Below are 288,358 nucleotides of genomic sequence, written 5' to 3'. Positions count from 1 at the left end.
AAGCATAGGATAAAGGAAACAGGAGGGTGTAGCTTTTTTTACCACGTTTGCCTGTCTCCTGTTCTTCTCCCCTCTTCCAGCATTAGGAAATGCTACAAACGAAGTTAAAACAATGTATGTCACAGGAGATGAGAGATTCAGCTGTCTCAAAAATACATCTGACAGCTTTTATTACCGCAGAAAAGGACATGGAGCTAGGCAATGGAATCTCAAAAGGGACTCCAACTGGTGCAGAAAATTTTTCACACTTTGAACTGTAGCTCCATGTGAGAAAATTTTAAAAGTTCGGGATTCAAGTGTTCTAAAACTTTCACTTTTTAAAAATGTTCTTCCATATTAAAGATCACGTAAGGCAACTGAGTTTCAGTACCTGACTGAAGGTTTTGACACAGAAATTACACATATATCTTAGGACACTTGGGCCAATGGGATGACAGATACATGATGGTTCAGGGCAGGACCACAGGTTTAGCATATACCGTACATTTTGGAGGGGTGAGACAGAGCATACCATTTAAATAAAATGCAATACTACAGGACGCATTTTTCAAAGACATATTTCTATTTAGACCTTTCATATTTTTTCCTGGCGGAAAGAAAACTAGCACACAGGTAATCAAAATTAGGGTTTCAGAAACATTTGGGGCTGTGACAAGGGAGGTTTAGGTTGCATGTTAGGAGAGGTTCTTCCCCCAGAGTATGGTTGGGCACTGGAACAGGCTCCCTGGGAAAGTGGTCGCAGCACCAAGCCTGACAGAGTTCAAGAAGGGTTTGGGCAATGCTCTCAGGCACAGGGTGGGATTGTTGGGATGTTCTGTGCAGGGACAGGAGTTGGATTTTGATGGTTCTTGTGAGTCCCTTCTAAATCTTTATATCCTATGAGTCTATGATTTCAGGACAAGGAAATAAAATGCAGTGCAATAAAGCATTAATAAGTAACACCTACTAAAATACTATTTGTGTATTGAGAAACCCTTTTGTTTTCGGGCATTATTGAACTGTGTGTGTAGCCTCTGAAATGTGGACAAGCAAAAAGAAATTTAAATACACAAGCAAGACAAAAATGAAGATTTCATATAAAAGGAAAGGACTAAAGTCTTATACTCTCAATTAATCTGTACCCTATTAAGCAAAAAGAATCTTTTAAATCAATTCATGGAGATATATCACCAGCTGAGAGCATTAGAAAAGCATTTATTTTCAAAAGGAGGCATTACAGAAGGTAGTCCAAATATCTATGCAAATTTTAACATCAAAAATCAGCTACGGGAATGCCTTAGTCTTCACAGGTCTGAATCCAAGCACTGGAGCAAGACTTCAAATTGCCACCATCTGATTGGTGTTTAGTCACACACACAGTCTGTAAAATGCTTAAGTGAAGTCTGATGAACATAAACAACAACAAGAAACTCGTTAACATTTCACTCCATGAACACACTCTATATACAAAACTTACTGTGTGCAGCCATAGAAGCACTTAAACAGTTAGCTAAAAAGTAAGTATATGCATAAGGTACACATAAAACCAATTTTGGTACATCATCTAATAAATAAAAACGTGGAAATGGTCTTATTTGTGGTCCTGTTATTCTGGTGTTGAAGTACACTAAAAGAAATTTTCTATTTTAGAAATTCCAAGCAAAAGATGGAAGCTGCCTTTCCTTAAAAAACCAAAAAAACCCCACAACAAACAAGAAACAAACCTAAACACATTACTGCAACACAGAGGACTTCTAGAAAAGATTAAATGTAACACTTGGAAATCTCAGTGACTTAAACCTGGGAGCCCAGCCTGACACAGTCCAGTTGGTGCCAGTCTTGTTTTTAAGCACAATTCAGTGAAGTAGTCATGATTTACAATTTAAGTAGAAATGTGTTATTATGAATACACAATTTAGCAGTAATTACTGAACCTGAAGTCAGACTCATTTCTAAATTCCCGCCTTCTACTTTTATTCACATACTTACTACTCTTTCCGTGGCAGAGATCTCCATTCTATTCCACATCATTTCACCAGAAAGAAATCTGTTTGCTTTGCCAAGTTTTCTCTCTCCACGTGACAAAATTCAACATCACCTTATAGCAGCTCACATGTAATAGGATACCAGGGCCTATTTTTTACATCTTCACATGTAGAAATATCTCATATATTATATATTGTCTTTATTAAGAGTGGGATACAGGTGTTATCTTACTGCAGTAAGCAAATACATCGATTTTATGTTCCATGGATTGTATGTTCCATGACTGATGATAAATGAACCTTTTCTGTCTGGAGCAATTTCAAGTAAAATCTTTACCTTTCACTATTTCCTAATAACATTTTGACAAGCTGAAACAAAGCCCTCAATGCATTTGACTTCTCTTGATGAATGAAAACCTAAAGCAAACCACCATGTTGAAGCACAATTGCTCATAATAACTAAGAAACCACTTTGGCAACAGCAAAAGAAAAGAAAAAAGGTAATTCTGATTTTACCTGAAAGTGCACGATGAAGTCTGTCATGCTTCAAGTGTTGCGTTTTGGTGAGTTTTTTGACAGCACATTAAGGATGACACAATCTGACAAATATAGACTGTCCACTGCTGCTAGTAATTTTTAGCAATCAGCCTTTTATATAAAAAGTAGGTCAGACCCATCCCATTCAGCTAGAAGGTTTTTGGAGGAAAGATATAGAGCACCAGTGTGAAATCCACATCAGTACATTCTATAATTCAGTCATATTAGTTGCATATGAGCAACAGAACAATCTTTGATGGAAAAAATCTTAACTGTATTTAAAATACAATCAAATGAAAGTAAGAAACCATATGAAATTTTAAGCCTGTTATCAATCTTTCCAGAAAATTTCACTAACCACAACTTGCAGAGTTACACATAGACTCACATACTGAATATAGATTAATTAATCTTTAAAATATTTCTGTCCTTGGAAAGCGTAATGACCAGTTTCAAACCAATTTAGTCAGAAAAGTGTCAGGTGAAAAGAGAATATCATTTTACTCTTAGCTAACAAAAATTACATTTTTGCAACCTGTAGCATTATAGATAGCATCAGTGTTTACAATGCCATACTGTTCTTTACAGATATTTATACCTAATTGCCCCTGGTACATGTACATTAAAAGAATGTGGTAGTCAAGGCATTATCGAGCATTTGAGGACAAAAAATAAACATAGAATCATAGAATTATTTGGACTGAAAGGAACCTTCAAGCTCATTCATTCCACATCCTCCTGCCATGGGTGGGGACGGCTTCCACTAGACCAGGCTGCTCAAATTCCCATTCGACCTGGCCTTGAACACTCCCAGGAATGGGGCATCCACAGCTTCTCTGAGCAACCTGTGCCAGGGCCTTACCTCCCTCACAGGGAAGAATTTTTCCTAACATCTAATCTAAGCCCATTCTCCGTTTGAAACCATTCCCTCAACACTGCCTTTTGGAGACAGAGGAAAGCAGACATATTAAATACACATTTACTATGAAAATAAAATCCCACACCAACCCAATGAAATAATTTTTCTGCTCTCTAAAGATTGCAAGCATCTGTATGTACATGAACAAATAAAAACTGCACAATACATCATACTATTTCAATTTATATTCAGTATCCTACTTTCAGTGAAATTTAACCCATGCCTGTTTTCAAGGGTGAGCACTGGCATTGCATGGCCATATTTTTTTTACTTCAAAACACAAATCTCATCAGAAAAGAAGTTAAGTTCTTTTTAGTATTAAGTACAAAAGTAGTTTTTTACCCCCAAAAATTTCTCCAAATTTTTCAATCCAAGTAAATGTATGGAAAGAATTCCAATATGGTTTTTAATAATTCTCTTGATGTACTTTCCTTTCTCTGAACATTGGGAGCATGTTCTGCTGTAGTATCTACCATCTACATCTTCAGTTCTTTATTCACACAAAAGATATTTTAAAGAAAAATGTACTTGCATAAGACTTCTCAATTTATTAAATTAACCATGTGATACTTTTTATATAATTTTCAAGAAAGACTGCCATAAGCTGTTTCCCAGTTTTGAGTATGCAACCTGTAATCGCAAGGTGAAGACTGTAGCTCCCATTTTAAAAGAAAACAGCTTTAGAAACAATGGGTACAAAGTGTATGAAACTACTTTCTTCCTGAATTGATTATTTAGGGAAGAATAAACAGAAATAATAAATTAAATGTATGTAAATATGAAACACAATGCATTGCCATGACTGGCTTTTGTAATGCTAAATTTTATAAATTGTTACATTTCAGTGATGAACACTTTTTTTCCTGGAACATATTTTAGAAACCTTCTAATCCTTCCAAACATCTGTATGACATTCATTATGTCAGGACATATACTATGCTTCCTGTATTTTGTGTTCAGTTGTAGGATGAAAGTCAGAAGATAGACTCCTTAAGACACATTTATCCCAAGTAATCTTTAGGAAATAGATAATTTTTGGAACTACATGAAAGCAATAAGTCTTCAAGTAATTATTTGCATTTAAATTACATTGACATTAAAACCTTGGCAATGCCAGATAGATTCTCTAAAATCTAATTTATCTCAATGCAATGTGGTGTTATGTTTTGGTTTTTTTCCCCCACTTCAATTATTTGAATTAGTGGTTGGTTTTAAAAAGCAGAAAGCCCTCTTATTAAGAAAAAGAAGACCCTATTTTTTTTAATATAATTTACACATTTTTTGAAGGTGAATACTAATAATTATGATTTTTCCTCTTTTTCAACTAATGGTTAATCTTCCTGAAGAGTGAGGAAAAATAAATTTTGAATTTTAGAATCCAAGACAAATATACTACCCTGCTACATAGAGTGTTTCTTTAGGGTTTAAAACTGTGTTTAATTCTTTAAAGGACATTAATCTATGGTACAGGGTGTATTTTCTCTCATGTCATCAGGCATGCACTGTTTCACAGATAGAAATGTTATCCCTTATGCAACATTTGAATAATGTTTTTTGTGCCAGGTGCAAGATTCAGCTTTAAGACTTACTTCTGCCATTTCAAATTTATAGGGAGAGTGATTTCAGAACATTTTACAGCCAAAATATTTACTTGAAGAGTATATAATAGCAGAAGCTCTTCTTTTGAAACTGAGATCACATTGTTGCAAATAAATAAGAAGCTTGGCTAGATGTGGCAGCTGATCCACAGATGTTGCTAAAGAAACATTAACTAGCATTTACAAGGGTGGAAAGATTCCCATTGCACACTAGTCTGAAATAGAAAAAGCATTAACTGAGTGCTCAGTTGTTGAGAGCTTTGTAACAAGCTGGCTCCTGGATAAGGGTCACAGCCAGATTAATCTGCCCGAGATACAAACAGGAGAAATGTAGAGAATTTTGTAGACAGTTAGCTAGCTAACAAAGATCATGCTGGAATAATACCGTTAGTTAAGCAAGAAGGAGACGAAGATAGGAGTCAGAAATCAGTGTCTAAAAGCAGCAAGGTCACTGTGCCCTTGCCGAAACTTGAGGTTGTGGGAGAGGTTCGTTAGCTAGCAAGAATGAAGGAACGATAGAAGAAACCATAACAAGGTGAACACAAGAATGTAAACGTAGACGTAGTTGACTGATAAATGACTAACCAATGATGAGCTCAATTTTTGCAATATGCATTAGCCTTATTAACACTGCTATAAATGTGTGTGCCTATTCAATAAACTTTTGAGACTTCTTGTTCATCATCTGGTGTGCAAGTCTTCCTTCTGCATCACTCAGTTCCGGAGTGACAGCACCGAGCGTATCTGGGTACTTCCAGACTCCAGTCAGGCTTCCCAAGGCCAGTCCAGTTGGCCCTGAAATTCTCATGTAAAACACCCAGGAGAGCTACTGAGATTACAGCATGAAATGTGATTCATGTGAAACTGTTTCAGCCAGTGAGTGTGACTTTTTTAAGCTTTAAAATAATTTTGGTTCCATCAAAGCTTTTTTTCTGTGATTGAAACAAAGGCATTCAACTGTCTAGCTGATATTAATTTCTCATTTTCTGCCCTATCAACTAATTGATCAATGACAAAGTGTTACCTTATATCACTCTGATGGGTTATGATTTAGCCTTGTTCTTCAGTAGTTTATTCTTTTTTACTATATCTTAAATTAATTTAAATACAGCTAAAATATTTTGGCTTTAAGAATTTGGAAACAAACTTTTCTCAGATCTCTTAATCAAGATCCTGTTTCTCAGTTGAAGCATTTATGATGACCAACCATCAGGTCATCAGGATTCAGCAATGTAATGTTAAGGTTATTAAATGTAAATAAAGTATTTATTTTAATGTCAAATCACATTTTTATTGGACATGTAATTTAGCCAACTCTTAAAAGATCTATAAGAATACTAGGAACAAAGACCCTGCACTTGCTTCCATATCCTGAGTGAGAACTTCAATGAAGAAATATCCACTTCTGCAAATTCCTGTAAACATTATATTTTTTCTCAGTATAATGAATTCTGTTACATTCCAACAGGTATTTTAGATGCACACACATCCAAACAAAGAGGAGAAGGATATTTTAGAGTCAAAATCCAGTAGCACAACAGTCAGTTCTAGTCCTAGATCTACACTACAAATCTCTGAACAAAAATAACTCAAAACCACTCTATAAATATGCTGAGAAATTAGTCATATCAAAGAAAAAAAGAAAAAAGAAGGAAAGAAAAATCAGATCCCAAAAGAAAAAAAATCCCTATTTGGTGTATGTTGCCAGTCTATATGCTTTACCAGCTGAGGAATATACAGGTTATGCTCTACTTCTCAAACTGAGATGGAAAAACATTGGTGTTCACTTCAGAAAGTATTTAATTGATTTAAAACCTTACTGGCAGAGCACCGTGTAATAGTTAAATTCTTTGTACTGTAAGTCCAGATTGGTGAAATTTGTTCCAAGCAATTCATATTCCCTATGTAAGCACTTTCTGTAATAATAAAAAGCAGCAGGGAACCTATGGAAAGGAAATAAATTCAACATCAACAGAAATACAGCCATGGGAATGTATTATGGATTCATCTTTGGAATGTCAATAAAAGTAAATGCTGTCATAACATCTGCTCCATGTTTTATGGCTCAGCCAGAAGTGGCCCTCCAACAAAACAAGCAAGTTGAAATTACGCATGTATTGTCTGTGCATCTTGTTTTCCAACTGTCACCTGCTCTCTTGTTTAAACGGATGTAAACAGGATAAAAAATGCTTTGTATTTGTCATTTATTTGACTGAACAGTTTATTATGCCACGTTTTCACTGTACACTATCGGTTAGACAGCTTCCTGGCATCCACCCAAACCCACAGAACATTTTAAAAATGGAGGGTGTCTCTGTAGATCACCTAGTCCAGTCCTCTGCTCAGAGAACAAGGGCATGGGGCAAGGCGCCCAGAGCAAGTGCTATGCAGTTAGTAAGCATGTCCATGGACAAAAATACCTCTTAGAGCAGCCTGTTCAACACCTTTTGTTACAGGAGCAATGACTTTCTCTCCTCCCCTATAATAAGCCCTGAATGCATCTGTTTGCTGAAGGTAGGCTGGAAAATAGCACAACATGTGTAATCTTGTATTAAGCTTTTGAGAATTTAGGAGAAATTAATGAAGCAGATGTGCAATAAAATGCAGGAGGCCACATGAAATCCATCAGTGTTATGGATAATGGTGGGAAAATTGGCTGTATACATCAAATTTGCAGTGTCTTGCAAATGAGGAGCAACTTAAAGCCAGTTTAACAAGCTGGCATTTTTTACATACTTCAGAATAATAAAGAGCTGCTGAAGTGCTGATATAGCTCTAAAGAAAAACTTAAACGAATAAAGAAAAATTAATTTTGCTATCATTGCCTGCATCATTGCCTATTATTTTCTGCCTGCTGCAGCTCCTGAAGGGCTGGTGTCAGTGTTGCTGCATTGAATTTGCTGCAGCACAGCTAAAACACATAATTGGTTTTTTGTGTAAGAATGTGCCACTTTGGTCCTGAGCACTCACAGAAACCCCCTGTGAAATACAGTATGTCCTCACAGTTCACAGGTTGCTTGGCTACCCAGTGGATTAATTGCATGCCTCCTGTTAGAGGTCACATTGCTGGGTAGTATTTATATATACCTTCTTTCTTGTTAACTTTACTAGATAAGTACATTTTAAAATCAATAACCAATCAATCAGTGAACAGTGCTACAGTAAAAAAAAAAAAAAAAAGATTACACAAACCTGAGGTAAAATTTACTAGTCCTGTGTTGTCTCATTATGCTTGGATAGCTGCTCCTCAGACTATCTTCAATATACAAATGACCAGTTATATGGATTCAAAGGCTGATAACATTATTTTTTTTCATTTACTTCACATTCATTATTTCAATATCTCCCAGAGAACAGATGTTGAAAAAATTTCAGGAAACCTTATATTACTGCTGTTAGCTACAAATGGTCATCAGTGGGAAGGGTTGGTTTCTGAGAGGAAGGTCAAGGGACAGTCCAACAGTTGACAAACAGCTGTTATATGACTACATATATTCAACTACCTAATTTAAATTACTTGAGTTAATAAGACTTGGCAGAATACTTACTGGAGATGCTTTTATCACAATAAGCAGTATATAGGCCTTTGATTAATAAAATTCTTCTGCACTTTTCTGGAAAAAGAGGGGACAGAAAGGCATGAAATTAAGGACAAAGTCAGAAACGTTTCATGGAAATCAGGTGTCTTAAGAAATTGTTCATTTGAAACCCAAACCAACAATCTATTTGACCTATGATCTGTCAAATACAGGCATCTAGCAAATTAAAATGGGGGTTTATATCTTTTAACTACTTGGAAAATTCAGATTTGCATGAAGCTCTCTGTTTAACATCATGGTGGATCAATTTTGGTGCAAACAAAAGTATTCACTTGTGTGTAATTGGGCATGAGGTTTTCATGAAGATTTGCAGCCCAGAGAAACTCACTGTGGGATCCCAAACAGCTTTTGAGTGGGCTTGTAACAACTGTAAAGATTTTATCATAATAATTAAAGCAAGGTATAGGAAAGGTTGAACTCTACTCAAGCGTGTACAGAAACTATTGTTCCTGCTGCTCAGATAAAATGTGCAACTTGACTTAGGTAATTGTTTACATGACTCAGAATAAAGCAAGCAGAATGCTGCAGTAATACCTGCATCAATTATTGTTTTGGGAGTCCTGCTCTGGGTAAGATAATACTTCTCTTATGCCCATGTAACCTGGAGGATGAAGCACCATATATGAATAAAAAGAAAGTCCCGATCAGTCTTTTACAGAAGCTGTTCTGTAGCCTTATGCTGCAGCACCATATGTCAGGTTTAGAAGGTTTTCTTTTCACATGCTGTTCTTCTTATGCTGCATGCAGTATGCTAGCTTTGTCATGGAAGAGATTTTGATAAATAATATTATACTGAACTTACAGAACAAATCAAAAAGAGTTCAGTAAATCAAGTTCTTCCTTCTTGCCCTGATATTTTCCTAGTTATCAAGGTTTGGTTAGATACTTTTTTATTATTTTCCTTTACTTGTCACCCATGTTCAATAGCATGTTGTCATCAGCCAGATCAGGAGGTAACTATAAAGGGTACATCTGAAAACTGGTAGCTGCATAACAGAACCTGAAACCCAGACAGCAATCTCACATATGTTAAGGAGAAGCTTTTTGCAAAAGTGGGTAATTTGCAAGGTGTTAGTTAGATTTTAGATGGCTTTCCAGGTAACTTTTATGTTCTGGGGAAGTCCTGTAGACAGTTGTCTCCCTTCTCTGGGAGGGTAGTGTTTCCATTGTCAAAGTGCTACTGCTTTTGGGTGTGGCAATATCAGACACTAGAAAGGAAACAGTGAGTTTTAATTCTTTCTAACTCTTCACTTGGGAAAACAATTTCTCATTTGTTTATGCAACCTCGATGATACTGAATATTTTCATCAGATTCCTGTGACACACTTGTACTTTGCAGTATATATTCAAACTGTCAATAGACACTAACAAAACGTGGCATCTTAAACATCAAGTCTTTATTAAAAATGTTTGTTTCTACCATTTCCTGGATGTTATTTTAGACATTTCTTTCTTTCTACTTGCAAACCTTTATATGGATTCCTGGAAGCACTTGTATCTGAATCCCAAAGCTTTGCATGATTTATTCTTTCTGTCCTCTATGACGTCAAGTTATAGTAAAGCAGGATTTTTTTTGGTTCATCCTACTTTATTTCTAGCTTTCTTTATAATGCTGTGTATTGTTTGAGATGCTATATGAGAAGTTCCACAGGCATGTGTTTGGATACTCATTAGAAGCAACAACATGGCTGAGTCTTGTAGATTAGAGTTCACAGAATGACAGAATGGCTGAGGTGGGAAGGCAGCCTGGGAGATCAGCTTGGCTGCTCAATTAGGACAGCCATGCTCACTCAGGACCACATCCAGGTATCTTTCAAGTAACTCAAAGGTGACTCTACAACCTCCCTGAGTGATTTTATCCAGTGTTTGGTCACCCTCTCTGTGAACAAAAGTGTTTCCTAATATTCAGGTGGATCCTCCTGTCTTTCAGTTTGGCCATTGCCTCTTGTCCTGTCACTGGGATCCACTGAGAAGAGCCACGAGCTCTCATTTGTTTCACCCTCCCTACAGACATTTGTGTCCACCAAGGTCTCCCCATAGCATTTCTTTCCCCAGGCTGAACAATTTCAGATCTCTCAACCTTTCATCATAGGAGAGAGAAAATCTAGTCCATTAGTCTTCTGATTGCCAGATTCTCTCTAGGATGTCCATGTCCTCCTTGCAGTGGGGAGCCAAGAACTTGACCCAGCACTCATGATGTGGCCTTGCCACAAGTGATGAGTAGAGGGAAAGAACTACATCCCCTGGTGTCCCCATGACCTGCTGCCAGCACTCCTAATGCAGCCCAGGACATCCTTAACCTTGTTTGCTACACATCCCTGGCCCATGCCCAGCTTGGTGCCCACCAGGATTTCCAAGGCAAAGCCACTTTCCATACACTGGTATCTGGGGTTGCTCTTCCCCAGGGGAAGGACTTTGAACTTGTCCTTTTTAAACTTCCTGAGGTTCCTGTTGGCCCATTTCTCCAGCCTGCCAAAGCCCCTGGAAACCATCACAACCATCTGGTATATCAGCCATTCAAAGCAGGAATTGTGGAGATGGAAATAATTTTAGAACCTGAAAGGAAAACACAAAATGTCTTCCTAGAAATCTGTTTACTATCACAGCAGCTCATCAGAGTGCATTGACTAGACCAGCTTCAGAAAGAAATGGGTTGACTGTTTGAAGTATAGGTATGCAAATCCTTTACTCCTAAGTTAAGCACTTATTTTCAAAAATCCTGAAATACAGCCAAAATTATTTCTGAAATTTGCTGGTTTAAAACAACAGCAAAAAAACTCCTTTGAGTTATGTATTTGCAATCAGTTACAGAAAGATTAGAAGTCCAAAAATGGAAGCAAAAAAATACTTCTTTGCTCATACTCAGTGGCAGAATTGTATTTGTGGGCAATTATTACAGGTTGAAAACACAATATTCACTCTCATTTAATTTTTTTTTTTTATTCTGATAATTATTTACATAATACAGTAATGTGCATGGATCTTTAAAATAATTAGAGTGGAAGAAGATAGGGAAAAAGTGGAAAATTCTTCAACTTATAGGTAACATCTAAAGCTCAAAGGAATAGAAGTTCAATAAAGAATAGATGCAGGATGAATGTTAATACTCAAGTGTTTGATATAACAGCTGGATTTTGAAGAGAGCAGGGAGTGTGGGGCTATGGGCACATTTTCTTTGGCAGGCAATTTGGAATTAAGGCCTCTATGCTTTCTGGCCAGTATGAGATTGTCCAGGGACATTCACATGAATAAAACCATTGTTTTCTTTTCTGATTTATCCTAGTTGTTCAAGGGATAAAAAAAACCCCATAATCCCTGTGATCTGAGGTCTGAGAACATAAATTACTTATAGAAAAGACAAGGAAAGACAGCATAATAGCATGGCCATGTATTTACTCTTCAAGAACACAGTTGCTGTATCAAGGGGGAACTCTTGCAGATCTTAAGAAACTTTGGATTGAGTAAAATAACTGATGTGCTGCCCTTTTTGTAAAATACTCCTTTCCTGTTTCGATACAAGTTCAAACTATAAAGGATTGGTAGAAACAACTGTATACTGAAATTCAAAACTAAAGTTCTTTCAGTTCATGCTAAAGATGGTGATTTAAAATTTTTGACAGTGAGGTTTCATAAATTCAGGATTTTTTTTCTGTTTTTCTGTTTAGTATCTACAGATACTAAAAGTCTAATTTTTTAAATACTTCATGCAGACCAATATAAATATCTAACTATGTAAAATTGACCCAGTCATTGTAAAATTACAGTAAGATATTTATATCTTGTAAATAAGGAACTTGTCTTCACATAACACTCTAAAGCTCACTATTTTGGAAAAAAGAGAGATTTTGTACATCAGAATTAGAATGAAGTAAATATAATTTAAATTCTGAGCTTATTGATCTAAAAGCAGTGAATAGTAAATCTCTTTATGAATCATAATTTAGTATAGTTTTGCCTCACTTCAAACAACCTCATCTTTGTCCTTAGAGATATGTCATGCACACTTTATTTTTTAGCATGACTACTACACTGTTACTCACAGTAGTGCAGTGTCTGACAATCTACTGCTGGGGTTGCTTCCTACCATTTGCAAAAATTGACTTTGTGTCAACAGCACTGACTTGTGCTGATTTCTCCCCTTTGCTTTGCTAATCAGAGAGTGAGCATGCAGTTAGAAATGGGAAAGATGGGACCTCTGGCAATACAGACCTTTGAAATTTGTCTTTTTTTCCTTCTTCCTCAGGCCTTTGTTGGAGGCATTGTCAGTTACTGTGAAAGCTTTCTCCTTGCTGTATGCCTGGTCAGAATGAAGAGAAAGAACTTATTGCTTGTTGCTCTTGTTCACTGGTGCCTAATCAGAATGCTGTAAAGAATTTTTGCTTTGTCTCTTAGGCTTCTGCTGTTTGCTCTAGGCAGTCTCAGGCTCCATGTGGGAATTGAGTGGTAGGTTTTTCCATTAGACTTGTGTGGTTACAGAATACTGCCAAAAATAGCAACGCATGTATATTACACACTCTCCTTGATGCACAGAAGGACAGCAATGCACTGGAATCCCTGCAGCTAGGATTTGCCAGCTTTCTTTCTCTTACTAACTTGAGGAATCCTGGAAAGACTGATGACTTCTGTTTTCACTCAGTTGACCACCATGACACCTCAAAAATGTTTCTCTCCTGAGAGATGTTCCAGCCAGACTGGCAGTCACTGTATCCTAGGCAAGACAAAACACCACTAGTTTTCTTTTTCATTGGCTACCTGCAGATGAATGGGTGTTTTCTTGGATTACCTGAGCTATGGGAGCTCAGAATCAATATATTCGGCAAGAGCAACCACACTGTATCTTGATTTTTCTCATCAAGAAAGTTGAATGCAGGGCCAAAAAAAAAAATCTATATTATATCTGAAGTTCTGCACACTTTACAATGCATTATTGATATAAATGATGCATGGCAATAGATTTCCTGGCAGACCTGTTAATGGTGGTGGACAAGACCTATAGACGACATTTAAATGCGTAACAGAATTACAAAATGAAGATAAATTATTGCATGCCGCTTCTCTTTCCCTGGCTAGCTGATGTTGAGAGTGGGGGGTGGCAGTTTTTCCCCCTGGAGCTCCACTGAATCCCAGTTGTCAGTCGTTTCGGCGCATAAAACAAAAAGCACGATACAACAATTGCATTCACTAAAGAAATTAAATTAAAATGCATAATGCAATAACAGTCAGTTTTAATAGCTGAAATTACCTGCTGTTTGAAGAAAAACTTGCTATTTTGGTACCATATTATACATAAGTATTAGTCTGTATATTAACATAATACTTTTAGTACTCTGAAAAGAAAATACACAATACTTTGATTAGCTGTGGGTGCAGCGGTAGAAGAGTCTCTGATTATGTGTTCATTTTTTGTCTTAGATCAACTTCCTAAGGGACCTGCAACTTCTTTCTAAAAATTATTTCTAACTGAAACTTGATATGTAACCTATTAGACTAAGAGCATGTATAATAAGTTATGTTTCTATGAAAAAATATAAAGGAAAAAATAAGAGCATTTCTAGTGTGTGCTCATCTTTGCCTTCAAGTAAATACCTTACAACATCAATTTAAAAATTGCTTTGTCTAACATTTTTTAACAGTTCTGTTGTACTTGGAAAATTTGGCGATTATTTTTGAAGGATGGAGAGGGAAGGCAATAGACAGTATTTAACTGAGGAAATTCATAGTGATTTTTAAAATTATAATTCCCTGCAATTTGTAAATGTGGGGTTTCCTGATACAGTGTGCAAATACATTTTTGTATGTATTATATATGCTTTGTATATAAATATATACAGTTGAAGTTATGAACTGAAGGATTTCTGCATGTGTGTATAGAAGCATGTGTACACATTTAGTAATATAAACATGTGCTCATTTAAGCCAAGACATAGAAAAACTACATTTTTTTAAATTGGATTTTGGTACAAATTGGCTTGATGCAGTTGCATAGAAAATATCTCAGACACAGTGCTCATCCGAGGTTATAAATACAGAAGCATTCATTTTGTAAATGCTCAAGATTTGTATTTCCATATAATATTTATTCTTATAGTAAGAGCATTCTAAGTTGTTTTCATAAAATGATCAGAGAGTCTTGACTCAGCCCCTCTGCTGTATGTTTTGCTAGGCATTAGGTTGAATATAGCTTGTTAAACCCTCAATCAATTCTCTTTGGCTACGCCATTTAAAATTGTTCTTTTCAGGATTGTTTTTTTGTCATTTATTCCTCTATCCTTAGTGTTGTGCATTGTATGCAAAAAATTCTAACTCTTTTACATCATTGTCAAGATTACATAACTTAAAATTATCACGTGTAGGGATTTTAAAATATTTAATGGCCTGTATAATGTCAAGGATATAATTGTGGTGAGGAGCTTCAGTTTGGAAGTAACTTAACTACTGACTCTGAAAGGGATGATGGAATTTTTTTTTCTTTTCTGTTTGCAAAAGTGTGTTTTAAACCACCATATCTTTTGAAGGAGGCAGCATTGTGGACCATAAGCTATGAAGGTTTCTGGAATGCATTCCTGACACTGGTGATGGAGAAGCCCATGGGTTAAGATGATCTGCTAGACCTGGTATTAAAAACAAGGAAAGATTGATTGAGGATGCAGGAGTTGGGACAAGTCTTGCCCATGAGATGGTGGAACTCAGGATCCTGAAGAACAGTAGCAAGGGAAATCATGCCTGATAAACCCAAAGGGTTTCTCTGATGAGGAGAGAACTGTGGATATTGCTGGTTTCAGCAGTCTCACATCACATCACAATTGAAAAAGTGATGCAGAGTGGACTTAATGGGCAGGGAAGTGGAACTGAAACTGGGCTGGGTGGAAAGGGTTGTGATCAGTGGCAAAATTCAGTCCCTGGCAGTGCTCTGCAGGGTTCAGGGCCTAGTATTTCTTAATACCCTCAGTACTGAGCCATATGACAGGACAGAGGGCACTCCCAGCAAGCTTTGTAGATAAACCCAACTGGACTGATGGACCAAAGCGATGCTTGTACAGCCTTCCACAAGAATGTGAACTGGAGAAATGGGTGGAAGGGAATGTTGTGAAGTTCAGCAACAGGAAACATGGAGTCCTGTACTTGGCTGGGAGGGGGGTGGTGGGGGTAGGGTCCTGGAGGAGGTCACGAGCAGCCAATGCACCTATTTGGCATCCTTGAAAATTCTCACAAACTGGCGGTTGTCCTGGGCACCTTGCCTTGTCCACCAGCTCTCTGAGCCAAGTACTGGACTGGTAACCCCCAGAGATGGCTCTTAACCTGAGTAATTTTTTGAAGACCCTTCAGACTACTAGCTCAGTTTTGGCACTAACCAGGTTCCTAAATGCTTTCTGATAGCTAGAGCATTTTTCTGTGCTTTCTGTGTCAAAGATGAAAATATATATTTTTTTTTTCTTTTTTTGGAAGTTACTTCTGAGGAAAGAAGAAACATACATCAGTTAGTATGGAGATGCTGTAATAATGGTATCCACTAAAGAACTTTAAATACAATGGTGATTTATGCTTTATTTCTTACAAGTTTTTTCTTGCTGCATCCACATAGATATCAAGTACTTGAAGGAAGAATCTGATAAGAATTATTACTGTATGCAATTTGAATATATCATAATAATTACATAATTGCTGTACTATATTATAATTTCTGTCTCTGAATACTTCAAAATAATTTAATAAGTAACATTAACTTTAAAAGGTTCATTTTTACTTGTGTTGCAATTGTGCTTAATAATCTGTGGTGTGCATTGCACCACTGTTTCGATGAATATTTTTTTGTGCCATCAGGGGTAAACCATACATTGCTGTTTTGTGCCAGTTATTTTTTCCCTGTTGCATTTTTTAAGAAGGGGAGTGCACCTTTTTTTCCCCTTTTGTTTATCAGAGGGAGATATTAGTGATTCTAATCCTAGTTGTTTCTAATCCTAGAGAAGTTTCCTAGTTGAGCTCTATGAAACAGTGAAACTCCCAGGGCAGAATATTGAAGCACAAGGTGCAGAATTACTGAAAAATTAGTTATCAAATGTGATTTTAGAGATGAAATGGTTGCTACATCTGTGTAAGTCTATAGTAGTACATGGTAGTGGCATAATAGTGGTGTAGCAGCAGAAAATACTAAGGTTCTTGGTATTTTGGCCAAATATTTTTGAAGTCATCCTGTACATGAAAGAACTGAGCCCACGCACTGTGATAGTGCTCTGTATTTCTATCCGTGGTCTGTCATAAAGGGATAATAGACACAAATGCAGGGGCAGACAATCTCTGGAAAAGGCAATAAGAGCTGCATGTTTTTCAGGCTCTGTGAAAAAGATATTTTAAAAGGAAATTCTCACCTGTTTTCTCCAGCTTTACATAATTTTTAATGTTTCAAAGGGTAGTAGATGGAGGAGGAACAGAAAGATTCTCAGTGCCAAATCAGACAGCTGTAAAGCCTGTGTCCTCCAAAAAGTCGTATATAATTAGTACTTGTCATTGTGAGGAACAGTAATTAGTTACTGTGTATAGAAGCACAAAGAAAAAACATGTGATATACTTTTCAAATTTTAGAGAGAGAGAAGCTTTGAGCGCAATCTAAACTATCCCTTGATTAATGATAATAATGGTAGCCTAGAAGATATGTACACCTTTATTTTAAAGATCAGTGAGACATAAACCTAATAGCAAATATTTCCCAGGTGTTTCACAAACATCGCAATTTTTAAAATTTCTTTTGACTAATTTCAGAAATCAGCAGCAGCAATTGTCAGCTAACTAGTATATTTTCAAACAGAGTTTTATTTTTCTAATTGAGAATAATATGCAGATACATTTATCTTCTTTGATATGTCCTAGTTATTAAGTGTAAAAGTCTTTATCTGTATATATGAATATTGCATGCATAAATGAACATTTTCACTTGGTGTTCAGTAATAAGCATTTTAACCACAAATTGAGATAACACACAAGCCTTCCCAGAGTAATTGTAAATGGTTCTCTAAAATCTTAACTGAGTGATGGTTTTATTAATTAGTCACCAATAGAACAAATGAGTGACTATCTGCCCGTCAGTATTCCCTACAGTACTTAGTCTCCTTTGAAATATTAAATGTAAGCTAAATAAAAATTCCTATACGCTATAAAATATGTTTAATAAAATACTTTATGTTTCAATCCCCTCTTTGTAAGTATTGAGTGAGAGATGATTTTTGAAGATGAGTTGTTTGAGCTCTGTATAGACACACGTGAACTTTGTAACCCTTGATACGGAATTGTACATGATATCATAAAACTTCTGTTCCTTGTGGGTACTGTGTTCAGGGTAGTTTTAAGATAGAGCAGCTGTAGTAAATGAAATCAAAGGTCTAGAAAATATATTGCCTTTGATGTTGATCAGAAACGTCAGTCTTGAGGAGAATAGACAGAACATCCCAGAGCCAAGTCCAGAGCTGAGCTGACAGAACACAACCATGTCACTTAGGAATGGAGAATCCAAGTGGGATGAGCAAAGCAGATAGACAGAGGTGCGCTCTCTTTCTCAGTAAAGGCTTCTAACCACCACTCAGGGAAAGAGAACATTTACTTGATCTCATCCAGATGAGCATCATCTTCTTGTCATTACTTAGCCTTTCCACAGACATATCTGTGTCTTACACATTATGTAATGCTCCACAGCGACATTTCACTTGTTTGATGATATCAGACCACTTTGGGTAACATAGATTAAGTTTTTGGGGATCCATGTGTGTAGTACAAATTGAAATTAACTGTATTCTTTAATTTTGCAAGATGCTTACGAACTTTTAGATTGTATTGCAACACATTGCAGGTGTGTTCCAAAGAAAGAAAGAAAAAAGACAAAAAATTAGAAACTGAAGGGAAGAAAATGAAAGGAAAAAATAACATAAACCCTGCCATTTTGATCATATGCAAACATTTATGCTTTGGGTTGTAATTGCCACATATCACCTTACTTTGGAAGAACACTGAAATAATGCAGAAAATATGCTGCCTTGTATTTCTCAAGGATTAGTGTGGATATCAACATTTCCTGCAGACAGCAGATATTTAAAGCTGTTGACAGGTAGAGGTAATATTGTGTAAGGTAGAAATGCAGTGGAATGAGGAATGCTGTTGCTACATACAAACTATGTTTACTGTCTAAACTATTAGTGCTTTAACATGTCACTGAAAGGTTAGTCTTAAAGAATAATGGATAAGCTGTTGGAATGAAGGGAAATAAATTGAAAAGGATGTACTGCAAGTTCATTCCAGCTCTACCTTGTTCATAGAAGATGTTAAAGTAGATTTTTTTTATGTTATTTTCATTGTATTTTTTGTTTGGGATTTGGGGTGTGTGTGTGTGTGTGTGTAATTTGGAGGGAAGGGGCATGTGTGTAGTTTTATTTATTTGTTTGGTTTGAGTTTTGGTTTTTTGGTTTTTTTTTTTTTTTATAATTGTCCTAGTTTTGGTGGTGATACAAATAATTTTATTCCTAGTAGTTGACTGGTTTGGATTTAATAGGAGAATGAATCACACTGTATGATTGTTGCTGAGTGGTGCTTACCTAAGTCAAGGACTTTTCAGTGTCTCATGCTCTACCAGGGAGCAGGTGCACGAGTCGCTGGGAGAGACCACGGCCAGGACTGCTGACCCAAATTGGCCAAAGGGATATTCCATAACACAGAATGTCATGCTCAGGATATAAACTGGGAGAAGCTGTCCAGGAAGGTCCAATCACTACCTAGGAATATGACAGGTATCAGTCAGTGGGTGGTGAGCAACTGCGTTGTGCACCACTAGCCTTTATTGGATTTTATTCCTATTTAATATCTCCATTTTCATTGCTATTATTATTATTACTATTATTACTATTATTATTACTGTTATTGCTACCCTTACTAGTACTACTATTTACAACAACAACAGCTAATAATAATATTAATAATAATTCAATTATTAAAGTGTTCTATTCTCAAACCATGGGTTTTGCTTTTCCTGTTCTCCTTCCTATTCCATCGGGAAGGTGTTGGAAGCAGGTAACTGTGTGGTACTTAGTTGCTGGCTGAATTTAAACCACAGCGAAAATGAGTAGGAATTAAGCATTTTCTAGATGTGTAATACTCTCCAAACTAGTAGTGAATTCTAATCCTGATATGATTTTAACCAACATTTTCCTGCATTTTATAATTTGATTCATTAAAGAAACCAAATGTACTGTAAGAACAGTCCTATTTTTTAGCCAACAGGGAAGAACTTGGGTAACACCAGTTGAGTGGGTGCTCCCCGTGCATGCCAATACCAGAGCTAAGGAATGTGCCCTTGAACAGGTGCTCAAAATGAAGCTGCATCCTTCTACTGAAGATTTTTTTGCTAGTATACATTTATATACAGCATCCCTACCACATGAGTAGATGAGTTCATTCATACGATCTACCCATATTAATTCCTACTGATTTTTATCCTGCTCATTAAGGTTAGTTATTTTTGGCACTATTACATGATTTTTCTGTTTTTCCACCATAATTGTGTCTGCTTTTGATTGACCAAAGAGAACATACATCTTCATGGCTGCTGCTGATGTGCAGTGTCTACCTTGTCAGCTTTAAGTAATTTGCATTGATGTCTCCAGAGATGTGGTACGGACACCTGTCCTGGGGTGACCTTATGATGCTTGTATCCCCAAATGTCTGTTCTCTTTATGCTGGATGTTAAGTCCTGAACCTTTAAGACTGGTTCTGAGAAGCAGTCGAAGAAGAAGAAGAAGAGGAAGAGGAAGAGTGCAGTTTGTTTTCAGAAATTGCACTCACTCCTCCACATTGCTGCTCCTACACTGTATTGTCTGCAGTACAGACAGACGGCAGGACAGAGCTCTCCTTTTCTTTAACTAGTTTCTAGCTAACCGAGGCAGAGAAGTTCCCTGAACTGTGGTTTTTTTTCCTTTTCTTTGGACCTGTTTAAACCTGCTCTGCACTGGCAGCCCAGAAGAGCACTGGCAGCTCACACCTGTGGCCACCGGGCCAGGCCTGGGCCACGGCATTTCCAGCGTCAGAGGGACTGAGCAGAGACTGAGTGAGCTGAGCTACAGCCCAGGGAGGGACTTTCTGAGTTTGTCATCTCTTCAGGGAGGTGAGAGGTTTCTATTTAATATTGTTCATTTTTTTTTTTTTGTGCTAGGGAATGCTTTGCCAGTTAAATAAACAGGGTTTTTTCCACTTTTATCCAAGGAAATCTTTCCCCAAACCAGCTGGGGGAGGGACCGCTTGAATCTGCTTTCTCGAGGAACCCCTCTGGAGGTTTTCCTCCCAAATTTGCCCTAAACCAGGACAACACCTTTGCATTAAAATTTGAAAACAGAATCACACAAAATAGTTAGGGTTGCAATGGAGTTTTGGAGATCATCCTCCAACCCCTGCCCAAAGCAGGGTCACCTGGAGCAGGTGGGTTTGGAATGACTTCAGAGGGAGACCTGTGCATGTACTTGTTCCAGTGCTCTGTCACCCTCAGTGTAAAGCAGTTTTTTCTCATGTTCAGGTGGAACTGCTTGTGTTTTAATTTATGGTGTGCTGCTTATGAAAAGGTTCAAGAAGTGCAAGCTTCCAAATTGTTTATCAACTTATAGTTTAGCATAAAAAAGGCCGGTGTACCAGTGATGAAGATGAATGACAGAAAATGAATGTCAGAAGATGAATGTCATGGAGTAGGAGGACCTAATGTCTAGCTATCTCAAATGGTGAAGCCAGCTTATCTGGAAGAAACAGAGCCCTTGATATTAGCAGGAAACTGAGTTTAAAAATAGCATATAGGGGGAGGTAAGTCAATGAAATTTATCTTTTTGAAAATTATTCAGGAAGTATCCCCCTAAGAATACTACAAAAAAAGAGTGCTTTTTTTCAGAATTTTCAAACAGAGACCTCTCTGTTCTTCAAAAACTAGCTAAAAAAAATGGTATACTTGCAATTAATCAAAAATTCTATATACACCAACAAACAAGTAATACATTAAAACAGTGAAATGCGAAATCGATGCAAGAGATTCATAATTTAAAAAACCAAGAAACTGCTCATCAGTAAAAAAAGCTTCTGTCATAAAATAATACTTGAAACAATTTCACTTGAAAGTGAATTCATCAATTCACTTCTAAACATATACATTCATAAAAAAACCCGCTCTTACATTCAACTATGGAGTGGAAACTAATGCCCTTTGAGAACACAAAAAACAGGTCACTCCTCATATCATGCCCTCCATTGACAGGTCATTGATGACTTCATTAACATTACTCGTGACAAAACATTTTTTTTAAATTTCAAATATTTAAAAATAGGACTAGACCTTCAGGAGTTCCAGATACCTGAACTGTGTCTATAAAGCAGGTTTTCTCTGTCACAAAATTTCAAGTGACTGTGATGCTAACACAATTCAAAGTAGTCCTTCTTTCACTATACGTGAAAAAAACCTATGTTGTGCAGGAACCAATGGGACAGCCCAAAAAAACCTGGACACGCTATGCACTGGGCTCGTTCCCTTCAAATTCCATTTCTCTCCAACTTTTCCAACAAACTGGGGAAAATCCCAAAACAATGTGCTCTTGGTATAAGGCTGCAAAGGATGGTAGGAGAAGGTTCACCAGTCCTCTTTTGATAGGAAAGGCTGAATAGTAGCCCTGCTTCAATGCACGAGGGGCCAGAATGCAACTAATTGCTCCATTTTTGGAGTGGCATTACAGGCATTTCTAGAGTTAAAGAGGCAGTCACTTCTACTCAGGACTATAAAACTCATAGCCAGCTGTACCACTGTGACATTGCACACATGAGATAGGACTATCTCAGATACTTTACTAAACTGCAGCAGCAAAATTTTCCCAAATGCATGCAGGAAAAAAAAAAAAAACAAACCAAAAAAAGGTGAAGAACAAGTCTTGAAAGAAAAATGGGAAACTATCGTGCAATACAAAAATAAATGCATTTCTATAGAAAGAGATCTCTAAGCATTCCAGTGTCTGTGCCAGTGCAACACATAGAAATTTTTACTGCATGTCTTAAGAAGCATAAACATAGTAAGTCTGAAATTTACTCAACACCCTGGTGACCACATCTGGAGTGCTGTGTCCACTCTGGTCTATGCAGCACAGGAGAGACATAGAGCTCCTGGTGTGGAGCTCCAGTGTCCAGTGGAGGTTACAGAGATGATGAAGGAATGGAGGTTCTCTCTTATAAGGAACGCCTGAGGGAGCTGGAGCTCTTCAGCCTCAAGAAGGGATGAGTGAGAGGGGACCTCATCAGTGTCTGTCAGTGCCTGCAGGGAGGGGTCAGAGCAGGGACCAGGCTATGCTCAGTGGTGCCCAGCAATGGGACAAGAGTCAATGGGCAGAAATGAATGCACACGAAGTTCCACCAGAACATGAGGAAGAACTTTGTTCCTAAGCAGTGACCAGGCACTGGAACAGATCACACAGAGAGCATGTGGAGGCCCCCTGACTGGAGATATTCCAGAATCATCTGGATGCACTCTTGTGCCATGTGCTCTGGGATGACTCTGCTTGAGCAGGGCAGAGGGACCAAATGACCCTCTGTGGTCCCTGCCAAACTGACCCATTCTGGGATTTTTTGAAATATTTCTTTAAAATTCTTGCCCAGAGCTCCTGGTGTGGAGCTCCAGTGTCCAGTGGAGGTTACAGAGATGATGAAGGAATGGAGGTTCTCTCTTATAAGGAACGCCTGAGGGAGCTGGAGCTCTTCAGCCTCAAGAAGGGATGAGTGAGAGGGGACCTCATCAGTGTCTGTCAGTGCCTGCAGGGAGGGGTCAGAGCAGGGACCAGGCTATGCTCAGTGGTGCCCAGCAATGGGACAAGAGTCAATGGGCAGAAATGAATGCACACGAAGTTCCACCAGAACATGAGGAAGAACTTTGTTCCTAAGCAGTGACCAGGCACTGGAACAGATCACACAGAGAGCATGTGGAGGCCCCCTGACTGGAGATATTCCAGAATCATCTGGATGCACTCTTGTGCCATGTGCTCTGGGATGACTCTGCTTGAGCAGGGCAGAGGGACCAAATGACCCTCTGTGGTCCCTGCCAAACTGACCCATTCTGGGATTTTTTGAAATATTTCTTTAAAATTCTTGCCCTGGCCTAGCTCATGAGATTTCTTTTTTAAATTTCAGGCACAAAGAGACTATTTCTGTCTTCCTGGAAATTTCCAACTCCACTGACATACTAAAGGTTAAGACTAAATGTAGTCTTTATAAAGGGCCAAACAAAAAATAATACCCGTATATATTTTTTTTTTTTCATTTCTACTATTTGGACAGAATTCATCTAACATAACTTGCCTATGTTTAAAGAGCTATCTAAACCCAGGATGAGTCACCTCAGTTGAAATTTTCTCTTCACTGATTCTGCAGAGCCTACAGATTAGTCAATCTGGAAACACACACTTGAAAATACATCATGTAACTAAAATGTACCATGCTCTTTTCTTCTCCCAGGAAGGCAGGTCAGAAATACATACATTAAGCAAACTCACAACCTTCAGAGGACAATTTTTCTGCAATATAAATAAAAAACCATCTTGCTACCCTCTTTTTTTTTTTTTTTTTTGTACTTATCCTTACTAAGTTTTAGTCAGTCTTTCAAAACACATAGATGAGTGTACAGGCATATACCTACATTTTATATACATAAAACATATGCTGTCATTCTTCAGCTGCTATATCAAATACAGGGGACGTGAAAACAACTTCTCTCAAATTAGTAAAAAATAAGCTTCTCCCTCTAAGCCAATTCTTGCCTCTTCAGTAAATATACTTGTGTAACTAAAAGCCACTTTCTTGTCACAGGACTCTGAAAATTCTCTCTAAAAATTTTGAAATATGTAGTTTGTTTCAGTCTGATACATGAGACTATTTAGGTTTAGGTATGTCTCCAAGACACACTGCTCTCAAGCACAGCAACTGATATTAGAAATGCACTCCTTTACAAAGGTTGTTGGAATTCATCCACTCAAAGAAATCACATGCTTCTTGCATGACTGCTGAATACCACTGTTGATCAAAGACTGAGAATACATTAAAAACCAAATCTGCTATGAAAATTTAGGTAGGTTGATGTCTCTTTAGAGAAATACTCAAGATCAATAAAAAAATCAATTAGAGGAAGAATGAAGCAATATATTGGTCTAATATGAAAGCAGATTGTAAATGACACCATGTCTTTACACATTATCTCAGAAAATTAGGGCTCAGTTTTGATAATGCATGTTTTCACTAATCTGAATTGCCAAGCAGAATTCCTGCCCAAACAGAATTCCTATCCACTGATCACTTTTCCTGTATAGTCAGAACAAAGATATTATGCTCTAGAAAAGACCTTCCCTGGCCTTTCAAATACCAGAATTTATCAGTGTGTTTGAAACAGTCTCCTCAGCTTTCCCCCATTTCCCCAGATAACATGAGCACTCACATGGGTAACTCACTGGACAATGTTTCTGATCCAACCATGGATCTAAGGCTTCTAGGAAGGATGGGCACTTGGTATTTATACTTTCTCAAATCAATGAAGGTATTTAGGATGGATTCTGGGAAACTGCCCTATAAAATTATACCCTCATTTCCAAGGATCCCTTAACTCAGAAGGAGTCTCTGAGACACAACTTCAACCCATAAAACACTCTTAGTTCTTGAACATATTTAAAACAGACCCTGAAGCTTCTTACACATGAGTACATTTGCTAGGCTGCCTTAAAAGGACAGCCACAACCTGAGGTATAAACACTGTGAGATTGTTTCCCCATTTCAAAATTTACAAAATGTGCCTTTTGTGTTAAAACTGGTCAGCAGTAAAGTTGCACGTCCTACTCAGATGAAAGACAGAGGAAAATTTTTTCACTGCCACAGCAGCTCCTCTGTTGAACACTTCAACACACATCAATAGCAAAGAAATTAGGTGACTGCTCTACAGTCACCTAAAAGAAAAAGCTTCCCTTTTTCAAATGGGAAGCTGGATGGAAGAAACATCCTCCTTAGGAAGGTGAGAGGGCAGGCATGGGACCAGCAGTCAGGAAAAACGAAGTCTGGCTGGATCCTTCCAAGCCTTGTTATTGATCCAGGTGGTGCTAATCTGCCTAAGTTCCCTCATTAAAAGAACCAGGAAGCTCAAACACAGCTTGCTTGTGGAGGATCAGCACATGGCATAAAAGATGTCAGGGATTAAATTGAAGCAATACTGAGAGATCACAATTACATCACAATGAGCATATCTTAAAATAAACATGGCAACAAAAGTTACAGGCAAGGCAGATGTTTAATAACATAAGAGCTATGTTATTTTATAAAAATGCCTCCAATATTTTCTTTTAAAGGTTATGTTTGGCCTCCAATCAAATGTGATTCTAAAAGAGTCAGGAGGGTGCATTTCAATCACTCATTACTCAGACTGCTTCTGTTGTTCAATAGTGCGTCCCCTGACAGGCAGCTCCCCCAACTCTCTTACATAACAGCCACAGATACTCTGATCTAATCAGTACCATGAAAGGGAACAATGACAGGAGACTGAAATAAACAGAATATTTTTGTTTTCTTCTGTGTATATCAAAGGACTGGATAATTTAGTACATTTGATGGTCCCCAAGAAACCAGAAAGTGGTCCCCCAAGAAACCACTTTCTATAACCAGAAAACAGGCTATTCAGTGATTTCTTTAAAAAATTCCTTCTACAATTTCACTTTAACATTTGTTTTACTTTGCTGAACATTGAGGGAGTAGGCATTTTAAGACTGACATTTAAAAAGAACAAGCATCAAAATCTCTCAGAGCACAATAATTTTACTCATTCCCAAATAATGCAAGGACGTTTGCAAATGTATTTGTGGTGAGCATTTCCAAGATTACTACATTTTGTTCAGAAATTTTCGAGTAATTAGTCTTCATCTTACAGAATCAAAGGGGAGGCTGAAAGGGACCACAGCGGATCATTTGGTCTCAGTTCCCTGCTCAAGCAGAGTCATCCCAGAGCACATGGCACAGGATTGCATCCAGATGATTCTGGAATATCTCCAGTGAGGGAGACTCCGCACCCTCTCTGTGTGATCTGTTCCAGTGCCTGGTCACTGCACAGGAAAGAATTTCTTCCTCATGTTCTGGTGGAACTTCATGTGCATTCATTTCTGCCCATTGACTCTTGTCCCATTGCTGGGCACCACTGAGCATAGCCTGGTCCCTGCTCTGACCCCTCCCTGCAGGCACTGACAGACACTGATGAGGAACCCCTCTCAGTCTCTTCTTGAGGCTGAAGAGCCCCAGCTCCCTCAGGTTTTCCTCATGAGAGAGAACCTCCATTCCTACATCATCTCTGCAACCTCTGCTGGAGCTGCTCCAGCAGCTCCCTGTCTCTCTCGTGCTGAGGATCCCAGATCTCAACAGGCTGAAATCTCTCTGCTGTCTTTGATTCCCAAGTGCCTTCCTAGACACAGGCCTGTAAAACATGCACAGCGTCTCTACAACATCACCTTCACTCCTTGGGCACATAACTGTCCAAAGATGTCTCTTCAAAACATTTTAGAGATATGCATCAATGAAAGCAAATAAGCACAGAAATTGGCAGCAAATCATAAAACAATTTCATGTTAAAACACCTGCAAAAAACAAATGTATTTCCCTGCCTCAGTTTACATACCAATTCTGATCCTCCAGTGCAAGTCATGCAAGTCAGAGCCCTGGACCTCAGGCAGAGATCACTCTCAAAAGCACTGGACCTTTCTTCTAATTAGAGAGTTTAAGTATTTTTTGTAGGCACCACAATGAAGAGAATTAAAAGGGTACCAAGATTAGTACATAACTACATTGTCAAAATCAAAAGTGTCACAAGATTGGAGAATCAAAATGCAGTTTGCAGTCTGACACCCATACACAGAACCTCTAACACCGGGAAAGATCTGGTACATAAACATTTCCCCTAGACTGTTACAATAACATTACAAACCAAAGGGTTTATACAATGTTTTCTTCAGCTGACATATAAAGCACTGTCTCATTCAATTTATCCCACCCCCTCTATATTTATCCTCCTCAGAAGAATGTTTGGGTGGCTCAGAATTGTCAGGACTCAACAGCCATTGTATAGAGGCAGAACAATAAAAAAAAAATATTCCAGGGTTTACTGTATATAATTCAGGCTTTAAAATATGTACCCAGCACAAAAGCTATGCAAGCAGCTGACTCTGACACACAGAGTAAATGCTTAAATGTGTAAAAGCACATTCTACACATCCACACAGAGTCTGCAATGTTTCAAGCCCTTATCCAATACTAATTTTATCTGTGTCACCTACACTGAATGAAAATCAGTAAGATAGGATATTTCCAAACATGCTTAACTATTCTTCAAAGGAATGCAAGGGCTGGACTTGCTTACCACCATTCCAAACTGTTAACAGAAGTAATCCTCCCTGCTCATTACAAAATCTGAACAATTCAGGCTCTCCTGTGGGCAGCAGGGAAGTACAAGCCAAACATTTCCTGCTCCAGTACTTGATTATACACCTGAAGTGTGAAATACTGTAAACTTCCAATAAATAGATTGAAATAAGGTTATTTCTCAAGGTACACTTCTGTGTGCTGCTTTTATGCTGCCATTGTTGGCAGTGCCAACTCCAGCGGACAGGATCTAAAAATCAAGATGCAGCTTTCTCCTGATCTTGCACAGACAAACTTCTCAATAACTTCAGTGGTGATACTATCTGTACAGTCTTCAGCATCAAGCTCTTCAGCAGCAGCACAAACAGTTTGGTACTTCCTGAGTCACTTTTCCTTCATCCTATCCCATTATTTAAGTTTTTTTATTATAAGTTTTCTTTAGGATCCTTTTGACAATTACTGTGAAGATTCTGGAGTGCAGGGGGTAATGGAGATGGGGTTTATGTATTTCATTATTTTTTCGACTGTCTTTTCATAATTGCACATCATTGCTCATTTTTTAATGGCATTTCAAGAGTCTTAATTTCTTTCAAAATATAATAGATACTGAAAAATTGTTTTTAATGCTATGGGTTTGCCTTCCAGCCCCTGTGCTATGATGAATTATATATAAAACTAACCTGAGTGTTATGCCTAGTTTTCCAAACTGGCTACTAGGAGGCACTCATTTTATTGTCAAAATAAGATTATTTCTTCTTTACTCAAACTGCTGAAGTGCAATAAAAAATATGGAAATAAAGTATGAAATGCAGTTTTTATTTTGCTAGAATTTATTTTTGCTGGAAGGTTGAGGGAATGGGGACACATGACTTTTCCCAGAAATTTCAGTGTCAAGTAGAAGCATTGTCACCAGAAATGGCTCTGCTTTTAATTCTGTGCTGCTAAGCAAAGTGCTTTGACTGCATAAGTGTATTCTCTACATTGCACTATGAAACGTGGTACTAATCCCGGGAGCCCTAGGCAAATAACACAATGCACAATAGTGTTTTTTTATCTAATAAAAGCTGTTTTCAGCTGTATGGCTGTACTAGGTAATGTCAGTCTTCAGTAAGCAATACATTTTGGAAATGTATTTAGGTGGCATAAATAAGTTCAGAATAAATGTAAACAACTGCAGATATCCCACATTGCTTTGTTATCCTAGAAAACTGAAAAAAATGCTTTATGATTTTGGTTGAGAGCACTGGTCTTGACAGCTCTGCATGTTTCTCCCCTAAAACAAACACGATAAAAGTCAGATAAAAGCTTTCACTGCAGCAACTCCTGGATTTTTTGTCATTTTCACAAGCATAATACTTATAACCATCAAATTTTTACTGTTTGTCTAGCTGAGCACTGAATTCAGTCCCAGAAATTAAGCAGATTCACCTGTATCAGAAAGGTCTACAAGAGCAGCTTACCTTACATAAAGACAGGCTGTTTAGAAGCTCCAAGAATTTAATAAAAGAGGGATATCCCTGGGAATGGTCATAAGTGCCTCTCACTTTCCTATAGAAAGCAGTGACTACTGCTTAGGGTTACTGCCTAAGGGCAAAATCTACACACAAACTAATTCAAACCTTGTAATTTATACCTTCTGTCCTTCACAGCTAAAAAGATACCAGCAGCTGTCTGACTTAAGTCATAGAGATACCACTGAAGTTCAAAGACACTCTGAGAGTTATGATTCAGCATTTAATACAAACCTGACCTTGAAAGTACCAGCAAGAATTTCCATTAATATCTATGGGAATTACATATGCATGCCATGGAGACCATGAGGCTCTAAATGCTTTTATTGAATGATTTAGAATCCCCTTAAACTGGGTATCATGGTATTTGAGGGCCTAATTCCTCCTGCCTTATCCAGCCAAAACTCACATGAGGAAGAAATGTCTGGATCCATAAAACATACTGAATTAAAGCCCATAAAAGAAACCAATTGCTTACCAAAGTGATTAAATTCAGATATGGTTCCACTGGGAAAATAAGAAGCTTCTTTGCAAAAAATTTGCTGCCAATAGTAGCTAAAATTCCCTTTAGAGTTAGTCACACTTTTCTTGAAGTATTTCTAACAGACAGTGAGGGAGTCATGAAACTTAATGCTTTCTTTCCTTTTCATATGTCAACCTCTTCCCTCCTCCCCAGCTCTTCCCACTGTACTTTTTATTCTTTCAGATAGAGAACACAGACACACACAAAGTATTAGACAGGTTTATTCTTCAATTTTCATCTTTTTAATAATCTGCTCCTCTTCCCTATAAAATTCCTTGTCAACAAATATTGTTTTTCTCTATAATACAGTTTTATTTTGCAGCTAAAGGTTTGAAAAAATGAGAGAAACATCACTATTGTGTTTTCCCTGTATTAGTATATGATGGGCTGGCATCACCTATTGCAACACACAGTTGTGAAGGTATCTGAAAGACTGCAATTATTCCTCACAAAACAGGAGAATTACAAAAACTTCTATTTTGCCTTTAAAGGTTTAAAAACCCGCCAACTTATAAAATTTATGAGAGAGCATTCATTTTCCTGAAAAAAAATGTTAAACTATTACTTCAGACAAAAGAAGTGTTACTAGCAAGTAGAGTTTTACTAATGGGCACTTTTATATCAACCATTAGTATTTTATCTGTTTCTATTTTGTCCTTTTCAAACATACCTGAGTTAAAAGACCTAATTAATTTTCTCTTAGATATGGTTCGTTTTCATCATCTTTCAACTTTTTTTGGCCTTCAATATGATATTTGAAGGTTCTAGGAACATATTTATCCTTTACAACATACCCTAAATGATTCATTTCCATAGAATCATATTCCCAACATCAATTTTTGTTACACATACAGCACAAGAAGTTCTTTTCATTACATGCCATGGATTAATGAAATTGATTAATTTTCAAACTTATTCAATATTGTACCCCTAACTAACTGGAAGTCATGATGCTGGAATGAAAAAGAAGCCTTTTTTAAGAAGTCCAATAGAAATGGTCAAGACTAAGAAAGACTAAGACTGTGAAAATATTATTTCTAGACCTAGGTATCTGCAGGAATACTAAGTCAACAAGGACCACAAAAAATGGAAAAGGACAAAACCACATATCAATATTCAGGAAGAAAAAATAAAGGTATGATTTCATTACTCTTCTGCTTTAAAGGATTGATTCACTCAGATTTTGACCAACACCTACACTCTAAGGAGGCACAGAAATTTATGAACCTGACAGAAATCCTGTATCTCGAAATCCTTCAAGGCAAGTAAATACTAGTAAATACTAACTGGGGAATCTGATGCTTCAAAAGCCTTATGATCAGGAAAAGAAAAACAAAGAATAACACCCCAAGCACTGCTCAGATCATAAAGAGAAGCCAGAAAGTTCCAAATTGGAAAAAATCTTCAAATGACCATACATTCCTTTATACAATGTTGTTAATATAAAAGCATGTTCCACATGAGCTTTCTGTGGTACATATATCATTCCTTTTGAGCCACACCAAACTGGGGAGTGGATGTCATACTCTTAGAAACAATAACATGGAACAAAATTGTATGTCTCATCCAGTCAATTGTCATTAATAAACAAATGGAGGCTTAGTGCAAAACAGTATTTAGCTCTTTTTGTAACTGGGTCTCCTATTTGATCTATCACAGCAGAAGGTTGGCAGTGAACTGGCTGCAATCAGTGTGAACTCTCAACAATGCCAAAACCCTGCAGCTGACTCTTTATGCTACTTGATGCACAGGAGTTGCCTTCCCAGAGCTTAGAATGCTTACTTTGAGTATTAATTTTTAGTCAGTGCATACTAAGACATAGGTATTGTCACTTCTCCTGGAGGCTCTACTAGGAGGTGAAAGGCTCTAGTGTCTCTGCTGCAGATCACTCTGTATTCCACAGCAGCTGAAATCATTCCAGCAAATACAAAACACATCCCCACCCCTGCCTGCAGCACACACCTGTGGGGCTAATTAAAGCAACTGCTAGTCCCACTACGGTATCCAACTCTTTCTCCACAAAGCTGTTATCCATCCATCCATCCATCCATCCATCCATCCATCCATCCATCCATCCATCCATCCATCCATCCATCCCCTACTCTGTAAACTGGGGATTGCCCCAACTCCTGTGCAGGACATTGCACTTGACCTTGCTGGATCTCCTGAGGCTCACATGGGACCATTTCTCAAACCTGTTAAAATCCTGCTGCATGGAATCCCTTCCCTCTGGGGTAACCATCATGCAACTTCCTGTCATTCACAAATTGGGTGAGTTTTGAATCTAATTGTCTGTGTCCCCAAAAAAGATCACAAAGGTACAGGAGAGTCCCTTCGGACTGAGGGAATGACGTCTTCAAACAAAAATGAAGAAATTCTGAAGAAGGAAGAGCAGCAGGCCAGGACAGAGAATTTAAGAATATGCTGTAAAACAAAAAAAAAAATTGAATATGGAGTGAGCATAGCTGATCAGAAAATTAAGCTGTTGGGATTAATGGATGAATTTCTAGGGCTGCTAGCCATCCTAATGCATCATTCCTGGTATTTGTGGGCTTGTCTCCAGGTTATGATCATCCCTAACATTTGCTCCATGGAAAGAGGTAAAAGGCTAAAATCAGAGACATCTGCTGCAATCATTGAGTACTCTGCTAAATCAAACAAGAGCAAAAGCCTGTAATAGCTCAGCTGTTCTCTTTCTGTCATAATTAGGAAATGGAACTTGATTTCATGGAAGAAGAAAACAAGGACAGTGGGACAACAAAATGCAAGGCTCCAATAAGAGCTAAGTTCAGGAAGTTCTGGTTTCTTTTTTCCAGAAAAGAAGTTCCATGGTGAGAAAAAAGCATGTCAATATGTCTCAATTTAATTTATTGAAAAAAGGCAAACTTGAATTGGTATATTTACCTCTGACCTGAGAAGTTAATGGTACTTTTGGTCTTATTTTACTGAAATTCAGTCATCTGCACCTTTTTCACTATGTGATTATGACAGAAAAGAACCCCACATTCTCCAATATGGAACCAATCTTTCCACCCCTTTTCGGATGCATTCTGTCACTCCAAAAATGAAAAAAATCTAAACCAGATCTTTAGAGTAGTGTCATATATAAAATAATTTTTTTTAAAAAGTGCTCATCCATGATAAAATTCCAAAACAAGTTTATAAAAGAAACCTGCAGGCCTGATTTATTTGAATGGTATTTCTTTTATTCCCAAGAGCCTTATCAGTAGCACCCACAAATAAGCTTTTACCAGGGTGTACTTCCACCACTTTCCATCAAAAGGTGGAAAGATTATTTCCTGTTTTGTCTGTTTGAATGTTTTTTTTTTTATTTTTCATTCTGTCTCTTAATACTTATACAGAACTTTAAATAGCAACAGGTCTACTCTTTTAAATTTGTCTGATGAGAAGCATGGTATTAATTAAAACACAGGAACAATCAGTTGTCAGGGGGATGGGAGGGAATTTGAGCACACATATAAACACTTGAAACTCAAGTTTTCTGCCGGGAGCAAGAGTTCTCAACCTGAACCTGGGGGAAAGGACATGCTGTTCCTCCAGATGTTCAATTAAACATCACACACTGAGGCAGGAAAATTAGATAGAAGGTGATCTCTCTAAGCAAATAAGTTCAGATGATGAGACCTTTACTTCTCTTGACAGAATGAAAGAATTCCTAAGAGATGCTTTCAAAATGCTTTTAGAAATTTCCATGTGCTCTAGATTACAAAAGCAAAGATAAACAGACAGCCAAGGAAAAAAAAAATACCACTTCTGTTTCTGCCTTTTAATACAGAAAGAGCCTAATACCCCACTTCTTTCTGGGGCTGGACTATTGAGTAGATAATTTAAACATCTAGGATAAAATAAGCCCCACAACCAGAAGACACTCTTTCATGTGCTGGGGTGAAAGAAAAAGTTATAAAAATATTGAGAACTTCCAAATCAGATTATTTCAGTGAGACTGGTCTCTGAACAACATCCACAGATACTTTACAAGTACAAAAAAAAAAAAAAAAAAACACCTATCCAGTCTCAAAAACAACTGTGGTTTCATTATTTAAAAAAAGAAAAAAAAAACCCCAAAAACAAAACCAAATCCTACACCAAGACAAACCAAAAACCAACCCCTCTAAAACTACACTAAGCAAACAAAACCAGCATTTCCACATTATAACAGTTAATGGGATTCTGAGAACAGAATACAAGAGCAATGGCTGCCAAAACCATGTGTTTTATAATTGCATCTCAAGTTTCCTAGGAACTCCAAATAAACAACAAAACATCTATGGAAAATGCTATTGCAGAGGGTAGTTAGACACCTGACAGACTTCAGCTGAAATGTAGTCTTGTTTAGCAAATAAAAAAGAAGCATTAAAAACTAAAATATAAGAGATCAGGCACGACCTTCTCAGGTTTAATTTCTTTAAACTGAATTTGGAGGGTTTCTCCCCACTTTTCCTGTGAATCAGGACTGAGGTGCTTTTCAGACATGATTGCAATAAATTAAATGTGCATTGCCAACGCATGCTGGGAGGGACTGGCATACTCAAAATCTCGATATGGGTAAAAATAAGCACGCTACACAAGTGGAGCCAAGAATTTATTATCAGCCTAGTGAATGTTTTGACATTCAGTTGGGCCAAATAACCAAATACAGAAAATTCAGAGTGGTTAAAAATGTTACATGTATACTTATGTATGACTGTATAAAAATGACATTCCTAGTCCTTCCTTTCTCTGGTTCGCCTGTGTTCCCAAAGCCTGCGTGGGTCCGATGTTTTTCCCCAGAGAGAGCTGGGGAATGCCATGGACACATCAATGTCCTCAGCTCTCTCTTTGGGGCACCTGGAATGCTGGTGGTGGTGTCCTTTCCTTGCCAGAGCCAGTTCAGAATTCTTTGCATATATTTACTATATATATGCATTACATATTATGGCCTGCTCCCTTCTCCCAGGGAAGAGGTGAAAGCTCCCCCATGGCCACCCAACATCCCTGGGGCTGTCAGCCCCTTCCCCAGTGGCATTCCCAGAGCTGGACTAAGACAGTCTGGGCAATGGGAACCCAGCTCATTCCCCTCAGGGCAAGGGCAGCCCAGTCACCCTTGGGACCCAGCACAACCCGATTCCTGCCCTGACAGCATTTACATGTTAACATGATTTTGCTCTTTTCAGGTACATGTAGCTACCTACGTTAATAGATTTATTCTCCAGCTGTTCTCCAGCATGATGCATCTGCTAAATAGAGAGATTGGCACCATTTGGAATTTGTGCTAGACATGGCTAGCTGGGGAGCTATAATTCATATTTCACTTTCTGAACACATTTCAGTGCCTGCTTGCCAGACTTTTAAAGTTACTCAGGATTACCTGTCTCTCACTTTCACCCAGTTCAGCAGGAGTCTTAATCAGGATAAGACTCATTTGCTTCAATAGGATTTACTGCTTAAATTAGGCAGATGCTTAAGACTCTAATTCAGCAAGGTGTTTAATCATTACAACCTGCCTGTCAAAACAGTAATCCCAATGGGAACAGTGATTTAACACTTAAACTCCTAAATATATATTTAATTTATTTTTTTTTTTTAGTACTGTTCGGAATATAAAGGAACATAAGCACATGCTTAAACTCACATACTACATGCTTTGATGCATGGATTTCATATTCTTTGAAATACCACATTAACAAGTTAGGAGAAGGATTTACAAACTCTTCTATCCTTTTTGCCTGATAGTCTCACCAGGAAATCCATTATACATATACACAAAAGCTTCAGTCAAAGGGGAAAAAATCATACATTTTTTATTAATAATAGAAGAGTTATTTGACTAGTATTTTGGCAAAAATATGAGCCCTTTACACTGTTATGGAGGTGTTCATAAAACAGGTGAAAATGAAAACTTGGAAAGGCTATAAAGTGCTATTACCATGATGAACTTACTTGAACAGAGATGAAAGTCAGCTCAAAGTTATCAAAACTTTGAAGAACTGCATAACTATATAAATACATCCTTTTAATTAAAGTATTTATAGGGGGAGAAAAATTACCACTCAATCAGTATGTGTCATAGCCCTTATGATGAAAGTTTTAAATCTTTTTCTTACTCAAAACACTTTCATTTAGTGTTAGTATGTGGGGAAAAGGACTGATCAACAGGCTTCTGGGCATTCTTTCTTCCTTCTGCTTTGTTTGCTAGCATGAATGCTCAACTGCTACTGGGCATCACAGCAAAACATCTCACTGAGATCACTGCATACAAACACCAGGTCCAATAAGTTTGTATATAAAATTTATTAATTATCTGTTTATGAGATAAAATAGAATCATTCCAACCTAGGGAAAGGGTACAGGAATATTCTTAGTCATGTTTTACATGCCTTTCTGAATAGTGACTTGAGTAGTTTCCTAAATGGAGGCAACCTCCCAAACTGGACGTGAGGCCAGAAGGACTTGCTCCAATAAACAAGCCCTAGCAGTCTAACAAGCCTAACAAGGTAGCAGTCACTCAAGGTAATTACATAGTTATCTGGAATCCGATAACCTGAGACTTCCCTTACTTTTTTAGAGATACTGTCACTCTGAGATCAAGGAATACAAAGCAGCTACTTTCAAAGTAAACAAGATACAAGGCTGGAGCAGCCTCTGGGGCACTTTAGTTAAGAAGTACATCTGTGTTCAGTGAAACCTCATTTATACACATTTTACCTAACTTTATTTAAACTGTTCAGTAGCACATGGTCTGCAGCAGCAAATTTGGGGATTTTATCCATTTGTATCCTACCATAAATATGACTGAAGATTTAATTTGAAAATGAGGACTACGTTTCAAAGTTACCAAAGAAGGAATTTACACAAATTAGGTTTTTGAGAAGAAAATGATCAAAAGAGCAACAACAAAGATAAACTCTCTCCTTAATGGCAGGTCTGAAGATGTGTATTTATCATAACGACACAAGTTAAGTATATATACTTATCAGAACACAACATGACAGCAATAGTACCTATTACCTTGCACCATGGAATTACCACAGTTTCCAATAAAATTCCTGCTGAAATGCCATATATCACTAGTATCTAGGCATGTATCAACTACTTTCTTAAGGAAAAAAGAAGATTTCTTTTTTCCTTAAGGAAAAGAGATTCCTTTCCTTGTAAAACCATGTGCAACTTAAAATTGAAAAAGTGTCCAGCTCACAGATTTTTTTACTTGAATCCCAAAAAATAGGAATGAAAGGATGGAGACATACCAAGTAAATGCAGAATTTTGTCTTGTGAAAACTGGGCTCTTAATAAGCAGACTCTTTTTTTAATCATTCTTTTGAGACATGTGTGAGCAATATCTACCAAAATGGGGCTTAGTAATACAGCTTCCCAAGCCTCCATGAACTAATAGAGCACAGGAAAATGACAATAACAAAGTTTTTTTGATTTTGACTCCTGCAAAATCTTGAATTAAAGCCATAAATTTGAAACTACCATCTTAAACACAAGAGGTAAGGGAAGAATTCTTCTAAACTGATTTACATCTCAGTTTTTTATTGAAAAAGAATGCTGAATCCTGCCAGGATAAGCCCAAATTTAATAAACAAGTTTTTGTTTATGCATGCCAATGAATATTGACAGGTATAATTGTAGTTTATGCCTCAACCTGTAGGGAGTGGTCAAATTAGAGTTTTAATATTAAGTCAGTAAAGAAGGAGGTATTGCACATATTTTTAAGTATATGCAGATGTTTTTATATTTTGATACTTAACCAATACATTTCACGAGTAGCAAACCTATGAATGGATGGAGACAAACAAAAAAAAAAAAAAAAACAAAAAAAAAACCCTCAGAATTTCTTCTTATGAAAAATGGGCTCTTTATAAGCAGATATTTTTAAAATCATTTTTTGAGGCATGTGTAAGCAATATCTAATACAATTTACTCTTATTCTTTGGGAATACACACATATGCTATTCCTCTCCACCAAAATCAAAGTAGAGGGTAGCAGCACTAAAGCCATAATCCGTGAAGAAGTTTTCTTCAGGTCTCCATTTTCTCTGCAGATGCAGCATTGCAATAAATCACCCCCTGTACAACCAAGATGATTCTAAAATGCTGTGCCTGAATTATTCTGAGAAGTTCAGCACTGAGATTTGAATTGCCCAGAATAATTTGGAAGTAATTACTCCTCTTTTTCCTTCAACTAGTGAAATTTTATCTTATTTTCATTTAATTTTCTGAAAAATCTTAAAATATCTCCATTAAATTTCTGAATTTTAAACATCAAAGTAATATAATTTTTTTCATGTTTATGTCATCTCTAGGGTTTTTTTTTAAAACCATGTGAAAATTTCTTGTACTTTGAACATTTTACATTGGCATCCTATAATTTTATTGAAATAATATACCTCATATTCAGGTACAAGCTTTTAGTCAATTTTCTTTAAGAATGATTCACAGAGGTCTGAGGTTCAGACACTGCACACTTCCAGAAGAAATCTGTTTCTCTCAGATGTCCTGCTTTGAGTCCAAGCCTTGTTGTGCAGTCTTAGTTTCAGCCTTGCCAGACATGTAATTTTCACTTCTACTTTTAGCTGAACAAACTATTGCATATCCAAGAAGAGGTTAGGAGAAGAGGAAAGAAAGGAAGAAGAAGACATCCAAATTTGTATCTTCTCCACAGTGTCAAAATACATCATGCCCTCATTGAAATGGGACTGCAACAGTGAGCCTGTCCACGGTATGTGACTCGTCGTCTCTAATCAGCATTCCTCAGTTTGACACTAATGTATCCTAACAAGGACAGCCAGAAGTTGTGTAAAAATAAAGAGAGATTTGGCAAAAAGCTGAAGTTGTCAATAAAATCTTAGAAGTAACTCAAGGTCACTGTGTCAAATAACTCACTTCAGCTTGTGTAGAACTGCAAATTGACATGGGAAGACAAACAGTTTTTCAAAGCCCCATCTCTGACTGCTGTAAGACAGATCCCAGGCAGATTTCAAATTGGGTGTTTTGAAATCTAAACACTGAAAGTATCACAGTTTCATCACCTCTATAATTTCTGCCTGTGGGCAAAGTAAATTGAGGGTGTCCCAGAAATGTTTCATTCAAAGCTAACATAAGTATGTGTTGCGCCACATAAACAAGACTTGGAAAGGTCTATCTGTTACTCCACTATGAAACACAGATGAAAAATGCAGATTAAAAGAACAGAAAAGAGATACTGAATGTCAGGGACAAAACAACAATGTCATTTTAGTCTAAAGACATGAAAAAGACAGAAGTGGTAGAAATTTCAGAATTATATTACTTTTAATTACACAATAACAACAGAGGCTCCAGCTGGAACTTGGGTTTGGTTATTCATGAGGGAGAACTGGATATTATATGATTTAGATTATATTTAACATTAGAAAGAAACTGGTTAGTTGAAATAAATTACAGATAGAGGAAAGAATGAGATAACGTAAGAGCTAAAAATAAAAAATTCAGCATAGAGTATCAGAGGAAACTTGTGTATAAACTGAGTAAAGCCTCTCAGTATATGAATTAAATATTATGTTGAAGTCAAAACTATCTATAAAGATACAGACTCTATTAAACCAGCATAATTAAGAGTAATTTCTAAAAGTTTTTTTGATCATTATGGCCATACAGAAAGTTTAGGCTTTAAACACAGAGAGTTTTATTACTGCAATGATATTCCTGTCCATACTTCTTTAATCTAAGCAACTGTGTATGTGTGATATATATTTCACTATTTCTTTTATTTAATTTTTTTAGTCAAACTATGAAAAGATGCAATGCTTTGCAGCGGCAGCGGCTGACCTTAAGGTGTGTCCCGGCTAGCTGCGGCCAGCACCGCCGGCAGCATAGGGGCACTCTCCCGATCTGGGGCTCGGTCAGGGGAGCGCCTAAGGCTTTCGCCTTGAGGGACGAGGATCCGCGGCTAAGAGAGAGAGAGCGCTGCTAACCCACAGGAGGCAAATGAAGAGATGGACTCCAGCGGTAGTGCAGTCTGGGTTTAATGTGCAGGGGAGCTACCAGCTGAAAACCCTCAACTGGGCTCTGACCTGGGTTTTTAAAGTGGGGCGGATACAGAGAGGCAAGGTGGAAGGAGAGAGAGAACCAGGGCAGAACCATTACAACTTAAAGGGGTACAAGGAACAAACCAAATCGGCATAACGAACACAATACAACAATGCTTCTAAAAAATGCCAGGTGAATGACTCTGAGAGGGGAATGGGGGTTCACACCAATATGCTGTTGATTTTGACACTGGAAATTCTACCGTGTATATTGACAGATTCAAATACAGAAAAAAACCTGCAAATATCTGAGAAAAAAAAAAAAGAAAAAAAGTGAGATTTGCATTATGTTAAAAGTGATGAGCCAAGGCTTTCACTATTCCATTAAAAAACAATATCATCCACATTTGACAGGAAAAAGTATGGTATCTCTGTGCCTTAGAGATGAAAACATGTTACTGGATTCATGAAATTGGGACCTCCTGGAGCATTTGATGGAGTTAATAGCAGCTGTTTCATTGAAACAAGCATTTTGGAATGTAAAAAACAACCCTACCATATTGTAATTAGTTTTTGTAGCTATTTTGCAACATAATAATAAATGAAACAACAAACAAAGCTGGTTTTAAATACAAAAATTTGTAAGTACAAATTTACAAAAATTTGTAAATACAAAAATTATTGTTTTAAATACAAAAATAATTTGTAAAGAGATATGTTAAATAATCTGTGTTATTTTTCTTTCTAAAAAGCTGTTATTTCTAATTATAGAAATAAAAAAAAAAAAAAACCAAAACCAACAAGACCAACCTGCTCTTATCTTGGATAAAGGAAACAAACCAAACTCACAGCTATAAAAGGCCACTCAAAGTAATTTTTTCTGCTTCTTATTTTATATATAATTTTTAGTATGCTTTCCCAAATGTCTAGTGGTTAAAAAAGAAAAGATTTTTATGTTATAAGTCATCTTTAATCTTATGCTCTGTTTGTACTCTCCAGCCTAGCTAATCTAATACATGTAAATTGCTGAAACTCACTTTACTACATAGCAAGGTATATTAGCAAAACCTATTAACCTAATATTTTTGAACAATGAATATATTGAAGCCTTGATAAGGTCAAAAGGAAAAAGGTTAAACATTCATCAAATAAATCATTCATTAGAAATTAACCACCAAGTTCTAAGAGTAGAGGGCTGATATTTGTATGTTTATGGTGACTTTCTAAGTGCAAGCTGATGGGGGACTTTAAGACACATAGCTGGAGACACTTGGCTTAGAGTTACTTACATATGTGTGTATTTTCCTTCTAACATATTTTCATTCTAGTATTTTATTTTCTGAAAGACTAAATTAGCCTGTTAAAAAAATTGTAAAGCAAGTCACACAAAAGCTCCTTTCTGCATTCTTTTACTTCAATGACATTTGAATATACTATTAGGAAAAGGTACTAGAAAATCTAGACTGCAGACAGCATTTACATTGAATTTCAGACTATCTATTAAATACCTGGAATGATCTTAAACCAAGCCCAGAGAGGAAAACTGCCATTAAACTGCTGTATAAACATACATTTTCATTAAACCTTCCTCATACTAAAATGCAGACTAAAATTTATAGAAGTTCATTAGTAGCTAGTAAACAGACTGTGCCAAAATATTGCTGTGTGACTTCTGTGATGTGACTACCAATCAGGAGTTGTAAGTGAGAGCAAACAGAGTGGACATGCTTGTGTTTATTTATGCAATCAGAGCTTCTCAAGTCTTTCTTCCTGATGAACTACTACTCAGCTGAGGGGAAAAAAGAAAGATTTTTGGCAGACCCAAAAGCAGGTTACAGAGATACCACAGATGGCGTGCTGGGGCAATTACACACAAGAGCCAAATAATATCAGGTAAGACAGAAATCACCAAAAGGCTTCAAAGCAAAGAAAGGAAGATATTGAGTTATATGTGTAAAACATTAAACTTAAGACAGCTTCAAAATTATTTTTTCAAAAAGTTCACAGCACAATTATGAAATCTAGAAAAATAATCGAGGATACAATCCTGTCAACATGTATTATGAATTAATATTAATAAATGTTTTATTTTATATTCTTGGAAGATTCATTTCTGTCTGTCAGATTAAAACCATTCTGTTAAAAAATCCCATCCACCTCCATATGTATTAAGACACTGATGATTCTTTATGGATCCCTCTACCTAAAGAGAAAATAGTTTGATATGTCAGAATTCAAGTTGTATTAAAGAGAATTAACTGTATATTAGACCACACTAGCACAAGAGGGTTCAATTAAAAATCTTTTAAAAACTGCATGTATACAACATCAGAAGAGTAAGAGATTCTGTATTTCATATGCAGATGACAATAAAGCCCTGGTATCTTAGCAAGACCATTGATTTCAAAATAACTTTATACTTAGGGTCAATATTTTGTTCTGAAAGCTTCCTAAATTGGCAGCATTCTGTGGGTGTGCCTGTTACAAAAATATTTTATGAAATAGAAGACAAGGGTCAGTCAATTAAATTTAAGAAGAGCAGGAATAAACAGCTCCTCTTAAAATCAGATGGAACATTCTTCAGCTCAAACAACTGACTATCAGATCCAGGGAGGTATTGGAGGGGCAAGCATAATGCAAAAATAAGTTATCGTATTTAACAATTTTAATGGCATTATTATTAATGAGGATTTTCTGTACTAATTGGGATTGTGTTCTTATGGCTGGACTAGTAACAATTGCCACATTTCGATTAGGCTTTATAGTTTTCTGTTAGATTAACAATAAATTCTTGATACTCCTTCTCCTGTATGTGCTGGAGTCTTTCTCTGTAATAACAACTTGTAATTTTGTACATCTCAGTTTATTTTCTTGAACTATATGCCAAAAGCTCAAATAAACTGCTTGTACAATTGTTTTTAGTTCTGTGCATAGACATCAGAAAAGCTGGCAGTCCAAAGTTGCAGTCCTGTTAAATATGATATGACAAGCCAGGAAAAAAACATTAAGAAAACAAACAACTGTGTTGTATCTAGCAATGTGAGGGGAAAAACAAACAAACAAACAAACAAAAAAAAAACCTGCCTTGAAAGCACATAATAAAACAAAACTGTAAGTTCTTCATCCTTATCCAGAGCTGTGTTGTTTCCTCCTAGTACTTTAAGATGATAGTCAAAATGTGACTTAGTGATGCTTTCTCACCTGTATCTTCTATCTTTTAATCCTTATTAAATATATAATTACTGTCCTTTTTGAATACAAGGCCAGTAGTTTAAGAAGTTTTTTTCTTCATTAACATTATACTTAGTTTTTACATAATGGCATGAAAAACCACAATTACGTTTTCCACAAACAAAAAGCAGAAGGACTAAGGTATGGAATTTGAGGTGCAAGGAGCAGAAGTCCTCTGTTACGACTTGCAAAATGTAACCCTTTCCAGGCAGTTGTCTGGATCTAGTTTGGCTTTGTTAGGACTACGTCAGCACACACCACCAGCTTGATCTGCTTAGGGCACAAACCAGACCTCTTTATCCTGCCCATTTAAGTGTAAGCCCATTTTCAAAGGCTGACATCAAAAATCGGGATGGAGGAAAGCCTTGCCTCCAGACAGGCTGAGAACAAGAACATGGAACACTGGATTTACAGAGCTGCAGCATTAAATGTACCCAAAGTGAAGAGGAACAATCATCTGAAATGCCCAACACATGGGGAAACAACTGTTTCAGTTTCAGCATGTTCTGAGCAGTCATTTCAGAGGCTGGATCTTTGCTACCTACAGGATGTGTGGAGCCATTAACAACCACCTTCCCTGCAATGGGAGCAAAGGCAAAGAACTTACCCTGGTACTCTCTAGAGTTCCTGCAGCAGCTGTGTCAAAGAAACAGGTGAGAAGGAATTTCTGTTGATTAACTTGTAGCTCAGAAAGAGCTGGATATGGACAATCTTGCTATCAACTAAATCTAGAGTCCTCTTTTCCATACAAAGATCAATCTAATGGCTGTGGCATCTTATCATCCTCTCTTTATTAGCATATTAAATCACACACCAAGTAAACAAGCACTAATTTGGATCACAGAAGAGGTTCTTTTCTAACTGGGAGAAGAGAGAACTAAAACAAACCCTAAAATGAACTTTCTTCTTATGGGAAGCAGCTCACTATCCAGCTTTTCCTTCTGCCTTCCTGCTCCATGATTTTCCTTCTTCATTTTCTTACATAAACAGAATACACATGGAATATAAATTCTTCTATATCTCTGGCTAACATTTTGTATACAATGAATTGCTATTTAAGTCATCAGGAATGTAATTAGGATAATAACTAACTAGGCAGTAAAAACTTTTCTTCTTCCTCTATTCAGCCTCCTCTCCCTCCCCCTCTCCCCATGCTTCTGCACAAGTGGAGGATGTTAATTATCTTTAACAAAAGGTAAAAAAACCTTCTAGTGAATGTTAAAAAAAACCCAAACTACATGGTTTTAAAATAGCTGCTATGTTAACTCTTCCATATCAGTAAATTAATTTTAGCTTAGCAAATACAGCAGACCTAGCTCAAAATATGTGTACAGAGTAGTCTTAGGCAAGAGCTGCACTGAAAGACAGGCCTATTTATAAGCCATGGATGAACATAGAACACCAGCTGTGGGGTATCAGCACTTAATTTTCTGCAACAGGTTTGTTGCTCCAAGTGTGAAAGGAAGCTCAGATAGACTGCAGTACTTGGGAATGGGTTATACCTGCACAAACACAGATCTACTGAAGTTAGATGGAATATATAAGAGAAAACCTGCATGGTGAATCAGTATTAATAGGGAAGATTGTCCATTATACTTTCTATTTCCATAGAGCATAACAAAAAGCCTACTTCATGGGTCTTTAAATGGGGACTGAGCTGGGGTCCACCACAAAAGCAAAGCTTTGATGAAATTACCAGTGGAGTCAATTTGCCTCCCTTTGCTCTCTGTAGATTCCACAGCGTATCTGACATAGCCTTTCTAATTTTGGGTTTAATTGTAGGTGGCAAATTCTGTGATGGCTATTTAACCATACCAGGGACTGACTTAACTCAATTTACGTATATCATGTTAGGTCTTATAAAAACCTATCTGGGATTTTTCGTATTCCTGTTTTCATCCCCATGCAACGCTGAAAACCTCAGCACAGATGGTTCAGCTTTATAATACAGTAATTTAAAGTGTATTATCTCAGATGTTTTGGCAGTTCTGGATGGTCTGAGGAGGTTTTTTGGCAAGGGAAGTCAAGCTGGTACAATATTGTGATGAAATGGAAGCAATTATGATGTTTATTTCTGATATATTTTGTAGCAAATGATGGATCAATCTTAATTCAGATTCAGGTAGATATTTATCTCACTGAAGATATTAAACTTCTAAGGAAAAAAAGCAAAGCAAACAATCCATATCTATCTGCCTGTATCTAAATAGCTGTAAACCTTTGCTTTGAGAAAATGCTACCTCTTCATACCGTGGCAGAGTAACATGTGGTGGACCATAAAAATCAGGAAGAAGCTGTGCATAGAGGCTGTGTGTAAGTCATCTGCATCCATCCCAACTCAGATCTAATAAAACCTTAAATTATACTGCTATTGTATTTTGAGCCTAACAAAAATAACTGATGAAATCTGGACGTATGGTATATCTTTACAAGCTGGAATTTCTTTTAAAGTCAAGTATTACTTGCACAACTAAATGCAGCACCGTGTGATGGCAGTTTGTGTACAGTGACTCAAAGGGCGTAAAGAGAAGAGACTACAGAAGAGAAGAGAGCTGAGATGGAAAATTTCTGGATTTGAGCACATTTGTGGTTACACATGCTAGCACTCAGACAAGAGATTGACAACCTCGTGTTAACAGACTCTTTGTAAAAGACAAATAAACAGTGATCAATTTGGCTATAAGGAAAACACAGGACAGAAATAAATTTTAACATGATTTGGAGCTAATTTTTAGAGTGTCTTGTCTTACTAAATACAATGGACAAAAATACAATTTTTTTTGGCTAGATGAAGGCAGTCCATTTTGTTTCTAGAAAATCCCAGCCTGGTCTCAGTTAATTGGAAAGGATATGAGTGAGATTTAAAACAAAGAAGTATACAAATATTCAAAGTTTCTCAAATTAGCCATTCACAATAGAGTCCTGTGTTTTTTTTATTGTAGTAAAGAGTTTTTTGAGACACATGTATTGTATGGTCATTCTGCAAACACGTCGAGTAAGACCCAAATAAATGGAAATCAATTTAAAAAGAAATTAACCATATTCCAATAGGTAAGTTTGTTCAAACATTTAAATCGAGTCAAACTCTACAAAGTCTGCCAGTCCACCCAGTCCATTCCCAGATGATCTGCCCAAGAGGGCACTTCTGGATCGGGGAATAGTTGTTAAGAAAAATCCAAAACCTTCTAAAGATGGATATACTTCGTTATCCAGAATGTTGTCATCTGCCTGCTTGCTCAGCTAAATGAGTGAAGTAAACCACAACAATTCTAACACAACTTGTCTGCCTGACAAATTTTTGAAATTGAAGCAATGGAGTCATGACCACAAGTACAGGAAGAATATGAGGTCATGCCATAGGCTCATCAGTAAATAGATCCATAAATGGTCCAAAGAAAAGGTCTGTGCACAGAGAAGGGAACAAGGATAACACAGTATACTTCTCATGTTTGTATTTTTTTTTAATTCAAGCTTGACAGAGAAAAAAATTACATAGTACAATAAATGTTCAATTACATAAATTGAGCTTAATCCATCCTTAAGGCTACTCTAAAAAGAATCCATAAAAAGAAAAGATGCGGGGAATATAATTTATCTGGACTAAACAAAAATTCCACCTCAGAAGTGCTTTGGAGCACACCTAGGTGCTATGCAGTTTCCAGAAGGAATAGTGAAATAGAACCCGAGAGAAAGCAGAAAAGAAAAGTTTGGGTTTTGTGCTCAGCACTATAGGAATAGATGATGTTACACAGGTCAGAATGCTGAAGGTGTAACAGTGCCTGAACCTATGTACTTACCTCTGGGAAAGAGCCAAGTTACATCTACCAGCCAGCTGCAAAATAGTCACACCATGCTTGCATTTGTTAACCCCTTGAAAGGTGCCCTCAATAGGCATAGTAAAGAAAAAAAATCCTTGAATACGTTTATTCTGCTATTACAGATAGTAAAGAATTTTAAAATAGGTTAGCTAGAATAAGTTAATGTTTCTTTTGTTGTCTGTTAAGCTACTCAAGCACTTCCAGGGAAGATTTGTTGATGTGGTATATGAAGATATTTTCTCTATTCTCTGAACAATAATTTAATTCATGGCTGCCCTTTCACATAGAAGTAACTGCCAACACTTCAGAGGAATATGTCTCAACAGGCAGCATAACATGTTGATACAGCAGAGGTTTGGGAAGCTAAGCACAGGCATTCAGTTTCTCATAATTTGATAAAGACTGCATAACTCTTTGGGATGAAGTTAACAACATCACCATTATTGATAATATTTCTAATTTGTCCAGCTTGCCGCTTAAAAATTTTACAGAGGACATATTCTCTTCTCAGGATTTGGCTATTGCTCTTGTGCTCAGATAGTGGTACCAAGTCAGCTGTTAAATGTGTGCTGGGTAACACACACATTGCAGGAGCTGAATGCTCCAATATGTTCAAACACAAACACACTCACAATCCATGAAGCAGCAGGAGAAGGATTTCTCACAAAACACAGCAAAACCCTCTTTTAACCTAAGGTGTAAATCTGGCACACTGTTTATGCTTGTTCTTATATTTATTGAGAGTAGTCTCACTGAAATCAGTAGGATAAATGGGTCCATAAGTCTTTAGCAAAAAATAGCCAAGGAGAGGAAAATAAACATTACACTTTCCTGTCAATTGATTTGCTCAATCCAAGCGACTGTCATCCAAAATGGAAATCAGACCCTCTGACCCCTAATCTAGTGCTATAGCCTTTCTCATTGCCCTCCCATCTAAGACAAATTACAAACTACAAGGACCTTATCTCCCAAGAATCTTGTACAAAATAAAACCAATCTTACAAAGAGTCTACTTGTAGCACTATGTTTTCCTCAGCTGAGAATTGTGCTTAACCTGAAACACCTGAATAATCAATATCCTATTGCTTTAAGATGTTGGCAATGGGCACTTACCCAATACCTATCTCCAACCCCCACCCCCCCCCTCTTTTTTTGTTGTTTGTTTCCTCTTCAACATTTAACCCAATCTGAGAATAGATTAAATTCTTTGTGAAATTTTTCTTTAGCCTTCCAGGCTCTGGGAACCCTGACTGAGCCTGGAGCTCCCCCCACCTTATCCACAACCCAAAACTCCTAGGGCCATCAACCCCTGTCCCCACTTCAGCTTCACTCACACACCAGGGGGATCCTGGCTTCATTTTAGCCCTGCATCAGCCCTGTGGGATCGCTGGGGCTGAGGATGCCTCCCTACTCCTCCCCATTGTCCTGACTGTCTTGTTCCTGTGATAAGGATGGTGGGAGAGACCTTGGCTGCCAAAGACTCCCAGATCCCTCATGGGTCCCCCAACACCCTAGTGCCAAGGAGCTCCCAGACATCATGGCACCTCAACACTGACATTTCAAAAAACATCAGAGAAATCTAATACTAGTTTCTAACTGCCTCATGGGTTTATTGATATTTTTAGTTAAAAGAGTTAACAGCAAATTCATCAGTGATTGATGGAGTGGCTTTTATGCCTCTACATTACTGCTTCCTTCTGATTCCCACATCCAGCAAGTAGAGAGTGACATCTTCAAAATTCCTAGTCTGATGCTGGAATCAAACTCCCAGAAAACAATCAAACACTTTCTTCGGTCAAATTTGCAGCATGTTTGCTGCATGCAAATACAAAAAATATGGATGCTATAGCATAAGACAAGACCATGGATCCTTCAGCTAGGAATAGGATGTTTCAGCTTTGGGAGTTTATGTTGACTTGAAGAACAAAAGTGGCCATGTGCATGGCAGTGATAATAATATCTGAGTGTTATATCACCAGATTATACAAGTGATTTTTGTCTGTTTTCATTTATGCAAAGAAAAAAATTCCTATTTTCCAGAGTAAATGCCTTTAATTTTTCAAAAGATCCCACTTTCTACTGAGTATATACTTTACAGAAAGGAGGATAGAAGGAAATGCTGCAGATGGGCATGTCATGAATTCCAAGAAGGGCAGAACCATGACTTCAGTGTAACAATTGACACGTACATCCCATTACGGAATGGCCTCATTACAAAACTTTTTATAAGTAAAAGTTTTGCATAGGAAAACTCTAAAATACTTCACCACATTTGTTCTGTGCTACTTATCACACAGCAGATTGAATTTCAATGCAAGAGCCTTATCAATTAAATTTGCAGTATACTATCTGCAAGTGCCATTACTTTCTCCAAATTCTTTTTTTCTTAAAGATATCTGTAACTCATAAATCAGTTTGAAAAAAATTGTTAAAAAAAATCCTGATGATTTTTTCTGATGGTTTTGGAGAATGTATAGCAGTACATAGCAACTTTCTATTTCTTGTGATTAAAGATTATTTAGCCTTCAGATACAAGTTAATAATGAAGTATTATTTCCGTGATCTACGATAAAAATAAGTGTCAAAGTAAAATTCATTGATCATGTTGTGGTCTGTGACAATGAAAATACTTTTTAAATTTTAAAGTAATAAGATATCATTTCTCACTTCACAGTTTAGTCCTAAAAGATGGCATTTGCTTAGTAGAATAAGGTTTTCTTTTTAATTACAAAAATTTTGTTCTCTTTATCATTGGATTGCCTGAAAGAATTCTACAGATTTGTAGACCTGATCACTCTCCTGCCAGATGTGATTCATTCTGCTTTCTCAGCAACACCACTGACATTGCTTTATACTGGCACTGAGTGTGAATGGGCTTCAGTGCTTTGTTTAATCAAAGACAGTTTTATCTTTTTGCTGCATAAAGGATTTTTACAGAAATTAAAGTCTGACACTATGCTCAGTTTAGAGGTTTGGGTTTTTCTAGAAAGTGTTGAATAAATCAAGAAAGAAATTTTAACCATATCCCCAAAAATAAGCATTTTCCACATAGGAATGAGTTTACAAATACAGCTTGTTTTTCAGGATCTGCTGGGGCTCAAATGAGAGAGTTAGTCATCTTTTGCCAAGAATCGAAGTGCATTTTTTTTATTTGTTTGGGTTTTCTTGGTGCAGTGCCAGCTGTATCTAACTTAGGAATGACACAGATAAACAAATTGTCATTATCAAGGTACCTGATTATAATTTTTTTATCTTGTGTTTTAAGTAGCATGTCTGAAACATGTGAGAGCATGACATATTTTGACAAGGTTAAATTTTAAAAAGTTGAATGCGTTTCTGAACATGTCTTACATTACCTTTTTGTTAGCAGCTATTTGCAATAATTGTATTAATACTCACGTGTAAATTAAAGGGGCAACCTCTCTTGTGGCCACTGCACTGAACTGAATGGCTCTCAAGAGATCTGAACTAAATTAATGCACAATTTCAGGATATCTGTGCTTTTATGATCAATAAATATGATTACATGAAAAGCTTTCAGTGACAAGCTGATGCTGAGAAGACACTGAAGCAGTTCCCTCATGTTCAGTTTTTCTACTTTGTTAATGCTGCTACTGACACTTAGGGGAAGCACATGCCTAAGACATCTGCAGTGACAGAGTTTAAGGATCTGTGGAAGGAAGAAAATGAAGCTGTGAAGACTTTGTTGGGTCAAAAAATATATTTCTCCTATGTACTGCCCTTCCATTCTTAGGCTGGTGTGGTTTTTTTAGAGCTTAAGTTACACTCAGAAAACTGATTCTTAGGCATGAATACACAATCTAGTAAGTTTCTCTTGGTTTACTTAATTTTATTGGTGGCAATATGGATGCCACAGACACCCCTCTGCCATTTCAGGGAAGTGGCTGAGCTATATTCTCTGGGCTGTGCTTTGCCCATTTTCCATCTTTAGTGGAATAAAACCCAGGACAGCAATAAAAGCCCATTTCATTGCAGACCATGCCCGACCTGTTTTCATCATCTCCTGGTGGTGCTAACACAGTTACAAGATTTTTGGAAGGTTCTAGGTTTGGCAAAATAAGGTGGCTTCTGTTGATAAAATATTTTTCTCTGGCATAAACTAAATGCCTCTAAAATGTCACGCTTGCATTGTTTGGAAAAAAAAGAATATTGTCCATCAGCACATTATCTATTAGGCATGATCATAACGGGCCTCAAGCTCAGCTGGAGACTCAGAATGCTAACAATAGATATATTTTGAGAGGAAAGAGAATAATAAATTGCAGGTCTGTGTCAGCATTATTCAGTAATTCTATAACAGGGGTAAAATAAGGGGTATGTTTCTTTTTGGAAATGAGACTCGTAATGAATCAGACATCTTGACAGAAAGACACTTAGCAAAAATAAATGTAACTGCAACACTTCATTAAAGTAAAAGTATCTTTACTATTAATATACAAATGGCGAAGAGTGACAAATAATTGATATACTTTAAGCCATACTTTCAATGTCTTTCATAAATACAAAACCAGCATCTGCGATATTACTTCTTTTTACAGTATAGAGATATATATATATACACACAGCATTTCATAGGGACATAAGATTCTGAAACAATAAACAAACTAGCTCCAGTGGTAGCTAACTTATCAATATATAATTCAGGTGGCAGATATCGCAAGTGGGCTGTTGACATGTGGAATAACAAAAACAATATATGGTATGCTCATACTGTACACAGCATACAGATATGTACCAACTGCTCATTGTAGCAGGAAAGCCTTTTCTTTTCTCCTTTTAAAACCTTGTCTAAGTAGTTCAAAACTCTTAGTGAGAATTCTACACCAGGAGCACTAAAATTATTTTCTGGGGGAATCTGACTCCTCTATGTATTTGTCATTGATTTGTAGAGACTCTGAGGGTTTGTCTTGCCTTCCTCCAACCCTGCATTTTACATCCGAAAAACCGTAGCCTAATTACATGGGGGAGTTAAAGGATGTGGCAGGGTGCCTTTTGGCAGTGCCCTTCAGCAGCCTCCCTTGCTTCAGTTGCTCCCCTTTTCCCTTGTCTGTGCTGAGGACAGATGCTCCCAGCCCGCTCCTGGCTCACCCTTTGGCACCTGTTCTCCCTGGCAGTCACTTTCCTGAGCTCTGTTGGTGCTGCATCTGGTCACCTCGCCCGCTCCCAATCTCACCTGCGATTTAAAAGCTGCCAATATAAATTTGGCAATAAATATTTATTTCATTTCTCTGGGCTAAAAAATGGCCAATATTCAAGTTTGAAAGTCAAACATTATGAGGATCTCAATGCCTCTTAAGAGAAAAGATAGACTGGTAAACTGAGAATTCTCAGAACCTGATCCAAAGCCAAATTTGTAAGGCTTATTTTGGCTCAGGTCCAAGTAAATTGATATAAGAACACATATGAGCAGTGGAAATACTGAAGATCACTTAAAATAACAAAACTGCTGTCAAGTGGACAGGGTACTTCAGGAACTTGAAAAAATCTGGAAAAGGGATATAGATTTTTTTAAAAAGGTTTATTTAACCATTGTAGCTTTTCATCTGTCAGAAAGATTATCTGAAGCTAAACAAGGAGATTTAAGAAAGATCATTATTTACTTAGAACATTTTCATCTTCACCTAGAGAAGAATTGCAAACATAGTGAGTTATTTAAAGAGATGTTTTATTTCTGGACATATAGTAATGTATGGGATTAAACTGTCATCAGATATTCTATCACTATTCAGTGAAAACTCCTGATAGAGAAACCTCTTCTGTCCAAAATGTCAGTAGGAATCTGGCAGGACATTTGTGTTCCACTTACACCTGGAAATCTGATTCACAAAAACAACTCGATCAGTTGAGGACACGTAGAGCCTCGCTGAGATGGATGAATAAAATCCAGGTCCTGACGGAATTAATTTAAATCCCAGAGGCCTGGATTGAGACCTGGATTCCACTGTGACTCCTTGTGCAACACTCTTAGTACCCCTCCATAGATCGAAGAGGTCTTGAGCTTTGTCAGTAAATGGTCTTTTTGGAGGTCCTTTAATCAGGAGTGAATATCCAACAGACACAATTATTCTACAAAGATGTTACTTCCTACAACATCTTACATAGCGATGGTGAGGATACAAATGAGTGCAAAATGGACATTCTCTCCAGTTTATCTCCAGAGGTAAAATGCTGGGAAGATGCTCCATATCATCTTTCTGATTTGAGGAAAGATTTTAATGTTTTAGGTCTAAGCACTTAAATAGAACTAAGGAGACATTCTATCTGACTCTTGAACTTGAGAAATTGGTCAAAACACCCCTTCACATTCACTACGTTCTCCATCTATTTGAAACTTTTCAGCAGTAAGACACTCACCATGACCCTCATTGGAATCGTGAGCTCAAAAGATTTTTGCAAATTTTGTGTTTCAAATATTTATGTTACTTGAAAATACCTTCAGTTTGATTTAGATGAATATTTGAGAACATTTGAGCAGAAAATTGTGTGGCAGTAAAGCTTTCAATTATTTTAAACAGGCTTTGTAGACAAATTATTGAAGATTTTTCTTTAATAAAGCAGACTGGCATGCTATCAAAAGGCACAAATACATTTCCATTATCTGGTCTAGGAAACAGAAAAAATGTCATGATGATTATACTACAGTTTGATGATTGGCACTTAAATAAATAATCAAACTAATTACCATCATGAAAAGAAAGCCACTTTTTTTTGGATGAACATCAATGCAGAGGCTGAAGACAGCAGTTGGGATTTACTGCGCCAGGGACTGATGTCAAACAGCCTTTGTAGATGATGGCCACGGTGTAACTACGTTATAGATATCTATGAAGAGATAGAAAGTAGGCCCAGTCCTGCAAGGTCTCTTATGAAACTGCATCCATCTTCCCACTCACATCCACCCCACTAATGTCAGGCTGGTGCCATATAAGGGGTGGGTTCAACCACACAAAATTTCTTGCAAGACTGAGGCCAGAATAAATTAATCTTTGTCACATTAGGCATTAGCATCACCAGAATAGCAAATATTTCTGCAACCACAAAAAAACCTTGTAAGTCAAAAAAGGCAAATAAACAAACAAAACCAGGAAAAACCTCTCCAGGGTACGTTTGATTACTAAATTGTAAAATATTAATTAAAAATTTGTTATTATTGTGGTAAATCAGAACTCAAGTCCACTAAAAAACCAAAAAAATAACAAGGAGCTTTAAGTAATTTTACTTAATTTTACTCCTTTTTGTTTTTTGTTTGTTTTTTTTTTGAAAAGAGATTGTCACTGCCACATTTTGTTCAGTACTAATTTCAATGGCTCCCTCCCACCTTGGTCCCTGGAGTATGTTAGTGTAACAATTCAGATTACTTTTACAAATAGTTATATTTTGTCAACTCTTCTGACATTTCATACTAACACTTAAAATTACTTTTTGACAGTAAAAGTGACATTTATACAGATACCTGTTTTTGCTTGTTTTGTTTTGTTTTAAATCTAGAATAGGAAAAGAAAATAAACAAGTGTTGTTATTCCAGTTCTACATATATCTTACAAATTACAATGCACAAATTATTTCCTCATTTGGAAATATTTGGAACTATTTTGAAATATCAGTGTTTTCAGCATTCTTTCATAGTGAGAGTTTGGTTTTCTCCTGCACAGCACAGTGTTAAAGCACAAGAGATAACCTATTAATCCACAGACCAAAAAGGTGTGCTTGGACAGTCCATCAGAAATTTAGAGCTGTTTTATTCTCAGCCCTCACACAGATCAACTGCCAAGAGACATAACAGCAAGAAGAAATTAAATACTCCTGGAAACAGCTTTTGATTTGTAATGCAGTATAGTGGGAAATGCTTTTGCTTCCAGTATTGAAATAATACTGCAATATATTTTGCTTGTAAAGAGTAGCACAGGTGTATTAGCAATAAATGTGCTGACAAGACCTCTTAAATCTTCTAATCCCTTCACACTGTAATTAGAGGCCATTCCAGGAAAAAAGCCCAAAAACTAAAAAAACAAAATAAACCACTAAAATAGAACTGTTAAACCATGTTTGTTTTTTTTTTTTTTGTATTGTCTTTGTGCAAGTTCAACTAAGAAGTATTAAAATTTGAAATGCATCTGCAGTTGAGCCTAGACACTGTTAGTTCTGCTGCAATGTATAGGCACCTTCTTGTGGAAATGATCAGGCTAGCTTCAGAAAAAACACTGTTTGTGTAGAGAAGATTGAATGGTACCATCCAAATTTGTCACAGCAGGTGGAAGAGGAAACTATGTCTACCATCTTCATCCTCATCCCGTAAAAATACTGTGTGAGAGGATGTTCAAGCCACACCAACCACATTATTCTCAGCTGCTGGAGTTGTCCAGGTTCCTTCTTTGCATTTTGATAGAAGAAAGCCCAGCTGCAAATACATACTTTCTGGAAAGACTATAAATCCATATAGATAAATGAGACAACTGTTCTCCTAATTATCAATTTAAATATAATTTCTAATCTGATTAGAAATTATCAGAAATCTGATAATTTCAAGCAGCTATTTGGTAGTACTGCCTGCCCAGTATGTGGGAGCAACATTGAGAGCTCATAAAGGAAAGTCTTCATCTTTCCTTCACCCAGAATTAGTGCCTCAGCATTTAGAGATACTTCTTTTCAGCAGTTTTTAATTATCTTCCATGACTTTCATCCCATATTGTCATCCCCTCTTACCCATTTTTTTCACTTTGGTACTGATTTTGTGGGAACTTGGCCTCCTATCCTAGCCACACCAGCAGTATGCCTCTGTCCTCAACTCCTTGGTTCATTTTAGATATTTCTCAAAGTGAGGAAAAGTTGTAAAAAACTCATAAAATAACTTGGTTTTGAAAAATAAGAAATATCTAAGAATTAAATATAAATATGTTCTCCTCAGCTCTTTCAAATGCACTTAAACTTGGATTGGCAAGAAGGTTATTATGATATTTTCCTCAAATTTAAGGAGATCCTTTTGCATTTCACTTTCAGTTTTACTGAACAAAAGTCAAAAAGTACAAAGACTTCAAATAAGATCAAAATTCAGATATAGCATGGAGAAAACACAATTTGATGAGTAAAAGTACACTTAAACCTCATGCATGACTTAGATGAGGAAAATTCACAACTTACTCTACCAGTTACTCCTGACAGGTAGAATTTTCCTATATGTCTAGTTTTCTATATGGTTTATCTACTTCTTTCAAAGCAAGGCTTTGAAGAGTTTGATAGGTGTGGATACACGATGCTGGAATGGAAACAAACTATATTGCTCCAGTTAGTGACACCACTAAATTAATGATTAATTCATATGAATGAATTTCAGATCAAATAAATCAGTCAAATTTCCTGGTTGGGAATATTGATCAGAATAATAAAAAGGAATCTCTTAAAGAAAGCTTGACATGAAAAAAAAAGTATTTGAATGAATATAAGATTGCATTAGTTAATAATTTAAAATTGTTCCAAACTGCTCAGACAAAGTCGCCTTTCCATCTGTTCTCACATTGTACTTAAGACAAAGGGTATGAAATCATAAAGGGAAAAGTCCTGATTCAAAAAGTCCAAGTTTCATATTTTTTATACTGATTTGGGGAGAAAATGTATTTACTTCACTAAACTACGGTTTTATCCCTTATCTGAATAGTTTGAACTAAGACAAAAATGAATACCCTGTATGTATAAATATGTTAGGACAAATATTGAAGTGAAGATTATGATTAAAAACCAGTTTGCTTTTTACACCTTCGCTGCATTTTAGTTTACGTGTAACTTTCAAAACTTTCATATAGAAAACCTGAAGCATTGAAAGTCCTGGAGCCTTTCAGAATCACATTCTTGTAGTTAGGATGAGGCCAATAGACTGTTGTGAAATATTTAGCCAATTTTATTTAAGTTTGTATATTGTGGGTACTAGCTTTTTTTTTAAAAAAAAAAAAATATTGAAGAAGCCAGCAGAAACTGCAGTGGGACCTGGTTCTGTGTTGAAGAGTTTTGGGTTTTTTTGATTGCCTCAAGTGATAATCACAGCTGGAATGACTATTGAATGTCAGGCAGAGCTAAGGTCTTAAACATTATACTGAGACTGGTTTAGTTGGGTATTTGTTTTTTTTAAAGATGACCTAAAATTTCATTTTATTATAAATGGAAATAAATACATTATCATATGGCACTTTATGTATGTAGCTTGCACTGTAAGATCTGGAGAGGCCTGATATGCTGTTTGTGGTTAGGGGTGCTTTAGACTTTTTCTTCTAAGTAGACACACTTTTTTTCATATAATAAATTATACTTCCTATTCTGCAGATTTTTCAAATTTATAGCATGGGACTTGATGTCAGCAAAAATTCATACTAAAAACATTAACAACAACAACAAAAAAAAAAAATAGAAAAGAACTGTAGACAGGAACTGTTTCATCATATGTACACATGTACTAACTATTCCAAGCTTAAGTTTCCCAAGAAATTAAGGTCAGCTGTAAAGTTTTGGTCACAGGATTACTTCAATCCAAATGCATTATCCAGACAGCTGTAGTTTATCTTATTATGCTTTGCTATCATCTTCTTTTGACTGGATGATGTCATTAGCAACTTTGATTTCTATGGTTTCTGGATTTAAAGCTTCTTTGCCATTTTCTTCCTTTAGTGGCAGCTTCCTATCAGAAAAAAAAGAGGAATCATGGTAACACAAAAATAAAACAATCTGTAATTTAAGTCTATAACATATATACGTTTCATATAGGTCACAGTGTAGAACAACAGGTTTTTTTTTTAAGTAATGTATAGTTATTTTATTATGAGCACTGAGGTTCTCTGCTTTTAAAGCAATCCATATTAACTTTCCTTTTCTATAAAGCCAAAAAAACACATGATAAGAACATCAGTGCTGCTCAAAATGCAGTTCTTCAATAAGACAAAGAAACCAAATTACTTGACCCAAGACAGAAAAGAGGTATGTGTTGGCTAGGATACTGTGAAACACTTATACAGTCAAGCTTTTTGCTTGACTTTTAAATCTCAATTAAACTCTTTTTAATGCCTTTTCTAAATGTAAATTCAATTGTATACCAAAGAACACAGCTATTATTGGAGATTATGCCAAGACATAGGTAAAGAATTTCTTATAGTGCAGGAGGTAATGGAAGTTATCATTAGAAAGTTCTACAGTTTAATTTTCATGGATCACACAATGTAACATCATTAATAACTTACAGGTCTTTTAAGACTTAGTGAAAACTCTGAGGATTTGGCAAAAGAGTCCCCACCCTCTTGAATGTGATCTCATTGAAAAAGGTCTTGAAAATCATTGATTCCCTTCTGCCAGTAATTAGCTGTCAAAAAATATAGCTGTCAAAAATATGTATGGTTTACTGAGATGTTCCTGTAATAGTGTCTCCTGGGCATAATAGCTCTCAATCATGATTCCAGTTTGGCTTTGCTTTCTGGTTTTTTATTAGGGAATAGTATGCATATGCCTTTTTTATTCATAATAGCTGTTAAATGTTTCAGTAAATTTCTGCTTTGCTTGATTCGATGTCCCAAAGAGCAATACACTGTTCAAAACCTGTCTGAGGAATCTTGTAGGAATGTCTTATTACAAGGCAGTGTTTAATAACAGAAAATAAAACAAAACAATACCTGAATTCCTAGTCTTATGAATTTTAAGTTGTCTGAAATGAACTAAGAAAGATTCTGTTTATCCAGAAGTTAAACAATGAGCACAACACGTATCTGAGAGAAATAAAAGATTAACTTGTTCTACTACAGTGAAATGCATGGGATATATCATCAGATGTCTGGCTCTGAGCACAGAGGGAGGTATCTACTAATTGTCTGTTTCTCATGGCAAACCCAAAGGAAACAGATTTCAGCCCACAGCAAGATGTCTGAAAGAATGGAAGCAACAGAATCAACATAAATCTATTTTTAACAGAAGGTAAAACACTGGGGCAGAGGAAAGGCAGCTCATGAGACACATTTTTTGGTAGGCAGGCATGTGTGTCAAAGATCTGATTAGGCAAAACAAGTACTAAAAACCCCCAAAACCTACTTTAGTTTTAAGAAAAGCAGAGTGATTTCTCAAAAGATGGTGCTGGAAAGAAGGAAATATTTACTCAAAGTCAAAACTGGGGAATTGACAAAATATGTTGTGTGGAAATTTAAAGAAATTGGTTTAAGTGGATTATGACCATGTTACAAAATACTTGAAATAGGAAGATATGCTAGAACCCTGTTGAAGGATATTGGACATTATTGAAATCCATGCTCATGCAAAGAGTGAGATAAAATTAGCCTTGATTTTACTTGCAAGCAGAGAACCACAACTCAACAAAAGCACAAGTAAAAAGTTCTATCATCAAAACTTTCCTCATCACAAAGTCCGTGCACCATTCTTAAACCTTATTGTATTTTAAAACTTGTGGTTTTGAGTTTTTTTTTTAATAGAGTGTGAGTTATGAATGCAAATTATCATTAGACATTGTTCTTTTTTTCACTATGACAACGTTTTTGTTATTTTGGAATTTTTGTTTCTGTTTGCTTTAAATAAATATTTAATCTCTATCAATATATTAAATAATTTTCCTCTTTCATTTAACTATTTCAAGTGTAAGTGTTCTAATTATACCAATTTTTCTACATCAAATTTTTCTTTAGCTACATCTATTAGAAAGAATTTTATATTTTTCAGCTGAGCAGACTAATCCTTTCAAATGTTTATTCATTTTATAATAAAAAGATTTAAAAAAAATCCAACAAAAATGCAACACAAAGTTCTCTCACTTTAGTCAGATGTTGACTGCTATCAATTATTAATAATATTGACTTCCTCTAGCACTGCATGTGGCCAAACATCAACAGTCTGCTGGTACCCATACAAAACTTCAGCTTAAATATTTACTTTCTTATTTTATAGAAAAATTACTCCTAGCCATTCTGATACTGGAATTCACCCAACTGCATTAATACTAATAAAAAAATCAACCAATATTAGAAACATATTAATGTCAGACTAGGAATATAATTATTGTACCACATTGTATGTGGTATTTTATTCATATTACAAAAGTGTGATATCCAATGCACAGCTTAAACTGACTTCCTGCCAGCATGATTAAAACTTCTTGACTTGCAGGTAATGTGCTTTGAGCTAATCTCTGTCACACATGGATTCCAAACATGGTTTTGATGAGGATCATCTGAGATAAGGTAAAAAATTTGCCAAATAACATACCGAGCAATATAATAAATAATATTGTTGTAAGAGGAAGTAATCTCTTTACTAATTAGTTCCCACGCCTTCTTAAATTGCATTTGAAATTCTGAGTGTAATTTTCTATCATTCAACATAATTCAATAATTGTTAAAAATATTTTATCTAATTTAACCTCAAGGCTTATCTTGTATACCTTTAAGACAGCCAGAATTAGTCATAATGAACCCCACCTTATTTCACTGCCTCCCAGAAATGTCCTTGAAATTTTCTTTCCTGCAAGCTAAGCTCTCCCCTCCAAGATCCCTTCTGGTCATCCTCACCCTGCCCAGCACGTGTCTTTCTGGCTGTTGCTGACAATGTATTTTTGTGTTATTCACACGAGAGACTGACTTCTCCTCTATTGCATCTTCCCTTAGTGCATCTCACTCCTACTTTATACTGCTTCTCTGTTTCATTGGGTGTGACCTCTGGCTGAGTCAAAGGTCTTTCCATATTCCCCTGGTATCAACAGCCCTTCAGGTGTCCCCATTGCACCATCTCTTTTCATCTTTAGTTTCCCAAGTGACACTGTCCCAAATCTTTAACTGACTTCTGTACAGCTGTGCTTTGGACTGCTGACACCTTTTGCCACTGGTTATGAGGGAAGAAATTACCAAGAAGGAAGCTGTCATCGTTATTAATATCTCTTAGTAGTCCTATTTTTCCAAGAACATAATGCCCATCAAATACTTACCAGTTCCTGGGAGTTATTTTTTCAGGGGTTTTTGTTGTTTATTTTTTTGTTTTGTTTTCTTCTGTCATGAGAGTGGGGACTGATTCTTTCCCCCTCCCCTAAGATAATAAAATATTTTTGATTTTAACTTTCTCATATTTCACTCCTGTCAGCTGATCTAATGATTGTGATAAGCAGAAAGAAGTGAACTGGATCTTTCATCTTTCATGCAAGATGCATCTGATTTGCAAGATCTAGTGCTAAAAATAGTCTTGAATCATGAACAAATATGATCTGGTGCTTTACCCACTAACATATCCAAGGCTTGCTGGTCTTGTCCAATGTTTGCTACATTCCCCTTACTCTTTAGATAACTGTGGGCTTTCCACTGTGCCCCTGATTATAAATTCTAATATGAAAAGCAAACATATCAGTAGTCATTAAACAGATTGCATAATTATTTCATTAACAAGTTCAAACTCTTTGTGCACAGCTTCTTCAAAGAACTATACAGCTTAACGTGCAGCTACTTAACTCCTTATTTACTAAAAATATCAATGACAGCTGGTGGCAAACCTATTTTTTAATTAAAGGTTCTGGCTCTTACAGTTTTACATAATGACAAAAATTGAAATTTATTCATATTTTCAGAAAAGAAAAAGACTGTTTTGTAAGAACACCCTCTCCTTTTAAAGAACCATGATTTCATCAAATTATCAACAGGTGAATTTCTGTATTTACTACATAATCATCTTCATAAACTTGTTGCCTTGAAGATGTCATGAGGTAGGAGATTTTCCCAACACCTGGAAATTGTTGGGCTCAAAGCAAAGAAAACTTAGAGGTTTCTTCAGTAATTTCATCCCTGGGCACAAGGATGGTGCCATTATTCAGAAGGCAGCCAGAGCCTGTGAGCATGGCTGCAAACTGCTGTGTTTTCAGGGTTGCAGGGACAGGAAGGGGGGATGAGAAAATGGAGCAGAGGTTGCCCTTCAGCACGATTAATCTAATTACACTGTGTGGACTTAAATACCCAACTAAGTTCTCAGTTACATGTATGAAAGCAGGAAGGGGCCACTCTAGTGAGGAGCTGGGTTTCTGGAGCACAGTATCCTTGTACCCCATCTTCAGGATGTGTGCGAAGATGCATGTGAGATTCAATTTAAAGTAATTTGTGAGAGCTAGGAGATTGTTCCCACAGGATAATTAATAATTGCTGGCTAGGTGGTAAAGACAAGGTGCAACCAAATTAAAAAATCTTTGTACTGCTGTGCTTAGCCAGTGTCAGTGAAGTACCATGATTTAGATTGATTATTGTAAAAACCAAACCAATCAAACCAACCCTACACTCACACACTGCCTTGGAACAGCAGACTACGGTGATGCTGTGTACCTCCCCTCAGAGTGTGGGAAGTCTGGTCTGTCCACACAGCCAAGATCAGCTTGTATGAAACTCCAGGGAATATCGGGCTACTTACTCTGGTTCTGTGAGGGGAGTTGTCTCATTTGGCTCATTTACTGGACTCCCATCTTCATTACTGGTAATTCTTTCATCCTCTGTTCTCATTTCCACTATTGGCTCTTTTGATCCATCTTTCCTAAAAATTATTAAAAGAGTTTTAGTCTCTTATCATCACATTAACGACGTACATTGCACATAAAGAATTACTAAGATCCCTTCTCTCAAAAGTTGGCAAAGAAAAGGCAGAACTAATTATCAGTGACTAACACCACCAAGACACATTTAACAGTGTGTTCCCAATTCCTTGAAGCCTTCAAAGCATCCTGTATCCATGGTTACTTCCCTAACTCTGTAAACATGATAAATTAGCATCTCAAAAGAGCGTTTTGTTTATGACTAATAATAAGGTGACAGCTTCTTCATGGGAATAGATGTAAACTTCCCTAACCTAGTATAATAATGATTTGACTTGATGTCTAGTTATACTTGAACTTTTCTGGCTGCATTAAAGAGTCATTATATGAGCATATACAGCACAAAAGTGTGCTTTAATCTCCTGGGATTGTGACAACCCCAGCTGCCATCAATGCAAAGAGCTCTTGTGTGCTAAAAATCCAAGACCTTCTGCTTTTGCTGGTAGAAAAAACTGTTTCTACATCATATTTCCCCCATTTTAGGAACAACTGCTAGCCTCTCACAAGTAAGCAAATGTACAAATATTGTGCTAATTAAACAATTAATTATAAGGAGATGGAGCAGTGAGTCCTGTCATTATGATTTTGTTGGCAACCAGAGTTATAGAATAGTTTGGGTTGGAAGGGACATTTATAGGTCATCTAGTCCAATGCCCCTGCAACTAGCAGGGACATCTTCAACCAAATCAGGTTCCTCAGAGCTTCATTCAGTCTGACTTTGAGTGTTTCCAGCAATGGAATGTTTACAACCTCTCTGGGCAACCTGTTCAAATGTTTCACCATCCTCATTGTAAAACAGATTTTTCTCATGTCCAATATAAATCTACCCACTTTCACTTCAAAACCATCATCACTTATCTTTATAAAAAGTCTGTCCCCATCTTTTTTCATAAATTCCCTTTCAAAAGGGTGCAGAAAAGTCTTTATCTCAGCCTGACCTCACAGAGAGTGCTCCATTCCTCTGATCATCTTTGTGTCCTCCTCTGGACTGGATCCAACAAATCCATGTCTTTCCTTTACCAAGGACTGCTGAGCTGGATGCAGCACTCCAGGTGAGGTCTCACCAGAGCCGAGGGGCAGAATCACCTCTCCTGAACTTCTAGTCATGCTGCTTTTGATGCAGCCTGGGACACCTTTGGCTTTCTGGGATGTGAGCCCACATTGTTGGCTCATTACCAGCTTTTCATGAACTAGACTCCCCAACTCCTTCCCTTCAGGGCTGCTCTCAGAAATACGGATGTGATCTGGAAATATCTGTTTACTGCAACAAAGTATTAACAATACATAATAATTAACAATACTTATTTAAAGTAATAATAAACTTTTATACAATTTTGCTCTCAAAAGGCAGATCAGATGATAGCTGAGATATATATATAGATATATATATATATATATATACATATATGTGTGTGTATATATATATATATATATTTTCTTTTTAACCAAAAATCTCTTTTGATGAAAATATTTTCTTCCAATATCGTGGAACAGCATCAGCTGCAGTGTACAAACAGAGGGTAACTGAGTTACGATTACTTTTATATTATTAGATCACTTAGATTTATTTATTCTTTAGATTTTTTAATTTAGATTATTTTCTGTACTGGGATGTTGTAGGGAGCTGTTAAATTGCTACAAGCCACACCAAAGACCTGGCTAAATTCTTCTCTAATTCATGTCCCACATTTTCATATTGTTTCTTCAATATAATGGATAAAACAGGCTTTTGCAACAGGAAGTATCAGGAAAATTCTACTGTACTCTGAGAGGTATCCTTAAGGAAAATCTTTGTAGGTTAATAACAATGTAGCCCAGATAGAGAAATAGAAGAGAAGAAGAATTAATAGGTAAAAAAATCTAAAAATATTCTAAAAGTCTAAAAATCTGATAGGTAAAGAAATCTAAAAGATTTCTGTCTATTAAAAAAAAACCCCAAAATTGCATGTACTTATTTATCTCTGCAAGTGACACTTAAGATACACAAATGGATACAAAGCTCATTTTGGTAGATGATGCACTTAACTTTCATGCCTACCTCATACCTGGGAAAACACTAGGGATCTAAGTTGGACTGGTGGTGTATTAGTGAGTTCTTCTTGCTTTGTTGATACATCTACAGTCTTACAAACAGTATTGCATGACAAAAGGACTAAAAAAGGATGTTACTTGTGACCAGCATGTATATTTACAGAAGGTAGAAACTGTAGCATTTCAAATTTTAAAGAAGGGAAAGTGATTTGTAGGAAATCCATTATGTCATGGGTATCTGTGTGTGTTACATGGATTATATCATCATCACTCATTATGTATAGTACATATATAACACATATATACATATATGTATCTCCTACAATTAAAACGTAACCAAGAACCATATCATAAACCACCCAAAAATCCAGAATGCAAACTAGCATATTTAAAGCAGAGAAATGTCAGTGAATTTTTGGGCAATATCAGTTACCATGATATAAATTTAAATGTTGACTCTTCAAGTATGTCCTGGCAGTTTAGTCTGACAGTTTATTAATGCAGAGAATAGGCTAAAATAAGAACTGTCCCAAATATTTTAAGGTCTGACTGACTGAAGACCATTCTGACAAGGAAACAAATATGATTAAATAACATAGTTGTTTTTGCAAAAGAAGTGCAACAGAAGAATTAATATCAAGAGACGAGCTCAGTGCTTTTTTCGGACAGCATGGAATGGCATTTGGTAATAAGATGTTGATAACAAGGTATAAACTGCTGTCAAGTGACATTTCCAACTTTATCTCCCTAAGGTCCTCTCATTTAGGAGAGTCTGTACACCAGTTTATAGTTAGCCACTCCCTGAATGGGAAACTTAAGCATAAACTGAAGTGCTGTGCTCAATAGGAAAGGACAGCTGAGTCAGTGCCAGAAGCCTCACATCTTAATTCTATTGATCTGGACAGACTGGCTTCACAGGATGGAAAAGAAACTCCTAGTCTTTTTCTCACTGTCAAATGTGGAGAATTAGGAAATAGCTACTTTATGTCATTTCCTCTATTTAGAAGCATTGTAAATACTTTTGTGCGCTCTCACAACTGGTTTTGTTCTGTGGAGCTGTTTCTGAAATGGTACTTATGTTAAGAAGAACCCAACCAAGATGTGTAGCCAAGTTACCTAAGAAAGACACAGCCTGAAACCAAATGGCCAGAATTAAATCCTAAAAAGACACACCTCCACTACTCGCAATGGAGACACCTGCTCAGCTATGAATAATGAGGATTGCAAGATCTAGTGTGCTCTACATCCATCTGAAAATGGATGGGGCCTAGGAAGCTGAAGGATAATGAACTGTAAAGCCTGACTATTGCAAAAGGCACATAGCAGTTGGACCAGCAAATGTTATTTAAACCACACGCAGACAGCACTCTCACAAATATTACAGTGCATGTGTAAGTTGCCTACCAGATGAACAGGATGAAAAAATTATAGTTTTTTTCTAGGAAAAAAAAAAAAGGGAAATGTTTAAAATGAAGGACCATATGTAATCTTCTTTCTAGTTTATATGTTGAAAACTCAGCAAATGTTGCGTCTCTAAAGTGTGATTATTTTATGTCATCAGTACTTGGACTGTTTTACCAGAGATCTCACTATCCACTCTAATAATTTAAAAGACCATATTTTCACCAATGATCAGTTCATTCACATTTGTGTGATGGAGTAGCCACTACAAAAGAGTATTTGTGAGAATCAGTATTGATTATTTCCCACTCATGTTTCGCAATCCTTGACTGTTGCTGTAAAGAACAATCACTCACCACCATTTCACCAGCATCCAACTCAGAACTCCTATTAAAAAAAAAATCTACAAGATCTTTCATTCCTAAAGTCCACAGACAAGAATCAAGGTTTCCCATCAAGTGCTATATCTAAGAAGAAAAACTCTCTCACGGATTTTCTATAATACCATCTCCTTCACTCCTGGATTTACTGGCACTGTCACAGCCATAGGCCAAGTTTCTGGGTGTTAGCAGCTCAAAGAGGGATTTGCAGAAATGGAGTTACAATGATCCATTACCTGCTTCTCACGAACCAAATCTGTGTCTCCAACTAGTACTGCATTACAATTGATTTCCTTTGTGTCAAGCTGGACAAAGAGGTCATCCTAAACTAAGCTACAGTATATTTCTTTTCATGTCTCAACTTTTCTTTTAAAGGCAATAAAAAACTCTACACACTTCAGAGAAACACTTTTCCAAGTAGTAGAAGCATTTTATTAATTCCCTTTGCGACACCACAAAACAGTTAATATGTTGGACAGCCAACTTCTTTTTTTTAAGGATGTTTCCAACCCATGTGATTAATACTCACAAGTAAGCAGCTTTTCCTTCTTCCAGTTCTTTACTTTTTCCACTTGAACCACTCTTCTTCCCACAGATTCTTCTGGTGATGCACATGAGCAATCCACATTGCCGTACAAAGAAGCAGCTAACATCAGTCACAACCAGGATTAACAAAAGGGCTGCCACTCCCAGGCCAATGACAGCACCAAGTCCAAGACCATTAAAAAGAGTGTCTTCAAGGAAAGAAAATTGAGATGTATTAATAACACTAATCCTAAAATATAGTTTTCTAAGCTGGTAGTCAGGAGAGTAAAGAATGTTTAGGAATTTAGAAATTATTGGAAATAAACAGTCCTGATGATTAGGAATATATAGTACCTGATTGAAATCACAAAAAATCATTTCTTCTGCATAATATTTTCCAATTGCCAAAATTCCAGTAAGTTCAAAAAACATAAATGGCATTAATTAATAGCAAATAATATCACATCTTAACATTCCATGACTAAGAGTATCAATAAGCAGCCTAAGGAAAATATTTTCAATGTTCAACATGAACATTGATATAAGTTATCTTTTCTGCATTTCAGATACAACTAATTAGTAGTGGTGCTAAGCAGAATTACTGAAAAGTTTAAGAGACTTTTTTTAGTTTATTTTTTACAAACCAGTATTTATTCATGTAATTTTCTGGATTAGAGTGAAAAATAACTTAATTCAAGTTATTTAATCTGAAAACAGTTGCACGCACTTAGTCTTAAATAATTTAATGTGGGGAAAAATATGTGTATTGTCAAATGATTATAGGGTTAGGACCTCATCTTGTTTAGTCTTGTACCTTGAAAATACAATCATTTCAACACTTCAAAATAAACATAGTCCACACCTGATCTTGCTTTCTGTGTTTGAATTTTGAGAGCTGATATTTAGTTAATTTTACTTCATTACAAATCTCAGGAAAAATATTTTAATGTTTTGCCTCAGCTGATATTCCTACGACAGCAGTGCTACAAACACTTTTGAATCATGTTATTCTCAGGAGTCTGTGAATTCAGATGAGGCTTATAGAGGAATGGATTTGTATCTGATCATTGTCTAGGGGGAAAAAAAGGCTCATGCACTCATCTAATTCAAGAAGATGCCAAACTAGCTCAGCTATTGGCCAGTGACAATTTCCTGATGTGAGACTGTGCTGAGTAAACCCCAGGGGAGTGGAGCTGGGTGAGTTTGCCCATGGGGGCTGCACACCAGCATTGCTTCCCTGGCGCTCCTATGTCCTGGAGTAATGCCTGAGCCAGCACCACTCACTGGGACATTTCCACCTGCTCCTCTGCCTGTTGCCAAAATAAGAGCAAGATTATTCTGACCAGAGATTACTTGAATGCTGTTGTAACAGATACAATTGAATAATGTAATATAATATAAATATTTTAATTGGGTTACTAATATCATCCTCTTATTTCTCTTCCAACTCCCCTATACACTATAGATTGTTTTCAGATTAAACACAGATTTTCAGATTTCTGCTCAAATCATTTTAATGATAATATCTTTACCATTTCAAATGTAATTTGAACTTTATCCTAAATCAATAAATATATATTAATTGTCTAGTCTTTGTTTAGAATTTTAAAATGGAAAAGTAAAAACTTTTTTCAAAAACAGGGGAGCATTTTACTTCTTCAGAAATTGACTTCATTGTCTATTGTATGGGTTGTTTTATTATAGAAATGATCTTCACAATGTTATTATACAACAAGCTAGAATTCAATGTAGATATTTCCATGGATGGATAAGCAGAAAAACAGACATATTATTTCCTTTGTTCAGAAGGACTTAAAAACCACTACATAAATTATAAAAATAATGGTGCATCAATGAAATGATTTATCACTTATGCATTGCCCCATCAGCAATGTCAGAAGTTGATGTTTTAATTTTTTTTTTAAACAACAACATTTTTATTTAAATATTATACTTTCTGATACATCTTTCAAAACTTATTTTATTCCTATATCCACCCACATTTGGTGAATTCCTTTGTAAACCTTCAGTAATTTTTTTTTTTTTGCCAGTATGAATTGTCAGAAAGATACAAGTGGATATTTGAATCCAGTTTATTAAAAAGCTCATATATTTCAATTGTTATAACACCAGTAAATTCTACAGTCAGCTTTAAAGACCTCATACAGCAAATCTCTGTACCTTCTCAACCATCAACTAGAATGGGAAGGAGAAAAATTAAGGTGATTTAATCTGAACTTTGAAAGAAATTCAGGGTTTTTTTACTGGTTTAGTTTTAGGAGTTTTTTTCTTGATAAAGTGTTAAAAAGTTTTTACTGTGAAGAGATACATTTTCCACTGCTGTGAACAGCACTTTCAGTGTCCTTGGAACATTGTGAAATGGCAAGGTTCTCATTCTAAGTGATCCAGTGGCAGAAATGACTACCTAGTATCTTCACTGGCAAGCGAAGGAAATGTTTACAGTTGCAATATTGCCCCTTTGTTTTGCCATCCTTGCGTGGGATGCTCTGTTTTTAAATTTTTAATTTTCCTCGTGTGGGTGAGACATCTGAGACACAAGTATTTGACTGCTGCATATTTCTCCATCTCTTCATGGCTGATGATTTCCTTTACATTCAGCATTCCCCATCCTTGCTCTCCTCTAGCAGTCCTGAGTAATTTTTTTCCTGCTTGAAACCCTTTTGTTCCTGCAGGTTTCTGTTTCATAAGTCTGATTACTTAAAATTGTCAACAGTTTTCCAACATTTCTCTCCTTTCCCTCCTGTACCCCAAAGGGTGAGACTAACGTGGCCAAATCCAGAGGTGATGTGAGGAGCATGGTTGTGATCTTCCTTCTCACCTGTCTGAGGATCTTATGTCCTTCTTCTGAAAACAGATAGAAACTGGGCAGCCTTGTTCTTTAAATCTACCTATATTATGGTTTATCTTTAATCTTAATGAAAACACACAAAACTATTTTTTTAGAAGTTGTTCTGTGGCTTAATTCTGTTCTTTCTTGAATTGCTTTGATTTTGTACTTGCCTATCTGCTCCCACTAAAGTCAGCTGTAAAACTAATCCAAATAACTATTAAAGCAAATTAAGGCCTCTCCTCAATGGTTTCAAAAATCATATCTTAATATACATGCAATTTCAAACCAATGTGAATTTTTTTCCATATATGTTATGACATCAACAGAAGTTTTAATTCTGTGACAGGATGAAATATTGTAGTATGAAATGTCATACTACAAACAGTGTTCCTACCAACTTTGACAAGCAACTTTGTTATCAAAAAGTGCCTTAAATTAAGTTAAAGTATTACATTTTGTTATTATAGTTATATTATAGTTATAGCTGTATTATAGTTCTATCATAGTTATATAGTTATATTACAGAAGCTATTTTAAATTTTTGGGGTTTTTGCAGCTGCCCAGTAAGTACCAAACAAACTCAAAATAGTAGTTCTACTTTGTGCTCTAAAATAACAAAGTATTTACCCATTATATACTTTTTTTTATTTTCCTAGCTGAACAAAACCACTTTAAATCTCAAAAATTCAATGTTAATGTGAAAGAACCAGTTCTTAGAAACTTTTTGAAAATGTTTATTGTATACCTGACTTAGTCATCTAACTATAGAGGGCCTTTTAAAACAGTTGTTGAAAAGAAAAAAACCCAGGGAAGTATAAGTTCCATAGTTATGAATGAGTTTTAATTGTAATTTATTAAAAATATGCTAAATTGAAAAGGATATGTTTTTTTATACAGAATATGGCACAAGTAATGTAATACCTTGACATGACGATGAAGGAAACTGATAACTTTAAAGACACTTTTTTCACCCACTTCTTCAAATAAATGATCATCAATGAATACTTATGGAAATAAGATTTAAAAACATCCAGAAATGTAAAAAAAATAAACTAAAAAAAAAAAAAAGCCAAAAGCAAGTTTCTACAAATGTCATCGAAAGTTTTGGCAATATTCAAGTTTTTCCTATTGAATAACTCATGTTTCTAATGATTTCTAATGAGATAATTGAACATTTCTTCAAGAATTATTATTTGATGAGAAAGAGGAATGAAGAACTTTGGCAGCAAGTAAAATGAAATTTTCCAGTGAAAAGAACTAAGTGAAAAGATACATTTTCTGGACTCTTAAATATAAGTTCAGATTAAATTTCTCTAAGTGTTCTGCACCATATATTCTAAGGGAAGCAGGTCAATAGGGAGAATCTCCATCTCTACATGTGTACAAAATCAGAGAATGGGGTGGAAGGGACAGTAAAGTTCATCTCATTACAACTCCCCTGCCATGGACACCTCCCTCTAGACCAGTTTACTCAGAGCCCCATCCATCCTGGACTTGAACACTTCCAGAGTTGGGGCATCCAGAGCTTCCCTGGGCAACCTGTGCCAGTGTACAGGTCTGCTTCACATATGGCAAAATAAAGCTTTTGCTTCTGCACAGGAACAAAACATGAAACATAAATATATTCAGACCAATTGTTAAATGAACCTATGTCCTTTGAGGTGACAGAATTTCTCTGTGCTCTTACAGAATCACATTGTATATATTCAACTACTGCTACAATAAAATAGTAACTTTATAACAAGCACTCCATGTGATCTGGGGGTTGGATAAGGTGATGTCCAGATGTCCTTTTCACATCTTTAGTAATATTAAGTTTTGCTGGGGAGAAAAAAGCACGTTAGCAACTTCTTTATTCCCTTCTCTCCTCCTTAGAAGGCATGGATTGAAGTTAAGATGAAAGAGAGATGATTACCCAAACCTCCCTTTTGCAGTAATTTGAGTTTTTAAGGAAGAAAAAGCAATGCTGTAAAATACTTTCCTAGCTTACAGGGCAACACCTGGCTGCTACAAATACATGGTGCAGAGTTATGATACATGGTTTTCCTTTCTTTCAAGACAGTCAGAAGATAAAGTAAACTGTTCTCAATCTAAAGTAAAAATTTGAAAATTATGAACTAACTAGAGGGTGAAATTGAAATATTGCCCTAGGTCATGGCAGGAAAAAAACATTCTTGCTCATCAAGTTGAACTACACTTTTGTATTGACTCTTAAAAATGTGCCCAACCATGACAGTTATTTCTGCACTGCCTCTGAATATTTTCTTTGATTTTATATCTGATCTGGAACTTTTCCTAGACTCAAAGTCTTACAAAATGCATATACTTACTCAAAACCTCTAAAAAGACAGAAAATATAGATCTCAAAGTTTTTTATCCATTGATGAGCACCAAAAAATCATAATGCAGTACCAAAAAATTAAACAGCTCTATAAAATTTTCTACCAGTTAACAGTAAAACAGTGGCAGCCCATGACCAAAAGAAATAAAGAATCACTGATCCCTCCCTGCTACCCAAAGAAACTCCAACACTCTGAGTGCCACATCCTGAGCTGCATGACCTGTTTTTAGAAATTTATATCAATAAAACTTTTCTTTTGAGCCAGGTAAGTGCCCAGAAGCATAATGTCTTCCTTCAAATGAAATAAACAAATCACTACATTTGCAACATCAGCTTGCAAGAAATCATTAAGATTCTATGCAACATTTACTGGGGGACTGTTTGATGCAAAAGAGAAAGTGACAGTAAGGTGCATTCTTTTCTATCCCATTCCTTAATTCAAAAAGGTGCTAACAAGGCTATAATCAACATTAATTGTAATGCTTTTTCTTCGTCAGTGTTTTTTTCTACAACTGTCTGCTAGGAGAGATACTGCTGAAGGGCAGTGGACAAGCACATGGATGCGCGCTCTGCGCTGCTCGACTGAGTAATGTGTTCTGACAGATACACTTGACACAACTTTGAAAAATAAGGGGACAGTACTACTGGCTTCCTCTAACTTTCTTCTATTCATCAGTGACAGATCTTCATTGTCTCCCCATCTCAGATGAAGTCTGAGCTGGAGTGAGTGAGGAGAGCCTGTGGTGCCACCGGGACTATCAGTTACAAAGACGTGAGCTACTGAAATAAGTGTGTCTAAAAGGTTGTACTTTTCTGATGCTTATCTAAGTGAAGGAGTTTTGCTTCATTATGGCTGAGATCCTCTTGCCAACAAGTTTTCTGAAATGGATTTTTGCTTTTAAATTTTACAGGAAAATGTATTATGGCTCTCTCAGGACACTGACTAAGTAGGACTTGAGTCCACATTTCCTCTAATGGCCCTTACCAAGATTTTTCATAGGAAGGTGTCTTAATAGACATAAATGGAATAGCTAAGTGAAAGAAATGCAATGTAAATAGCAGCTTGAGTATTTCTGGCAACAGTGTTTTGTCTGTGGTCATTGAGGGATAACAAGGGAAAGGATAGCAAAACCCCTTTTGTTTACTACAAAGAGCATGATGTGTTGTGAAAATGTTTTCTGACATTGTCATTTACTATTTTTTTAGCAAAGTTTTTAAAAAAGAGATCCTTTTCATAATCAAGCTATCCCTAAGCAGACTTGAGGAACATTTCTAATATGCCTAAAAAGTTAGCCAGTTACAGCTACAGCAGTTTTTAACTTGTATTTGCTCAGTCATCAGAGTAAAGGGTATTTTTTTAGCATTGTCTCCTTCCATGGGAAGCCCCATAAAAATGCAGGCAGAGAGACCCCAGTCCACCTGTGCCTTAAGAGGGAAAGGCTGCACTGTGGGTTCATGGCATCAGCACTGCTCCCAGGTTTTGGTTTTCAGTAGACTTGGGAAAATAAGTTTCTGTGTCCAGGTTTCCTCCACTCAAACTGACAGCAGACTTACTGAACACGTCTCTTGGAGGAGTTTCTAAGAACCTCTGCAGATTAATTAAGATTGATATGAGTATTAAGAAATACACTTATGTGTGGTTTCAGAACTGCTATTACATAAAAGGATAAATTATTTTAATTGATTCACTTAGGAGAATTCAAAACCATGCATATACCACAGAGACATGAGAAATTTTTGCATCTTTATAGTGGATGACAACCCTAAGTAGAGTATTGCAGCCTGGAGATCTGAAAAAGAGTCAAACTATCTCAGGATAGTATTTAAGTTGAGAAAATGTTTCAAGTTTCACAGCATTTTCTTTAAGGCCTATATAAATTCAAGCACAACAGTTTTAAGAAGTAATAATTGGAATATTGTGTTAAATATATAATTATTTTATAACATTAGGTACAAAAAGAGCAGTTTAATATTATAAGTGCTGCCAGTATATGGTGCATGTTTTTACTTTAAAGCAATCGACTGCTACAACTGCAACTTCCAGCAGAGTCCTGCTTGGTAGGGCAGCTTTTCCCAGTATTAAAACTTCCTTTGGGGATACAACTTCAATCAGGCAGATTAAATCAGAATGGATCAAGCTCAGGCTGCATATTTATACAGACAATGAACATACTTGCTTCACTAATGCAGTAGCATGGCAGCCACCTAATATGAGCAAAACTTAAAAATAATGAATTCTAATTTTAGTGACTTTGATGTTTGTGGTGGGGTGGATTTTTTTGTTTTTTGGTTTGTTTGGTTTTGGTTTGTTTTTATTTTTGTTTTTGGTTTTTTGGTATTTTGTTAGTTTGGGTTTTTAAAATATTCACTATAGGATAAAACACTGTAGATAAAATGCAGATAAAATGCTAAAAATTATCTCTGCAGATACAAAATACATCACGTAGATAGTACAAGAAAAAAGGAGCATTTATCAGCAATAAAGGAAATACAGATAGTAATGCTTTAAGTCAGTTTTCTTTATTACAAAAAATGAAGACAGAAGTTGCATGAACTAAAATGAACTTTGAACAACAGATGAAAGACACACTAAGTTACATATATTTCTTGACATTGAGTTTGGAAAGGTGCTGAGGGACATCACAGTTACACCATGCACACGTTCTTCAGGGAAAAAGCAGAGATGACAACAAGTGCTGCATGCATGAAAAAATCAGTGGAGCAAAATGGTAGTGAATTATGAAAATAAGCAATGTTACACAAATTAAAATTAGCTACTTTAAATCCAGATTTTTTTCCTTGCCTTTCACACTCTTCTTGAAAACAGAAACTTACAGATGTTGCAGTGTATTCAATATTTTTCACAGAATTAGTTTTTAATACATTGTATGTATATTTGTTTGCAATTCTGTTGGATACATACACTGAGAAAATTTATTTTGCTTCTATTAAGGGCATTTAATACATGCACTAAAATTAAAATTTTATGTAAATAAAATATGTGCTGGAAATTACCTCTACAAAAATGTTAAACATGCAAAATAAATACACAGAACTGTTAATAAGAATATTGTACAACATAATGATAGTATGGTGGCAAGCATTACTACCACACTTCTTGGGACTTCAGACCCTATAGTCGATGAAAAAAAATGCATATTCCTACCTCAGTTTCTTGCTCTTGTTGTAAAATTCTAAACTTAGTACAGCACTCAAGTGTACAGCTTACATACACTACTGTTTCTAAACAGGCAAAGTTGGTTCATCTCTACACTTGGTATTTGATGCCATCAGCTTTATAGTAAGATGCCATTGACATTAAAGGGAAAAGGTGATTTTCCATCACTTATACATTATGTCTGATAAATACACAGCAATGGAAAACTGAACATGCCTTATATGCCTGAAGAAAATGAATGGATAAAGTAAATGTGATAAGCGTAAATGACCCCTAAATATAGCAAAGATTTCAGTGATGGCATTATAGACGTCAGAAGCTACATTTCTCTGTATAATATTCAACTTGCATCCTGAAAGTAACATTTTATTTTTTCCCTTTGCTCCTAAAATTCCTGAAAAAATGAACAATCAGGAATCATCAACATACTGGACAACAGACAGAGAATTGGCAACTATTAACACAATCACAAATTGTATACAATTTGTACAATCACAAATTTGTATACAATGAATACACATCTCCATTGTGTCTTAAAAAAAAAAAAAAAAAAAGAAAAAAGAAAAGAAAAAACCAAAACTAACATCTGTTTTTTCAGGCTTAATTAGTTAACTTTACATTTGCACACGCATTTGAGTGGTGCCTATGCAGGTTTCCATGACAGAGAGAGGGAGTACATGGTAAAACCCTGAAAAATGACTGAGAATTGATCAGAAGGTTATTTGTATAATTAAATCACCATATCTATTTATCTTTTAAATAAATATTGTCCACATGCATATAATATTTTTTGCATTAGTGCTTGGCCTTATACTTTTCACCAAAAAATTAAATGGAATGTTATTTTGTTATTTGGTAATAGTATGTTTTGTACACCTCAAAAAACCATTCAGAAGTTATATTTTATACCCAATGTATGCAATATATGTGTCTATTTCTGGGCAATATTTTTCCTATTTAGAGAGACAGCAATTTATATTTTAATAACCCTACAGCAGTAAAAAAAAAGGATTGCATTTGAAGTTGTACTATGTAAATACTTTGATTTGTGAACAATTTGTAAATGTTAGAAACTTGTCAAAACTCTGGAAAGAAGAAAGACAACAAATAAAATCTGATTAGCAAAGAAGCCAGCCTTAGACTCTAAAGGTTGTAAATCAGGACATTTTAAAAATACTGTTCCTTAGAGATATACTGCTGTATCACAGAATAATCATTACCCCTTTTAAGTTTCTGTGCCACCAATTTGGATTTAAGGCACAAGCTCAGCATAGAATATTTTAGGACTTCAGTGTTACAGACTGTTTAATATTAGCATTTCAAAATATGTGACAATGTTAAAAAAATTGTAACATTTTACACTGTCAGTCATAAGACCTAAAATCCCTTTAACAATTACAACATTTAAAGGAACAAATTTACTTATCTAACATTTAAATACTAATGTCAGAAGTAAATTGAATTCAATTTGTAAAGACATATTTATCGTTTTAATAGAGTTTAAATTACAATTTTAAGCTGTTCAGTCTATACCTATGAATTATAATTTAATTTGAAAATGTCTCTTCATTTTTTCCTCATTCTTGTCTGTAAGAAGCCAAGATTTCAAAATCTTCTTAATATTCACACAGATTGCACAAAATACTGTGAAATAATCTTGCTCTCATTGTTTTTAAAGATACAATTATGAAACACTCATAAAGAGAACTACAAACAATGCTGTATTAGTCATTCATCTGAGGAGGTATATGACAACCCAAGGACATTATTCTCTTCCACTTTTTCTTTCTCATTACAGAGGTTTTGGGTCACTGCCCAGAACTGCCTGGCTCTGCAGTCACATAATCCCACAATATTGGTTTAAGTAATTCTCTTTGAAATTTGACGGGAAAAGGAAGGCCAAAAGAAAAGAATCACATTGAAAATACTTGATAACCTCAAAATACAAAGCACAGAATAATTTAAATTGGAGCAGAACTAAAATTTCTCTCACTTAACAGAGCAAATTTATCTAGTTCCCAGCCGAAGCTACTATCAGTTGGAAAAAAAGATAAGTGATCCAAATTTGTCCCTTTGTCCCACTGGCATTGTGACACTGAGGATAAAAGACAACTTGCCATTCATAATGTATATTTAGCTTCTAAAATTTCTCAAGGCTTTTCATTATCTCCTTCACAGTGTGTTTGGAGAGCTCACAGTCAGTCAGTCTCTGCGCCCTAATTCCTATCTTTTCTTCTTATATACTTATCTGCAATGTTAGAATTACTTGCTAAGATAATAAATTTATAGCCTGTAAAGAGCTCTTCAAATGTCTTACCAGAGTAGAAAAATGGTATGGGAATTTTATTTTTCCTGCTTTTCAGCATACCTGTAGTAGTGTCCAATCTTGCTTTATTAAAAAAAAAAAAATTAAGAACTGTGACAAGTATGCAGAAGGTGAAAATATATTAGACAACATTTAGCAGAATAGCATCAAGGTTTCAAATTTCAGAAAATTAGGAAAATCCTACAAAATAAGGAAATACTGGGATCAGACTGTCTGTGCAACCTTGTAAGATCCTATTTTATTTTTCAGTTTATGAGACAATATAAATGTTACTCAAGACTCTTTTATCCAGTGGTAGGTGCTCATTAGTTTTGATTGGATCTGCAATTTTATTCTCTTTACTGTTCAGAACAGCAACTGTGTGTCCACAAGAGAAGATGCTGTTCTCTCATGTGCATGCAGTGCCTGTCTTACAGTGGGATCGGAATGCAAAAGGGATGTGACTGCAAAGAGGAGCACCTAGAAAGAATTTACTGCTCCCCTGGCCAAAAGGGAGTCCCAGTGTTAGTGCACCACTGAGCTCCTGCAGACAGGAAGATGTCCCAGCAGGTGTTTGTAGAATGCTTATACTGTGTGTTTCTTTCCCCTTTAGCATCTACTACAGCATCTACTTACTAAATGTTAGCCAATCATCAGTTCTTGGACGATAAGTAGAGATATCCTTAGAATTTTGTTACCACAGAAGGCAATAGTGGCAATAGTGACAACAACAAACATTTTCACTTTATGGATTTTCAAAAAGGTAAGAGAAGAAAAAAGAAAACCTGTTGCAAAAGTGTTCCTGCCCAAGGTGATTCTTTCACTAAAAATAAATTTATCATTAGCAATAGCATCTGTCCGAGTTATACTCAATTGAAAATAAGTTCTCAGATCTGAAAGTTTTTGGTAGCTTATGTGTAGCTAGTAATTCCAAATCCACTGTAACGTAGTTAAAATGAAAAGTTTTGTTAAAAATATTATCTAGCCTTCATTAGTTACATCTCTTGGTTCAATAAGCACTTAATCATTTAAAAAAATAAATAGTATATATTAGAAGAACACCTATACAACTAAATTTCAAAGTCAATATATATATTAACATTGTGCATAGAAAAATGGGCTTTCACCCATAAATAAATACGAACCCAAAGTTTCAGCTCCTACAAAATTAGAAGAGAAAATATCTTTCTTTACCACACTACGTCAGGCACTCATCAATGTAATTAATTTCAAAGTAATGTCATGACATTTTTAGTGACAGAACATATTGGCAAGGGACATGGAACAGTGGCTTGACTTTACAGTGAGAGCTTATCTGCAGATCACAATGAAACTAATGCTTTCTAGATAGCAATCTTTTCAATTCCAGCTACTTCATTACACTAAACATGTGAACTATTTAAAAAAGTATTTCTGTCAATAAATTATTGCATAGACTTACACACTAAAGACATCTTACTTGTGACATAGTCCAGTTTTCTAAAATTATTGTTAGCTGGTTGAGATGAGGAGAGGTTTTATTTTGATGTCCTAAAGGAAAGACTTCCAAAAATATTTCAAAACTGGCAAAAAAAAAAATCATTATCAATATTTCTTAGAAATAAGAAAATCCTTTAACTGAGTGAAGATATATAGATACTTAATTTTGACCAGCTGATTTCCAATTTGTAAGACAACTTTTTTTAGATTCCAAAAGGTATGAACTATAAAGAGGAAAAAATCAACACATAATTTATCATTTTTGCTATATTAAGTAACAATTTGAAGGGAACTGTCTTAAAATAAATATTTAATTCTGCCTTAAAGTGCATTGCTTTCTTGGGTTATTCTGTATGCCACAGAGAAATGAACCATAAACCTAGACAACTACATAAATTTTAAAATCACATATGTGCAATAAAATATATATATGGACTCTTATTAAATAAAATATTTTTTTCTGAGGTTTTACACACACTACTGTAGAGCTCATAATGCTTTTAATATATAAAACAGTAAAAAAATGTTTTTTCCATTTTTACTACATGTCAAAATTGAACCCCTGGAGCTTCCAAGTCCTACAGATGCCATGAAATGAAATGTGACACCTTTGCAGGCACAAGAAGTGACTTTGGTGGACCTATTTTATGTGCTGAGGCATGTCAGTGGAAGGCACAGAAAAAGTATTTGAAATGAAACACTAAGAACTAAAACAATTAATAAATAATTGGTTAGGGAAGACATGCTTGTTAAAGTCCATTAGAAAGCACAAAATATGTCTGTATTCACAGAACCATAGAATGGCCTGGGTTTTGAGGGACCTTAAAGATCATCCAATCCTCTGCTGTGGACAGGGACACGTTCCACTAGACCAGCTTTCTCAGAGTTCCATCCAGCCTGGACTTAAACCATTTTTATTAAGCATAAAGTTTTAAGTACCTTGTGTCAGAAACCAGTGAAAGGACAACTCTTTGCAAAGGATTAGTACAAAATGAAAATACTCTCCTGGAAGATGAATTGGTGGTGTACCTGGAAAGCCATATGACTGACAATGGTAATGTCTCGGTATTAATTTCTTATAATCAATTCTAGTTGAGAAAATAGAATCAAACCACATTGATCAAATTCAGTAAGTCAGATTCTCCATGTTCTGTCCAACCTGAGTGTCAAGCATCATCTGTTGAATTTGTCACAAAACTCACCAGGCTTCCAAAAAGCCCCATGAAGAATTTTGCATGCACAGACTGAAGTAATTACACTATTTAGGATCTTGACTAGGAATGGAAACTTTGGAATAGCTATAGAAAAGTACAAATTTTATAAGGTCTGTGTTTGTTTTCCCACAAATAAAAAATTAGGAGAGATTGGAAGAATACATATTGCTTGCCTTATCACCAACAGTATAAAATCATGCACCAGAAACTTAGGACTACAATGAGAGAGAAAACAGCAGCATTCAGCTGCAGGGACTGGCCTCCATTTTCACGTCTAGTAGCTTCACAGCATCTGTCTGTGTGGATAAGAAAAATTATAGAAAATCAAGAGCGTGAAAAAGAGGTAAATTTTAGAAAAAAAAAAAAAAAGTAGAAAGGTTGAGACAGCATGAAAAAGAAAGTAGCAAAAGGAAACAAAAGTGACAGTGGGAAAGAAAAAAGAAAAAAAAAGTTTACATTGTGCCAACGACAGCCACTTGAAAGACATTACTCTAACAGAAACATCAAATTATGAGTAAGCATAGATGGAGTGGCAACCATTGACGTACCCCCGTCAAATCTATAGAATCTAGTACTAAAACTGTGGAACAGGTATACCTCCATAACAGTGGTCCTCCTCAGCAGTCAAAGTAGCAAACTACTTCGTCTAATTTTAAATCAATTTATTCAAGTGCTTAACCTGAATCATATATCTTGCTTCTCACTGAGACCATTCAGCCAAGCTCAACCGAAATACAGTTTTGACTTTTATGTTGGAGGTACTTGGAACTCACAAAACTGCCATGTAACACCATCCTGTAACTCAGAAATTGTGACTTCTGACTGTTTAAAGCAAGGAGTATTGAAAGCAAGGAGAAACACCAGCCCATAGGCTGAAAGGAGAAACTAGAACTGTGTCAGTAATTACACAAAAAGAAGGTCCCAGTCATACACCAGAAGAGACAAACTTATTTATCTATTTCTCCTTCTTAATGACTTTATCTTGTTCCTGAATTATTGTAGGAGCTCACAATGGGCCACCATGAAAACTGGCTTCAATAATATGGACACAGGTCCAATTAAAATATGAATGACCCATGCAATTAGCACATGCAGCTCAGTAATTCAATACTGACTTTGACACTGGAGTGGGAACAAAGTAGCTTCTTAGACATTCATATCCTCACAGTATGTCTGGTTACAACTACAATGTTCAAATATATTTTTTCTACACATATTTATATTGAAGGTTCACTCTTTGGCATATAATACAGTCACATTTATGCAATATATAATGATTTGACTAGATTTTTTTTCCAGCTACAGTGACACAATAATTATGTTGGTAGTGATTAACACCAGTGTTAAACTGATGTTTTGAAAAAGACTTCAAAAGAAATGAAAATGTATAAAACCTTATGCAGTATAAGCAATAGCCTTGGTTAAATTTTTACTTAAAACTGATTTAAAAAATTGTAATGGAAGCAACTATAAAGCAGATGGAAGCAAACTATAAAGCTAAATATAGTCTTGTATGCATAATATTTAACAAATGCATTATCTTCTTATCACACAAATGCCCCTACTCTTGCACAAATACATACATGATAACTATCAGATGTAGATAACTATCAAGTAGTAAAGGCAGCAATATAAATTAAGAACAATCATGGGCATTATTCCATCCTCACCCATATCTCTACTGTGATGTTTCCAGTGATACATATTGTGTTCAAGCCATTCAAAATTCACAATCAATTCTTTTTCTTAAGACTTAAATAGTTTGGTCCATATACTCACAGAAAACAAACAAACAAACAAATAAACAAACAAAAAACCAAAACAAACAAAAAAACACAAACAAAAAACAGCACAAACCTTGAGCACATTAAACTTCCACATATACTTCAATAATTCAGCTTTTAAATATTTTTTGAGAATATGCCTAAGCATTTCATCTTTTAATTGGCTCTCAGGGATATTTTAATTAGAAAGCATCATAATGCTAGCAATTACCTGCAACAAATAATAAGGATTAGAGTACCATACATGTAAAGTGTGGCCTTGCTCTTCACTATTCAACACCTACAGTGATTTTGTTTTTCTTTATAGCATTCAAAAAGATAAGCAAACTAAAATTCATATGATAAAAAAATAAATTCCTTTTGAAGCAGAAATTCTGAGAATACAGAATAGCTCTTTGATTGCTGCTCCACTGCTATTCAGTGGTAGTTAATGTCTGTGAGAGCTGTACCATAAGAAATAGATTTTATTAATTTTTTTTTCTGTTAACATTTTTGATGGTGCAAGCCTTTTTGTCTCTCTCTCTCTGGTTCATATCAAATAAGTTCTATCAATTTTAGTGAGAGATTTCTACCCCTTTTCATGTAATAACTTTAGTCTTTGCAGGGAATGGAGCAAACAGCTGGTTTTAGCCTAGAGCAAGAACATGCCCTATCACTTTCAACAATGATCGGCTCTTATTCAGCAAATTCCACTACTGGTTTGCAAAACAAAACCAAATAGGTTTTGTGGGGACTGTTATCTTTCTGAAGTTTTAGATACTAATTAATCTGTTTGGTGTGAGTCCTACCAACTTCTTTTCTCAAAGCAGGAGACCTCAAAGATATATTTCATCTCCCTATTCTTTTCAGAAAATAATAAAATTATTCTTTCAGCAATGTTGGCTGAAGGATTTACTTTACACTTTTAGCTCAGTATTACGATCTGAACAAAAGTCAGACAAAAGCCTTCATTTTCAAATTCTTATTTTAGAATTACAGTATCCTTCAGCCTATGAGAAAATGAGTCGGGTAACTTCACAAGGATAATGCTGCAGCTCTTTCTTGTCTTGGGAATATGATCAGAGCTCCAAGGACATAACATGCCACAGACTTTCCTTTTTGACTCCTGCATTTTGTTCTCCATTTTAGATTTAGCTAAAAACCTAACTAGTCAGATCTGTAGAGACAGACTGAGAAATCCTGTAATGCACAAAGTCGTACAAAAGAGACACTAATTATGGACTTAACATTTCAGATCTGTCAAAAGGAAATTTTACCTGTGAAAATCTTTCAAACTTCTTCTGTGTTTTTTCTTTTTCTTTTGTGGTTTAAATTTATGGCAGCTGTACAGATGGTTTAAGGATCAAGGGTCAGAAATTTACAACTAGTCTTTTCCAAATCATTCCAATTGTTAGAAGCATGTGAGGGTTTAGCATAATATTTTGCCTACTGCACTACAGAGAATTTTACTTCTATTTTCAGATAAGATTTTATAAGGAAATTACAGGAATTTTAATTTTAATTTAAGTTTTAATTTTGAAGTCCCCATTCTCTGACAAATTTAGTGAAATTGTCAGCTATATCCAAAAGTTTTCAGAAGCCACAAACTGATGGATGTTTGTGCATGTGCACACACACAGGAAGGCAGTGTAGTTACAAACCATAGGCCTAAAATCAGGCCAATCCTGAAAGATTCTACAGTCTTTTTATGGAGATTTAAACAGGAAATTTGTAAGCCACAAGTGATGACTTTTGGTCCTGGCTCAAGTACTTACTGGCAGCCCTCATAGCTTTTTCTTTGGAAATATAATACAAAAGAAGACTAAAAGTCCCCACAATTCCCCTAATTTAAATTTTAATTATGAAACATAACATTTCCTAGAACTGAGAATAGGTACCATGAGCCAAATCAGGGGTCAATATGGGTTTCAAACCTCTTCAACATTATTAATGATTTGGGTGATGAGGCACTGAGTACACTCAGCAGCTTTTTGGATGCCACACAGAGGAGTGGCTGAGGAACCAGACAGTTGTGTTGCCACACAGGAGGACCTTGGCAGGCCAGAGAAATGGGCTGACAGGAGCACTGGGAAGTTAAACAAGAAGAAGTGCAAACCTCTGCCCCGGGAAAAAAACAATCCTGGTCACCAGTTCACAGGTAAGGGCCATCCAGCTGGAAATCATCTTTGCAGAAAAGGCACTGGGGGTCCTACTGGACACCAAATTTAACAAGAGACACCAATGTGCTCTTGAGGCAAGAAAGGTTAATGGAAATGACAGCAGAGGCCTTGGCCATGCAAGCCTGCTCTCATGGGATACACTGACCTTGAAGCTTGGTTGTAATCACATAAAATCTGATTTCAAACAGAAATGAAATTATTTAAAAATCTAAGAAAAGTGTTTCAAAGGACACAAGAGCTGTTCAGTTTGGAAGTTTACCCACAGGAACGATCAGTCAACAAAAGTTACATATTTTTGTGGTGGAAAACAGAACATGAGTGAGGAAGGTGCTTTTTGGCTTCTCTTAGTGCGTGCATGGTCAGGGGAGAAGGGGAAAATGCCCTTCAGAGCTAGGGAAACTGTGCCAGGGAACCCATGTAGCCCATGGGTTGAAGGGGTGGGCGAGATAGGGTGCAGCAAGGGAATATGTTCTTTGATTGCAAGAGGTGACAGGAACAAAAGCCTATCCCAGCTACACAGTTGGGATCATATAGCATTTATTTCTGTCCTCAAAAGGTCACCTCATTGTTTGACTGAGAGAAAAATTTAAGGAAAATACTTGCCCTGAAAGAAAACTGTGATAACCAGGGAAACTTGTTTCTCTTTTGCTGTAATTAGTAATTTTGAGTTTCTGGCTAAAAAGCCTTATCCTAGCTTCTGTTCTAACAAAACACTGTCAAAAGCTCTAGTGCTACATCATAAAATGTATACACATAAATGCAAACCCAAATATATGCACACATACTTGAAGCAATGATAAGAGCTGCTTTTATTTTTCATTTGTGTCAAGACCACTGCAGATCCCATTGTAGTTTTTGCAAAAACGACTGATAAAAATCATGTTTGACATGGTGATTTTTATCTTTGGCATTGGTGGTGATGAGAAAAAATACCATGTATTACTATCCCTCTTTTGCCTCCCACTATGTGATTTATAGTGTGGTGATACACATGCACGGAAATAAATAAATGAGATGTTCAAGGGATTAAAACGTTTTCAGGCATGGAAATAAAAAACTACACTCACAGTTCATGCAGTACTGGAAAAGAACAACCAACCAACCAAGCAAACAAAAAAGCCTCAAACAACCAGTATCACAAAGTAAGAAAAACAGATCTAAGAGGTTCTTGTTATACACAAATATTTTTTTCATTTTCCCACTATTGCACTGAGTTATTAGCTTCTAGTGAAGAAGAAAAAAAAACTGTGATAAAACACAACGTGCAACCATTTTTAATATATCTACTGGCCTTTCAAAGTAACAGCATTACTTGGATAAGAGCCTTTGGAAAATGACACTTTCATAAATCTGCTGGTAATTCCTGAAAATATATTTAACACTTGCAGAAAGGATCTTTTTTAGCACCTTCCATTCCATTTTCTTTGGAGATTTAGCATTAACCTGTACATGTGATTTTAGGTTGCAACTGTAATGTTTCAGAATGACAGCAGATTTGGACACTTTTGTACCAGCTGTGGGGTACAAAGACAGGATCTCTGTCTTCTCACTGTAGAGAAAGAGTGAAAGGGCCCAAACAAATGGGCTGTAGAGTCAGCTCTGGGAGCTAATAGACTTGAGCTCCTCCCAGGGGCTTTTATGGCTGCAGAGATTAGTGCAAGCTCGTCTAATATGGATGAAGAGCTGAAGCAAACAGTTTCTTTGAGAATCCCACAGAACTAGAAGCTTAACAGTATAGATAAACCAGAAGCAAATTTTATAAAACATTACAAATCAGCACTAAAAGTGGGATAAATACTTCACCCAGAGGCAAAATACACTGAGGTTAGAGCTGTACCTTCTTGCAAGTATTGCCAACTAGCATCCCTGGTGAGATTTTTAGAACACATAAAATACTACATTTAAGAGTGCCACTCTTTCCCCAAGCATGAGTCTAAAATACATGTTCATATACCTAAGTGAAATGTGAAATACAGATATAGAATTGTGACCACAAAACATAACTCAGAAAACTAGGAAGGAAAATGGTGTGTGTGTGTGTGTGTATGTGTATATATATATATGAAAGTATATATATGTGTATATATATACATATACACACACATGAATAAATCTATACATACAGCTATGTAACTCAAAATGTTTTAAAAAGGTTTGCTGGTTGGGCATTTCTTAAAAGTCAGTGCAAGTTTCCATTGGTGAACTGTTTAGAAAACCAGGACACTTTCATTAGCAGGATTTCAAATTGTAAGGAACTAATCACAAATATGAGTGGCTCAGTGAATGGATACTGTGTTACAGGCCTAGGAACACACATCATGAAATAAGTAGATCTACATTTGGAGGCTGCTGAGGCCAACCACATGAAAATTTAAAGGAATGTCTGTCTCATTTATGCACCTCCCTGATGCCACAGAGCAATTTTCAGCCTCAACCTCCTTCCCAGACCTAGACTGTTACTGGAAGATCATCATATTGTGATGGGATTTGACTTGCAGCCAGGAGCTGGTACTTGCACACTTCCCTAGGAAGCAGAAGTTGTGGATTCAGAGCCCACAGGAGTTGTATATTCACATAAGTAGAGTTTTGGCTTCTAGTTCCTGTCCTCAGGGATTACTACTTCTGCCTGATATCCAATGGCTTTTGAAAGCACAAAAAAGCTCCTTCTGCAGAATTTAGAAGCAAGGTTTTAGTTCTTGTGATTACTCCTATTTCCCTCCTAAGCACCCACTGAAGGACAGCCAACACGTCCTTGCTTCCATCTCCCTTCAATCTTCCTTCAATCTCCCTGGTTTATTTCATTAGCTTGTATACACTTCACCAGGGTATTATGTTTTGTGTAGTTAACCAACAAGATACGCCTGGCATAAGTAATATTCATGAGATTGCATACATAGGGTCTACAGATTTATTTATCTTTAAATTTAGGACCAGACATAAACACTCAGTTCAGCGAAATTTGTATTTCAGCAAATACAGATGAACACCTTCAGGAGTCTTAGAGGCTTTTCTAATTATTACATTAATAATATGAAAGAAAATGTTGGTTACTGTAGCTACTCAGTGAGCACAAGAAAAATGAAGATTTCATTCAAAAATTTGCCCCGTTTCATTCTTGTTGTCTATGTCCTTTTTAAAAATTATCTGTAGACACCTAGCTGTTAATAACAAAGCCTCAAAAAAATAGTGCATCATCAGCATTAACTGACAGCAGAAAGAATATTTCTGCTCAAACTTAAGCATTTTATACATAAACTCTATTATGATTGAATAGATTACATTCATATTTTTGCAGCATTATGTATATAGGTATATAATATTATATTGTAGTTATAATATTATGTCATTTCAAAACAAGGTAATCATCCTGACTCATGAATATGAAGACTAATGTTCCGCTGATTCTAAAGGTCTTTTTACATACTTTAAAAAATCGCCTACAGAATGTTCTTATGATGGAAATTATACACTCTTTTTTAGGCTTTGGAGAAACAGTTGTCAAGGAAACTAATTACTTCCACAATCATAATTGCAGTAATGATTCACGCAAAGAAGACTTGAAGTTAAATAGTGTAACAGACTTCTTACAACTACTTAGAGGTTATGCGAGAGCACTGAAAGGAAAAAGCCCCTAAGTACCTATAAAACTCTTTTTAGAGAGAAATGTTCTATCTTTCTTCTGAAATTAAATTAACTAAGCTGCTTCTTACTTGAATGCCTAGAGACCACCTATGTTATCATTTACTGAGGAGAATTAAGTTTCTCTGCTACAGCAGCTATGGCAATAGTATGGAATCATTTACATAATTATAAAAGTCTAAAGTTAGAATACATCGTAAAAGAAGTAATATTTTTGTTTGACATATGCAGAATTTTTAGTTATACATAAATATTTATTTATATGCCAATGTTTTTATTTCCTCAGAACAATGAGTTTCCCTACATTTTTTTCCCCTTTTCTTTTTCAATAAAGGGAAAATTTATTTCTGAATGATGAATCTGAATCACAAGACCCTGCCTGTTTAAAAACAAGTACACAGAACCTATTGAGACCCCGAATTTCAATCAAGATGAAAATCAATTTCAATTCAAGTGCATAAACAAATATTTGTACTAGAACTGGATCTGAGTCTATGAATGAATTACAAATGTGTTTTCTTTACAATAAATAAAAGGTAAGGATGCTTCCAATATTATAAAAACTTCTATGGAATATTCAAACATGTTGCAGAGATCTTGAGATAAATTTCCTGAAAATATATTGGAAGGAAACTTACAATAAACAAGAAAAAAAAATAGCCAGTTATTTCAAAATTTTCATGACTTATTCCAGCTCATTGGCACTGTATGATAATCAGGTGTTCATATTGAAATACAGGTATTAATATGTTTTACATTTTAATATATTTGCCATTGTATTTATTTGGCAAATTCTTCCTTGATTCTAATAGACTAACAATTTGAAAAATGGCAGTCAAAAAATACTATGTTAGAGGATTTAGAACTTGATTTTTCAAGTGGTAATGATGATACTAATCTAATTTGGAAATAATTATTAAAAATGTAGCTCATAATTTCAATTAAAAGTTTGAAATATTTTCCTCATAGCATTTTCTTTATAAAAATTAAAATTTCCCATAATACTCCAGAAAATACTTTATTTTAGCTAACTATTTTTTCATTGTTGCATCAAAAAAACCCCTTATATTGGGAAGTATTAAAACTCATACACTCACTCTTGACTAAAATCCAGTTTTTCTTAAAAAGAATTTCAAACCTTCCTATTTACAGACTTAAAAATATGAACAAAGTTTCAATAGATTTCAAATGTAGTAAATCAGCCTCATAGAAGACTGTTTGGTCACTATGTTAGGGTGAATCATTCACACAGTTTCTAAACAAGACTATTTGAAGTCATAATCTCATCAGGCACTAAAATAAATGCCTTTATTACATGTGTAGCTCAAAGCACATGTAGAGATGGGAATTAAATCAAGAAATCTAGAAAATAACTGGCTTAACCAGAGAACAGGCAGTACAAGGCAACTTGAAAAGCAGGTGTATCTTAAATATGGTATTTCTTGGTGAGTGCCATCAACAGGGTTGAAGAATCAATGTTTCTTCTATACTTAAAAATTACTTTATTACTAAGAGAAGAGTAGGAGACAGGCTCCCATTTAAGGGTCCCAAGTCAATTTTTTTGCTGATAACAAAATCTGGGGCTTCATGTTTTTCCAGTCCAAGATTCAGTTACGTTATGCTCAGATATACACAGTGTACTATGAGTTGTAAATAATTCATAGAGAGAAAACATGATGAAATTAACTTACCTGTAATAATGTTGGGCTTTGGTGGCATGCTGAATTCATACAATGTTGGTTCAGAATAACCCAGTCTGTTGGCAGCTGTAATTTGTACTTCGTAACCCATGGTCCATTGAAGATGCTCTAAGATGATGTGGTCTCTACTACCCTGTACTTTTTTCTCTAGCCACTGGTCTTCCTTATCTTTCTGTAAAGATGAAAATATTTGTTTCAATTCTCCCAAACTCCTGTATTATTTGTCTAAAGTCTGTATGGATATGATGCACCAAGATATGGAGCTGCCTTTACAGAGGTTATGAACACTAATCTAATGTTGGAGTTCTGAGTACTTAGGCTTTTTTGTAATTTTGACTACTCCTTATCATGTTTCCACAATGTGGATTTAGAGAATTTTGTGGTCAATCCTTTTAAACTTTTTGTCTTCAGTTTATTCTTTGCTCAAATACTGGGTTTTATTTTATAGAACAGCAGGTTAATCACTTATATAATAAAATGCTAAAAATAAATTTTGTAAGAAGTTTATTTTATACAGACATTTCAATTACACTTTGATCAATATTAATTCAAACAAACTTGCCGTTAAACCCATTTGTGAATTGTTCAGGAGTCCAGCTGTGCTTATATCACACTTTAATTATTTAACAAAATATACACTAATTGTAGCAATATGGAAACATTTTGCAAATCAGGTTGCATGCAAGAACACAAATACAATTGACAAAATATGAAGTCTATGTCTACCTGTGAGAGGATACATGCAAATCTTTAGGATGGTATTCTAGACAAAAAAGGATTCTCGTAATTTCTCATAGTTCAGGTAATTAAGACATCTACACAAAGAGAACAAATGAGGACTTATATTGCAAACTTAATTCTGGCATTTCATAAATCTGGAGTTCTTACCTTTGCAATAGCTATTTTGAGTGCATAATACTTTTTTTTTTTTTATGTACAGATAGAAATTACACCATTATTAATGAGTGGAAGGATAAAGCAATATATAGTGTCAAACAAAAAAGTAATCTTGTTCAAAGGACAGCCAGTAACAGTCAGTGACAATCCATGCAGCCATACTCTTACGAGACACAGGTACGATAGCATGGCACGGCACAAATATTTGAGACAGATCCTGGCCATCCAACCCCTACAGCAACATAAACCCAATCAGTGGGTATAAACCATATGGGAAAATTTAAAGCCAAACAAACTTATAATACCTGCAAGTATAACTTCTTAGCTGCACACTACTCAGCAACTTATATTTAGGCTCTTTGCTGAAGCATCTTGCTCTTCACTGATACAGGTTTCAGAGAAAATAGCAACTAATTTAGAGAGTTCAGGGACCAATCATGTTCTCTATGACTTTCTTTTTATCTGTCCCCAGTCTTCAGAAAATACAGAACACACCAAATTCCCTTGTGTGCATTGCTGTAATAATTTATTTGTTATCTGCTCTGAGGCTGAAGATTTTTCCATACTGACTTCACCTTTTCATAAACTTTCTTGCTTTGTCTGCATTAGCATTGGTATTGTCACATGATAGTTCTGAGAATGATTAAAATCTAACAAAACCTGTTTTCAGGAATATTTTCATCCAGGTAGAAATTCCTACTTGGTGCAGTGATAGACTAATGAAAAACATCAGAATGGTAGGTCAGTTACAAATCATGAAAATAACTTCATACACTGGAGTAAAACCAGTTTGTTCATCATACAAGGAGTATTTCCAGTGAAAGCGGTATTTCCTGTAAAGGATATTTTCCCATATCTTGATGGATACTTTCTATTGCAATCACCTGAGTGAATCCATGCACATTGTCACTATACTAGACTCCTTTTATAAAATATATTTTTTCATAGCACTGCTGAAATAGAAGGAGCTAATACCGATTGCAATATGCATATGAAAATACCCTTTAGTGATATTATGAATAGCAGTGTTATGTAGCACTGTACTTTAATGGCTATTGAAATTGGTGAGGTATGGAAGGAGTTAGAGGAAATACAGCTAGACTTCAAAGAATGTCAACATGTATCAGAAGTTCTCTACATTATCGCAGTATTGTACACAGATGGCATGTGAATATACTAGGGAATTCCAAGGGGTTTCAAAAACATAGAAAGACAAAAAAAAATATACTAAGTTGGAAACTAAAGATTCAGGCTAACACAGTTGCTGCAGAAAAAGACAGAATTGAAAACAGAGATATGATTTTATTTTGAAAAAAAAGTGCAAAAATCTATGTGATGAATGAAATGAAGCTGCACTTCTGCACACAGAAGAACAAGTGAAAAGGAAGGCGTTCCACAATTTGGTCAGGTGAAAACTAATGAATGAGCTGAAATGTCACAAGATACCTGCAAATACTATGCCAGAGATTCCATAATTTAGTTGAAACTGAAACCAAATGGGTGAATTGAGATACATGAAACAAAGTCCAAGACCTGAGTGCAAAGACAGAAAACTTTTTGAAGAGTGACAAACACAAGTTAGGAGGAAGAGGAATAAAATGTATGGAGAGCAAGGTGTGTTATAAAGACAAAGAGATGAAATCTTCCAGAGTATTTGCTGTCTGCTTATGGCTTCTTAAAGAAGGAAAAAAAAAAACCAACAACAACAAAAACAAACAAACAAAAAAAAAAAACCAAAAAACCAAACAAAAAAGGGAAAATAACTTCTATGACCTTCATTACAGCTGTTATTTCAGCTGTATTGCATCTTTTAAGTACCTTCTCCTAACAGAGCTCAGTAATGTGTCCATGTTTGATTTACTACAAGTGTAAAAATGGAAAAAGAGGGACGAGAACACAAATCATGGGTCTGCCAGGTAAATCTTCCCACAAATCTCCCTGTTTAATATAGGACCCTTTCAATGGCAGCTTAGGAGGAAGGAAGAGAAGAGAGAGGAGCAGAAGAGAGAACCATAAGAGATCACTTTGTACCATATTAGGTTGTTCTGTTACTTAAAATGTATAGAAAGCTCTACATATGCACAGCGTTCTACAACAAAAGGAATGAAACTTCTAAATTACAAATGATAGTCTAGTTTGGGGGGTGAATTAATATAAATGTCTTCAATAATTATCAATATCAAGCAACAAATCCACATTTACAGAAACTGTGATGGGATCTGCAACCTCAGAGATTAAACTGTTCCTTTATTTACATCTTATTTTGTTTCATGTTATACAGAAATACTCCTTTACAAAAGGTCGCTGATAACCTAGCTAGTGACTGGCAGTTCTGGGGATTTCACTGCCCACTTCCATTACTCTTCAGCCTTATTCTAACATAAAACAAAATTAACTGCAAAATCCTCACATCATTATTTCTTGAATGTGTATATATTGGCTTTATATAGTTTTGTTTTCATAGCATAAGCATCAGCCAAATTTAGTTAAGAAGAGTCTGTTTTAAGACAGCTGTAACCTAACCAACTAAATACCCTAACAAAAACAAAAACAAACACACTTCCCCTGAAACAAACCCACCAAAAAACCCCAAGAACTAAACAATGCAGTGTAAAATTTTGGTCTACCATGGCTTGACTGCTTCTGAAAACTGAGGGCACACCTGACAACAGTGGAAATAAAGCCAATTCATTGTTTAGGCAGCAGTCTACTAGTCTACAAAATGCCATCTCTCTCTTTAATGGTCATTCTACATTGTATCCAAACTCACATTCTCTGGGATCTCATAAAAAGTGAGAAAAAGTGATTAACCCCCTTCAACTCTTCCCTTATTCTCCATCATCTCTAAATTGTTGAGCTCACAACTCAGCTCAAACAGATTTATTATGGTGGTCCCTGTGATGAAAAAATGGACAGGAGACACCACAGTATCTTGAAAGCTGGCAGGAAAAAATATCAAGAAATCCTCACAGAAGAAAATCTAAATCATTTAAAGCAGTGACTTCACAAGAATTAACTACATCAGGGTGGGGATTTCTAGATCTGATAATATGGGTAATAAAATTCAGGGGCAAATACTGAAACAAGCACAAAACAGCTGGTAATGTACAGGGTGTTAAAATACACAGAAAGTCAGAGGATTCAGCAGGTAGATGCAAATAATTTACCTGCTTCTTGGTAGCTATCTCAGAGTGGGAGCAAATGAGAAATCATCTCTTTTAAAATATTCTATATCTAAAAGTCTGTTGTAGAACCCATCATAAAGGAACAAAATTAACATGTCCCACATCAAACAACACAGTCAAAAGAGAGAGAATGTGCTTCAGAGCAAAGCACATTATCAAACTCTTATCTGCTAAAATTGAGAGCATTAATAGTAACCCCATCACAGGTCAAAAACAGGCGAAAAAATTTTAGGCCTGTAAAAACTAGCCACTTTAGTAAATTTTTCTTGCTTCTATCAAAAGGTTCTTAATCATAAAAGAGAGTTATTTTTATTATTCTATTCTAATTCCAAATGTTCACTAAAATTTAATTTTCCCTGCCAGAGGAAAAAAAAAAAACAAAACAACCCTCTTGCCCTCACCATACACTTTTTTTTTTTTTCCAGAACTTTCTTTTTAACCATTATGAAGTAAGCTTAATCAGTGTCAACACTTTCCAAAGGCTGCTTTGTAGCCTGCCTTTCTCTTGTCTGTCTGTCCTGGCCACCTGCATGCCCTGAGCTAATGTGACAGCCTCTCCCCTGTACTCCCACTGTTCCTTCCTCCTGGGCCTCCTTGTCTCATCAACACTCAGCACGTCACCATGTGTGTTCCAACCAACTTTGGAACCACCATAAGCAGAAGAACCAAAGGGAAGTTTGAGTTGGCCCCCATGAAAAAATATTAAAGAGTTCCTATGAGAAATGTGGTTGGCTGGTCATCTCTGGCACCAGTCAGGATGCTTCCCTAGAGAATTCCCACCACTGCTCTTTCCAGCTGGTTACCAGGGAGCGATTTTCCCTTGTTTTATTCTCTCCCTTCCTATTCTTTCCTAAGGTAACTTTGAACTCAGGCTCAGACTCCATCAGTGAAGCTTTGTCAGTCTGTCTCAACTTTCTTAGTACTGCAGCATGAAAATATTGAGGCTGCTTATCATAAAAATTGCACAGTAACTAATACTCTGGAATAGAGAAGGAAATGTCAAGCTGCTGTAATCTGATTGTAGTTAGTAATTACTGCCCATAATATGAAGAAACTGATGCTAGGAAAGGGATATTCAACAGAATGAAATACATGATTTCTAGAAAAAAACTTACTGATTGCCTTGACCCAGGATGTAACATTGCTTTAATAAGGGCTTGCAGTATTGCATTTTATTTAAATGGTATGCTCTGTCTCACCCCTCCAAAATGTACGGTATATGCTAAACCTGTGGTCCTGCCCTGAACCATCCTGTATCTGTCATCCCATTGGCCCAAGTCTGATTCCACGCCCACTTCAATCTCCCTCTTAAGCTGTGCTATCACACAGTAGCTCAAATCAGTAGCTCTCTTAGCCTTTCCCCTCCCTTAGCCCTTCTGCTCCCCTCTTGGCCCTTCCATCCCCCAGGTTCTCCCTCTCCCCCTCCTTCCCCCTCCCCCTTCTCCCTCAGTAACCATGCTGTTCCCGGGGATGGGACCCCAAATAAACCCTCATCTAATCAGCACCCTCAGAAGCCGTGTGGAGTCTCCTTGCCTGCCTGCTGCTGCCAGTGAACTCTCAGCTTAGGGGGCCCTCCAGGGACACCCCACGGTCCCCTCCCCCAAAACGAACAACTTCAAGGGCTGGCCTTCCTCCAGTTCTGAAAGGTCAAAACTATTAAGTAAATAGTAAAAAAAAAAAAAAAAAAAAAAAAACTGTATAAAATTTATTCAAGGGTGAATTAACTTTTTGAAGGAAAAGCCATTGATGTATGGGTTGTTATCAAATATGCTCTTCAAACATGCAAGCAACTACATTGGTCCAGGTGCTAATAAAGAGGCTGGCAAGAGTTACAGGAAAGCTAATTAAAAACGACCAATGGGGAAGATGGAAGAGAAGCAGTCAACAGATAATTATGAACTTTAAATAGCATTCATTCTTGCTGATTAAAACACAGAAAAATATTCTGCTTCTTTTGTTCTAGAAAGGCCTTTAATTTAGTCAAATTGCTTTTTCATTTGGAAGTTCAAAGAGTTAAGGATTTGAGGTCCAACGAAAAGCTATCTTCTTCAGTAACCTTTTAAGTTTCCAGTTACTGCTTAAACTCTACATTTACCTTCCAACACCACACAGAAAAAGTAATCTTTTATACCATTATATTGTACCTTAGTAAATGCACAAAATCAAAATTAGATTTTCAAATTTTTTTTGGGATAGAACCAAAAGAATTTATCTTGTTTTAATCAAAAAAACAGATTAAATTCCATATGCTGCATGAATGTATTGTATCCAAACTGTTTACTTTGTACTCAGTGGTAAATACTTAAAGGCATTGTAATCTAACTAGAAAGTTCAATCTAGAAAAACACAATTTTTATCTTGTATTGCATGTTTTACTACCTTCGTCTTTGCTATTACTTTTATGTCAACTGTATTCACTGGATGGAAAGTAATTTAAGGTCAATTTAGATTTAGGGATCAGTGATAGCAGAATAACTTCTGGTCATTCCCCCAGACCACTCTTAAGATGGCTATCAAATATTTCTCAATTAATTTGGAGCTACTAATCTTCTTTGGTTATATTTAGCATAGGAGAATAATTTTACATACCAGGTTTAGCATTCGGATAATCCCTAGACTATAACCAAAAAGTTGCATTAACTGTAATGTATGAGGACATAATGTGACAAAAACCTATTACAAGTAAAGGAACTGTCTTTTTTCTTTTTGTAACATTCCAACTGGTTCTATAGTCACTTTCTCAAAAATTGCTTTTATCTGTGAATAAATACAGTCCTCACTACCTTCCATTTAACATGCCTAGATAACCAATGTTACATTCCCAATTTTCTAGACTTTTCATGGACATGAAATTCTGCTGTAACACTCTGGTAAAATGGGTCTACTCAATAAAAGTACTACACAAGGAAATTTCTTTAAAATTTACACTGGAATGAAACATATCACTTTTGCCAGCTCTGCAGCTACTTCTTCAATCCAATCATTTCTAACACAGTACATCAGGAAATGTATTTTAGCTTCATTATTAATAATATTTAAAAAATCCACACACTTTTTTTTAAATATATACTGCAGAAAAGCCTGTTTTCTAAACTTGCCAGATTTGATGAGAGAACACCAAAACATAGCTTTCTAGAAGGCAGAATGCAAAAAACCTCTGCCCAATGGCTGTCTAAGAACAAGTATGTGCCCTGAAACTCATGAAATTCCCAACAATATGCCAATGGCTTTTGTAATATGAGACTTGGAATTCAGGCAGATAAAAGATATGAAACATGATCAGCTAATTTACAATTAATATGGAGCACTCCAATATAGCCTTCTATCAATACAGATGCATTTATAATAGATTAAAAATTTGTTGTTCAAGCAACATTTAAGTTGTCACTTTAATGTTTGCTAATTTACTGTGTTTTAAAAGCTGAACATGAATGTCCCACTTTTACTATATAAGCAAAAAAGAACATAGTTTTCTTGATAGCATGAATTTTCAGTACACCTTTAGGAATAGCTGAGTGCTTTTTGGGTTTTTTTCAATTTTTATTTTATATGCTGGCAGCTGCAACTTAGTTTCAAAAGAAACCATACTACACCTTTTTTTAAATTATTTTCTGGAATGCAAACCACTTTGGTAAATTTAAAATAATATCAACAATTTTCTCTGCATTAAAAGCAGATATTAACGAGCATAATTTCACTTCTTTTAATTAACTGAAATACTTACACTTCTGTATTTGACAATATATTCCAGTATGGGGGCACCTCCATCATCTTGTTTAGTTATGCTAAGTTTAAAACTCTTTCCACTCTCTGGCTGTCCATGAATTGAAGGGGGGCTTGGCTCCCCTAAATAAGGAAACAAACAGTACACAATAATAATAATAAATCAGCAGTGAGATAACTCCTAAATTAGAGCTAGGAACTTGTCCATAATAATATTAATCAAAGTCTTAAAATCAATATGACCATTCCAGGCACTACAAAACAGCCTTTATAAGAACGTTACTATGCTTGAAATATGTTCTAATGTAGATTCCTCATAGAAGGAAATAAAATTATGTGAAGTATGAAAGAAATACTGATTTCTTTGAGACCTTGGGACTTCCAACACTTTTAAATGGAATTTCCTTCCAAAATCATTTAGTCATCAGTTCAGCAAGGCTGGTAACCTGCTACTCACAAGGAAGTTTAAAAGACTCTCTAAGTAAGCATCCATAACTTGAGCATAACCTTTAATCCTATGTGAGATTTCTAAAATGCAATACAGTTTTCCAATTTAATTTACTCTCCAATAAATGTACCAAGTGAAATTAGAGTAAAAGTTATCTAAGAATAACAACTTCTTAGAGAAGTCAATATCAAAAGTAAATGTAATGAGTAATATTTTCAAATCTAAAACCGAATGTCTTAGTTATAATAAGAAGATAAAGGTAGTCTTAAAAATACAATCAAAGATTAACAGCCACTTTCAGACCCTTTCCTAGTCAAAAATTAACAGATTATCTTTTCTATATGCAATACCTATTACATTTTTTAAAAAGAGATCCTAAATGAACATATACTGAAGTGTCTTATCTTCAGAATATCTGTAAAGGTGCATTTACCCAGAAAGGTACTGTTCCTTTAGAAATATTAAAGTAAGGATAAACTTAGATCACAACATAAAACTTATTTAGCTTTCTATCAGATAACGTGTATATATATATATATATATATATATATATAATAACGTGTATATATATATATATATATATATATATATATATATATAATGTATATAAATATGTATAATGTCTTTCAATTTCTGTCACTCTTCCATCAAATATACTGATAGGAGTAATAGGAAATTTTTTTATCTGTCCTGGAATATATTTAGAATATGTATATGCTTCAATGAAAAAGAAATTTGAAAGATGCCAAGTTACTGTTTTGGGACAGAAGAAATGTATAATGCAATATAGCATAATAAATATAATAAACAATAATATAACACAATATAATATAATATAATATAATATAATTAGTATAATTAACATAATATATAATGTAATGCAATATAATATCACAGAAATATGTTGTGTTCTTTGTAGTTACATTGCTTTTATTGTTCATTCCCTTAGAGCTAGTATTAGCTACACTGAGTAATGCCCTATTCAGGAAACAGTTCCATTGCAACGGATTTATGACAGACTGGTCTGGCAATAGCTGCTGATGTGTTTCAGCATATCTGTTTGATTGCTGTACACTGCCATCTGGTAGTTCCTTTGCTTTCCTTCTCTTTACGTATTTAATTTATTTACTGTTGTTTCTATTTAAAGATAATTTAACAAAAATATTTTTCATTTGCCCTTAATATTTTAATCTGAACCTCTGGCCTATAGTTAGTACAAATACAAAATTGGTTTCATAGAATTTCTCATCTGCATGTAGCCATGGTTAAAACAATTTATTCTCATCATTTCTTCCATAGCTTAAGATTTATGTTTGAGGCTTGATAATTGCAGAACAATAGAACCATAATTTGGTGAAGAAATGTCTCCAGAAATGGTTAAATCACTTCTCTTAGATGTGGATAATATCCTGAGTGCTATTAATGAGAAAAACTCCTTATTCTAGCATCTCTCATGGTTTGTGCTCCATTACATCATAAAGGCTTTTCTGAATCTCAAAAAAAGTAAGATAATGGGATAAAGTCTCCAATTTAAGTACACTCATACTTCTTGAAGGGTGGAATAACAAAACATTATTTCTGAGAAACAATGTAAAAACTGATATAATACACTGGGGAGTGGATTGTAAACATGAAACATCTGCAGTGGATCATAACTCAAATCTAGAGATATAATAATAATAGCAATAATAACAACTTTCATTTAACAGCACAAGTATTACTCACGGACAGGTAAGGTCTGAAAGATCTCAATTTTGCTATACTCTCCTTGCCCTTTTCCATTTACGGCAGCTACTTTGATTTCATAGGTTGTGTTTGGTTCCAAATTGCTCAGAACAACCATAGCTAAAGAAAAAAAAAAAAAAAAAAAAAAAAAGGAATAAAATTTGATGAAGTAATAAATTTAGAAAAAGAAGACAAATTCGTAATTTGCTTCCTTCACTTGTAAATAACAAGTCTCATATTCTGACAATACATTGGTTTTATCACAGTACATCAGCTTTTTGTTGAGTGCTAATAGTCCCTTTTTTCATCTGCATAAAATAATTTCTGTGACTGAGGAAGTTATGCTTCTGCAGGAACAGTGGAGTCAGTCTTGGCAACAATTAAGAACCTTGATGGGGAGCTATATCATATGTTCAGATTGTGAGCACAGCATATTGGGTTTGCACTCACAGGTTTTTGTAGCGAGGCTGCTACAGGGGTGGCTTCTAGGAGAAGGTGCCAGAAGCTTCTCCCATGTCTGACAGAGCCAATCCCAGCTGGCTCCAGGTTGGACCCATTGCTGGCCAGCTCTGAGCCCACCAGTGATGGTAACATATTATTCTGTGATAACATATTTAAGAAGGAAAATGTTATTGTGCAGATGTATTGTGGCAAGAGAAGAGCAGGATGAGGATGTGGGAGGAACAGCCCTGCAGACACCCAGGTCAGTGCAGAAGGAGAGGCAGGAGTTGCTCCAGAACTGAGATTCCTCTGCAGCCCATGGTGCAGCCCATGGAGATGCAGCTGTGCCCCTACAGCCCATGGGAGACCACGGGGATGCAGAGTTCCACCTGCAGCCCATGGAAGAGGCACACACCAAAGCAGATGGATGCTGAGAGAGGGCCTTGACCCCGTGGGAAGCCTGTGCTGAAACAGGCTCTTGGCAGGGACCTGCAGACCCATTCCAGGAGGAAATGCTGGAGAAGGTTTCCTGGTAGGATTTGTGATCCTGTGGGTGAAGCAGCGGCCTGTCCTTGAAGAATTGATCCTGGGGAAGAACGACACACGCTGGAGAAGTTAATGGAGAGCTGTTGTCCATGGGATGGATTCAGTTTGGTGTAGCTCATGGAGAACTGTCTCCCATGGGAGGAACCCCGTGCTGGAGAAGAGGAAGGACTGCACCCCCAGAGCAGCAGCAGGAACAATATATGATGAAATTTCATGACCAGGTGACCCACCTGGTGGATGCAGGAAAGGCTGTGGATGCTGTGTACCTGGATTTCAGCAAGGCCTTTGACACTGTCTCCCACAGCACACTCCTGGAAAAGCTGGCAGCCCACGGCTTGGACAGGGCACTCTTTGCTGGGTTAGGAACTGGCTGGATGGCCGGGCCCAGAGAGTGGTGCTGGATGGTGCTGCACCAGCTGGGGGCCAGTCACCAGTGGTGTCCTCAGGGCTTTGTGCTGGGGCCTGGTCTGTTCAATATCTTTATTGATGACATGGATGAGGGGATTGAGTCCTTCATTAGTAAGTTTGTGAATGACACTAAGCTGGGAGCATGTGTTGATCTTTTGGATGGTAGGAGGGCTCTGCAAAGAGACCTGGAGCAGTTGGATGGATGTGAAAAGTCCAATAGGATGACGTTTAATAAATCCACATGCTGATTCTTGCATTTTGGCCACAATAACCCCCTGCAGCATTAGGCTGGGGACGCTGTGGCTGGACAGTGCCCAGGCAGAAAGGGACCTGGGGGTACTGGTTGACATGAACATGAGCCAGCAGTGTGCCCTGGTGGCCAAGAAGGTCATGGGCATCCTGGTCTATGTCAGAACAGTGTGGGCAGCAGGAGCAGGGAGGTCATTTTTCCCCTACACTTGGCAAGTGGTTGTAGAAATGTAATATCTTAAAAAAGAGCCAGTAGTATCTTTCACAATCCGTAGGGAGCCTAATTTTTTCATTATAAAGAAGCATTTCTTTAGTTGCTTTAGACCTTCAAGTTATATATCCAATGAAGGCATAATTATTTCTGTCCATACTCTTTGTTATTTTTTTCAGTGCAGATTTATTAGAATTTCTATTTCTTTAGTTTCTACAGGAGTCCGACAGAGTTCCTATTAAATGTGAAGCTAAAGGGATTTAATGAATTTGGAAAAACAGTAACTTCTACATTTCACACTCTATTTGGGCATTTTTGCATGAATTTGCCATTGAAACATAAGTGTTTTCTTGTAAATAGAGCAGTAGAATTGTATGTCTTCCAGCATGTTTTAGCTTTATCATTTTATGAGATTTAAAAATACTGAACTCTAATCATGTCATGAAAAAATAATATATCATCATGAGAATAAGAATACAATTAGGAGATATATTACTGAGTTCTGTTAAGATGAAATTTAAAATTTAACTAAGCAGTAGCAGTATTTGACTTGCCTTTCAGCCATGATTACTTTCCAAGGATGAATAATTTCACTGAAAAGAAACCTTAGGGCACACCAAATATTAGTGCTACTGTAAATGTTTTTAAAATTTAAACAACACAAAAGCATGACTACAAGTCTACATTTAAAAAAATGCAAATGTGCTCACTACATGAAACCTAAGGATCCAATTTTATAAACACCCCTGGGACCTACAGAAATGAATAAAATTACATATATCTGCAGTATTTAAAGAATCAGTGTATACTTTAGAATCCCCTGCACAGCACTGTGTATCTAGATACAATGACTTTTGCAATTACATTTGTGGAATTAACCCAGACATACCTGTTAGTGTAATATGTCCTCAAAAACTGGACCCAATTTGTATCAGTGATGGTGTAAGGTGTATATATTATATATGTAGGAAAAAATAATAACTACTTCCTTCTGAAAACAAAGAACCATTCTGAATTAGAACACATACTCCAGTTATAAAATAATACCTGGAGTAATTAAGATTAAGAAATTGTCCCACAGAGTGTAACAAAAGGGCAGGACTGAAAAGTAATGTAAGAGAAATGAAAATTTCACTGCTTGCTGGGAGTAGAGATTGGAAGAAAATACTTCACAAATTAGTTGTTATTTTTTTACAATGTGTGTTTCTGTTATTTAAGTATAAAATCAGCTTATTCCTCTTTCCATATACAAATAAATTTTTATTACAGGAAAATAGTCCTGGGCACAATGAATATTTTGATTTCTTTCACATTCAGTGCATAAATGTGAAAAGAATCAGTCCACTGCATACCATATACCATATGTTTACATTATGCCATTGGCATATTTATTGATGGATATCAACTTCCAGATATACTGAAAGCTAAATCCCCTTCTTTCAGAGTATCATTTGAGATTTTCCAGTTTCTTCTAGCTGTTATATCAATAGATTTTGTCTTTCTAATCACAGCATCTGTAAGCTTTAGCTGGATCATTCAATTTTGTGGATTGATTTTGCTGTGATAATTCAAATAGTGACTGGTTAGACTGAGGAGTAGATTTGGAAGGAATACTCCAAAGAAGGAAAAGCAGAACAGTCTCTTGTGAACTCTCCAAGTTAAATAAATTATCTAATTTAAGTTAGTTAATTAATAAATTAACATGATGCATAACAGCTCAGAGCTTAGTGTTAGCCATTTATAAGTGAGGCTTTAAGTCTCAAGGTAGCCTTGGAGGACAATATGACACAAGAAGTTACCAGGTATATTTGTTTTGGTTTGGCATGCTATATTAAGGCTTTAATACAAAATTATTAATATTCTTGATGAGATATGCCACTACTATTGTTGCTAGTTTAGTTTGGTATTTTTAATTTTGTCAAATAGAAGTTAAAAAGAAACACAGCAACAGAAAATAATAAAACTTTACTGAATAAAATATTAAGTTTAACCTATTATGTGATGATAGGTTAACCCTAAAGTTTAAGCAACATTAACTATAAAGTCCTTCTTTTTGTTATACAGATTCTTGTAATTTCCAAGCAAATCTAATAAATTGAAAAAATTAACTCAGTACAGAAAAAACCCACAGAAATATGTTCGATAGAAAAAAATGCAGAACCTCATGCTATCCAAAATACAGCTTGCAAGCATTTAATCTAGAAAAGTTCCTTTTATTGTCTCAGAATTTTGACTGCTGACAAAATGAACCACGAGAAAGCAACATCTAACACAAGATTTATTGTGAAATAAATTGTACCATAAATCCAAGTCAGTAAAACCAAAACAAAATTCCCCAGCTGCTTCTCTGGTCCAGGGTAGGTTGTTTATGTTACTTTATTAGAGCAGAATGAGAGGAAAAATGTCTGGCATAATAAATTGTCTTTTCACTGAAGTAATCTGCCTCAGAAACCTTCTAAGAATTGTGATATATTACATAAACCATCACCAAGGAAAAGAAGGTATGGGGAACAAGCAGTACAGTTGCTCTACATTAATCCCAAAGTGGATCTCATATGAGGTTAATTAACAGAAATGCCACATTGTTACATTGACCTCATTGGAGAGGTATCTGCTGCAAAGAACAACGTTGTTCCAGTTCCAAATTCAATCCCTTGAGGATGTCAGATGTAACTGAAGAAGGATGTAAATTTATTTTGAAACAAAGTAGCTGAGACATTGTTGCTGAAACAACATCTTCACTGCTATATATGTGAGATTGTGGCGGCAGAGTGAAATTTCTGTCAAAGAAGCTATACAAACTGGAGGATGGTTTGGTTTTTTTCCCTTACTTCTCTCCCTTTAATCTGAATCTATATTACTGCAGAGGATGTATGCAGCATGACTACTGTACATGTTAATAAATGGAATGTTTTGATTTAACAGCACTTTGCCGCACATATTACTCATTATTTTACTACTCTCAAGGAAAAACTGAGTCCCCTGGAAATACCTGAATCTCTTTCAGAGGGAAAAAATGAATAGCACTTTTATGAAGCTTAAACAGGTTTCTCTTTGTGATGATGATTCGTGTTCTTTTAAGGGCAGGAGAAAAAGTCATGGGAAGCCAGCAGAGAGAAACTTAAGGTGATAAAGTAATAAGGTTCTGTACAAATGTCTGAGACTCTTGTAGATGTCACAGACTATGAGGAACTCTGCCCAAAATCTGTCTTCCTGGGATGAGCAACAACTGTTTAGTTTATTCTATATGTTTGCACAGTAGGAGGAAGAGTATATAACCTCTTTTTTTCTAGCTGAGACTCACAGTTAGCTCACAGAAATATTGACAGAATGAAGTTAGAAATTGCCACAGGGGAGAAATACAGGGAAAAAAAACAAAAGGGTTTTGCTACACAATAGACAAAATGTTAATTCATATGCAGAAACAGCCAGGCTGTCTCACTTCCATCTGTCTGCCTTGCACAAATAACAATTAATTTCATAAATACTCATTCAAGCATCTGGCTATAACTGTCAGAATTCAGCTAATACAAATAAATGAACTTTAATAATGAAAATATTTCAAGTTGCACATTCTATGAAATAAAAATAATGATAGCAAATCTCATACTGTCAGTGAAATCATTGGAATAAATTAGCACATATCTAACTTTAAGTAATTCCCTAAAACACCAGAAACAAATGTCACCACTTTAATAATAAGATAAAATGGTTCTGTTCCCAGAATTTCCATTTTTCTTTGCACTATAATGTATAATTATTACATTATTTTGGAAAAAAAGTATTATCCATTTATTTAACTGTGAATAAAAATAAAAACCCAGGAATAAAGGTACACGGTATAGTAGATCAGGTATAATTAATATAACCTAATGTTCACTAACATAAGTAATTTCTTTGCAAAACACTTTTCAGTAGCTGACATTAAAAATGCATTTGGCAAAAAATAGCTTTTATATGTTTATTAATATTAATATATAACACATTAAAACACAATTACCATGTTAAGCTCCTTTCTTCCATGTATTTAATTTTTAATTTTACTGGGCTGGATTTTGAGATATCACTATACAAACTGAACCAAAAGTAGCATCCCTATTGAGGAATTTTCTTTGATACCTATTTCTACTAAAAAAAAAAACAAATCAAAAACCTAGTCAGAAAAGATTAAGTAATCCATGGGAAAATCATAGTTACAAAATGCACAGTACTACAAATTAATAAAAATAAAGCAAGCAGGAGTGTTAACTAAAGTGCCTAGAAAACAGTAAATTTGTGGATTGACAACATAATTTATAATATATTGAATCATCATGAATCCAGAAGGTGGGGTTCTTCATTTAACAAACTTCAGGCATAAAAATGAATACATTTGCTTTAGAAGTTCTTTTATTTAAAAAACCCTCTTACTTCAACTTGATTTTAATCAGAATAACAGCAGAGCACACAGGGGAAAAAAAGAAAACATTCCTGTAACAAAAGCAATCTATTGAGATAGATCATAATATCAGTAAATTTTCCACAGCTTTATTCAGAACAGAAACACCCCTGCAAAATAAATCACCTATGCAGTATTAAAAATAAAAAATAAAAATGTAATGCATGGATTATTTTTAGGTTATAGGTTTACAAAAAATGTTTGTACTTCAAATGATAAAATAGACCATATCATCTTGATATCTTCTTCAAATTTTTCTGTTATACTAATTGGACAATAAAATCAAACATTTCATGAAAAAATGCTGCCACTTGTACTGATTACTGATTAGCATCCTATCAGCAATTATGTGCAACCAGGATCTAGCTCTGACAGATTCTGTTTCCCATCAACACTACAATGGAATTTATATTTAAAACACACACTCTTTAATATCTTTCTCCAAGTTTTGATTTATATATTTCTTTGACTACCTTTATATGACCAAGCCAGCTGCTTAATACCAAATCTTTAAAAATGCAGTCAACTTCCATAAAAGGCACTTGTAGATAATAAAGGAAAGGGAAATGGAAGTCAAAGAATAGGAAAAGGAAAAGAGAGAAGGAAATGGAAGAGGAAAAGGAGCGGAGAAAGAAAGAAAGGGTGATTAAAAACTTTGTAAGTGCCACTAAAGTTCAGGATAGAGAGTGCTGGAAACAACTGATATTCCCTGTAAAAAGATCTTGTTAAACTAAACAAAGGCATCCTGAATGAAAAAATTCTTTACAGAATGTAATAGGTAAAACCAGAAATACATACTCAGCTTCAAAATCACACAATGCAAATACATTTCAAAAACAAATGCTCTTTGAATTACCTTTTTTAAAATGTCAGGTCTCCTCCCAGTACTCATTAGCCCTATAATTTTATTTATTTAATACAAGTTTTTAAGAAATATTTTTTTTTCTCTGTGTGTGCACAACATTGTCAGTGTTTTGTAGTGTTGCAACTTATGGGACAATAATTTAAACAACACTCAGTGATGGTTAACAGTTTCCTATCACAGCATTTAGAAGCATTAATTTAATCAATACAAATACTGGATTTCATGGAGACTGGTGAACTTTAGCACAGTCCTTAGAAAAAGTGACTGCAATTTTGGTTTTTTTGCACATTCAGACCAGGTATTAGAAATAGTGATACACTGGGAGAGACATGAACCACTGAAACAGGTTATTCCAAGACAAGAGGGTGAATAATCTCCATCCCTGGGACTTGAGACTGAGTTAGACAAAACCACACCTGATCTGATCTAAGATTGGCAGTAGCTTTGATTCAAGCAGGAGGTCAGACCAGATAAATACCAGATATTCCTGCCAACCAAATTTTCCGATTCTATAAATTAAAGGGGAATATTTTCTTGGTTCTTGGAACACGTTGCCCTCTGCTATAAAACTGTTGTACAATTTTTAATGGTAAGATTTTGCTTGGAGAAGCAGCAAGACACTTGAAAAGGACTATACTAAAAAGTTTAATGAAAAAAATAAATTAATGCAGTGAAATCAATGGGGATTTGGACTTCCACCAGATATTCCCTTCATGATGTGAAAAGAAAGTATTGTTCAAAATGCTTTCTAACATATGACTAATGTTCTCAGCAGGGTTCATTGTTAAATATTTATGTCACTATAATTGCTGTGATTTTACTAGCACAAATTATACTGCTAGATATAAAACCTGATTAAGTTAAACATTTTCATTAATCAAATTTACTTTCTATAGAGACTAGTTTTAAAATTGTCCCGTAAGACAAAATTCGAGGCCATTGAATACACCAAACTTACATTGGCAATATGAACACAGAAAGACAGCAGAATTAAGACATCTAAGTAAGTAATACTTTATTCATTGAGCACAAAATACTACAAAATGCAGTAAAGGAATAACTGTTGTAATCTCAATGCCCTTATTAAGATGATTTACACTGTCATTTATCCTATTTTTTTTCTCTTTTTGAATACCCTTCAAGGCTGAAAATAATGGTTAATGGGAGACAACCCAGAAAATAAAACAAGATCATTTATTAAGAGACAACAAAAACATGTTTATAGTTAGCTTGTGGGCAATGTTACTATGTAGTCCCTGTTTTATATCACAGTTTGGAATCTAACTTGGATTACTGAAGAAGGACATATACTTTGAGGAGGGCGGCAAGAGTTAGTTATGAATGTATACCTTTCTTTCCTCTTGCTGCAGCTATATCACTTTCTCTCATTCCTCAGTTGTATAAATCGAACTGTATCCTCTCCTGTTGCGGTGTGATGTCATGGCTTGCCTCAGTTACCCCAGTCTTTCCCCATGTATGTCAATCACCTCTCCTTTCCCCACCCTGACTCCTGCTGGGCACTGTCTATCAACCCAGAAATTCCAGAGGAGCATCGAGTGATTGGGCAGATTCAAAAGATGCTCTCCATCCCTGGGTGTCATTGGCACATCCAGGTGTCCTTTTCCCTGGAGACCTCCTCCCCCGTACCTGGTTGGTGGTCCCTGTGTTCCCTCCCCTTCCCCTCTCCCCTGGGTAAAAGGGCAAGAGCAGCACACACTCGGGAGTTCTGGTGGAGCTGTTGCAGGATTCAGAGGCCATGCAGCCCAGAATAAAACCTCTGGATTAAAACCCTTCATCACGACCCACTCCTTCCTTCACTATTGCCTTAAAGCTTCTCCAGCTCAGGGAGGCCTGAGGAATGACCCTCTTCTGACAGCGAGCTCCAGCCACAAGCACTGGAGCTCTGGCATGCCTGGGCTTGTCCCCACGTGCCCAGCTGTGACTCACATCTAGCCAAACAGTGTCTTGGGAGAAACACCACAATTGGCAGCAGGGGCCAGACAAGCCAAGGCATGTCCTGTTCAGCAATATTGGTAATTTCCAATAATATCCCAGTCTACTTCATACATGGCAGAAGCTAAAATCTCTCACTCTCCCTTGTAGGGCAGAAAGAATTACTGGCATGTCAGTTTTTCTTGCCTTTTTTTTTTTTTTTCCCTGTTCCTACAGTGGAGTCCCTGTTGTGACTTCCATCCCATCTGAAATTTGCAACACAAAGTTGGAGTTGAAAATGGTCTCCTACATTCAAGATTATATCCATGAATTCTTTGTTACTGAAAGATCCTGGGCAGAAGGTGAGGTAGGCTTCATTTGAATTCACAGCAGAAAAAAAGCTGTATCTTCTAAGCAAGAGGCCCACACTATTTCCCGTGGTGCACCTGGGATACGTTTGCTGAATGTGTATACACTAGTTCATGGTGTAGTAAATCCACATAGTTTGTCATCTGAAGATACTGGTGACTGATTTAATACATCAAGGTGAAACTCAGGTTTAAACTAGAAACTTATCCTGAACTAGTCACTCATTATTGGGATAAATATATTCTCTTTTAATCAAAAAACAACTACAAAAAAACCCCCACAAACAAAAAAACAAACAAAAAAACAACCCAAAAAAACAAAAACTCACCCAATGAAACCAAACCAAACCAAACAAACAAAAAACCAACAACAACAAAAGAAAACCCCAACAAAAAAGCCCAAAGAAAAAAAAAACAACAAAAAAAATCACAGAATCACTTCAGTTGGAAAAGACCTCTGAGATCGAGTCCAAGCTCTGAATGATTGCAACTTTGTCAGCTGCCAAATCCATCACCACTCCATGGGTAGTCCGTTCCAAAGTTTAACAACATTTTGAATGAAATAAATTCTTCATGATGTTCAGCCTGAACTTCCCCTGCTGCTGTTTAAGACTGTGTCCCCTTGTCCTGTCACTAATTGCCTGGGAGAGGAGACTGCCCCCCCACCTGCAACAACCTCCTTTCAGGGGGTTGTAGAGAAGGATAAATTCATCCCCAAGCTTCCTCTTCTCCAGAACGAACACTCCCAGCTCCCTCAGCTGCTCCTCACAGGACTTGTGCTTCAGACCCTTCCCCAGCTCCACTGCCCTTCTCTGGACACACTCTGGCCCCTCAATGTCCTTCTGGCAGTTGGGGGCCCAGACCTGGACAGGACTCCAGGCGTGGTCCCACCAGTGTCCACCCAGCACAGGGCATAGTCACTGCCCTCATCCTGCTGCCACACCACTGCTGATCCAGGCCAGGTGCCACTGGGCTTCTTGGCCACCTGGGCACTGCTGGCTCATGTTCAGCCACTGCTAACCAGCACCCCTATGTCCTTTTCCTCTCAGCAGCTTTCCAGCCCCTCTGCCTTAGCTTGTAGCACTGCAGGGGGTTGTTGTGGCCAAAATGCCTCCAAAGTCTAAAAAAATAATGATTTCTAACAACTGCACCTACTTCCTATTTTCAGCAAAGTTCTGCAGAGCTACATTTTATTTTTTCTATGAGGCATTACAACATATTTAGGATGTTTTGTGTAACAAAATACAATTCACTAGTTTTCTTATCGTGTTAAAAAACTGTATTGTGTTATTATATACAAATTAGATATGGCTTTCCTTAACCAGATGGACCTAAACTGCCCATTACTACAAATATATCAGTATTTTTACAGTGAAACAAAACAGATGTTGAGAATTCAGAAGTTCTTAGTGGTAAGCCAAAGGAATACCTGAGAACACAGGGAATGAATATTTTAAATACTATGCTTAGAGAAGCAGAGAATTTTTCATAGGTAAATTCATATATGTTAGCAAGACTTGTCTCTCAATTAAGACTGCTATTTAAAATCCCAACATTTTAAATTTCACTTTAATTCTGCTTCCTAGCAGTAATAAATAGAATATGTAAAATATGTATGATTTTTCTCACTTAAGTTGCTGCAGCCTTGGAGCTGCCTAAGAAGCAGGTTCTGACACAGGACTTCTGTCTTTCACACCACTAAGCCATGCACTTTTCATATCTGGAGCATGGAAAGTGTGAGGAAAAGAAAGTCTACTTGCTCTGTTACCCGGTTCAGGAGCTGGCAGAAGCCTAACCACCACGTGAAAAAAGAATAAAGCAGCTCCTGATTTCTGCTATCTCCACAGAGGCCATTTTCATGATCCCGAATGTGTCTTTCCTAACATTCCCTACTCTGTAAACAGAAAGACCTCAAGGATGACCTGAATAATGATTTCAAGGACTGTTCTTTTGCTTCTTACATGCAAAGATAATTTCTCTTCATAACTTTGTTCCTCATCCCCATCCTACTCCTGTATACTATAATTTATTTCTTACGAATAAGAAATAAATGGGAAGACAGAAAAAAAGTCATAAAAAGAGATTATTTTAAAGATATTGTGAAATGTAATACAGATAGGGCCATGCTATTGTTCTGTTGCTCATTCTTGTGTGTGGCTGAAGGAGAGCTCTATTCATAACCACTCTGTCTTTCAATGACCTTGAAAATACTTAAAGAATACTACTCTGTCATCCTGGAGCACTTCTCTATTTTGTATTACAAAGTGCAGCAGAAGTTTATATACACATAAATATTCCATAAATGTCCCTTATCCTTCTCTAAGTAGACAAGCAATGTACAATAAATGTGGTTGAATACAATACACTTGAAAGGCAAAATTTGCAGCTGCACCATGTGTCTCATCTATCAGTTATTCATACCCAATACTGCACTGCATCACTCTTTGCTTAACAAGATTTACCTTTACAAGCCACATCAGCAAGACCTTTAGATCAGATCAGCTGTTCACCATAAATTTACTTGAGAGTCTGCAGTTATGAAAAGCCTGAAAGGTCTAAATAGAAAATAGACCAGAGTTATCACAACAGCACCAGGTGAAATACATTTGGAATGACTGATTCTCCATTTAATTTCTTATTAAAATATTTATTACATACTCTTGCAATCTTCCATTTGTTCCTACAGATTTTTAGGTCTGTGTCTTAAGAAAATCATAAAGCACAAAGCAATGAGCTTTGACTGGTTGACCAAATGCAATTACAAGGAAAAAAGAGTAAGTTCATACAGTGGTTATATCTGCATAAAACTCAGTTGCTTTTAGTTATGAACTCATGCTGTGCAGTAAATTGTCTGGATTCTCTTCACTTCTCATGACATTTTATTCACCTTTAAATGTGAAAAGTACATCTCATTCTCCTGATATTTCAGGTCTGTATAAAAACCTGAAATGTTTAAACATCATTTTCCCTTTACACTTCTCACTTTCCAGTCTCTCTAATCCATCCATATGATTTCATTCACGACATTTATTTACAGTTCAACCTTTTCAACCACAAGAGACTTTTACAGCAAAGATTTGGATGAAGGCCAAAATTAGTATAGAGACAGAATTAAAGAGCTGAATAACTTTCTTACATGCAGGCAAATACACAAAATAAATTAGATAAAAAGTGGTCTTTGTCCTCACATTTATTTATAGACTATAGTAGTTATAAAACTGCATTAATTTTTTAACTTTTTTTTTTTTATGACAACTTTCCATTGAAAATTTTATTGGCAAATGGCATAATGCAATTTTATGCCAAGAATTAAGATTAAAAAAAAAATCAAGCACTTTTTATTCATATGATTTGTATCAGGTCTTACAACACTATAGCTTAATAGTATATGTATAGATATATATATGCAATTCCTGCCTTTTTGTAATTTCAAAGCAGGTTTTAAGTTAAGATAACTATTTTTGAATCAAACTAAGTACTCAGTTTATTTTGAAAAAACAAGAGTTTAGGCTTATCACTAGTATCATTAGTATATTAAGTGATAAGAGGAATGATCCCCAAATTTTTTTTGAAAATATTAACAATTATTGCCTATTAAAAATGGACAATTTCTTAAATGAAAACACTAATTTTAGTCAATTTGACAATGTGATAATAAATATGACATAATAAAAAAGAGTTGGGTATAAAGCAACAATATATTTTTGGGGTCTAGCTCTATAGGGGTTTTTGATCCATGAGTTTGCTGTTCTTAAACTGCCTGCCTAACAGTCATGTCAAATGAAGAACCATATCCTAAAGCTCAATTCACAACACAGATTTTTTTTTCTGAATGGCTTATGCCATCATTTGACAAAGACCTCTGAGTCTTCAGGTACTTCTAGATTTGTGGTGCACATACATAGTATTCCAGAAGGCATAAACACTCCTCATGAATATTAACTGTTATTGTTGAACTGAATGTGATCACAATTCATGCCATAGCGAGTCAAATTTGACAGATATGACAAGAAATTAAATGTTTCAAGATGTATTTTCCCCCTGGGACAGGCTGATGAAGGCATTTTTCCTTCTGCTTTTGCAGCTTGCAGTAGAAATTAATGAATTTTGCCTTGAAGATTTTCAACTCTGAAAGTAATTTTGAGTGCTGACTTAGCCTACCAAGCTATTTGCAGTTTATCTCTGTTTGATCTACAAATTATACAGATATATTCTCCTTAATCATTATACTTATTAGGAAAATTGTTTAATTATATGTGATTTGTATCTCTCAGGAATCTATTTGAAAGTCTTCCTGGTTTAATGGTTAAGTATTGTTACTCTGGAAACTGTTTCAGTAATCAGTGGGGTACGTACTTTCACACTTTAGTACAAAAGAAGCAGTAAATACAAAATCTGCAACCTAAGAGGTAATTCATGTGAATTCACTAATCTGTCTATTAAATTTCCTCTCAATTTCAATAATAAGAGATAGCAATTGCTTTGTTTTATAATAGGAAAGAATATCTTCTGCCATAGTGGTGTTTCTGAAATCTCAGGTAAAATCTATGCAGAAGTTCTTCCCTATGAGGACAGTGAGACCCTGGCACAAGTCTCCTAGAGAAGCTGTGGACACCCCATCCCTCGAAGTGTCCAAGGCCAGGCTGGATGGGGCTCTGAGATACCTGGTCTAGTGGAAGGTGTCCCTGCCTGTGGCAGAGGGTTTGGAATGAGATGAGCTTTAAGATCCCTTTCAACCCAAACCAGTCTATAATTCTATGATTCAATAAAATTTTGAAGTCTTCTGAAAGAATGTCTGTTTATATGATGTCCACCAAAATGTCCTGCTTAAGGACAGAAAATGAAGTTTAGTAGTTTTACCCAAAAACCTCATCTGCACAGACAAAAACAAAATCCCCCAAAACGCTAACCACCTGCCCTCTCCCAAAAAAACCAAAACACATCACACCATTTCAGAGTTTGGAATGTTAAATATTAATATAAATATATATAAATATATATACATATATAAATATATATATATATATATATATATAAATGTAGAAGAGGAAATGGAATTACCTTTTTTAAAATTTACTGGTTTTTTGGGGTCTTTTTACTAAGAACTTTTATTGTGAGTTGCCTACATCATCAGTACCTTCTCATTAGTATAGCCAATTCAAAACTAAATAGCACAATACAGAGGGAGAGGATTTCAAGTTTTGATTACCTCATCAACACGGGAATGTACATAACCTTCTCTAACGCTAAGGACATGTGTAGTAAAAGGAGCAGCAGTACTAGGCAGACCACACAGCACAGTAATTTAAGAACATGCCTTGGGTAAGAGAAAACTCTTATCTTCTGTAATGCATTTTAAAACCCAGTTAAATGTATGTGAATAAAATAATAGAGACAGGACCTGGTTTGAAAAAAACCACTAATTTCACAAACAAACTGCTAAATATGGAATTTCCATCCACAGAGACATTTATAAGTCAGGGCAAAGCGCTAGCAAAACTTGGAATTTGGCCCTGCTGCAATCTGGGGGAGTTGGAACTGATGTTGACAAGGATCCTTTTGGGACCTTTAGGAATTTAGGAAGCTAAATTATTCTAGAATTTCATTAAGTACATTAAATGTAGTGTACTCAGATGAAAAAGGAAGTAAACAGAACCTGCTGAGATTTGAATGTGAAATTACAAAGAATTAGCTATTTCAGATTTGAGCTATAAGTTGTTAAAACCCAGAGAGAAAAAACTGAAGTTATGTTGAAAGCAAGTATTTGCATTAGTGCTTGTAACTGGATAACTCCTTATTAGCTGAAACTAAAATCTTAAATTTATTGTTCTTCGATTTCCATATATTTCCATTTTCCTTATGCTGTGTTTATTTTTCAGAAAAGTAATATAATGCAACTTGTTCACCTGTCTTTTCTTCCAGAAAGAATAAATATTTCAACATTTCTTAGCTAGAAATATTTTTCATCCTTTCATTTTGCCTTAAAATGGAAAATTGTAAAAAACATATTTGACTTCTTCTTGTTCATAGTCTGATTATGTTATCACAAGATTTCAAAAATTATTGTCTCCGTCAATAAAATAGTCACTAAAGAAACATAAACATATGTTGATAAATTACCTTTGGTATATTTTGATATCACTGCATGAAATATATTTACAAGTAACACTTTTACTATTGAATAGTATTATACTTGGCACATTATTTGTAAAGTTTCTGCTTTCTGCCATCCAAAGAAGAATCTCTAATATTAAAAAAACTTTCTTGACCACTGAAATACAAAACATAGATATAGATTCAAAAAACATCTTGTATAACAGGTTGATTTTCTTCACCTTTCTTTTTTCTACTCCAAAGTTTGGAAATGTATGTATAACTTTAGCTTATATAATTTGTCTATTGTAGAAATTATTTTATACTAGTATCCTGTAAGAGCTAAATTATAATTCCAGGGATAATTTCACTACAAGGGTTGAAACTCAACAGAATATCTCGTGAAAAAAAATGCCAAGACTTATATATGCCACTGAAGTTCAGAGACTTTGAGCTTGTGGTGTTGCTTGGCTTGGTTTGCATTTTTTAGGGGGTCTGTGTTTGGTTGATTTGGTTTGGGGGCTTTTATGTTTTTTTCTGTTTGGGTTTTTGTTTCACAGAAAAATAAATGAGATGAGACATTTCTGATTTTTATGATCCAGTCATTTCACGCTGATATAATTGTTCCTGATTCAAGAAATTCTAAATTATCTAGGCATTATACATTAGCATTAGAAACTCAGGAAAACTAGAATCTTCCTCAAATGTCTCTAAACTCAATGAATGAGAAGTCTTGCTTCAATAAGTCTTCCAAATTTATTAAGTTTTTATAGGAGACATAAATGATTGAATTTTAAAAATTAAAAAATTAATTAATTTAAATTTTTGCCTAAAAAATTCACAAGAAAAATACCTAGAAATAGGAAAAAAAAGAAACTCTGATCTGGAATCTGAGAATTTCCAAACACAAGTAGTTTAGAGGAAGCAAAGGTGGGGGGTGTGTGTGGATGTGTGGGTGTGTGTACTGGCTCCGCAAATTCCCAAATGTGCATCTCTCTTCTCTAAGACTGCAAGCCATCCACCTATGCCAGAGGTGAAATTCCACAGTAATCTGAATATGTTTAATGTATTCCTCATGTTGTTCTATCACCAGCAAATTGAGTAGTACTAGAAATGCAGAGACTGCTTTTTCTTGGTATTTCACTCAGAAATATATAATGCTCTGAAAAAAAAAAAAAATCTTTATCTGTCTACCTGTAAATTGAAGAACAAAGGAAATAAAGTGTTTTGTATTCCTGTTGAAGACATTCAAATGTTTTCAGAGAGTGCACATTTTTCAGGTTTCAAGCCCACTTCCACAGTGGTTTGGATTTGTGTAAAAGCTAATTTTTACAAATGCATTATCTGCTCCCTGTAAACCAGAATTACTAATGATATCAAGACAAAACAAGACCTTGATGGCTTCTGTATTAGAGTTAAACCAGTGGTACTTTCTGAGGGACTGAATGTGAAGAACTGAATTTCAGAGACTCTATCTTGTTTCTTCCTTGGAAAAGTCAATATTGCACAAAACAGAAAAAATAAAGGAGGCTTTTTCTTATTAATTCTTTGTTGATTAGACAGAAACACATTAGTTAATGTCCTTTTTTCAAAAACAAAATTGCACAGAGGATTGTGATAAGGTGATTTTTTCCCAGCACAGGTATCTTACACCTTGTCACTGGTTTCTTTGTGCCTACAGAAGAAAGAAAGGCTGGCAAATGCTCAAAACCCCTGGTTATTCACTTGCTGATGGTGGATGGGCACCTTCCCACACTCAGGGATTTACCACCTCCCTGGGTGAGAGGATGCAAACTCTCCTTGGAGAATTAATCTTTCAACTACTACATTTCTGCTACTTCAAGATTAGTGGTTTTCTTTTCACTTCTGACAGAATCATAAATGTCTGGGCCCTGAGGGGACTGTTCCCTGCTCACCCACTCCCCTTGGGACTCCGGTCCACAGAGAACTTCACTGTAAAGTTGGATTTGCTGGTAGCCTTCAACAAAACTATTTTCATATTCAGAGGAGGACCTAAAAAGTGAGGAAAAATCTCACTGCCATTTGATTCCTGATCTCTTGCTGAATTATGAGAGTGTTGATGATGATTTTAAATCCCTTAATAGACATAAATTGGTGTATCAGATGATTGCTTCACTCTCTGTGCTCTGCTTCAATAGCTGCAATCAGCACAGACTTTCAAATGAAATCTTCTTCATTATAAAAGACAAAGGGGAGAAAACAAGGAAATAGATATTCCTGGTTACAGCTCCAAGACTAGAATTTTCTCCTTACCTGAAAACAGCTCAAAATAGTAAAGTTTGAGACAAAAGTCACCTTTAGAGGAATTTTTTTGAAGAAAATGGCAAATGAAGAGAATTGTAGACTGCTTTTGCATAGAATCTACTTCATACTGCTTAATCATCCTGATTAAACTTATTTGTATTTACTGGATGTTTGATTACAAAAGAATACCTAACAACTTTGATAAGCATCTATTGTGGTTTTCATATAAATAAAACAATTATATTCTTAGTTGTAAAAGGTTTTATACATAGCTATTGGATCATAACCAAATGAAAATTAATAACTTGCTAGCACTAGGAGCAATTCTGCTCAAGAAGTTTTTGAAACACCTATTAATCACCTATTAATGCTTAATTTATAAACTTGCTTCTGTAGCCACATTTCTGTGAGGCTCGTTTAATTTTAAAAAGCATTTTTCATTAATTTTATCAATTTATGGTTCTTTGTTGCGGTGTGAAGACTACATTATTCTTTTAAGTCACAGTAGAGAGGAAGCAGAAGACAGTTTAGCCTTGAAAATCCCTGTATTGGAATTCTAACAGTCTTCCAGGCACAACATTTTCCTGCATGTAAATTTTTATGTCTGTTTCCCTTTATGGTGTTTTTTGGAATTTGCACATTTTGTACATTGTGGCAAGAAAGGTCTGCAGTTTTACCCCTCCTGAGTTAAATCTGACTGATAAATAACCATCCTGTAAAATTTCAGAATATTTTGTCACTTAATACTAGGAAAAAATCATGGCCCATGCATTATGTATGCACCACCACTTGAGATGTGCAAGCAGTTATCTGTTCCTGTGTAAACACCATTTATGTCTGAATCTTAGCCATAAACTGTCCCTAAAATGTGAACAGATGGAAAAAGTGGTTTTGTTTCCATTAAGGAATATTGCCTGAGTGTGGAAATTATGATGATCCAACTACAAATGGTAATACTGAAAACTGATTGCAATCTAAATATCCTCCTCTTAGCTGAGATGATGTTGAGGCATGCTAGGAAAGTGATTCTCATTACTTAAGCCCAATCAGAAACTGTCCCAAGACCATGTATCTGTTATTATCCTTTAATAAAGTATCCTAAATGGCTCAAAAAGCTGAAAGGAAAAAACAAAAGAAAAGAAAACAAAATAGCGCCTTCACACTAATAAAAGCTTCTTTGAAAAATATTTCAGGAATTGAAAATAGGGATTTTGAAGAGAGTATCTCAAGGTTATCTTAACACTGTAAGTAGGATAAAATATAAATGAAGAGAATTTTAAATGGATGTTTTAGAAAAATTGCTAAAACCTTCTGAATGTCCAGGAAACATGCAAAGGCTCAATATTCCAGAAGAATTCCATTTAAATTTAGCAACATTTCCTTTATAAAAAAGGACACTAATTTTCTTATTTGACACTTCCATTTTGCAAAAGCTTTTTCTGTTCTGGATTGTTACGTTTGTGCTTTGCTAACATGTTTTGGCTTTCTGGTTTGGCCTTATAGTACTTCACAAATAGAACAAGTTTTCAATTTATTATAGAATATCTGCAGGGACTTATGATAAATGAAGCCAGGTCACTTTTGATCTCCCTATACAACTATATAATGTAGCTTAATAAGATTTATGAAAACAACATGTCTTCTCTTTAGTAAATGTTTGACAATCTGAAGTAGTTTTTGATTTCTAAAATAGCTCAGAGAGCAACTCAGAGAAATATAGGATATGTAGTCTCAATCTTTCTATACAGGGGTATATCAGTAGAGATTTCAGAAAACATAATGAATTAATTATGAATGTAGTATTAATTTTTAATATTGCCCACTGCCCTTTCAATATTTATGTATTTACTAGATGGCTCTTTATAGACAAAGATGGCTTTTCAGGTTGTATTCATATTTACTCATTTTTGTCGTCACTTGGAGTAGTTTTTGGTAACATATGCTTTTAAGAGGTGTCTTTAATATGTCCAAAATCATAAGTGTCACCTATTTTGTTTTCTCAACAAAATCTTTCAGCAGACAATTAAGAGACAATGAAATGAAGAGGACATCACATGCTTGCAAGATGGTATACCCCCTGAAATTGTCCATGTGAAAAAGGAGAGCAAAGTAGACAAAGGAGGATGTGGGGAATAATATGACAGTATACAGGAAGTAATACAGCTTTCTGCCAAATAAATGTTTAATATGAGTAGAAGTGGCAGCAGAGATCCAAAATGCTCACAATCTCCTTCATGGTCATAACATTTGCATAAAGACTGCAGGTATTTGTATCTGTCACTCTACTCCAATTTTAGAACCACAGAATTCAAACAAGTCTTGGACCAAAATGATTCCAAGATCAATTCATGTTATACAGAAATCTCCGAAGTGAGCAACAACACCCAATGTTGAAAGAATGTTTCAAAAAGAAAGTGAGTTTTTGAAGAAGGCAGCCCCAGCCATCTCTAGTAACAAGGGTCTGTCAAATTACACATCTTTCCTACTGTAATCAATTAATATTTTAATAAACTTCCCAACAACAGAAATAATAGGAAAGAAATTTTTATAAGAAGTAAGGTGAATATGTTTTTTGCAAATTTAACACTGAGGACATGTGTTTCTTCTGGTTTTACAATGAAATCAAATTCAAAATGTGCAATTGACTAAATGACTATAGTCACTGGGTTTTTACTCATTTGCACCCTACTATGCAGACTGCTCACTTCAGGTTTTACTATTCGATATAGTTCATATCAGAAAACAATTATTGCAAATTCATTGAAGGAAGTAGCTATGAGAATAAAAGTCTCTAACTTGATCTGCAACATTGCATGAAAAAAAACAGAATTGCGCCAATATCCATTAATGTGCCTGCACTGCAAATAGAGGGCAGGCACATTCTTCTTTAGATCTTCTAGTATTGAGAGAAATTCAAGCTTTACTGGAATAAAATGAATGTTACTATGATTTACATTATTACATTTATACACACAGTTACTGTGTTGAGATAAGAAAAACAAAAGATAAGGAGTTATAAACGTTTTTTTATGAACATGTTAATTAAATGTTCGTTATATGTTTCTTTGAAATAATTCTGTAATTTTGAACATGTTCAGTTTAGTGTAGAATTTTTGTATTATAGTACGTGAAAGGGAAAGAGAGAACACACATTAGATTTGCAACATTTTGTCTCCCGTTACTCTGCTGATCACTGGAACACCCTTTACGTGGTGAAGTATTAATCAGAAAACTGTTGAGGCTGCCTTAAGGAGCACTGAAAATACCAAAAAGTGTACTTAGATACAAGAGTTAACATTACTCTGTATGAACTCCCCAACTCATCAGGGGCCTAAAGAACTCTCGTCTGTTTGGGGAGGCTTATGCTCTTTTCTGCCAAGAGACATGCAAGTAAACACCCTTTTAGAGGGCATTTAATGTTTATTGAACAAACATGATATGCTTTTGAAACAGGTATTTTGAACATTAACAAGTCTGTAGAAAGTTACTAAGTAGCTCAAAATCAGTAATTAGTGCCCAGGATTAAATATGTTATAACAGCTTACTTAAAACTATTCATTTAGCTGCATACATTATGCACATTCTCAAATGCAATGTCATTTCTACTCTCTATGAAATGTATAGGTTCAAAACCTGGCTTTTGGCTGGACATGAAAAGTGGATAACAATTGTAAATTTTTTTTTTTAAATGAACATTTTACTTTTACAAAGTTGCAGGACTATTTCAAACTGGTGTAGAGAGGTCTGTACTAAGAGATACAGCTACTGGACTAAGACAAATAAAGAACAGTTAAAAAATACTTAGAGTATTTTCCTTGGACAATTCATCTCAGTCAAAATACTTCAATTTATTTTTTGTATACTTACTTTGAACTCCATGGGAGCGAACTATTTTCCAGGTTTCCGAGGCTACCTCTTTCACATCCACTTGGTAGTGGTGAATGGGCACACCTCCATGTGAATCTGGTTTATTGAAGGAAACTTTGGCAGTGGTTTGTGACAGCTCTAAAACTTGTACTCCATACGGATTTGATGGCACATCTGCAAAAGTACAAACACAGTTTAAAAATCAGCAACAACCAGACAGACCTAAGCCGCTGATAATGTACCCACAAAAGTCTCCTTAGAGTGTTCAAGGGAGAAAAAAATAATATTGAATATGATGCAATAATATTTGTGTTAGATAAACAATTTAAGCTTTCTACTACAGAGCTGTAAGAAAACCACATTAATTTCCTTGTATGTTAAATTACTGCAAAAACATTTTCCATTTTTGCCTCTCTTTGATAAAATGATCTTTCTTAATAGCTACTTTCATCATATAAAAATGTAAGAGATCAGACTGTTGACAGTATAATTATGTAAAAGAGAATAACAAACTTTATATCAAATTTAACAAAACGAACAGTTACAGCTAATTAGATCATTCAGAGTTTAAATTCTTTTAAATAAGCTTATGACAAAGAACCTTATAAATAATTTAGCCATTTTATGGAATTCTGAAACACAGCTGAATATGTGAATATTTTTTTTTTCAAAGACTGGATTTCAAATTACTAAGAAAATATGTTAATAGAAGGTTTCTTATCCTCTGCTCAGCTTAAGAACTAATTTACAAATCAGGTTGAAAGAAATATTTACTCTGAAATCAAAAGCAAGAGTATATCTTTCAAAGTAGAAAAGATCTATGAAAATAAAGCAGGTGTTTGGAGGTGTTGAAATGCTACATATGAAACAAAAGCAAAAAAATAACATTGGAGTCAGTACATCTTTCAGAATAGAAATATTATATTATTTTTACTATTTGTGATCAAACACATAGAAATCAAAAGACTAGCTTTTTTAATTTTCCTAAATTTTAAAGAGTTATAATTATAAAAAGTGATACTGAAAATGATAAGGAAGATTTTCAATTCTGTGGACAGAATACCAGGGTTTTGAAACACCATTAAATATTTGTTTTCTGATCCATCTGAAAATTATTTGCGTACCTTCTTCTAGATTTGACATTGCTTTTGTCTTCATGTTATGAAAGATATTTTTGTAATAATGGACATGCCAGAATTTGAGCCAAAGCCTGTAATTCGGTTAGTGGTTAATGAACCATTTACATAAAATATTGTCTGTATTCAAAGGCTGTCAGACAGTTGTGAATAAAAAGAAATCAATCTGAGCTTCATCCAGCATTACTACTTGAATGAAAATGAGACAAACAATTGTACAAAATATTAAAGAACATATTTAATGACATATTCAGCCACAAATTCTCAGACACTGCCAAATCTGGTCTAAAGGCACTGATTTCTATAACTTCTTCATTATCAGAAGTTGAATTTTTTTTCAGAAGAACATCTCTGTCAGTTATCAGGCTTGAGTGTTTTTATACAAATATCATACTTCCTACAGCTGGCATTTCTGATTCCAGGTCTCCTGAGACCTCCAATACTTGCTGTTCACTGGGTTAAAACCAGCATAGATTTTATTTATATGGATAAGAAAGTTGTAACATCTCTTACTTAAAGACACAGTATGTGAATCCATTACATTACAGTTTTAGTAGAATTCAAGTCTCAGCTTGAGGGATTCAAACCCTTTCCTATTCCAGGAAACAATTATCAGGATATGGGATTTTGCAAGAAATTTTCACATTTCTTAGGAAGGGATTGAAGATTTGTGACCAGATAGAACATGACCAAATGTAGCCAGTCTGCTATGAATCCATGAAAACATAGACCTGGTTTTTGGATCTCTTTCTAAATGGGTCAAAAAGTTGAGGGGTCTTTAGAAAAAAGAAATTATGTTCAAAAAACATACGGACTGTTTTTTTCTGTGACCACATAGAAGAAGAATGAATTGTATGAGTTGGTTGTTAAGTCAGTATTCACCCCAAAATCAAAAGAGCTTGAGGATTAGAACCAACTTGTGACCAATCCTATTCCTTCAGATTCTCTTTAGAGCTGAGAGAAATAGTTTTTTTTCCCCTTATATAGTCATCAAGTACATAAGCACCACTCTGTGTACAGATGCCTTCCCTCCTGAGCTCAAATGGCAGTGTAAGAATCCCAGCCAAGCAATCCAGGACAGCCATACCTAAAGCAGAATGGCACTGTATGTGGACACCATCACTTGGGAAGATGAATATCAATACTCAGTACTAAAGATGCTCTTTGGATTCAATTACAAGTTAAAGCTGCTGTGGATACCTACAGTATTAAAAATATCTTCTATACTTCTGAAAATTCTTTTTCTCTTATTAAAAGTATTCAAAATAAGCAAAACTAGGGAATGAATGAATACCTAATTTCATTCATACTACTTTTATGCTAGTTTTTGGATGACATTTTTAATAAGCCAATTCCCTGGTGCTTCTGTCTGCATCAAAACAATTATTTGGTCTATAGTATGAATCAAAAATGTGTTATTTACATATCCACTCTCTTCTTGGCTTTCCAAATGTTAAGGAGCCTCTCTTCCTTGTGTATTAATGCCTGTATGTGGTTAACTATAATAAGCATGGCTACTGCAGATTCTAGTATAATTTCTGCCAGAGGAAGATATGATTCCAGTTGACAATAAGCATGAAATGTATCTCCTTTGAAAAACCCAGTACAATATTTAGCATAACTAGTACAATGCAATATGTTTGGAACTCACTGAAGTGTAAAATACATCCACAATACTATTTAAAAGATGTGTCTCACATTCCCAGCCACCCACACATGTAGGTAAATTTTATGCAGTTTTCAAAGTTTAACTATATCAGTTGTAAAGAAGAGAGTGAATCACCTGAAGAAAATAAAGACGAGACACATTCCTGGTGAAAACCAAAACCAAATACTAGAAATACAATCAAGATATATTACAATACCTACTATCTATTTCCAGCTAGGCAGATCTGTAACTTTTTTCCCCAGTGAAGATCAATAACAGCATAATGAATTGAATCTAATTCTGTGGTTCTCTAATGAGTATGAATTTGATCATGCAAGGTATACAGCTTTCTGGTCCTCATCCAGCTGAACATTCCTGCATTTGAGCTGTCTCCTGTCAGTTGCAATTACTTGGAGCATTGCCATGATTTTCGTGTTAGAATTGCAAGGCTTCTGGATCAATGTTTAGCAGGAGTGAAGAATAATTTGCAATACTGTGTATTCTGAAGTCTGTGCCTGGAAGGATAGAGCTGTGGATTTTTCTTGTTCTTTTACATGCTAAAACCAACCAACAAAATGAATCGCAGAGGAGGTTGGCTACAGGCAGTGATCACTAATTCATATACTGTTGTAGATATAAGCTGAAGAACTAATAGTGGAAAAAGGAGGGGATTTACTTTCTATGATTTAAAGATCACTTGGTGATAGCAAAGATTCCAGAATACTTTCTTGGAAGTTCCGCTGCTTTTTTTGTCATTATACTGCTGTCAAAAAAAGAGAAAATTCACCACAAATTCAGCCTTTAAATTAAAGACATAAAACGTCCCAAGTGTCAGACATTTTGTCAACATCATCTTCTTTCCACAACATCTATTTCTCTGTCCAAAATGTCACTATATTAATGTATGATATTAAAGAACTGTGAGGAGCCAATTTAGTTTTGATTTCTGTCTCAATACTGGTTGTCAGAGGCAGGTCGGGTAGGAGGTGCACATGTGACACTTGCCAGAGGCAGCCAGGAGAAATGCCTTGTCTCTGGGGAGTCTTTGCTTGGTCACCATTTCACACCTCACATGGGACAGGCAGTCTGCAGGAGACCACCAAGGATGCTGTTCTCCCCAGAGAGGTTTCTCCAATCAGATGGAGAAAGGTCTCCAGCAATGGACTGCATTGGAAGGTTGGACCGGGCCAATGGTGTCCTGTCAGCAGGAGAGACTTTGGGAGGAGCCAAAGGGTATAAAAATAACTGCTCAACAAGCTCCTGGGGGCTTTTAGAGTCTTGTTTTTTGGCCAGGGGCTTTTCGACTTTGGGCTTGGTGACTGGGGGGGTTTTGTGCCCTGTTTTTTGGGGTGTTTGAGTCTGAGGGCCTTTTGAGTCTTGTTTTTTCGCCTAGGCTCCAGTCTTTTGACGCGTGCTTCTTGCCCTGGCCTCAGCCTGGCTTTTGGATCTCCTGCCCTCGCTGGCTCTTGCTCACGCTTGTGTCTGTCCTGTCTCCCTGTGTCCCTGACCAACGCGCTGCCTCCTTTGCCCCCATGTCCCTGCCTCTGGTGCTAATGCCTTAATGCCTGCTTTGTGTCTCTGTCTCCCCTCTCTTTCTCTCTTACCCCTCCCCTCACTTTCATCCTTTTCCATTTTCCTTCCTCCTGTCTTTTCTAGCCCTCTTTAGTAGGGCAGCTCTGTTTTTTGTTTGTTTGTTTGTACCAACAAATGGTTCTCAGGTACAATGTTGTCTTGGTTGACTTAATTTCATTCTAGACCATCTATTTTTAAAAGAACTCCTCACAGTTCCCCACACTGGAACACGACAAGAATCAAATAAAATCACATAGTATCACCAAACAATAGGTGTAAAATTGCCCCTCATCTATTTTGTACTCAGCACATAACACTGGTTTGCACAAATGGACTTTGTGATACAATGCCTAAATATAATTAGTTTGGTTCCAAAAACAGTATCACAGCTGATGGAGAAGTACACATAGAATTATGAGCTCATATTTGCCTCCACTGTTGTGTAAAGTCTCCTACAATTATGACCAAACTTATTCAATAAATGACCAGTTTTTATCACTGGGGATTTTCTTTTCAAGCTATTTTTTGATAGCTTTATGGAAGAAAATAACTCCCTCTCAGAGTTTAGCAGCCCTGGTATAAACAGAGAAAAGGAAGCGATTCTGTGAGAGTGGGTAGTGGGCTCAGGGATTGATCTTCCAGTCAGCTCTTGTCTCCTGTCTCTTGTCAGTTTGTTCCTACTGCACTTCTCCAGCTTTTCCTTTCTGTACATCTGGCATATATATTGACTGAAAATAACTGTGTCTAAATGCTGAATCTAAATAGCACTAGGACCTTGGCAAGAAAAGAGATGAGGCTGAGGACTAGACTTCTAGAGTAAAAAATCTCTATGAAATAGCTTCTACTTGTACATCCTTAGAATGGGAAAAAAACCTCAATAATAGATCTACATATATTTCTTTTGCGGAATCTCTGAGAGTTCTAGAAAAATAAGCCTTCAGTTAGTAAACTGATTTTTATTAGTTATACCACAGCTAGCAAATAAATACATACATAATAAATTAAAATAAGACATATGCACACAAATCAAAACACTGTGCTATGTTGATAGTTTCATACTTATTCTAATTGAAAATACGTTACTGTTTGGTTAAATTTTAAATAAAAATCCTTTAGCTGATGCTGCTATTATGTGAATGGCAAGTTTTAGAACAGCAAGCTAGATTTTAGGTCTGCCCATATGTTTTTGCGGACAAATAGGCTTTTGGTGGAATATGATTTTCTTTTTCATTTCAATATATTATTTCATTTCAATATACTATTCTCCAGGGAAAATTAAGTCCTACTACTTTGATTTTATTTTACCTGCATGGAAATGCAAATACTTGGTGAAAAAAGGAACATCCATTAACCAGCAGCAAAGTGCCAGCAGCAAAACTACAGACAAATAAATGTCTAAATTTGATTTTAATCTTTGTCACTTGTTAATCAGCCTTTTCATATTTTGAGCATGACTTTATTCCATAAAAGAGGTTACAGGGTGCATTTTCTGTTAAGCTCAATTATGGTCTTTCCCTTGTTGTCATTACTTCCCACATCCACTGACTTTCTGTGGGCACAGGATGCTTAAAGAATATCTAATTCAAAAAAGTAGTGTCAGAGTTCTGAGTATCTAATGAATCATTGACTTTTTGGTTTTTAATTCCCTGTAATATTCCTGTAGGAAGGAAAAAAGTTAAATCATACATGTCTAGCAGACATAGCATCTCTCATTTGCTCAGAGAAGCTGTGGCTACCCCCATCACTGCAAGTTCTTAAGGTCAGGTTGGGCAGGACGTTGAGCACCCTGGTCTAGTGAAAACTGTTCGTGCCACAGCAGAACTTTTAAACCACATGTCATCCCAGAATACAAGGAAGAAGGGGAGAGGAAAGTCTAGGAAGAGTAAGGCTATAAGAGATCCATAGTTGACTTTTTAGGGCTCTAGATTCAGCCCAGCTATACATTCAGCTATGTAAAAAATCTACATTAATATTTTAAAAAAGAGAAACCTTCCAAATTCTCATTTAGCTCTGTCAGGACCCAGGACATTCCTCTGGCTGCCCTGGGTGATTCAAGACCCTGGCAAGTGGCTCAGAGACCTTGGCACAGAGCCAAAAACACCTGTGCTTTTGATTTTAGTCCATGGAGAAAATTACCATCTTTGTGGGAAGATGTACAAGCCACAAGAGTTTGAGCAGAATGATAGTTAATTTGTCACAGGGTGAAAAAGTAGAATTTTGTGGTTTTAGAGTAGGGGTTCAAGAGGTAAGATGGAGGAATCTGGGTGTGCCCTGTCCTTCTTCTCCTTCTTCTTTTCCTCCATCTTCTGTTGTGATGGTGACACTTCTTGATGGATTTAGAGTAGAGACAGACTGTCTAACATAGGTGATAGGATTGGAAAATTATTGCAGATAAAGTACGTGTAGTTCTTATATAGTATAAAAAGTTAACACCCCCCCAAGGGCAGGGGCTGTACCACAACCTGACCTGCTGGACAGATCTCAGCAGGTCAGAGAAAGAATGCAACAGATAAGAAAAAAGAAATAACCTTGAAAAGCAGAACCGACGAAGCTCGACTTCTTCGGTCGCGGGGCTGGGAAAAAGAGACTTTCTAACACCTCGGGGTCATCTCAACGACAGAAACCTGAGATGTCACAACCTTAAAATTTACCATTTTAATATATTGAATTACCTATTCCAATAACATAATCCTAAATTATTGATGACCACGTGTCTTTCTACTTACTTACACAAAACATTTGAAATAATTATACTGAGACCTCAAAAACAGAAGAATGCTTTTCTCCTTCATACTGGCTCCTTGCATAGTGATTTTTCACATAAACTATACATAAACTAGATTTGGAAAAATCTAGGAATATCTGTGCTCACCTCAGCGTCTGAGACCCATTGGGGCCACCTGCCAAGCTGACCTAGCTTGCCAAAATTTAAGCCTCATTTAGATTAAAACCAGAGTGTAAGTAAAGTTCTAAAATACAAGCTGTGGCTGTTGTGCTGACATGAAGCAACTAATTTGCAGTGGCAACAAGTGACTGTGGTTCTTTTCACTGTCTATATGTTATACACATAACATTTTAAAAGCTCAAGTAATGAAAAGGGAGGTCACCCATGTGTTATTTTTAAAACTTGATCACCACAACAGTCAGGTCATGGGCACGTCTGATTAAGCTTTCAACGAAACTCTGAAGTTTCTCATCACCTTCCAGAATGAAACCTCAAATACCCTGCAGCTTCTCAGTTGTTTTGAAAAGTTTAAATGGAATTCAGTCTGATTCAGTAGCTCTGTATAATCTGAGTGAAGAGTCAAGGTTTTTCTATCATACAAATATGGCTGTAAATTGCACATCAATTCTGAAAGAAATCTTCCTTTATAAAAACATCAGTAAGTCTAATTTCTTAAGGAAGGCAACAGGAATAAAGATAATGGAATTTTGACAGTATGATAACTTTCTAAGTAGTAGTAAATTAATGAAAAATGTAGTTTGATTGTGTTGAAATCCAGCAAATCAGAAAATTGAATGAAATATGAAGGAACAGGAATTCCTGCAGAATTTAAAGAGAAAACAATTTAGAAAAATGATCATTATTTGTGATCAAATTTACCTTAGCAGCATACTTTACTTAATGCTGTCTCCCAGCTAGGAATTGTATTTCTTTTTCCCTGACAGAGTCTTTGTAAAATATTCTATGCCCCAGCATTTGGATTTACAATCAAAGCAAGGAGGCAAAGAAGGCTGCATTGAAATGCATTAAATTATTTTATAGGCTTTAATATGGAAAATATCTATCATTAGGCCTTCCTAATTAACCAGAGTGAAGCAACCAAGGTAATAAAACTAGGGAGAAAGGTGCATTTAACATCTTATACTTGTATCTATAATAGTGGTTTTATCCTTCGTATCCCTGATCATTGTCCTTTTCTAGCTGATGCCAGTTTAAGTGCAAAACTTGTAACAGTGAATTACATGTTTGGGGTTTGATTCCAGAAACAAAGTCTATTTAGAAGCAAATGTTAAAAATATCAATGTTTCAGGATACTGAATCTTATGCATTACACTACTGTAAGTAGTGCATAGCAGGTAGTGCATAGCAGTGTACAGCGACATCCCAAATCCAGTTTTTCCAGCCCTGTTCATTATCACTACTAATAAACCTTCTTTTTTTTTCTATTTTCTGCATTTAGTGTCATTATCTAGAATATTTCCATATAGCTCATATTTTACATGATCTCTTCCCATAATTCTATTTATCCTCATTTCTCTTTTTATAACTACAATAAATATTTTTAAGTGTTCATCGAGTTTTCTGAAGAATTGCCTGAAAAAAATATAAGCAAAACATTGCAGAAGTGAAAAATATTAATCTGTTTAAAAAACTGGCATTGGTAATATTTCTGATATAGTTGTATTAAAGAGCAAAAAAAAGTATTGTAGCTTATTTGTTTTCCTTGCATTTCCAGGGGTGCTCATGTGTGGATTTTCTGAAGTAAAATGACAAAATATCATGTGCTTTTTCAATTAATTTTTCAATGCTAATATTCTTTAGTACAATTAATTAATTAATAAATTATAAAAGTAGGGGATATATACATAGTGAAAATAGTCATCATGTAGTATCAAGTGTTACGATGAGACATTGTTCTGCAAATCTAAGAAGAAAAAAAAACCATTCTGGAGAATATATGTTGAAATGCTCTCCCAAGTGTATACACATTTATGAAAAAACAGCACAAAGTGGCAACCACAACATTTTCTCATCATTTTCTCTCCTGAGAGATAAGACCCCAGAGAGATGCAAATGGGGATTTCCTATGATTTATGTTCATGGCTTCAAGAAAAGCTTTTTTTCTCAATGGCCAAATGTAGTTGTCAAAGGAAGGTAAAATCACACCACAGCTAGCACCCCAAATAAGTTGTAAAATGAAGGGTAAGGATGTTCTAAGTGATGTAAAATTGTGTGTCATAGAAATTTGAACCCCACATTTTCCTATTTTAGAAAGCTCAGCTTTTTTCATGGTTCTTCAAAACCAAAAGACATATTATAGTAGAAATGTGAGCTACAATCCCATAGAGATGATGAGAAAAACTTTTAAAACTGTAGAAAGTCCAAGGAGACTATTAATAAATAATGGGGTTTTATAATTCCTGAGACACAAAAATAAAATAATTGCCCCGTGAGCAAAACTTCTCAAACAATAGCAGCAGGCCAAGTCAGAGAACTTCCCTGTGACTGGATGAGCAATGCTCCCCTAAATGTTTTCCTGGTAGGAGTCTAAAGTGGTTTTTTAATTAAAAAAAACCCAAACAAACAAACAATCCCAAAGAAAACAAAAACAAAAAACCACCCTAACAGAATCGCGGGGCTGGGAAAAAGAGACACACCAGGAAACTAGACGAAACAAAAAAAAAAACAAAAAAAAAAAAACACCCAAAAAACCAAAAGAACCTCATACCAACCAAAAAAAATCCCAAAAACCAAAACTTGCAACTAAAAACATTAAGAATCACTTGGAATATGTGTCCTAATGAGAAAGAAAAGAAAAATATATAGTGTTAGTCCATTCCACAAGAAAATATAAATGAAAACACTGCTAAGAAACTCTCATTTGGTCTCAGTTAATAGTTATTTCTGCCAAAGCACAAACATACAGTCATATTTTTCTATTTGCCCTAACAACAATAGAAGGACATAAAAATTTTCAGACATTCTGTAACAACAGGGTGTAGAATATCTCAGAGTCTAAATTATTTCAATCTAGCACTCCAATCAAATTCTACTTTTAAATAAGTAAAAGCACAAATGGAGATAGAAATTCTTTGCTGATGTATTTCAGTCTCTTGTCATTGCTGTTTTATCAAGAAAATATGAGGGAGAAAAAGGAAAAAAATAATTTTCTCATTCCTTCTTACTTTTTACTGTCTGCCAACCATATGTCTCTCTGCTGAAGTAATAAAAATACATTGTTATAAATGTAGGATATAGTAAGAGCAAAGGAAAAAAGGTTAGAGTAATTTTTTTCAAGTTTCAGAAGGCCTTAAAATTACATCAAAAGAAGATTCATATTCTGAGGGAACTGGTTTATTTTACTTCACATTGCAGTTCAGCTCTTAGACAATTAAATTATCTGCAAACAGTCCACAGAATAAAATAAACAGAGGATAGGGTGTCTGAACTTAATGTTGATTAAAGTAGGAAAAAATATTTCAAGAAAAAGAAACAAAATTTTAACTTACCAGCTTGACCAAGTGTATACTCTTGGTATCTTGTTCCTATTCTGTTTGTGGCTGTACAATTATACCGTCCAAAATCACTGTCAGATGTGGGAGCAATCTTTAAAATGAATAGACTTTGTAAATATTAGTTGCTTATTAAATATATATATTTTTTTTAAATCAGAAATTCAAGTATTTTCTCTTTAACCAATATGCAGATGTGTTCTTACTTCAACATATATAGTATATTCTTCAAACATAGACCTAAATACACATTTTTTCATGTTTGACTCCCCCTTCTTCAAATGAAGAAATCTGATAATGGAAAATAGTGATATTGTTCATCTTTAAATTTTACCTTTAAACAATAATTAAAAAAACCCAACCAAACAAAACCCCCCCCACAAAATAATAAACTTTTTTTTTTTTTGTAGACACCAAGTGCCTACGAAGCAGTCATTTTAATTTTCAGTCTTAGCTTGGTATTTTAGTTTTATATCTATTTAGAGATTTTTTTTACTTCCAATAAATGCAAATTACATTTTTGTTGGGTGTAGTTGGAAAACTGAGCATAAGCCATTCAAATAAGATTTATTTTGTAATTACTCATAAGAAATGTGTAGATAGATCAGTTCATATATAGTTGTTTTGATGTTTTGTTCCTTTTCTAAGACTGTTACTTATTAAATTGTACGTTTTAGCCTTAAGTACACTCTACACTACTCACAGTGCTGCCAAACTGAGGACAAAATTATGTTCTGCCACCACACTGATTTCCATTTGAAGTCTTACCTCTAGAATCAGCTTTCTTCCTGTACTGTAGGTCTTCAAATGAGTTGTATTTTTTACAGGTAAAACTAATTTTCCTCTTTTCCACTGAACTGAGGCAGATGGATTTGCTAGCACTTCACAGCTTATATTGATGGGATTGCCCTCCCAAGAGTAATACATGGTTTGATTTGACATGAACGTTGGAGCATCTGGAAAAAGGAAGTAGTACAAAGTTTATTAACCAGTTTAGTAAAACAAGCTGTATACCCATATCCAAGCCTTCATGTTCAATGAAAAATTTCACCTGTTGTGTCAGTTTACTACAGAATATGGAAGTATTAGTATTCAACCATGAGTTTGTTGGGCTTTTATCTTGGTAAGTTTCTCCTCTCCTAAATGGTTTCAGCTGAACTTCTTGGGAAAGAGAATGCCTGTCAAATATATTTAACTTTAGGCAATCACAGGCCGTTGAAAGACACTCTCTCAGAAATGAGGAAGAGCGTTTCATCTTGAGGATGACAAATTCTTCAGCCAGACCCTCACATGAAAAAATGAGGTTACCTAAAAACACCTGTCTGCTCATGTGCTGATTTTATAGTGTCTTCTTTAGCTATGCAGAAATTACAATCACTCCTCAAATTTTCTTGTGCTACAGCTTCATTCATTTCTGGCTGGAACTTTATTATACTTTAGGAAATCTTTTTAAAGAGAGATGTTTATTTGTGGAAATAAAACTTCAAAAAATAGCAAAAGAATACAAAAAATATTGCAATGTATTCTACCTAGTGCAAAAAATATATTGTGTGTACATTATTTAGGACAATCTTTCTATCAGTTCCTCATGCAATTATCAAGCTACAGCCAAGGAAAAAGTTGGTGTGTTTTTCTTACAAACCTGACTTGTTCGTAAGAAATATCTGCCTTAAACATATACCAAACACTGAGTCTGACACAGAGGAAATTATTGGTTTGCAAAGTAACTGTGATCTTCAGACCACAGTGCCACAAAGTGACAAGACTTATTTCTTTATTCACTGTTTCTCTGGAAAGCAGGAAGTGTAGTGATCTCTGTAAAATGAAAGGGAGTAGCCTTTCCCCCCTTCTTCTTATGTCTTGGGTGAATAGTGCCTTTTTTCTATCAAATATTGATTTGTGTTATTTCCTAATTTCAAAAATCTTTTAACAGTATTAAAAAATTCTTTATTCACAGAAGCTTTCTTAATGCTTTAATTCCAAAAGAGAATTATCAGTTATAGCTGTTGCAATGGTATCTCTTTTTAATATCTAAGATACATACATGTTTTCATATGTGTCTCTGGAAAATCTATTCTAGACCTCTCACACACAGTTTAGTTTTAGGCAAGAAAGTTCCTAATAGGCATATCAGAGATGAGAACTGAGCATCTTTAGTATGAAATAAAATTTAACTTCAGGAATGGTTAAGAACAACTGGTTTTTTTCTTCTTCTTCTTTTTTTTTTCCTGAAGTGCACATTTTCAACTTCTTCCTGTTTGCCTCTGTCAAAAAGCATAACTTTTTTTGATGACATATGCTGCTGCTGCTGCATCTAGGCATACAGACTTTGAGCAAAAAGAACTGTTATCAGTGCAAGTTTTAAAGCACGGATCAAAGCTACATTGCTCAAGGCCAGCAGCATTTCCTTTAATAACTGTTCAGCCCTTATTTTTGTAGAAAAACAAGCATTTTCATCTAAATAAGTAAAGCTTGCTTGGCTATGAATTTATTTACGAGACACAGAAGTTCATCTTTCTGCTCCAAGAGTTTTAGTAAGTAATTCTAGCGATCCTGTTTTTCACAGACCTTTAAATACCCCATATTTCAGCAGCTAAACAGTTTAATGCAAAGAACAGACTATCAAAGAGTCTTCAGAGTGTGACATCTTACACTACTAGAGAATGTGAAGAAAAATGCAGACTGCATAAGCGTGTTTTATGGTTAGCTATGGTCAAGAATCTCAGAATACCAAGGCACAGAGCCTTGGCTTTTCCTCTGGAAATGAAGTTCATGGTGGGAATCACTTGTAGGAAAACTGTAGAAACTTATTTCTGCATGTTCAATAGATGGATCAATAGCATGTTCAACAAATAGATTGGAAATCTCATTAGAGTCTTCGTGAGGTTGTTTCACAAATTTTATGTAAGCACTGTCTTCCAGTGTGCAATTTCTCACAATTTCACTCCATTTATGAACACTGGCATGAATATTGAAGATTAAAAGATACTCTGAATCTGAGAAATCCTCCTTCCTAGACAACATTATGTGGTTTGATGCTCAATAAACATGTGGCAAACTCATATCCTATTTTAAGACTTACAAGTGAAAAAGAAGTATACACTTCTATAAGGCAGATAAAAGCATTTAAGAGAATAGGGACTTCCACTTCCAATTAAGAGAATAGGGACTTCTCTCTTCTAATGATAAATTTTGGATGCCCATTGTATATATTTTTTGATATTTTAAAAGTATAGGTGAATTATGGACTTCCATCTTTACAAAGCTACAGGCATTAGCAGTCATAAACACAAAAAACCACAAATAGGACTAAAAGTCTATCAAATAAAGATATATCTCAAAATAAACAACTCACAATTGTAAAGCATTCCCCTCAAAAAAGAGCTTTGTAATTTCCCTCTCAAAAATCTGTGTAAAAATGCTTTGCAGCCATTTCCCCAGCAGTCAAGAGCTCCAATATACAAAAAGAAGAGGACTGTACTAATGACTTGAAAGAGAAAGATTATCTTAAGACAGATGATTTTTGATTTCCCAGTCAGGAACAGATTAAGATGCCTGGAGTGATGACATTTTACAAAAAGAATATAATTCTGGAAATAATTTTCTTTTTACAGTACAAATAAAAAATAATTTACATTTCTTATGAAACCAAAAAAACTGAATTGGAAGGGAATAATTTGTGTATAAAGATAACTTGTTTTTTCTTGTATGCTTTTCATCACTAAATGCTGTTTAGTATGCTTTAATGGTTACAGAATAAGTATTTATCAAACATAAATACACATTATGTTTAATATAAAAGAATCACGAATAATAGCAAACCTAAAAGCAAGTCTTTGAAAATATGTCTGACTATATTATATGTCTACAAAACCTGATTCCATCAGTTTTATAATATAACAAACAAATTAACATTAATAACCAGAATATTTATCACAAAGGTCTATCAATTGAAAATGAAGTAAAACCAAGTAGAAATGAGGAGGTTCTATGTAAGGATCTTTAAATGCAATATATTTATTGTTTTAAAAAATAAAAGATTCAGTGGAAATCAGTTAGAAAATTAGAACCATAAAAAATAATAATGCGCTCTGCTTAGCTTCTGTGTAACTGAGAATTAATTTACACCTGACAAAATTCAATGCAGGGTGCAAATGAACTGTTCCTTTTAAGCTTTTTTACATAAAGTAAAAAGTTAAGATGACATACTAGAGTTCCGAACAGATAAGTAGAAGTAGGAGCTTGAATACACTCCATAAAAAAAAAAAAAAAATCAACCCTGATGATATTTCTTATATCTGACCTTTTAGCACTTTACTGAAAGCAAAAAGTAAAATCCCTCAGAGCTGAAAAAAAATTCAAAATTTACCATTAATATGATATGATTTAATAGATGCACACAATATCATAGAATAGCACAGGTTGGAAAGGACCTTAAGGATCACCCAGTTCCAATCCCCTCTGCCATGAGCAAGGGCACCTCCCACCAGGCTGCTCAGAGCCCCACCCAGCCTGGCCTTGAACACTTCCAGGGATGGAGCAGCCAAAGATTATCTGGGCAATGTGCCCAGGGCCTCGCCAACCTCATAACTAAAAAGAGTTCTCCCTAAAATCTAATTTCTGATAACTCTTTCAGTTTAAAACCATTGTCCTAATGCTATCACTACAGATAAAGTCTCTCTTTTGCACATGGAAAGGCTGCAAGTGTCTCCTTGAAGCCATCTCTTCTCCAGGCTTATCAACATCAACCCTCCCAGGCTGTCTCCATAGCTGAGCTGCTCCAGCACTCTGATCACCTTCATGGCCCTCACCTAGACCTGCTCCAGCAAGTCCATGTCTTTCTTGTATTTGGTGTCCCAGAGCTGGATGCAGCACTGCAGGTGGGGGTCTCACAAACATTGGGTAGAGGGGTAGAATCACTCCTCTTGACCTGCTGGCCATGGGGCTCTGGATGCAGCCAGGATGTGATAAGGTCCATAAGGTTTTAAGGTTCAACTATGAAAGACTGAATATTGTTTTGGAGAGATTAGGCAATCCAAATGAAAAAGATACCTTGAAAGAACAAAGACTGTATCACAAATATCTAAAACTAAACCAAGCTATTCTATGGGTGTAGGATTCTGTAGAAAATTATAAATTTAGAATGGCATTTTAGAGAAATTAATGTTATAATACCAGCATCAGCTGAACTCAAGCTGATCATTTTGCCAAGCAAGAGAGAAACCAACAGGTTGGCACTCCAGTTAGAATGAGTCCTGGATAACCTGTGTAAGAAAATTATTTAAGAGAAGCAAATTCTGACCTGAAAGCTGTCTCTAGCATTTATATATCCGTGTTAGTTATAATGTCCAGGAACAGTGATTCAAGAACAGACTAATACATCACCTGCCTTGTCTAGAAAGTAATTAAATTAAGGATGACAAAGATCCAGCTCTGGTGTATGTTTGGTGTCATACACAAAATTAGATACAGCAAATTACCTGATTCAGTACATGTGTCCAGACAACTATAATGGAAGACCGGTGTGCAGAATCAGATTTGCACTTCTTAATTTAAGAACATAGGTTTTCAAAATGTGGCTCTTTGTTCCCCTGGAACATGTAATAAAAATATGTGACAGATTGTCAGGTCTAAGACTCTGGGACATTTCCTACAGTACATTATTGGAAGCCTTGCTCTAAAATGATTAATGTTGGCATAAGTTTCCCATCATCAAGGACTTTAATAAACCGCATCCTCTGGCAAATCTAGTACTGTCCTTGCCATCGATCCTGTAAAAGTGCCTGAATTTTTTGTAACTCTGCCACAATTTAGTTAACAGCCATCTATCTTTCTCTTGCACTTTCTCCCTCATACCTTTTTCAATAGTTAATATTTTAAAATTAATAGCTCTTCCTTGTATACAAAGTAGAAGAACCTCCACAGGCAAGTACAATAACTGTCACCTATTCATTTGCAAGAAGAAATCATATTAGAAAACCTTCAAAAATGTGGTTAGGTGACTATATTTTAATCTATAATCATTCTTAAAAGAAAGACAAGAATTGGAAAACTTCAGCTACTTACTGCTACTATCACAATCATGTGGCTGTAAGAAAAAACATCCAAGACCCACCTAAGAAGTTTCCAAATAGAAAAGGTAATGAAATTAATCACAAATTGATTTTAAATTGCCATAATTATTAGCTATAACCAGAGGAGTCTTTTTTATCTGGAATCCAAACTATGATTTCAAAGTTTTGAGAGGTACATGTTTCTCTCAAAGCAAGTGCAGAAAACATCACACTTGTTGTAAGACTTCCTTTTCATTGCCCCATTCTCTTGTTTCCTCTCAAATTTCACTAAAATATGACATTGATATTCAATAATATATCGACTGATGCACTATTGACTGATTATATCTTTATGGAGAGTAAGAGCCCCCTCCTACTGGCAAGCAGTACTAGTTCCTTGAAATCTTAACTTGGGTATTATTTTTAATATTCAAACACCACACCAATCGCTCCATTTCCATGAGGTACTTTTTGCTAGATGCAAAGAATGTTGATAATTGCACATTAAATAATGTTGGGCAATGAATGCATGTATGGCTCAGGTGCTTGGTGCTGCCAGAATTGCAGAAATTCGATGCACCTATTTTTCTTTGAATTTCATTTGACATTAAAGAATTGTATTTGTTTTTACTTAAAAAACAAACAAAACCCCCCCCCCAAAAAAAAAACCCCAAAAACCACAAAAGCCAAACTGATGCCCAAGAAATTTTAATTTCATAGAAATGTCTGCTTTGAATTGATACATCTCTCTAAAATTACCTAAACTAGTTTAAATAAGGAGGAGAAATTCTAAAGAAAACATAGCTAGGTAAAATAAGTAAAATAAGCCACCAGTGATGTACAAAACAAACTGTTTGCATATGCCTATTAATCATTTTGTATGCCTGTTAATCACCAACACTGGCTATCAGATCTAGGACAGGAAGATTCCCCCTACAGATCCATCACACTAGCAGCAATTTTCATTTTAGCAATAAAATTAGCAGGTGCTGCCCATTGTTAACACATTGTTCTCAAATGATGCCAATTTGTATCAAATTTTCAACTGCTCCATGTATTCCAGGACAGAATTACTGCGATAATTTAGTATGGCCTGACTTCTCCATCAAATATTACATTACATTATTGTCTCATAGGCAGAAGTGAAAAACTGCAATGTTTTTCTCAAACCAAGATTCTAACCCCGTCTTTCTTCCTGCTCTATGTGTCACATTTCCAGAACAAAATCCAGTCTTTACCTTCCATATTTTCCTACTTGTCACCCTTACCTCCACATGCCTCCTTATTGATATCATCTCTCCATTCCCTAATGTCTGTGTCTCTGTCATACAATCCCAAATCATGTATGGAGCAAGGACTCTTAGCCTTTTCATCTCTTTACTTAATTTTTATATGCAGTGTTGTCCAGAAAACAACAAATAAAATCTCTAAAAATTTGTTTTGTTGAAGTTTCAAATTTCACTGCCACACTTATCATATCACATAATTATTTTCTTCATTATACTCAGATACCGTGACTCTGCTTTGATGGATCTGTCTTGGAGGTATAAGAAGGCCACAATGCCTGTTTTTCATTCACACGGTATTACTTCGTAATATGAATTACATTTCATATAGTGTGAAAATACTTGTGAAACCATTTAAAATTTATCATATTCATTATCAGCGTAAATATTTAAATTTCACAATGTAGAACAATGCTCAAGGAGGCATCAGAAAATTCTTCCTTGTTTTTTCTTTTTTTTCTACCTTTACTTTTCACAAATGCATATATGAAAATTTATGACAGTAAGAAAAGATGTTGAGGCATATATATCCATTAATAACTAAATTTTTAGACAAAAAAAACCCCAAATTATTTTATTCTTTCAAAATTGTGCTTTTCTATCAAAAAAAAGTAGCTAACATGTTATTAAAAATCTACTTTAAATTACAGTAAATTAATTGCAAGATTAACCAAAATAAATATGCAGTAGAGAGCTCTGTTCGGTAAAATTTTATGATAAATTTCTAATATGAATATCATGCTTAACAAGTGATTAACATATATTTAAGCAAAATGTTTTTAGGATGGAATTTTTGTTTCAAAGTATTTTTACAGTCTTTTGGGCTAAATAATAGGTAGATTTATTATATAGATGAATAATTTCTACATTTTACCACACTGTTGTAACATCAGAAAAAGACAATGGATGCATTCAATTCTGCTTCATTCTGGGAAGTTTGGTGAAATAGTTTTGAAAAGTGTCTGTATGTGATAAACCTCATCTTTTGCACAGAATTCAACTTTCTTATCCCCTTGAAGTCGTGGCAGTGGCACAGTAAACTTTCTTCTGTGCAAGTGCGCAAGTGGAAAGAAGAAAAATGGTAAATCTTACAACTGACATTCATAATATGTCAAAATTATCACACTTATTTCATGATGTTAAAGGTTGACCTTTTCCATCTTTGCTTTCTCATTTTAACCTATAAATTTGACAAGAAGAAATGTAACTAACGCCAATAGTACTTTATTAGAAAAGATGGATTTTTTTTCTATACAATTTCAATATTTTGTTTCTCTTGAATGTTTTTTTCCTTTAATTTGTTTATTTCCCAGGCCATATGTTTGTATTTATTAGTGTTGTTTTCTGGCTGTGATGACAGGATAGAGCTGGGTCCTCATGACTAATGGATGAAGGGAAGGTATAAAGAAGAAAAAGTCAGGATTTTTCAGTGGTGTCCAGTGACAGAAAGAGGCAATGCCATTCTGTGATTCTGTGAGTAGTGATGGCATGTTGCTGCACTGATTTCTTTTAACACTGATTTCTTTTAAATACAAATTATGAACTGTTTGAATTTATCATGATTTGTGATAGCAGTAGGCAGCTGGAACCTTTTGTGACATTTATCACAACATTGAGGTTTCCCAGAGAATTGTGGATGATCCATCCATGGAAGTGTTCGAGACTAGTTTGGAGGAGCTCTGAGCAACCTGGTCTAGTGAAAGTAGTCCCAGCTCATGGCACAGGGGTTGGTACTGGATGAACTTTAAGATTGCTCCAAACCAAACCATTCTATGATTCTGTGACAACATTTGTGACATCTTGAACACAGTAGTAGCATTTTCACCAACTGAAAGCCTTTCTTCCTTGAAGGTAAACACAATTTGTAGCTCAATCTGTTGAATCCACTTTTAAGTAATGTTGTATATGTTTTTGGAAAGATATAAAACTAAACTGCATGTAACCAAAGCATCCCACTGAACTGCAGTGCAATACAGCTAACGCACAACAATGAAACCAAGTTCAATACTGCAACAGTAATGAGGTTGGTTTCAAATTTTGGCATGGAAAAAAAAAAGCCAAAACAAATACAAAGGAAAAGACTGTTATTGATAAGCAATACAATAGTATAACAAATACTGCACAGTTTTCTTTACAGGTAAAGACTATACTTCACATTTTGCATGATAATTTTTTGGTACTTAAGTAATACTTAATATTACTATAAAAATCATGTTTGGATGAAAAGCAATATTAAGAAAACATTCATGATCCTGGAATACACTAAAAATTATTTAAATGCATTTTTTCAGAAATTGTTTTTAAGAAATAATTTTTATCAACTATTCACATGGCTGATCTCATACAAAAATGTACCACATTACTCAATGCCATATATTTGTCATAGATGATTCTATCTCAAAACATTACTCTTTGCGCAGTGTGAGGAAATAGGCATTTTTGGACCAACTGGCATACCTAATAGTTGCAGTATCAGTACTGAAATTGAGAGGTTTAACTAAAATAGTGATGTGAAAACTGGTAATTCCAGCTAAAAAGGCCCCTTAGTCAGGATGCTTCCTGGATAGTGCATGGGAAAATGGAATTTTTCAAACGATGTAGCTCAATGCCTTTCTCTGATAAAAGGAGTACTGTCCAAAGGAATTTTCACCTGGTGATAGAGAGCAGTCAGAAACAGTAACATCTTACATGATGTGTGCACCTGGGAGGACAAAATGAAGTGAGGGTTGTGAAAACTTCCAACAGGTTAATGACAGTTTGAACACAATGAAGGGAAAACTGTAAGAGCACATAGAGAATCTTTCAAAGATCATAAGTGTTGTTCATTACTCCTGTTTAAAGCTTTTCCAACTTAGTAATGATGTAGGGGCACCCTAACTAATAATAAAAATGTGGTGAAAGATGATCCAGCACACTGAACATGCAAAAATCAAGATTTTTCTTCAGTGCTATTATGCAGTGAAAAATTTTTGAAACCCAAGACCTAATGTGTTCTCTCATCAGAATTTTTGTTTTAGCCAGGTCTGTATTATGCTTTTAAAGACAAAAACTGCCTCATGGAAATGTAAACATTTGTATAGCAAAACTATCTTTGAGAGACACCTGATATTATAAGCAAAATCAAGTTATAATTCACTAGGGTTTATATATTTAAATTCCTCAGGCTGTCTTGAAAACTTCATCTTAGCATATGGCCAGCTTTATCTTTCATATGTATTTCTCTAATATTTTTAATTTAAAAAATAGTTATTCCTCTATGATAAATATGTAGATAATACCTATAGACAGATCTTAATACCCAATACATATCATATATTCCACCGTACATATCATATATTCCACTTTTCAATTGATTGCTTGCTATTAGTCTCATCCAATACGCACTAGGCTTCATACTTAAAACCAAATTTTGAAGTTAATGAAATCCATTAATAAACAATATTTGAAAATGGTATTTTATTTTGATGTAATTTTTATTTACCTTTCATACTTTATATAAGGAAAATTAGACATAACTAAACACAAAGATGATTTGGTAGGAAGAAATATTTGAAAAGGCCCCCTGGTTCCCTGCAATTCATATCTTCACAGCATTCCCTTCAGATAAAAGCCAGGGTTAGCTGTTCCCTGTTGGTATCAAACCTAATAATCTCCTTGTCCTAGAGAACTGCTCTTATCACCAGGAGCAACCCCAACAGAGAACAAGGATAAAGCACGGAAATTCTATGTAATCCTACTGCCAGTTTAAATCTCTGATAGGGGTCAGTGAGTAAAAGGACGAGACAGTGACACCAGAGCACTCAGTGCCTTCACTAGGCCTGTTTGACTGAAGTGGCATTTAAGGATGTGATGGAAGCAGTTTCCTCTCCTGACTACACAAACTGTCAAATACAATAAAACATAAAGAAAAAATGCTGTAGTTTTGTTACTAACTTACAGAAAGGCATATATGCATTGTTTACTTCCATCTAGAAACTAGAGGACAATATCAAGAATTAATTTCTGATTACCTATTTATATTTTAATTTTCAAATAGTTATTGGGGGTTTATATAAGAATTTTATTAAAAATAATTCAAATTTCTGTTAACACAGCTTAACTGCAAGACTGAGCCATACCTTAATAAATTCTCAAAAACTGTTTGGAAGAGAACAAAACCAAACTAATGGAAGAGAAAAATTAAACTATTTTGAAGGGTTTAATGCAATTTTTAAAATGAAAATTTGGGAAAAAAATGTAAAATTCCTGATAGCACTGTTTGTAGCTGCAATTATTATGCTGAAGAAATGCCACTTGGGAAATATTACAAGGAGAATCAGAACTATTCGATATTGACTTCATTGAATCCTCCCATTTTTAACAGCTTGCTACAAAAATACAAATTAGTTGTTTAGTTTTTGAACCTGAATCTTTTGCTCAAATTCCCAAGCCTGCAACTTATGAAGTCCCATGACTGGAATGACAGATAAGCATGACACTGCTTCATGTAGGAAGATACTGGGGAAAGGACTGTCAGAGCTTAGGACAACCCAGCACTGGGTGGAAATGGAGGCAAGGAGGTGCTGAAAGGCTCTTTGAAGGGGCTGTTCTGTTCCAGAAGTTTATGTCGGAGGCCAGACTGATGGGAGATGAGGCTGCAAAGAGGCACTTCCTCCTGGGGACATTATTTCTAAGAACAGGAGAACTCTTTACCATTAAACAAGTGTTTTCTTTCCTGGGCAAGACAAATAAGTCATATTTGATGCTTATATATCAGTGCAAAGTTATTTGCAAAGGAAAGCAAAAAATTTCTCTGACTCAATCAGAACATGAGACAGACCTATATTATATCACCTCAGAAACACTTGCTTTGCATCATAGAACTACTTGACTTAAAGGAATTGAGGAAAATTGTATTTCTGTTAGTCAAACAATGCCTGTGCTGGAAAAAAAATACATTTGGGTTAAAGCTCGCTGGCAGTTGAGTATTTAAAACTTAAAACTCCAGTTTTAGAAATATCATAATAAATTATTCTGTTATACATTAAAAGTAACCATTACAATGTGTGATTTCTCTGATGGTAGAATAATATTTCTATGTTCTTTATAAACTGCATTTCCTCAGAGGATTTTAGAACTCTAGAAAATTTTATGCTGTATCAAAAACTGTGTGTAACAAGACATAAATTCAGACTTTAAGTTATTCCATTTTCTCATAGACTGTATTTTATTGTTCCCACACATATTCAAAATTAATTCTACCATACCATAAAAAGATTGCTACTTTGAAATTCTTTCCACATCATCTAAAACTTTCACCCTGAAAGGTGTTTTAGGTTATAATAATGTATTGTATCAATGCAGAGGTTTTATTATACCCTCTGGTATGAATTCTGTATTGCTAATAAATCCTTAAATTTCAATTCTCCATGATTCATAACATGTGGTGCAACATCTCTCTCTCTTCTGAATACAAAATATATTTATAATTAATGCTAAAGCATAGTGGCAACACAACCACAATCAAACCATGTATTTCATATCATGATGTTGAAAGTTGGCAGAATTTTAAAGAAACTTCACTTAATTTGCATTTTTATCTAGTTTTTTTTTTCCTCCTTTATATACATATAAAAGGTTATCCTTGCATGCATTAAAGAAAACAAATATAGCAAATTAGGATTGATTTCTTAAGTCTTCTGGTTTGGCAAACCTCTCCATTCCTAACACCTAAAAATTCTTTTGATCATTCCTCATTTTTCTTTCAGATTTATATTCTATGCCACAATGCAATGCTTCCCTGCCAAAAAAGAGCACACAACTATAGTGAAAGCACTTTGAGAACTCCTCAGAAAATCACTCCATGATCTGCAATCATTACTTTTATTTCTGTGCCACAGAATCCTATTCCAACTTTTATCTTTCCACGGGGAAGAATTTTTCTATTCAAAGACTCAGTTCAAACAGGCTCATGCAAACTCTACTGGAGATGCAAAATAATTGTATCTAGAAATTTCTAGATAAATGAAGCAACAATGAAATTAAAAAAGAAGGATTTTTTTCTTGTTTTCATTTTTTGAAGACCATTGCTCATGAATTTGAAGAAAAAATTGAAGAAGCAATTACCCAATTAATTTTTTTATATTTCAGATTTATATCATCTGATTAGCTTCTCAAGCATGAGACTCTTCTAAGCAAAAATAATCTCCTTTTCTCCTGGATAAAGTGCAAGAGCTTGGAATAAAGACAATCTCTAAAAGAGACTGTTACAAACATGATAACTCCAGGAGGTTTTATAATAGTGGCTAGACACCATTTAGGGATTAGTAAATCAGAGGACTCAGAAACAAAAAAGAATCTTGATTCTTAGAAGGTTAAGCTCAAGACTTAGCTGCTGCTCAAATCAGTCTTTACTTTATCCCGCTGAATACTTTTCCTTCCCAGCAGTCTCAGCTTACTTGGAGATTTGAAGTTATTAAGCTTAGCCTTAAGTTAGAGGATAATAACACTGGAATATGATTTCAGAAGAAACCCTGTCCTACTTAAGTCACCAACAGACCAACAAGAGTCTTGTTAACTTCAGAAAAAACAGGATTCTTCCACAGAAGAATGAGCTACAGAACATGCTGTCTTCATTTATGCAAGTTTTTTTTTTTTTTTTTGAATATTTTAAAACAGATTTAAAAGAGAAAACAAAATATTAGAACTTACATTCAATATCAAGGTACATGCTCTTTTGGTGCCCACCAATTCTACTTGCCGCTTCACAGTCATATCTCCCTGAATCTGACAACTTCACATCTTTAATATGCAGTGACGACTTTCCATGCTGCCCTTTGACTTCTATACGGCCATCTGGGCTCTGTTTACATTGATTCAGGAAAAAAGAAGGTTTTATATGTTTATATATGTATATCAATGTAGAATTTATATATTAAACACTACTGATAAGAATGACTGAAAGCATCTCTTCACCTATAGTGAAGTTATTACTGACAGCTAAGCAACTTCTAAATTGTCCAAATAAATTAAAAAAATATGGAAAAACATGTTCTCTTTCTAGGCAGTATAATAAAAGAAATAAGTACATGCTTAAAGGAACATTGTCAAGGGAAACCACAAAACTTATCAATTTATAACAGCAATAGTAAAGTCCATACTCAAAACTTCTTTATGATCTCTCTCACTCACTGTGTTATGATGCTGTTAAGAAAAATGCATAGATACAACACTATATCTTAGATTACACACAGCATTATCTCTGGTCCTTACAACTGCAGCTGTGAAACTGAACAGAAGTAATGCCTCAGACAATGAGCAAATCCCCAAAACTGTTAAAAAAACTTGAACCATAAATGCAGCTAGAAATTCTGGATTTCAGTTTCTTTTTATTACATGGAAAAGGCATGAAAAAATGAATGCTGCCTTTCAATTTTCTAGAACACAAATTTTATAAAAAATACTTATCCACAATGACTCACCTTGCCCCTCCCGTCCCTCCCCACAAAATTATTTTTATTTAAAGCATATACAAATATTAGGTAAAACTAAACAAAATAAAGAAAAATTCCTCTTCTTGATGCTTCAAACTTCATGAAATATTCTGCCTGAGGAAAAAGAAGTTATTTTCTTCTGCTCTTTACTTAAAGCATCATACAATACTTGGACTGGAAAGGACCTCTAAAGCTCATCTCATTACAACTCCCCTGCCTGGGCAGAGACACCTTCCACTAGATCAGTTTGCTCAGAGTCCCATCCAACCAGGCCTTAAACATTTCCAGGGATGGGACAGCCACAGCTTCTCTGGGCAACCTTTGGGAAATTTGTTGTACTTTGTCATCTCTCACTTCTTTTGCTTAAGGGGAAAAAACCTCCAAATGTGATTAAAGATACTGATGTTAACCTACCTTCATTATTATAAGGTGGAAAAGAGATGAGAACACAGTAACTATTTCTGTGCATGATGTTACACTTGAAGCAGATTTTTATGTTTAATTCTATAATACACACACTCAAGTTTACTGCATATTACACTCAATACTCACCAAGTGGCAGCTGATGTTTAAGTGTCTGAGCTTTTAACTCATTACAATTGTTCCTTGACTTACTAAAAGAAATATGTCACAATTTAGACCTTAAAATATTTGATGTAAAGCAGTCAAATGAAGCATGCTGTTTATCATGATTTCTATAGAAAGAAAAGTATCCTGACCCTATGTAAGAATCCAAGTAGACTGAATTTTGTTTCCTGTGAAAACAGCTCATCATAGGTTGTAAATTAAAGTTCTTGAATTGTAACCCAGAAGCCAACATAAACCTCTTTGGATTGGTAAAAATTAGCAACTTAGATCACTTAACTATCAATTTTAATACTGAAAATTCTATTTCCACAATATCATCAAAAAAAGGAAAAGTTATGATGTTGCTAGTAAACATGTTACAATAGTGAACACCATGGCTTTTGGAAGGAATTCCTCGGCTAATTAAAATGCAATTTCTTTAAAAAACCCCATTGTTTTATAATTTCTGACACAAAGCCAGATTTTTATATATGTGAAACATAAATATAAATGCTTATTTATATAATATTATATCTATTGTTTATATAGATGTAAAACAAGTACATTCTATGGCACAGTTAATATCAGTTATGAGTATTTTCTTCTTTATTTAAATATTAAGCATATAATTCCATGGTCAAACTCCATTATTCCTACCTAAAATGCGCATACACTTCAGAAATTTAATTTCTGATTTTACCTTGATGACAAATCCTTAAGAACTTACATTTAAAATGGTGAAACAACCTGTGACAATGAATCATAGATACAATAGTAAATACTGTATTAGTGATTCATTAGTTCAATACTAATTTTAAATACTTTAATTCACTAATACATATTTCACTATAAGTAATTCCAAATATCCCTAAGCACATATGTGAATACTAACAGATGTAATACAAGAAAATAATAATAAAATAAGCACAAAGATCCTTAAATAGGTTTCACAGTAATTTCTCAATGTCCTTTTAGTTTATTTAATTATTTTCTAGTACTGATGAAAAAATTTTGACTGTACTCAGTATGATTTTCTTATGTTCTCACATTCTCTTATTCAAATGTAGATGATGTAATATATCTTAGATTTATAGGCAGAACAAAACTCAAGCTATAAATACTAATAAATACTCTGAATAATAGGAAATTTTCATATATCATTTATTCTTATAATCAAATATATGGCAAGAAACATTGTAAGAAGGATTTACTAGTTTCAAAGTCCATAAAACAAATAAAACAATGATAGGCAAGAAAATTGCACTAGAATCATCATAAAAATATGCATTTACTAAAACCAACTTCTACTTTTTTTAGGTTAATGTGTTAAAACTGCTTACTAAATCAAGCAAAATTTCTAAAATGTGTTCTGCTTCATTGCTTATAGTACATATTATACTGTGGCTTTTTATTAAACAGTTTAAAAAGTCCTGTTCCCTGAGTCTATTCTGCAGATGGATTGGTGTACAATTCCATAATTTATTTCTTTTACAAAGATACTACAATAGCTGATTAGAAATATACTGATGTGCTGGCATTCCTGAAGAAAGAAACACATGAAAGAAAAACAGGGTGTAAATACAGACCAAGAAAATTCCATTACAAACAAAGAAACAACTAATTAAACAAATAAATATTTGAAAGGCAATGTTTTCATGCAGGTGTCTCTAGCTGTGAGAGGATTCCCAGAATATGAGGGAGATTACCACATCCAAATCAAAATTGTAGTTAGTATGGTGAAGTTTCACAAGGACTTCAAAATACTGGTGTGGCTGTATTATATTTCTTTATGGTATAAATCAGACAAGAGACATCTGGGTTAATGATTCAAGGACATATGATCACACAAAAAAAGCATGTAACAGGGCAGTTGAGTATGAAAAAGAGCAATGAAGAAACTGGGACAAAAATCAAATATGCAGCATTACCTGGAGCAAAAACTGAAGACACACTATTTACATTTTTCTGTTATTGTAAAGGAGATTATTAAAATGGATAAACTGACAGGATAAACTGACAAAGCAGAACTTTCTAACCATTGGTAATGCCTTTCTGGGGTTAGTTTCTCTCCTGCACTAATTATCGAGAACACACATTAGTACTATGTCTGGAACCATAACACACCAAAACAAGAAGAGAAAGAGACACAGGTATGGGAACACTACACCTGCCCAGTAATCCTTAGGAGAAATCCCCACCAGGAAGAAAGCTTTGGAGCTGCCAATGGGCCAAAACCAAAATACATACATAATCTCTATAAATTAACAATGTCAGTAACTCTGAAGCCTGCCTGAAATAATAATGGATACACACTAAATTGGGACATTATTTTTTTTTTCAAATGTTGTAGCATGGGAGATGTAGAATCTGTATTTTATTATTTTGCTTGATAATGATAAAGAGCATAAATGGGACAGAACAACCCTGTAGACAATCAGAATAGTCTCTGTGGCCCAACACTCATGATTTGTGCTCATTCACTGAATTACTCAGTATCTCCTCCCACTATGGAGAATGAGCAAACATTGAGGTCTCACAAACTTGAAGCTAAGACAGTACCATACAGATTTACATATTCTTTGGAAACAAAAATTATGTTAACAGACCCTTACACTCTTAGGCACTGAAAGAATGATGAAGCCTTCAGGAGTTATATTTTCATAACATTTTAGAATTAATAATAAAATCTAAGAAATAAATATTTTTCATGGTTACTATTCATTGGAGAATTTAATAGAAATCATAAATAAAAGTGGGATTTGGAGGCTTTGGTGGTGGAGGGCTTTTTCCCCCATAACTTCATCACCAGCATAAAACTAAAATACAAGTAAAAAGTCTTCAGCAGAGACTTTGAAAAATGTTTTACTTAGGTAAAGTCACTTTGTGATTTTATCCCCATAAAAAGCACATTCCCTAAATTCAGAAGCAGGAAAGCCCTTTTATTTTGAACACTTATAGCAATCTAGTTCTCTGCCATGGTTAAAGGAAACTCTTTTATACAAGTCTGTAAGTAAAAATATCCAAAATGACACCATATAAAAAGTATCTTCTGTGAAAAAAAAAAAGTGAAAATTTTCTGCACTTGCAATATTTTTACTTATAATATGTAGCTCAACAAAAATGATTCTATGCTAATTAAAAAATGAGAGGTATTGCATAATTTGAGTTTAGTGCTACAGGTTCTGTAAAAGTACATATATATTTTTGGTTTTGATAAAATTTATGTCATACTATAAATGTTATTCTACTCCTTGACTCCTTCTGTCATGATCATGCTTCCTGAATGTCTTGTATAATTTGTAGTTCCACATGTGAGCATTCCCAAAGGCCTGACCAGCTGATGCTGATTTGACTGGTCTATGCACAGCTTCAAAGACAAGAACCAGAGCTCCCAAGGCAGTACCAGAGCAATGAATTTCAAGAATTCCACTTGCAGAGTGGATAGTGATGAGATGAGACAACAACATCCACATGGAAACAAGGATAGCTTCTGGAACAGAATAAATTATTCGGGTACCATGGAGTTTTCAATCTGCAAAATTCCACTGCCATTTTAATAAAATCAGGAAGAGAGAGTTCGCTGATTAAGGTGCTCAGAAATTGTTGCTTATTTACAAACTGTAGAAAGTTGCACTTGGACAGAGGTGGATGGTGTGGTTAGTGGGTGAGTTTGATTTATCAGCCATTGCTCCAACTCCCACTGAGAAAAAGTAGAACCAAATGATATGAAGTTGTAGGGCTGCCAAAACTTGCATTTTGAGTTGGCTGAAAACAAGAATGGAAGGTAAGAACAGTTGCAGAAATTGGTGACTCATTTGTAGCTGGGTTTTAGTAATGTTGCTTGAATGGTCAGAGCAGCTGACTTCCCTCCTAGAGTTTACCACTTGGCTGTCAATGTACTCCTACAACCCCCAAAGTCCAAGTGCAAGACTGCAAGCAAAACAATCCTTTTATTTAAAACCTAGACAAGTTGAAATACCTTTATTTGTTTTTCTTCTAATGTTTAAAGTTTATTCATGAGCACAGTGCCATCATTGTCCATAGTTGAAATGCTACAGGTGAGTTTTGCCTGTCAAATTTACCGAATATATCTTCTGACACATTGTGTACTTTAGTATCATTTTGGATGTGCACTGCATATATTAACTACAGAAAAGATGAAGAAGGTAGTGGCTTAAAACTGAGACTGTGTTTTTCTTTTGCAAAACATGGAGCAATGTACTAAAAAACAGTCACTGTAAGAACATGTAACTGTAGTAAAAGCTGAAGGTGTTTTAAATTTCCAGCAAAGGATCTGTTTCAGATGTACACAGTCGAAGATCCTCATACTGCAGGGAGGAGGATTGAAAAAATCATAGTTCTTCCTTCTTTCAATCAAATTGTTAAAATTTTCCAACCCATTATTTAGTCTTGGTTATGTTTCCAGTACACATCACTGAATTTTCAAGGAGAAAACAAATATTGATTAACAGAATCATCTTTGGAATTTCACAAATAACAATTTTTTAGGAAGTTTGCTGATTTCAGGTTGTGCTCGCATCCACATGAGAGGTAACTTGAGATCATATACTTCATGCTTCTTATAAGTGAGATTTAAGCAGATCTTAATTGCCCTTGAAAATGTTTCTTGAAGCAGCATGAAAGATAAGAACTTCTGCAACCTGACATGCTGATATTAAATGATGATAAAATTCCAGAAGTCTATTAAATGTACGTGACCAGCAATTCCTAGTCTGAAAATCTACCTTTGATGATGACAGAAAGGGCTGTTAGTCACAACAGCCATCATCGTGTAGAAGCTGATGGAAGCTCCCTTCTGGATTATGGATGGTATATTCACAATATTCCCCATTCTCTTCAGGTAAATGTATTCTATCCATGCACCTGTTGGAGACAGCAGAAAATTCCAGAGTATTGCTATGTGCATATGCCTTAATGTCCAGTGAATCAGAATAATGCTACAGCAGTGTCTTGGACTTCAGTGATTTCTATAGGAGACCTTGTGATATTTTAAAACTTCAGCTTGTTAATTATACATGTCAGCATGCTGCAAATTCCTGAATTTTCAGGAATCTGTTTTGCCACAAAGAAGAAATTATTGAAGCACCTATTGGTTGTAGATCTATAGTGTAGCACCAGGGAAGTCACAAGAAAACCTAATGTTGAAGAAAAAAATACTGTTGTTTTGATTTTCTGTTCAGCTGCAGACACACCAGTTACTTTTATAGAATTCAGATTGTAAATGGCAGCAGGTTCTATACAGGTTGTTAGCTGCATGTACAGTCTCAGGAAAAAAATGTGTTCTTAAATGCTTCGTACAACTTTTTGAAATATGAAATGATATTTCATTGATTCATGCTGGCATTTCTTTCAAGGTTTAGTCATTACGCAAAGAGATGACACATGGAATCCTGACACCGAACACTTACTAAGACATGAAATGGAAAACTAAACTTCTTTCCTTCATTGGTTTTTACTCAACAATGAATATGTAAGAAAACTATTTAAGAGAGAAAAATTATGAGAATCCATTCAAGATAACTTCTGCTAAAGATGCAAATCCTAGATGTAAATCACAAATCTTAATGATCCAAATCACAAGAAAGAAATGGTTGATGATTTTTAATGGCAAAAATATTAGTATCATATCAAATAAACTTGTAGAGTAGAACAAGCATTAGTGTTGCCCATGATAAATGACAACAGTAACCACAAATGAGTGTTTATAACAGAAATACTACATCTCCAATAATTTAATATGTACTTTGTAATTATAAATCCTATTTCACTCATAAATACAGTATTTAATGGCTTTATTCCTAAGAATTTTGCTGATCTGAATCTATTCCAACACTGCTATGATGCCATTAAAATAGGTGACTCAAATGGATTCAGGCCAGCAAAATCCTCAGGAAGAAGACCTTTAAGTACAATGTTCTTATTCAATACAGACCTCACATAAAACAGCCACTAAAAATAACAATTTTACTATAAATTTGTATCTTAGTTTAGACAGTCAAATATTACTGGAACTTGGGACTGAAGGTGCTTGTTCTGTAATTTTAGTGGCCAGCAAGTGAAAACATGGGGAAAACTTAAAAAGGAAAGAAACCAAAAAAACCTGTGGCTGTGCACACATGAAGAAAAATCATGTCAACTTACTGCATTACAAAATGGACAAAAATAACTTGAAGCTGACCCAAGGCAGGGTGATGAATTGTCAATCTGTTTCTACTTTTTTTTTCTTTTTTTTTTTTCTTTTTTTCTTTTTTTTTTTTTTTTCTCTTTCAAGAAAAGCAAGCACTATTAGCTGTCAGCCTGCCTCTGGTGTCTGGGTGATTAAAACAAAGAAAGGAAAACTAGGAAAATTTTGTGTAACAATTTTTGCTCTAATGTTATTTTTCGCCCTTTATTACTTAGATAATTTGAATTAAAATATTCAAGTCATTATAACTGAACAAAGAATAATTGCTTGGTTTATTTGGTTTAAACTCACATTACTTGGACTGATAAGAAATTCTTAGATATATACAGGTTGTATACTCCTCCTGCCCACGAAATTTTGCTGTAACAACCTTTAAAATTACTACTACTACAACAAGAATTTCAAACAGAGCTTAATTCATGTGTATATACATTCATTTCATTTTCACAGAATTTGTGTTCAAACTTTAACACAGTCCAGCTTTAGTTGCAGGGATAACTGATGTAGCGAGGATATGTAGAAAAAGAAAGAAAAGAGGAAAAAAAAAAGATAAACCAAAAACAAATTACAATTTGAGTTTCTGGGTTGTTCAGTAGCTGTATACAGCTTGAGACCCCTCCCATTTTACCATAAAGTTGATGTATATTTCATTAAAATTATTCTGGCTAGACAGCAGATAAGAAGTCTGTCTGGAAACTGGGCTGCAACAGAGACCTGCAGGGGCATATGTAAGCAACGAGGCTCCTTTAGGAGGAGGAAAGTCGTGGAAGGCCAGAAAGAGGCACAGCTTGAGTCACAAGGTGAATGGAATTGTCAGCAGGACTGATCCTAACCTCAGAGATCTCAAAGTCTTTGCTCACAAACACTGATAATTCTGGAGGGCTTTTTTCAACTGAAGAAACAAAAGGAAATTACTGCAGTAGCAAGCAAATGGAGAATGTGAGGTAACCCAGACATAACTGAAAGGGCATATGTTTTCAAATAATTTTATTTAATTAATGTCCTGAATACAGTTCTCAGTTTCTCTATTTACATGTCTATATTGATAAATATGAATATAAATAAAAGCTTATGCTGGATATATCAGCTGAATTGGATATTTGCTATTACAGAAAAATGCCGTGCTACTAGAGTTTGAAATAAGTTGGGAAGCGAAGATTGCAGTCCGTATGTTGTTCTCCTGGGGAAAATATCATTGAGAAACAAAACCTTTAAGCCAGTCTATTTCTTCTTTTCAGTCAGCTCGCAGGATTCCTGACTCAGCTGTACACATTAGGAAATGGAATATATTATTAAATTTTCAGAAGTTATGTATGAGTACATCATTGAAGAAACAGATCCGTAATAACACATTAACTGAAGAGACTCTGTGGATAAATTAATGACAGCTGAAATATTAGTCACAGCTCTAGAATTCTCTGGTATGCAGGTAATTGGGAGGGAAGATGCGACCTGGAGGAAAGTAATCATTTTCTATGTGAGGAAGAAAAGGAGAATGAGGACTGAGTAAAAAAGTGTCAGAAACAACCCTTTAACCAAGTTATGTAATCCCGAGGATTTTAATGTCCTATAGGCTACCTACAGGATATATTAAAGCATGTTAGATTATCAACTTGCAGTAAAGGTTTCAACATGCTACAAATTTATTTAATTTTGCTACAAATGTTACAACTTCATTTGCACAAGCAGGAATTTATAGAAAGGCAAAAAATAATTTTATTACTAGTAACATTATTTATGCAACACTTAGAAATTTTAATAATATAGGCTGAGCCCATGCATAGATGGGAGTTCTTTTAACCATGAATCAAAACTCAGACCTATTTCCCACTTATGCAGTCCTAAGAAATATTGTTTGCTGAATTTTATAAGCTGTCAGTAAGGGGTGGTGCAAGCACTCTTCTCAGTGCACAAAAATAAGACTTTTGCGTTATGGTTTACATGAAGTTTCATAGCCTCCTAACTAGCAATTGTTAGTTGGACATCATCATTGTCCTGTTAAACGATGATAATTTCACTGTCTTTGAAACCTAGGAACTGGTATTAGTAGGAAAAATATTTTATGAGTAGATACACATGGAGAGATTGCACAGTGAGAATGTGACAGGAAAATATATATATTTTTAATAAGCATACTAAGGACATTAATAAATTATCAATAACTAATTATTACACAGAGCTTAGATAAAAAAAAAAAAAAAACAAACAAGGCACTGAAAAATTGAATACAAGCCTTTGCTTTGTTCCTGGCTTTGCAAAAAGTTCTGAAGACAAATTCTCCTAATATATACAGGTACTCAAACTGACTTTTAGGTCAGGAAAACTGCAGATATTTTAATAGCATAAAACGCATTTTTGCCAGCGTTGCACTTCTGATTTTGCCACTGATTATGCTCGCTCTCAATGTAAGCAGAATGTAGAAAATGCAACACTTCTTAAGTGTCTTGAGAAGGTCCTGTTGTACATCAGGGAATAATGGCTCCAGCTGACTCCAGTCTATAAAGTGTGGATGTATTACCTAGAGAATCATCAGGTGCATATTCTCTATTTCACCAGACAAGCTACAGCTATTTGGAAGTTCTTAAACCATTAGCAAATAACACAAGTGATACTTAGGCTGAAGCTCATGAAACAACAGTTTGTGTTGTAGAGGAAACAAATGAACGTTCCAATCCAAGCTGTGCTGGTATTGTAGAAAATGTTAGTCCTGAAAAGTTCCCTGATAATTTCATTCTTCATCAGTGTAACAGACCTAGTATCATCACTGATAACTAAATGGCAAAAACTAGAATTGCATGGGAAATAAATGCCATTTCCAAGCCTTTACAGCTTTATTTCAGCCAGTACATGCAGCACTGCAACCTACAGAAAGTACCCAAAAAATATCTCTTTGGTACATAGGTAGTAGAGAAGCAAATGGATTAAACAGAAAACAGTTTTAAAATTTTAAATATAAATTAGGTGTAAAAAGGAGCATCCATCCATTTACAGAACAGATAATAAATTTGGACTTAATTTAATGTATCCCATTAAAGAACTGCTCAAATTAGTCATGTTCTTAAATTAATATCTTTCCCTAGGTTTTTTAAGCTTTTAATACAGAAGAGTAATACATTTTACATTTTCTTGCCATTTTGTCTCCTTTAAATAATCAAAAACTTTGTCTCTGCTTGCTTAATTCTTTCCCAGTTTTTTATCTTTTCCCAGATAAAATTTTACTGAAAGGAACAATGTACAGAAATGAGAGAATTCTGAGCTGGTGTAATACCAGTACAGACAGCCACCCACACAACACGAGTACCTCTGTCTCTGTGTATGTACAGGCACTTGGGCCTACTCTGAATAACAGATCATTTACCTTCTATCCCAAAAGAGGAACAAATCTGAAGGGCCCTCTGGTATTTTTGGCTAATATTTAGTACTGAGTTGTCAATCCAATCAATATTTCAAAATAATTACTACCTTAATTTTTGGCTTGATTTACACATCACTGCACATACTGTAACCTAAAGGACTTTGTGGAGCTCAGACCACTGATTCAGCTACTTGAGAACTTGAAAATTTCCACATTCCCTCACAGTTTTCCTATTTCCTCAGGTCACACAGGAAAGCTGCTCTTTCTTTCTAACTGAATACAATCCTACTCCCACAAAATCAATCTTCTTGATCAAGTATTGTCACCTCCCAAAATAGAAATTGATGAAGGAACACCAAAAAATATTCAGATTTCCATGGATCTGATGGCTCCTGAAATTCTACTATTAAGTGCTCATATGGCCCTTTATTTGCTTATGTCACAGGGTATAAACCTCTATATTCTCAACAGCATTAATTACCTAACATGTTAGTGACTCTGTTGGTCAAGTTCATTTATTTACCTTCAGTCACAATATTTTTGTTCTCTAACATCATAGTGTTAATATGTGATGTCCACTAAAATTCATTTGGGGCTTAAAAACAAAATAAAAGAGAACTTTGATGCCTGATTGAATTGTTTGCAGAGCATTTCAATTGCACCATCAAACAGAATTGTGACTGGTTACATAAATTGTTCTGGTTTCCAGGCCTGTGCCAATATTGCAACAACAAAAACTTTCATGTGATATTGTAAGTAGGAGCTTTTCCCTAGGTTATAAACTGTTTCACCACAATATGTAGGTGAAACAGGTTATAACAATTTTCTCCAATACAGCAAAGAGACTGGCTTTGTATATTTCCCAGCTATTCAAAGGAGAATTATTTACAAAGAGCAGGATTTGGATAGCTCAGAAAAAAAAAAAATATTTCCTGGAATCAATTAAAATACCTTAGATACGTCTCTGTTTTCTGTGATTTATTTCAAATAAAGACCTGATCCTTGATAATCAAGAATTTAACAGGGCTCACATTTCAAAAAGAAGGACAACATATTTCACTGACACTGTAACACTGCTTCTTTTTGTGAAGGGAAAACCAACATAAACCGGGACTAAAAAAACCTCAGATTCATTTTCATAGCATTTGTAATAGCTGAAGTGAAGTTAATAGGCTTGGGAAAAAATAGAATTGACCTTTCAAAGAAAAAGATTACCTTTGCTTATTGTCTGATCATGAAAACCATGAAAAACTTTACAAGCTCCACTCTACAAATATTTATGATTTGCATGCAGATACAAAGTGAAGTCAAACTTGGAAAACAAATTATTAGTCTGAACTCTGCAATATTAAGAAACAATGTCACAGGAAATTTCACGGGGAGAACCAGGTTATTATTGCAATGGAAGAAAGCAGAATTCAAACTATTTCTGCAGTGATCATTATAAAATTAAAAATCAGGTTGGGTTTTCCTTGGTGGCACAAGGAGAATAGTATAAGGTATTTAAGAGATATTCAGTGAATCTGTATGAAATAGAGCACATAGTACAGTAAAAAATAGAGTATAAAATCCTACCCTAAATCCAACACACAAGTTGCAACTGGGACCTCTCTGTATTGGCTCCTTTCATTCATTTTATGTGTTTAGATCATAAATTCCTCAGGGTACGCAGCATATGCCTCTTTGGACACATGCTGCATACAGTGGAGCCACTGTCTCATATCAAGCCCCATCTGTTATTGTGATTTGTATTCCAAAACAGGGCTTGAAATGCTAATTACAAATAACGTTGATCAGCATTCATATTTCTGCTAGAATTAGATCCTATGAAAGTGGGGCACTAAATTCTGTACTCACACTTGTGCAGTGCACACAGGAATCAGTGACAATTTTGTATCAGCAATCAGGATGTGCTGTCCTTCAGGGATGTGTGTAGAGAAGTATGTGCATGTCCAAAATCAATTTCATAACTGATTATGCCAAATTGAATCCAATCACTATCTTTCCTCCTGTTCTAAAAAAAGCAGCTCTTCTCCTGCCTCCTCTTTTTACTGGGAAAAGGGCCAGGCCTGCTGGATGCACAGTGGTCTGTGGGAATGTGCCATTTCAAACTCCAGCTGAAAGGGGCACGGCCAGGTTGGCACATCGGTGCAAGGACAGGCGGTGCTGGGGACTGGAAGGACACAGGCAGAGTACATGCACCAAGCAGGGAGCTTTTGCTTGACACTTTAACAGCAGATGAAGCTGTGGCCTTGGACTAAGTCTCCATTTTCATTTTTACACCTTTAATGATGAGACAAACACCTTGCAGCATGTACTGCCATTCATTTATTGAACCTTACCCACCCCCCACGTATTTATGGGCTACACAGCCACAGAAAGATTACAGAGGTCATCCAGTGTGACCTCTGTATTTCACTTTGCACCTCTGTATTTCATTTCACCTCTGTATTTTCATTTAAGTTTCAAGAGAAGTCAGAGGAAAGGGAAAGACCCCTTTATTTCAAATTTAAGAAAGAAAGACCACAGACTGTGTGGTAGATTGTCTAAGAGCTAAATTATAAAAGGAAAGAGGAAAAGGCTTCTTTGCTTCTGGCTTGAACTTACTTGGCTTCAACTTTCAAATACACACTTCTGAGGTACTGAAAATCCTTTATCAAAGCTGTATTTTCCAAAGAGATAATTATAGAGCTCATACTCATTAATATTATCCTCCTTAAGTCCAGCTGGGTTACTTCTTTGATCTATGACTTTGGTGCATATTTTCCATTCTTTTGGACACAATAAATTCAAAACTCAGGAAAGTCTATGTCCCAGTTATATGATCTATCATTGGATAGAAAACATTTTGGATCCATGCAGGCTCAGAATGATCTCACATTTAACAATCTTCCTTATCCATATGAGGTACGTTTGCATTTTACTAAAATAAGAACCATATGATTGAGGAGCTACATACTAAAGTTAATAAAAGTAAAATTAAAAAAAAATAAGAGCAGCACTTTATGTATTCTTTTAATGATCATTGTGGTAATATTATTGCTTGAACAGTTTTCCCATCTTCTGTGGAAAAAAATCATCCCCTAAAGATACTCTTTATTCAACAGAAATAGTGACTAAGGTGCAGTTGATATTAAAAAAAAAAAAAAACCTGACCCAAAAATTCAAAATATTAATCCCTTGAATAAAGAAAATAATTTTTATGTTTATGCATAATTTATGTTGTTGCGTGATGGGATGTTATTTTAAAAGTTATCACATATAAGTAACATTTTCAATTTAAGACTATGTTCTATGTTGCTCTACCTCGATTTCTTCAATTCACTCTTTCCTTCTCTTTCTGTGTGCAAAACACTGCTGTATTATTTAACAACTATTCAATAATTTAATCACTGCCAGTTTTGTTCCCTATTCACCTAATTTGGTGGAAAGCACAAGCCAAGCTTTTGGTAACTCAGAGCAGGAGGACCATGGGGCAAATATAGCAGCATATTTTATAGGTCAAGGACATATTCAGTATTTCAGAACATTTATTCAAGATTCATCAAAAACTCTCCCATGAGCAATACACAAAGTTCTTTCTTTGGCAAGCACAAAGGAAAGCACATAACTGTATTTATTCTCATTCTTTTTATCTTCCACATAGAGTCTGTCAGCACACCAGTAGGAAGTGAATATAGATTTTCATTTGGTTGTCACGATTACTGAGTTAGACCACATTTCAGAGAATATTCCAGCAACACGTCAGTTTAACCACCTGCAGCTGAATTAAGAATATGAAACTATCTTATACAAACACTGCATAAATTTCAGGTGTCAACTGCATCAACATTATTGAGCTTTTTTTCTGCTATTTTCTCTCATTTTCAATATCCTTTATCAAAAGTTATTTTGGGATCATTTCAAACATAAGTGAGTGGCTAACATTGGTAACCTCTGAACAAAGCATAGTCTTTGCAAGTCAGAAAGATGACCTTTAACTTGAAATATTTAAGAAGAGAGGAAACTGCTTTGTCTTAATGCAAAACTATTAGAAAAAATAATATATAAATATTGCTATATTGCTCCAAAGTGGAAATCACAGAACAGGGAAATGGTAGACAGAGCCTCAATAAACTGCCTCAGTTCCAGGAAAGGTCAGGTCAGAGACTACACTAGACTAGACCTTCTCCTTTAGAACACAAAAAATGAAAGTACATAATTCCTTAACATACAGCAATTCCCTGTGAACCAAGTGACTATGTATCTAATTCTGTTTGGGGCATGATTGCTATATAGGTTTTCACCTGTGTGTGTTTTTAAGCAACAGCTATGAATATGCAAGAAGAAAGTATTTACTACATTTATTACCGATAGTAAAAATTATTAATTAATTACCCAGGAAGATGGTATCTCTGACTTCAACCACTACAGAGAAATTCTGTAGTCTATGTCGGGAAATGAAGAAGAAAATACTTGCTCAAATACTTAAATAATTATTAAAAAGGGAAAAAGAATAAGAACTCTGTAGAAACCCAGCTTCCTATAAGCATGGTCAGGAATTGCATTGCACCATTCCCTTTTGATTTCACCATTCCACCTAATTACAGCTCCTTTTCCCACACTAACTGACTTTCTCCATTGTCATACTGCAATCTTTCTTTACTCGACTTACTTTTGTAACAAAATACAAAAGTTGTATTTTGGGGAGACAAAATGGGAAAATAGGCTCAGTTTGTCTTCTGTGACAGGAAAAAATTGGAAGAAAAAAGGGGAAGTGGGAAATAAAGAACTACGAAATATTCAGATTTTTTAAACTTAAAATATCTTTAAGCTCTGCTGTATTTTGAAGACTACTGGACAGAATCCAAATATTCTGAAGAAGGGCTATATGTAGCCATAATAATCAAGATGAAATTGAAACCATTAGTAGGAATTATGTATGACAATTTAAGCTACAAAGATGATTGCCTTTCAGCATTTGATTGCTTTTTTCTTTTTTCTTCTTGTTTTAATTTAAAATTTAGAATGTCCATATCTCTCTTACTGCCTTAGAAAATAGCAATTCCTTCTAATTTCAGAGGAATCTAGAATTAATCTGTCTGTAAATTAATTTTCTGCTTACAAGAAGAAGATTAGGCAGACAATGCATATTTAGATATTTTATAAATTAGAGGTAGATTTACCTTGTCACCTTCAGAGAAAGTCATTCCATCAATGGCCCTTTTCCAAGTAATCTCTGGAATAGGTTCTCCTTCTGCTTCACAGATGAGGGTTGCTTTCCCATTCTCAAATGTGGTTTCATTTTTAAGTTGTATTATTTGAGGCTGCACTGTTAAAAATACAAATTGCATTACTGATCCTGCACAAATTATGTAATATCAAAATCTATCTTTAAAATCACCTTTTTTTTGGTCAAACCACTTTTTTTTTTTTTTTTTTTTTTTTTTTTGGATTAACGGAAGTTTTAATGTTACTATTTATAAAAGCAGTTAACTTTTCTGACCTCAAGTTGCATAGCAACCATTTCTGTGTGCCCCATGAGCTGGACATCCTGCTTCCTTGGTGGGATAGAGTGGGATGGGTCCTGGCTGGTCTGGCTTGGTGGCTGTGTTTATGGGGTTTTTCCCCCCTTAGGAACAAGCTGCCCAGGAGCCCGTGGAGTCTCTCTCTGGAGATAACCAAAACCCAGCTAGATTTGTCCTGAGATATCTACTCTGTCTGACTCTGGACTAGATGGTCTCCAGAGGTGCTTTCCTATCTCAGGCATTCTTTGATTCTATAATAACTGGTGTTTGTCTTCAAATGCACATTATTCAGAAAAAAATTTGGGAATTATTACCATTCTTTGACTTTGATCTTTAAAATGTTTCACTGGCTTACACGAATTACAGAATTTAACAAAATCTCCCAGCAACAAACACATTTCACTGGTATTAACACTATGGAGTCCTCTGATACAAATGTGTTCATCCTTACTTACCAAGTAAACTGGTGGTAAGATATTTTTAAAAATCCAGATATTGTTTGCATTCTTCAAATCATTCCACTTTATAGCCTCAACACATCAGCTACATCTTTCAGTCTATACTGTACCTTATCAGGTTATTTATACAAACAATAGAATTTCTGGTTACATGTGAATTCTTTTACATTGAGGATTTATCAGTACAATATCACACAAGAACTCTGTATTAGTACTGTCCATAGAATATTACTCTCTTCCATGACATCAAGTATCTTTGTTAAATTTTTTTGGTCCTATATATTACCTCATATATAATGATTAATAAGTTTCTCTGAACCTATTCCCCTTCTACATTGAAGAAATGTACACACTCATCCCTCTAGAAAACCCAACATGTAATCCTGTAATAAGAATATGGTTCAATATGTTTACACACAAAAGCAGTGAATAAAATTTACATGAGTGAATCAAAATTGGGCAGCTCTTAAGATTAATTTCATCAACTTTAAATACATTTGTTGAAAGTAATGTATTTTCTAAGCAGTTTCTCTGAGCTTCACTTTTGAGGAAGCACTACTATAGTGTATTCCTTATGAAACAGATAATAAAGAGATGTAATCTGTCTTCTAATGGGGTTACTAAAGTGTGTGCTATGGAGAACAGTAATACTGGCTTATGTTCATGGATCAAAATGGGAAAGATACTCATTCAGGTTGGAATGGGCACCAGGAGAGCTTCTTGACCAACCCTATCTTCAACACAACATCAACGGACCCTGTTCAGTCAGACTGCTCAGGGATTTGTCAAGCACTATATTGAAAAATGTCATGAACAGAGTGTAGACAACCTCTCCCCAGCCTATTGCAGTGCCTGGCTATGAAGGGTATTTTCCTCATGTTCAGTCTCCTGCTTCATTTTATGACTCCTCAGTTGTAAGTATTGTCTCACAGATGCCACATTCAGCATTACCAAGAAGAATAAGAAAAGCAGGTTCAAACTTGGTATCTGTAGGCATATCACTTACTTTTTATCCATTCCCTCCACACAATTCTTGCTCTCGCTTCTCATTCCTTTTCTCCATATTCCTTCTGTTGCTTCTCTACTGTCTGTTCACCCGTGACTATTATGAATAAACTATTGTGTGTTTACTGCATAGAGATGAGAAACAAGTAGCATTTTACCTAAGAAAGCACTGAACTAATTATCCTGCTTCATTAATATATAATCTATGGTAAATGAGATCATGTGATGAAAGAAAACACCTTAAGTGATCAGGAATTTTTGAAATGTCAACTGGATGCAGATTTATTGGATGCAGTAGAAGGTAGCAAGCAAATCAGGCTATCAGTTTGGCCAAGAAAACACAAAACTCCTCTGTGGTACAAAAACGGATGTCAGTAGAAAGACCTAAAAACCCCACCAGAATTAGAGACAAAATATAATTATGTTAAACTCAAAAATAATTATTACTCTCACTTTCAGGATCATTCAAATGCTCATGAAATATTTCACCTTGGCACTCAAGTGCTCTGTTTCCATAGCCATATCACCTGGCTACAAAATAAACTGTTCTATCCTTTCATTACTTTGATATATCATCCTTGGAAAAAAGGAAAGAGTTATAGCAGACATAAAGCATTTTTTTTTTTTTTTTAGAGGGATCATACATAGTATTTCACGCCAAAAATTCTCAAAATTTATAATTATTTCCATCAAAATGAGTTCCCCATCTGGACATCATGACAAACCATGTAATTTGCTCAAGATGATGCATGTTCCAAAACACAAAAATAATTCTTAACCTTAGACTTATTCTGAATTCCTTTAAGACCTTCTTCAAATGGATCACTACAAGACAAAAAGTTTTAGCTTGACATTTTAGACAAGAGTACCTGACATTTAAAGGAATAAGCACTGATTAATCATCAAATACATCTAGCTGACAGTTATTACTTGGAAGAAGAGAGCTTATATGGGGGATATTATTTAATTAATTCATTTTTGTAGGTCACAAGTCATAACTTACTATTGACTAGAAGTTTTTACACTGTTTGAATACTTTTCAATGACATTTTGGGTGTTGGAAAATATTAAAATACATTTGTGTACATGTAAATAAAACTATTTGAAAATGCCAAAAATAGTATTGACAGAAATACTAGAACAGTCATTTCCCCCACACTCCTGCCTCCAATTTTTTAACTGTTCTTTCTGAATTGATAAGGGCATCCTCAAACTGAGTTGGTATTTGCTTTTTGTATGCTAGAAAATATGAAGCAAATAAAAATACAGAGCCTTGGAATGCAAATTCCGGAAGCCTTCAGAGTTTTGCTGCTTTCTTCAGACAAAAATATTGAAACATAGATATTGTGATGTAGTTGAAACATTTGTAAGCTAAATGTCCTGGCTCATATGAAAGAATGCTTGAATATAGAAAGGAGCTAAACTTCATTAAAATTATTTAAGGTAAGGAACTATTATTACTAGACATGCATTGCTAAATAGGAACTGAGTGATGATGCCAAATAAAGAAACAACATTTACTGTTTGGAAAGTTTGTTTTCTGACCCAGGAAGGTTGGTTTTAAGTTTCCTAACACTTCCTCAGTAAACAAGTTTCCCTCAGATTCCTTCCCTGGACTATTCTGGATTTGTCACATTGCTGCGTACATACAGCCTCTCCGTAAAGCTTATGATGAACATGGATAGCAGTCTGAGGCTTTTGCTTACAACCAGTTTCTTGGAAAAGGTACACAATTTATTGAATTCACAGACTTCTACCCATACCTTTAACAAACAGTTTCATCAAACCTGGAAAGCAGCACATCTATAAAGCTTCAGATAGTCCTGCTTATGTTTTACCAACAGAATTATTTTTAAAAATTTGATATTGATACAAACTTGCTTGTACTGGTGAGAGGCCTAGTGTATGTCTGTATGGCTGCCTGATGAATCATTTGATTAATATATCCCAGGAGGAATCATCCCTTCCTGCTGTCCTCCTGCACAGACACATTTGAATCAGGCGGCAAAACTGCAACCCCATCCTCCTGGAAACTCTTGGTACAGTTTGAGCTTAGTAAACAAGCTAGAGCCCAGTAGGGAAATATCTAAGAAAGAGGTTTCAGAAATTTGATTCCTTATATGATAAGGATTCACACACATACCAGTATGAAATGCCGACCTGACTTAGCACACCATGAACTGAGTCTCTCTCTTTGGATGGTATTATTGAAACACGTTAAAATGCTATTAGTGCTATTATACTCAGAAGGGTTTAAAACTTTTCTTCTCAGACAGCTGTCATCACTGTCCTTACAGATTGGTTATTTTCTATTTTAAAAAGTAGAGGTATTCCAAAAATGTGAGGAAGTAGTAAGGAGGATAAAGGAATGCAGAAAACGCATGAACTTCTAATGATGCCTCAGGTTTTAGCTTTTATATTTTTCAGATTCTGTGCTGCTTTACTATGTAGTTCTGAGCTTCATATTAGGGGATGGTTCACAGAGTAGGGAGACAACACAATTCCTTCTCTAGCTGGAGACCAAGGACAAATTATCCAAATTTCAGGCCCAAGAGCATAAACAACGGTGGACTGAAGAGAGAAAAACAAGAAGGATGGGACTTCATATTCTAAAACTATAACTGGACAATTAACTCCAGTTTAATAATGGAGCAGAACTTATAAAATGAGAGACCTTGTGACTGGTTGTCCATTTTGTAGCCATTTTGGGTTCATCTTGGGTGTAGCACTGCCTGGGCTCTTGCCCTGACCAAGGTGAATCTATTGAGACCCTCTAATAAATCCCTACTTTATTCCTTTACTCCCACCTAGTCTCTGTTCCAGGTCAACCTTCACAAGGCATCACTAACATTACATCTGTAAGTGTTGAGCTGTACTTTGTGAAGCTGCAGTTGGTGAACTTTATGATATCTGGGAGGAGCAGGCACAGACAGCTCCATGCACAGATCCATGGCATTCTCCTTCCAGAGGCATCAGTGAATTTAAATGAAAAGCTTCCATGTATGTATAGAATAGCATCTCATGGCAAACAAAATGAACCACAAAAAGCACATTAAAACAAATATAAATTTACTTACTAAGCCCAAAAGAAAATTATTAAGGCATGCTCCAGGCACTATATAAAGTAATGCAGAATTAAGACTGAAAATACAGGAAAAATTTAGATAACTTGTCACCCCAATCTCAGAAGCACAAACAGCATTTTTGTTTGAAAGATTAATGGATTTTGAAGGACTAAATTAAAATAAAAGTTTTGAAATTTAGCATTTGTAATAAACACAGGAGGGATAAGTTAGGAGAGGTCCATTATATTTCCTCCTATCAGACAGATGCCAAAATATATTAATAACAGCATATAGTTTCTCAATAATCAATAAAAATTACATTTTGAATATAAAAAGCTGAAAAAGCTTTTCTACTAAACAACATTCAGATTATAATTTAAAAGGTATCTAGAAAATAAAAATAGGATGTGTTTAAACTATGCATTAAGTACAAAGTGTCTTTTGTAATGCTTTTGGAGGTATTCCCTAATTTGATTTTCATGAAGTCATTTGTCTGAACCCACTGAAAAGCCAATGAAATACTTTTACAATAAAATATTACTCAGACTGCCCTCTCACTGATTATGCAGGTAAAACACCTATATCATAAAGAACTTCAAATTAACTTATGCTACAACTCCCTTAAAATTTTTATTTTTATTGATTCTGATTAAAGAAAGAATATTTTTCTTTCCAGGAAAACAAATTATTAAACATATAGATGTAGCTTTCTGTGACCTAAGCACAGAAAAGAGAATACTTGCTGGAAATCTCAACACTAAGTATCATAAAATTGTATAACCACATATTTGAGTGATAAAGAAGTAGAAATAAGCAACTAGAGCAAACAAAATGAAAATCCTAGGAGTAAAAACACTATTCATATTAAGCACACGTCTTTAATTAAAGACAATTTTCTTTTATTTAGTCTGATTACATTTTTTATTCTAACACAAATGAAGACTACTGCCACCACCTTGGAGAAGGAATGATGAAGAAATGAATGTTTACTTTGGAGGAAGTAAGAAGATGTAGGAAGCTTCAATGTATTGAATTCATTGACTGTTCTTAAATCGACTTCTTGTTCTTATGTTATTTTTGGAAATTTTTTTGTGTTGTCCATAGATGTAAAAATGTGGTATTTCATAATTAAAAATGATAATTCAGATGTATCTAAACACAGAAATTTCTAAATATAGCTACTTACTACTGGAATTAAAAAAAAAAACAAAGAAAAATTAAAGTGAAACAGTATGAGTGAAAGTGATAGCTACCAAATAGAGATAAATACAGAGAAGATTTTTAAAGAATTCAAGGATGAATACCAATGGTTTCAAGCTGTTCAGTAGTAAACATAAATGAATTTGAATTAAAAACCTAGTACAAGTCTAAGTATTAATAGACAGGATCTTTTAGGTAGTAGTTGCTAATGATACAGAAAAAAAGCTATGGCAGATAGGAGGACAGACAGAGACAATCAAATCATATCAACAAAGGCTTAGAGAAACAGGGGTTTTTCTCTCTTTTTTGAACAAAGATAGAGATGAACTGGGGAATGCAGGATATGTGCCTATAGGTTTTGACACATAGAGCTGCAAAAATACTGTCAGAGTAAGCATTTTATATCAGAATAAAAAAGGGTTTTTAGCATTGACACTGAAAAAACCCCCGAAGTTAAACTAAAGAATCTAGGTCATGCATGATAACGAAATATGTAGGTATTACATGACACTGAAATGAGCATGTATATTCAAAAGTCATGTCTTCTAGAAAGTTTAAGCAGTGATTTCTATAATGTTTCTATTATTTTTATTGCATTATGGTTATAGTACTGTTATTATGAGTTTTAACACTGCCAGAGCCATGTTGTAAAAACAGGAGTCATTGCTCTAAGGAGTTTGCATTGTAAATTAAAATTAAAGATAGCAGACATGTGAGACAAATAAGCCAATGAAGTGGGAGAGAAAAATACAATTTAATAGGTCAATTTAACACAAATAAGTTGTTTGTGTACTATTTAGCTATAATAAGCAGCCATCTGCCTTCCCATTTTCAGACTGACTTTTTTTGACACATTTAATGGAAAAAAGGTAAGTAGTTGTTGGCTGTATATATGACTGTATATAATCTGTGCAAAAGAGACAAAAGTGAAGTTTATTGTAGGAGACATAAAAATCCTGCTCCATTACAAATTAGCTATAACCTCTTAGGGCAGAGATGTGGGAGGCACTCTAGAGAATTCTGTGGAAAATTAAACATAAGAAATAATTTTCACTGCAAGAAAGAAAATACGTAAGAAATTTAGGAGTTCAGGATGCCATGGAAACATTAGGCATGTGTAGGTTCATAATGGATTTAACCAACTCATTGTATCCATTAACACAGTAGAATTTCACTTTCCATGGAGCCAAGGAGCCCCCAGAATAGTGGTTGCTAAAAGATGAAAAATATATAGAGAAAATCCTCACTCTTAGTCTGGTGTCTCCTTTTCCCTATCCCTTTCATTAAAAAGTTTCTTTGCTCTAGGCAAGGAAGTAAACCAAGTAAATTTCAGGAACACTTAATATTACTTGTTTAACACACACAGTAATTTCTGAATGAAATTTCCCTAAATTAATATGAAAATTAGAAAGTAATTTCTATTCCTTCTATTTATTTTTCTTAAAATTTGGAAATAGAGTTTAATGAAATATTTCAGTTTTCCAAACCACAATGCTGTACTTCTTGAGGCTGGGATAAAATTTAGGACTTTATTTCATCTTCTTTCCTTTGAAATGAAATTGAGAATAACTCTCAAGTACCTCAGAACAACAGCCCAATGGTTAGGCAATCCACCTGGAGTACAGAGCTGGAGACACCACAGCATAAAGAGGTTCTCAAAGAGGAGGCAGTGGGATGAACAGCCAAGTTCACCTGACACCAAGACTTCAGCCTCAGGCTCCCAGGCCCCAAATGCCAGCATTTTACAACCCAGCATCTACCCTCTTCAATGTCATTTATCAGATTACTCTCTCCCATCAGAACTCTCTCACCTTCAAAAATTATTTTTAGTTTTAGCTAGAAATTAAACACTAAATACTTGATTTTTTTTTAACTGAGTATTAATTTCCTCTGTCCTAAGTATGGCATTTACCAGTTCAAATAGAAATTATCTTTCTCTATAATACAAGCTATATTTAATGTAAAAAACCCCAACACATTCATTTTTGTAGGTTTTTCATAAGTAAGTTACAGCGTTTTTGTTTTGCACAGTGATTCTGAGGGATGTTTTCTACATTCTCATGAATACCCACTCTCACTAGGTAATAGTGAGATTTTTGTGACTACATCTGCAATTGTACACTTAAAAAATAGACGTCAAGAAAGATAAATTGAAAAATAAAATTAGGAAGATCTCTGCATGGCATTGCCTTACTAAAAACCCTAACTGCTAAGAAGTCAAGATAATCTGCTTTTCCCCCTTTCAGAACGTCCCACTTTCTCCTCTTGGTTTCCTTGCAAGCAGTCAACTTCTAAATTAAAACCAGAGAGAATTAACTATTTAACACTACATTGTACACTGCATGTGAATAGCAGAAAAGCAAATGCTGAAGATAGCCTTTTCAAAATGAAATTCAGATGTAAAGGTTTAAGCAGCCAACAGGGACAAAAGGAGTTGTAAAATCATACAGAAAGCACTTTGCTGCATCAGTAGGTGCCTTGCAGAAATACTATTAAACTGAAAATTGTGAATTAACACCTATTTCCTTACTGTTTACATTTTAAAAGGAAAGATGGACCTATTATGCAGTACTTACCAAAAACTTGAAGGACTGTCTGTTTTTTGTCATTTCCTGCTTTGTTTTTAGCATTACAGATATAAGGACCCGCATCAATATTTTTTATATCTCTTATTGTTAGTTGTGTATTGCTTCCTCTCAGGACATATTTTTCATTTTCTTCAAGAAGTTTGCCATTCCTAAAAAAAAAAAAAAATAAATATATAAATTGGCCACTAAGTTCCAGTAACAATGTGCTATAGAAGCACCAATAGGCTGAAAATAATATTTGAGGGAAGAGACTACTATTACACCAGCCTAAAAAAAAAATCACAATTTAATTGTCAGGTTAAAAGATATATATATGCATAACACCTTTATTCTTAAATATTGTTCAATATTGACCTAATGTTATAAAAATGGTTGCGAATAGGATGCTTACATATGACTTACACTCAAGGGAGGGCATTAAGAAATTATATATTGTATGCAAGAAACTATTAAAAGCATATTTCTCAACTGCAACTGCTGCAGTTCACAGTAGTAACGATATAGCAACTTATAAAAAAAAAATTAAATTACATTCATGTAGAGCCTATTGGTGCATCAAGAACCCATCCAAATTATTTCCTCTCAGTTGTTGTTGGCCAGCCACAACTTAGCAAGCAGGCAGGTCTCCAGATGTTAGAATGAGTTGTGACCAGATGGTACAAAAATAATAAAATCTGCAAGCAATTCTGAGGGCTGATTGAGGCTTGACTGGTCCATTTGAGCACCTTGGCCTACACACAGCTGCTTTTTCAAGAGAGCATTAGTCAAACATTCTATTCTATTCAACATTCCTAGTTTAGGACATCAATTTTTTTTCAAGATTTGAGCCAAAATTATTTCCAATTTATTCTCATGTAATGATAACTACATGTATTTCGTATTTTCCTAAATAATATTTTCTCTAAAAGTGAGGATACTGCTTTTTTCTTGGGAGAATCATAACTGTTAGTAGGAGTACCCTGATATCTATATAGTTTGCCCTTAGTACTACGGTACTTAGGCCCTTAGTACAAAAAAGTACTTAGTACTTTTTTGTAAATAATTATAATCCACTTTGTTACCAACTTCAAGACATTATTGATACTTGTTCATTTCCTTTCCAAAGAAAATCACAGAAACTGTTTTACAGAATAAGAAAGACCCAATTTTCCATATCAGATAGTCTCACAGAAAACCAAACCTAACCAAAACCAGAACAAACAGAAAAAGCCACCCAAACCCACCACACAACAACAAACAAAGAAACAAACAGCAACAAAAAATCCCAAACAACCAAAAACCCCTTTGTGATTTTTTTAGGAGACAAAAGCATGTATTAAAGGTTAGAAGTAATTTCCAGGTACCTGCTTTCTCAAGCATTGATATCTATAGCAGTTTCTCAGCAGAAATGAGATTATGAGTACTTCCCTGGACCCCCTAGTGAGTAAAGAGATTCATATTGATGCTGATATTGGATAATAGGAAAACATGAATAGTATACTTAAAGTGGATTATTTCTTTTATAATTCTAAGTCCTGTCAGCAAAGACCAGGAAATTGATCCAGCTAAACTTTAGCAGTGTAAATCATCTCCACAGCTATAAACAATGTTTTCAGTAGAACTATTCACACAAGTAAAGATTTCCAGTTCATGACCTGTAGTTACATTAGGATTGTTATCTTTCACTCCTGGCTAATTAAATTCCATTAGTGTATTGTGTCTCTGAAGGTTATGCTTTACATTAATGTAATATCAGCTTCAACAGAGATACCAGTTCAATGGAGAATTAATTAGATTCTCTTAGTCCATGAAATATCAACAAAATATATACATACATGAAATAGAGCATCAAAACTAAACTTTGATGACCTTTCTTCTTGACAAGGTATTTCAAAGTGACTAATTTTTATAAGTGTACTAAAGGATTTTTGGAGAAAAATTGACATATTAGCTCAGATGCATCCATTTTAAATTGATCAAAACTAAATATCATCAGCATCTGGAAATAAAAATGGTCAACATAAATAGTTCAACTTCACCACATTATCTGGTCTTAAAGAGCTAAAAGCTTGAGACTATTGTTTTGTCCAGCATCTTGCTTACAGTGAACACACAAAGATATGAATCCCTTCAATAATAGTGTCACTTGATTTAAAAAATACAGATATTTTTCATGGCCTATCTGAAGTTTATCTGTTAAAATAAGTTCATTGGAAACTAAAAAGGAAACAAGGGTAGTAAAACCTGAGATAATTTACTTTTTAGTTGACTAAAATAGCAGTGGAGTGCAAGACCTTTGAATAGATCCAGATTCTGCAGGCCTTAATAAAGAAACTTCTTTAGACTGAATGAGCGAATAACTGCTGTGAGAGCCCATTTTAAAAGGCAACAAACACAGAACAACATGGAAATGTGTCTAACACAAGTCTTCAGTCTTGAAGAACCACCTTAACAAGCATGGATATACTTTTTACACCATGAAGTCAAAATCCTGCAGCAGAATGGAGTAAAAAACCATTTACCACCCTTTTCATCAGGGCTTTTCAACAGCTCTCCAGGAGACTGAATATATTTCAGAATGTTTTGCACTGAGACATCAGGAAAAGCTATAATTTTGACTTTCTGTTAGAATATCTAACACCATCTCTCTGAGGCCATTAGCTATACCTAGCTATACAGAGAATTCAGAAAACAGGCTTCCATTAAATCACTTTATTACATCTGCCCATTTTAAAAAATGTTTAACCTGAGACAAATTAAATAAAATTACTGAACTCACATAGATAAAAGGTGAGGTTGTGTTTAAAACTGAACAAAATTCCCTTAATTTGCAGCGACCTATAATTATAATCCTTACAAAATCAGTAGTAAAACTCTATCAGATTCATTTGTTTATTGAAACTGAAGCACAATAAAACTGAGCTTAGTACCAACTTACTTTCAACATCAAAAAGCACACTGAACAGGACAAAATAGGGAATAATTTGCTATTAATTCTGAAAAATATATTCAATCAACTTCTCAGTGGATGACAAGCATATTAATATTAGATCAGTCACTTTAGGGACTGATCTAATATTAATATTAAGTTAGGACAAACTTCCCTAACACTCATTGACAATGCTTTCTAGATCTTTCTCAAAATCAAGAAAAATTATGTTGATCAGGTTTTCCTATGCTCAGTCTTACTTCTAAAAACCCCTGTCTGAACTATTGTAGAAAACCAAGGTCTTTATCTTTACAAACTTTTTAGATAAGACCAAGGACAGGAGCAGAGACCAGCTGATTATGAAATCACGGACCTGAAAATGGACCTGAAAATTTTAGGACAGAGATTTCAGAAATGTGATGCAGAAATTTAAGATTGGAATACCATTTAGTATTGCTTGCTTTCTCCAAAAATAGAAGGAATTATCTTCCCCCATTTTTTTCCCCCTGCTTCCATATCAATAATAAAATCTTGTCCCAAGGATAAATGTTCTTTTTGGTGTATCCTTTTACAACATCTCAGTGTCAGAAAATTAAAAAAAAAAAAAACAAAAAAAAAAACAAACAAGAATATTTTCTACTGACAAGAATTTATACCCTAATCAGATGAAATTAAAAGAGAATCAAAAGAGAAAAAAAAATCAAAAGGGAAGGGAGGGACATTAGCCAATACTCTTCATTATGAGATAGTTCCTGAGAGAAACAAAACAGAAGTTTGCACATGTATGATTCAATATCCATTCCACAAGCCTGAAAAGCTTCTTGAAAATCATTATAAAATATATTTAATAAATGGTTTAAAAATTTAGCTCCTCAAGGGCTGTCTGTGTACATTGATCAGAGTCTTCAGTGTGGGCTCTGATCAGGGTACACAGAAATAAGTGTCTCTCCATGACACTTGGCCTGTGTGCACACTACGATATTTATAAAGCATCGAAAAAAATCCCACAACTGTTAATGGAGACATCCACAAATGGTGGAAATTTATGTAATCTTTCTTAATATACACCATGATGCTTGTTGTCATACATCAAAGCCATTTAGGATGGCAGATTTCAGGCAACTCATGATTTTTTGGTCAGATAGGAGAGACATTTAAAAAAGTACTTCAAAGACATCAAATAATAATAATATGATTTGAATTTAATATCAGTTCTTTGATATACATATTTTGGGTTTATTTTTCCTCCTCTTTCCTAAATTTTGAATTCTAAGCCACATTAAGGAATTAACTTTGCATTCTATTTATTTACATTTCCTGAAATTCAAATTGCATGAGAGAAAAATTCAACTTCACAACTGACCTATGGCATAACAAGATTAAGATATCAAAGGAGAGAAACTTAATCTAACATCGTTCAAATGTTTCAAAGGAGATGAAGAATTGATGAAAATCACTTCTATGCCCATTTTGAAAATGGGATGACCTTTTAATCCGCCTGAAATAATATAAGTAGATGCAAATTATTCAGGTCTAAAATAGAAATGTGCACTGGGTTTAAGGTGTTGAGATACTTTACATTCCAGGAATGATGCATATCTTTGTTGAAATTGAAAGAACACAGAGTAAATAGATATTGAAATTTTTACAAATGTTATATGGTAAGTGTTCCCAAATGACATAGCTCTACTATGCTTATGCCATTGATATAATGAAAAAAACACACATGAGATTTAAAAGCAATTCCATTTTCAAAGTATTTTATATTGATAAAATTATATCAAGTTTCACTGAAACTTATTCAGTGACACATTCCGGGGTCCTACAAGTGTCTATATTCGTACCTCTTTCTGAGTCCCATTGAAACAGAGAGTTAAGGTTAAAATCTATTTTTACAAATGTGGAAAATGTGGTTTTTTATTAGTATTGTTGACCTTTGCTGGATACTTATTTACTGCATAAATGTGTACCTGTGCATTTATGTGCAGAAGTCATTGTTATATTGTTTGTGTACTGTTTTTGAGATATGGACTTATTTCTTTTCCACTCACACATGAAGAAATAATGACAATATGGTATTTTTGTTACTTCTTACATTTACCTCACTTGCTGGCACCCTGAGTGCAATTGAATTTGTGTGAGTCTGTTCACACATTAATGCTTAATCCAGCCTTAGCAATTAGAATAGAAATGGACAGAAAATTCTCTTAGAATTCAGTAGAGAAATTAAGGTTGCACAGCTTAATGGACTGTGACAGAAAACTGGGACACATTAAAACAATGTACTCTGATGTGGAGACCTCGACTGAACTCACCTGTACCAAGTGATCTCAGGTGGAGGTGATCCAGTGGCTCTGCAGAACAAAGTTATTGCCTCTCCTCGATCTGCCGTGGCATTGAAGGATTTCTGTAGCAGAATGATTGCAGGGGGGACTGAAAAATAAAACATTATGTACAGTGAATGAAAAATAAAATATTTTAGGTGTTCCTGGAGAAATTTAAAATGCAGGATCCTTTGCTAATTTGGGAATTTAGGAATTAGGAATCAAGTTATCGTGTGAATCATTGTTAGTAGTATTTCTTTACTTTTCTTAAATACAGGATTTTTAATATTATCAAGAGATTTATAACATTTTTTTAATGGAATAAATTTTTGGAAGTCTTTTTCAGAAGTTCATCAATTTTCTTACACAACATTTTAAGATGACTGAAGTTACACCTAACATGTGTAAGACAATACACACATGATACATAAAACTATGCCCTGATGTTAGACAGTGTTTCTAAAAGAGGGATCAGTATACAGGAGTCTTGATTATGCATACCAAATTCCTTTTACTGAGCTCCGGCATACTTCCCAGGCAGGAATATCACCAGCTTCCAAAGGGTTAATGTGATGCAATGGATGCACCAATGCAATGTGCGCCCAATGGATGCAATCTATTTGCAATTCTAAGAATTTAATTTTGTTCTAATAGTGACAAATACTTTCTGTTCTTGATGGCATTAAGTTATTATTAAAAATAGCATTTATAACATTAATAATAATGAAATAATAACATTTTAACTGTTATAAAATCATAACAGTTTGCAAAGAACCTCTATCCAACCAAAAACATAGCAATAATATTTGAGACAGAACAACTCACAGGTTGATATTCAACATATCTGTTTACATATCTTCTTCTATTAATTAACATGCAAATATGAAGTGTTCAAGGCCAGATTGGATGGAGGTCTGAGGAACTCGGTGCAGCAGGTGTCCCTGCCCACGTCAGGTGCTTGAAACTAGATGGGTTTTTAAAGTCCCTCCAATCCAAACTATTCTATGAAACATACAAATAAAAACAATCCAAGCAGATGGGATGGAAGTTGATATGTGGAGAAGAATGAACGCCACAGAAAATGAGAGGAAAGGGAAAAGATTAGAGCTTCACAAAATAGAGGTCAGCTAGCAAGAACATCCTGGGAGGTGACACAGTGACTCAGTTATTCCTTTTATCTTTACTCTTTCCTAGTGAAAAGATGAAACAGGCAACCTCAATGAATTTGGTTTTAGTGTTCCATTTCACTCCACCAGATTTTTCTCACCCACTCTTGAAAACCAACTGTTGTGGCTCTCTACCAAATATTTCAGAAGCCTTTTCACTTCTGAATCTTAAATATATCAAATTAATATAAAATCATGTACCAGAATTATCAATGATAAGTAATTGTGTGGTTTTATGTACTTTTCACACTTTTTAATGGTGTGTTTCATAGTGTTTCACAGATCACTTCTTTCCTATCTGAAATTGCATGGGCCATTACTCAGCACACAAAACCCTTCTGCTGTGCTATGGGAATTTATCCATCTCCAATAAAAAAAACCCTCACAATGCTACTTAGAAAGCTTTTAATGCATTTTAGCTATTTTGCAGTGCATTCTAATGTCTGGACCTTGAAAATAGTTGGGAACATGAGATAATTCTTTGCTAGAAGTAGCAGGCTCTTCACTATTCACCACTAAGAACTACAGGACTGTGACCTGGTTCAGTGCATTACCTAAGCGCTTCAATCTTCCAAGAGATACTGCAATGACGATGAAATATTATTTTCTCTTTTGAAAAGTAAAATTTTTGTTTGCTCATCATTTTTCAAGGAAAAAATCTGCTTTTATGCTTGTATGTACATAGGTTGGATCTAAAGTGTAAAGCTACAAGAGGAAAAGCGAAATGAAGGTATACTGGCAAGTCTCTCTCATTTCATATTTAAAGTAGAGTGACAAAACTCAGTCCCGTGTAACTGTGTAAATAGATCTCTTTTATTAACTTCAGTGAGATCAGGATGACTATTTAATTTATGGAACTTCTCAGATAGTAAAAAGTAAATCTAAGTAGTACATTAGGGAAAAATAATTTAAAAAGAAGAAAAAAAAGAATAGGGAAAACCAAAGAGAGACAAAAGAACAAGTAAAAGAAACTTTTGGTTACAGGAGTTGAATTCTTTCATTCTCCTCTATATCAACTAATTGTAATCACAGAAAATCGTGGCATTCAGATCTCACTGTAAATACAACTAGAAAAGTAATGCTACAAAAATTTTAGTGTTGAAAGTCGAAAAGACACACAAACATTAAATTTCTAAGAGATAATCCAGCTGTCAATTTCTTACCCACTATAACCCTCCAAGGATTTCCATACATTAGAAATTACCTTGATATCACAATTTGTTCCAAGATATAATTATTTTTGAGTAAATTTGCAAACTGTTCATAAGCAAGCTTTAATTTAAAAAAATGAACTACTATAATTAACACAGTACGCCAGATTTCATAAAGTACCCCTAAGTTCCTTTGTTACAGTTTATCCTGCTTTGAAGACTTTACATACTTCTATCCTGGTTTAGTTGAAACCAGGACAATTTTTTCACTGGATTCAATGCTCCTTGTGGGTCCCTTCCAATTAACCTTATTCTGTGATTCCTATTATAGAAATATTGTTAGCATAGATCTTGCATATTCCTGTAGATTCTACAGTGACTATAACAAGATGAGTAAATAAACAGTAAAGCTCTAAAGCTGAATAACTTTTACATACAAATAATTTCATTATAATATTTTCTTTTTTATTGCAATCTTAGATTATCCTCCAAAGTAAGCATTTCTTATTTCTCTTTTGGAAAAGGAGATGCAATGGAAATATGGCTATGTAGCTTTTGGTGGCCTACAGACTGATCCTTCTCCTCTTTTTTTTTAGTTTTTTTCTTTTTGTTTTTGAATCCAGTTCATTTATAGACTTTTTTCACCAAAAAAAAACAGTACAATTTTTTTTTTCTGCATTTTAATATTACTCTGAAAGCTTTTTTGGATCAAATTTTATCCCTTCAACTTTATGTAGGCAAACCTATTTATTACTATAAATGAAGCAGGAAATAGCTCTTAATTGATGTCACTCTACATGAATGACTATGTCATAATCACTTATTTGTCAGCTCCTTCTCCTCCCTGGACTGATGTTTAGAGATGAGTGTGTTAACATTCTTGACTGGAGTCATAATAAATACATGAAGAATCAGATTCTTTTTTTGTTTTTGTAATTCAGCAAAAATGATGAGAAGTCAGACCATGGTTTGCAAACCAATGTTTTACGTTAAATACAGTCTCTCTCAGCTCAACTGCATATAAATACCAGATAGAGATGAAAGGTAATCAGAAGGTGGATTCATATCCCTGTACATAAATAGAAGCAGAGGAAAATCTCATTCGGCATTTTAAATGCTACCAGATGCACTGTTGGAATGGTACATAACCAGGAGCTGTGGTAATGCAGCACCAGAATATAGCACCTATAACAATCTAGATAATTCTGCCTCAGATGTTGCTGCTTGACAATGTGGACTAAGAAATACGTGTGCCAGAATCTGCTCCTCCTGCTGAAAGTAGCTGTGACTTCATCTTACATAATGACTTGTGTAACCTGGGGTTTACTGAGAAGGACCAGTCAAGCGCAAAGCATTTAAAGCTCTGATCCTAAGACACACTGTGGAAGAATTTCACTGAAAAGCTGACTTTAAACAGACTGCAGAGATAAAAAATGCCCTTTATGAATGGTGTCCTTTCCAGGCGATATATGAAGAGATAGTTGTTTTTTCAACAGGTCAATGCAGAGTTTAAGAGAAGTTGAGTTAAATGCTCCATCTTGTCTCAATTCATTGATTTTCATTCTTAGAGGTTTATTATAAACTAATAAAACGTATAATACAAATTTTCAGGTAACTCCTCACATATTTTATTCCTCAGAAAAATAAAATTTGAAAAAATCTGTAAATGAGACTGTTAATAAAATGTCTGTGAGCTCACAAAGTACATTGCACAGTGAAGATGAATAATTCTAAAAAAACAAGCATGTTTTTTAAGAGTAAATGACAAAACACTGAAAAATAGACTGAACTACTATAATCTGAAATTCAAGTTTTTTAATAATTATTGTTCTGTAAATGATAAATAATAATGATCCATGCTTTACATATTTATATTTACTGATATTATGAAATGTAATGAATTATATTTACACAATATAGTATTTTTTTCAATATTAAGGAATTTTCAATAGTTTCAATATTAATTTTTTCAATACTAAACAGACGTGACAATTATATTAACCAATTTAATAAAGGTTTTTTAGAAAATGATATATGTTGAAATTGGCCATAATAATCAAATAAAGCAAGAAGTCAATTCATTAGCTTTACTCCTTACCATTCACAATAACAATTATGTCCCGAAAGTCAATTTCTCCTCTTGCTTCCACTCTTCCTTCACATCTGTAAACTCCTTCATCACTTTTATTGATCTTAAGAATTTGGAGATTATTGTTTGCTAATACTGCAAATCGATCTAGAAAGAAAAATAAGAGATCAAATGGCATAAATAAAGTAAATCAAGACAACATGAGGAACACTAACTTAAATGAATAATATTTAAGTATTTTCTCTGTACAAGCAGAATACTCATTGACAAAACATTTGTACACTTCAAAAGAAAATGTAGGCTAAGAAATTTGCGGCTTCTTCATTCCGAAACACATTGAATTTCCTAGAATTCAATCTGGATTTTCCATCCATAATTTCCTACTTACTCCAAGGAGTAATCAACTGTAAACTAAATAACAATTTACTGCAAAATGAGTGGAATACTTGTGAGCATTTACACAGAATAACAAAAAGATTAAATGGAAAAAAAAAAAGACTCAACAATTAAATTGAGCAGTTTTTAATAAAATAAGCAACAAAATGCTGTTTCCCTCTCTATCTAGACTATCTGTCTTTGTGCCCATTCTACAGCCCAATGCTTAATGATTTTCAGCTTGCTTGCCCTCCTTCCCTCCTCCCGTTTCTTTCTTCATTCACTCTTGGTCAATGATATATTTCAACACCCTCTAACACTTCACAGAAATCGCTACAAAGACATAACCCAAAAAAAGAAAGCACTCCATCTTCTGCAAAAGCCAGCATAAACTGAAATTCAGTAGACATTTTGAGGAGCTGAAGGACACTGTAAAATCTGGCTCTGAAAGAAAACCATGTACACACTTTTCTGCACATGCAGCAGCAAAATTATAATCTTCAGAAATAAACTGGATCTGAATTTAATTTTTCCTCTCCCTTCTCTCTGAACTAGTGTATTAGGTTTATGTGTTGATCTGTTGGCCTCAAGGATCAGACAAATTCAGCCTGAACTGCAACCCAGAGAAAGGATCCACACTGGAAATGTTACAGACTGACCACAGGCCCCATTCCCAATCTCCCTGCATTCCTTGGGGTGGGCAAGGTAGAGGAGTCAGCAATGAAAGAGTAAAGTTTGGGAAAAAGGAGAAGCAAGATATTGCTTTAATTTTGTCTTTGTGTTTCACCTTTCAACACTATTTAACTTGCAATGAATTTAATTAATTTTCCCCTCCGTCAAACCCATTTTGCTAATGCCAGTGAGTGTTCTCCCTGTCTTAATCTCAACACACTTTTTGTCTCATTTTCTCACATAATCTTGTCTTTAGTTTTTTTGGCAAGACTTTGGGGGGGATACAGAAGTGGCTTCTTTGAGAAGCTTCTAGAAGTTTCACCCATGTCCTAGACAGCCATTGCCACCAGGCTCTAAGAAGGACCTGCCCCTGGCCGAGGCAATCAGCAGCTCTGGTATAACTGATGCAAGAAAGGGAAAATTAATGTGCAACATCAATGGCAGCCAGGGGAGGAGTGAGAGACATGAGCAGAACCATCCTGCAGACACACAGGTCAGTGAAGATGGAGGAAGAGGAGGTGTCAGAGCAGATTCCCTGTCAGGCCATGGTGCACACCATAGAGAGACAGCTGTGCCCATGCAGCCCATCAGGTCCTCAAGGGAGCAGAGATCCACCTGTAGCCCCTGGATGGCCTGGTCAGACCAGATGATGCCTGAAAGAGACTGTGACCCTGTGGGAAATCTGTCCTGGAGCAGGCTCCTTGTCAGGACCTGTGAACCCATGGAGAGAGGAAGCTGTGCCAAAGCAGGTTTTGTGCCAGGACATGGGGGACCCATGCTGGAGTGGCTCTTGAAGAACTGCAGGCTGTTGGAAGGATTGCTGAAGTTCATGGAGGTGGCCCCACGCTGGAGCAGGGGAAGAGTATGAATAGTCCTCCCCTGAGGAGGAAGGAGCAGCAGGAGACAATGTTTGGAGTCATGTTAGCCTGAGAAGAAAGAAGGTGTGGGGGAAAGGTGCAATTTAAGACTATTATTTCTAACTATCTTAATCTGGTTATGTTGGTAATTATATTTTCCTCGAGTCAAATCTGTTTTGCCCATGATGATGGCAATTGGCAAGTGATTTCTCCATGTCCTTTTCTTGATCCATCACTCCCCCTGAAATAAGCAGGGACATCTTCAACTAGACCAGGCTGCTCAGAGCCCTGTCCAGCCTGGCCTTGAACACTTCCGGGCATGTGACAACCACAGCGTCTCTGGGCAACCTGTGCCAGTGTTTCACCACCTTCATCAAAAATGTTTTCTTAATATCTAAATAAAATCATCCATCTTTTAACTTAAAACCATTACCCCTTGTCCTAGTGCAACAGGCCCTTTTAAAAGTTTTTATCTTTTATCTGCATCTCAACCCTTACAACAAACTCATAGGGCACAGTTTGATGGCTATTTTTTGTTTTGTTTAGAAAGTCTCTGCATTTTTCAAGGATGAAATGGTCAGAGCTAAGAGTAGTTCATCATGGGTTAACCCCAAGAAATGTCACAAGTGAAAGGTGAGAAACTTTCTCGAGCCTTTTATTATATTCTCTCTCTTCTGTCCAGTTTCAGAGGAGGTGATTGAGCTGCTTTGGTAACAGCTGGTATCCAGCCAAGGTGAACCTCTTGAGGAGGGTGAGAGAAAGGCTGGGTGGGTGCCTGGCAGCTCACCAAGGAAAACCCACCAAAACAAATCAATATTAATGCACTCTTCTGAGGAGAATGCCTTCCTGCAATTCACTGAATGTGGGTTTTGAAGAACATGAAACCCTGTTATTCAGGAATTTTTCTTGCTCTATTTTGCACCTTTCGATGTTGGAGGATGATGAGATTTGGCAGCTTTCATTTTTAACTAGCACACAAATTACTTCTGTACTAGTTGCAAGAATTCTACCATAAAATGAAGAGAGAAATGTAAAAAAAAGAAAATCATGCTTCACCTGGTAGAAGTTTACAGGACATTAACATCATCAACACATTTATGCTAATTATATCTGGTTTGTTAAAGTCATGCTTGAATGCAGTTCACACATTACCACATACAAAATATATATTTTCCTGTTCTGCTCCTACACAATTACCTACACAGAACCATGCCTCCAAATGTTTTGAAATGGGGAGATCTAGACCTTCTTTAAACTTTTAAGCATTGGTAAACCTGTTTTGGTTGCTGTTTTTTTGTGGTTTTTTTTTTTTTTTTTTTTTTTTTTTTTACCATCGACCGGCAATGTGTGAGATGAATAGGGGGGCTGGAGGTGATCTCCATTTTTATAAAACACTGAAAAAATGAGGGTTCACTTAGTATCAGGAAACAAAAACTAAATGTTGGCTGGATAACTTTTCAACTTTCATTGTAGAAAAATGGATACAGCAGTAGATATTCCCATGAGTATACCAGAAGTTCACTGTGCCATGGATATCTTGATAAATTTGTGCCCTTTACTAAACAGATTTGATTTGGCGAATCAGGAAGTAACTGGGAATTACAGTACTCCAGATCATCACTACTTTGTCTGGACTCAACCCCCTCAACTTCAAACGTCTGATTTAGAAGAACAGTCAGTTGCATGACCTCCCCCTTCAGTCATATCACATGTTAAGTGGTGTAGCTGACAAGAAGGGCTTATGTCTTTTCAGTGCCATTCAACCCAATCTGGAGGAATTTTTGGCTCAGTTCACAAATTTTGCTGTGTATGTACCAGGTGTTGAGCCAGAATGTCCAATAAAATACTGTCTAATAGTCTAATAGGACATTACTAAAGACCAATAAATGTCTTGGTCTTCAACATTCGAAAAAATGTTGAAGACCAAGACATTTAATAAACCTTTTTCTCATACAACTGGCCATTCTTTTGTAATATCTTCTAAACACAAAATAAACACAGCATGCTAACTATCTTAAAGCAAGCAATCACCTTTGCACGTTAGTTAATACAAATGTATTTTAATGTTAGTTAATAAATGTATTTTATTGGCCTACATGGGCCCTGCAGGGCAATGGCACCAAATCTCCAGTACTGCAATTAGAACTGGACAAGCTACTGATTTGAAGTGGAAAAGACATATCAGAGACTATGCTACCCTGAGGAAGAAGCAGGACTGTATTGCCACAGCCTGCCCAATATGATCTAGAGGGCAAATCTGGCTCATTAGAGGCCTGCCTTAAGTCATCTTTCAGAATAAGAGAGAATTTGATCATCCACTGTAGATTTTGAAACTGGAACTATGGTATAAAACAGAGTAATTTTTATTTCACTAGGCATGAAAAAAATTCTTAACTGTAAGACAGTGGGCATGCTGTTTTTCACCTCTATTGTAAACCCATATAAACAAAACCCACAAAGCTTACGGTGTCCTATTTTTATGTGATTTAAAACCGCTACCTCCCAGACAGGACTGGAATTGTATTTGGATGCTGTTCTAGATGAGAACATAAGGGAAGTATTCTACTATTTAATTTAAAACTTGTTTCTATCATTTTACCTTTTAGCACTGTGAAAGAAAATGGTTAAGAAAAAAAGACGTTTATGCATTAAATTTTTAAAAACTCCATTTTCAAAGTGCATGATTTTGAAGGAGAAAGGAAATGTTGCTTCATCTGCTTTGCTAACCCTACAGGTTGATTGAAAAGCAAAATGGTGATAAAAACTTTGAGATCTTTGAAGAAGTTCTACTTTTTCAAGCTCTTTCATCCTCAAATGACTTTTTCCTAGATTGCTAATTCTTGTTTTATTTTCAGTGTTCTTATTTTTGAAAATTTTTTATGTTCAATTATATATATTTATATAAATAAATTGCAACTATTTTCTTCTAAGTGTAGAAGTTTGCTGTTTCCTTTTAGTCTCCATGTCTAGATGACAGAAGAAATAAGATATGCTAAATAAGAAAGAAGTTTAATCAAAACTTTCTTTCCTAATGGAGAGGAACCAAAGACTGTGTCCAGAAATATCAACCAAGCTTTCCCCCCCACCCAATAACTGTTCGACATTTACTTATTTGACTTCATAAAGCCCCTAACAAACTTTTAATTTTAATTTTGAAATAAAAATAAAAATTAATTTTAAAAGAAAAAGAATTTTAAATATGTACTGCTACCCTGAGTTTCATTAAATGCAAAGAGAAAAACTGATGGGAAGTTAGAAAAGCTGATTAAATAACAATTCCATTTCTAGAAATTGTAAAAAAGTCCTGTTTTGGCAAAGATGACTATTGAGACAAAACTGAAAAAAATAATTCAAAGTTTTTGTAGGTGTAAGTCAAAAAAAATACTATTTGGCTAAGTAATTGCCTCTCTAGAGACTTAAAACTTGCATGTGAGGAAGGTGAAATTTGTCTAAATCCAAGCTTTATCAGTCCAGCCTCAGCAGATTACTTATATCCCAGTTAGTTGTAACTCAGAGGGCATCTTACCCTTATACAAGCAAACTCTCACAAAAATGCAAAATGCCTCTCCACTTGGAATTCTCTGAGCAACTGTGCAAGTATCCCAAAGTCAGGGCTGTGTAGGGCCAGTATCACAGCTTGGTCTGCAGTGAAGTTCATCTCTGTGTGTTTTAAACATGTTCAACTCCTACAGAAAAGATGTACCAGGAAGAGATCCTGTGAGGGAGCTCCCAGCAATCTTTTGTGCATTTGGACACTCATGTTACACCTAGGCAAAATTCCCAATTGGAAAAAAAGACACATGGGGAAAACCATTGTACGCAGATTCCCTACAGATCACAAAACCTAGTAAAATTACATTTAAGCTGACGGGCTAATCAAAATCCCCCGCTAAAATCCACCACAAAGTCCACTAGAACTTTAAAAAGACCTTTTTTAAAATAATGTTTTAATAATAATTGGAATGTATAACTTAAAGAGTTACCAAAATACTAACTGTCAGCAATAGTTGTGACTTCCTCATTTCGATACAACCAGCTGACAACGGGAGCAGGTGAACTTGTAACACGACAAACAACTTCTGCATCTTCCCCCTGCCTGAACTCTTGTGGAGATACTATGTCCCGAAAAGTGAGCTTTTCTGAAGAGAAAAAAAAAAAAGAAAACAGAATACAGTAAGAGTCTTACACTTAACATAGCATTAAAATGATATGCAATAACAAATAAGACAAACACCACTATTAAATCTTCTTATTGTGATAATACAGAATTATTTCCATAACATAATTTTCCACATAAGACTCAAATCATCCTGGACTCTGCCTGTAAAAATTACTTTACAATCCTTTCGTATTCTGCAAAATTTTGTTTATTTATGTACATTCTGCAGGTTTTATAACCATATTTTCATTGTTTTCAATGTTCCAAAACACAGTTTTTAAACTCTAGGTCCTAGAAGTTTATATATTCATGTTGATAGTTTACTTACTCTCTTATGGATTTTCTTCCTCATTATTCTGTTATTGAATTAAAACCTCATGTTTTTATTCTATTCAATCTTCCATAAAAAACATTAAAATTTGGAAAATTCTCACGGGAGAAGTGGAATTTTTGACTCACTGTGAAAAACAGCAGCTGAGTAAAATACAACATTAACAGGTCAGCGAGAAACTATTAGGTCTATTATGACTATTAGGTCATAAGAAATTATAATTTTTAGGAACTAACAAGATTGTTTTAGGTCTGCTGAGGCTTTTAATTTTTCCAAGCTCAAATAACCAAATGATATTTGATTTTCCACGTGTGTGAAATAAGTCCAGTATTTTTAAAAGTCCAAGATGCTATTAATCCTTGATCTCATATTAAGATCTACTACAGTTGACCAACACACACAAAGAAAAAAAAAAAAAGGAAGAATTCTTGCACACAGAAAAAACAAACCAATCTATGCTCTCTTAGGTCAAAGATGGCAAATTACATTTCAGAGTAAACTTTGGGGAGCTTATGACAGAGATGCAGCTTCATCTCTGCTTTTTTTGTATTGATATGAGTGCAGGCTCAAATAATCCACACACTTCCCACAGCAGAGGGTGAACAGTTGTTATTATGCCTTTCTTACATTTTTGTGTGAAGTCAGAAATAAACCTCTCACAGACATCTGAGAGTCCTAAAAACCAGGTCCTAAGACTACCAGCAAGTAATCCTGCTTTCTTCTTACATCACAAATATGAATAAGGAAATTTTACGTGTCTGTTCCCATGAACCTTAATATTACTTGTGTAGGTTTGCAGGTTTGTCTGACCTCAGAATTATTAAAATTAACACATGCAAATGCTTCTAAAGTTTTCTACTTTTCTCAGCATTCTGCAAACGGAGTAACTGACAGTTTTATGCATACAAATGAATTCCTGAAAATTGAAATCCTTTGACTTGTGAGATTTCAAGCCCCATGTAATCACTTCTAACTGCTGCCACCCTTTTATCGGTTGTTTTACGAGAAGATTTTTTTTTAATCTTCTTTTTTTAATCTGTCTTTTGTTGTCTGAGTTATCTGTATCTCTCGGAAGCAGTGCTTTACCATTCTACTTTGTAGTTTTTGTCTCACTGTAATTCCTTCACATTTAAAAAAAACTGTTCTCCAATGAACTCAGGTCCTAACTCAGCTGATGGGCTGCTGGCATATGCCCCATCTTTCACCAACAAACTTGAACTTTCATCTTCACTGTGCTTGTTTAATGCACAGGTTTTAGGTATTTTTGATCTAAAGAATGTGATATAATGTAGCTATTCAACACTGAGAAAAAAGCTACTCAAATGTCTCAGTGAATCTCATACTACAAAAGAATGCATTTATTTTTGAAATATACTCCTTCAAGTCGTTGCTTGCAATTGAAATCCATTTTGGTTACTTATCACACTGAGCTTCACTGGCTTATGTCAAAACTCATTCATAAGGCCAAGAACAGGAAAAGACAGAGATTAAAATAACAATTCAGTAAAAAATCCACTTTTTAAATGTCATATATTACACTTCCTGCACTTTTATCTATGCACATATTTGTAATATTTCATAATTTTTGAACTGTACACACACTTGTAATACAAATTATACTGATCTATTTTTTTTCCTCCTATTTTCTAATTTCTTTGAGGGGCAGACAGTGCCCACTCATTAGATGGCATTATAAAATATAGGAGGAAAGCAATCTACAATACTTATAAGTGGCCCTCCAATTAATTCAAATCTTTGTCATAATGTCGACTTACTAAACTGCACGAGATGCAATTATTTGGAAGATAAAGTTCAGAGCTTGGGATGATATTTTGAGAGGCTTTACTTTCTCTGTGCTAGTGTACTTTAAAACACAGTCTTTTATTTGTTAACTGATAGTATTTTACTTACGATAAATCTCCAAAACTACAGTAGCTTCTTGAGTTTGTCCTTTAGCATCTGTTGCTTGGCAGCGGTATATACCAGCATCTTCGATGTTTGCGTTGTAAATGGTAAGGCGTGAGCGGACGCCTTCCTTCTGAACAACCACCCTCTGACCAGAAACTATCTTCTCTCCTTGTGGGTTGTACCAATCTATGTTCTCAGGCTCACCAATGGCTACAAACAAAACCAAAACCAACACAAATTTAGACATTTAGAAGGACATAGTGAAATGTGTATGCCTACTCAAAGCACAGTCTATGCAGTGTCAGGAATTTAAACTGAATTCAGGAAGAATTATTTCATGGAAAGGGTTGTCAAGCACTGGCCCAGGAAGATGGTGGAATCACCCTGGAGGTGTTCAAGGGATGACTGGATATGACACTCAGTGCCAAGCTCTAGTTGACAACATGGTGATCAGACAAAACTTAGACTTACAGTCTTGGAGGTCTTTTCCACCTAAGTGATTCTGTGATTCTGCAATGTCAGCTAATTGCTAAATTGTGCGAGTTGTAAGAAAGACAAGTAGGACAAAACTGCATGAAGATGTACAATCTTTGAGACAGGGTAAATAGCAGCTAAAGGATCTCAAGAGGGAGAAAAAAAAACACAGACAAGTATAAAGTCTTATAGAAAAGAAACAGGCTGTCAGTGACTGGATCAACAGGTCAAGCCATCAGGTAATTGCACTGTCAGTGTAGTCAGGCCATGTGCCACTGTCAGTGGAAGATCTCAACTCAGCACCACGAAGGATCTGTATCAATCAGCTGCAAATGCAAATTCTTATCCTCCTGACTGATTACTGCCTCACCAGAAAAAAATCTCCTTGGCTATCCCATTAGGTTGGAGAGGATTTAATTCCTTATTTAAAATAAGTGACAATATTTTAACTACAAAAGCATCCTGACAGATATAAACTACCTGTACTGATATAGAGAATTCAAACTGATTCCGTGTGTGAAATGAAGAGATCCTAGACTGAAAATGTGAGCCAGTGAAGTCCTAGTATTTGCCACAGTTCTCACAAGTCAACATGAATGTACAGCAATATGTTAATTTAATTTTGTGAAACAACCACTTCAGTTAAAATACATTAAAAAATCAAAATTTAACAAAAATTATATACTAACAAATAAAATTAATACATACCTGTGCATGTGAAGAACTTGGATTCACCCACACTGAGCTCAACTTTGCTAAGTGAAATTGTTACTTGAAGTAAAGCTGAAAAATATAAAGTAGATTGTAAATTAATTTGGGAATTTATCAGTTTACATCTTATATTGTCAGGTTTTATATTGTTTTCATTCTATATATTGAACCTGTTCTTAAAGTATGAAATTTTAACTAAACATGGTTATGTTTTGAACTGAAGTACATATTGAGATAGACAAAACAATCTAAATAAGGATGTTGCACAATGATGACAGCCTTATGTCCCAAACCTGAGGACAAAATTAAAGAAGGGGAAAAAAAAAGAAAATGTGATAGAAATATACATTAACATAAAACTAGAAATTAAATGAGAAAAAGATGATTTGTAACACACAGATCAAGGGTAAATCATGTCTGACTAACTCCACCATCTTCTAGGATAAAACTATAAGTTTTGTGTACAATAGAAGGACAGTGGGTGGCAATTACCTTGACTCTGTCAAGGCTTTTGGCTTTCCCTCCCACAACAATCTCATATTTGAGTGTATTTGATATAAAAAGCAAGGCTTTTTAAGTGGGTCTGGTTGCAGGGGAGGGAGTTCAGAGATTGTGCTGTGACAGATACAGGCAGTACTAGCTGGGTCATGATGGAGCCACTGCAGGACACAACTGAGAGGGCTGAATGAGTTTGTAGCACCTCTTAGAACACCAAAGAGAGAGACAAGAAGGCCAAAGTGGTAAGAGGTGCTCCATGGCACAATTGGCAACACTCCAGGACTCTGGCCAATGCATGAGCTCATGAAAGAGCAAACACATCTGAAAGGACTATGGATAACCCGCAATAGCAAAGAGGAAATGAGTTAGGCAGAAGGAGCAGTGGAAGAAAAGAGTGAAAAAGAAGGAATGACAGAAAAGAATCACTATGTCCTCACCCCAGCTTCCTGCATTATCCATCACCTCACTGAATGGACTGTTACTTGCATGGATGGTGATAATAATGGGAGTAAAGGCCAGGAATAGGAGGGAGTGGTATCTGGAGTTTGGGAAAGAGGCAGAAAGCTGTCTTCCCTAAGTCTCTAGCTTTTTTTATGTGACAAATTTTACCCATGAATATAAGTTCAAAACTTACTAAAACCCATAGCTATCCAGTTCTGTTGACAGTAAAAATTCAAGACAAGCTGAGTAAAGAAAAACTATCAGCAAAGCACTATCCATAGATACTAACATCAGAACTATTACAATTAAGAGAAAAGTGCAATAAAATAGATTTGCGATTAACTTCTATGTAATTAACCTAAATAAGCAATTAGACAAGATGTGAACTTTTGGTTCTAATAGTCATATCAAAAGCTACACCAAAAAAGGCAAAGAAAAGTGAAGATTCCTTCAGTATCAGTCTGCCAATCTAAATTAAACAGAACTGGGTATTTTACACAAAAATTCCCCACAAACAAAGAAAATTAAATATCAAATTCCTGTACAGCACATATCATTTTTCATGAGATTTCCTGAATTTTGAATGCTTTTCCTAAGAAGATCATCACAACTGATTTTTTTTTTTAGTGAATATTAATATCTTATACCCTGCTCCCATAAGAAAATAGCTAAGAATTAAAAAAAAAAAACAAACCAGTAAAAAGCCACAAAGAACATATCCTGCCTCAGGCAAAGGTCATTATCTGCATGCACTCTACTAAAATAAAAAATTCTTAGTCCATAAAGGCAACCAGGAAGACGGCAAGACTGCCTAGTCCAGAAAGAAGCTGAAAGGGACTGTAAAATTGTTGAATCTAGTAGTAGACAGGGGGGAGTACTGGAATTTCCAATGCAACAGTGAGGAGCACGATGAAGGCTCCTTTAGGACACACAGAGCTTAAGAGTTGGCTTGTTCTCATCTCTGTTCTTTACACCCATGGTACCAAAACCAGAAGCAAAACTTATGTGTAAGAAAGGAAATGAGTTTAACAGAAATTTTTACATTTTGTTGTAATGAGAATCAAGAGTAATCAATCATCCAGGAGGCTACTGCAAGCCTCATTTCTTTATTTACCTGTCAGGTAAAGCTTTACTATAGCCTCAAGACCTATAATTGCTGGTGGAAACCAAGGCACTAATAAATACAGCCATGGGGGAACTTGAAGAGCTTGGATATTTATTTCATGTCACAGTCTACATCACAATTTTTCTGATACCATATTCTTTTCAAGAGCAGTCTTGTACATTTGCTCCAGAAATATATACGTTAGCAGTGAAATATATATGAAATATATATTTCAGCAGGGTTGCTTCAAGGATAATTGCATTTCTTAATTCCAATAACTGATGTCAAACTATATAAATGCAATAGATGAGGTAATACATGTCAGGTAGAATGTAAGCAGTGGCATGATGAGCAGTGTAAAAGTAAGAATATTTTTCCTTCATAAATAAATAGATATTTGAGATTTTAACACAGTTTTGGCAGAGGGCTCAAATCCATTTAAATTTCTTAGCATGCGTGTAACTACATAAACTCTATGGAGATGCTAGCTACATCTCTGAAACCAAAAGGAAATATTTTTTCTACATATGGTACTTTAATATTCACAACAGAAAAAATATAAAACCATCTGTCCTATTTTCCCAGCCTCACCATTTTCTTAGCTCTGCTTGATGTAAATAAAAAAAATATTGCTTCATGCATGCAATCTAGAAGTAAAAATATTGCTCAAGTTATTAATCTAGAAATCTCTGATTTTTAGTAGGCAGGCAAATGAAGCTAGGAGAATATTCACTTGTTACTTACTGGAAGCAAAATATTGCAAAGAGACAACACATTCAGAAAATTTCACTGTACTTCCAAATCTGTCTCAAGAGCTGCAGATAGTACAAGCTCTGATGAAGATGGCAGAAATGTAGTCACAACTCAAATTATTACTGTACACTAACTAATGGATTAATAAAAAATTGAGTTCTTTCCATCAGGCTGTTGAGAATCTCTTTGAATACACAGGCATATGTTTATTTTATCAGATCAGTGGAGATATTGCAAATATTTAGTAGAGGTGATACCTATGTTAAACTATGCCCAGAAATAAATAACACCTTCTTGATAGATCTGAAAAAGTACACTCTCTTCCCATGTTTCCAAGAATATCACCTAAATACCTATTCAGAAAAAAAAAAAAAAAAAAAAAAAATTTCAAAAAAATACCCCAAAAACCCTTTAAAAAAAAAAAAAAAAAAAAAAAAAAAAAAAAGGAAAAAAGACAAGATGTAAAAGATCTATTCAAGCAGAAGTCTGGCGGGAGGAGTGTAATGCTAGTGTAGTACAGCTGTTCTGGGAAAAAGTGAATTTGTTCGGGGTTTCCCTCAGTCTTTGGTACATGTCCAATTTCATAGCAAAATAAAAGAGCACTACTAGAACTAGGTGATACAACCAATCCCTTCCCTTTTGATCAGAGTCATTATAAAGGAATCATTACCAGTTGTAATACACTAAGAGGATTCTGCTGAATTATTCCTTAATGGTTTTAAAAATCACCAAGGAAGATAAGTAAGAACAGTAATGAGAGGCCCATTTGTACTGCTAAATATGGAGACAGATGACTGCATTCATAAGGACTAATATTTAACAGACTAATTGATTTCAGTCCCATTACCAGCAGTAGCCTTCAGGTTTCAGAACTAACATCACAAATCTGCCATAAGTGTCTGTGCAGATGCAACAGAAGTGAGGTGCCATCACTGAGAGATAACAAAAATTGTAGCAATAAGTCATTCACATATGTACTACTACTGTCCCTCAGCAATATATTACAACTCGTTGAAACTGTATACTATACAAATGTACATTTAAATATATAAATATAAAAGATATACAAGGTACTAAAAAGGTAAAGGGGAGGATATCTTAATAAAATCTGAAGAAAATATTGATTAAAGCTCTGCTTCCACTAATAAACCCATCCAACATCTTCTTGATAATTCCATTTCTTAAAAAATAATAATAAAAAAAAAAGAATAAATCATCCCCCTCCCCCCCCAAGCACTAATAAAACGTGAAAACGTGAAAAAACTTCCTTTTGTCTGCATTGGAAAGACACCACCACAAAAACATATAATATTTTGTTATAGTTTCCACAATATAAATTGCATACAACATATTTGAAGTTTCATGCTACATCAATACATCTGAATAACTTTTTGAATTTACTTTTGAACCATTGGACATCACTCAGCTGTAGAGGGGTCTTTCTAAACCTGTTGGATGGCAAATTCTCTGAAAAGGAGAGGCTAATGGGAAGGCAGTAAAAAGGACTGGATGCAGCTCTGAAGACAAAACAAGGCATAACTTGGGATCAACATGGAGCTAAGGGAAACAGTGACAGCTACAGACACTCATTTGGATATCTTTGGCACTGGCTTCTAAGAAAAACAGACTGCAAGACTCAGCTGAAAGGACTGTTTTCTTTGGGAAGGTCGAAATTCTGTTTAGCATAGGTTCTCTGACAAAAACTACACCCTTGGCTATTGGTGTTTTTGACTTCATTCAGTAAGCAAGCTTACTTGGGTGATGTGGTTTTGTTTTCAGTAAATGATTTAACTTCTATTTAATATATGCTTAGAAAACTAGGCTTCATTATCCTTGAGCATGAAGAAATTAATATGTTTTTAATAGGTATCAAATTCAATCCCAGAGCAACCACTCACCCAGTTAATCTTTCTACCCTTTTTTATGCAGAATTCCAAGAATATTATGTTTAAATACACTGATGCCCAGATCAAAGTGAATATGTTTTGAATAAAAGTTACACAACTCTTGAAGAAATTGATTCTCCGTTAAATACACTTATAATTTAAATATACTTTGAAACACCATTAAAAAGACACTTTGTGGGTTTTTAAAATTAATACGCTATTTTAGAGCCTTTTGGACCTCTAAGCTGAAATGAGGAAACATAAACTAGTAAATATACAATGAACTTATCAGACAGTTCAAGGAAATTTTATTTTAGGGCAAATGCTAGAGTTCTTTTTAAAAATATGACTAATTTAAACTTTCTTAACTATTAGTTCATCAAAGTAAGAAGTATAAATCCAAAAAATCATTAAACAAGCCATAAAGTTACATTTCCATTAGCAAAAGTCTGATCTAAGCCATTTCCATGAGTAATCAAAAAATTGGGAACAGTATACCTCTTCTCTGAATAACTCCATTAAAAAACAATATAAAACACAGCTGAATTAAAGTCTAGTTAAAGTTGTTTGCACTTGAGAGGTGGAATGACCCAATGGAAACAATGTCTGGAGATATCGTAAGTTACCTAAGGTATTATTGTTTTTTCACATAAATAAAGAAAATTCCAACACTTCAGACCTTTGAAGAGGGAACGGCAGGCAATCAGATATTACACAGGAGATGATCATCAATAGTCATGACATAGTTATTAAAATTATCATCATTAAACAGCAAACCCACAATGAAATTTTAAGGGAAAAAAAATAGAATTTTACTCATACTGAGACATCTCTCTTATACACAAGTGAACTATCTATGGGGAAAAAATCCTATTATCCTGTCCTGAAAAGGAGATGATGTTGTTGTTGAGCTTGTAAAGTCTGTGAGACTTGTAGTGTTTAAAACCACTCAATTCATTTGTAATCCTTCGGGAGCAAAGAAAATGCTGAAGAACAATCTTTTTTCTATCTGCGTGAGAACCTACAGTGAAAAATTAATCCAAACAGAGTATTCAAATGCAATTTATTTAATGTTTAAATTTACTCATTTAAATGTACTTTTTGGTATTTTTTCTCTGTCTTTTGCAGTTTAATATAAACTACTCAAAATTTCCTATTCATACTTTCCTAATATCCTAATATCCTATAAACAATGTAGTCCTCGTTTTTTTTTTCTTATGAATAAAGTTATACAAAGTGGCCTAATAATATCCTTCTTCCATTCAATGGCCTTGAATACTAAACTGCAAGTTTTGTAAAATCATATTAAAGACAAACTGTATCTGCAAACATAACAAACATAAATTTAAACCCTAAAGAGTTTGGTTATTTTCAATTTTCTAGTGGGCTGACTACTAATAAATCATAAAGCATCACTTCTCCATGGTATGACAGTACAGAGAGATGTTACATTTATAATTACTTGGCAGAAAGTTTCACAATTAATTAAGTAGTTCAGTATAAATGAACTTTCTATTTCATCACATTAGCCTTAATTCGGATTTGTCAGTAGAGAATACAGTTCTGATTTAAAGTTCTACGGTTTTATTTGAATTATTATGGTTTCCTTCTTCAATTTCTGTCTTAGAGATTACAGAGTGTTTTATTTTTAGTTAGACAAAACAGTCTTTGTGTCATCATGAATTCATTTCCTACATCTATTAAAGCGTCATTTTCCCTGATGAGGGGAGCTGGAAGTCACACAAAGCTCAAACTGCCTTTTGGGCAAGAACAGATGTTGTAGGGGTGAAACGCACAATGAAAGAGCACCAACACAATCCAGTTTTGTGCAACAAATACTGAATCATAATCAGAAAATCCCCTGTTAAACATTCTTTTCTATGACACTTGCAGCAGAAACAGTGAAATAGATAAGCCATTAATATCTGAGCAGAGACAGTAATCAAGTATAAACCAGTCTGCTTGCTACAATTCCATTCAAAAGACTAATCTCAAACAGAAGTTACTCACTACTGTTCCCCCAAAAGTCAAGCAAACTTCAGTTTAGAAACAAACACATAAATATTGTATGTGCTATTGAGATTTTCATGTAGATTGATAATGGGAGCTCAGTACTTCAAAACTAAAAAGACTGTTAATTGGGTAAAAATGAGTAAATTTTTATATATAGATTTACAAGCCCAAACATATATAGATATTTTAAAGAATAGCTGAAGAATATTTGTGAATATTTAATATTTCTAGTCATGGCTTAGAAGCTTGTAAAACATCAAGATTAATAGACAGAGAAATGAAAAAAAAAAAACCCAATATGATTTATTAACTTAGAATCTGTGTAAGTGAAAGGCACAATAAACATTGGATGACTTTAGCTATAAAGTGTCAGGCATGACATGATGCATATCTTTAATTCTATTAAAATTATTTTAGCTAAATTCAGTAGAGCTTATTATGCATGATAAGAACAGAGAAGTTTAAAATTCATTTATTAACAGAATATTAAGATATTTTAACTGTAGAGGAACATACTGGAGAACCTTTATCATGTATTGATAAAGCTTTCTCATATAGAGAAAGAAATAGTATAGAATAGGATGATCAAAGTACTATAGAATTCTATTTATCAAAGATGAACATCACCTAAACAAAATCTGCTCAATATTTTTTTTGAAGCAATAAACAGAAAGAAAAAATATTTGATGGGCATATGAATATTAAGGAACTTGCTTCCCAAACTGAAAATTATTAAGTTGGGGAATTCCTAATTTCATATCTCCTACACACAAGGTTAATCTTATCAGAACCAGTAAGTGCCTCAATAAAGATACACCTGAAAAATAAGGACTTTAATCTTCAAAGTAACAGTAAACTATATGTGTAGAATAATTGGGAGGTTTGGCATGTGCACTGTGGGTAAGGTTTATTTTTTTAATATTAAATTTATTTTCCGAAGCAAAAGGCCGTAGGAAAAGAGGCAATAGCCACAAGTGGCATGATAGGAGGTTTGGATTAGATATTTAAAAAAATTTCTTCACTCAAAGGGTTGTTGAGCACAGAAAACTACTGCCCAGGGAAATGGTGGAGTCACCATCCCTGGAGGTATTTAAAAGATGTGGATCTGCAGAGATAAGGGACACAGCTTAGTGCTGGGCTTGGCAGTGTTCAGCTAAAATGGTTGGACTTGATGATCTTACAGGTCTTTTCCAACCTAAATGCTTCTATAGTGTTTTGGTTTGGGTGGGTTTTTTTGCTTGTTTTTGTTTTGTTTTCTTTTTTAATCTAGTTTAAATTGCATTTAATATAATTTCCAAAAGACAAGTGGCAATGTACACTAACAAAAATACACAAATCTCTTTTTAAACATAGTAAAACACTTTTTTACTTGGTGGTCAAACACAGGAACTGGTTGCCTAGAGAGGCTGTTGATTCTCCATCCTTGGAGACACTACAAACCTGACTGGGCACGGCTCTGAGCAATCTGTTGCTGACCTTGCTCTGAGAAGGGATTTGGACCAGGAGTTTTTTCCTGCCTTCCTGCCTCCACTGGTCTGTGTGTGTGTATGTGATCTTTAGAACACGAAAATCTAACTTGTTTCTCCCTGCTCCTCTGGGCAGCCTTTCATTATAGAACAGTAAATCAGACACAGTACAGAGAAAAAAAAATAATACCTAAGAGTCCCATTTGTCAAAACCTGCAAACTTTAAGGTAAAGCCACAAACCTTAAAAATGCTTCTGAAAAGAAGCACTCATGCCAAAAGAGTGCCTCATATTTCCCCATTATATTCCATTTTGGTTTTCTGAGGAAGAAACTTTTTAAAACAGCATTTCTTCACTGCTGCTGTGTATTCAGCACAAGTTTGATAATGTGCCAAGACTGTAATTGAACATGGACACCCTCATTGAAAAGTACATATGGGCTGCCTGGGGACCAACAGCAGAAAACATGATACTGAGAAAAGAAAAAAAAAACCAAAAAAAAACCACCAAAAAAAACAAAAAGCAAAATCACTGCTAAAATTCTTCCTTCAAAATCAGCTAACAGCCTAAGTGGTCCTTCAAATTGCAGAGGGGTATTGGATTGAGCCAGCATTCATCTAATTACTTGGCATTTATAACCTAAATCCAAAGAACTTGCTTCTCAATCTTCAGGCCAAAGGCTGTCTGCAAAGTTTCTGTTGAATACTAAACACATTAACCCTCCCAAAATAACTAATACAACAATAACTAATTGAAGTAATACAACATAAATGTGTCTTAGAAGGAGAGAAGAGCCTGCCCATTCTTAAACAATACATAACCCATTCTCACAAAAGGGTCTGCTTCAAGCACATTCTGCAAAGGAGATGTGTGATATTTGTTTCTAATGTGATGTATATATTAAGGAATTTCTCTGGAAAAAAGAAAAAAAAAAGGAAATGTAGCTGCTTAAAAATAGTACTGTAATAAAGACAGGGCAAGAAATCATGTCACATAGTTATAGAATCAAAATATCCTGATTGATTTAAAAACAAGAGATCTTTGCAACAAAAGGTGTAATGACTCCTTTTTCCTCAATTCTCACTAGAAAATGCTACAATTAGCCTTAGAGTTCAGAAGTTATTAGGTGAGACTGAAAAAACCAACAAGTTGTCCAGGTACAGTAGCCATTTCAACTGCATGGCAACTGTTGCTAAAAATGCAGTAGTCTCTATGAAATGTTCATATAGGTAGCAAGTTAAAGCAGAACAATATGTAAGCTAAAGTCAGCAGCAGAAAGAGCAGTGTTTAGGCCATGGTACTTTGAATAAATCACATTGACTAATCAATGTCTCTGTAGCTAAAAAGAGAGGATTTTAAGTCTGATTGAAAGAATTGTGAAACAAACAACTGTATTAGCCTACCTCACAGGTTTGTCTTTTTCCTTGTAAAAAAGATGACACGTGCAAAAATTATTTGCTTTTGAGAAAGGACTTTTCTAGTAAAAATATGCCTCAAAGGTTACAGTCTTTGTCAGGAGTTGTCTTTAATGTAAGTGTAACAGTTCATTCCATCTCTTGGCAGTGCAAAATGAAATCAGAGTATCAACTTCAACTACACATAGCCTCACATTTTTAATTGTAGGAGTTCACAGAAATTGTGGAAATGTGACCCAAGGATGGCTGTTTGACATCTCAAGAAAATAAACTAGTGGCTGTTGAGGACAGATATCATCAGGGCACAGAGAAACGGCTACAAGGACTTCCTGCTGCCAGACATGTACATCTAAGCAGTGTCTAAATTCAGATTTAAGAAGGTGCAGAATTTCTTTTGGAAATAGTCACTTTGTCAACATGGTCCTTTTAAAAGTTAGGTAGTTCTTGAGACATTCCAAATTGGCTGGAATATGAATTTATGGACTCATTTTTTCACCCAGTGAAGTTTACTTTGAGCCATGTTTTTTATTTCATCTTCCTTCCATCGCATCCTTGAAAAACTTGAACCTGCATTTTGAAATGCAAGGGTCCACAATCCAGCACTCAAGTTTTCCATTATTACTAATCCAAACTCAAAAATATTATCAACTTGGTGTGATCCTTAAAGCAGAAATATGACCCACATCAGCTATGTCTTTATAAAAATTTTGTTTAGAAGAGAGGGGTAAGCATAGAATTACACATTTTATAAATGCCCTCTCTACTTCCTTTATTTTTCTTTACTTTCTGCTTCTGGAACTTACAAATAAAGCAATTAAAAACATAGTGTGCATAACTCAGACAATCTTATTCAAAAACATCTTGAAATATAATTAGTTGTATAAATATATTTTATATTTCATCAAAACCTTTTTAAAATATTCCCATATTTCTAAGCAGCCCAAACCTAAAATTATTGTTGCATAAATTTTTAATTTTTCATAGTTTAAAATAGAATGACATTAAGTCAGTAATGTGGTTGTTCCTGTCCCTGCTGCAAACCCATTTAAACAAATTTTAGGAAGTCATAAATTACATAAATAATGCTAAAAATGCCCAAAGAGAAAAATACTCAACATTCAATAAAAATGAAAATATTTTAGAAAAATATGCTGTCCTTCAGCACAGAGTATTACTCTGAATGGTCAAAACCTGAAGAAATATGAAATTTGGTTGAATAAATGTCTGTTTAAAAAAGCTTAGGCATTATTACAGAAGTGTGACTGTTGAGGGTATCAGAGCTGGTGTGTGCAGAATGCACTTGTGTTTACAGGTGCAAACATCACAGTCCATTGCAAAGATGATATACTTTTATGCACACAACTTCAATAATTAGAAATACTCCCAATCCACTTTAAGCAAACACCTTAGCATTGCATGAAGCATGTTTAATTTTTCAAGAACTTTTCTAGCAGCCTTAGTATATAGAGCAATACATTAAAATGATAGTTATATTAAATTATATAAAAGAAAGGATAATCTATTCACGGAAATTATTCAATTAGCTTACAGGCAACTATTATTATTCAGCACAAAGCTGGTCACTTAAATCAACTCCCAGGCTAAATTTGGGATGGGTTAATTGAACTATGAAGTTTGACATTTTCTTTATATCTCTGAAAAACTGACATAAAATCACAGAATTACTTAGGATGGAGGTGACCTCTAAACGTTATATTACCCAACCTTCAGCTCATAGCAAGAATTACCTACAAACTTAGATTAGATACTTTGGTCAAACAAAAAAAAAATTCTCTTTCACATCTGAGTTCATTTAGAACCTTAGTTTAGAAGATGAAATTATTAGAGATGAAATTCTAAAGACTTAAAAGACTTTTCCTCATTATGTCAATTGATTTAGAACTTGCTGAAAGTATATGATCATTAACTAGAATACAATTTAATTTAGTTGTAAACTTATGGCATAAAAAGAAGTAATTTAGAAAAAAAATTACATAAAAAGATACTTTTCTAGTTTATTTTAAATATGTTTAAATGCAAAATAATTACTTGTGATGACATCTGGGCCGGTACTTTGAGTGAATTCCTATCGAACTTTCTAGCCAATACTGAGGAGGGCATAACTGTAGCTCTGTGTCAAATTTTGGGCCCCTAGTTCAAGAGGTAGAATCTGGAAGAGTCCAGCAAACAGCTAGGATCTTAGAGAAAATTTCTCATGAAAAAATTATGTCAGAAACTGGCTTGTTTATTCTGGGAAATAGAAGGCAAAGTACCAAGCTATTAACTGCCTACAACTTATTTAAAAATATGTCAGAGCCAAATTCTTCTCAGTATGAATGTCATTGGACAGCTCAAGGCCATGATCCAGAGGAATGTTTTGACACTCTTAATGTAAAGAGGAGGTTGGAAGAGATGGGCCCCAAAGATGCTCTCAAATCAAGATCATATAATCTTTTGGTTTTAAGAGGAAACATCATGAATATTAGGGGACAGGAAAATAAATTAAATTACTTGTTCCCTGTCACAGTAAGGAATGGGCACAAATAATCCAGTTAAAAATCTGAAGAAACAACATCTTAGAGAAAACCTCTCACGAGCAATAGAAAAAAGAAACAAACTGGTTTAACAAGTTAATCAAATCTGAGTTTTCTCTGGCAGAATCGGAAGAGTCTATCACATCCGAATACACAAAAAAGCTTATGCTAAGCTACAACTGTTGTGTATAGGCATTTTATAGATAAGGAAAAAAAAAAGTGGTTTTATTTAATGTTTGTAAAGTACCATAAATAGAGGTAGTGTCTCTATATGATAGTTCGCTAAAAGGAACCAAGTTTGCCATTCTAATATAATGTAATTAAAACAACAGATGGAGCTCTACTCATCAGAGTATCCTCACCAACTGACCTCAGGCAGCTCAGTCCTGGCCAAGAAGAACAAGGACAGCATTTCAGCATTTGAAGGATACTTTTCCTATAAAACTATTGTGAATAAGAGACCAAATCTTTAGCTGATGCAAATAAGTATTTTAACATTAATAAGAAACCTCCTTGGAAATTACATAATAAATATTTAAAATGCAAACAAGAAGATTAAATTCCTAATTATGCTGTTTCCCTGTTGTCATAAAACTAAGCAGTTCGAGTGCAAACCACATGATAAAGCTTTTGATCTTTGGATAAATGTCATAAACATTTCTTACACATAAAGTACTCCATTAGAGCAAAGAAAGGTTTTATTTTACATGCGAGGTTTTTCTTCCATATATGCTATGGTCTTTCAAAATCTATGGAATAGAAAAGGAACCACCAAACTTAAGATAAGATATGACTGACACTGAAACTTAATGATGGAAAATACAAGTCCTACTGTTAAGTATCCATTCCTGTAATATTCAAAGGCTAAAAATGAAATTATTTGGCAGTTAGTTGAAAGTTGCTTTATTCATTATTCCCCATGATCTTCTTGAAAATGAGATTCTAGGTGTCTAAAAATTATATTCAAGATAACTGTGTGTTTGGGTATGAAACAGATATACTTTTTTGTACCAGAGCACATTTGAATGTTTATTTAGAGATTCAGTATGTTTAAAATACAGGATATAGAGAAGTTTTAAAAATTCATTAGAACTGCTAGAAGATAGATTTTCCTGGACTTTGAGAAGCAATTCAGATGCTTAATAAATTGCTTCATCAACTTTTTTAGCTATTGAAGCATTATTGTTGTCTCTAAAAATCAGCAATTAACTACGATAATACTTCATTTAGGAAAACAGAACAGCTACTCAGGCAACACACACCACAAAGCATAAAAGAAATTGGTTGCAACATTTTGCCACTGTTTAACTGAACTTTCAATAGAAATTTCACAGAAAGTACTCAACATGAAGTTTGTTTACTTGTTAAAACTAAGTAAAATTTGGCAGAATTCTTCCCTGTATCTCAAGCAAGACTTCTGCTGATGTGCCTTTGATACATGCAGTTAAGATACCACTAGAAATGCTGGGAACTGCTAAATCCTTAAAGAGCTGCTATAATATCACAGATTCACAGAATGGCCTGTGCTGGAAGGTGCCATAAAGATTACTTAGTTCCTACTCCCCTGCCATGGGCAGGAACACCTTCCACTAGACCAGGTTGCTCAAAGTCTCATCCAACCTGGCCTTGATATATCTTCTGGAACTATCACCCTGATTCTGGACCTATGATTAAGTGATTCCTCCTGGGGTCTAATTTTAACAGCATCATTTATATTTTGTGGGAATACTCATACCAGTTTAGATATTGAATTGCACACAGATAGCTGCCTATCAGAAAAAAGCCAATCATCGTGTTTTAAGAAATGGCTGACTTGGCCCCACTTGTGAGGATGTTACAATTATTAAAATACAGTTTTCAATGTTCCAAATACCTTTCACCAAAGGATCCAGAAGTTGTGCTAGAAATTACAGAAACCATGGACATGATAGGCCTTGAAGAAGATGTAGAATCAAGACAATTTCAAGCTACTCAACAACTACATTTTCAGTTTAGTTTTGGCTAAACAGAGCAGCCCAATGGAAAACCTTCTGGATTTTGTTCCAAATATCTTCACTGAAGAAATATACATGCAAAGAGATAAATGTTTGCAAAGTTTTATGTGACTTTTGTGGAAAGGAGATGAAACTTCAAAACTTAAATATTAAAAATAGGCAAAGAATTGACAATATTATCACTAGGTATTGGAAGTATTAAGGATCCCAAAAAAACAGTGAAAAATCTAGTTAATCAACCTGAAAGGAACAACTGCCTATTGAGGTATTATAAAAAAACTTAAAATATTGCTGTTAATACAGTGAAAGTATTCTCTTTCACTTGTGCAAAAAAGTCAGAGCAGCCTCATGAGACCTGTCTGGATTATAAAAACTTATAAGTCTCTGGCATAAATATTCTTCCCGTTTCATAAAATTAAAAGTTTAAGGAAATGCTTATAAATAAGTGACACTGCCAGAGATCATAGGAAATCAGACTGGCTTTTCAAACTCTTTTTTGTTAACCCTTAAGCTCTTTGATCTTTAAATGCTATTTTATGGGTACTAGCAAGTTCCCATCTTTAATTATCTTGATTTAGAAAACTAATTTTCTCTCAAAGGATTCCTTTGTAAAACCTTCTAATTGAGAACCAACAGGGTTGCAATTACTATGAAATTAGTCAAACAAATGTATAAACAATCTAATGTACCAGACAATCCTAAGTTTTTAAAAATCAATCCTTTCATGACACTATATACATATTTATTAAGGCTGCCATAATCCCCAATTAAATCTTTTATGGGTCAAGTTATAGCTGGCTTAGAGATTATTAGTGCTTTCTGCATGTTAGCCCCAAGTAAACTCTAAATTTCAGACTAAAACCCATATAACAGGTCAGGTCAGAAGTCTGACTAGCCAGTATTGCAGCAGTAAAAAAAAAAAAAAAAAAAAAAAAAAAAGCAAAGAAATTACTTTGGCACCCAAAGGTCTGTTTAAAGCATTCAGTTCTAAAATCCCCCATAACATCACAGAATCATGGAATGGTCTGTACTGGAAGAGACTTCAAAGATTGTCCAACCCCCAGCCGTGGGAACAGAAACCTTCCACCAGTCCAGGTTGCCCAGAGCCCCATCTGACCTGGCCTTGGACACTCCCAGGTATGGGGCATCCACAGGTTTTTGGGCAACCTTCTCCTGTGCCTCACCACCCTCATAGGGAGAAATTTCTTTCTGATCTCTAATCTAAACCTCCTCTCTGATAGTTTGAAGTCCTTGTCCTGTCACTTTGTAAATAGTCTCTCTCCATCTTTTCTGTGGGCTCCCTTTAGGTACTGGCTGAAATTAGGTTACCCCAAAGCCTTCTCTTCTCCAGACTGAACAATCCCAGTTCTCTCAGCCTTTCCTCACAGCAGAGCTGCACCATCCCTCTGATCACCTTGGTGCCTCCTCTGGCCTGGCTCCAGCAGCTCCCTGTCCTTGCTGTGCTGGGAGCCCAGAGCTGGATGCAGCCCTGCAGGTGGGGTCTCAGCACAGCGGGGCAGAAGGGCAGAATCCCCTCCCTTGAAATGTTGGCCACATTGCTTTGGAGCCTGGGACATTGTTGCAGCATCTTCATTACCATCTAAGTCTGTAAGATTTCTGGCTTCATCAACAGCTTCTGACAGTTAATTACATTAATCAATTTTTCTTTTCAGAGAGGAGGTTCGGTTCTTTGGATGGTGCCAGAGTTTTTCACTGTGCATTTCTTTGTTCTCCTATTTTGATTGTCACCATGTGTACACTGATTTCTTATTCCCTTCCTCTGTTATCTTCTGGTTTTATAGAATTCTATGATCAGTCTTTTCTCTATCTGCAGCACAAGGCTCAGTGAAATTATTATAATTCATTAGGGCCTCCCAACTGACAAACCATTAAGTAGAACTTTAGGTAAAATTCCCAGACATGCTTGATAACTACAATTTTAAAGAGAATATCTCATAGCTAACTGTGACTTTTTTCCCTACTTAATGTCACTTTGTAGTAGACAAGGAATAAACAAAATCTGTATTTGCTATAAAGAAACAGATTTCCCTGTAATTAATTACAGAATTATTAGAATAGACATAAAAATTGTATTTCTACCCACTAAAAGTCTCCAAACTCAAACTGCATTGAATAATGCTGTGCTGATCACTGAATAGAATTATATAAAAATATTAATTTAATTTCTTACAGATTGTGATGTAACATTACAAAACAAAAAACAAACAAACAAACAAAAAAAACCCAAAAAAACAAAACAAAACAAAACAAAAAAGCTAAATCTTCAGATCTTGACTTTTTTGAATAATAGTTCCCCAAGGATAAACCTCATGTGTTCATACTCAGACTACCCAATATTGTTAGTTTCTCAGAATTTTTTCCATGTTACCAGAAAATGCAGTAGGTTACAACATTTTAAACAGAAAACCCACTGGGAAATGTGTTACCTACGAAGTTCTGTTCTTTAAATTGCAAAACAACCAATGATTCATAGCTGTTTTGTTCCTAAGAGATACATCTTATTAGAAACCAAATAAAAAAACTGAAAAAATTATGTGATAACCACAGATATAGAACTTTAAAATTTACATATATATGGATAACATCCTGTAGATTATATATGGCTCTATAATATAAATAATAATATAATTGCTTTATCTGCAATTACTTGTAAATTTCTCTAACTCTACCTCTCAGTAGTATTGTCCCTTCTCTTTCCTAAAACACTGCACCTTCCCTTATTCAGTAAAAGGGGTGGCACAAAGCAGGACCAGTGATTTCAGTGGTCGTGATAGATAATCCTGAATTAATTCAATTATGAGATTTTTTCAGGTTATACAAGTTGCTTCCACATGAACAGAAATTTTTCTTTGATTCAAGCCATAATAGAACTTAATCTAACTTATATATTCCGTCACAGTCACTTCTTCTCCCTATGATTCTACTGAATTATTTTTTATCTAGAATAAATAGCCCTCTAAGGAAATCTGGGACAAAACTAGAGATGAGATTTTTTAAGGGACTTTCGATACCATCCAAAACTATGAATGTGAAGGACTAATTGATGGGAAAATAAATCAAAATCAAAAGCTGGGCTAGTGACAAATCATAAGGCAATAGCTCATTTTTCACAAATATTACTCACCACCTCCCCAGAACATAAGCCTCTAACATATTATCCTTATGTTTTTCTCACATCCCTTAACTGAACTCCCTTTTTCAGAAAGGTGACTATCCTGCTGCATATTTCCAAGAAATCCAGCTATCTCTCTCTGATTTTTTGTACAACCTGGAAGTGTTCAAGGCCAGGTTGGATGGGGCTCTGATCAGCCTGGTCTACTGAAAAATGTTGGAATGAGATATAACTCTTAGATCCATTCCAGACTAGGCTATTTTATGACTCTGGTTTTATTGTCAGGTCTGGCTGAAATCAGCCATGGAATTCTATAATTATTAAGAAAAATAACAGAAAAAAGTAGTTGAATGAGCTTCATTTTCTAGGTGTGCAATTTCATGCAATTCAATTATATTTAAACAGTTTTTTCAGCCACTTAAAATATAAAGACATAATGGTGGCAAAGAAACCTCTCAAAATAATAGCTATAGCAACAAATTTATTATTATTATTATCATTATTACTGTTATTATTATTCTTGGTGGTTGTTAATTTAGTTATTATTATTATTATTATTCTCAGTTCTGCTCCATGAGACCCTACCTGGAGTACTGCATCCAGGTCTGGGGTCCTTAGCACAAGATGGAGGTAGGTATGGATATGAAAACAAAAAAAATTCAATATGTACTCAAGACTGAGAAGGAAGAAAGTATCATCTCTATGTTCCTTCTGAAACAGTAGGATGAACACTGCAGGCATTGAATTCCTACTGGCAAAGACCTGGAGATGCTGGTGACTTCATAGGCACTCTCACCTCCCCGAGTACAGGATTTGTAAGGCTTAGGAGATAGGTAGAAAACTATTAAAAAGTGATTAACACCAGGAAGATTTTTTTATATAATAACTTGAAGGGCTTCCTTCTATTCATTAGATCTAATAGGCAGTTTAAATTCAGTGGGACTAAAAATCAATTCTTAGAGTCATTTATGTGTTATGTTCCCTTTTGCCCATAACAAGATTTTGAGTCTCAGCATGCCAAGGGATTTTAATTTGGACCCCTCATTTTTAAAGGCAGCATCTCTACCTGAAAGCTACAGGGCAATTTATAGTGGAGTGTTCTCAGTTTCTTCCCAGAGGATATTTGCTTTGTATAAATATTTGAGCATATACTGAACAGGAAGTAGAAGCCAGGTGTTCTCTCTTTCACATGAGCATTTTAACACACTGCAGAGCCATTCTCAGCTTCAGGATGAAATTTGTAGGCAGAATCCATCTCTATATATATGGTTACTTTGGTCAGATACAATATGACATCCTGCTGCAACTTCAGGAAAAATGTAGTGTTTTGTTTTTCACTCTGAATATTTTCATCCATTAAAGAGAAGAAATACAACAAAAGAATTTTACAAAAATCTTCATTAAAATCAGTATCCTAGCACACCTTTTATATAATTCTTGAGAAGGAAATAAGTGAGGCAGGATGAGATAGGGGAGATAGGGGAATGAATTATTCCTTTATGGAACAGAAATAGTAATAGCTTTGTTGTATGATTCTGTAAGGGTTCAACCTTTCCATGCTGCAGAAAATTGAACATATTTCTTTCACTGATATAATTAGTATTTTGGCTTACTTGCTTTATGGAGCTTTATTTATTACTGATGAGACCAGTGTCCAGACACTTTATTGTTCTCTGACTAACCCTGAAATCAATGTTGTGTGTTTTTGTACAACAGCTCTTTCTGAGCACGTCCCTCTGACACGAGGAGGGGAACAAATTCCCATTGTGTGCTGTGTGAAAAATCACTGAAACCAGCTGGAGGACCTGAGGGTTATATGAGCCAGCAAAGTTTCCCAAAAATGCAGCGGAATCAGAGACAGAAAAAATCTGAAACAGAAAAAATACCCCAAACTTGGAATATTTGCATACAAAATCTAACTTACTTTCTTCTTTTTTGATAAGCTCTATTACCTAAGATAGTAAAAGCAATTAATTACCAAAAAAACAAAAAAACAAAAAAAAAACCAAAACAAAAACAAAAAAAAACACCCAACAAACTTAGTTTGAATTTTATTAATTACTTGGATTGCTATTAGTTGATCAAAACAAAACCTGAAGACCACAATTATTTAATTCATAGTAGTATAGCAGTATTGCTGTAGTGCTCTATAAACACTGTGGGCATCATCTACCACATTTAAATTACTCTTTTTAGACAGAATTGCACATGAAATATTAACTGCAGAGGGAATAAACACTTTTGGAGACAATGGATTGTATCCTAAAACAAGTATCTAAAATGCACCAGCTGATTCACAACTTCCAAGTGCCTTTTCCATTTTTTTTAATTAGTTGCAAAAGGAACTTAACATGAATAGGCTAATACCTCCTTAAAACCGTTATATCAAGATACTTGATATACATTTGCAATGTCTACACTAATTTATATTTCATATATATTGTGTGTATGTGTATTTGACTTGAATATCAATTATACATTGATAACAGACAATAGATAATAGATAATTTGATATATATTTCTGAGATAACTTGAAAGGTTTGAATTTACGGAAGTGCTGAATATCCAACAATTGAAAATGTTTCTGTATATTTTGATGAAACATGCAAAATTCTTGATTGCAATAGAAAATAAAGTTCCATTCACCACTGAATATATTAGGAATTAAATAATTTATTTGTGCCCATACTCACATTTTTCTTGCTTTAGCATTTTAATCTCTCACATGTTGCCTGGCTATCTTCCTTACCATTTCATTCATACAGTCCTCTTTACTAAAATTACTTTGGCCTAATCCTTAGCTTTTGGCACATGTTCATGGGTAGGGACCAGCAAAATCTGGAATATTTCTGCTACATAACAAGTTGTACTTTTATATGTAACCCAGTACTGAGTTCCTCACATCTCCTCTGCCATGTGGTTTACAAAAAGGGTAAGGTTCAGTGTTGCGGTGTGATGTCATGATTTGCCTCAGGTTCCCCTGGTTTCTCCCTGAAATTTCCTTCCCCAGGTGGGTGTCAATCACCTCTCCTTTCCCCACCCTTGACCCCTGCTGGGCACTGTCTATCAACCCAGAAATTCCACGGAGAGCATCGAGCAATTGGCAGGTTCAAAGGATGCTCTCCACCCCCTGGGGGGCCATTGGCTCACCCAGGTGTCCCTCTCACCTGAGACCCCCTCCCCCTGTGCCTGGTTGGTGCTCCCTGTGATCCCTCCCCTGCCCCAGTCCCCAGGTAAAAGGGTGAGCAGAGGACGTGGTTGGCATTTGGTGGAAGAGTTTGGTTGGAGAGTTCATTGGAGTTGTTGCAAGATTCAGAGGCTATGCCACCAAAATAAAAACTCTGGATTAAAAACTCTCTATCAGGACCTGCTCCTTTCTTCACCTCGCCTTAAAGGTTTCTCCAGCTCAGGAAGGCCTGAGGAGTGACCCCGTCAAAGAAAGCTCCAGCTGCAAGCACTGGAGCTCGGGGCATGCCCGGACTTGTCTCCACATGCTCAGCTGCAAGCACAGGTACTGAATAGCGACTCTGGGGAGAAAACTCCACAGGTGCCGCTATTTGGTCAGCAGCCGAGACCAGACAGACCATGGCAGTCCCGTCAGTAATATTGGTACATGCCAATAGTTCAGCAGCTAAAGTAACAGAGGCCAACACTTGGAATATTAAAACTCCCCATTCAATCCAGTCTAAGGAAAAAACCAGATTTTTGTTATATAGAAAGCTAGAAACCCAGGAGTCCTTATCTAATATGGCAGATGAGAATTAAAACTTGAGATAGCATAACATAAAATAAAACTGTTTTCTAAAGTATAAAGAAGATTCTCTTAGAGAATTTTAAGCATATTTTATTTTTAATGAATAATTATTTTGCCTACTGAACTAACAGATTAACAAATAATCTCTAGTTTTACACAGCTGACTTAATCCATTATGATAGACCATGCTTTTTTCTTTCCAGCTCCTTGCCAGAAGAAATACAGGAGAGCTACATTTTTTTCCCCACAATTTGGATACATTATGTGTTAACTGTTGATGTTAAGTACTTGTCTGTATATGTGTATAAATATACATATATACATACATATATACATATATATGTATATTTCAACCACTTTAAAATGTTTATTTCCCATGAGTAATGTTACTTATAGTAATGACTGAGAGTTAAATTTCAGCTTCACTCCTGACTTAACAGAAAACTGATTCAAGGAAGTCATGATGGAAAATAGTTTCACAAATGGCTTATTGTTGGTTGTGCAAACAATCTGAGTTAAGAAACTAAAGGGAGGGAGAAGAGAGAGGGGAATAGAGAGACGTACAAAACCCTAAAGATGTTTCTATGTCGAATATATGAACAAACTTTTATGTGAAACCATCCCTGAAAAATATTTCAAGAAGAAAAAGAGCTTATGAGAGAGAGATGGAAAAAAAAACCCATTCCTTGCCTAAGTCAGAGAACACAGCATTACCATTTAGCACCCATAAGCTGCTCCCTCTGAGACTGGCTACCCACCCCTACAAGGAGTTTGAGTTCTGCACAAGTTAGTCAGTGTTAACATGGCTAACATACATCATGTGTTGCTCCTGTGAGCAGAAAATGCATCTTCCACACTCTTCTCTACCCTACAGAGGTAATTCAACTGCAAAATCCCTCCAGTATTATTAGATTAGCTTGAAGAATGTATTCCACACAAAGACCCCATTAAAAAACTGAATATTAATTGATCCAGGATATAAATATAACTACTTTGGTGTTCAATTATAAACACATCTTGACATTAGGTATTTGAACTAAGCATAATGAAAACAAAAATGCATAAATATAAATTCATCTAAGCTAGTTTAATTGGAGGTATCACATCAGGGAAAGATGTGGTCTTTGATATTAAACAAACAAGTTATTACTTCCAGATTGTTGTAGTAAAATATAGCCAAGAATAAATGAATTTCCTTGAATCCTAATTTTATACAAAAATAGTTTACTAAAATGACTTAATTTTATTTTTATTTCATATTTAGTCTTCTGAAAAAGTCCATAATAAATAAAACAGCTAATTTTCTGACTTCACATAGTATCACCACTTGAACTAGTGTCAGGTGTACATTTTAAATTACATAGATTTGCATTAGTCACATGTTAAGCATTAACTAGTAAAACCTAGATAAGGACTAAGTAGAAATAATGTCCTGAAAATAACCAGATGCTTAACCAATCTTGGTTATCTGCATAAAAAGGCTCTAACTGAACTAAAAAGTGTTCATTTTTCTTTCCATTTCTATTATATATTTATCATATAAAGAAAAAACCCTTATTTTCACCATAAAGTACATGCTTGGAGAAAATACAATATGTATGTCCCTGATTATGACATTTTACTAGAGCACCAGTACTTCACAAAAAAGTAGCATAAGCCAGAAGACTCATCTCATTAAGCCAATTCATTTTTTCTTTACAACACAAGTCAAGATATTTAATCTGTATTTATGTAGACTAAATCAGGCTTGGAGACTGAAACTGCTTACACTGTTTAGATTTGCAAGCCATCACTAGTGTTAGAAAATTAAAACGCCCAATCAGATTCTGAAAACTGATTATCATTTTGGACTTTTGCAGGAGTACATGCAAAGCAATTTGCTCAAAATATTTTTTCTACAAAAAACCAAAACAGACAAAAACAAAACCAACCAAACAAACAAAGAAACCCCCCAAAACATAGAAAATCCAGAGAAGTATAATGCTAGGTAAGCCCAATGTGCCAGTTATTGCATAAAAGCAAGCCTTATATAGTAGATAATTTCAAATTAGAAAGCAACTTCTTTGTCCATACTAAAACATTCACTTCAGAATGCTTTAGTCAAACTGGAAATCAATAATGTTGCCAAGAGACACTCAAGGTAGTTGTCAGAGTGTCTCCTTTTAAGAAGAATGTTAAATAAAAAATGCATATAGTTCTTGACAGAAAGCTTCATATTAAAGTTGCTAATTTAAAAGTTGCAGGGGTGGGGGGTTGTATCCTCTCTCCTTCAAACTGGAAACCCTCAGTACTTTGATTTTCAAGTGATAAACTTCAGTGATATCTCAGAAACTCTGATATTTCTGCATCTTGATTACCTACAGGTAAATCTAGATCCCAATTACAAAAACAGTGAAGAAGGAATAGTCAGACGGCTTGTTCTGGGTCTTCCTCGCCAAAGGGTATAAGGAGAGATGATAAAAAGTTCCTGTGTAGATTAACCTCTGCACATTTATAAACCTCATGAGATAAGTGTGTGTGTGCATTTGCTGTGTGCATCACTGAGCACTGGAGTTGTTGTTTTAATTACTTATGGTCAGCTCATTAAAAAAGGACAGAATGAACTGAAAAAACTTCCACTGTCCATCTCATCAGCAGAATGCCAGAAGTAGAGGGTCTTAGAAAGACTTTGAGAGATATGGGGTACAAAATGTAAAAGAGGGATATTAAATTATTTTGCACAACATAAAGAATTCAAGCTGCAAGCAGAAAAGCATCTCTCTGTAGGATTCCAGCGATAGAGCAAATGTTGACTTACACTGAAGTGCATCTCTTAATCTTTCATTGAAAGAAAGAAAAAAAGATAAAAGATACACTCCAGTTTCATTCCTGAATTGATTGAGGATGACAAGGGTTTATTAAATTGGTTGTGGAACACTTGGTGGTACCTTGACAGTTGTCACATGCGTTTCTTAGTGGCACCTCCCATCCAGTCTGAGCTCCAGACAAGTCCTCACTTCCACTATGAATTTGGAGATCTCACAATAAACATTATCCAATTAGAGTCTCAGCATAGAGATTACAGCAACTTCTTAGCCTTCACAGGAACAGGCTTGGAAGCATTTTTTCAACATTTCAAGAAGGCATGAGAGAAACAACTCAAAAACCAATTCCCCAAATGACACTGAGAGAAGGAAGGATAAACTCAGTATGCATCAAGTGTAGAAAAAGGTGACAGATAAATTAATTTCCTGGCTCAGCTAGAATTCTCAAATCACCTTAGGAGAGCTGTAAATAATTTCTACATTGCACTTTATCCAGAAGGAACTTGGTATACAGAAAAATAACCAGAAAGTTTGACTTTTTCAAGCTGCTTCTAGAAATAGCTTTCATCAAAAAGGACATTTTCACTGAGACAATTAACTACACTATAACTGTAAGCAAATCAGTAGTAGACAGATTACCACAGACACCAGGTTCAGATTCTGTCCTGCACAGGATTTAAGCTCTTTTAGTGGTAGAAGTCCTGTGGCTGACACTTCAAAAATTTGAAGGCAATCTTTTATTACAAAAGCAGAGATAGATCATTAGGGCCAGTGATGGCTCTTTAACCAAACCAAAAGATAAATTAAATTTCTTTTGGTCCATGAAGTGAATTAGGAAGGTTGAAGGTGTCTGTCATGGTGAGGCAGAGTTACAGGAACAGCAGGCCCTGTTAAGACAAGAGAAATACCCACAGTTTCTGTTTTAATGAAACCATTATTCAGGACCTCTCTTAGGGGGAAGATATAAAGTGATTAAAGCAATCCAGCACTCAAGCCATAGGGTAGAACACTGAGGAAATCCAGGTTAGAAATTTATCTCAGAATTTTTTTAATTTTTTTTTTTCCTTGTATTATTTGAAACCTATCACAGTGTCTATCATGATAAAACTTTCAAGGAAAGGTACAAAACCCTGTCTCAGTGCTGAACTCCCTGGACAAAGAGTTGCAAAGGAATTAATCTCTTTAGCTGCAAAATCCACTTCCAGAAAACTGGCTGCTTATAACTCTGAAGAGGTCATTTATTTTAACAGCACGTCCCACAAGCTGATATTAAAAATAACTGAAATTTCACATTTCTATCACACAAATAGCTCAGGAAAACAGAAATCCTGGAAGATACTTGAATCTAATAGGCTCAGGCTCCAAATGTAAGGGATAAGGAACAAAAATAAACGTATGTTTTGATGGGCAAAGGTGTGTGTATGCATGGTAGGAATGCATATGTGACTAATTTTTTTTTTTAATCTAGGTCTCTGAAACATGTATGAAGTTATGTTTTAGATGTGTGAATTTCAGAAGTATACAGAATTATTCTTCTGGACAAAGGCAAAGAATGGAATACTGAATCAGCTGGCAAAGTTTTTAGAGTCTATTTTTAGTGAGTTGTTCTTTTAAAGAAGATTGGCTTGTGCACAGGAGAGAGGAAGAAAGAAATTATGCTATCAGAAGGTTGGGATTTGCTGACATTATATTTTATTACCTTGGGAATGACCATGCTAAAATCTTCATTGACCTTTCTGAGGAAGCATGGATGCCTCCAGAAAAATGAATGGAATTCTTGTTAGCATCTTGAAATGAATGGATTCTTGTTAGCATCATCCTCACTCCAACTGACTCTCTAATGGTTACTGCACTTTGCAGTACAAACACCAAACCCCCAAAGGGGCTCTTGTCCTGTGTGACAACTCTTGCCTTGTTCCAACTTGTTCCAAGTTCTAGTGCTTGAAATTCCAAACTGTGTTTTGCAATACCTATCTCATAATGACAACAAGGCATGGCTCCAAGAGTTTTAGGAAAAGAAAGGGCAGGACAACACATGGATTAGCCACACCTGTGCATATTTTGGGTTATCTTCGGCAGAGTACAGCTTTAGGTGACATTTACTTATAAATCTGAAAGTGCAAATAAACAACTCTGAAACAAAGAACAGCTAAATCTAAATGTTAAAGATAAGAAAAGACATTAAACAACTTAGGTCTTTCTAATTTCATATTACTGCTGCTCATGCAACACTATTTATAGTTTTTACAGATTTAATTTAGATCATGTTCTTGAATATGTGATGAAAACAAAATATAAAATATTAGATTTTCCTTGTTAATTAAATATTTTTAATTTTATTTCCTAGAGTAACATGAAAACACACTTATATTCTGCAGTAATAAATGTTAAAATGATTGATGACTGTCCCTATAAATTGTGTCTATAAAATCTAAAATTATATTGAGAAATACTTCTAAGGATTGTTTATTAAATTTCTCGGATCTAACAGGCAAGTTATATCAACTGCTTTTCAATATGTTCACTATATGCAAGCAGCTTCTAAATTTACTGCATTTTCAGCTAGTGAATCAACTGTATCTCCCTACAGAAATGAGACAAAGGCTGCTCTGGCATTTATTTAGCTTGCTTTTTTTTTTTCCCTCTTAAATGAAAATCAATAAACAGGCTCTATATTATTAACAAAGATTCATTTGCCAGATTATTGCCAAACACATATCATTAATCCTGCTTTTGTCCTAAATATATCAGTAAATATTAATATTGCATTTTGGTTCAGATTAAAAAAATAAATCTGAAGATAGTAGCTTCTAATACTGGACAGGATTCTCTCTTGATGACAAATTGTCTCTTCTGTTCCATCAGAGACATGGGAGAAAGAAAATGAGAAATGATTATCAGCTATTTGATTTAGCCATCAAAAATTCTGTACAGGTATGTGTGGAATGCTATATTTTGTTTCCTTTGAAGTTTATCTGAATTTCTTTCCTTCTACTCAGGCCTAATCCCAACCAGATTTTCCTTACATTGATTTATTCTACCCATTTATTCTTCTAACGTCAGCATCCACCTCTTCCTTCCCTCCTGAACTATGTTTAGATTGCTGTTCAACTGCAGCTTCCTTCCCATCTTTCTCCTGTTAGCGTAACAGCCAAAGCCCTTAGTGCCACTGATCTTTCTTTTCACTCTGAGCTTAAGCTGAGCTTTAGCTTTCCTTTCAGCACCACTGAATAGTCAGGCCATGTTTTAATGTTCCTCTTTTGTAGCCTTTTCATTATGTTTTCTGGTTCTGACCAGTATTTCTGGGGCAATGTAAATAAATTTCTACCACAGGGTCTTCTATCTGTCCCTCAGTTTCTCCTCATAGATCTAAATTTCAACAGCTCACAAAATAATCAGACAGAGAATTTTTTTTGCCTACAGAATACATCCATGTCATGAACTCCCCTAGAAATATGTACTTCCGGGCCATTTATTCCATGTATTCTGGGGCAACCTAGAAAGCCACATAAAATTATTCTGTTTCTCGTTGTTTTCCTCCAGGTAGTGTATAGTGGTACTCTAGGTTTCTAAGCAAGGAATGAAGATTCAAATAAAACATAGACATACACATATACTTATGTGAACCTTGTACGCTAAACACTTTCAAAGGAAGTCTGTCCCAAAATGGTTTTGGCACAATAACAAATCACAAAGGAAATGGTCTGTCTGTTCCCATGGATGGTCATTATATTCCTAGGACACAGTGAGAAATACCAGTTTTCCTCTACATTATGTTGTTTTCCTCTTAAAAAATTTTAAAAAAAGGAAATTTCTTCACCTTTCAATATTTCTCAGGCACTGTACAAAAGACAATTTGTTCACAGTGAGGGGCCCAGTATGGGATACAGGATTAAAGGTGTGGCCTCCCCAGTGCCAAATACAGCTGATTTCTGCTCTGGTCCTGCTGGCCACGTTCTTGCTCATAAAAAAGATAGATGTTTTAATATTAGTAGTTTGTATATGCGTATTCTGATAGAAATATATTAGTAGTGAATATTAAGAAATATATTTTTAACAGTCTTTCCAGTCTTTTAACTTGTCTTAGTGAATTCACTAATACACAGACCTATGAAGTTATGCTGCTGATAGCGAACAACAGTAAAACAATGCAGTATTCATATTTTTCTGATGATAAGCTCAAACCATTAAAACAGATTAGGGAAATGTTCTTAAGACAAATGACTGAATCAGCAAAAAAATGTTACCATGACAGTCACTATTCATCACTGGGATCCCCTTCCCACATATTGTATGTGTTTTGAAATTCTATATTGTAAATGACTCATTCAAGTGTGATAAGATTTCCACAATCCCTTTCCTCCATTTACTTTTAGGTCTGTACCACATGTATAGAACTTAAACATATTTCCCCCTACCTAACCCAAAATATCTCTATTTAATTTCTTAGCTTTAAAAGCTGATACCGTAACTAGAATTTGTCATGAATAAGTGCCTTACTGACAGTCTGAAGGAGTAGTCAGGATTTTGGATTAATTAAGTACAGAAGAGTATTTCATCAGCCTGACACTGTGCATATTAGTCCCACATCACCCACTGAGAAAAAAATTAAACTCATCAACAAGTAACTCTCTACTTTTTTGCTGCAGTATTTCAAGATATTTGAACTTTTTGCAAACTCCCAAGAGATATGAGTAACAAAAGTGGAGAAATTGGAAAGCATTGTTTGTTCCTTAGGCATGAGCTTATTAAACTTTACTTTTCAGGACTACTACTACTGGTCTTGTCAAGGTTCTCAGCACAGCGGTATCAGGTCTTAAAATGTGAAGGAGCAACAACTCCAAGAGTAATGGCTGACACCTGCAGTGCCACTCTTTTTTCCTTCGTGCAGGACTATGCTAAAGTAGCTTCCACCATCTTCTCTTGTTACAACAAAACCAACTCAGCACTGCTATAGAGAAAGAAACTAAGAATTTATCAAAAATATTAAAAAGATATATTTAAATATAAAAAATAAAATAAAATTTAAGACTTGAACATTTATCACTTCTCTTAAGGCCAGGTTTTCCTTATGTACTCAAATGCTTAATGTGTTAATGCATAACTGTTGAGCAATACAGGGGCTATGGAGCTAGAAACATTTCAAGCAATGGATGCAATCCAGACCAGGTTGGGAACAAGTCCCATTTCCAAAGAACTGATACTATGACAAGACCAGGTTTTGCAAGAACTCTGTTTTTTCAGTCTCTTATATATATTACAGTATAGAATCTGTGCAGAGCCTTCACTGAATCTGACATAAATGAAACAAAGTTTTAAAACAGGATGTTCTTTATTGATGGCAGGAGCTCAAAAAAAGTTGTTTCAATTAATTGGCTATACTATAGAGAGGGTTTGCACATTTATTAAGAGTACACAGTTGTTCAGATGTGTCTACATGTATTTTAATATGTGCCTACGTATACATAGATATTTAGAATATTTGCCTTCTACTTGAAAATTTCATCAGTTTCCCCAGCATTCAACAACATCCAGAACTGCCTCCCATGTTGTTAAAAATGTATTGCTTCATGTAAAAAATAAAATATTGCTCTCAGCCTCATGGCTTCTGATACCTTTAGGAACTTTTTTCTTTTTTTTTTTTTTTTTTTCCCCTAAATAACAGCAATGAAGACAATTTAGCCACTCCATCCACAGGCAAATTTTGCATTCACTTCAATCCTATTCATTATTAGTTCTATTTTGAAAGCTGCTATAACCATTACTCTGGAGTTTGACTTAGGTGTGCTCTTTATGAACAGTCTCAGAAGATTGACCACACCAATGAACAGTAGTTTCTGTCACAGGATTGAGTTATAATACTATGTAACTTCAGCAATTGACCCTCATTCCTCAGCAACTAGCTTCACAAAACAAAATATGCTACTATTTCGGAAGAACAAAAAAATGAAACTGCTAAGTAAACTGAGAAGCCTTCGTAGTCTTTTAGCAGTTTAATCAGAGAAGCTGTAACCTTTTCTTTCTGAATTTCTGTACTCATGCTGGAATAAATATTTGTCCTGTCTGTTCAACAATTCTGGTTTTTTTTCACTGATATGAATTAGGGAACATACAGGGAACAGTGCATTACACACAGGAACAATAACCACAATTCCACAGCTATTTCTCTTAGAGGGTTTTGTACAAACAGCACATACTGAGATTATTTTGACCTTTAATTACAAGGTAAATATTCTGAAGGTAATATAGGCACAAATTAAAAACCTCCCTGTAACAACAACATGTGCCACACTGAAGAAGCTACTCCCGAGCTACAGAAATCAGAACTACCTATTACAGGGCTGCAGAGCCCTGGTAAAACAGGAGTATTTTCTAGTGTTCAGTCCATTTGTGAACTTCAGCCCAAAGAGAGCATGTGTTGATTTTAAAATATGGTAGTAGGGACAACAGAAAAATTATCTGCTCATTTTTCTTTAGTACTTAAATTTTCTCAACTCAATTTTTCTAGAATAATTGCCTTTTAAAATTTTGTTTTTATTTCTTGATTATATCTGAATATAATTCTGAGCATTATTCCAAGTGTTCTATCTGTCACTGGCTGTTATCTTTTCAAGTGCATTTCCTTCTACAGCTATTTTGTTTACCATTAATTCACTCTCTCACTTCCCTGTTTTGAACATGAATTACGTTTGACTGGTCACATTTTCAGTTTGAAGCAACTTTTCCCTCTCAGCTCCATGCCTTTGACATACAAAAGGGAAAGAAAGGGAGTCAGAATAAATGACCATTGCTACTGCTGTGGTTCCAGTTGTTGGCTACACTGTACTGATACAGTGCTGTTCCTGTGACTACTGTGGCATCTTTCAGGGCTATGTCAGATTTGTTTTCATAACATTAACAACTGTGATACTCATAAACTGTTAAATGAGTTCTCATACACATAAAGCATGAGCAATGCTCCCTCAAAAACTGAAGATGTACCACTGCACACACACAATACCAGTGACCTACAATTAGCAGACAGTTATTACAGCTAACCTGATTTTCTCCTGGAACAAGGACGTGAACTGAAATGCACACTGAGCCTGTCAAACATGCAGATAAGACTCTGCCAATCACCAGAAACATGAGATGGCTTGACCTGTTTTCACTAACTTCTGGCTTTCTGATCACTGCTTCATAGATTCCCTACATAGGTCAAGAGCTGTCACCCCAACTCTACTCACAACAATGTCCACCTCTAATCCTCATGTAGGCAACTATTTATAGATCAAACTTATTGGTAGTGCTGGAATAAGAAAAAAATGAGAGAACTTGAGTGAATCGAATAAGTAGATATCTAGTGATATTTAAGAATTCAAAGCAATGTGCCCCAGGGTTTGGAAATCATTATTCTAGTAATTTTCTCTCAAGTGAGAGACAAAGAACATATGTCAAGCATAATATAAAATGCTTACAGCTCCCTACCCCATGTGGGAAAGCTATCTGGGAGAAAAAGCTAGGGACGAATGATGTATGTTTCATATATATATATGTATATAAAGAATTTTCAGATATTAATCCTCCACATGTCAACATTTTAATCTTTTAATCTGTCTCTAGCATGGACATTGTGTATTAGGTTGACTATAATATTTATTCCTGCTATATAGTTGGTGTATTTAATTCCCCTATTCTCTCTTTTTTTTTTTTTTTTTTTTTTTTTTTTTTTTTTTTACATCTTGCATGCTGATTCTATACTTTTTAGTTACAAAACCACTTTTTTGATGAAGTACAAATCAAGTAGATTAAGCACAAGATGGACAATTTCAAAACAGCCTTTTCTGTGCTCTGAGTAAAATATCCATCATAGCATAAGTTTTATTCACTTTTATTTGTTTTCAAACCACGGTAAAAATCTCTGTTCATCGGTAAATTTTCAGAAATGTAATACATTAAATGGATCATGTTTTATAATATAATAAGCAGATCTCTGCATTTGTTTCAGACAGCAAATTATATTTTATAAGCTTGTTTTTCTTTATTTTCTTCCTTTTCTCATTTTTTAAAGCAAAATTGTGATGGATGATAATAGAAAATTTAGAAGTGTAACCACATTATATAAACCCTCTGTTTAAGTGAAAGTTCTGCTGAAAAAATGGGCTATGAACAACAGCCAGTGAACTACCAAACCAGCCTCATTACCAGAAGTAACCCAACATCCTTCGGTTTCCTGGCTGCCTGGCTCATAATTAATCTATTAATTATAAATAATTTCTTGTATATAGAGAAAAATATAATTTCTTGTATAAAGAATATAATATAATAAATAATTTCTTGTATATAGAAAAAAATTGAGAAGTTCAATCCGGTTGTGCTCAATTAGCTTGCAGATTACATGAACGGCTAAATTGGAGGCAAAAAGACTGTTTCTGTGCCTTACTGTGCTTTGTCTGCTACAGTTCAAACAGCACCAGCTCTACACATCCACCCATTTTATATCCTCTGTATTCATAGCAAAGAAAAGATGGTAAATTGTGTCACACATCAACTGATATTAAAAAAGAAAAAAGGAACAGCAAGTGTCTTACATAACTTTGAACAAAGCACTCCAAAATGCTATTAAACTTAACAGCTTCTCAGGATCAAATTATCGGTGTGATGGGAAAACAAACTTGCTTTTAGTAAAAGAACAGGATTATTTATGTCACACCAGCCTTCTGGTACATTTCTATGCTTACCAAGGAGCTGTGATTTTTTACACCTGTTCAGGAAGTGTTTCCTAATTAAACCAGGTACATAAAGAGAAGCACATCTCTGTTTTGCTGTTCATGCAATAAGCACATATGACTGAACACCTGAGGGCAGGTTTATACATGCAAATCATTCTTGGAATGAAAATAGTAAACTCAATACCTCATTATCTGCATAGTAGTGGAACCTACAGTAAATACAGGGATGATGTGTTATTTAACTTCTATAAAGATGAAAGGTGGTTACAATACATGATGTTGTCACAATTTAGAAAGCATTCTAGAGCAGTCAAACAATTTTCATCAACTCACTTTGAAGATATTTTCAATGGAAGTCTAAGAAATATATTATTATCACAGCAAAATTGTAGGAATGTGTCCCTGTTGACGGAGTGACAAAATTATTCTCTGTCTCCTAAAAAAGGAAAAAAAGCCCAGAAGTTTCTCTCCTCAATTAGGTAAAAAGACACGTCATAGGACCTTGGGAATTTCACCTCAAACTTAACAATAGCTAATTTGATAGAAGCCAAAAAGTCCCACCTAAGCAATTTGCTAGGAAAACAAGAGAACAAAAAAACTAATCACTTTTGTGAGGTGTTTTACCAGGGGGAAAGGACCTCTTGCCCTGGCTCAGTTTTTCTCTGTAAAGAGCTTTGTTATTTTGCCTTTTATTAAAAGTTTTCTGTTTCCAGCACTGCCACAGAAGCCATCCTGCTGATTTCGTGCCATCTGAGGTGGCTGAGCTATCTCAGGTGTGGTATAGATCTCCAAGACCTTATGAGACCTGGCTCGAGGAGACGTATCACAAAATATTTAAACATCACTGATGAGAACTATCTATTTTCTATTTTCTCATCACTGATGAGAAATATCTATTTTCTATTTTCTTAAATGCCAAAAAATGGCATTTAAGCTGGTGATTTACTATTAAAATGATAGTGGGTCAATTATTAGATTTCTATATTTAACTAGTATATCACATTTATTGAAATCTTTCCTCTCTTCATACCCCAAAATTAGTTTTTCAGAATACAGTATAGTAAAAGGGCATTAGAAAATGGAATAGTTCCATAAAAAGTATATAGAACTCACTAATATTTTTTCTCTTTGAGAGAAACTCATTAAAATCACAGTTGGTATTTAAGCAATCACAAGTGACTATGTTGCATTTTTTGCTTCTTTTAATCTGAAGGTTGTCTTGCTCTTTAGAACCTACAGTGAAACAGCTCAGGAAAAGAAACATGGCAGTCAACAGAAATTTTGGTTGAGTAAGGGCACTGGGTCTTCACTGAAACTTCAAATAGGACAACTTCCTATAGCTGCAGGTTTTCATACCAGAGCTAGTTGAAATAAGTACAAACATCTATAGCATTTAGTCTTAATGACAGAGAAATCTCTTCTTACAACCAAAGTACAGCAAAAACAAAAATCTACTTTTTCCATATTAACTTCAGAATTTTGTGAAAATCTCAAGAAATAATATTTTGATTTTAAATACAGAATTTTAGGATGATGTGGAATAGAAGAAAAATATTTAGATACTTCTTTATAGAGAACCTGCAGATTCTTAAGCAGTAGCTGTTTCTCAGTGAGGCATTTTTACAGGAAGTGGCAGAAAGCATTAAAAGAATTTTGTATTTTGTTGACAACATTCCCTTGGGCTTTATTTTTAAAAGAAGTTAGCATATTGCCTTTAAAATGAGGAAGGAATAACCAATCCACTTGAATAATTTGGTCTACATGAGTTATCCAGAAGCTTCATTAGACAAGGAGCCCATAAAAGCTGTTTTATGTCTCAAAAATGGAACAAATGTCTCTCTGGGTGAATTTTGTTCCAAATTCTCTTTTTCCACTGCTTTCTTGCTCTCCTCTCCTCTTCCAAATGAATGATTTCTTCCTCCCACTGAAACAAAAGGAATGTCTAATCCTCTCATATCTGGTGTCACCAAAGTATAAAGACTGCATGAAATGCTGCAATACACAGTAGACTCTATATTGCCTGATATACAACAAAAGTAATGAAAAATAAGCAAATGTGATGAAAAGAAACTAAAAAGATGGGTAAGGAATTGATACTTTTGCAGTAGCATGGGGACTGTTAAGTCAAACCCTTCCAAAGACAAATTCATACTCCTCTCTCTGCATCACAAGACAGACTTGAGAGAGACTAAATAAAACAGCACAGCACAAATAGGGAAATAGAGATTATGTTTAAAAGCTGAAGCTGCCACTGAATAGAAATTGTCAAAAAGCTTGCAAGGTCAAGAGTCACAATAAACCAAAGCAGTTAGACAAAAAAAAAAAATTAAAACATTAAAAGTTTGTCTTAAATCAAAGCACTGGTGAAAGTAGTTATGAACAAATCAACAGAGAGGGCAAGAAGGAAGCACCTAAACTGAACACTACCCAGGTAAGGTCAGAAGAGACTCAGGATGAAAAAGCTCACCAAATAATTGCTAACCAAAACCTCTTTCTCAAAATACCTCTTTCTTGACACCCCCAGACTGAAAAGCAGTAAACAATAGACACATCTTAAAAACTGGGTTCCAGGAACACAAGGAAACCATAAAATTGACATGCATATCTTCTGTACTGGCCATGTTAATGGACCATTCAAAAAAATGTAGAATTAGCAAAATTTTAAATATTTGCTTTTACTTTAAAGCAGCCTGGGCAGTGCTGTGCTTTGCACTTGTGGATAATTTATTAGTGCTTTGGCTGTTACTGAGAAATGCCTACACAACCTCAGGGCTTTCCTTCTGTCCCCCAGCAGGTTGGCTGGAGGTGGACAGAGGATTGGGAGGGTACACAGTGTTGACAGTGGACCTCAGATGATCACAGAAATATTCCATAGTCCATGATGCCATACTCAGCATGACAATCTCAAGGCCAGGAAGAGGAAGGAGGGTTGTTGGGATCTCGCTTCCCAAGCAACCACAATGTGTGCTGGGGCCCTGCTTCCCTGGAAGTGACTACACACCTACTTGTTGGTGGGGAGCAGGGAATGAATGCCTTACTTTGCTGTGCTTCGCTTACTAAACCCTTTTTTATCAAAATTCATGAGCTTTTTCCTTTTTGCCCTTCCATATCCCTCCTTCACTCTGCTGGGTAGGATGAGCAGCTCTGTGGGTTGAAGCTGCTTCTGGGGTTAAACCACATGACCACTATAAATATGAAATATAGATGTAGTAAAAATACTCAAAGGGATGTGACGTTTACATTTATACAAACAGAAGATAAAAGTACTAATATCAAGAAAAGCCCTCAGAAGAAGCTCAGAGCAGAGATTAAAAAAAAAATCATTTAAAAGCATGCAAGTTTCCAGTTACATTTACTGTTTCCCAACTTAGGCACTATCCTTGCATCATTACAATCAATAGGAGCTTTATTACTAGATTCCCGCAATGTGAGAGCTAGCAAAAAAGCCCTGCAATCAGCAAAACGAAGGTTAACGGGACTTTTAGAAAGCTGCTTAATGCAATTCCTTAATTGCTCAATATTCAGCTGAATTTCAGATGTAGATTCCAAGAGCAGCAATCCTTAATGTTTCTCCTTTTTTACCTGATAAAGGCCAGCATGCAAGAGGTTTTAGTCTATGCCAGTTTGAAAAAGAAAATTATTTATGCAGAGAAGAAAGGAGAAGAAAGGAAAAAGAAAAATATTAGGTAAGGAAATAATTAAGCAAGTCAGTGACTACACCTAAATTTTATTTTCTTGAAATAGGCTCCAGTATGCTTTAAATTAACTCTATAATGATACCTCTTGATCAGGCTATATTCCAATAATAAAATGACAAGATGACATGATAATAAGATAAAATCTTCATGATAGAACATCATAAACAAATTAGAAAGTAAACATTTCATTCTGTTCAAAACGACAACCCAAAATTTCAGTCAGAGATGTGACCCAAAAAGAATTTACTTTTTTTTTTTAGGTTTAAATTCTTTTAATTGCATAAATTACCAGATTTGTCATTACTATATGAAAGTGAAAGGATATATATAAGCCCACTTCTCATTTCAACTCTGTGGTGTCTACTAGTTTGTCAGTTAAAAAATGGAAGCAATTTTCTTCTGCAATGAAAACATCTACACAGCAAAGCCCTTGCTTACCACTGGTTCACAATATTCTACAGGTGTGAATAACTAATTGTAAAACTGTGAAAATCATTCATGTTCCAAAGTTGAGAACTTTTGAAACACGGTGCCATAAAACAGTAGAATGTGATTTCATCTTAAATCCATACACAAATCAATCCTTGGTTCCTTTGCCTTAAAATTACAAGCTCCTTATACTTGAACTCTGAGAACTCTAAGATTTATTTTGATCTTCCACTCGGATAGAAAGATCTGAGATCACAATTATATCACAATTTCTCTTCCATTTTTTCCTTTAATAAGTTAATGAATTATTTAAAGACACATATACTGTTATTATAAAGCTTTTTAATTGTTCTAGATTTTTTCTAGACATTATAAGTTTTATGGTTTTTACACTATATATTTTAATTATTTTGCTTCCCTTTTCAAGGAAAAGTGTGGAATTGGATCATTGGAGTTATACAGCAGATCTGCTATGTGAATATTTTCTGAAAATGTATTTCACTTCCTTAGCCTCTCACTGTAAATCATATTTGTACATATATCAGAATAATTTATATTCCAAGCTTCTAGATCCTTCTCTATCTTGTTAATACCACATCTGTTCCTATACTGATTTTCATTCTACGGAAATGTCCCATGTCCTTCACTTTTCATTTTAAATGGCAACTAATACCAAACTCATCTATTTTTAATTTTTATAATGAAATTCTCCTTGAGTCATAGGTTGTGTGGCTTTGGTTTTTTGGGTTTTTTTTACTGGTTTTTATAACGTGTGATAGTGACATTCACAACCATAAACATCCTGTTCAGATAAGAAATCCACAATAACTCATGCTTTTAAAGCCTCAAACTGATAGGCTGATCATTTATTTTTCTCAGCCTGAGTGCTGAGGGGTTGGAAGTATTGAGTCTCAGCGTTGAGGCTGTTTCATGTACAATTACCAGTTATGCATGAACATGATTTTTAATTTTCTCTGACAAAGCAAACAAGAGTGAACAGCAGTAAAATGTGATAAGCAGTAAGAATATGAAAAATAGGAGGAGAATAAAACCACTTTACTGGAAACTTTGCTGAAAATATAGCTTACTCTTAGTATTTTATATTAATATAAGGTAGAACAGCTTCAAATGGAAACCAAAGGAATAAACCAAGATATGGAAGAATGCCATGCTCTGGTACAGTCAGAACATCTTGAAAAGGTCTCTGATTGTTAGAGGGATACAAAATACGAGGTATCACCACTCCCTCATTTCTGTGATGGCTACTCTCTTGGCTCACCAGTCAACAAAAATGGGCTGTTTATTTGGGATTTTTGTTTGCTTGCTTGTTTTTAGACAAAAAGTTCAATTTTCTTTTTAATTGTGAAATTATGTTTGCAATATTGTTTCAACTATTTGGTCATCTGCTACTTAAAATAGATGAAATTAGAAGGCCATTATATATTTCAGAATAATACTCACATATGCATGGATTTAATTACTACTTAGCATTCTTTATCTAAAACATTTCTAACTCTAAAATTGTGACTTTTTTTAGTCCTGGTGATGGTTAACAAAACTTTATGCAAACATACTGCCCCTTCACAGGTTACAACAGAGCACACATGACAGATTGTATTTTTAAAGGCCTTATACAAAGTTACCAAGGGTCCCATTGCCACAGGTGCTAAAGTCATGGTCTCACTTTTTCTTCTAATTTCTGGTGATGGTTGGCCACCCACCATGATAGGTAAGTAATCCAAGACAGTGTGCCTTCACTAGAAAAACAAACTCAAACCCACACACATTAAAGCCCTAAATGTATGTAAAGCTGTCATTATTATGCTCCTCTAGTGTTGTCATTTTAAAGACTGTTTCTCAGTGATTCCTAAAGAACATGTAAAATTTCTTTGACTTTAAAACAGTCTTACAAAGTAAAAGATAGATTCAAAGCTCTAGTTTGAAATCTGCAGTTGGCAACTTTGCTCCTCTGGGCAATGAAAAGTCCTGATAGCAATATTCCTAGAAGAAGATTCCTGTACACTAGGCAGACTTCATGAGCTTGGACGAAGACCAAAAAACAAAAGCTTCCTAAAACCCCTTTTCCTTAGTTTCCATACTTAGGTGCACACCTCTGGGCTTGATTCTCCTAAAACAATATGCACCATAGTACATGTGTAGTGTGTCTGCATGCACATGAACTAAAAATAACAGAAAACAAAGAAACAAGACATCTTAAAATACTTTTCTAGGGAGACAACATGAAAACAAACATGATAAATGGTAATGGTAACACTTCACACTTTCTTCAAGAACACCAGATTGCATAGTATGAATGTATATGAAGAATCAGCAAAATAAATTAGAATGTAAGATTATTGATCATACTTGAGTGACAGAAAGTCATTCAGACACAAGACATACATGGCATTTGGAGACATGCAGTCGCCATCACGGAAATGTGGCAGGATGACTCACATGGCTGGACCACCGCACTGGCTGCCTACAAGCCCTTCAGAAGAGACAGGAAAGGGAGAAGAGGTGGCCCTTTATATTAGGGAGGCGTTTGACACCAAAAGTATTGAAACTAATGATGGTGAAGTTGAATGCCTACGGGTAAGAATTAAGGGGAAGGCCAACAAGGCTGACATCCTACTGGGAGTCTGTTATCGTTCACCCAGCCAGGAAGAAGAGGTAGAAAACTTATCCAGCCTGTATCAGGAACAGTGTGGCCAGCAGGAGCAGGGAGGTCATTCTTCCCCTGTACTCAGCAGTGGTGAAGCCATACCTTGAGTGCTGTGTCCAGTTCTGGGCCTTCAGTTTGGGAAGGACGTTGAGACACTTGAGCACATCCAGAGGAGGGAACAAGGCTGGTGAGGGGCTTGGAACACGAGCCCTGTGAGGAACGACTGAGGGAGCTGGGGATGTTTAGCCTGGAGAAAAGGAGACTCAGAGGTGATCTTATCACTCTCTGCAACTACATGAAGGGAGGTTGTAGTCAGGTGGGGGTTGGTCTCTTTCACCGGGCAGCAACTGACAGAATGAGAGGACACAGTCTCAAGCTGCACCAAGGGAAATTTAGATGGATATTAGGAAAAGGATTTCACAGAAAGAGTGATAAAGTACTGGAATGGCCTGCCTGGGGACGTGGTGGAGTCACCACCCCTGGATGTATTTAAAACAAGACTGGATGTGGCACTCAGTGCCATAGTTTATTTGAGGTGTTAGGGCATGGGTTGGACTCAATGATCTTAAATGTCTCTTCCAATCTAGAAATTCTGTGAATTCTGTGTGTGACACCAAAAACCTTTTGTCAGAAATTTAGAAAATATCACTGCTTATTTATAGTTATAAACTTTCCCACAAAGGACCCATTCTTTCTAATTGCTAAAGAGAAAACAGACCTCATTTTTTCCTAGCATGGTTATTCTGAGTACAATTCCAAATCATCTCAAAGCACTTTAAAGGCAAAATATTACATGACTGAAATGTTAGAGATAATCAGGACCACATTTTTGTCTGGTTTTGAACATTATTCACAGTACCAGGTCACTGTACTTTTTTTTGAATAATAAGGTCACCTGATCCATTTAGATATGTAGTCCACTAATATGAGAAGTGCTATCCCCCTGAGTGTTATAGTCAGTTTTAGATATTCAATGTCATTAATAAAGAAATTCAGAATTTCTCTCCTTCCCTGTAAAATATACTACATTCAGAAATTATTTTTATTGAGATTAAAATAAAAAATTAGTGTAAGAAGTATTTTGCTTAGCTTCATAATCTCATCTGCTTAGCTTCATCATTTCAAATCAAGAATAAAAGTGCTCCATTTTATCATGGTTTATAGCCCTGGATAAACTAGAAAAGTTCCCATAAAATTGTCTTTTAATGCAAGAATTCAGGAACAACTTATTTGGAAACTTGTCATTACACACAAACTCACAGGGGATTTTACCCAATAGGGTTTTAACAAAAAGATAAATATAAAAGCACATAACTAGAACATTAACCACCTGATTCTTGCATACATTATGTGGCATTCTTGCATACATTATTACCACTTTTGCTATAAAACTGGGAAAAAAAAATATCTCCCCATTTTCTTTTCCAAATTCTTTGCATAGCATTCTGTCTTTGACTGTGATAGTCATGTCTTCAGCTCAGAAAATTCGACTGTACTCTAGTTCACTAGGGTGGAAGTTGAAAATAAACTAGAGTAGAACAAGGGCCGTGGGAAAGAGCTTCTTTTTATTTCTTGGCAATTTGCAAGAATGTGTTTTATAGCTGTGGAAAGATAGGATGGATTAACCTTAAAATTTAATTTTAACAGCAATGTTTTTAAGTGATTGTAGGAATTACTGTCACATTACAAATAATGTACAAGTCTACTATTCCTTTTTTTATTACCTTATTGTGGTGTCACTACTTCTTTATTATCTTTATATGGAGAGATACTATTGCACAATTCTACTGTAATGCAAGGTCATGGTCAACATTTCTATTTTTCATCATCTGAGCATCTGAATCACAATGAAAAAAACCAAGCCACACCTACTTAAAAACATACAGATCTGTAATCCAGATATCCCCATATCTCTGATTATTGGTTATTTACCATAACCAATGCTCCATGGATGACATTTATGTAATGACACCAGGAACAAAACACACAACATTTACAAAGGCTTTAAAAGCAAATATTATCAGGAAGACAAAACGTTAACTTGATGTTGAGATCAGCTCTTCTAAAGAAGGAACAAATGTTGGAACTGAATGCCAAAAAATCCCACTCTGCTGATCGCATTTAGGGAAGTTTTTGCTTCAAAGGAAGTGTTTCTTCCAAAATTCAACTTCTCAACCAGTCTCCTCAAAATAGAAAAGGAGTCACTTATCAATCATCATTGTAATGCCTGCCAGCCTGTCATTGCACATCCTTTAAAGCTGATGCTTCCAAACCTTCAACATACACAGCTTAAAAAGTAGGCGCACTTAAAAATCGATTCCCTTAATTCTGTATGCAAAACTTTTTTCTCTGCTTTTTCAGTTGAACTTAGCCAATATAAAATATCAAGTACTAGTGATCTATGTAGAAAAGCAGTAATTCATTAACTTCCTCTCCTCAGTAAATAGTTCATGTCAGTATTTTTCCCTGTCTTGTCACTTAAGTTAGTCATGAATAGCTCTAAAGCCTGTGGCACTACAAACCAGTTTGTAGTGAGGAAAGAGAGCTTATCCGGTGATTGATATCTCAAATTAAGAGAAAACATGTTTGAATATGAATCATGTGGATATTGGGTATTCTTTAAAAAAAAAAAATCACAGAAAGTACACTTATTTGAAAGTTCACTAATAACTCCATGGTCTATACACAAATAATAAACATGTATAATAAATAATGAACATGTCCTCAAAATACTTAAGCAATAACTGTCCTTTAAAGTTGCACATAATTAGACATTTTAAAATAATATAAAAAATTTCATAACTGAAAAAAAACCCACTGAAAATCTAAATCATGGAACAGGTCACATTACTTATGTACAAACATAAATAGTAGGTGAAAGTCCAGAAGTTTCACTAAGTGATTCCAATTTTATCTCTTTTCTCCTTTTCTGTCACTACTTTGATCTTTCTTTCTGCTGCAAAGGGAAAAACAACAGCTAAGAAGACAACGTGTCCCAAAAGAGATGTTTCAATGAATTGAGATAAAACAAAAGCATTGGAGGCATCAGTTTAAGAACTTAAACATATTTTCACTGTGAGGATGATTCTAGGAATAGAAAAAGTCATAAGTGAATAATTATAAAAATTTATGTGGAAAAATGTAGGTATGACAACCCAGAGAAATCAGGATAAAAACTGCAGTCATAGTAACATTTTGCTGGTACAAACTGAAAACTGTGGAATGTGTAATGCTGACAGAAGGTTAGTAGTGCACTGCACAACCAGGATATTGAATATTTTCAAATCTTGCAGATTCAGTGGGGCTAGCTCTAGTTCATTTTCATATTTAGAATGTGAATAACATACTACATACCCATTTCAGTAAAACTTTAACAACTCTTCTGCTGAGGAGCATAGAACAAGTGAAGTGTAGTAATAATATCAAGATATTTTCAAGACAAATTAAATAGAAAATTTGGCAAAATTGTCATTCGAAGTATTAGAACATAAGCCTCCTCCCTCTCCTTCACTTCATCCCCAACAAAATTCCACATACAATTGGAGAATGCAATTTAAACTTTCATAAAGTTGATGCAACATAATCGTACTTTATTTTTCTTGCTTATAGTTTGGTATATCGGCACTTGTAGCTGGTGATTACTACAATATTACATATATTTTTGTGTTATATGTAATATATATTGTGTGTATATATATATATGCATTGTATTTTTATTTACACAGAAATTTGGATTTCCTACACAAACATGTTCAGAAATGTGCCCTATTTTCAGGATGCTATTACAGTTCTTAGGACTGATAGCAACAAGAGGCACTACAAGGATAAAAGAGCTAAAGCACAACACATAAGGAGAAAAAAATGAGCCCTTTTCTTTATATGTAGCAAAAAGTTTTGGTTTTAAAATGTTCTCACAACTTCTAATTGTCCACAAACCCCTCACAAATTCATCTGCTTGGAACAATGAGAACAGTTTATATTCACCACTGCTAGAATTCACTTTAATAATATGGCTGAGTTGAGAATAAGAAGAAATCTGACTGCCTGTTCCATTGCCAGAACATTTATATAGGCTAGCAGGGAGAAAAGCAAGATAAGAAGGTATCCAAAATTGATTGTTTCTCAATTTCTCTGCTATTTAGGAAATCCTTGGGGCAGTTGCTGCCCCACCAGTCTTTTTATTAAAAGAAAATACAGTTTAATTACAGTTTCAATTAGATTACCAGGAACCAATATACACAAAATGTGTTATCGTTCTGGAAGCCTGACCAGCATTAAGGAACTTCAATTTTATTTACTTTGTGTAGCTGAACCCAAGCCAGCCTTCTTATTTCAAATGTGAAATGCATTTTCCTTAGTAACATTAGGATAAAAACTATGTGCACCTTGTAAAGATAAAATTATTAATCTTAAGGATCACAAAACAAACACCTCTCATGACAGACTATCTCAAGAATCATGCTAAAAAATGCCAGCATGAATAACTGATTGTAAATTAATTTTATGACACAATCTTTTTTTCTTATCCTTCTCCTTTTCTCAATATTTTGGTTTTTTATAGATATGCATGGCTTAAGATGCAACCAAGTGAATGCTTCAAATCTCCACTGAAGAGCTCCCTCTTCAAATAATCAGACTATCTTTTAGACCACACTTCTGGAATTAATTTATACCAAAAAGCTTCCAAAACCATCTCTAAAAATTTCTTTTGGAGTGCAGCTGTCCTATCAGTTGTAAAGAGCACAGTAAGACATAAAAGAACTCTAATGGTTAGCCAGCTTTCCTACATGATACTGAATTAATGGAAGTAAGAACAGCTTGTAGGTTCTGAGACAAGTATTCTTGAGCCATACACATACGTTGACTCTACTACATTAATTTGGGCAACTGGACTTAAACATTTAATTTAATAACACAGAATATATTTGATGCTAGTCAAATTATAGGGGAAAAAAGTAATTTTCTATCCAGTTGAATTGCTTTCCATTATTAATGGAAGCAAAAAGAGAGTTCAGACTTATGTATACCTTCATGGACACTTTTCCAGGCTCTTTGTATGGAAGATGATAGCAGAATCAACTCTGAAGTCGTGCACATGAGTAAAATTTCAGCTCTCTGTATGAACTTACACATTCTTCTCTACTACCTTGATTGACTTGAACTTCAGGTTAATTAAATTAAGATAATACAAGTCTCATTTGACATATGCTGTAGTGGACACACTTTCAATAGCAATAATTTTTAAAAAATACTATAACTTCTTTATTGCATTATCCAATTGCATTTAACCAACAAATTACATATTTTTTAAAACTTCCACTTTTTTTCTCATAGACAACACAGTCAGTATTTCTGGCCAAAAGTACATGATGCAATACATCTACCAATATTTCAGAGGTATGGCTGTGTGTAATCTGAGAAAGTCTCTAGAGATGATGTATCCCCAATAAATCGAAAGATGTATGAATTGAATTTTCAAAAACATCATAAATTATGTAACTTATTTTTGCAAAAATTAATCAAATTAATAAAAAAAAAACACTGGCAATATACTTTGCTTATGCTATGTACAAGAAAATTATTTACTGGTCATCTACAGTACTTCTAGCATTTTCAAGGTACAATTCAGCTGCCTGTTGGACAACTACCAAAACGGGAATGTTCTCCATTTCAGAATCATTAGGGTTGGAAAAGAGCCCCAAGATCAAGTGCAAATTTTGACTGATCATCATCTTGTCAACCAGACCATGGCACTGAGTGCCACATCCAGTCATTTCTTGAAGATATTTGTCTCTTGACAGAAGAGTCTTTCATTTCACAGGAAGAAATACGGAAGGACACAGAGACACAAGCAGTGCATCTGTCACAGTTTAATTCCTAGCATTCTGCTCAAAGTTTCTTTGTAATGACTTAAAAAATTTTTACCCCAGGGTCTGCTGTTAAATTATTCCATTACAATTGACCCAGCAACCTCTAGTTATCTTTTCTGAAATATTTAAGATATTTTTACATCCAGCTTACCATTTTGATTATTTCTCTATTTCATTATTCTATTTCCTGCAGAAAAACTACCAAAAACATTCAGTCACCCTGCCAGTGTATCTATTCCTTGTAGGCTTGTTTCACATTTTAGAACTTACTGAGACCTGTTTTTTCTTAAAGCAACACAGACTTAAGTTTATATCCTTTTTTTATTATCTTTCCTTTTGTTTGTTTTGTTTTAAAATGCCACAGCTTGTAAGCAATTCCTTTTTATTTCCTGTTATTCCCAATTCGTTTTCTGGGCAACATATTTTTTCTACTTTGCTCATCCCTCATTTCCCTCCAGGCTGTAACAATTATATACATTCCTCTGGAGATCCACATTGCAATTACTACCTTTCTTCTTTCTTTAATACTATTTCCCCTCAGCACTGACTATCTCAGAGATATTTTGAGTCTGCCACTGCTTCAGTTTTGGTAGGAAAAAACTCTTAGGTAAAAGTTTTTGCAACATATGACTGTCCCAAAGGCAGAAAATTCTGCCTCTTCCTATCTGTCCTCCTGTAGCTTAGTGAGCCTTTCAGCCAACAAATGGAAGCACACAACTGTGTTGTAGTTAAATTTTGACTGCATTGGAGGTGCTTACTAAGACAAATTAAAGAGGAACTTCCTTTAGAATTGTCATGTAATTACAAAGTCAACAACTTCTTCTTACTCACTAATTACAGAAAATTGTATTTGATAGCTGCATAATTTGATCATAATTGCAAATATTTGCTCATCTTTAGTGCGGTTTGAAGAATATTTCAAAATGTCTCCTCAGTTCTTCTGAATTTAAGCATATGCATAGTACACACTATATGCCAATGGATTGCTTTTATATATCTGCCAATTCAATTTCCATTGCATTAATTCCTGTGTCGAACAGTTTCATCTTTTTCAGCAGACACACATGATTTCTGTTTACAGCAGTGTGGAACTGAGCAACAAAGCATTACACCACACCAACAAGTTGAATAATCCTACAAAGTTTAGTATATTTTGGCCTGCATTTAAATAGCTTGGTATAGACTTGCACGTGTAACTCCCACACACACAAACACAAACTGCAGGTCCTGAAAAGATGCAGTTATATGTCTAGAGAGGAGAATAATCTAGAAGTGTTCTCTAAAACACCCCTAGAGAAATGTATTTTGCAAAGTTCCCATTAAATTAACTGAAATTGAAACCATCTAGAGAGGAATCTAAACCTAAGCCACCACACTTGGTTAAGTTGTATATAAATAGGAAAACCCTACTGTCTTTGGCTTTCAAAATTCTTATTCTTCTTGAGACTGTCATGGATTCACTCCTAAGTAACTTAATTTCTAATCCTCATTTTTTATCCTTATTCTACATGACAAGAATTTATCTATTATAAATGCAGCCTAGACAGAAGAAATGGGTTGAAAATTAACAAAATTGAGTATTCTAAAAGGAAAACACATTTTATTTTCATTTATTATGGGACTTTGCTACACTATCATCTTAATGTGTACAAGAGCTTCTCACTCAAAATATTTGGCAGTTTTTCATGCAGTTCTTATCCTGGTTTTCAGGCAATATGAACTTTTGTAGACCCTTTTTTTTTTTTCTGATAGTGCATCTGTCCTTAAACACACCTTTAACATGGATGCAGCTGAGAATTCATCTGGACTATCAAATCATTAGAATTATATTGGATGATGAAAAGATGATATTTACATTGAAGAATACATGGTGTAAATACTAAGGAGAATACCATGTAGAAAGAAACATTCCAAGCATTAATTTTGCTACAGTGGAGGAAATCAGAGCTGATCCCATTTAAAATTCACCATTTAGAGAGAATCAACACAGACATATTACAAAAACATCAGAAGTAGCAAAATGTTAGTATTCTGAGGTGAAAAAGCATCAATAACTTCAAGTGAAATGTAACATGAAACTATTCAGCTTCTCTCTGTCTTGAATTATCCCTGTTAATCTAAAGAAGCAATCATACTGGGGCCAATGGTTAATTCTACAACTGTATTCGTTGTCTGCTATCTTCTTAGGTAAATGATTGAGAATTATGGGCTTATTTGGTGAAATAATATTTTTCTTGTTTGAAAAAGTAAACATTTTAATAAATTAAGCTGTATCATTATTACTGTTCACATTTTCCCACTTAAAATAAAGTAATTATTTTTTTTTTCTTGCATATATCCTCCATCAGCAGAAATCTTTGTGGCCTTCTTAATTTAGACTGATATCTTAATCTACATAGATTGAGACATTCTCCAAACTGTATACAGAAAAACCTGTACAAGAAGTAAAATCTGTATGGTAAGAACGAAGGATGTAGAGAAAGCAAGAAAGACACCTTGTAATGTGAAATAATCCTGCAGGGAATTTGGGAAGGATGTCTGATACCAACAGAATAATCTCCCTGAAAAACAGGAGATATGTCTGATGGAACTACATTAATCCCACAGAATATTATATAATATTCCACAGAATAATCAAGAAGAATGCCTGGCCCAATAATATCAATGAAGACATGAATAGATGAGATTGTCTCCTCTAGGGCAGGGAAAAGGAACACAGTGTGAACAGGAGAGGAATGATGGGAAGAAGATGGTCCACAGTGGTTCTGGTTTGCCTTGCCCCTTGTGACCTCTTGAGTCTGACCACCTTGACTGGGTGACATCAAGGGACATGGCCATCAGCACGAACTTCATGACAGCAGCTTCTGTGGTAGGTTATAAAGGGCTTGACACAGCAGCCAAATGAGATTTATAACTACACTCGATACCACAGGAAGTCAGTCCTGCAGCAACTCCTGAAAATAAATAGCTTTTCTCTGGTTTGAGAGGCCAACACTTACAGAAAATTTAACCTCCTCAATTTGCTCTTTTGCTGGAACCCAAAAATAATCTGTTCCTAGCAGAACTCTTTTTTTTTTTTTTTTCCCCTCTTGGAAGTCACATCTTAAAAGAAGTTAATTCTGGAGTAGAGAATACAGGCACGGTACAAATATATATATACATACTTCTGTGCACATATATAGTATAAATAGCTATGTCACTATAAGCCCTGGTACTGCTATCATTGACTTAATATCTCTATCAAAAGAGATAGGAGATAAAGATGAACTATTTTTTTCCTAAGCTGTCAGCTGCTGAGCTGCTCATTCACATATCCTGTGCTGGGTCCTGTTCCTTCCCTCCTTCAGCCTTTATCCAAGTTTCATAAGTAGGATGCAAATAACAGGCACTCTAAAAAATTACAAGGACAGGGGACAGCACCACTTCAGCTTCCAAAAACAGGTGATCTGGATGTAATGTCACAATGATGGATGAATGTTTTTGGATTAGATGTGAAATTAAATTTCTGGAAGCAGAAAGGTTATATGGCCTAAGACATTAGAAACACCATGCTGCTAATGGAATTATTGCAAATCAAAAATAGTTATTCCATAATAGGGTCTAATAAACTATTTTAGTGTTGTGAGTATAAATAAATTAGTGTTTTGCAAAACCACTGTGTCACTGACCCCATGGCACTCAGATCTAAAATGTGAAACATTTATCTTCCTTCTTATTATTGAAAATTCCATGTTGAGTTCTTAAGTCACTGAAAATATATAAACTGATTTTTCTAAAAATATTTTTAATCACAAAGGTGTCCCCAAAACATACAAAAAATATTTCTTTCTTTGATCTGTAAGCAAAACAGAACAATTGCTAAGCAGTTGTAATTTAAGAGGCTGCCACAGTTTTAGTAAGCAGGGCAAATGAACCCTTTACATTAAAGTAGAAACTGGAACATTTCAAGTTCAAATATTGAAAATCAAGTTCATAAAAGCTTGCTTGGCATATTCAGAAAAACTAAGCAAACACAAATCCCACTAAATTTTAGTGGACCAATCATGCAGAAATCAAATTAAAAAAAAAAAAGACAAAAGTTACCTCATTTTCCATCTGTGTATTTCAAATATCCCATATATGTGCATGTAAAAAAAAAAATCACATGAAATGGAGGGAGCTTGGGCTTGGAGTTTTCAGATTGTCACATTCAGACTTGCCAGAGGAACAGTCATACAGAGATGACACTTATGATGGACAGTGACAGGTATCAGCAATTGATTGCTTAGACAAATTATTGGCCAAGAAGAAGAGACAAGTCTCTTTTGTCTACCTCACCAGGTTTCACAGAACTCCGAGAACCTGTGATTGAAAAGGGATATGTCAGAATCCAATGAGACAAATCTTGAGAACACTTGAGACTACAGGACTGTAGAAATAGATTTGCTACTAAGCAAGAACTGGCAAGAAGGGTTCTGAGACAGAAGAAATTCATATCCTAAAGTGTACCAAATTATATGTTAAAAAAAAAAGAAAAAACCCTACCCTTTAGTTGACATAATTATTTTCCAGATGGAAATAATATGCAGGGGTCAATAATTTGAATGGGTTGTATCTTTAATTTAAACATTTCTAATGGGAGCAAATTTTCATCCCTCCATTATCCCAGCAAGACTTCCTTCATCTTACTCACCACAACTAAAAACCAATGTACACAGGCTATGACAAACAGTATTATTGTTGAAAGGGGCAATTACTCTGCTAAATAGCTACTGTCTCCTGATGTTAAAATTCTTCAATCCACAGGAGGGCTGTTAGAAATATCACACTAAGATGGCCACTATTCAGTTTCAGACACAACCCATCATTGTGCATCTTTTCAGAAAGAAGTACGGCATCATTAAGAGAAAATCAAATTCTTATGTTGAACTTGGAGAGACATATTTAAATTGCTTCATTCTGAGTAATGTTATGAAAAACTAACTTCAAAACCACCATCTGGAAAGTGGAATTTTATAGAACCATATTGTCAAATCAACATATACAGGTAAGGGCTGCCGAAGCTCAGAGATGCAGGATTTCAGACAGAAATTCAGACAGAAGAGGCTGATAATAGGAGTCACTGGTATAAAATTCTAGGCACATAATGTAAATTTTCTATGGTTTTTAAATGTAACACTATGAAAGCTACGCAACACTATGAGCACTGTGTAACACATCACTAAGAGTGAGAATTTAATGCCTTGTCCTTGTAATGACTAAACTCATCAGGACAAATCCCTTACATTCTAGGAAAAACGTGTTTGTGGAACATAAATCAGCAGGGTCTCTCAAGTACCTCCCTTTATTGATGAGTTGTGATATAGATGTACAAATCCAAGCAAATTAATCCCACTATGTATGCTTAAATATGTTCAAAGTTCTTGTACACTGCATCAAAACCAATAAAATATGCTTTGGATAGAAAAACTTTTCACTAGAACAAGCAGGTGAGACCTGAGCTTTCATGGCACAATTTCCTTGGATTTAGACTTGAAAAGATAATTAGCTGATAAGAAACTCAAGTGTCTTAATACTTTTGGCTTTCTTATGTGCTTTTCTATGTTGTTGTTCCATGGGGTTTTTTTGTTTGTTTATTTTGTGGTTTGGGCTTGTTCGTTTGGGGTTTTGGGGTTTTTTTATTTTTTTTTATTTTTTTCACTGTGCATTGTGGGCTCTAATAAATTGTTAATCAAAAACAATGTTTCAAGTTGTGGACCTTTAATACTGAGTCACAGATTTGGAAAGCATTTAAATGCTTGTTTTTGTCATCAGAACTCCACATAGTCCTTCAGAGGCAAAAATAATGACTTGACAGACAGCTACTACATTATAAATGCTATCATAACCCATTTTGACAGGGATTAATTCAGTAATTAAGAAAAACAAGATGTAATTAAGAAAAACAAGACATAATTAAGAAAAAAGGAAGTAATATATTTTTGAGAAAGCATTTGACATCATTTTACTTTGTAATGAAGTGGTAAAACATTGTCTAATCAGAAATTAAGTTTTTTGAAGGTGATGCACTATTTAGTATTACAGGAATTCTGATACATTGTTTAGTCACCAAGTTAATCTCATTTGCTGGAAACCTATTTCAATCGTGTTTTGACCAACACAATAAGTAAAGAAAACTTAACTATTTTAATGTTGCAGCAGTCAATAATAACAGTCATTTATAAACTCTTTTGCATTTCTTTTTAAAAGATAGTGTTCAGTATTTGTGAATTATATGGTGAATACATTGGTGCCAAAACTCCAAAGCAATCACATCCTCCTCTTACTTAAAAATAGAAACAGCAGAAAACCTGCTCTGAAAATTGATATGGCCACTGAAGTAGAGGAAATTATTGCATCAATTCTTAAAGAAGTAGATCTGGGAGACTTTGTGTACTGATCTTTTATGGAATGATAGGTTTGTGTACTAATGTTACCAAAAATTAACCAGCACATTATGTTCATAATGAATTACAAAGGAAAAAAGAGAACAGAATGATGATGACAATGATGATGATGATGATAATAATAATTATCATGAAAGCAAGCAGATATTTTGTATGACAATATTAAAAAAAATGTTTCAATCAGAACAGAAATGATCTGATCATCTTGTTCTGTCTGGTATGTCAGGAAGATATATAAACATGTTTTGAATTCCTGAGTAGCAAAAAAATATGCACTGCTTACTAACCAGACCAAAAAATCATGTCCAATTGTAAATGTATTAATTCCTTACATCCAACAGTTTATCTATATTATAGAAGAAAAAATAATTTTAACTCTTTGCAGTAACCTTAAGACATTGTGAACCATATTGAAATTCACTGGAAGACAAACCAACCTAGTTAATTGAAATAAAATTTAAAAATTAAAAAAAAGAAGATAAATGAAAAATTAAATTATTATTTTTAGTAACCTGTTTGTTAATCACTTTTGGTGCATATGGATAGCCAACTGCTTTATTTCTGAAGGAAAGGTCTCCTTCTTTAACACCCCTTAATCTTTGAAACCTTGATTTTTTTTCTAATTTGCAAATTTAGAACAGACTCAAAAATATGACAAATAGTGACATACACATCAAGCATTCATATAGTTCCACTCTGCACAAGACTAAAACTTTTCTATACCAAGTATTCCATAAAATAAACTTTAGTTTAAGTTACCAAGCAATTAAGACATTTCCAAATACTTATTCCTACAGTATTTGCATTTAAAAAAATAAAACCCACAATATTTAAAATCTCAAATTGCACCCTGCATGAACAAGGACAGCGAAGTCAACAAACAACAGAGGGTACAGGAATATTTCTCATGGAAAATATACTATTTTCAGGAAGCTTACTTCCAACACTCACATTTTAGTCTTTAGTTCTTCTACGCAGAAGAAGAATACAAGGTATAGTCCAGAACTCAGGTTTCCAAACCAAAGAAATTTCCCAGATTTTTTTTTCTTGTTAGTAATATTAGTTATGATAAGTCAAATTAAATTAATTTCTAAGATGTTTTTTCAAATTAATCATCCAACTCCTTAGTAACCTCAAAGGTGGACAAAGGTGGATTAACAAAAACATAAACACTAATAGTTAAAAGGAGAAAGGCATCTTGGGTTAAGGAATTTTTGATAGTCTTGGACCCCGAATTCATGGTCTCAAATTCATGAACCTATTTTATCTTTGCATCAAAACATCACAGAACTACCTTTTCCAAGGTAACTTTTAGTAAATAGTACTTTCAAACATCACCAGTTCAACCAAACAAAATCTATCAGTCTATGTCTCTACTCTTTTCTGTAGGTTATACATTATGAAAGAAGTATTGTTTCAAAAACACAGTACTTCAAAAAGCAATAAATCATAGACGTGGACCAGATGTATGGAGAAGAATTTTTCACAGAAGTATATTAGATTTTTTTGTGTACCACTGTTCCATCCTCAACCTTATAATAGGAAAAAAAAAAAAAAAAAAAAAAAAACAAGCAGAAAATTTAAGATCAAACAGGGAAAAGAAGAACTCAAGAAGAGTTTACCTTGCTGTTAGCACTTGTTTACAGTTTTTAGCTTATCTAGCAGTTAAACAGATATATATGCTCATATACAGCCCCCTCCAGCAAAGCTTCTCTCAGCAATTTTGTGTTGCAGGCTTGGAAAGACAGACACACACACCCCACATTAGTCCCTTCTGCTTTCAATAATATTCTTGACAGTTTCATGGCCACTGGAGGAGGAATTGATCTCACACAAACCCAGAGAAAGCATGAGACTCCTGCCTGGAACATTATGTTTCCAAGATCCCTGAAAGTTAATCTACTGCCCACAGACACTGCACCCCTGACAGGCTAAGTGATTAATTTCTCTGAAATATTTCCTTAACAGATGTTTGCTACAGGCTACTGTTAATTTTTATTTTATTTTTGTACTGTATGAACTGTTGTCCTCCTTACCAAAGCCTTCCATCAGACTCTTTATCCAAATCTGTTAATTTACATGTGCATCCCGGTTTGCCTTTATGAAAATTTCCCAGATCTTCTGACAGGATTTCCTATGAATAATCTTAGCTCAAAATGCATCCTGTTTTTATCACATACTATTCAGTTTATAAATTTTCTTTCAGTATTTAAATTGAATACAGAAATTTAATGTAAGAAACTTCTGGAGTAACAATTTTAAGAGTAGTAAGTTAAGATCAACTTATTAGATGTTTATATACCTCAAATATCTATCTTGGTATATATTTGAATATCCATGAGATCACGTAGAGCATGTGAAATTCCATTAAGGAAAGCAATATATTAATTATTTCTTTTCTTCCTTTAATTTTCCCCCCTCCCTTCTTGGCAAACTTCATGCAAATTAGAGTATAGGTGATTTTATCTCTATTTATATACCCTTGATTTCCTCTTAAACTACTTTTTTTTTTTTCATTTGCAGCTTTTCTATCTGAAGCAGAAACAAAAAAGGTAAAAACTTATATAAATAAGCATAAATAGGCAAAATTCCATCCATATTTGTAACACATAAACTAGACACTCTTATAACTAATAATACAAATCTTTTACTCTTCTCTGGACTAGGAATCATAGAATCATAGAATCATGAAGTTTGATTTGGGAGGGTTTGCCTTCATTGATTTGGAAATGAAGTCAGTCTCGTCCCAACAATAGGAACATCTCCATTTTTCTTACACTCTCTGATGTATCAATCCACTGTACTGGTTTTTAGATAAAAATAGAAACAACTTTTCCACTTTATGCAAAATTTCACTTAAACTTCATATTTGCATCACATCCCTTTATTTCACTAAATATCTCCTCTCTGTAATATCTTGATCTTGAAAGAACTGCATGTAGAAAAGCATTGTAGGACAAAGTATTCCTGTAGAAATGGAGAGATAACTATGCATTAATTATATTCAGATTTCATCAGCATTCTGGTCATGCAGATCTATAAAAATGTCAAGGAGGTATGGAAATCCATTTAACATTAATTTTAAAATAAAGATTGAAAATTTCTACTTTTTTTTTGATTTCTGAAATTTTTCTCCCGCCTAGATCACTTGCCATTAAAGCACTTGTTTCTTTACATACTTTCCAGACCTTTTTATATCTCAAAGTGCAATAAGAGGACTTGCTCCGAAATTTCCATCACTTTGTACACTGTAGCTATTCTAACCAAAGTTATATTTAAGACCCAATATTGATATCACAGAAAAGGCTGGAATATTTTAATAATAGAAGCTTTCCAGGACAAAAGATTTTCAGAAGAGCACCCAAAAACCACGTCTCCTGTAGCAATTTAGACTTTGCACACCTTAATCTAGAGAACTCAACTCTTACAATTCTCAGAAGTGTCTCTTGAAGCTATTTGTTTAATCTGTAGTCTTCTAAGTCACTCCTCTCAGTGTGCAAAATAACAGCCACGAGGAGATATTTCTTCTATTTAATGACGTTCATCAGCCTCTACATTCAGTCTTAAAAGAACAAAAGTCCACTAAGTGGAGTGCATTATAACATGAATAAAAACATAATTCAGGGACACACTAGACATTAAATGTACCAATTCACATGCTTTTCAGCACACACTTAAGTAGATTAACATGTTGCCAAAATTAAAGTAGTTTATTGCCTAGGAAAAGGATGCCACTCCCCAAGTGTATCACTATTTCAGGAAATGTGAAAAGCATGGTATTAAATAACCAACAAATTATCTCTGACACTGGGTGATGTCAACATTTTTGCATACCTACTGCTATTTCAAAAATCAATAAGGTACAAATGAGTGATTGCAAAATATGTTTCCAGAGATTGCCAATCCTCTCTGGCAGCAGCAACCACTTTGGCACCTGCAGCTGAGACACTGCAGCATTAAACATGAACCTTTTAACTATCCTTCAAGTGAAAGTGACAGTTGATAGCCGATGGAAGAACTATCTTAAGAACCACACAAGTTCTTATTTTCACTTCAGGAAGCTGTTTTGAATGTAATAAAATATATTTGAGAGAATGTCACAAAACAAAGGTCTAGGCTTTTGATGCAGCATTACTTGAACAATCATAATAAAGCCATTAAGAAAACACAAATTTAAAAAATTGTCTCCATCAGTCTTTTGTTGTTGTTGCCACAAAAGAGCATCTTCCTCTAGCAAAAGAAAATGTGGGATATGCTTGGTTCATTCTAGAGACTTAACATTTTCATACATTTTTGTGTTAACATTTTCTCTCTTACTTGCAATTAACTGCCTGCCTTCTCTGCTCCTACTGTGAAGCAACAACTGAATCTTATCCAATTTAGAAATCTTTCCCTTTCTCTATGCTATCAATTTCCTTTCTCCCTCTTGTTTTCTCTTATGATGGGTGCATACTGTTCCTCATTTATAGGCTTCACTTTCTGAACTCTCTGCCACTTAAGATTCAATTTGTCTTTTTAAAATGGTACTCCAAGTGCGACCTAGTCAGGGCCAACTAGGAGAAAAATAATTCTTTCTTTGGTGGACAACATGAGTTTTCTTAATAGGATTTAAAATAATAATGTCATAAAAGTATAGTTCTCATTTCATTCTATTGAACATAATACACAGTTAACTCCCTGAAAACTACTGTTTAAATATTGTCAATGCATTATTTAATAGTTTTTCTATCTGTTTAATACATGAGACTCTAGATAGACAAATTACTATAAAATTATATGCTAAAACAACAGATGAAGCAACTTAGCTATCTTAAACCAATGGGGCACCACCCACTTCCATGTACATCCCTTTAAGGTCTTGTCTGTGTTCCCAATCTTTGGTCTAAATGAGTAACCACTCCCTTTAATGTAATGTGTAATGAATTTACGTGGCAGTTAGGAAGATGGTTTTGTGGTGGAGTTGGTAGTGTTATGTTAACAGATGGACTCGATGATCTGAAGGGTCTTTTCAAACACAAATCATTCCACATTTTGATGAAAATATTTCTCTTCAGTCAGGGAAGCAGACACAAAAGAAAAACAACTGTCCCTATTTTTATTCAGCTGATTATGCGAGCTTTTTTTCACTTAAGAATGAAAGTGAACACCATCACCACTAGAAAAAAAGGCAGACTCCTCCTAATTTAATTCTATTTTCCACCTATTTCCCTCTTGGCTGTAACATGGCCATGTTTGAACTGTCTGAGAACCCTCCTGGTGCCAGTGTGCATCTGGCTGTCTGAGCTCAAAGTAGTAAGCAGGGAACAAGAGACACAAAATGAAATTTCTTGAAGTACTCACATTATCAAGATGTTTTTAAACAGGCTTTCTTAATAAATCTAAATGTAACTATAATATTTAAAAAGCTAATACTCTCTGAAACATGCACAATATTAAACTACTCTGGGTCCTATTGACTTTTTCTATTCTCATTATTCTTTTCTCATAAAATATTACAAAAGAGAATCACAGGTTTAGAACACCAAGTCATTAACATTTTCAAGTGGCATTTTATTTCTATTTTCATCCCATTAATTGCATACAAGTCCCACTCAGAACATTTCACATAGGCAGCTGCACATGAACAACATATAACTAGAACAAGATTAAGGAAAGGTGAAATGAGGGAAGAGAACCTTGAATTTTACTTTGTAAAATGAGGCACAAAGAAGAAAAATATCTGGTCCAAGAGCTCAAAGAACTTTATGACAATGCAAGGAGTAGTGCTTTAGTATCTGTAAACTGCTATGATCAATAAGTAGTTTGCCAGTAATTTATCCTGAATTCTTCTTTCCCCTTAACAGGTTTTGGGCTTTCATTTTGTTTCAGAAACTTCTTAGATAAGTTGTCCTCTTAGATAGTCAGGCAGAATTTATTTTTGCAAGACTGAATTGGCTCTTGCTGGGTTTTACAGAAGACATGGATTTTAATAAGAACATGAATACGTGGGTGTCATCCAAGCTTTCCCTTATAGGATGTCTTTTTGTCTTTTCTGTATGGGACCACTCCTCTTCAGACTTCTTAAACTCACTGTCCTTCTCTCTCTTCAGCCTAACACAGGTGCAAAAACCTGTAGTCACATCATACATATCTGTAGGTACTGGAGATGGGAAAAGGAAGGACACAGAAAAAGCAAAAAGCATCTAACACTCTTCCTTTCTGTAGAGACAAGTGCCTCTAAACATCAGTATAAATAACCTGATTTTCAGGACTAACTGCATCTCTAATTAAATAAGTAGCTCCCAGCTAATAAACATAAACACCAAGAAAATCAATCTTCATTTCCCTGGACCAGGTGAAATAAAGATTCTAACCCACAACTGTCAACCTTCTTACACTAAAATCCACTAGTTTAATTTAGAGGGAACTGCAGCTTTCTAAAATATAATTTGAAAGGCAGGATATGCATGGTTACTCCAAAGATTTCAGAATAAAATAATTTTTTTTTTAAATATATAAATACAAATCCAGAAAAAAGCCTCCAAGTTGTTCAGGTATGATGCTGAAAACTGCAAATTGTAGAAACAACCAAGATGAAAGGGTTTGCAACACTTCCAATATAGGATAATCTCTGACAAAGTTTCCTATGATTCTACTGGTATTTCAGGATTAAAGCATAAGCCATTTAGCCAAAAGAGGTTTCTTTGGACTGACATGTATAGAGTTTAGAAACAGATAAAATGCAACCTGATATTTCCTTTAGATTTTGTCAGATATGCAGTCAAATCTATATAACTCCCATCTTTTTTACCCAAACACCAGCAAGCCCTTAACAGCTTGCAAAATCCTTATGCACTGCAGAAATTATTATAGTTGTACTGCTTGAGTGCTGGAACAACAGCATCTTTTTAATATATATCAGCTTGTATGATTTACTTGGCAAAGGAAGTAAGATGTCTTTTCAATAGGAGTTTTCTATCAATGTATCAACATCGTCTGTTGGGTCCCAATGCTGTGCAAACAGTGGTGTGCAGGGTTAGCCCTGGCTTGAGAAGGGAGAGAGTAGACTGAGACGAAATGTAAAACTCTTGGTTACACTCACATTTCAGCATTTGTCTCATTTCTCAGACAGTGAAAAAGCTTCACTCTTAGAAGTTACGCAGGCAAAGGACAAGACTGTTTTATTTTCATCATAGATTTCTACTACATCAAAGACATCCAGCATATCAAATACTTATTTCAATTAATATTAAGTAAACCATAATTTCACTGAGCTACAACTCTTGGCATTGTGTTTTGTAAGCATTTGACATTGTGATAAATGCACACAAATTTCATAAAACACTGTACAGCTTTAATTTTCTCTTCATAGCTCTCATTCTAGTCAGAGTATTAATGGATTACTTTAAAAAACCCCACCAAGTCAGCATATGACTGTCCTTATAATTGAACACAAGGTTCCACAACTCTTAGTAAAATACAATTTAAATGCTGTTGCTGTTTAAGTGCATCCCAGGTAAACAGCTGCTGGCCACTGATCCTGTTTAAGCTGACAATCCTATTCTCTGAGTTCTGATAAAGTAGTGCCAGCTGTAACACTCCTACTTTGTACAAAACCAAATCCACTTTTGTGTTAGCAACCTGGATTGCCTGATAGCAACAGCTTCCATTCTTCAATGGCAGTCCCAAAAAAGCATAAAAGTAAGGAATCTAAGGTTTGCTCATTCTAAACCTTACAAAAAAAATTCTCTCTCCCATCTGAGAGCAGCCAGTCTTCAGTACCTTTCCTAGAAACTGAAGGACAAGAGGCAAATGTGATGATTAATCTCACCAAACACAAAAAAAACAAATTTGCTGTGTGTGTTTGCCTGTGTATGAGTTTCATTTCCAGGAAGATTTTGCAAGAAGCAAAGTATATTAAATAAAGGACCTTTATTTTCAAATAGATCTTTTTTATTAACTTTTTGTCAAGTTCAATATCTATCTTTCATGTGAAAAAAAGGGATAAAATAGATAAAAGAAGCAAAAATCATGTACAATTGTGTCAGTATAAAATCTTACAGTTTCCTGTAAAATTCAATTTTATATTTAGACATATCTATTCAAAACATTTTCTACATGCTGCTATTCTAAGCATAAATTTACTCTAGCTTTTAAACTGCATTAGTGAAAGACAGGAAGCTTGTCTAAAAATGCACATTCTTATATGCATGCAGATCAAAAAGCAGAGAGAGAATGTATTTTACCTTAAGCATATGAGATATTTTTAATCTTAAAAAGACCCAACTAAACCAAACCCATAAAAAAATCCTCAAAAACCTAAAACTTGTGTCTTGTGTCTCTATGTATATCAGAACAGTATTCAGAACTGCAGGTATTTTAAAGCTGTGCATTTATTTTTGATTACCTTAATAGATAGTGATTATGTTTAGTGGCTATATTGTCCCATGTAAAATAAAAAAGTTACTTTTTATATATAGATAAAAATTCTCAATTTGCATTTATTTGGTATGTTCTTATTTTATAAGTAACGTAGACTGAAGAAAAGAAGGTTCAGGGTGGAGCATTATTGCTCTCTACAGCTACCTGAAAGGAGGGTGCAGGTAGGTGGGATCAGTGTCTTGTCCCAGGTAACAAATGACAGGACAAGAGGAAATGGCCTCCCTGCATCATGGGAGGTTCAGGTTGGACATCACAAAGAATTTCATCGTGGGAAGGATTGTCAAGTGTGGGAATGGGCTTCCCAGAATGGAGGTGGAGTCACTATCCTTGGAGTGCTCAAGAAACAGCTGGACATGGAACTTGGCAGTCTGCTCATTTGACAAGGTGGAAACCAGCCACAGGTTGGACTTGATGACCCAAAAGGTCTTTTCCAATTTTAATGGCTCTGTGATTCAGAAATTAAGTAAGCATTTTTTTCCTGCTTTTTAATTGAAAATGCAGTTTTTGTTAGATCTACCAACCAACATTTAGTCAAGATCTTCCAGCAGTAGAACAAAATTCATACTGTATCACTGGACTTAAAACATGCACATGGTACCTACAAATATCTCATCAATGTAGACATGGTTTTTCTTGGTGTATCTAAGGAGCCATGTGAGCTCTGCTGAGAGGGAGAAGATACCATTTCCATTTCCTCAGACTCATTTGAAACTGCTGTCTTTATCTTTTTGGAAAGCATTCCAATCCCTAAGGCGTTATATGAAAGTGAGGTACTAAAACCTCTACCTTCACTTGTACCCTAAAAAGAGAGGCCATATTTTGGTTGTTTGTTGGCTGAGTGCTCCCAAGTGCCTTCCAAGGAAGCAATCTGAACTAGTCTGGATGTGCACAAAACACGTAATACATGACATTTTGAAGTAACAATGTATCTAGTAGGCATGTATGCACCTGCAGAATTGGTTGCAGGATGTTGACAGGTAAGTACAGACTCATCCCCTTTCAATGCACAAAAGCCTGGCCTCATTTGAAGCAGACTAATATCAATCTAAACAGGGAGAGGAAGATGAATCTCCAACTAAAAGAATGTCAAGTTTCAAAATATACAAGGTAAACTTTAAGATAGCTTCTCTGGGATATTTACCTGTCTCTGGAAGAAATAGGACACAGAGCTCTCTCACAGGTACTAAGAATAAACTAGTTTATCTACTTACAGGAATTTTTCTTTGGCTTACAAGCTTTCAGTACCAGCTGCCCTGAAAACACCTAGAAATAACAGACTTTGGATCTTTATTTTCCTCCAATCATATTTATCCCAAAGAAGATAACTATATGCAAATGCCTGTGTATTTTATAAAATGCTTTGATTGTCAGTTTCCATTATGCTGAGAAGTCTTAATTTTTAAAATTCAGATTTATTTGATGAGTTTTTTGAAACATGGTTTGTTTTGCATGAGATGCAGAAACCATTGTTGGAGGAGATTTTAAGATGACAATGTGATGCATCATTTATAGCTAAACGCATTTTCCTATTTATTTCATTTCACCGAGGGTTATGCTATGATTTGTGCAAAACAATATCACAGGCCAAAGGAAAGTTCTAAGGACTACAGGAGTTAATTTCCACATGTTTTTCAAGCTCTCTTCTTTCTCATTCTTTTCTTCATGATATATAGATGTCATGGAACACCAAAAAGAGCCCTGGCTATCCCTGCAAATGCAATCAGGGATGCTGGACAGATTAGAGCTCAGGAATTTCTTGAGAATCCCAGTACAGTTAATAATCAAACCTGCAATCAGATGTTGAGCCATTTTGTCCTTGACTTCAGCTGTGCACAGCAGCTTAAGAAATACAAGGTTAGGATAGACTAATTGGAAAGCAAAATGTTGAAGGGCAGCAGCAGAGCTGGTTCTGAGTCAGTAGTGTCATCTGCCTGTTTTCATATAGCTGCATGTACCAGCAATTGAAAACACAACAATTACCTAAGTAAATGGCAAGGTTTGAAAAATATCAGCCAAGGGAGAAATAAAATCCATGAATGACTCAATATATTAATTTAAAAGTAAGAAAAGCACATTCAGTGAAATAATCAGTTACATTTCAATCTATGTTAATTTTATAACACTTACAAATTTAACAAAATGTGGCGATTCAAAAATGATGTTTTGCTTTTTCAACACCATTAAATTATAGGACAATTAAGGATAATAGTATTCAGTGCCATGAATGAAAGAAACACAACACTTCAATGACAAAAAACATTGTTTTAAACTTGACCTGAGTAAGTAAGTCACCCACCCTTCAAGTACTAAAGGATCTTCAGTGTCTTAGTTTAGGTTTTCCTCTGCATCTCCCTTTTTTCCTTCCTTCTTTGCTGTCAGAAATGAGCAATCTTTCAGAAATTAAATGGATTTATCCTTCTATCTGGGAAATCCCACATCCAGAAACTGCAGCAAACACATCAGGGACTAAGTTATCTCTTAAGTAGCTCCTAACCGAGTGATATTTCCCACCTGAAGATGAATTTTGGCACACTTGCTAATAACCCAGTGCAGCCAGAAATAGATTAAATACCTGTACTCTATTTGTTTTTATTCACAAAAGAACAGTGGAATAAAATTTTCAAATCTCCAAATAAATCCAACTACATAAGAAGCCTAATTATTAACTTAATATTTTTAGCATATTCTGGAATAGTCTTTATAAATAAAACTTAACCTGCATTTTTTATTTTGTTGATTTATAAGTCAGACACTTCACATTATGAAATCTTAACTTTGTTCTGTATATGACTTTAATTGGTTACCTTCAAGACTGAGAGAAAATACATTTTTTCCCTCTAGTTAAAGCATTGAACCTGCTCAGTAGGCAAAAATGTCACTGAGAAAGCAAGCCAAATTATTGCACTTCTGATTTTCTTTATATTTCTGCATTCTATTTTATATGGTAGGTCTTGAAAATGACAATTAAAACCAGAATGAAATTAAGAAGTGCATCCACCAAGCCAGTTCCTACCTATCTAATTTTGCTTAAGTAACACACTTCTTCAATTTTCTTAGTAAAGTGTGATAAACCATGTTCACCAAACCAGATTCAGATTAAATCACATTTAGAAAGTGCTACCCTGCAAATTAAACTTCATACAACTGTCTTGGCACAGAACCACCAGGAAGAGATGAAATAGAAAACCTTCCAAGTCAAGCCCAGAATTAGAAGACTTTCTTTATGTGGAAGTTGATCAAAATTCCTCTCAACTAAGGAGGCAGCCAACCACAGAACAAGTGAGTTCTGAAAAACAGGTTATAAGCAATATACATGCTTCCTGACACAAAATGCTAGCAATGACTAAGAGATTGAGCAGGTGACAGTACACTCCAACCATTTCTCATTTTCAGGAAGGTCTTCTAGTTTTCACTTTCCTTTACTATTTTTTTAGGCTTAGTCTACAGGATAAATGTCATTCATTCTTAGAAATTATCAACAGATACGATATTTTTTTTACTGCATGGACTTCTTTCTTCAGTACTTTGAGAACTCTTTGCTGATGTGATCAGATAGTTGGAAAAAACTGAACTCCCAAGTTCTACAGGCTGCAGAAGCACCATGATTAAAGGTCTTTCTGAAAAGATTATACATATTTGTGTTTGCATAGGTGAGTTAGTGTAGGATGGTGCGACCTTGTGAGGAAGGAATATTGTTTGTGTTTCATATTTCAAGTGAGACAACTTGGTAAGGACAGTTGATGACTAACTGTGAAATGTAGTATTAAAAAAAAAAAATCACCTGCAAATTAAAATGCATTGGCAAGTACAAGTAGATGTAATATACTACCTTGTTTTTTTCCAAAACTTCCCTTACATATATTCTAGAATAGATTCCATTTAATGGCTATTCTAAAAGATGTACTTAACAAAACTCTTTTTATGCACATGCAACACTACAATTTCAACTGAAGAAGACCTTAAAGTAATACCATATCCAGTCTGTACTGTAAGCTTATTCCTATTGGTGTGTACCAAAGATTCCCACATAAATCTGCTTCATGTAAAAATTAGTTGGTCTCACATTAAATGTCCTTAAACACATTTACGTGTCTCATGTTGCTACAGGAACAGGAAAATAAGAAAGGTCAGTCATGATTTGGAATGCTCCGCACTGGCACAATTATCAGAAGGAGACATTTCTACTTCTTCTACTTTTGTCCTTTTAATAGGAATTAATCTATAGAGATTAAAATAAAGAACAAACATTAAATCTTAAATTATCTACATCCAAACTCCTGAGAAAATTTTAATAGAACAGTGCCTCTACCTAAAATAACAGAAATGGCCAAAGGTGAATTGACAATCAACTAATAAGAACACTTAACTCACAGTGATGTGCCCTGGACCACAGGGCGTGTTTTGCTTATGGCACTTCTGGAGCAACTTAACTCCTCAACAACACTTACAGGATTTCTCCTGAAACTGAGAGACAGACATCAAATTTGCTGCAATCTGTGCAAAACAGCTGTTCCTGAATGAAATCTTGGATGCCTGATACACCAACCAGGGAAAACAACCAAGGGCTACAAGCCAAGGCCATGCTGTTTTAGTAGGACCTTCCCCATTATGGCCAAAATTTGTGGAAGCACCATCTGTTCTGACAACAAAGAGCACGACTTTTCTTTATTTTCTGGTTGATCCCCCAGCTCCCAGTCTAATATTTTCTTCACCTGTGACATTGCAACATGTCCCTGGCTTTGCAAAGTGTACACCACATACCACAGGGAGCCATCTTCTTCCAAGTTTTGCATTATCTAGCTCAGAGTAGGGAGCAATACCACATATTAAACTCCAATTGCACAGAAAGTTGTTTACAATGTAAAGCAGAGGGAGTTTTCATTGTTCAAATGCCATTAATGAAATCCACACAAATAAGTCCCTAAGCTTTTTCCTCAAAAATTAATGCTAAAGCATTTATTCATAACTACATGTTCTTTTCAAAAGACTAACAATTACCAGGCTTTAATGACATCTCTTTGAAGAATATGGATATATAATATGTATAAACCTAAAATAATTGTTTGGCTGGTAGCCTGGTTAAATCACAATTCTGTAAGTGAAAATCTTTCAGATGAAAATTTTTTTCATACTACAGTTATATTCATTGTGCAAGTCAAACTGTATTTTGAAGTCAGTAATTTGGAAGAGCGATTTTCTTCTTCAGAAGTTAGAGGAAAAAAACCAATAAAATAGTTACTATTCAAAGTAGTTGACATCTTTCTTACAGTGTTGGAAGAAAATTGGAAGAACCTGCATGGCAGCAGAAAAAAATGGTATGCTAGGGAACTATGTTAATTTAAAAATTACATAAAGAACTCTAACACGCCCATGTACAGAATTAATAAAAACCAACAGAGGGACTCTGTTCAAAAAGTTAAGGTGTAAGAGCTGGGGGAGAGGGAAAGATGGAAAAAAAAAAAAAAAGATGATGGAAAAGAAAAAAAAGTAACAAGTGACAAAGGCATCAATCAGCTGGACAGACCATTGGCAAAAGATAATGAAAAATTAAAAATGGCTACAATATTTGGTCACTAATATTCAGCAGAACTCCTACTCAACCAAGGTACTGGGGTTTTTTTCCCCCCTCAGGAAAACTATTTTATTTTCCCCATATCAGTGGTTTCAGTCACTCACAGTAAATTGTTTCATCACACTAACAAACAGATCTACAAGTCAAAATCAAACTCATGTCCAGGGACAAAAAGAAGAATTAAAAAAAGGAAAAAATTAAAGAAGAAATTGAGGGAAATTTATTAATTACTTTCCTTCATAGCTAAACATTTAATGAATAGACATTTAAAGTCTTCTATTTTTATGTAAGAATTCTGTAATTTTAATTTCTTGGAGGGGATTCCATAGCAGCACCACTGCCCCACCAAGGCATTATTTTCAAGTGACAACCTGATCACTTCTCTAAACAAACAGCAGGTTTGATAAATAGTTGAGATACACAAATAACTAAATTTCACAAACTACATATTTTCTAATAAAGTATTTTAAAGTATACAAGTTATACTATAGTCACAGAAAAATCAGGATGTTTTAAAAGTAAGAGGCAATCTTAGGTAGCCTTTAGAAATCAGGTAAATAAGAGAGAAAGCATCTCCAACTTACAGATGAGGAAATAGGCCACAAACAGTATTTTATATTGAGGTGTGCTTCCATACAGCCTATTTGCCACCCAGATTTTACACTGGTCAGCAAAAAGTGTGTATTTTTTAGACATAACATTATAAAATATTTATATGGACTCATTAAAAACAAGTCTACATTGGACTGGTTTTATCTCGCTCTACCTTCTTAGCTGTTTTATTAGGAATTTATGTTGTGTTTCACCTATATAAAATGACCATGTTTTCCAGGTGAATGAATGCTGTTAATTTTCCAAGAGTTCTGCAAGTAACAGAGCTGTGACCTTACATTCAGTCCATTAATTTCAAAGAGTATAAAGATTTCATGGAAGGTCTATATAACTGAAATCTTTCAGCTATTATTAAGCTTTTTCAAATAAGTCTAGTCCTCAAAATTTCTCAAACTAATATGACATTTTCATAAACTCTCAGAAACTTCTTCTCAAAAACATAAACTCTCAGAAACTTCTTCTCAAAAACAGTCTTATTATTTTAATAAACATAAGAAAGGGAAAACCATTACAGATTAAAACTAATTTTGCTATAAAATATATACTAATATAGTTTAATATGTTTTTGAAAAGTGGTTTTCATGTGAGCAGTTTCAAACAATGCAGAATAATCTAAGGGAATAGAGATCATTAACTATTGTATACCTCTGAAAAAACCTCAAAATCACTGTACTGAGTGTACAGCACACTGACTGTACTACTCTTTTTTGAGTTTCAGCTAGTCTGATATCCACAAAAAAGCCTCAAGATGAAAAGCTTATGTTGGGTTCCTCTTACTGGTAAGCCAATTTGAATTCTGCTTGTCAAACGCTGCCCTAAGACACAGTAGTAGATTTGACCATGTGATCAAACTCTACCAACTTCATTTACTTTCTTCTATGAATAGACCAAAATAATTTAATTTTTCATCCAATTTGACCTAAACTGAGAATTATGGGTGGGTCTCAGAATTAAGGCAGAAGACTTCCCTGACAATCATACTGAAAGAAACTGAACGAGTCACAATAGCGACTGTCTCATCAAAATTGACATCACTGGTAATCCAAACACAAGGAACAATTAATAATGGGTCTATCTGGAAGTTTCGTGGAATGTTAAGCATTCTGTTTTTACTTTTGAATTCAAGAGGATACTGCAGGAAAGTCTCACGGATATCTGTTTGGCTTTTTCCCTGGCTTCAATGCCTCAGATACCAATAATTAAAACTACATGACCTGAAGTATAAAATATTTAGTTATGGACTCATTGTAGTACTTACAGCCCCATAACGTGCTGAAATGTAAGCCTTTTTTTGTAAGATATTTTGCTTATCTTCCTGCACAGAACTACACATCATCTATTTCTACAATTTGTGTTACTATTCACATGAAATACTCTATAGGCAAACATGCTTCCTTTACATTTTTTTTACATAGGTGCATTAACCCAAGAAAGGCTGGTAATATACTGAATATTACACTGAAAGACTGAAGTTCTGACCTACAGAAATGCATACACACACCATCATTTTCCATTTTAGAGGGAAAAATATCAGTGACTTGAGCTGTATGCTTCTCATAGTGGGGAAAAGGTCACTGAAGGAGAGACATAAGAGATCTTTAGGTAAAGAAAACAACCTAACTTAAAGCAAAAAATATTGATGAGTTGTGTTGGCAGGCAGAGGGAATAGTTTAGGAAATACTTAAAGACACACCATGGTTATGGATGCATGCTGACAAGAGGCAAATTCAGTTTTCTCTCCCTCTACATTAATACTGGCTGCTGTGATTAATTTATGTGACAACTGGGGCTTATTTCATCCCCAAGCCTTAATAAAACAGGTATGTCTGACCACATGTAACACTGCAGCTACAAATTATCATGCAGTCATCAGAGTATCTTTAAAACTAGCATAGTGCCTGAACTACAGAAGAATAATTTAGCTCAATTATGGAGATTGATTCTCCATTTTTTAAACTCCTGCATAACATAGAAGATTTGTATAGCTAAAGCGGCAATTTCCTACTAGAAATGATAAAATGCTTTTTTTCAATGTATTCATCTGGGAGATACACAGAAAATGCTGTCTGCTCTTTTCCATGTTGACATCCCCTCATTCCCTCTACAGGAAATCATTACTCTCACATATACATGTAGAATAATTTTTAAATAATGTAAACTATTAGTATAACCTCTCATGATTTGGGCCTGAGGCACAAATCAACTACTTGCTGAAACTCTACTATTAATATAACTTCCAGAAAACCCAAGGCGCATTTCTGGTTCTTATTTTAATATGAGCAACCTCTTTTAGCATTAGAAGGAAAAAGTTTGCCTTATTCAACAAAATTAACCCCAAAATTCAGTCCTAACTAGATCTTACATTTTTCTGCATTGGTTACTGAACATATCTTATGCACATTTAAGAGTAGGGAGATCCTAAGAATAACAGGAGTCACTAGAACACATTACTGAACAAATGAATAATAGTAAATGAGCACTTTTCCCACTGAAAATTGTGCAAACATACTTAAAAACATGTAAAAAATTTATTAATAAAATTGTTCTGCCTGAAGTTAACATTATCCAGTATTTCAAAACGTGAAGAAATTAAACTATGAATCAAATGGGAGTACTTTTACACATTTTTTAGAATTTAATATGCTTTCCATAAACAACTGTACTTGTCTGCAGATGTGCATCTATTACATCAACATTTTAGTTATAGATCTATAACCAAAAAAGAATATTTTTACAGCTATTCAATGGGCTAAAAGGACATGCATATGGAATAAAGGAGGAAAAAGTTGGAAGCATCTCAGTAAATATAGTCACTACACTATTGGAAAAAAAAAAATTAAATCCTGACCATCTGAAAGGAAATTAAGAATCTGTTCTGCATTCCAGATTTTACTTAATCACTCAGCTTGTTATGAGATTGCTACTGTGAACAAAGAACAGGAACTATGAGTTTAAATCACTTTTTAATTGCTTTCACAGTTCATTCATTGGGCAACAACCAGGTAATGGTCAGGATAAATGCCAGTAATATTTCTCTTGTGGTTCCTAATTCTAACCCCAGTCAGACAAATAGCTCTACCAGATTTTTCTCCAACAGTCAGCTCAAATCAACCTCATTTAACAGCTTTTTTCTTTTTTTTTTTTTTCATTGTGGCTGTTGAGAGATAAAATCGGGAATTGTTTAGAAAGTAGTCTACCTCATAATTTTGCTTATATCTGTATTTTCTTTAATAAAAGCTTTTCATATTAAGTTAATTTTTCATATTTTGGACAGTATTTTTTCTGAATGGATAAACTATAGGAGAAGCCAATAATTCCTCTTAAGAGAAACCCCACACAAACATATTCTTTTTTTGATTGTTTCCATTTAGTTTCCTCTACATTTCCAGTAGAAATTCCCTCATCCTTGTTCCCTTGTTCAATCTAATTGTGAACACCATGTATTCAGTCCAGAAACAGAGAAGGAATAAATCAGATAGATTATTTTTAAGCAACGTCATGATTCTATACCAATAATGGCCTCTTAGCCATGTAAACATGTGTTAGCACTTGTGCTGCAGAACAAAATATCTTATATTTTCTATCATTACAAATGGAATCTTTCCACCTAATAGCAAGATCTATTTTACCTAACAAATACTAAAGTACATAATAAAAATATTTTTCCTGTCTATTTCTTCCTCCACATTGGAAAAAAGCCCAGTTCTGATTGAGTATCAATAATATCTGTTTTTTCCATGATTAACATGGCATACTGATTAGAATTCAGATTGTGCCCTTCCCCTTCACAGACACTGCAGAGCCCTTTAACTGCAGGAATTTATGTTTTCTTCTACTTGCCATTGATTAAGCTGTGGCCAGTTCAAAACAATTATATTTCTCATCTTTCATTTCTAGTATTTCTATGTATATAGAATGTTTTCAGCCTTTTTATTCATAATTGAAGTGTGAAATAAAAACTTTTGCTTATTTTAACACCTTATAAGAAATATAAAATATAAAATTGTTAAGGAAACCAAACTGAACACCATCTGCCAGCCTCAGCAATCCTGTGTTGCTTTTCCTTCTGGACTTTAAAATAGCATTGACCAAGTGAGCTCTAGAACCTGAATCAAAAAAGTGTTCCTCAGAGGAACTTAGTTTAATTTCTGCCCCCCCTCCAAGATAAAAATACAATATGCTGAATTTGAGTTGGCATCTCTAGAAGGCACCACGCTGACACCCTGTAGACAGGCCAACATCCTGATGCTGGCTTAGACATCCCAAGTACATTGAATCAAGAAAAACAAATTTTTATTTTCAATTATTAGTATTGAAACTTCAAACAGATGAAATTTAGTGTTCCAGTTGGTGGCTGCCACTCTTTAATCTCCCCACTCTGGTTTGAATGCTGACTAGAAAGCAGGTACAACATAACACTCATAACTTTGTTCAGACACAAATCTACATCAGCCCAGCACTGTGCACAGAAAAATGCACATCTGATCGATCATATAATTTTTGCTTTTCTCCTTCTGAAGGTGAGGCCATGTAAGTTACAAATATTTTATATTTATATTTCCTCCACTGATGGCAAACCAATGTGCATGTATTTGATTCAATAACAAAAGTAATATGATTTTAAATAACCCCATATATTTAAGTTATAGTTTAATGGGTTTAAGAATGCTTAAAGTTTTGAATTTATTTGCATATTGAGCAAGTGGAGTCACAATGCTTTCTCAATCATGTACGCTACATCATTTGAGGAAAAAAGTCTCAAAGTGTGAAACTGGGGCAAAGGAAGGGCAAGAAACATGGACAGAAACAAATATGCAGGGGGAAGGTAGAATTGGGTGAAAAGAGTGACTTTAAAATCTCACAAGGACATGACAATGATACCTGTTTTAAATCACAACAAAATATTCTGAACAGTGAATACATTTTTTTATATATATTATTTCTATGTGCTTTGGATAAAGGCAAATGCAAAAAACAATTTGCATTTTTGTCAACCACAACTTCAATCTTCATTTTGAAATGGTAAAAAATCATCTTTCATGTGCAACATATGATCTTCATTTTAATGAGGACTTTTGACAACTGACAAAAGCATGTGGATTTCTGTTTCAAATATATCTTAAGTGTGTACCTGAATTATAAATTGTTAGAAGCTATTTTTGTTTCTGATAGTTCTTTTGGTACACTCTAAGTGAGGTTTATTAGCAGCATTCCTATAGTCAGACAACACTACTAGGACTCAACACGTGCATTCCACCCTTAGGGAGAAAGGAATTAGTGATTTCTGGAAAGATTTTTTCCTCCAGAATTGTAGTTATTTTTTTAAGAAAGACTGATAAGATCATTAGGTCCATGTCTCTCATGGTTAATGCTACATTTTTATTACTATATTGTTTCTTTATTGTTTTTTGTCTCAATTCTTCCTGTTTTATTACTTGTTATTTCTGTTAGTTTAATTGTATTCTGCTTTCTGTGAAGCAGAAAATAATTAGCTATTTTCAAAACTGCATTGCACATGAATTCCATTAAGTTAAATACATTTAAGTGACTATATTAGGGAAAAATCATAGAAAAAAAAAACAGCATAGAGGACTTTTTTTCTCATAATTTATTTTCACTGTTCAATATTACAACAGAATGTCACAAATTGTAACAATGAAAATATTATTTAACCATAAGAATGTTTTCTACATTTAACACTTGCACACCAAGCAAACCAAGTATGAGTTATTTTGAAAACTGAACCTTGTTTTCATCTCTTGATAAAGAAAATATTTTGAAAATAAAATTCTCAAGTGTATTAGAATGTTAAAGGTATGATACTATAATGTTTTATCAAAAATTACCAGATTAGGTCTTAATGACTTGTATTTCAATAATTCTTGCAGAAAGTCCAAAGGAAAAGGGTCATTGATTTTCCAGTATACTAAATGTGAATCTTTGCTTTCTTTCCATGTTATTGTCAAACACTGAAACTAAAATTCAGTAGTTCCTCATTTGTATGTTTCATTAGTAAACTATTTTCCCGATGAACATATTTCATTCTTTAAAAACTTTTTTTGCCAAAAAAAGACTAAAAGAGGCTCTTTCTTCTACATTAAGAGGAAATATATATATATCTATATATCTATATATATATATATATAGATATATATATATAGATATTTTAATTCCCTTAAGAATATTTTTCTCTCTCATTGCTTCTTTGCTGGGTTTGCAGGTGAAGGTTTTGCTGCCTTTCACTACATTGGCTTGGAAAAGTTAAAATCTCCCCATGCTTAACACTACAAGTTTGAATAACTGAATTACTTTGCAAGAGCACTCATAAAACCCTATTTGCATTTTATCTTATATTATGTAAATCACAATATAGAAATATAGTGATTAAGTTCCACTTAAAATCACCATGTGCTGCCAAAAACTCAAGTACCTAGAAATTTAACAGCATTTAAGATTTTCAACTGAATTGAAAAGCACTATTTAAATCCTCCATTCAGGAAGGTAGCATTCAGACATTATGTATTAGCTGTAAAATACTCATCTGCTTGTCAACAGCTTCCAAAGGCAATACAGAGCCTTCAGTGCTCTGTATAAAATAATTGAGTTATTACAGTAAGCACTGGAGAATCAAAATATAGAAAATATTTCAAACATTTTCTTCAACTCAAATATTGGCTTAAAAGGAAGCACTTTAAGTTGCCTTAGTGTAGTATCAACAACAGTGACAGATTAAATCAACAAAAAACTATCAGTATTTTAAACCAGATCATCTTGCTTAGAAAAGAATAATAGGGTTTTTTATCACATGGAAGAGATAAGATGCAAATAAATGTTCTGATACATACTTTATAAGATTTGAAATTTTACCTCCTGGGTTTCGTGAGATAATACTATGTAAAATTTTGATTCTTTCAGTACTGTACCACTAAGGTAGCTTTACAATGCTGTGATTTATGACCCAGAAATGTTTAGATAATTACTGTATGTGCTTTAGCATTCCTTGCAGAAAGGAAGCATGCAGGAGTCCTGGCACAGAGATTAGAGTTCATAGCAGCAGAGCAATAAGTGCCAAGCTGAAGAGCATAATATCCAGAATTGAAGAGTCAAATGCAAGTGGAGTTCCATGAACCAGCCACAGGATCTTTCACATTTCATGGCTTGGTGGCTTCTGACAGTTCAGCAGCCACTTAGAAATATGACCCTACAATTAAAGGAGTCATCTTGCCACTCCCTAGACAAAAAAAGCAGTGCTGCAGGCACTTCTGCATTAGATTTACCAATATTTTTTTAAAGTTTCTTGCAGACCAGGAGATCAAGTTCAAGGGATAATTATGGAGCCTGCCACCCTATCCCAGTCTACAGTGCATGCAAACTCTCTCTTCATTTTAAACTTCACAATTTAGCTACTCCAAATTCCTAAAGGTGTGAGGATACCTGGCAAAGGCTTCAGATTTACTGAAGGCTGTTGGTGAGTAGAGTTAAGGGACTTCAAACACTCAGAGGAGTTTAACATACTAGCAGAAAAACAGCACAAACTGCTGACTATTTAATAAACTTAAAATGTTTCAGTCTAAGAGTAATTACATTATGAATTTATTCATAAAAAAATATTTTTTTGCTAGTAGCCACTCCACACAAGCAACAAATTTTCAGTGTTACAGCTAAAGTCACAGCATTTATATGTAGCTTGGGCTCACTGTAAGCTTTCATCTGTGCTGCTGAGGCATTAAACCGGATTAGGAGCAATAGGGTTATGGTAGAGAATGGAAAGAGAAAGATGAAACAATAGCATTGAAAGAATTAAAATTTGCAGTGCTGCTGAGATTGAATCCAAACATCCTTCACCTTGACTGCAGTTTTTAGTAAGTATAAAGTTGCAGGATTTTGTCAGTTAATGATGATTATTTATGTTAATGGTAGCCACATTAGAAGTTGGGGTTTTTATGGATCTCTGATGATGGTTGGGTCATACAGTATTCAGTTCATGACTATACCATGGCAAAAACCCAAAAAAGAAGAATGGCAATTAACCATTGCCCACTCTGCTAACAGGCAGACTGGAGGAAGGGTGGAGGGAATTTTGAAACAGCTGACTAGGTTTAACTCAACTGGCTCATTTTTGAAGCATGTTATCATCTTGCCCCACTCTTTTCTCAGCATCCAACAGAGCAGTTAGCTCTAAATGAATATTGAAGGTGTAGAACCCAACAAAGCCAGCCATCCAGGAAACCAAACACAGTTAATAATTTTCCATTCCCTGAGTCTGAAGGTATGTAGACTTCTGGTCACAAATGAACATTTTTGTTAGGCTACCAGTACTCTGAAAGCAATGGTGCATCCTCAGAGCACAGAGGCATGGTTCATCAACTCTTTATCCCACAGACCCTAATGCTTCCTACTCCAACTATCTTAAAGACATTAAAATAGTTTTGGAATAATTCCAAATACTAGGATTTCAGTGGATGAATATCCTTTCACTACAGGTGATATCATAGTATTGTGGTGCTTTTTGGATAAAAGCTGGTGCAAATGTCTACTCCAGTACTTGAAAAGCTCAGTAGAACTCTTGATGTGTAATAAATTAGACTTTTTCAGAAATTTTTGCTAACTGACAGTCTTGAAAAAATAGTCCTGTAACAAAAGAGAATTTGAATTTGAAGAGAATGCTGAATTTTACCCCAAGAATACCCAACACTTTCCTAGCATCCACTGTCACCTCTTGCAGAGAGATTGTACTTCAAAACTCCAAGTGGAAAAAAAGAAAAAAAATCACCTCTCCTATACTACATACAATTTCCCTTCTTAGCACTTTCAAACAAAACTCCTTACACTGGCCAAAGATCAAAAGATAAGAACCAGTGTCAGCCAGACAAACCTACATCAAGTTGACTCATGCTGTTCCTGAAAATATTCAAGGCTTTGGATGTCCAGCGACATAAAGCTTTCTCATATTGTACAAAGCTTAAAATTGTATTTCCTGTTATTAAAATGGAGACAAGATTGGAGATGCTGAAAAGTCCATTGCAGTGAATACTTGGCAAAGTGCATTGTAACAGGCTACTTATAATGAGCAGGACTGGGTTTTTCTCTGGTTTTGTTTTGGAGAAATCAATAGGATATTCAAAACCACAGAAAACAAGTTTGTCTCTCCAATAAGGAGCATGGGAAAGTTAATACCACTGCCCTGTTTTCACTGTAGTATTTTCATTGGATGTTCAGTTTCTGAATAAAGGTAAATATGCTGGCTGCGGTCATGCAATGTGCTTGTGGAGTCACAGTCTTGATGAACTGGCAAGGTTTCATAATTTTATTATTAAGTATGACACAGATCTTGGTATTGGATTTGTCAGCCTTAAAAGCTATTGCAAGCTGAGAAACATCCATCTATGCCAGTTAGTATAGAAATTATGGACTTGATAAGGCAGGTGATCAGATTACAGGCAACTGAAGAGAGGAAGACATGGTCAGAGGCAAACCCTTTCATATGGCTATCTCTGATAATCACACAAGATACTCAGAATAACTGGGGGTGAAAATAGTAGGATAAACCTAGATGGTTTCAAAAGAACCATGGCAGGAGCTCACAGATAGCTGCATTGAAGGCAGAACTGGCCTAAGAGTGATTTGAAAGTTTGCAACACAATCTAAAATCATCATCAAAGAATTCTTAAGGAACAATTACCTGAGGCTCCTGAATTAACTCATGTACATGTGAATTTAAATCAGTTCAAGAAATAAAGCAGCACATGCAAACATAAGGAATTTGTAACAGAAACAGTAGCATTGACACTGAGATGCTTAATAGCATACTCTAAATTACTGTCTGTAAAAATTAATTAATAAATTAATCTGGGAACAAAAAAGCTAGAAAATTTAAAGGTAATTACAATTTCAGTGGATTTAATAACTTTTGAAACCCCAAATGAATTCCATTTTGACCACCAGTCTTCGCACGTCATTCAGGCTTACGGTGAACAAGATGGACTTGGAAAATTTAAACCTGGTTCAAGCTCATCTCCAAAAAAAAAAAAAAATTGTTACCACCTTTTCCCAGAAACAATAGAAAAACACTGCTATGCTGATCAAAGTGAAGGAATACACGGACATGTATATTTAAACCTCAGAAAAAACCACAGTACTAGAATACAGAATCTGTGTATAAAAAGGACTATAAATGTCTTCAGACAAAGTAAACAAGAACCATTAGATCATCATCCTTAGTTCTTTTATACCCATGACTTTTGAGGCTTTGTCACTGCACAGATCAATAGCACATGCTTCCTAATTAAAATCCAGTCAATAAGTAAAGTTAGCCAGTATATCAGGGAAACACTAGAGCATCACTGATTGCTTCATGCTTATTATTGTCAGTATGTTTATCCCATTTTTGCAAAATTTTCTGTTATTATTTTGTATCAGCTATTTCTTACACATGAGGTAAAGGTAGTAATCCTTTTGACCAGAAGTATCTAAAGAGGAAAATTATGGACTTGTTCCTAAAAAAAATAAAAGAAGTATTGTACTCGGGGAGAGAGATAGTAATACAGGAGCTTTTCATCTGATACAGAATGAAAAAATATCCACTGCTGCACATACAGTTTTTATCTGTCTGTTAAACAGAAATCTCAATTACAAACTGAATGTAGCTGGTAGCTGTTAACATGGGACATACCAAGATTTATTGGAGGAAGAAGTGACCTAAAATCTACAGAGCAATGGCTTCCACATCCTGTTCCAGACTCCCAAATGCCCTTCTCACAGCGACAGGTTTTACAGGCCAAAAAGATCTCTGAAAACTATTGTCAGAAGTCCATCTCTTTTTCAATATGATTTTAAGTTTTTTTACTGAAAGGCATTTCAGCACTGATTTATTAAAAAATATGTTTGAGAACAGAATCATTACCACATGGAAAACTTGTCAGGTAAAAAGGAATGAAAGAACATGCATATTGGAGAGGAAGAACAGTGAGGGGAGAGAGAGAAAGAAGCCTGCAATCCTGGAAAATTTCCATGCTGGCATTAAAAAGATAAAATAACAGCTCAGAAAATGAAAGCATTTCAAAGCAAATGAATCACAAGGGAAAGCTGGAAAACCTATTTTCAGGAGAAATTTTAACAACTGGTAAAGAAGTGGTGCTCTTTTTTCTGGACATATATTAAAAATATATAAATAAATTTCATCTGTTAATATATCAACATGAACAGAAATCATTGTAAATGATAGAAAAATACTGATCATGTAATTTTTAAAAGAGTAATTCTTAAAAAGTGGTTAAGAAACCTGCATATCTGAGAAAGAAGTTTGAAATTGCTCTATGCAAGTGAACAAAGGGACTATATACAATTTACAAGATTTTAGGCTATTTAAGTAATATTTAATTTTTATTCTCTTAAGTGCTGCATTTTGATTTTTTTTTTTTCTGAACTAACACTAATATATTTAGCAGCACAAGCCAATATACTAAATCACTCTGATTATTGAGAATATTGGGTGGGATTCAGTGTTATTTAGAAAGAATTTATGTCATTGTAAAAGTATGTTGGAGAAAAAAAAATCCAAACAGCCTCTCTCATGGTCAACTGGGAAGAAAGGAAAGCCAGCCTTGTAACAGAATTTCTATCTATACAAGTTTTCAAATGCATATAGGTTTGAGAAACACACAAATTATTTTTCTTTTTTTCTGTGTTCTTGTTTAATAGTTGAGAAGGCTAAAAAGAGCTTTGAAATTTCTTTTTCATTTTCCTTCTCTGCATTCTCCCACAAATTACTTGTGTCTCATGTCAATTTAAGTCAAGGACAACTTTTCAGAGAGGAAAAAAGAGTGCTACAGATTTCTCCCCTCTTCTCCAGTAATAAACAACCTCAAACCACTCCTCTACTATAGACACACTCACTTGATACTGCTTAAATGGTTAAAAAGACCGTGACTGGGAGATGGAAGTAAATAGAGAGGATCATAAGGATCAAAGAGATTCCATTGTCTTTCTCCCGCTCAAAACAAATGCAATCACATAATTTATTTGCAATTTATTTTTCTCCCAAGTTTACAAATGTAAACAGATAATTAATTTTATTATATTTCATTCAGTCAATGTATTTCTGTACAACATACTTCAACAGCTGATCAGGAAGCATTTGGCAACAAATAAGATTAGAAGATAAATATTTGAGAGTTGAGAGTAGAGAACTTTCTAACCTCTTACCAAGCAATTTCCAACCTGATGTGTTGTATATAAGCAGTCCTGCACACAAACTATGCCATCAGATACAAGGAATAGCTACTAACAATAAGTAAACAATGTTAGAATAGTGTTAAGAGACTAAAAATCCATAATTTTCAAGGGAAATAAAACCTGGCAAGTACACAATAAAAATGACAACTCTGCTAGGTAGAGAATCAATTTTGCACTCAATGCCAAACGTGATACAATAAACCCACACGCTCAGTGAGTCTAAATAGTTGAAGTTCTCTCCAGAAATCACATCTTTAAAGCCTGTTTGATTAAGGTATTTCAATAACTAAGTTCTAGAGTCCCAAGAGACATTTACTTAATTTTTTTAAATTTCACCTTAAAGACACTTAAATTTTGGTTTCCCTCTTCTCCTTTCCTCTGATTTATTTCCTGACAAGAAGAAAGCCTAATAAAAATTGCTTAGAATGGGCATCATAAAAGTAAGAAAATCATCAGGCAAGAAAGAAGTGGAAAAAAAAATAATGTCATTTTTTGGCCCTATTAAATTTATGGAGATAGTCCTCATTTTAAGTCTTTCAACCACTTTTGGATCCTCACATCAATAATATAATCAGACTTAACAATGTTATCCTGACAATTTCAGTAAATTTCAACCTATTATGATTTACAGACACTGAAAATTCTTTCCAGAATTAAAGAAGTCATAACAACTAATAGCAGATATATAAATTAGTAAAGGAGCCTTTCCAACAGAATCCTGGGAGATATTGGTGTGATCCAAATTAAAAGCTAATTTAAAAACTGTACTGTTCTTGAAACTGAGACTTCTTTTTCTTTAATATGTCCCTTACTGCAACATTCAAAAAAACAATATACTTATGAAGCCTGTTTGTCTTATATTCATCAATGTACTACCCTCACATATCTATAATAAAAACTGGAATTCTCTTTCTACATTTAAATATTAATATAATACTACTGATGGAAAAATGGAAAAATATATTTTATCAGGTTTTAATTGTAGTTTAAATTATTCCAAATTTACACTATTATCAACAAATTTAATGCAGCAAACAAGACCAAGTCTTGCTACAAACAACTGCCATACTCCACTTTCATTCAAACATTTATGAGATGCACATAGAAACTTTAGAAATGAAAATATCATTTTGATTCACTTTCAGAATAATCATTTGTAACACAAAATCCCATAGTGACTTGAAGAAGAATTTTTATTAATATTTTAAGAATTTTTTTTCCATTTTCAATTTTTCAATTCAATAATTGAATTTCAACAGGCAAATGGTAAAATCCTGCCTTCACTTTTTAATCCTGCTTTACCTTCCTATTCTTCACTTTCTGTAGAACTCAGGCACACATTTCTTTCCTTCTCCTCAGTGAATACATTTTATTTGGCTGGTTCCATTGATGGTGTTCTTTACATCACTTATGATTGCATAAAACAAAAGTACGGCTAAATTCTCTGCAGCCCTAAAATGTTTCTTACCCAACCACATCTGCTTTATTTCATTTGACCCCTCCAACAGTACACAGCAATTTTTAGGGCTTTAATGATATGTCATGATATACGTATCTTTGTCGTAACATTGTGGAATATACCATTCACTGAAGATGGAAAAGGCAATGGTTAAAGCCACTCACCAGCTACTTCTTTTTGTCTTGGTGTTATATGGCAAACACAAAACTAATTCAAAATGCACCAAGATGATACATTCCACAGATCCAAAAATAGTGTGTAGTGGTTCCTTTCCATAGGATTTGCTTGTAGCACACATCCCATATTCACTTTGAAATAAGAAATTCAACTCCCCTCTAAAACTATATGCTATTAATTGCCATTTCAGCAATGTATTTGGAATCATTACTCTCACAAACAAAGACAAAATATTCTGGAGTTTCTCAGAATGTATCTGAAGATATCAAATAATTTTTTCAGTTATAGGGATTATATTTCCTTTATTCTTTTGTCTTATTCACGTAAGTAAGAAATAATGCTGAAATCTAGGAATATGCTACAGTGCAGGTAAAATGATATGTGGCCACAAACACTCCCTTTGGGAAAACAACCATGGTACTGCTATAGTAGCAGGACTGTCACTCTGAAGACTTACTGCTCTTGAGGCATGAATCATGTGAGCTGTCTTCTGCAGCTCAGTGTTCAACAACGGTGTCTCTGCAGCCACGCAAGGAAAATGGTAAATCAAAGAACCTTATTAAAGAAAAAAGCAGATTAAACCACATTCAGCAAACTGTCAGCGCCTTCACAGCACCATCTTTCAGAACACACAACTGTCTCTGCAGAGCCCTGCAGCCCTCGCTGGCTGAGGGCACCAAGGAGTTTAGGAAGGATGACCATGTGACTTGAGCATGTTTGACTTGAATGGAATTAATCTCAAATGACTGCCAGAGAAAAAGAAGCATGGACGAAATCAAACCAAAATCTTGTTTATGTAAAATGAAACGTCAGACTGAGAAAGCTGGAGAAGTTATTATGAAATTCTTGCCTTTGAGGCACTTTGAGTTTCAATTTCATACTGGTTTTTTGGTACACGATGACCATAACATGTCTTGGAGTGAGCAGCTTATTTTCACTGCTGCTCACATCTGAAATAATTGCTTTACTACACAAATATTTTGCTCAAAATTTTATTTGGTAAGAAAGCACTTTTTTGAAGCTTATATTTCTCAATTTAATGCTTCAATCATGAAATTTTGTAACAAAACTGCCATTGCTGTTATGCACTTTTTTTTAAAACTAAGTAAATGTTAAACCCCATTTCACGTTGGAAGAAAACCAACATTCTGTCAAAATTAGAATTAACATGAAAGTGTAACTAAAAATTTTATCTGCCAGCTTTTGTAATCCTAGTTTGCTTCGTGACAAAAGAAAGACAAGTATATTCAGTCCCTTTGATTTCTGAATAAGTTCAAGTATTAAATTTACCCAGGATTTTAATCATGTACAGCTATGCTAGGATTTTAATCATGTTTTCTTATTAAAAATACAGCTATGCTACAAAATAATTCTATTCCCTTTAGATAAACAAGAACTGTACTAGTGGAATAAAAGAGAATTATGAATTAGGTTTGTTTTTTTTTTTAAGTTCCACTGACTTTTAAATCAATATAGCAGAAATACGTATTAAACAAATTCTGTGGCATATGCATGAAATTTTGCTGAACATTTGGAAAGGCCTCATTTCAAAAGGAAAAGTTTTTGTTTGTGTCTCTTTGTGAACATTTGTTCATTCAAGTGATTCTGAGGTAGCTCTTCTCTTTATTCAACCTTTATATGAAGGAGGGCATTTTGCCCATGTGTGATTTTAAACCACATCTAAAATTCACCTTCTGCCTCATGATGAAATAACTATTTTGAGTTCAGGGTCAAGGGTGATTGCTGACAATGGTCACTGAATAACTGAGGTATCTAGGCTAAAGGGACCTCAGGGTCTAGTCCAACTTCCTGATTCAAGGAGGATCAACCATGAGCACAAGCCAGACTGCTTAGGGTTTTATCCAGACAAATCTTCAAAAAACTGAAGATGGAAGCAGCACTGCTTGTCCCCCAGTTCTACTGTTGTTTATCTTCACAAAAAATAACCCTTACATCCAGCCCATCCTGACAAGAGAGGTCTTAGGAAAGAATATTACAGCCCTGCAGCTGTTACTGAGCTCTGGTAGAGTAGGACTCATTAGCCTCTACCCCTTTAATCTGATTTTCCCCTCTGATTTGTGTACCATCACAGACCATGAAGTTATGACTTGCATACAACTTCATAGCTACAGCATCAGCTTTCCACAAGTTTTCTAGTCATATATGAAAGGAGAATTGGTGAAGAGAGGAATAAAAGCAACCTTTTTTGGGGGGGAGGGGGCATGGGAGAGAGGGGTGATGCCCTACTTCTTTCCACGTACATCTTGAATTCCAGTCTGTGTGACACTAAAGATGTTCTTGATCTAAGAAATTATATCAAGCCCAGTACTTGTAATGGTTCTCTGCCTTACCTTTCTCCATAATGGCAGCTGGGTACATCCTGATTTTAACTTCAAAATATTTGAAAGATGAAAAGAAGAGTGGGCAAAATTCCTGTGCCATAGGCAACAGAGAACTGGAAAAAATATCCTCATGTTTGCCATAAGGATATTCAGGCCATGTGTGGGCTGTTGAACATTCAGTTTTGGATAATATAGTTCAAAAGTTGAACTGGAATTCAACAGTCTTACTAAGAAAAATGGTTTTGTGAATCCTATTTGAATGACTAGCATGACTAGCAATTACCATGAATTGGCTTTAACATTGCCGTAACCACCACCTGGAGGGAAGAATAAATTTACTTCATTAAATTCTGCCAGGATACTGAAATTTGCAGAGCAGTTTCACCTTCTCTTGATTCACCTAACAAGCACATGCTAGTTTTAAACTAAAAGGAGAGTAATTTGGATTAGATGTTAGGAACATGTTCTTTCCTCATACTGTGATGAGGCACTAGAACAGATTGCTCAGAGTTGTGGATTATCCATCCCTGTGTGTGTTCCAGGCCATTTTATTTCAGTATCATTTACAAGTATCAAAACATGGCTATTTGTAAATATATTTTAAATCTCTTAAATTAGTATTGGACAAAGAGAGAACACAAACCAGCACAAAAACTACGGAAGTGCACGGATGCATGAAAAATGAGTACCCATATGTTTTTTTTCTATGCTAATATTGTCATTTTTCATACAGCTGCTACTAATTAAAATGATAGTTTTAGTATTTATATGGAAATAGATGATAAGTGTATTGGAAATCTTTTTATTCCATTGATTAATTTTATGAAGACAAAGCTCTCAGTCCTGGGATGCACCTTATGTGTTTAAATATCCTAAAAGTTTTACATTAAAGACTAGTTCATTATGTTGTTACACAGGAAGAGTGTATCAAAAAGGCTTCCCACGTAACCACTTTTTTTTGCTAAAAAAAATACAACCCTTTAAAACCTTAAGAAAAAAACAGTCCTGAACCTGTAAAAGCAACAGGGATATACTAATTTTTAAAGACACCCAAAAAGACCTGTCTGTTTGATAATAATAGAGATGATGCCAGTTATTATCAGTCCTGTTTCTTACTTGTGGCCTAAGAAAACCCCTTAGTCAAACGTCCCCCTCTGTTTTCTGTCAGTTGCCAGTCACAAAGCTTTTATTAAACCTAATGAAGTTAGACAACCTGACAAGATAACGTTTTATGGAAAGAAATTTTGAACTAGGCCACAGCAAAAATGCCCTAAACCTCAATAACCTTCTCTTTCCACACAAAAACCAACTTAGTAGTCAAAGAGAAGTTTAGTAAAGGTTCTCTCCATAAACTTCAGTTCAGGGAACATGAATAATTGGAATTATTCATCTGCTATGTACAAATTTAAGTTCATAGAGTTCTTCAGATTCTTCTCTTAATTGGATTTTACCATTCTCTCATCTTAATGACTCTCTTCAAGCTTGGGTAGATCTGGTTCTGCACTTGTTTGTCTAGTGTTCCTCCCTGAACAGTAAGTGTTTTGTTCAAGCTCATGAAGTTTAATTTCAGTCGTGGTAACCAGAGCATGGATAGCATCCTTCCTCTCTCATCCACTGTCCCACTTCTACAATGACTTAGAGGTAAAAACTAATATTCTAGTGCTACTTTTTGCACTTAAAACAAAATGTAAGGCCCAGAGTCATTTCCTTAGAGCAGTGGAACCCATTTCAAAACAACTGCAAATCTTAACAACATCTTCACTATTTAGATCCCTTTTTGTCATGAAACACTCTTCTAGTTGCAAAACCTTATTGGTCTGCATCTATCATTAGAATACAAGTCTGCAAAAGCTAGTCTAAACATAAAGGCTGGATCTCCTAGGCCAACACAAATGCAAAAACCAGATTGACTTAAATGTGCATCCACTAAAATTTTAGGAGACATCCAGGTCTATTCTCATCTTATATAAGTCATTTTCATGCCCTTTAGATCATTTCAGTCTCAGACTGGAAATAAGAAAAAAACCAGCTGCATACTGCTCACATTGGTTTTAGCACAAAAAACAGATAAGACCATACAATGTTGGACATGAAGCAGCTGGATATTCAAATGGATACACTTAAAGGCATGCTCAGAAAATTACAACCATGGAGTTATGGAAAAATAAGTCCTTTGAGATCACTTACCTTAGATAACCACAAGTGAGTAAACGCAGCCTTTAATAACTTACTCTTGTATTGTTTCTTATCCTCTTTTGAGGATAAGAAAAATTACCTTAATATGTTTTACTAAAAGAAATTCAATTATTTACAAATTCATTATACAAATAATTCCTACTTTGTGAAATTTTATGTATTATTTCTGAATTAGATGCAATAATATCAGTTCTTTCATAATGAACAAATATTTTTTCAAAGTTCTTCTGCAAAATCTGCAAAAATTATTCTTCAAACACCTCAGAATATTTAAAGCATTCAGGAAATTTTTGTGCATTTAAAAAAGTAAAGAAAAGAGCAGCCTCACTTGTTTCTCTTTGCCAACAGTATTAAAAGAAAAAATTCTAAGGAGAGATTATTATGTTAATGTTCCTTAATGATACTTTGGCACTAAAATATTTTTATTGAATAAAGACAGGTATAATCACAACTAGTCTAGAAGTTAAAAAAATCTGGGAAAAAAATTATTCCTAGTGAATGAGCATATATACTCCTAAAACATAGTCTATAAGGTAGCTGGAAGAAGATAACAATAATACTTACTTCTAGTTCTCATTAAATATGGTTTTCACCTGATGGCAAGAATTTCTTGTGGGCAGCAGAGTCCTACACCATAACACCATTTGCTATTAAAAAAAAGGTCACTAGAGTCTCATTTTAATAATTTTAAATTTAACCATCATTTGTTCTATTTGAGTGAACAGCTATGACCACTTACTCATAAGACTTCAGAGATCACATTACTAAACAAAGCAGCCTCTACAGAAATACTGTTCTACCATATTCTTAAGACAGAGCCATATAAAAATTATACATCTTTATACCTTATACTCTTCTCTTCTATACTTTCTATCTAATTTTCATTAAAAAATATGAGATGTGCAGTCACTTTTTTGCTTTACTAATTTTCCAAAGCAAATGCCTCCCACTGTGTAGAAGAGCTTTTGAAAATCCATATTCCTAGAAAATTTTATATTCAGTTCTTTTTTATTAATTGCAATTCAAATACCATTTTTCATAGTCAACACCCTGAATACCCATATTTTGCTCCCTCATGTGTCAGAGAAACTTGTACAAAAGTCAGCTAATGTCACCTATATTCTTCCTGAAGTTCTGGTGATTAAGCACAGCTTGAAAAAGGAAGAAGTGAAAATAAGACGGTTAATCCTCTCAGGCTGCCTGTACAGAGAGTAGAGAAAGGCTTGACTAAAGGGGAATTAAAACTGTGAAACCAAATATTCCCATCTTTTATAACTGAGGATGTTCCCTAGTTTAATACTGTAAGAGTAAGGTCAAGCCTTTGTGCAACCCACTGTCACCTCATTTCTTCTCCCAACTGGATCCAAGCGGAAGCACTAACAAACTAATGCAGTTAGTGCTGAACAAAGGAGAGGCAAATTTATTCTCTCTGTGGATGCCTTAAGGCTATAAAGTAAAACTATTATTTTATTATAAATTAAAGCTGAGTTGAACAGCAATTTATTAGGAGAGAAAAGAAATTAAAGACACTAAATTTGCAGCAAGAATGTTAACTTTGATGTTAACATCTTAAATATAATTTATGAAAGCTTATGCTCATTTGTTAAATTACTAGGACTCAATTTTCCTGAACACATTTCTTAAAGAAGTTTCACTGATGCCTGCTAAAATAATGAAAAGAAATATATCCTCATTCTCATGAATGAGAATTTATGCACTGAGTTGCCATCAGCAGTAATGGAAGCTGTATGCAACAGTCCCAATGGACAGTAATACAGAAGCATTCCTAAATACACAAAGGAAGGGAAAATGCCTGAGAAATTCAGACTTCAAAGAAATTCAGGAGACATTTATTGTACATTCTGTCACAATTTAATGATCTAGAATGAAAATATTGCCATATCCAGGTGCCACATTTCTCCAAATCTGCTCTAAAAATGTAGTATGTGCCGGTCCACTGTACAGAAATCTCTCCAGCCAGGAGCTACCAAACAGCAAAAAATCAACTTCTCTCTGCCCTCTCCCACCCTCCTCATTCACAGAGGGCAGGACAAGAAAGCCTAAGTTATTCCCAAGGAAAAAGAGGTACTTTTATTTTCATTCCCAGGTCAGTCAATACACAGAAATATTACATAGTCTCCAGCTAGAACAAAAGTATGAGGTACTCAGAAAGGAACATCCTCTCATCTAATAAAATGTTACAGCTATATAATAATGAGATTAATACATCACACAACAACAAATGCACAATTTGTGAAAAAGGCTCAACAAAATTTAACAAAGTATTTCTTTCTGGCTTGTTGGGATAGAACGTAGCAGACAATGAAGGACTTAGAAACCTGTGTGTACACTTTTGAGTGAACACCAGTGAGTAAGATGGTAATAATTTCCTTACAGAAGTGTACACACAGACTGGCTCAATGAGCTTGCATTTTAAAATTATAAAAAAGACTATGGGATGAAGTCCAAAACAACATATTTTCTGGAAGATATAATCTTAGAGTTATGAAAAAAATCAAAACCAAAGTGAAAAGACTTAATGAAAGAAGAGACCAAAGGGGTTTTGACAACTAAACTAAAAGTAACAAAATAAAAAAGGTAAGATAAATTTCCAAAGCAGGGTGGAATATTAGGACTGGAGGTAAAAACCAATTTGCTCAGAAAGCAATAAGTGCAGATGAAAGAGCAAATAATTATTTTTAATTCTTTGTGTTGATGTATATGCCTTATTTGTAAGTAAACAAGGAATGCTCTATAATAATCTTTTATCTCCTACAGCAGTATAATTTTGAAACTTCATGATGTGATGATAATGATTCTGACCAAATGCCTCATATTTAGGTTTCTTCCTTGTGAAATGTTGAACTGTATTGCAAAGATATGCAAAAAGACAAAAAACTATTTTCAGATGTTACCAGATTTTTAACAAAAAGAAATGAGAAGACCACAAATTTCCTCATTCATGTAACTGTAACCCTAACTAGCCAAGATCTATTCCCTCTCTCCACCCCCAGCAATATTTTCACTGAAAGTCTATTTTATAATCTGACATGGTTACCAATTAGCATCCTCCCTTCCAAAGTTCAGCCAAATAAATCTTGGGAACTAGGAACAAGCAACCTTTTCATCAAATTTTGTCTTCCTTTCTGTAATAATGAAGAATCATATTTAAACATAACATTCATCTTGCTGAGCTAAAACCACAAAATCATTATCTACCTGAGCAGGCTGTGCTAGGTGGGGGTCCCTCCCACCATGTCAAGCTGGATGTGAACCAGATTGGGAGGGGTCATAAAGCAGAAGGTACATTGGATTCAAATGTTCTACCTCAGCTAATGAATTGGCATAGAGTCACAAAATTAAATACACTTACACAGACACCATTTCACACTTTTCTCATAGGATATGTCCTCTACTGGTCTTTTTCTGTCTAGCAACTTCCCTCTTTTAAATCTGTTTTTAACTTATTAAACCTATCAGATATCCTTATTTTGATAACTGGGTTTGAGCCCAGGTTCCAGACGAAGTTTCATATGGGCTAATTACAAGGAAAGAAAACCAGTAAAAATTATGGAATTATTATAAAAAAACTTCCAAAAATTGAAATCACAGACCAAACCAGAGTGAGAGCTTTTAAAGCATTTCACTGAACTATTGGGCATAAAAGTACTTGGTTATTTTAAGAAGAAAGATGGCAAAAATTAAATCTAGAGATTTTTATCTCTCAAATAATCTGTTTCTAATAGATCTCTTCTATAAAGCACTGCAGACACTAAGTAAAAAACTATCTCCTGCAAACACATACTTTATGAATTATTTATTCACTATGTTAGTTACCCAGCCTCAGTCTTCCATAAGCAAGTTGAAAATACAATTATCTAGACACATATTACAAATTCAAATAATAAACTGATATCAAAATTTAACCCAAAATCATACCACAAAAAGTTGGATTTACATAACACTCATTTACAAAAAAAATGCTATGGAAATAATTGGCAATTATTTGTGTAGGGCTCACAAAGGCTTGAGACTTTTTTGCTTTTCTTCCACTGAGCTACAGATGAATGCTAAATCAACTACAATATAAAGAAAGTATTTTCATCCCTGGGTAGGAAGAAAAGTGCTCTAGAGTGATGTATGAGTTTTCCATGAGCTACATACATTTGTTCAGAACCAGTTATGGACATTTTAATCCAACTTAAATCCAGAACTTTTTTCATGAGAACAAGTACAGTGGTACAACCAGTAACTGAGCACAAGTTAGGATAATGAAGAAATGAATGTATTTAGGAAATAATATAGTTAGGAAATAATATATTTAGGAAATATTAAGACATAGGGATTCATAGCAGGAATCTTTTGTCATACGGGAATAACTTTAGAAATTAACTTTAGCGATGTGGTAAAAAAAACACAGTGAAGTGCAGTTTGATTAACGACAGTAAGTATGGATTCAGACTAGAGGAGATCATGTTTAAATAACCTTCTGAAGTTCTCTGAAAACAATTTTTTAATGAAAAATATAGAAACTTCTGTGAATACTGTGAGCTTAGATTTTCAAGGAGCATTTGACAACAGTTTTCATAATGCATTCAGCACCAGACTAACAGCCATGAAACACAACGGGCTTCAAGTAGGATCTTGTGTGAGGAGTGAAAGGCGCATAGCTACAATTAGATTTCCATAGTAGCTTTGAGAGTTTTTAAACCCCCTTGCTCAACAACTAAGTTTTGCAAAACCCCCTTGCCAAGCTAATTAAGTCCTGATCATCTGAGTGACTTTATTAAACAAAGAATTTGTAATGAGTATTATTAAAAAGTATTAGGATTATATCTAATAACATTAGTGTGTATAAGATCACCAGATAACTTCCACTTTAAGTTTTAGAGCCTAAATGAAAGTAGAGTTCAGAAATAATGACATGAAATCAGAAGATTGTGCTTCTCATTAAACTTAGCAGCTGGGCAATACACTTAGCGATGCACTCCAGAGAAAATGTGGTAGCAGCTACCAGCTCCAAGTGACAGACACACTGTAGCACTCACAGAGACACTGCTGAAAATCTGCACCAGGAAGCTCAAGGTGAGGTGGGGAATCTACGTTATGTACATCACTGTCAGCTCTGATAGTGCCAACACCATCTTTCTTCCTTCTCTGCAAGATGGAAAGAACAAGCCAAGTACACTGATGAGATCAGCGAGCTTGGACATAATGCTTGGACAAGCTTGGACAGCTTCTCTTTGATTCACACCACAGAAAAGGATTTTTTTCCCCTAATGCTGCAATTGTATCATGCATTTTGTGAAGGTTGGAGACACTATAAAACAAATCAATTAGATAATATTTGGGTACTTACACAATATAAATCAAGACAAAAGTTATTAGTCATACAGAATAAAATATTGAGTGAGGACACACAATGTGCATTTGAAAATCTCACAGACTGGTGCCTTTAGATTAAATAAGGAAAAGGATTCATAATACAAATACAGTAGAGGTATGTAGAGTTAAGAGTAAATTCAGCTTGACAAATCAATGTTTTTCAGTTTCTCAAGCTACTGTGTTTTTGTTAATATCTGAATCACTAAATAATCACACTAGAGAACACAGATTTTCAGTTTTGTGTTAGCATATCCTTTTTTCCTCATGTGCAATCAGGACTGAACTTTAAAAAAGAATGAAACTTCTCAGGTCAAGAAAATCTCTGCTTCTTAGTCTCTGGGTTGAAACCTGGAGATCTGATATATGAAAATGCTGCAGTGGAAGTTTATATTCACCTTAGAAGCAAAACTAAAGCATGAACCGAGAAGAGGAAAACAACACAAAAGAAACAAACAAACACCCCCCACCCCTCCCCCAAAAAAAAAAAAACCCCGAAAAAAACCCAAACAAAAAAACCCCACCCACAAAAACAAAAACCCAAACGTGAAGCAGTAACAATGATCATAAGGAATGATTCAGGGCATGAACTTTTATTAAACTAAATGTCACAAATGTCTATCTCATGGTATTACAGAATCATCTAATCTACAATATACTCCCTGTAGTTAATTTGCTTTTTGTTTAAGATGCTTGGGGTTTTCTTGGAAGGGATCTCATGTAGCATCTGACAGATGAGAATTCTCATAAAACAAGACCCTGCAGAAGATACCAAATGGTTTTGACTCCTCACAGATTAAAACATCATTTGAAATACTTAATGCTTGACCATACTGTAAGGTTTTATCATAGACACCACTCCAGGGTAACTGCAGTGTTGAAAAATATCAATGAGTGTGCAAGTTCAAGTACTGACAAGATGTTTTTTATCACCAAAACTAAGGTAAAATCCTCATGAAAGAAACTAAAGGGTGGCTATGCATCTTGTAGACTTACAAAGGCCACATAAGCTTTTCTCTATCGTGAAATGAAAGGAGTAGGATTCAACCTTTCTATGCTTTGTTACTTGAAGTCATGGTCCTTGTGTTGACATAGAACTTACATATATATATATATATATATATATATATATATATATATATATATATGTGTGTGTGTGTGTGTATATAATATAAAAATACTGATATATTATACATATACTTAAATATACACATAAACTTAATATTCCCTTTGAGTTACATGTACTGGAATCACCAGACAAAGGCACCACTAAGTGCCTTTTTTGCTATCCACAGAACACACATTTGATTAGAGAAGCAACTAGCAATGAAGGCACAGTAAAAAACAGTTCAAAATGGTGAATTTGGGAATATCTCCCACCTCATCCTCCTGCCAAATGATCATTTGATGCAATTTCTGCACATACTTAAATAAACAGAAAAGTATTAGGAAATAGATAAGAGGAAAGATTATATGGTTTAATATCTAATGCAATCATACTACACCATAACTTTAAGTTAATTGTACTTTATATCTGCCTCAATTAAGATAACAAAACTTTTATTTACAATGAATAGGCCTTGACATTTTTATGGGCTTGCTTCACAATACATCAATGTAAAGTTGCCTGCCATGTACAGTAATAGTCAGCGCTATATGGTGAGTGAAAAGAAAATAAAACACAAAACAACAAACAAAAGCCCAAATAAAAAAGCGACCACCCCCCTCCCACACTTAAAAACAACTAATCAAAAAACATCAAAAAAAAAGAAAACACAAAAAGCCCTAAACCCACAACTGCAGCAAGAACTGAGCAAAGTTTGACTGGAAATGTCACCCCTCACACTTTCTAACATTCTGCACCTTTTCTACATTATGGAGAAAAGTTTTGTACAATTTTCATACAGCATTTGGTCTTGGTAAACTACTTGGGGTGTACTAAAAGAACCAAAAAACTTGCTGCAGAAGGAAAACACAAAAAATGAAGCAAAAAAGATGAATTCAGCATGTATTGATACACATTTTTAGTGTGCATGCCAGGAAAATGTGACTCATTGCCACTGCTGGACCACAGAGGCACTTCACAGAACAGAACCAGAGGCCAGCTGAGAGAGAAAGATCAGGGAGTCCAAGCCCTGCTCAGACGAGGGTCAGGCAGAGCAGGTTGCTCAGGATCATGTCCAGTAAGGTTTTTAATATTTCCAAGATGGAGACCAAAGCCTCTCTGGGCAACCTCTTTTGATGTGAAACAATGAAAAAGCTTGTTTAGGAAAAGACAGGGAGATCACTCATTAATTAGTGATCAGCAGACTGAACTTGGGGATTTGACTTACTGTCAATTAAGATTTTTTTAAAAAAAAAGGCAATGATTAAACCAAAACCAAGACTTTTCCCCATCAAGGAAATAAGTTAGGAAAAGATGTCACTAAAGCCACCCCCCACAGTGCTCTATTCCACTATCAAATCTTTGTCACTTACACTGAACACGTTCTTATGCCACGGCACACTACTTTTGATCTCCAGAAATCTTCTTGAAGTTAATTTTTTGAAATCTTTCCTCTTTGAAACTGCCTTTGAAAAGGTTTTGAGCTAAACAAGAACTCTGCACATAGAGCTAATACTTCTTTTAAAGCATTATTTTTTCAAGATATCCCTTATAGAACAAAGCCTGTAATACGTAAGTGCCAGCTCAAGATCTACAAGAAAGCTCTACAAAGTAAAAAAAGGATCTTAAACATCTTCTCATGTTCACACTTCCACCTATAAACATTTGTTTCATGTCTCCCAACAGCACAAAAAAAAACCCCAAAAACAAAAACAAAACAACAACAACAAAAAAAAAAAAAAAAAAAAAAAAAAACCCACCAAAAACAAAAACACAAAAATTAAGGCCATGAGATAATATGTTTTTCAAGAGTAAATAATTGCACTACAGGATACATTACAGTACTCCATATATAATTCCAAGTGAAGCTTTTCCATGCTCTGGCTTAGAGGAGCCCCAAACAGAGGTCTTTAAGACTAATTAGACACAAATATTAACAATAATAAATTGTTCTCCCCCCTCGGCACAGGTTTTCAACCTGAATGTGGAAGAATTTTTAAGATCATAACCCTCCTGTGTAATTTATACACATGTGAACACTTTTGTTATTGTTGGTTGGTAATTTTCACCCATATTCTGTGCTTCACTGAAAAATGCCCCAACAGAACTTCTTCAAAGATCCATGAATGACATCTTCAGAAAAGTAATCCTGAAGAGATGTAAGTCTGTTCTATACTAGAGTACAGTTAGGGTGTAATTAAACCATTTTATATATCTCAATAAGGAAAAAATAGCATGAAAATCAGTGGGATTATTCTTAAATAGTCGCAGCAAGCAGCAAAAGCTTAGCATTATGAATAACCTAAAAAAAATCCCAGATAATGCCAAAATCAAGTTTAGCTAGATGAAAAATATTATAAAATAACATTTATTTTCAGTTCTTCCTCATGATCAGTTTTTCTGCAGAAAGCGGGAATCTAAAATAACCTTTGCCACTCAGACTTCCAAACAGAAGGAGAGGAAATATACATTTTAAATAGGGTTTATTTGAGTGCTAACTTGAGTCTTAATTTGAAATACAGGAGTCTCTTTAGTTGTAGATTTAGTATAGAGAGAAGCTATTGCTTAGAAGACTGAAAAAATTATAAATCAACTAATGACAGCCTTTCATAGCACAGAATTTCTGACACTACATTTTGACTGTTTAGCTATATATAGAGAAATAGATTATAGACTAAGTATATCATATTTTACTGTTTAGAAATGACAGATCACATTTTATGGTAACTAATTCTGTGGCAACTAATTCAGTCTAATTCAGTGTTAAATCAGAGTTAATAATAAAAATATTTTATTTTGGTATGTTTCAACATTAAAAGGAAAGAATCAATGTTTAAAATTATTTTAAAGAGCAATTTGAATATATGAACAATTTAAGTGGTATAAAATAAACTGTGGGTCAAATACAAATGAAGGATTAATCCTGAAAAGCAGCTGTAAATATCTGGGAGTCTTCCTTGTGAATGATCAAATTAGTAGGATATTTCATTATTTAATATAATATTTATTAATATTAGTATTAGTAGTAATATTTTATCCAATAATTATAAAAATAAAAGGTTTCTAATGTTTTATTCATTATTAGTCATGAATATGTATAAATATGAATTTTAGTATCATACCTAATCTTATTTTAATAGATTTAATAGAAAATAGATCCCATTTCTATATAATCCTTATCTACCAGTAAGAATCAAATTAACCACTTTGTCTGGACTGAAACTATCTTATATGTACAAGGTTTCCTAATGTTGTGTGCTATCTATCCAAAACTAACTTATTCTGCTTATTGTTAGTAAAATGTATTTATTTTCCAATCAGCATCAGTGATCATTCCTTGAGTATGAGGGCAGTGTTGTTCAGATCTGTCTTCAGTTTTCATCTGAATAAATATGGAAAATAGAAAAAGACAGGGGTGACTGTAATTTGTCTTTAAACAAATTCATTGGACCACTAAAATATGTTAAAAGTATAAAGAAAGGAATAAAAAAAATGTTCCTAAATATGAAAAAAGGCAACAACAAAGGGTTTCTTCTTCCTACCTCCACCTCAATCAGCATATTCTGCAAGTTTTCACAGGTAAAGGAATTTGCAGGACCTGAATTCCTTTAAACTAGAAAATGAGGGCCTGCATCTCATTACTCATTACAGGAACTTCGTTCCTCCCTATTTCTGCATTATGAGACACAACATTTTCTTCCATTCCTTATGCATTCTTCATGTCTTCTAGCTGCTCTTGTGCAGTGTTGAGACAAGATTAGATATTTAAAAGTATTCTGGCACTATATTATCGTAAATCCATGAGGAAAACAGTAATTTTATTGCATCCTTGTGAGTGAGGATAAAAATGGTTTAGCTGTACATAATATCCTCCTATGCCTTACTACAAAAGTCTTTGAAAAAGGTCAGATCTTCAAACTGCAATCCACTATATGCACAGTAATACAATCTATTATATGTTCTTGCCAACCAATCCATTGTAAATTGCGTTACATAAATATTATGTTCATTTGTTCAGCTAACAAGGACACTGCTACTTTCAAATCTAAGACAAGCAAACTTTATGTGCTTCCTGTTCAGTTAAACCATTTTGTCACTGCATTTAGATGTTTATAGATTGTGTGTCAGTTCAGTTTGGGTCTGCTGTTCTGTTACTTCTAGAAATCCAGCGTTACATTCCCCTTTTTCATTTCCACACCCATTCTAGTTGAGAGTAGCCTTGGGAGAAGGACCTGGGGGTGCTGGTGGGTGAGCGGCTGGACATGCCCCAGCCATGTGCACTGGGAGCCCAGAAACCCCTATGTGCTGGGCTGCATCCAAAGCACTGAGAGAAAGATTAAATACTAGGAAAAAATTCTTTCCTGTGAGCATGGTGAGGCAGTGGCACAGGTTTTCCAGAGAAGCTGGGGATGTCCCATCACTGGAAGTATCCAAGGTCAGGTTGGATGGAACTCTGAGCAACCTGGTCTAGTGGGAGGTGTCTCTGCCCATGGTAGAGGGGTTGGGACTGGATGATCTGCAATGTTCCTTCCAACCCAGGCCATTCTGTGTTTCTAATAAGTACTGCCATTTTATATATTCTCCAATATATTAGAGAATTGTTTATGTTGCATATATATATACATACACACACATACACACATCCTAGCCTCAGTGTGATTCTGTTGCCCAAACAGAGTGTCTTAAACAACTTCAGATATCCCACCCACCATTGCAGTCTTATAAAGATGACTTATATTATACATGTTCCCAAAATACTGCTTGGAGCTCTCCATTTAACCAAGATGATCCCATCTTTTCTGAAAAAGAAGTTGATAATCTATCCCACTAGTTAACTAAGTTTTGTGCTTTCTGAACTCTCATCCAATGCAAACAGTTTAGATTATTAAAAGGGTTTTATTTGAAATCTACTGTATAGAGTAGAAGTGCCAGAATAAATATATTTTTTTAAGATTAGAATCAAGTCAGAATAGTCAGAAGCACTGTGGTGGATTCAGACAATCACCAAATAAGAGAAAACCATACACATATCAACTGCTTTTCATTGGGAAAAATGTTATTCTTGTTATTCCAGATGAATATGAAACAGTAACAACTATAAAAGCTCTACCAAAAATTATTCAAGCTACTCATCCCAACCATGAGGGGTTTTGATTACATAAAAACTATTATTGACATTAGAAAGTGAAGGTTATCTATTATTTTAAGTAAACACATATATATTCACAGGCCCTTTGTTATCACTCTCAGCAAGAAGGATATGACTAAGAGTTGTTAGACAATACATTCTCCTACATAAACTCTGTGCAAGGACATGCAACAAAAAAGACAACAGAAACTCAGAAAACTCAGAGAGCTTCCAAATACTGATAAAAGCATTGCTCTCCTCTCCTCAAAACTACCTCAAACCTAGTAAGGGTTGTTGGTCAGCAGAAGCTGAACATGTACCCAGGTGGGCAAGGTACCCAAAGGCATCCTGGTTTTTATTAGCCATTGTATGGCAGCAGGACCAGGGCAGTGACTGTCCCCCAGCGCTGAGCACTGCTGAGGCCACACCCCAAATCTTGTGTCCAGTTTTGAGCTCTTGTGGCAAGAAAGACATGGAAGTGTGCCCAGTGCTGGGGAAGGGTCTGGGGCACAAGTCTGATGAGGAACAGCTGAAGGAGCTGGGTGGGCTCAGCCTGGAGAAAAGAAGGTTCAGGAGGGACCTTCTCACTCTGTAACTCCCTGACAGGAGGGTGGAGCCAGGTGGGGATCAGCCCCTTCTCCCAGGCAAGCAATGACACACCAACAGGATATGGCCTCAGGATGCACCAGGGGAGATTTAGGTCGGATATCATGAAGAATTTCTTCATGGAAAGGGCTGTCCAGTATTGGAATTGGCTTCTCAGCAGTGGTGGAGTCACCATCCCTGGAGCTGTTCAAGAAATGCCTGGACATGGAAATTAGCACCATTGTTTATTTGACAAGGTGGTGATCTGTGGAATGTTGGACTCAGTCTTTTAAATCTTCTCCACCTAAATGATTCTGTGATTACACAGTGATGCAGATGCTGCAATGATACACAAAAGTTCAATAGCCTAAATCTGATATTTTTCACGTGTTTTCACTAGAAGCATCATGGATGAATAAATATGTCATCCCAAAAAAGAAGAAAGGGAAGAATTTATTTCAAGCTTAAAATACAAATGAATGCAACTATAGCCAAGTACCAGGGAACATGGCTACCAGGACAAACCTTTCAAAACACAATTAAGTATTTTACATATACTGTTCAGAAAGACCAATGACTAAAAAGTGAAAAATGGTACACCTATATGGTAACACAGGGTAACTGGATGTGTTGCTTTAACTGATTTTTTTTTCTGCTCCCCCATGGTTTCCATGAAGCTCTGACAAGAATGACTGAATCACAGGGAAAAGGAGATTTACTGAAGCTAAGTAAGAATGCTTTAAAAACCATGAGCTTTGTCCACATAAAAATAAAGTGGGAAAAGGAAGGAAAAAAGGGAAAGGAAAAAAAAAAATGGGGTCAGTGGGGCAGAAAAGGAAACAAAAATAGGGGAAAGGAAAGCTTCCAGAAAGGTAAGCAGGAAAGCACAAGACACAAAAAATTTAAATTATATCCTTTTACCTAAGAAATCAGGACTACAGAGAGAATCTGGGTACAGGACCTTGGTAGAAAAAGAACATTCAGAAGAGACAAGGCTACAGCATAAAAACAACAAAAAAAATAGCTAGAGACATACAATCTGGGAAGATCCCTATGTTACAATCTTATTATTCAGGCTACATGCTATTGGATGCCTCTGAAATAAAAGTTTTAAAAGACGCTATTGAAGAAATAAAACATTAAATTGTCCCAAAGAATTTGTCAGGACAAGACAGCATTCACTAGAGATTCCTGGGAGAATTTACAAATGACATGGTGTGATGAGATACAAAACAGTAATTCATTCTCCCTTTTAATGACCAATGTTATTTTTTGGCTTTTAGGGCTCTATGCCACTGTTTACTAAATAATTTAAATATGCACATAATGTTAAATACCTGACACTATCCCTACTTAATTAGAAAAATATTTTTAAAAATATTTAAAACTATAATATTGCACTCTGACATTGCACTGAATTTCACACCTAATGTACCACATCAAGTAATAGCACAATATGTAGTAGAAGCAAAAGAGTATGTTCTTCCCAGAGTCTTGGAAAAGATCCTTGCACAAGAGCCAGCTTGGAAGCAGTTCATGGTAATGAGATTTCACTAAAACACACTAATAACTACATAGTTATCACTAATAATAACCACTTTCACCTTACAGAGGGAGGAACTCCATAAATATTCCTCACACCTTCTCTCTGTATTTTTGGTTATGTCTGTATGTACC

General features: G+C 35.0%; 1 protein-coding gene across 1 annotated transcript; it reads right to left on the bottom strand.

Annotated features, from left to right (window-relative positions):
* Positions 1–57,710: 57,710 nt before the first annotated feature.
* On the bottom strand, positions 57,711–228,939 carry NCAM2 (neural cell adhesion molecule 2). The gene is made up of 18 exons (XM_041469268.1): positions 228,912–228,939; positions 189,873–189,947; positions 188,694–188,900; positions 186,288–186,431; positions 180,398–180,535; positions 175,974–176,091; positions 170,739–170,899; positions 162,093–162,238; positions 146,019–146,169; positions 132,758–132,945; positions 131,987–132,083; positions 121,397–121,570; positions 99,714–99,833; positions 97,542–97,663; positions 89,727–89,907; positions 67,090–67,294; positions 62,571–62,690; positions 57,711–57,822 (listed from the first exon to the last, which is right to left on the bottom strand). Exons 1-18 carry the CDS (start codon positions 228,937–228,939, stop codon positions 57,711–57,713), a joined length of 2,487 nt encoding a protein of 828 aa, XP_041325202.1.
* Between the last annotated feature and the right edge of the window lie 59,419 nt (positions 228,940–288,358).

This window comes from Pyrgilauda ruficollis, unplaced genomic scaffold, assembly GCF_017590135.1.
Source record: "Pyrgilauda ruficollis isolate IOZ18807 unplaced genomic scaffold, ASM1759013v1 scaffold102, whole genome shotgun sequence".
NCBI lineage: Eukaryota > Metazoa > Chordata > Aves > Passeriformes > Passeridae > Pyrgilauda > Pyrgilauda ruficollis.
The sequence above is the reverse complement of the archived record's forward strand: the minus strand, read 5'-3'. Positions and strand labels throughout refer to the sequence as shown.

Coding starts and splice junctions, on each gene's coding strand:
- NCAM2 (XM_041469268.1), bottom strand. CDS start 228,939: ATGGCGACTGCATGTCTCCAAATGCCAT. Junction 189,948..228,911: donor TGCATGTCTCCAAATGCCAT/GTATGTCTTGTG, acceptor TATATTTTTCAG/CTTTACTTCAAGTAACAATT. Junction 97,664..99,713: donor CTTTCAGACCTTACCTGTCC/GTGAGTAATACT, acceptor TTCCTTATTTAG/GGGAGCCAAGCCCCCCTTCA.